The sequence below is a fragment of the Mauremys reevesii genome, linkage group 2 (genome assembly GCF_016161935.1).
Source record: "Mauremys reevesii isolate NIE-2019 linkage group 2, ASM1616193v1, whole genome shotgun sequence".
In the NCBI taxonomy this organism is placed as follows: domain Eukaryota; kingdom Metazoa; phylum Chordata; order Testudines; family Geoemydidae; genus Mauremys; species Mauremys reevesii.
In genome coordinates, this window is record NC_052624.1 from 167,551,789 (window position 1) to 167,794,012 (window position 242,224).

The following is a 242,224-nucleotide window of genomic DNA, read 5'->3' on the forward strand; positions in this document are numbered from 1 at the left end:
CCGCTGGTTCTGGGAGCCACATGGAGCAAACCCCAACCCCACTCCCCAGCAGGAGCTCCAGGGCCAGATTAAAATGTCTGAAGGGCCGGATGCGGCTGCCGGGCCATAGTTTGCCCACCCCCGCTCTAGCAGATTCATCTCACAGTTTCATAGGCCTACTGTTCTCTTCCCACCAGTTTTTCTGTGGAAAGGTATTCTATATCCCCTCTGTTTAATGTAGTTTTTAGTAAGAATTATTTCATAATGATAAACTTAAATTATTTAGGTTTTTTTTTTTAAAGTGTTTCAAGTTCAGAAAATTCTTCATCAAAATTGCCAGATTCTGATGGGAAGTCTCTAGATTGTGAATCATCCTCTTTCCCACCATTCCTTTTTATTTTTTAATAATAATTATTAATAAATATAGAAAAGCAAAGAAAATATGAATACTTCATCCACCTGCCCTGAGCTACAAAGATTAATCTTGAGAGTATTGCAGTATAGCAGCAGTTAATCCCTATCAACATTTCCAATTCCAATAAAAAAAAATGGTAAGAGAAGAATTAAGGTTGTAAATATCTGTCAATTACTGGGAAATACCGTATATACTTGTTCACATGCCGAATATTTTTGGTAAAAAAGTGACGCATCAAAGAGCGGGGGTTGGCTTACAAACGGGTCTACACCAAAATTTGATTTTAAACTCTATGGAATCATTTAATTGAATATCTAATACATTGTCATTTTGTTTACCTGGAGCGTCTGGAGGCATACAGCCCCTCAGCTCCCATTGGCTGGGAATGGCAAACCACGGCCACTGGGAGCTGAGGGGCTCCGTGCCAGTGAACGCTCCAGGTAAACAAAATGTCCAGGCCCGTTAGCGGCTTACCCTAACGTGCCAGGAGCCAAAGTTTGCCAACCCCTGAAATATAGGGTCGGCTTATGAAAGGGTCATACAGTTTTTGCTGTTTTTACCTAACCAGCTTGGGGGATCGGCTTATAAACAAATGGGCTAATGAACGAGTATATACGGTAAATCCTAAAGGGAACAGTGTGGTTTTCACTGAAGATACAAACACGAGTCTGAATGTTCAAAGTTAAATTACATTTTAAAAAATTAGAAAATATGGCAAAAAAAGCAATTCCCCACATCAACCCTAAGTAATCAGGCTTCATACAAGTGAAGTGTGGGGAGGCAGGGTCAGAACAGAGACTTCCTTGTCAAAATTAAAAAAATGTGAATGCCCACATCCATGACTACTTCTTTACCATTGTGCCCCAACTCAGGGATCACATAATGCTAGGGGACTTGTTTTAGTCTTTTGCACCTGAGTGAATTTTACAATGCAGTGGTAACCCAAACAACCTTAACTTGCTTATTAAATCACTACTCAGTTAACAGAGTTGTTTTATGGATTTGAGTAGTTCTGTGGGCAGAGTTATGAGCTGGATTCACAGTTAGTGTCAATTAGAATAGCTCCACAGATGCTAATGGTGCTATGCCATTTCACACCAGCTGAGAATCTGAACTGAGGTTGTTTGGATGACTGTAGCCATGCATATGCATACTCTCTAATATTGGATTTTCTGTATGTTATGGATTTTAGTGTAATCTTAACTCTGAACTTCCAGGTTTTCTAATATTTGTTCTATTTGAGAAAACTGTTGTTTCCCCCTTTAGATAAATATTTACCAGCTTAACTCCACATCAGCAAAGTATTTTCTGGAAAATTCCTTTCCTTTAAAAACAGACTTAATATAATACTAAGCGACAACAGTCTCTTTGGAACTTGCTGTTCTCCCTCTTGCTTGCCCCAAGCCAGGATCATTTGCCAAGCTTCCCATGTCCTTCTCTCTCTTCCTCCAGTCTCCCCAGACAAGTATCCCATATACCCCATTCCACCCCTGCTGCACTTCAAATTGAGCCATCTGTACTGGGGCTGTGGTGTCTTTGCAAGGACCACATGGGGGCTCAAACTGTTTAAGAAAAACACCTTTGATAACTAAATAATTATGGTAACAACCTTTTTGTTCTTCTCCCCTCCCAAAAAAGTCAGAACCCATCACCACCTGCAAAGTATAATTGGACCTAAAATCTTGGAGAAAACAGATGGTTAAGGAAATGTATTCTGATTTGGAGTCATAAACTTTATTTTATTTATTTATACTATTTTAGGTCTTGTGTATAGTAAGACTAAAGCCTGAATCTCCTCTCACTTAAATTGGTTTAAATCAGATCAGGAGTAACTCCAGTTAAGTCAGTGGCATTACAGTACATTGTGTAAAATCAACAGAAGTGACAATAGAGAATGTGGAAGGAAGTGAAGGATGAGAGTCTAAATATCTGGACTGTGATATACTCAAAGCTGCATTTATGCTGCATATTGCCCCTTTCAACTTTTTTTGGACATAAATCTGAGCCTTTAATAGCTGAGTGCAGCATTCAACTGCTCTCAATTTATGTTCTGGATGTGATTCTGGTTATCTTAGAAAGAATTCCAAAGATGCTTTTGCTTGCAATTAGACCTAAGGATATACACAAGATTACTGGAGATTCAGAACACAGCAATTAATTTACAAATCACTCTGTTCTAAAGGACAACAGTCTACCAGTGAAAATAAACTTGTGAGCCTCCATTAGAGACACATTTTACAAAGATTAAGATATATTTACATCATAAGTTCTTTAGAGAAGACCTTGAGTGTTTTCTGTGAAGTGAGCAGCACACTTTTTCAGGATAAAGATGATAATGTACAAATGGACATAGCCTGCTTTGTTGTTTCTCTTTACATTATAAATATGTTTAAAAAAAATCACAAGTTTTGCAGTAGGTTTCATAGTTAGTGTTGTTTCATTGACACTAGAGATATTATCTTAACTAGTGGAGAAGATTTGTTTCTGTCTCCCATAATGTTGTTGATACTTGGTTAATTGCCAAAAGCAATTAGTTTAGTGCAGTCTGTAACTTTTTTAACAAATATTTGGCAAAACATTTCACTGCAACTTTACAAAATGTACTAAATGGGGTACAACTCTCAAGCAGTTCAAACCTGATCCTGGGGACATTACTTGGCTAAAACTCCCCCTTGACTTCAGCAGCAGTTTTGCCTAAATAAATATTGTAGGATTGTGCCCCTACAATATTAAAACTCATGCTTTCACATAGTTAAGTGTATTTACCAGATATTTACAATTTTAATACATTATTTTATTTTGAGGCATATCTTTTTGGACAGTTTTGCAGCATCATTGTTGCTACTAAGCAATTGTTTAAATCAAAATATTTTAATTCAGTTTTCAGTGCTTGAAATGGTTGCTAAACCAACAACCACTTCTCTGTGGACCAAACACATGCAACAGCTGTACAAGTTTTTTCACAATTGTATGCCTGTTTCTCCATCCTGGTTCTAATCTGAAGAGATCATCCTCTATAGATGAGACAGTTGCTCACTCTTCTTATTAATTTGTTGGCCTCTTTACTGAAACAGCAAATAGGGTTGCCATTTCAGATTTTAAAAATTATGTGGCGATGGTAAATAGACTGGTAAGATTGTTTTACATAGGCCCTCAAGAAGCTATCAGCTGGTAATTACTTTCAAACAGGGTTGCCTTAACCCAGTTTTAAACTAGTGAAAGGAGCTGCATATAGATTTCATTATCATGGCCTTGGGCCATACAGGTTCCTTGGAACAGCTGGATTTATTTTTGAGAAAGCTTGATATAAAATGTAATAATTGGGTATAGATGCTAATATAGATTTCAAAACTAATTAAGCAATGTGAAGAGTGGTAGTGAATGGCATTGCCTCAAAGTTAATGGTGATGTCCCCTGGGAGTTCTAGCTAGTCTTTTCTTTATTCAGTTTCTTAAATCTGGTGGTATCTGAGAAGAAATGAATCTGTGTTCAATACATTTATTGTATTGAACTGGAAGAAGTGTTAAGAGAAGTTTCCCAGCGATAGTAAATCGGTTTTAATTATTAAAAAGGAAGGAAGACCATGCCCATGATCCTAACCAGGGCCCCTGGATACTGCTGTGGAAGACTTCAGACTGGACTTAAGTACACTGGAGAGTTGAGCAACGCGGGGGGGGGGAGGAATGTGCCTGGGGCCGGGTGGCTGCCAGCTGCGGGGGGAACCCGCCCGGACGGCGGGAAAGCAGGGTCTAACACGAGGCTGCAGGCAAAGCCACCACGGTTTGTGCAGCCGCAGGTGAGGCATTTCTGACAGAGCCCCCGCCCTGGGGCAGTCACAGGAGCAGGTGCAGGCAGGCGGGCGCGCGGTGGGGACAAGAGGGCAGGAGAGAAAAGGGGGGAAGCGGGGGCTGCTGGGACTTGTAGTTCGTGTGTGGGTGCGTGCCCTGGGGGAGCCGGCCGCGGACTCCATTTCCCAGCATGCCTCGCTCGCCCCCTGGCGTCACCTTGAATTTATCATCGGAGCCCCGCCCCACCGCGCCAGGGATGGCGTCAACCTGGGACGAGTATTCATGAGCCCGCCCCCTTCGCTCCTCCCTGACGGCTATTGTAAATAGAAGGTTGGGGTTGCTTAATATTCATGAGGCTCCGGGGAGGGGAGGCGGGAAGGCGGCTCCTCTCTCTCTCCCTAATGGCGCTCGCGACAGCTGTGGAGCGCGGCTGAGCCGAACGCGCGGAGACAGCGACCGACGGAATGTTCCCAATTGCTACATAATCCGCCTCTGGAGCGCGGCGCCTCTCTCCGTTCTGTTTCCCCGCCCCCCTCCTCCTCCGGGCTCCGAGCGGCGCTGCCCCGGGGGGGAGGCGGCATCCCCAGCCCCCGGGCAATGGAGCCCGCGCAGCAGCAGCGAGCGAGAGAAGCCCCGGCGGCGGCGCGGAGCAGCAGCAGCAGCGTGGGGCAGCAGGGCAGCTCCCCGGGCGAGAGGACCCCGGGTACGCCGAGCACCGAGAGGAGCGTGGAGCAGCCGGGCGGCGCCGAGGCCGGGCAGCGAGAAGGCAAAGCAGCCGGGGGGCCGCGGAGGAGGCGAGGGGCCGCTGGAGGCTTCACTCCCCACGCTGCGCTGGTGGCCAACGGGACTCACGCTGCTCCCGGCCGGGGCAGCAGCGCCAACTCCCTGCTGCTGAGGAGGGGGAGGCTGAAGAGGAATCTTTCTGCTGCCGCCGCCGCCTCCTCCTCTTCCCCGGCTGCCCCTGCCTCGCTTGGCACCCGCAGCCTGGACAGGAAAGCGCTGCTGCTGAAGCCGCCCCGGCAGCTGCAGCCGCTGCAGCCTCCGGAGCGGGACTGGGTGCGGCGGGACCTGCAGCGGGGCTGCGTCCATGTCTACGAGCGCCACATGTCCTACCTTCGCCCGGTGCTCTGCACGCTGGAGACCACGGCGGCCGAGGTGGCGGCCCGGCTGCTGCAGCTGGGCCACAGGGGGGGCGCCGGTGTGGTCCGGGTGCTGGGTAGGGCGAGCTCGCAGCCCCAGCAGGAGGCGGCAGCATTCCCGGGGGAGACACTCTCCGGTGCCGCGGCTGTAGCAGACCTGGGCAGCCTGACACCGCCTGACCCCCCGCCTGCAAGGCAGCAGCGGCCGGAGCACGATGAGAGGCCGAGAAGCCGCCGGGGGACCCGGCATGAGTTGGCCCGGCAAGCGCCGGCGGACAACGGGGAGGCGGCCCGACCCGGCCGCCTGGCACTGAGTGGCAGCGCCGGGGAGAGTAGCTGGGCAGGTCCCCGGCCGAGTCCCTCGTCCTCCGACTTCAGTCCCCGGGCGCCGCCGCCCGCCGAGCTCTACCTGGCTGGGCCGCCGCTATCCTGCCCCTCCCTCCTGGGCGAGCTGGGGCTGGCGGGCTCCGACACCGAGAGCTTCAGCCTCAGCCCCAGCGCGGAGAGCGTCTCCGATCGCCTGGACCCCTACAGCAGCGGCGGCGGCGGCTCGTCGTCCTCCGAGGAGCTGGAGGTGGATTCTGCTGCGCCAGCGGGGGAGGGGGCAGGTGTGGGGCCGGGCAGGAGCCATCACCGGCCGGGCGATTTCCTCTCGATGCACCCCCTTCCGCGAACAGGGCGTGCGGGAGAAGAGCCCCCCGGGGCAGGGGTGGCTGCGGCAGCCCCTGCCGGCTCCAAAGTGTCTCACTTGGGAGGAGAGGCGGGCGCCTCGTCTCCCCTGCCCCCGGCCTTGTACGTGCAGTTCCACGGGGAGATCAGCCGCCGGCTGGAGGCACACGAGAAACCCCTGCAGATCCAGAACGACTACCTCTCCCAGCTGGGCTTCCGGGACCTGTGGAGGGTGCAGGAGGAGGGCATGGACTCCGAGACCGGCTGCCTCATCCGCTTCTATGCAGGTGAGCAAAGGGGTGTCCCTGTAACAGGGTTGGCTGGGTGCGGGGACAGCTCTGCCTACCAGAAAGACCAACACTAACCTGTGGGGTAACTAGACATCCCCAGTTGAGTACCAGGGGACTTACTTTAAAAACTGCACCTGTGGACTGTTTGTTTTAGTGGCACCAGAGACATGCTGGGTTAGCCTGTATTTATTATAGTGTGTTTGTAATTATATAGCCCCCAAAGTGCCAGGTGCTTTACAAAAATATGGTGTCACTCTGCCGTGAAAAGCTTACAATGATTATCTTCCGTCCCATTTATTTGCCGTACCAAATTCCACACCCCAGGAACCCCACCGAAAAACCTGATTGATGTTCCATTATAATTTATGTGGCTAGACTGTCATGAAAACCTATCAGTCAACTTTAGCAAAAGCCTCTGTTATCCAAAACTCACATTATCTGAGCTTATTTAATGTTTCTGATGCTGTTTGGGTCATGAAGGTTGTACTGTAATGTTGAAGAGTTTTTTCCTCCTACTACATGAAATTTAGCATTTAAGGTTAAATCAGAAGTTCTAATATATTGTTACTTCTGTCTTCCACAACTCTTTGGGCTGAAAAGGCAAAAAAAAAAAAAAAGTATATCTTAAATATTAACTTGCATCATACAAATAGCTTAGCAGTATATTATACATGGCTTTCAACTGTTTCTTCTTAAAACATGAAGCTGAGGGCAGGGCTGCATAGAGATGTGTAGTAAAGATGGATCTTCAAAATTTAACCACTTTAGGCTTGTAATTGTACAGGTAGCACCAGTAGTTCCTGTGAGTTCATAGAAGTGCATATTGCTGAAAACTAAATTCTGTATTTACATTAAACAAAATTTGTTAAAAGCAACTGCAGATGTTTGAGCAGTTTATACAGAACAGTCCTGTCTGTATTGAAAGAATAAGACAATAACCACAGAAGTGTATATAGGCAAAGTAACCTTTAAGAATATATGTATCAAAATCTTGGTCACAGAGACTCAATTTTTAATGAAACTTTGCTGTGTGGCTTACCAAGCAGAACTTGGGAAGTCAGTTGCTTTTAATTTTTGCACTGTAAATATGCACAATTTTGTATTTGTGATATCTGCTTTAAAACATGCGGTGCCAATTGTGTTACTGACTTAATGTAAAATGTCAACCAAATAGTTTGCATTTAATTTCCTTGCCCATCACTTTAAAAATGAGGCGAGAAAAGAACAATTGAATATTCAAATACAGTACCTGCCATGTATTTGAATATGTGGTCACCTGCAATAAGTGAGTTTATTTCAATATGCATATCTTGTATCTTACAAGTTGGTACACTTAGCCATTTGATAGAAAATGACAACACAACATGTTGCCACTATTGGACCTGACCATGAAACTTGTTTTCTATTGTGTACTACTTAAAGCAACAGTACTGAGGCAACAGTTCTTGTGTACTCCACTAAATGCAAAATGAACAGTTAGTACACTTTTTTCCAAACAGTAATACACTAGATCAACTCCCCTCCCTCTTCAGGTGGTCTGATGCTTAAGAACATAAGAATGGCCCTACTGGGTCAGACCAAAGGTCTATGTAGCCCAGTATCCTGTCTTCCGACAGTGGCCAGTGCCAGGTGCCCCAGAGGGAATTAACAGAACAGGTAATCATTAAGTGATCCATCCCCTGATGCTCATTTCCCAGCTTCTGGCAAACAGAGATTAGGGACACCATATCTGCCCATCCTGGCTAATAGCCATCTCCCTTTCATTGATGTACCTATCTTCCATGAATTTATTTAGTTCTTTTTTGAACCCTGTTATGGGTTATATAACAAAATCCTCTGGCAAGGAGTTCCACAGGTTGACTGTGCGTTGTGTGAAGAAATACTTCCTTTTATTTCTTTTAAACCTGCTGCCTATTAATTTCATTTGGTTACCTCCTAGTTCTTATGTTAAGGAAGTGTTGTTTACTACTTTTTCTCTACATCAGTCATGATTTTATAGACGTCAATCATCTTTCCCCTTAGCTGTCTCTTTTCCAAGCTGAAAAGTCCCAGTTAATATCTCCTCATATAGAAGCTGTTCCATACCCCTAAAAACTTCTGTTGCCCTTTTCTGAACCTTTTCCAATTTCAATATATCTTTTTTTGAGATGGGGTGACCACATTTGCACACAGTATTCAAGATCTGAGTGTATCATGGATTTATATAGCAGCAACATGATATTTTCTCTCCTGTTAGCTATCCCTTTCTTAATTATTCCCAGCATTCTGTTTGCTTTTTTGACTGCCACTGCACATAGAGTGGATGTTTTCAGAGAACTATCCACAATGACTCCAAGATCTTTCTTGAATGGTAACAGCTAATTTAGACCCAATCATTTTATATGTATAGCTGGGATTATGCTTTCCAATGTGCATTACTTTGCATTTATCGGCATTAAATTTCATCTTCCATTTTGTTGTCCAGTCACCCAGTTTTGAGAGATCCTTTTGTAGCTTTTCACAGTCATCTGCCTGGGTCTTAACTAGCTGTAGTAATTTTGTATCATCTGCAAATTTTGCCACCTCACTGTTTACCCCTTTTTCCAGATCATTTATGAATATGTTGAATAGGACTGGTCCCAGAACAGACCCCCGGGGAACACCACCATTTCCCTCTCTCCATTCTGATGCTTCCTTTAGGTTTCTAGCATGCACCGTAACAGTATTTTCACTGCAACTAGAGTATTGCTCAGTGCAGGAGTTGGTTGGGAGGGGATAGATACCTTGGGATCAGAAATTTAAAACTGTTTCAGGTGGTTGTAGACTTAATGTCTTAACTATGCAATAAGGTGTAATTAAGTAGGTCTCTTAAGGAACATCTTTTTTTTCTAAACTCATTACTTCCACTCCCACAGTTAAGTGGTAATACACAAATTTGGTCCCAAATGTGGTAGCAACTGTGTTTGCGCTTCTGTATGCTTCACAAACTGCACATTATTTATATAAAATAAAAGTTAAAAACCATGAGCCTTTTACAGTCTTGCTCACACCTACTTACATATATTAACATTAATGCGTGACTATTTTAATTTGAAAAGATCCATAGAATGCCAAAATTATTTAGGCATGGGATAATCTTTGTGCTTTTATCCACTTGATAGAAAACTTAACAGCTTGTAAAAACTGAAATTCCTGGCTTTAAAACACAATATTTGAGATTGTGTAACTCAGATTAAAGCAAACTTAAATTTGAGTTACACAATCTCAAATATTGATTAGCATGCCATTTTTTAGCACTTTCAAACAAAAAAACTTTCACTCAGTTTAGATTCGTATTTCTCAGGATGACCTGTTTTAATAACCAAATTAGGAAACCCCTATAATGAGGTGTCTATTATAGAATGACTACATTAATTGGTAGCCTATGCCATCCAAAACTAGTGATTGAAAATAATGGACAACATGTAATCGTACTGATTTCATGTAGCAGTCTTAGAAGTCAATTAAGTAGCCATCTCCCTTTCATACCCTATTTCTCAGGCAAACGGGTGTAACAGTAACCAGTAGTGGTGAACAGACAAATGCAAAGAGAAACAAGATGGATGAGGTAATATCTTTTGTTGGACCACCTTCTGTTGGTGAGAGAGACAAGCTTTCAAGCTTACACAGGGACAGAGCTCTTCAGATCTACTAGGAGAGATTACCTCACTCACCTTGCGTCTCTAATATCCCGAGACCAACACAGCTACAACAATACATACAGTAAATACACAGGACAGAATTAACAAAAAATGGCATAGGGAAGTGTTGAATTATTCCCTATGACCGTCTGGTCCCTTATATTCTAGTGGAGGGCTTCACCTAAGAGGGGTGGAAGGAGCAGATGCCCCTCACATGGGATATTTCTGGTTGTGATAAACAGTGTGGTTACAAATAGTGACTCATAAAGACCCTGGAGGGCTGCTCTAAAACTGTGCACCCCTTACCCCCTCTGGCCATCATTCTCTTGGGTGGTGCACCAATGGATGGAGGTGTTGGTTGTTATCTATCTTTACAATTTCCTGCAGATGCAGTAGGAATTGGTCTACTCTTTCCCTGGTCACTTTTATCTTTGTTTCCCTGGTATACTAAATTTGTGTGTTACCAGAAACATGCCTATGCAAGGTGAACATGAGTAATAAACTGAATGGTTACTAAATTGAAATTTACAAGGGTAATGTCCAGTAAGGTATTGATATTAGTGTCCAGATCTTAGTGATCCCTCTAACTTTAGAACATGACACAACCTATTATCTTAACAGCCCCCCTCCCCCCCCCCCCCCGCAAAACAAAACTTTGGAAAAAATTGAAGAAAAATATAAGTTTTCTCCCTTTCATAAAAATGTTTAACACTTTAAGTGGAGGAAGATGTTGCAACACTTAAATGTACTTAAAATATAGGATGCTAGTAGAGTGCTACATTTCTCTGTGTGGAATTGCAGCTTTTATTAAAAAAAAACAAACAAACAAAATGCCGAAACATGACGCTTGACTTTTTTATGGCAAAGTTCTGTAAGAAATTCTACATGTAATTAGTAGGAAGCATGTTTACCTTAGCTCACTTCAAGATGTGGCCTGCATATTTCCAGTATTTCTCCATCGGCCGTGCTCATCTTATTTCTAAGATCATGGAGGTGTTTAACTCTTGTCTTAAGCTCTGTAACATTTAAAGTTACAGTATAACTCTGTTGTTGAAGTGAAACACATCTTTTGGGCCTTAAGGGCCTGATCCTACTCCCATTGATTTCACAGTGAGCAGAATCAGGCCTTAAGTGACTAGTCATGCACAGTAACATTGTGCTTGGTGGGAATCTATTTTTAAGACTTTCCTCAAAGTCCAAATATTAAATCTTAATTTAAAAGGATGTGGTTAAATAGCTTTCTGCTGAGGTATTATTTTACTGGATTATGGAACTCAGTAATAATCCATAGTGCAATTATACTTGTGATATTGTAGCTGTGAGACCGATTAGATCAGAGTTACTAAATTATTCCTTAAACTGTAAGTTTGGCTTTGATCCAACATGCTTTTTGAACACCAAGTATAGTGTCTCTTAATGCTCTGTTTACCAAAAAAAAATCTTGTGAAACATTCTCCCAGTGGACTGGACTTCTTAAATTTTCAATGCAGGCAAAATTGTGCTGCTAGTACAAATAATTTTAAAATGAACAGATCATTTTGGACTAATGAATTTGAGTTTTCAGATCAAAAGAAAGCTTAAAAGGGTTTCCTTAATTTATTCATGCTGCATTCTGAATCTGTGCACTGTAAACAATGTGTTCTCTGAAATGATTTCTGAAAACTTGTCTTTTGCGACTGGCATTTTGGGGTGGCTTTTTGGCACTTGCTGAAATGTGGCATTACTTTTGCCCTGAAATTCAGTGTGAGTCATGAGGCTTCCATACTGCTGGTGTCATCAAATACCACTTTTCAGGAAAATTGCCTATAGGCAGAATATTGAGAAATGCCAGTTGTAATAAAGAACTTTCATTTCAGACATGGTTGTTAGATCTTATTTGAGAAATGCTTCTTGCCCATATGACCTTTCAGAAAGCAGTGTTGAGAGAAATACGTTCAGCTTTATATCAAACTTTATTTTGATGTAAAATATGCCAGTCTTCCATTCTTGTCTCAATTTTGGGACAATTAAGTCATCAGTCAACTGGAATGATCTAACTGGATTAAAAATAGTCAGTTATTGAAGCTGGAAATGTTAATGTTACTATGTGGGCAGGAACAGGTTTTAGATACTTAATGTTATGTGACACATGGGCTTTCTAGATTGTGGCACATGTGGAATTGGCTAGACTTTTATGTATATTTTAGGAATAGTGTGGAAGTCATGATTCTGAAGTTGTGCCACTTTGTGATAAAGAGAGAATGAATAATTTAATACAACTGTAGCAAAATACCCCTCTACCTCAATATAACACTGTCTTCAGGAGCCAAAAAATCTTACCGCGTTATAGATGAGACCACGTTATATCAAACTTGCTTTGATGCACCAGAGTGCGCAGATGCCACCCCCACCCCCTGGGAGCACTGCTTTACCGCGTTATATCCGAATTCCCGTTATATCGGGTCGTATTATATTGAGGTAGAGGTGTATTTACACCTTTTTTCTTCAGGGACTACTAGTGGTCTTAAATTGAGTTAACCAAACACAGTGCATAAGCATAAAACTAGAAATGTACTATTAAGGTCTTGCTTTGTTGTTGGTTTTGCATCACTGTTTTTGTTTTTAACTCCATTACTTTATTTAATGTAATACACCCCACTTTCCCCAAAGATGTCATTGAGAAGGTGAGCTCTTTGGTGTGTTAACTGAAACATAACTGTACAACCAAGCACTTTAAAGAAAACAGTTTTTAGCTTGAAGCTTCCTACTTATTTTCTTTTATTTTTCCTTCCTGTTTGATGTAAATTGTATGTACACTGATCACTTGCATAAGAATGGTCACAGTGCATCAGACCAATGATCCAGATGCATCTGACAGTTCGATATATCTTTTTATTGAGGTGCAGTGACCAGAACTGCATGCAGTATTCAGGGTGTGGGCGTACCATGGATTTATATAGAGGTATTATGATATTTTCTTTTTCTTTATCTATTCCTTTCTTAATGGTTCCTAACACTTAAGTGTTTTTTTTGGGAATGGGAGGGAGATGGGGGATGGATGGGACTGCCACAGCATATTGGGTGATGTTTTCAGAGAACTTGCCGCAATGACTCAAAGATCTTCCTTGGGAGGTGAAAGCTAATTTAGATCCTGTCATTATTGTATGTATAATTGGGATTATGTTTTTGGATGTGCATTACTTTGCACTTAGCAGCATTGAATTTCATCTGCCATTTTCTTGCTCAAGTCACCCAGTTTTGTGAGATCCCTTTCGCAGCCAGCTTTGGACTTAACTATCTTGAATAATTTTGTATCACTTGCAAATTTTGCCACCTCACTGTTTATCCCTTTTCCAGGTCATTTATGAATATGTTGAACAGAACAGGTTCCAGTAGAGATCTGTAGAGGGGTCTGGGATCCTGCTATTTACCTCTGCCCACTATGCACACTGGACACTTATTCCTACTTTTTTCCAACTGTCTTTTTAACTAGTTACTGATCCATGATAAGACCTTTCTGCTTATCCCATGACTACTTACTTAGCTCAAGAGCCTTCTATGTTGGACCTTGTCAAGGGTTTTTTTGAAAGTCCAGATACACTGACTGGATCACCCTTGTCCACATGGTGGTTGATTCCCTCAGAGAATTTTAATAGATTGGCAAGGCATGATTTCCATTTACAAAACTCCAACATATTGTGTTGATCTGTGTCTGATAATTTTGTTCTTTACCTAGTTTCAACTAGTTTGCCTGATATTGACATTAGGCTTACTGGCCTGTAATTGCCAGGATGGTCTCTGGAGCTCTTTTTAAAAAAATAAAATAAAGCAAGTGTTGCATTAGCCACCCGCCAATCACTGTGTACAAAAGCTGATTTAAGCGATAAGTTCCATACTGCAGTTAGTAGTTTGCAATTTCATATTTGAATTCCTTCAGAATTCTTGGGTCAATACCATGTGGTCCTGGTGACTTCTTATTGTTTAATTTGAGTTTTTCTTCCAAAACCACCTCTGACACCTCAATCTGGGACAGTTGTTCAGATCTGTCACCTAAAAAGAATGACTCTGGCGTGGGGATTTCCTCTACATCCTCTGCAGTGAGGACTGAGTCAAAGACTTCGTTTAGCTTCTCTGCAACAGCCATATCTTCCTTGAGTGCTGCGTTAGCACCTTGATCATCAATTACCCCACTGATTGTTTGTTTGACAGGCTTCCTGCTTCTGATGTACTTATTTTTATTTTTTTTTCTCCCTTAGTTTTTATGTCCTTAGCTAGTTGCTCTCCAAATTTGTTCTTGGTTTCCCTTCTTAAATTGTGGTAAGCTGAATAAAAATATATGCCCCTTTCTGTTTCCCTCACTAGGATTTGACTTCCCATTTTTAAATGCCTTTTTGCATCTGTTTTTTTTATTCTTTAACTGTAGTGGCTTTTTTTTGGTGTTATTACTTCATTTATGTATTTAGGATATACATTTAGTTTGAGCCTCCATTATGGTGTTTTAAAATAATCTCTGTGCAGTTTGCAGGCATTTCACCCTTGTGAGTAAGGGACACATTTCTGTATCATGCAGTAGGAGAAAAAATTGGTAAATACTCACACCTCAGACCAGACCTTATTAATCTTGTTTGAATCTGAAACATTTAACCTTGGTATGTTAAGGTGACTAAATGTCCACCTCTGAAGTTGCATTTGTTTCCTTGTCAGCAAGTTAAAACGATTGAATCACTGTTAGTTTGCAGTAGTTGAGTTGATGTGAAGACTCAGGGCTTGGCTACACTGGAGAGTTGCAGCGCTGGTGGTGGCTTTACAGCACTGCAACTCACCATCCACTCTTGCAAAGCACATATAGCGCTGTATCTCCCTGGCTACAGCGCTGGCTGTACTCCACCTCGGCCTGGGGAATAACGACTGCAGCGCTGGTGATGCAGCGCTGCTCCGCCAGTCTGGCCACCAAAAGCGCTGTTATTGGCCTCCAGAGATATTCGGAGGTATCCCAGAATGCCTGTTCAGCCACTCTGCTCATCAGTTCAAACTCTACTGCCCTGGCCTCAGGTGACCCGCCCTTTAAATGCCCCGGGAATTTTAAAAATCCCCTTCCTGTTTGCTCAGCTAGGTGTGGAGTGCAATCAGTGAATCTTTCCAGGTGACTATGCCTCCATGCGCCAAACGAGCCCCAGCATGGAGCAGTGGCGAGTTGCTGGACCTCATCAGTGTTTGGGGAGAGGAAGCTGTGCAGTCCCAGCTGCGCTCCAGCCATAGGAATTACGATACCTATGGGCAGATATCAAGGGCCATGCTGGAAAGGGGCCATGATCGGGACGTGATGCAGTGCAGGGTGAAAGTGAAGGAGCTGCGGAGTGCCTATTGCAAAGCCCGCGAGGGAAACAGCCGCTCCGGCGCTGCCCCCACGACCTGCCGTTTTTACAAAGAGCTGAACGTGATACTTGGGGGTGACCCCACCGCCAATCCAAGGACCACGATGGACACTTCAGAGCGGGGGGGAGGAGGAAACCGAGAGTGAGAGTAATGGGGTGGGGGGAGACACCCCGGAGTCCCTGGAGGCATGGAGCCAGGAGCTCTTCTCAAGCCAGGAGGAAGGTAGCCAGTTGCAGCAGTCGGTACTTGGTGGAGGACAAACAGAGGAGCGGGTTCCCGGTAAGCAGCTTTTATTTTCAGGATGGAAATTTTTCGGGAGAGGAGGGAGGGTTCTGGATGCATGCATGCATGCCTAGATGTGGAATAGCGCATTGATGTGGTCTATCACGTCGCGGTAATCGGCCTCGGTAATCTCTTCAAAAGTTTCAGCCAGAGCGTGGGCAATGCGCTTGCGCAAGCTTATTGAGAGAGCCACTGTGGTCCTTGTCCCAGTCAGTCTAACGCGTCTGCGCAACTGTGCCGCGAGGGGTGGGGGGACCATTGCTGCACACAGGCAAGCTGCATAGGGGCCAGGGTGGAATCCGCATTGCTGTAGAAGACCCTCCCGCTCTTCCCAGGTGACTTGCAGCAGCGAGATATCTTCCAGGATGAACTCCTGTGGAAAATGTTGGGAGAGTGTTCAGTGTAGGTGCCCCCTGCAGCTGTTTGCTTCTGGGCTGTACTGTCCTCGGGGTTTCTGTGCGTTGGGGAAAGCAATCAGTCCCCCTTACTCACCATTTCGGGGCTCCTGTGGTTTATGTGCACTCTCTTTGGTATGGGAAAATTATGCTATTGTGAAGACTGTAAACTCCTTCACTGTGTGGGATTAACTGTCTAATATAAACAATGCTGCCTCTGTTAAGTGTTTCCTTTTTTGCCTTTTCACAAGCAACCTTGAGATCTTGGCTGCCCATGTTATCAACAGCTCAAAGACTCCAAAACCTCCGGAAGAAGCCGCAAAGAAGACCTGCTGCAAGCAGTTATGGATCACTCTGTCACAGAGAATCAAAAACTGCAGGACTGGAGGGAAAGGGAAAGCAGGATCTGCCAGAAAAACGCAGCAGCCAGGAAGAAAAGCGCAAAGCAGCTGATAAGCATCCTGGCATGCCAAGCGGACTCTATCCAGGCGCTCGTGGCCATGCAGGCAGAGCACTACCCCTCCCCCCCCAAAGCTCTTTCCCTTGTGCCCCAATGTCAGCTCAAAACCCCTTTCCCCAGCATCCAGGTTCTTACCACCATCAGCTGCCTCCAACACCTGTACGTTCACCAACCAGCCCTGACAACTACGACCCTTACCCTCTGCACTCAACCCCCATCACCATGCAGTATAGGCATCCTGAAGTGCAGCAGTCATTGCGCAGCACTCCAGACAAGACATATTCAAACCTGAGACTGTACAGTTCCCCAACCCACACCCCTGCCCTTTTAGGTTCCCAAAATGTTGTGTGTCTGTCAATAAAGTTATTTTCTTTCAATAAATGCATTCTTGGCTTTGAAAACAGTCTTTATTATTGCAGAAAGTCAAAGTTACCTTAGCCCAGGAAAGAAACAGGCACTGCAAATCAGCTTAGGAAACAGATTCCTACTAACATTGTAACCACTGCACTTCACTCCCGTGCAAGGCATCAAACATTACTGTTGGTTTTCAGCCTCAAATTCCTCCCTCAAGGCATCCCTAATCCTTGCAGCCCTGTGCTGGGCCTCTCTATTAGCCCTGCTCTCTGGCTGTGCATATTCAGAAGCGTTGAACCTCAGAGGTCCATGCCTGACTGAATCTTTCACCCTTCCCTTCACAAATATTATGGAGGGTACAGCACGTGGATATAACCGCGGGGATGCTGCTTTCCCCCAAGTCTAGCTTCCCATACAGAGATCGCCAGTGCCCCTTTAAATGGCCAAAAGCACACTCCAGTCTTTTGGCATCGGCTCAGCCTGTAGTTGAACCGGTCCTTGCTACTGTCAAGCTTCCCTGTATATGGTTTCATGAGCCAAGGCAGTAACGGGTAAGCGGGATATCCAAGGATCACAATGGGCATTTCGACGTCCCCCTACTGTGATCTTCCGGTCTGGGAAAAAGGTCCCTGCCTGCAGCTTCCTGAACAGGCCAGTGTTCTGAAAGATGCGTGCATCATGCACCTTTCCAGGCCAGCCTGTGTTAATATCAATGAAACGCCCACGGTGATCCACAAGCGCCTGGAGAACCATAGAGAAATACCCCTTCCAATTAACGTACTCGGATGCTAGGTGGGGTGGTGCCAGAATAGGAATATGCGTCCCATCTATTGTCCCTCCACAGTTAGGGAAACCCATTTGTGCAAAGCCATCCACAATATCCTGCACGTTCCCCAGAGTCACGGTTCTTCTTAGCAGGATGCGATTAATGGCCCTGCAAACTTGCGTCAACACGATTCCAGCGGTCGACTTTCCTACTCCAAACTGGTTCCTGACCGATCGGTAGCTGTCTGGAGTTGCCAGCTTCCAGATTGAAATAGCCACCCACTTCTCCACCAGCAGGACAGCTCTCAATCTCGTGTCCTTGCGCCACAGGGTGGGGGCGAGCTCCTCACACAGTCCCATGAAAGTGGCTTTTCTCATCCGAAAGTTCTGCAGCCACTGCTCATCATCCCAGTCTTCCATGACGATATGATCCCACCACTCAGTGCTTGTTTCCCGAGCCCAAAAGCGGCGTTCCACGGTGCTGAGTATTTCCGTGAATGCCAGAAGCAATTTAGTGTCATACGCATCAGGCGACTCGCTATCATCGTCGGACTCCTCATCACTTTGGATCTTAAGGAATAACTCAATTGCCAAATATGATGTGCTGGCGAGACTTGTCAGCATACTCCTCAGCAGCTTGGGCTCCATTTCCCACAGAAATCGTGCTGCACAGGAACCGTTGAGAGAGTCAAGATGGCGCCAAACGTGGATGGAAAAACAGGGATTGCTGGGATGTGAAGCGATGCATCACGGGGCGTTGGGACAGGAAGCAGAATGACCCGCACCCTCCGCCCCCTTCCCACAACCCACGGCTCCAAAATGGGACGAGGTGCTCTGTGGGATAGCTGCCCATAATGCACCACTCCCAACACTGCTGCAAATGTGGCCACACTCCAGCGCTTTCCCTACACAGCTCTACGAAGACAGCTGTAACTCCCAGCGCTGCACACCTGCAAGTGTAGCCAAACCCTCAGTTGGTGTTATGAAGCCGGGGGCTACAGTATGTGCAGGCCTTTCAAATAGTGGAGGAGGAGCCACACTGATAACATTGGAATGCTGTTGTAGCTTGAGTTGATATGCAACAGCTGCAAGTCCCATGGTGTTTACAGCTCTCTCACAAATCCTGGTGCACACTTGGCTAGCTTCCATTATTTATAAGTACATATGAAGAAGTTAAAATTTAAATATCTCAATATTAAGTAAATTTTAAATACTGCTATATTCTGTAAATATTTAGTATTTAGAATGTGTTAAGTGCTGAATTTCACTACTGATGCAGTATAGAACATGGTATTCTTTTTCTTCATATTTCTTCAATTTTCTTACATTGTAAATATCTGATATTCTGACTCGCCCTTTTTCAAATCCCCAAAAGTTCTCACTTTTGGAGTTCTGTGGATTAAACCCCCTCTTGATGATGGTATCATTGATAAAAACCCTCTGTGCAAATAAACATCCATCTGTTCCATTAAAACATTAGAAGTCCCATGCATCTGTCATAGGAGAACATGGCCTCATAAAGGCAATATCAGTGGGGCAAAAGGAAACTAAAGCCCTTATACAAAACAATATTAGCAACTGGCTTTTACTGACTGAGAAGTATTTACTGCTTTATTGGTCTAATGAGACAATGTAAAGGAAGTTTCTTTTTTTAAAGACATAATTATATAATACAGCTGTAGTGAATGCTTCTGTGGAGTTGTCTTAAAATTTATTTCTGGAAAATGTACACAAAGTGCACTTTTTCACTGTTCTCTACTTTATCATAACAAATTCTTTTGGGTTTCGAACACCTACATGAAAGCTTCCCATTTGTATTAAATTGTTTAATTTTGAAGTATAGTTTCACTTCTGATTACTTTCAAATCAAGTCCTCATTTTTGCACTTCCCTTTGATTTTTAAAAGACAGACAATTTGAAGAAATTGATTGACAAGATACTTTTATTGCTTAAGTGAGAATTTAAAAAATCCGGTTACTAGTGCCCTTGCTGACTGTTTCTCTTTCCTTTTTCTTTGGACTGTGAAAATCAATGGAAAAAAGTTTTTTGTTTGTTTTATAGTTCATTATACTTTTGTAGATTGAGGTTTTTATTGGTTGGTTGTCTGGCTCATTTGTTCTTGTGCGTTTTTAATTTAAAAAAAATGTAACTTCTGGGCCAAAAATGCACATTGTGCACCTATGTCTAAACAACTCTTGCAAAACTTCTTTGGTGTTGAATTGGGAGCTGGATGCTCTGTGCCATTGGAGTCCATGGCAAAAGCTTCTTTGGTTAAAATGGGAACAGATTTTGGCACTTGGGGCCTGTTCCAATTCCTGTCAGAATTGAATCAACCCTTTAACGAGCAGGTTGATTTTTTGGATGGCTTACCTGGCAGCCATTTAAGAAAAAACCCAGGAAGCTGAAACTGTGCTGCTAATTGTATGAGAGAAATGGGACCCACTTCCACCACCCAACTGACTATTAATATTTCATTAAAAAAAGATCACTCTCCAAAATGAATGTATTTGAACTCTTTACATAGTTTTTGGCCTTCAGAAACTTTGGGGCAATCAGTTTATTCCAATGGTTGTTGCAGTATTAACATCTCATGGAAGGTAGTCTGTTGCTTGTTCAGTTTGAAATTCTTTTTTAGAGCTTTATGCTCTTGGGCTTCAAATACATTGTGTAATATGGGACTTGCCCTCCAAAAATAAATCCAAGTAAAAACCCAATGTGTTCCCCCTCCCCCACCCCCCAACCAGTGTGGCTAGGATTAAACCCACATGGACTACTGTACTTAGCCATTCAAGTTTAAGGTGTTATGGTATCTAAACCACAGTTTCAGTTTTTATTTGGTGGCATAATGTTAGTTAAATATATTTTTACCACAAAGCATGTTATAAATATAAATTATATTACACATGTATACAAGGAGCAGCATCAATTGCTTCTGGAATGTGACAGCGGCCTTAACGGCACAAAGCAACATTTGTGGGCTGGAAATGAATAACAATATTGTGTCCAGTTGATATTCTAGGGGGAATTTAGGTAGGTAGAATAACTACCCAAACGTCACTTGCTGTAGTGCCCATGCTAACACACCTATTTTGAAAAATAACAATAACTGTGATCCCATATTGAGTTTTAGATGTAAGATAGTACCTGTAAAGGTGCCCTGTGCCCCTTCCTCAACAATGCCATGCATGGTCATTGACTCAAAACCACTGAATTGTCAGTGCCACTTTTGCCACAATCTGGATTTTATTTGAAGATCTCCTGTTCAAGTGCTAACTAACCTTACCCTGTTCAGCTTAGATGTTGTGTCTTCACAACTGTAAGCGGCATGGCTGCAGATGATATCAATTCTGGAAGGATGTGAATGAAGTAAACTGTCTTACTCTCCCTCCATTTTTCAAAATATTGCTATTTAATATAATATTCAATAATTTGCATTTAAAAAGAAACAAATCTGTCTCTAAAATCAACATCTATTTTAGCCTTTAAATAAAAATTGCCTGGGGTGGGGAATTGTTGAATTTTACCCCACAGCATGCCTGTAGGTTTTCTATTGGTAGGAAACTAGACTTTCTCCCAACTGGCTTTTGTGGCCATGGGTTGATTGCTGAAACTATTCATTCCCAAATGAGCCAAGCATTTCTTAGTGTGACAGTTGATGGTTTTTTTTAATGCAGTCAATAAAACTTTCAAATGAATATTAAGAAGTAGAATTCTTTTTAATTATATCTAGGCTTGGTTTTTAGGGTAAAAACTGAAGTGTGAAAATAGTATGGTATATACGTGTAAGCTTGTCTTTTTAGACGGACAAAATGTGTGAATTTATGTATGAAATACACCTCTGGCTTAAGTGTGTAACTCAATTGAGGAGTTGTCAAAGGTAAATTTGGTCCTGTAACTTGTATTCTCTTGATGAGACACTGAATGACTAATAGCCCGAAATCAGTGGGTGTATGTCAGTTGATTCCCATGGCCTTTGGATCAGATCTATGGTCAGGGTTGACAATTTTCTGGGGAAAAACTAGTTTAGGACATGGTGATGGGAAATACCAGCTTAAACCCAGTTTACACTGGGAAACTGGGAAAAAATAATTGCATTGGTGTCCAGCAAATTCAGCAAGCACATAATGAATCTTTTCAGACTTTGGGTACGTCCATTTAGAACTGAGAAACAGGCTCTGTCTATCCCAGTGGTCCCCAAACTTTTTAACTTTATACCTTGCACCCTCCCGCCCCTGAACTGGGACTGGCAGCGGGGCTGCAGCTCTTGGAGGGGGGACATGGACAGAGGTAAGGGGGCCGAGGCTGGGGGTGAGGCCGGGAGTGGAGCTAGGTGGTGCTCCCTCCTCACCCTCTCCTTATGGGGGTGTGCCCTACAGTTCGGGGAGTTCTGGTCTATCCACTACATCAGAGTTGGTCTTCTGCTACAGAATATTGCATGACCAAGTGGACCTGGACTCTGTGTGCTTCTGACTGCTCAGTGCTTCAAGCCTACAACTCCTGAATTATTGTAGTTTTCATATAATTGGATGTTTTGGCTTTTGTAATAGTGAAAACTGAAATGAGTCATGACATGTATAACTTCCTTGAGGAAAATATCAAACCAAAATGTATCCAGACATTCCAAGGCTCAGCATTATTACAGATTAGAATTATGCCCACTGCAGTTCTACTTTTTATTTGTGTAACCCTAAATCTATGAATCTACTGCCTTATGTAACTGCAGTTTGGGTATGTAACTAAAACTAAGTGTAATAGGGTGTGCGCGTTAGCAACACAATTTTTTAAACTAGAAAATGCCTTAAACTGGGGCTAATTTAGTCTTTCCTGGGGCAGTAAAAACCATGATTTTACTTAGTATTTACCTGAGGTGTTTTTTACTATGCCATCCCTGCCCATAGTTCTCAAAACCAAAAAAAATAAAATAAAATAATCCCACCCCCACAGCCACCTTCCCACTACAGTTTCACAAAATGCTCATTTACTTAGCTGCCCTTCCTAGAGTTGTAGGGTCAAAATATGTCTTTAAAAGATATTCCCAAAATAAATACATTTTAAGACACCAGACGCTAATAACAGATTTATTTCCTGTAACACAAGTATTGTTTTAAAAACTTCCTTGAACATAAAAAACCTTTTTCCACTGAGTAAGAGTGGAATGGAATAGAATTGTTGCAGGATAATAATTTATATTTCATCAAAGATCTGAGAGATCTGTGCTGTAACAGCACAAAGTTTTTTTGAGTCAGATTATTCTTTGCCTATAAACAAACAGAGGCATCCTGCTTTCCGCAGTCCGTCCATGCACAACTCACGTTATTGAGGAGTTAGATATTTTCTCCTCCCTCTGCATGTGCCCCATGTGTCTGGTGGACCAGTAGAGTAGGGTCAGTCCCCAAACAAAGATATTAAGAGGTAAAGATGACCTCTTCCTGTAGTCAGCTGTAGCTGTATTAGGCTCTCTGTGAATGGGGGCAGGGAATGAGGGTCATGTCCTCGCCCCCAATCCGCATTCTGTTTCCAGGCTTACATTTAATTGAATAAATTTACCTCCTTTAACCCACTCCTCTCTCTGCAAGCATTCAAATGGTTGTGACAACTTTATTTTAAAATAATTGGATGGATCCCATGAGGTGCTGAGTAGATGTCTGCAGCTCTTTTCAGGATCAGACCCTAAAGTGTTTGATATTTTATGCAAATTAGCATCTAACATAATTGATGCTTTTAAAAGCATTGATGCTTTTATATTATGTAATCTGAACGCAGGCTGGTTTTATCTGTTTATATCCCACGTAGGAATGTGCTTCTGACCCAAAGGGAATGAGAGAGTAAGCAAGACCTATAACTAAAATAAATGGGGGCCCATTCTCTTTCTAATGGGTGTTATAGCTAAAGGAGAATTGTTGAAAATGCATTGGAAAAAGGCAGCACTAGAACAAAATTTGTAATTCTAATCTCTACAACTTCAGTTAATCAAAACAATACCAATCCTGCTTCCTTATTTTAGTGAGGGAAAAGCTACACGTTTGTACTTAAGTTGTTTAAACAGCTTCTTGATATTCAGTTGAGCACATCTTTTTTCCTTTAAGATAAATAAAGTAGAAAAATTGAAACCTCTTATGAATTATGACTTGATTTTTATGTGGACCACAGAGTCTAACTTGAAATTTAATGAGAACCTCATATAGTTTTAATATTTGAAGGTTAATTAGGTCAGTGAGGCAGTCTCCTAACTAGAAATTTATATAGTGATATTGCTTCTTTGACAAGTAAACACTTCTTTTAGTCTCTTTCCTACCCTGACCCCTACATAAACTCTCATAAAGCAAATTCTAATCAGATAGAAAAGAGGGAGCAATATGTTTACAGTATTACAGTTGTGATTCAGAACCCTGAAAATGTGAATTAAAAGTGAATTTTTAACTTTTGCGCAGTTTACCTGTTAGCAGCGTGATTGGTCATTGTAGAGCTGGCTACTTATTGTTGTAGGATGCATAGTGACTATGTTGGCTCAAGTAGCCTTGTCCATGATACTCTCTGCTGTATATTACTCAGTGCAATAAGAGGTCCAGCAATGTGCAGTACAATCAAAATCCCTATTCATCGGTCATAGCCTTCTGTGATAAGTAAAGACTTGAATCTTGTTTAATTTGTGAAACTGGATTATATCGAGTGTGGCTTCCATGTTTTTGTGTTCTGTACTGGCTGAGGGCTGATATGATACTGAAGCTGACTTTCTGGATCAGGCCCCTCCTCTTTACTTGCTGCTGAAGCCTGGGGTGGCTCACATCTGTAATACATCAAGGAGATGTAGCCCCAGTATGTAATGCTCTATTATAATCTGAGCCGTTTCAGATTAAAGGTGAAGGTGCCTGCAATCTGGGCTCTTGGCAAGATGCCACTGTTGCTTTTAGCTGGTGGAACAACTTGGCTACCCCTGCCTTATAAGCATATATATTTCAAGTGTTTTTTTTTGTTGTTTTTAAATTTTCCATAGTAGTAATGATGGATCAGTTGCAGGCTTCCTCATCTCACAACTTTGCTAAACTTGCTAGTAAGATGTTTGTCCTCCATATAGCCTTTGGGAGTTAAATATCAGAGCTTGGAACATGTACCTCGGGTTTTTCCTCTTTTAAGCATGCTTACTGATATGCTTAGGCCTTTTGTTCTGCAAGGTGATATGCATAACAGTAGCCCTAAATTGTAATCTGACAGGGAGGATTTGTTCTAAAAGAATTAACATCAGATACAGGGAGTCTTCAGTTGAAGGCCAGAATCCTGAACAGTTGGCAGTGAAGACTGCAACTGTGAGGTTTGTCTACATAGACGCGCTAGCTTGGCATATCTATGTCTGTAAAATGCGGAGGCTCAAACCATGATTTAAAGCACACAGACGAAAAAGAGCAAAGTTTAGAATATTGACAAAGCATCACACTTGGTGTCTGAGAGAAGTGTACGAAAGCAGTTGCAAATTCAAACTTTTTGTGGTACACATTTGTGTTTACTTTACTAGTAGTTGCTCATTCAAATTTAAAGCCCTAAAACTCTCCAAAAATACTTGATCTTAAAAACATCTTGTAAAGTAGATATGAAAGAAATAGATATGAGGCTGGTGTTGCCACAGCAGGGGAGTTAATGATGTCTGGATTGGCAGCAGAAATATTTCCATGTTCTTAATGTGTTTTAAGATTGAATTTAAATTTGAGTGTCCTGGTTCTTAATAATCTGATATAATACTACAATCTCAACCTTCACTGCCGTTTTTAACGAGGGTTTTTTTTCTTGCTAACGTGTGTGAATAACTTCTGTTAATGTGGAGGATTTTCTTTGCTGTGAATTGATATCTAACATTGCAGGTTTGGACTATTATCTGGTGGCTAGACAGCTGCCTTTTGGTTTGGTGTCGGTAGTGAGGTGTAGAGGACAAGACTGTAAAGCTTAGGCCTGGTCTACGCTACACAGGCCAACATAAGGCAGTTTACATCGACCAAATTATGCAGTGTACGCACTACAGCCTCGTCCCGCCGATGTAAGAGCTCCACAGGGTGGATAAAAATCAATGTTTTTTTAATCTGATTTTTTTGATAAAATGCTTTTTGAGGGAAAAAAACCTATCTAAAAATCATTTTAATTAAGATACATTATAGCTCAGATATCTCATCATGGAATAGGGATTATAAATTCTAATTCTATAGTATGAGACAATATATTCATGTAATGTTTATGAAAAGCTTTGTAAATGAGTTCTAATTGTTTATGGATTAGGGACCCAATTTTAGGGGGTTCCACAGGCTTCTGTATACACTATTTCAGTTAATCTTTCTATCTACCCAATGGGACTCAGTGCTCAGTCTAGAAGATAGCATCAGAGATGCTTAGATTTGCAGTTCTCAAACTGTGGATTTGTGTCTCCAGAGGTAACATGCTTGTTAACAGCAAAAATGTTTTAAAATAAATATATAGAGGTGAGAAATAACAGACCTCAATTCTATTGTCCTTCTGCAAATTTGTGTACACAGAGTCAATCCCTTCTCTCTCTCTAAAAGTGCAAAGTTTCAAAGAGTTCAATGAATAGAAGATTGTTGGGGGGCGGATCTGGACAAGGAGAAGAAGTCTGGAGATAAATGTGAGAAGCTAGGGACATATGCTTGTTTTATCAAAATATTACGTTTGCTGTTGAAGAAGAAAATCCAGAATATTTAACAAGTTTTAGTTAAATAAAACAATTTAAATGTCTGTCTGGTGGTGATCTCCTAGAAAATCAAGAAAATCCTTCAAATATTAATGATTAACCTGTTGAATTGGAGGTAGTTTACCTCCTAATGACTTCATAAATATCTGCATCATAAATGAAATAACCAAACAAGCATTCATTTTCTGATATAGCTGTAAAACTAATCTGAAAAGTTTTCAAAATAAATCAGTTTAAAAATGTATAGTGTGTACCTTCTAAAAATGAAACTATTTCTGAGTTGTGAAGAATATGTGTTAAGGTTATAACAACCAACAAGAATGCACTTTTATGTAGAAAACCATGATTAAATAGTCTTCCTGACTAGTGATGTGATTTAAATCAAGTCCACCTTGGTACTCCACTACACTGACATAACTCCACTTCCACGAGAAGCTTAGGGCTTATGTCAGTGTAGTTAGGGCGACACAGGCCTTGTCTACACTGCAGAGGAAATTCCATCTAACCTGCACAATTTGAGTTACACAAATAGCAAAACTCAAAATGATATAGCTTAGATCTACTTAGTGTGGGGTCCACACTACATGATGTTGACGGTCAGTGCTCTCCCATTGACTCCCCCTACTCTCCTCGATCTGGTGGAGTACAGGAGTTGATGGGAGAGCAAACTGCGGTCGATTTAGCAGGTCTTTGCTAGATTGATTAGCACTCGTAGATTCCCCGGTAAGTGTAGACGAGCCCAGGGGTCTGTAGAAAATGATTTACTTACATCAGCTGTTGGCTGTCTTGTCAATTTCACAGGAGGAGCTGTGGGCAGCTAGAGCTCAGCTGTCCCCACTTCACTTGGAGAGCTGAACGGCTCCTGGTGGGAAGTTGGGGTGAGAAGCCTGGATGACTTCTGGCTCCCCTCAGGGTATGTTGTCTGTCTTGTCAATTTCATGGCTCCCTGCTGGAGCTGTAAAATTAACAAGGCTACCTGGCTCCTGGTGGGGGAAGAGGGGTGCCGAGAAGCTGGGGCGGCTGGACTCTGCTCCCCAGAGGTGACAAGCCCTGGGTGGCTTCCTCCTGGTGGGGAATAGGGAGGCAAGAAACCCCGGGCAGCTTCCCCACCGCTCCTGGCAAGGAACAGGGAGGTGAGAAGCCCTGAGACTGGACTCTCAGCTCCCCACGCTGCTCCTCTTAGGTTGGTGGAAGCACTTCTGGTGAAGACGTGCACCACTGACCCAAGGAGGGTAGTGTGGATATGCACCACCTCAGTAATTGCCGAGGTGGCTGTAAGTCGACCTAATATAGGTTGACTTTAAGTTTCTAGTGTAGACATACCCATAGTTTCTAACCTGGAGCTGTTTCTCTGATTCATGAGGAGTGGTGCTATGGAGTTAAGTCATGTCAACATGACTTCAGTCTAGTCAGTCACTGCAACTGAAAGCTTGTTGTGTGTGGGGGTTTTTTTTTTTCCTTCCACTGATAACTGAATATTCAGAATTGTATGCTGTTCATGGAAAAAATTTAGTTCACTATGAGAGAAGTGTGAATACGTTACCACCAAAAATCAGTAGAAATTTCTATAGCTTGGAGAGAAATTGTTTCCTTCAGGTACATGCAATTTCCATTCTATGGAGGTCTGACACACACCTCCTTTATGTAATCTGAAGTGTTAGTCTTGCAGATTCTGGAAATATTTCTTTCAAACCCTGTACATGGACTTCAAAGTTTGCAACAGAGCACACTCTCCTGTTGGGTAAGGCTCGCAGTTGAACAGGGCTCTAGCTAAGGCATCCTATTGTCCCCTGCTCAGCAGCAGGGGTTTGGCAACTCCAGCTAGCAGTTTACATCTGAACCTCACTTTGAACCTTTCTGACATGGTGGTGACATGACCTTTATTTAGATAAACAAATTGGGTGTTAGTGAATAACATACAAACGTTGGTGCAAGAAATGCAACTGTTACAGAGGCAGTTAAAAATTGATAGCTAACTTCCACATCTCTTGTGGGTGGAGGTCATGATTTTTAAAAAAAATCATCCTCCTTAAAACTGATGTCCACTCATTTTTTGTAGTTGAAAATTGAAAGCTGTGATTTAAATGTAGGATTGAAAGTAATGAATCCAGCAGTTCCAGATGAGCTGAACCTTCTGCTATAAGCAAAGCACTAAATGAGGTTTTGTCAGCTGAAAGTTTTTGCTGGTATAACGTACAGACTACTGACTATTGAATGGGCAGCTTTGGATTGAATAGGAAGGACAAAATAATTTGATTTTTAATTTGACATATTATGTATAAATAACTGGATGTTCGGGAAAACCTTGAAATATCTTGGCTTGCCACTTTCTCCTCAGGTTTTTGCTCTCCAGGGGTACTGGAGATATTGGGGGCACTCAGTGACAACTTGTGCTCAAGCTGGTGGACCAGAGTGTCGTAGAGGTAGTCATTGCTTCCTTAAAGGAAAGCACATTGCCGTGCTCCTTTAAGTAAACCAGTGTATGGCCACAGCACAGGAAACCGTTGCTTGATGCTCGTGATCTGGCCATTTACCGTTGTCTCTGTTTTTTGGTTAAGATGATGGGAAAAGGTTGTGGTGAGGCAGTTTTCACAGTATCCTGGTTGTTTCAGATTTCATTGATCTTTGTCAATATGGCTACAAATCAGGTATGGAACAGAAGTCACTTTTGTTTGCATTGATGGATTACCTTTTCCTGGTAATAGACAAAGATCAATATCCTTGCTGATATTGGGTCTAAAGATACCATTTATCATGAGATGACTGACTTGTGATCCAGATTTGCAGACTTAGCAGAGGTTAGAAAAGCCCATAGTGTTTGAAAAGGGTAGAAAATTGTGAGATCATTGAACTGTTGCTAAGGAAGGCAGTTTTAATTTTTGTAACTTGCATGGCTTGCTGGTTAGGGGCTAGTAGGAAGGAGCAGTTGAAGTTATAATAGATTCTGATTATGCACACTTTGATCTATTTTAAGGGTGCCTACAATTTCGGTGCCTGCAATATCCCCTTTCTACTGTGCACATATCCAAAGACAAATTAATAATGTATTTCAGGGGAGGGGATTGAAGATACATTTTGACTTTGCTATTGTACCTTGTCTGGGAATGTGGTGTGAGTTTCCCCGTGTACAGAGGAGTGGAGTTAAAAAATGAGACAATAAAGAAGCACATACAACTTGAAAGCTCACTTGTAAAGGCTTTCTCCTTGCAGGTAAAGAGTGACTAAGAGTGCAGTTAACTCTTCCCTAAAGTATTTACAGGAGTTTGATAATGACATCACCTCAAGAAAAAGGGAGAATGTCAGGAGAAGTCACTGGGTCTGCTTGTTCAGCACAGCCACTTGGAAAAGTCTTTCTTTCGTATGCTGCCTAATTATATTATAAAATAAAAGGCTGAATCCATTAAATAGCCAAGCCTTTGTGAAGCTCCTGAATTCCTTTAATTTAGCGGTACACAGAAGCTGAATTCAGAGCATTCATAGGCCTGTACTATCTCCCTGACTAGTTGCCAGGTCTATTCATGTTGTTCTGAGTGCAGGAAGTTCTCACATTCATTCAGGAATGGGGGGAAAATGGAGGGCTTTTTTTTTTTAAAGCAAGGGAAATAGTTATAAGGAAAATTCTTTAGTGATTCCATGGGACCAATTTACCAACTGTTAATCTGTGAGTAAATAATGGGAACAGTTTATACATTTGGCAGCTTTTGAGAATGACCTAGGAATCATGAAAGTTCAGTCCACAGCCCCAAGACAGCTAAACACTTTGATTCCTTAGGATTTGTCTTGACTAAAGTAGGAAGGTGGGGTGTTTATAAAAAAAAAAAAAAATGCATTAGCTAATATATTCTAAAATCTAGTGTAGACAAGGAAAGATGTAAATCCACGTGCTAGCTGGCTAAAGTTCAGCTCAGTCAGCTAATATGTGCCAAAGTACAACTTGCTGCGTCTACACAGGACTTTTAGAAGGAGCCATCTAGAATCTGAACATTTTCTTATACTAGCCAGCACAAATCCCGTGGTAATTCTTTTCATTTCCCCAAGAAGGGGTTAGCAGAAAATTAGTGCGGCATCTCCAGGGAGGGATATATGCTACAGTAGCCAGTTCGGGCTTTTTGAGGGCAGCTAGGGAATATCTGTGGGGAAGAGGAGCAGAAAAGAGAAACAAAACAGAGAAGGAAATGAATAAAAGAACTAGATATTTAAACACATAAACCTAAAAGCTTGTTTCACTTCTCGAATCATCCCACACTTCTAATCTAAGGCGTATATAATTTTTACAACTAGAAACCATGATGGTAGGCACAATTTACACCTAGAATACGTAATGGATGGGAAGATGGCTGTAGAATGTCTTTGATAATGGGAGCATGGTAAATATGCAGATCATGGAGTATTTAACTGGTTAAGTATGGCAGATGGTTCCTGAAAGGGGCAGTAGCAAGTAACAATACCCCCTTTACCTTCCCAAGCAGAGGAAGCAGGATGGTGTCTTCAATCCTGCAAATTTGGTGGTCTGTGGGTAAACCTTTCATGATGATAGATTCTCTCCACTATCAGTCTCCATTGCATAATCGAGTTCGGGGTGGGGGCGGGAGAAGGAGCTGCTGTGGGCTTAAGAAGGTGCTATATTGTGTTGTAGGTTTCTGCTCTTTTCATTGGTACTGGTAATGGACAATATTGAATGTGTTCATTGTTATAATGCGTTTAAAGTGATGAAAATTGTAGAGTGGATGGGAAAAGTTGTGTGTGTTTTAACATGTTCTGGCCGGTCAAAGTGAACTATGGGTGAAGCCTAAGACTTCACCTTCCCATTTTGTGTTAAAATACAGCTTGCCCTGTCTCATGGGGGTATTAAAATGTGGTGGTTCTCTCTCTCTCTCTCTCTCTCTCTCTCTCTCTCTGTATAATTTAAAAATCTTAATTGACACCCCTTACACAGGTGTGATTACTGCCCTTAGGGTATTTCATTTTGATTTTTTTTGGCATAAACAGGCAGGATATAGTGACTTAAATGAAGCTTAATATAATATAAACCTACAAGCTTATCTTCTCTCTCCTCTCCTCTGAGTATTCTGTTACCTTCTACATACAGGCTTTCTAAGGCTATGTCTACACCAGTGTTTCTCAAACTTGGGATGCCACTTGTGTAGGGAAAGCCCCTGGCGGGCCAGGCCATTTTGTTTATCTGCCTCGTCTGCAGGTCCGGCCGATCACGGCTCCCACTGGCTGTGGTTCGCCACTGCAGGTCAATGGGGGCTGCTGGAAGCAGTGGCCAGTAAGTCCCTTGGCTCGCGCCACTTCCAGCAGTGATCCGCGGCCAGTGGGAGCCGTGATCTGACCTGCGGACAGGGCAGGTAAACAAAATGGCCTGGCCCGCCAGGGGCTTTCCCTACACAAGCGACGACCCCTGTTTGAGAAACACTGGTCTACACTGCACAGCATGGCTGGGCCACTGTAGCTCTGCTGTTGTAAGGTTAGCAGTGTAGCTGCTGTTAGTCAGCAGGAGACCCTCTCCTGGTGACAAATTGCTGTTCACACCAGCGCTTTTTGTCAAAACTTTTGTTGTTCAGGGGTGTGTTTTAACAACAAAAGTGCAGAGTAGACAAAGCCAAAGGAAAGAGGTTCCACTCAGTTTGATACAGTTCTGTTTGTCCACTTTAACTGCTTCCTCTCTTTAAACATTAGCTCATTTCTGATACTGAGATTTTTAACTTCACTCCTCCACTGTCCATCAAATACAGAAGTGGTAGTCCTGCTATTACAGTAGTTGGTGAGTAGTAGAGGCGTTAAGTTAAAATTCCAGTCTTGGAAATAAGTTAGTTTAAAGCTCCATTGAGTCTGGAAAACCCTTTGTATCTTCTAGAGAGGATTTTGTATAGATTGTCATGGATGGAATGCTCTTTAATGTGCCAGAGGAGTTCCCAGAATTGTGGTCTGCTAAGAACATTACTTATGTACTGATTATGGGACACATTAACATGCATATAACTATGTGAAAGTAATGCCAAATGTCTGGCTTGCACCCACAAAAAATAAGGAAATGAGTATAAAATTACTGTCATTGGATTGCCTCTTCACACTTGCAAAACTGTTTTTGATTTGGAGCTGTGAGCAGTGCTTTCTGTTTTATATTAAAGAAGATCAGAAGTTCTGAGCTAGGGCAGCTTTTTCTTTAAAATAAGACTAATTTACTGTTTTGTAGTCTCTAGTAGTACTAACTTATTTGCTTTATACATAGGAAAGCAAAAGTTGTGTATTGTTTTTTAAAAGCAGTTTGCAGTGTTTAAAAAAGCTAATAGCCCTACTTTGAGAAATCATTTGCATAGTAAGGCTAAAAAAGTAGCTAGAGTGACTCTTTGTAAAGGATAAGTTGAAGATCTCTTTTGGGAAAGTTTTCAATAAAAACAAAAGCCAACAGCATCAGCTGTTCCACACAACCCTATTGGAGTATTTAGGGAGGAGGGGGAATTTGTAGATTTAGGGAGAGATGACAAGCTAAATAAAATGCTGTTGCCAGGCAGCCCAAGAAATGAGACTTGGCATCACTTGAGAAAGAATAGATTGGGGGCTGGTTAGAGCAGGGTGAAGGGAATACAGAAAAGGGAGAACTTGAACAGTATTCTTAATGCATTTGCTCCTGCCTCCAAAATACAAAACAGGAAAATGATTGTAGATTAATATTGATGGCAAAATAGCCAGTCATCCAGGAGGCCTGACCAATGAGTGATGAAAATGTAGCAGTGGATCACACTTGAAAATATAGTTCTATTCCTTTAGTTTTTAAAATTATCTTAATGCTGTAACTCAAAGAGCAGTCAGGAGGATAGTGTGTGCCCACTTTTGGGTGGTGGTGGATTGTCAAATCACGTGAAATCTTCTTTCCATCAGACATCATCTTGGATATAAAGGTGCTTTAGAGACTCTTCCCTCACGATTGCAATGTGAAGCTTTCTTTAAAATTTATTTTAGTATCCTGTCCTGCAATACAAATGAGTCTAGCCTTTAACACGGGGCCCTGCAATATGCCTATTTCTTAGGTGTGATACTTGTAAGAGGTGATGGAATATTGTCTCAGTATGATCCTTTTGTTTCCTTCGTCTTTGTAATATAGGATGGAAGTTTTAGTATACCTTCCTAATTAGATACCTGCTGAATGCCTGAAGGAGTTGCTCTGTGTATCAGATTATATATTTCCTCAGTTATAAATGAAAGCCACCCCCTGCTATTAGTGCAGAGCTTGCTACAATGTAATGTGCGTAACTCCATTAGATTAAATTTGATAGTATGCATTTTTATTTGTAAACTGCTTATAACTAATAGCGTGCTTTACCATAGTTGCTCTAAAACATATTGTAATAACATATGGATGCAAGATTGTTTTGTAAACACTTCTGGTAATGTACACACTTCAGAAGATGGAATTAGACTGGAATTCCCCTCAGGTTCTGGATAACTCTCTCTCATTCCCATAATAAGAAAAGGCTAATGACTGCTCCTGCAACTTTCCATTACCTTGCTGATATTGTTAAAAGATAGCCTGGTTAGACTTGATCAGTGAGTCAGAAGATGGCATTTCTATTTCTAACTGCCACTGACTTTGTGGCTGTAAGCAAATTTCTTAATTTCTTTGCCTCAGTTTCCCCATCTGTTACGATTATTTCAACTTTGAACTTTTTTCTTGACAAGTGCTTTGATATCCTCAGTTTAAACTTGAAGATCTTGAAAATACAGTCTTGTCGGTATTATAGTAAAAAAATGCATGCAGTATTTTTGTTGTATAAAGGGCTTGTCAAAACAATTTTTGCATTGATTTAACTAGATCAGTACAAAATTTTGTACTGAAGTTGGTGTTTTTACCAGTATAACTATATCTACAAAAGGGGGTTTTCACTGACTTGACTAAACTTCCACTGATCTCATTAAATCAGTGCAAAAACCCACATGTAGTCAAGCCCCAGTGCTTGAGCTATGTTTGTTTTGTGGGTGCTCTCCAGTGTACAAAATCTTTAATCTTTGCTTATTTAACTATTCTTGTGAAGATTGAAACTACTGTGAAGGGCATTATGGCAGATGGTTTTCATGGCAAAATTTTAGATATGGCTCCCTTCCCTCATCCCACCCCCCCACTACTGAGGATTGTGAGCAATGCTGTTCTTGTGACCTTCTAGTTTTCTTCCAGGAATAAGCATTTTATAACATCAGAATCAGGATTCTAATGAACAGGAAAAGTGCTTTTCTCCCTAGCTCCCCTCCTCTCGCTACATTTTAATTATTAATGTAGGAGACCCAAACAGTGCTAAACTCTTAGTAGTGTTTTTCCCAAGGTGCTCATTGTCTATTTGTAACAGTCCAGAAGACTAATGAAAATGGAGGTGATAGAAATGTTTCCTTTGTATGCCCATGTCCGTGAAAAAAGGAAATGTAACACTACCAGTGTGAGAGAACAGCTGCAAATAGGGCGGGTGTAGGGAGGGACTAGCAGGTTGTTTGATAACAGCATAGCAGACTGTAGGCTTGGTTTGCATGGTCTCTGAAGACCGCTTACAAGCTCTGGATTTTGGTGGTTGCAGTAAGATTTCTCTGTGTGCCCAAATGCAAGTTTCTCGCTTAGTTGGCACATGTTTGCCTATACCCAGTTTGGGAGTCTAGGGGTGATAGTAAGGGTGCCATATGGAAATCAGGCCATTCAGAGTTAAATTTCTGAAGGCTCCTCAAAGGGCAGCAAACACTTAAGCTTCATAGATGGTCACCGACTGCTCAGAGAGTTTACGACTTGTGTTACTCTGTTGCCCAGTCTCCTTTTTACACTTGGTTTATATCTACACTGCCCATGTTAGTATGGCCATAGCAGCGCTGTGACGTGGGCAGTGTAGTGACACTTTATCACCGGGGGAAAGCTCTGCCCGCGATGTTAAAAATAACAAAAAAAACCCCACCCCAAATGAAGGGTGGTAGCGTTAACGTTGGGGGCATGGCTCCCGGCAGTAAAGCGCTATCTATATTGGCACTTTTCAGCACTAAAACTTCAGTTGTTTAGAAGTGGCAGTGTAGACACAGCCTTGATCTCCCCCAGCTGTCTTCGGTGTTTCTTTCATGCATAGTGCTTGTAGACATTGTGCATCACTGGTTTTGTGGCCCTACAGGGTCTTGAAAGATTTTCCCAGGATCTGCTGCGCTGCACATACTATATTTAGCAGATTCTGGTGCTTGATGTTTCCTCCCGTGTGTGTGTTCAACCTACATGTCATCCTAATGAGATGTGTGACACTGAAATCTGCTGGGACTCCCTCTCCAACAGCAGCTTCCAATTTCCATAGTACTTGTAGCATCACTCACCTGTGCTCTGGGAATTCCTCTGCCACCTGGAGAGGAGTGTAAGCAGCCAAATGATCTTACCTACGTTTTACTGAGTATGTAGAGCATGATTTTATGACGTAAATATTGTCACAAATCATGACCATCCCAGACTTCTGTGTCTGAATTTCATAGAGCACCAAGAGCTGGAGAAGCTAACTTTGAAGATTAAATTTAATCTGAAACTTCAGTGGTGACAGTTCCTCTCAAATTAATTTTAATAAAGCCAACAGGGGATGAAGGTTTTGTGCACGGAATCAGCTAGTGGTAGGATACAAGAGGTACTAATGACCACTGCTTCTGAGTTTCACTTTAGTTGGGAATTACACTATTCCAGTGAGAGGATTATTTTTATCTTCGGTAGAGACCGTATCTAGGCATGTAAACATTTTTTAAATGTCAGTTTTCTTAGTAGAAAAAATTCCCCAATCGGAATTTGTGTTCTAATTTTTAGTAGAAGTTCAATATCTACTTTAGCATCCTAGACTATAAAATGGAAAGAAAATGAACTACCAACTTGTAAATAAAAATTCTGACTGTACATTTTAAAGTAAAAAACTGACCTAAAAAAATTTAATCCCCCCCCCCGAACTTACAGCTATTTTAAGACAAATAACAATACTCATGTATATACTTACAACAGTATATATGCATTTATATTTAAAGGGAGGTGTTTTTCCATCTTTCCATAAATTCAAACTCTCTGTGGCAACCTACTAGTGAGACTGCTGAAACAGTGCCTTTTACTGTACTGTAATAACCTGCATTAAAGTTTGACACTTGCTGGGATTTCCTTGACACCCCCACCTCCATCCCCCAACCAAACAGGCTGTATAGAGAAGATGATTGATCCTAACTGAGCAGACAGCTTCACTAATGTCAACTGGGGACAGACAAGGGGAGAATATAATATCCTTCTAAACCAAGTATAGCATCTCTTCCTCCCTCCCCCCCCCCACTTCTTATATCAATATTGTCATTTCAGCAACATAGTTACTATGTTACCAGCAGGAAGCACAGAAAGGCCCATTTTAATTAAAAACAAAACCAGAAGATTCTTATTTTCAAATACAACTTGTATTTTATATGGTAAGAAATACATCGCAACCATTTGAACTTACTCCTTTTTTTTTTTCTCAGCACAATATTCAGAATCTCTTAACCTCTGCTGCTGGTGGGTCTGGAGAGTCTGTTTGCTTAATGTCCAGGAAACCCATCTCCTGATACCAAGGGCTTCATAATGTTGGCCCAAGCTGTATAGGAATGAATGTGGGATTTCTCTTTGAAAAGATATGGCCTTAAATTCTCATAGACCATATGTCATTGTTTTCTATGTTTAATGTATGTTCCTGCTGGGAACACCTAAGGCGGGTAAAGGATTTTGTTCTTTCTGGTTTAGTTAATTCATTTAGGTGTAGGTGTCTGCTAAAAACAAAGCAAGGGTACCAGTCTGGGGCTGCTTACTTCACTGTGCAATGATCTCTCTCCACCCAAACATGTGGTCTGACTGAAGAAAATTAGTCTTCTGGTATCTTCCATCTATTCAGGTAATAGAAATAATAGTTAATAGAGGGTGAGGTAAAGTCTTATGTAACCTACCTGGCTATATTTCCATGTATGGGAATGTGTTAAAATGTGTCATATTGGTGATTCTTGGGGTGTTGTAACAGGGTTTTGTGATCGGTTGGTGCTGTTAGCTCTTCTGTAGATAGAAACTATATTTTTCCACCCCCTGGTTCTTCTTTGTGGGCCGGTGGTATGTATCCTTGCAACAGGGCTGGCTCCAGGGTTTTTGCCGCCTCAAGCGGTGGAGAAAAAAAATTATAAAAAAAAGCCGCAATCGGTGGCACTTCGGCAGCAGGTCCTTCCCTCTGAGCGGGACCGAGAGACCTGCCGCCAAAGAGGCAGACGTGCTGCCCCTTCCCCTTGGCTGCCCCAAGCACCTGCTTGCTGCGCTGGTGCCTGGAGCTGGCCCTGCCTTGCAAGAGGCTGGCAGCAGCACCAGTTGCATTTGGAACCAGAACTTTGGGCCGAGGAATCTCATTTCTTCTCTCCCGGCCTTCAGTTGCAGTGGTAGTCTTGCTTCACAGTCTTCAAAGAGAAGCTAGTTATGGAGTTGGGGAAATGCCAAAAGGGGCAAAAATTGTTCCTCATGTCAAGATTGCTACAGCCACTCCTGGGTATTTATATTTGCTCATAACTAGCCACCGGGGCATGCATATTTCTTCCTTGCAGAGGTTAGCACTTAAGTCCTGAAGACTGAAGGCCAATAATGCACAGTATTAAACAACTGTAAAGTAAATGTAAAGTACTAAACATGTATAAAGTGTATAAGGATGGAAATGTTAAGTCAGTAGGTATTCCTGTTGATGTAGATTGTAAGACATCTGGGGCAGGAACCACATCTTCATTCTTTCTATATAGTACCTAGCGCACAGGACTCCGAAGGAATAAATAAAACTAGATTAAGAGCATCAGGACTAGTATTTCCTTACTGAGTGCTTAACCATGCAAAAGTTCATGTTGCCTACACCACTTCTGACGGTGTCATCTTGTGCATATGCGTTTCTCCTTATAATTATAAGGTCACACATAATACCTGCAGAGCTCCTGCTACCTTTAGCATAGTGCATAGTGATTGAAGTGGTGTGACATTTATTTTGAAATACCTTCTGAAAACAAGTGAAGGAAGCTGCACACATTAAAAATATCTGTGCTAAAAGGAACTCTGGCAATTAGAATAATTTCTACTTTAAATCTCTTTTAAATAAAAAAAAGTACAATTTAAATAACGCATCTTTCATACAGTGCAACCCTTCTTTCACTGTGCAAATTTTGCTCTACTGCATAAGTGTGGTTTCTGTTTTCAAGGTTTATTTTTTAGCCATTTGAGTTGTCCAAAATGTGTCCTTGGGGGCTTTCTCTTTGTATATACTGTAACGAATAATCTTCGTAATATTCCCTAGTGTGCTTTAACATAGTACTGTTTCAAACAGCACTACGTTCAAGTGCACTATGGAACCTTTAGTGCGCATCAGCAGAATCTGCATGGACCAATTAATGCACGACATGTTGGTGCGCTTTAGAAATCTCACCTCTGTAGTCTGCATTTCTGTTCCGTGTAGACAAGCCCTTAGATACAAGGAACATTTCCAATGTTTTACTGGCATTTATTGGATAAACTCAAACTTTTTTTTATTGGGGTCGTTTTATTGGTATTTGTCAATTAAAACCTGTAGTCAGAAGCCCTATATATGTGTACATTTACACTGGGGAACTGCTCTGCATTTAGACTAAGTGCAAACAGAACTTTGCCATGTTAGGCAAGGATCCTCAACCCTGCTTAATTTACTGTTCACCCTTCTTTTTTGTGTTGGCTGCATGCTGAATAAGATGGGCTCATGTGATCATGCAATTAAAAACTATTGTATGGATCACAAGGAGGCATTGTTAAGATTGCATAAGCAATCCTAACAACTTCTTCATGAGGTTTTTTTTCTAATAGAGAAATGGAAATTGTAAAATACACCCCCCTTTACATGTGTCTATTATGCATTAGATATATATAAAAATCTCTATCTGAAACTAGTAAAAGGAAATTTGGGTAAAGGAAGGCTTTGTTTCCCATTCTCCCTCCGTGAGGCTGTTTTTTAGTTTTTTTTTTTTTTTTTTTTTAAACCATCTCTCTATGGGATTTGGAGGTTGTGAGTAAGAATTTGGTACAAGAAGACAGTTGTGTGTGATTCACATGATATTACTTAGTAATATCCAGCAGGGTTTTGTTAATGTACCAGGCCATGTGAGATAAATTAAATTTAAAGAATAAAAGAAAATGACACACAAAAATCTTGTTACAACAGGTAATGTACAGTGGTGAGATCTTTCCATTTAAGCAGTACTGTGGTAGTCAGGCTTCTCTTCTCTACTTCTGAAGAAGACAGAGGGTAACACTTGTCTCCTACATTAATGTATTTGTAATTTCTGCACTCTAGAAGAATACAGCTCAGACAGACCATCTTATCTCTTACGTGACATGATCAACAAGTGGTGGCAGTTCCTTAGTTGTATCAAAACATGCATATTTCCATTTTGAAGATAATACAGATGACTACAGTTCTTTCATTAGGTATTTTGGGCAGCAGTATAGAGTGGGCTAAGGTGACAAGAATATTTCCTGTAGGGTCTCACTTCAGTGTTCCTTCCTAAACCACATACTTTCTTGGCTTGAGCCCCTGCCCATAGAAGCTTACATGCTATACTCTGGAAAATAAGAGCCTGGCATACATAGTTGGTGCTTCTTAGGCTGTGGCTACACTTAGCACTTCAAAGCGCTGCCGCGGTAGCGCTGCCGTGGCAGCGCTTTGAAGCGCTAAGTGTAGTCAAAGCACCAGCGCTGGGAGAGAGCTCTCCCAGCGCTGTCCGTACTCCATCTCCCTGTGGGGAATAACATACAGCGCTGGGAGCCGCGCTCCCAGCGCTGGGGCTTTGACCACACTGGCGCTTTGCAGCGCCACAATTTGCAGCGCTTGAGAGGGTGTGTTTTCACACCCTGCTGCAGCGCTGCAAATTTGTAAGTGTAGCCAAGCCCTTAGCTCTATAAGTAACAGATGTGGTTTAGTGTAGTGAGAAGGGGAAAAAAAAAACTTAGAGGACTACACCTGTGAACAAATCTAAAATGAAAAAAGGTGGGGATGACTAAAAATAGAAACTGGGCACCTTATCCCTCAAACAATAAAGTTGGATCCATTAAATCACTTATTTAATGATGTCCACAGCTTAAATATTACAAAGGTTGCTTCCAGGCAGCGGCGACTCCAGGCACTAGCGCTCCAAGCGCATGCCTGAGGTGGCAAGTCGCGGGGGGCGCCCTGCCGGTCCCTGTGAGGGCTGTAGTCAGGCAGCCTTTGGCGGCTTGCTTGCGGGAGGTCCCTGGTCCCACGGATTCGATGGCAATTCGGCGGTGGGTACGCTGAATCCGCGGGACCAGCGGATCTCCTGCAGGCAAGCCGCCAAATCCGCGGGACTGGGGATCTCCCACAGGTGAGCTGCTGAAGGCTGCCTGACTGCCATGCTTGGGGCAGCAAAAAAGCTAGAGCTGCCCCATCTTCCAGGAGGAAAGGAAAGACTTAGTTCATCACCTGTACCAACACCACTATCTTATGGGGATCTATTGGATGGAAGTTGTGGTAATCATGTAAGACAGATAATCAGGGCTCGCTAGGGCACAGACAGTATCCAGGGTTCAGCAGCAGTAACTCAAATGGTGGAAAATGTAGGATGTGACAGAGGGTGGGAGGGAAGCTGACAAGTAGGAGCTCTTTGCTTGCATGTGGTATCAGGGTGGATTTGATTTAAATCACTAGTCAGGAACACTTGATTTAATCAGGGCTTTCTACATAAAAGTGCATTCTTGTTGGTTGTAATAACCTTAATACATACATATTCTTCACAACTCAGATGTAGGCTTCATTTTTAGATGGTACGCACTATACATTTTAAAACAGTGATTTATTTAGAAAACTTTTCAGATTAGTTTTACAGCTCTATGAGAAAATGAATGATTGGTTATTTCATTTACCAAAGATAATTGAAGCAGATATTTATGAAGTCATTGGGAGGTAAACTATCTCCAACTCAACAGGTTAATCATTAATATTTGGAGGATTTTCTTGCCATGCTGTATTAAGAGAACATCAGCAGACAGATATTTTAAATTGTTTTATTTAACTAAAACAACAATGTTATGTCTAGATTTTTTTCTTCAACAGCAAACACATAATATTTTAACAAAACAAGCATATGTTCCTCGCTTCCCACATTTATCTCCAGACTTCTTCTCCTTATCCAGATCTAGTCCGCCCCCAATATTCTTCTCTTCACTGAACTTTTTGAAACTTTGCACTTTTTTTAGAGAGAGGTAAGGGATTGACTCGGTGTACTCAAATTTGCAGAGGGACAATAGAGTTGAGGTCTGGTTTCTCTCTCTCTCTCTCTCTCTCTCTTAATATTTTTGCTGTTAACAACCGTGTTACCTCTGGGGAGACACCTCCACAGTTTGAGAACTGCAAAACTAAGCATCTCTGATGGTGTCTTCTAGACTGAGCACTGAGTCCCATTGGGTTGATAAAAAGATTAACCTAAATAGTCTACAGAAGCCTGTGGAACCCCCTAAAATTGGGTCCCTAATCCATGAACAATTGGAACTCATTTACAAAGCTTTTCTTAAACATTACATGAATATATTGTCTCATACTATAGAATTATAATTTATAATCCCTATTCCATGATGAGATCTTTGAGCTATAATGTATCTTAATTAAAACCATCTTTAGATAGGTTTATCTTTAGATAAGTTTTTTTCCTCAAACATTTTATAAAAAAAAATCTGATTTGGATTAAAAAAACATCATTAATTTTTATCCACCCTGCGTGGTATGGCAGATGGCTTCTCCACTATGCAAGTGGCTGTAACCTTCAGAGTTTCTGAAGAGTGCATTATTATTTTCAATCTATATGACAGCTGCTTTGGGAGGGATGATGTACCAGTCTCTTCTGCTTTTTATCACGGAAATTTCTCCCCCTGGGAATGGCACATGGTGGCTGCTCTCAAAAGATCTGGCCAATCTACCATTTAGTACATAATTGGCCAGGTATAGTTCAGCTCTCTGGTCTTCTGATAGAGGTGAAGGCCACTTTGCTGCTGAATACCTTAAAGGCCCTAGAAAGCTCCATGTTTGAGTAGGGCTATAGTATTGGTGAAACATGCATATTCCAGTATCTAGCAACTCGAATACTTTCTGTTTGTTCACTAAGATAAGCTGATAGTTATGTCAACTTCACACGGGTCTTTGATCTAGGATTGGGTAATAGTATCCTTCTCCAGTTTATCTATTGACACTGTCTGGGTTTCAGCCCTCTAACTCCTTTGGAACTTAAATCTGTAAGCAAAGTAAACGATAACATACAGATACTCTTGTACTTTTTGTGTGTTGGCTAATTACAAATAGAAGCTTGTTGCTAAACGAGACAGTATATTTATGTAATTTCTTAAGCAGTTGTTTTGTTTATGTGCAAATGAGAAGCACCCACTGAGAATTCACTTGTGGAATGGAAAGCGTGGCTCTTAAATTGTGAACACTTAATCAGATTAAAAATAGACTTACACCAGTCTGAATTTGACAGGTATATCCTGTTTTCAGAATGCATTCTGGGTGTGTTTTGAATGAGAGGAGTGAAGTTGATTGTAAGACCTCTAGAGGGAAGAATCTTAGCTTCTGATCTGTTTTGTAAACAGGAGGAGTTGTGTGTGTGACCCATACCTAAGATGGAAATTTACAGTATAATTCTATCAGGATGCTTCTCTGTGTAGAGCACGCAGAGCAGTGTGCAAGTTAAATGCATTCTCTTATTGCTGATCATTAAGCGTCATAATACTGGACAAATTGGTCTGGGTGTAAATATTCACGAAGATTCTGGGCACAATAGAGGACTATGGTACTGTAGCCTCTGGATATAATCCCTGTATCCATGCAATGGGTTTATTTTAATTTGGGTTTTGGAAGTGGATTTTAATTAAGAGCTCTAGCTAGATAGCAATTGCTAAATATGAGATAGTTTCTGCTTTGATATGCTGAGTTCTAAAATCCAGCTTAAACTATAATAGGAATGTATGTTCAAATTCCAGTGTGAATCTGAATCTTGGAAGTCAAACCTTGCATCTAAGAAATTAACTTTTGAATGATTTCTGATGCACTTTAGAAACAAACTTTTTTTTTTTAGTGGAAAGCAAGTAAGCATCAGATGTGGTTGTGAAATGTTTCTGCTCAACTTCCAGCTACTGTAGCAGATTAATACATCCTTAATACTGATATAGTCAGTTTCCCCTCTGTTAAGCTTTTTGTTGGCTTTGATTACTTCCTGCAATTCGAGTGACTAATTCCACATTTTATTTAACCCATGGTGTAGTGTGTGGGTTTTATGCAGTATTCTTAAGATAATAGTTCCTGAGAAAAAGCTGGAGGAAGGATAGAGCAATTTTCAAAATGGTGTCTTAACCAATAAACATTACCGAAGCAAAGCTCTTGCCCCCAGCCTCTTCTACATCAGTCACGTGTTTAACCTTTTTTTACGTACAGTTGATAGAGCGCTTGGCATGTAGCGAAGGTGTGGCATGACAACAGTAGGAAATGGAGGGTATAGGTCACTCCCTGACATTGGTGAAAAAATGCTGCTTATTTTGAAAAAGTAACACTTTTTCGCAATTGTAATTGAGAAATTTGATTAATCTTTTCAAGTCTAAGTGCTGTCTTCTCAGCCAGGTGAAATCTTCTCACCATACTGCTTATGCACTGAAACAATCAGTTAGTTGTATAGAGGAAGAAAGGAGAACTTTATGTTCTGCTGCAAGGTGAATTGATTTAAATCTAAGCAATTTAAATCAGCAATCAGGAAACCTTGTTTTAAATCCTAAATTTTAATTGCACTTTGCGTTTGTACTTTTTAGTTCTTTTCCTAAAGAAAGACTGAGTTGAATTTATTGGCAACCATTAAAATGTTTGTTTGCAACTAAATATAGCATTAACACTAAATTTGGTGCTCTTTGATAACCAGGAGGATACACTCAACCTATACACATTTATTAAAACAATTATATAGCTTAATAATGTATCTTCAGAAAATGGTGAATGATGCATTTCTTATTTACTAGATTTATTTTTTTACTTTTGGCTTGCATCAAGCTCTATTTAAATGGAAATTCAAATTCAATTAACGCACAATAACAGCATTTTAAACCTTTTTAAAATAAAACTTAAATATGCTGGATACATAAGAAAAAAGATTCAGTAAGTTTATCAAAGCTTGTTTTGCATTTAAAATCAGTTTATTAAAGGAAGTATTATCTGTAGTTAGTAAATTGAACTGATTTGTTTCTGGTCACCAGATCCTTCAAGATTTTAGAACTAGTAGATCTCATCCTATCTGAGCTGTTTTTCATGAACTTAACTTTGAATGAACTAGTCATTGCAGTGAACTAGTTGAAGAAATTGATATGAAGAAAATATTCTCTCTGCACCTGCAAAAGAGGCTACTGCTATCAAAAGCCGGTTTGGCACATCAGCAAACTCTGGTTTCAGTTGCTTAGCCAGTGACTTCCACCAGTTTGGTGGTTTGACATTCTTTAAAACTTGGCAACAAATATATACTGCTTAATATTTTCTTTTAATTTAAATGATTTTAATAGATTACAGTAAATTTACGACTAAACATACAGGTCCTAATTTCAAATTTTGAATAGGGTAGTTTTTTAAAAAAAAGCCTGCATTTAATTTAAATTTAAAATCCAAGTTTTGATTTTTTTAAGAAGAAAAATGGACTTTATCCACCCTGTTCTGCTAGCTGTTGAATTTTGGTTTTGTAACTTATTTCCAGTATTCCTGGAGCCTTGAATAGATGTCCCTTCAGTTTCATATAAACAAATTTTTCTGTAACTGTTACCATGCCTTTGTGTCCTATTTCTACACTCAAACCTGTTTTTTTCTTTTTTCTTTTTTTCTTCTTCTATGCTTGGCTTATCCTTGCTGTATGTCTAGGTTTCTTATAGACTTCAAAGAAGTAAATGGATTTGGTGGCATGGACAGATACCATTGACTTGTTTTCCTTCATTAAAGCACAGCAGAGCTATTTGACTTGACTAGGTTTAACTGATGCTGCTCTGTTCTAATTTAGCATAGTAATTGAGAAGGGGTGAAAAGATACTAGGCAATACACGCTGAAAGATGTATGGCATTAAATTACTTTAAGCTCACTTCCAACTTCAAGAATACAAGATTTATACTTTTAAAGATTCTGCTTAACTTCCCCTTGTTGTTTTAATTTATATTTAGTTGTGTTGCAAAAAACATTGAGATTAATTGTCCTTGCTCAAAATATCCTTAATTCACCTTCTTTCATACAAGCAGAAGAGTGCTTCCTTCCTCTCATGTTTGAGTGGGTTTTTTTCCTTTTTTTTTAAAAAGCTGGATGTTCCAGACTCTTTATAGAACATGTCCTTGCAAAGTGCCATTCAAAATGTAGAAAATAGCGTGCAGCAGGAAAGCAGGAGGGGAAAACAGAAAACTGTTTATATGGTGACACAATTTGTTCATTCTTAACATGAATGTGGTAATTTTAGTCTACGTAGCAAAACTGATATTCCAAATGGCAGTTTATTTTCGGTGAGACTCATTGGGCATTTAGATGGAGGCTTCTGATGATAGTCAAATATACTATACAGTCGAACCCATTTATCTCGACCTCGGTTAACTTGCCAATCGTATTAAGTCGACGTTTTAGAAGTGGAACCGCCAAACTCCCTCTTTGTCTTATCGGTTTCTCATCGGTTATGTCGATTCTTTAATCTCGCCGAACCCTAATATCTCGAGCACAGAAGAGCGCCGAATTTGCCACTTACCGGTAAACTACTGACTCCGGCGGCGGCCCTGCCCGGCTCCTGCCCTGGCCCCGCGTCCCCGGCCGCCCGGCTCCTGCCCTGGCCCCGCGTCCCCGGCCGCCCAGCTCCTGCCCTGGCCCCGCGTCCCCGGCCGCCCGGCTCCCCGCGTCCCCGACCCACCGCGTCCCCAGCCGCCCGCTCCCCGCATCCCCAGCCGCCTGGCTCCCCGCGTCCCCGCTTCGCCTGCCGCCCGCGCGCCTGGCCCCGCTTACCCGGTCCCCGCTTCGCCTTATCTCGATCATTGGTTATCTCGACACTTTTTGGCAAACCCCTAGGCCGGCGACATAACAGGGTTCAACTGTATATACATAACTTTTCATAGTATCTTGTTTTCCAGTTCTGTACCTGAAGTCCTCTAAGATTAGTGAAATAATGTGATTTTTCCTTTTCCTGCAGCATTATGAAAAGAATAGTGATTGAGCAGCTTTAGTTAAGGAAACTGGGGAGGCTCTCAAATTTCATCTTAGTCCTCTTGATACATAAAGTAAAAGTTTTTCCCAACTAGGGGCCCATGGTCTCACTCCTTCCTAGGACTGTGAGATGATTGGGCTTCGGTCTGCCTGTTGGCATTGGATGACCTTTGAGTCATCTAATTTTTCAAATTCATTGCAAGCTAACAGCTCCATAATGAGCTGTATAGATCTACTCAGCAACAGGTTGTATTCTTTTTTGAGTGCTTGCTCACATCCATTCCATGCTAGGTTTGTGTGCACCGTGTACATAGGTTTTTTTTTTGGTTTTTTTTGGTAGTATATTGTGTAGTTATTGTAGTTAGTATATATAGTTCTTCGTGTATATAGTCGTGTGTGAATAGTTGCCCCTTTCATCAAGGGACTTTCACCCTGGTCACGGGCTTCAAGCAAAAACTCTGCAAGAGCTATAAAATAGAGAACAGGCTATGTTAAAGTGATATCAACTGGGGGAAAGGCCCTATATCCCCAAACTGAGATGCACCATTGGACTTTGAGCACCTAGACAATAAACCAGGCAAAAAGGAGCTGTGTTAAAGCCCTGTTACCCAGAATTCAGCTGGCAGCCGGTCGAGAGCATGATGTGCAGGACTCTCTCATCTGTGCTTTGCCAAGGAGCTTGTCCCTGGCATGCAATGCCAGCTCTGGCACCCTCCAAGGTCTTTACAAGGGGGGCTATGGGTCAGTGTGGCCAGGCCATCTGTTCAGAAGGGCAGCTGTGGTGGGAGAGGGATAGCTTAGTGGTTTGAGCATTGGCCTGCTAAACCCAGGGTTGTGAGTTCAATCCTTGAGGAGGCCATTTAGGGATCTCGGGCAAAAATCTGCCTGGGGATTGGTCCTGCTTTGAGCAGGGGGTTGGACTAGATGACCTCTTGAGGTCCCTTCCAACCCTGGTATTCCATGATTCTAAGGAATGTGCCTCCTGTGGCAAGCTGATGCCACTGAGTGATCTGCACTCTAGCTGTCTAAAGGGTCTCGGGAAAACTCATGTTAAAGAAAAATGCCAGATCTGCAGGGCCTTCAGACCGTGCACTCAAAATTAAAAATTCCTTGCACCAGAGCTAACTAGTTTTTCCTGGGGTGGTAAAAACCAGGATTTTACCTGATGGAAATGATCTCTTGATATATACTACGCCCTTCCTGCTCATGCATTGTCAGTTTAGAGATGGCAATTTAAATTGTATGAGCAGATGAAGTTGGCCAAAGATGGTGTGGCGAGAGTAGAGAGCACTAGACGGAGTCCCACAGAAAATGGGGGAGGGGACAAAAGAACCACCAAAAGACGAGATGTAAGGGAAGAACCATTAGTGTATGGGATAACTTAAGCCAAAGGAAGACAATAGGTCAAGCAGCACAGTTCTGTATATGTGAGATGACATTTTTTAATTAGTACTGATTAAGGCTGCTGCTTTGTGTTGATACTCAAAAGAAAGCTGTTAGTTTTGCCACTTTTTAAAGCTAGCTTAAAAAATAAATCTCATCTTTACAGCTTATTGTAAAGGGTTGCTACATTCCTGTTTTTCTTGCTTGGAAATGAGTACTGTTGTGAGAGTAATTTCTCCACATAATCTCTTAAAGCCAAAGCTTTAAAGATGCTACAGTATTTCTCCATAAAATATTTCCCCCATTTTGACCATGTGCAGTTGAAAGTCTGGCTAGACACACTTCTTTAAAGCTGCTTACAGCTATACTATATAATGCTTAATGAATGTTTTCCTCAATTCATTTCTTTCTAAATATAAACAGATACACCTCTACCTCGATATAATGTGACCTGATATAACACACATTCAGATATAACATGGTAAAGTAGTGCTCCAAGGGGGTGGGGCTGCATAATCCGGTGGATCAAAGCAAGTTCAATATAATGCGGTTTCACCTATAATGTGGTAAGATTTTTTGGCTCCTGAGGACAGCGTTATATTGAGGTAGAGGTATATTAGGAAATAGGTCCAGGAAGACAGTCACTATTCCAAGGGATGGCATTCATCTCAGTACAAGGGGAGCCAATCTTCTTGGGGATGAGCTGGCTTGAGTAGTTAGGAAGGGCGTTTAATAACAAATGAGGAAGTTGAAAAAGGGAACAGATGAGCAGTCAGCACAAATCATGATGTTGAGAACAAAAAAAAAAGTGAAGAAAAGAAATTCTTTAGTTGCCTATATGGTAATGCCAAGAGCCTGGGTAACAAACAGGAGGAATTACTCATTTATTAACATAAATTCAATATAGGTGGTACTGAAACTGGTGGGATGACCTGCATGATTGGAACATTCAAATGGATGGTTATAATCTACTTAAGAATGAAGTGGGCAAAAGGGGAGGAGGTGTGGCTCTTTCAGAAATCACTATCTGTTTAAGTCACTGACAGCAACAATGAATTTGAATCTTAAAATGGGAGAAGAATTTGCTGTACATCAGTGGTCCTTAATCCTATAAATACCCTTATCAAAAACTGAAGAAAAATTAGTACGTCTGTTTTCTTACAAAAGAAAACACTCTCAAACACTGTTTTAAACAATGTTATGTAGTGCAACTTAATATGGCTTCGATTATAGCATATTGAATCATTTTTTATAAGAAACTCCATGCCTCAGAAGGAAATAAAAACCCTAATGATGAGATGCCAAGGGCATGTTAAGTCAGTGAGGTAGCACTATTCCTAAAAAGAGAGTAACTTTTAGAGCACTGAAGAGAAAATTGTCAGCATACAACACTTTAACTCTATCAGGCTTTATTATTTTTATGTTGTAGTTGTACAGTAATTAAAGAAATGTTCACAGAAACAGAAATCGAACTAAAACTGAGTATTAAACAAATATCTAAAACTTGCTATTGTTTGTAATATGCATAGTAGAACATTCTAAACCAGTCATAATCAGACCTCAGTGGTTCAGGAGCCAAATGAATGATCAGCTTTACCCAAGAGAGCCACTGTAGTATGAATTCATTTTCATTTACTATTTATATATATCTAATATATATTCTCACAGCAAAATGACAACGTATTACTATTTATCAACTACAATTGGTTAATAACATAGTACAAGCATCCTGATTGGTTGTTAACTTAGATTGGTTAATTAAATCAGTGTTAATATCACATGTTGCAAAGAGCCGCAGGAGACACATTAAAGAGTCACTTGCGGCTCACGAGTCTGAGTTTCACTGTTCTAAACCTATGGGATCAAGTAGGAAAATGCTCTTGTATCACTGACTTCTGTTCTTTTGATTTTAAAAAACATTATCTCTTGATCTGAGACCAAGAACTGAACACTATTTTTCTAAAACGGTATTTAAAAAGCTTCTCGTGCGTGTGTGTGTTTAAAAAAAAAAATTGACAGTGATTTTTAGTTTGTGTGGAGACTTTATCAGGTGTAGTCAGTCTAGAGTTCTAGTGCAGTGATTTAGTTTGGTTTGTAGCAGGATTCCTAAGTAATAAGACAGCATTTCTGCAAATGCAAGCTTAAGATACAAAATACTCTGACCTCTGTAGGTTTTATGGAAGTGATGCTTGTCTTGAAACAAACACCTCTTCACCCCGAACTAGGATTCCAGTAATCTTAATAAATGCTCAGATAAAGTACCGGTAATTCATATACAAGATGGCTGGGTGTCTGGCAGTATTATTTATTTTTATATTCTAATCTTTTAGCCTTTACCAAAAGTCTTTTTAGCTGACTCTGTGTAAGTTGCTTAAATTACTCTATCAGAAGCGTTTTAGAAATTGATAGTGGGTATCTCCAACTTCCTGACCCTAAGGAGTTAGCATTGAGTGAGTGTGATTCATTAGCACATCAGTTCAGGAAATCCCAGGGTCAGATCAGATTGAAGTGAAGGCCTTTTTCTTTCTTAAAAAAAAACCCCAAACGTTTTAAAGTAATGCACAACTGAGCCTTGTGAGAATGCTTATACTTATCTGTTTAGTGGTGAATTAATTGATTCACCTTTTCACTGTACCGCACAAAACTTAATTATGGTAGGAACAAACTGTCTCTGGAGACAGAAGCTTGAGTGGTTATATGAGATCCTGGCCTTTGTCCAGCAAATGATGCCACTACCTCTCTTGCTTCTGATGCTTAAAATGTGGTATTAAAGTACTTTTATGTGCGTAAAAAAAAATTAACTACTGCATTTTTTAGTTGTTTGTAGCAACACAATGCTATCATTTAACATACAAGATAGTATGCCTTTTGTTATAACTACAACGATACTTTTTCAAACTGCTTCATTACCTTGTCTGAGGGCGGAGGGGCATGTAAACTGTTTACGATATTTCTCACACATAGTCCATCTGCTGGAGTCCTTGCTGTTGCCAGTTTCTTGAGGTTTTTAACAAAGCTATGTCTATATTCATTTCTTTTATGGCATTTGTACTCCTTCACCAGGAAGACACTGTACCATTAGCCCCAATTCTCATGCTTGTTCTCTCGCTCTCCCTCCATTGAATGCTGCAGCTGTCCTTGTCACTCAGCCTCTCATCTTCTCCCCCCTCCCCTTCTCCACTGGGAACCAGATTGAGATTCCTGACTTCAGGAATTCTAAAATCTAAACATATTTCAGAGCAGCATATAGACCCTTCAAGCAAAGCAGCACCTGGTATTGTGCCTGGAGTGGTTCTGAGCTGCCTGCTTGAAAATATTAACTTCCTTTGCCTGTGGCTGTTGGTCTGCCATCCCAAACACTAGAGGGCAGTCTGTTCTGACCCACACCAGTGTCTCCAACTACTTTTAAGACAGCAGAGGCGTAAGAATATCCAACAGAGATTTCATTAAGAAAAAGAGGCAAAACACTATGCCTGCTAGTGATATTCTGTTCAGTTGATTTACACCAGTGGTCCCCAAACTGTGGAGTGCACCCCAGCTCCACACACTGCCCCCAGACCAGCGAAGTAATTCATGTCATTGGATGGTACTATTATAAGAAATTTAAATTACAGGTAAAGAAATAGTTTTCTCTATCTAAACTGAAACTTTGAGATGCTGAAGCAGTATTTGACAATGTGTTCTCTTTTGGTTAGGCAGGCTTTCTTAGTTTGCTTGACTACGTGTATACCTGGTGTGTGAAAAATTGGTACTTGCTATATGTGTCACTGATTTTGAGGGGCAAGTTTTCAGAAATGCTCAAAATTACTCCTTCATTTGCAAACTGCTGTGGTTGTGCATGCATTTGTAACCGCATGCTCAATAATGATTGTACATGCTCAGTTGAGTGCGTGCTCTTCTGAAAAAGTAGGCTTGCATCTCCATAGAAGCAAGTCAAAACGCGTGTATTGTGATTATATAGCAGTTGGGATTCCTATGGCCATGGTGTCTTTTGTTTATATTTATTTGTTGTTCCGTAGTCTAGGACATCGAGCAAACTTTTCCAGTCGTGTCCCCCTCCCCCATTAATAGAATCTGTCTGTGCGCTTCCCCCCCCCCCCATTTCTGCACAGCCAGGGCTTCCTCAGGGGTTGATCTTGGGCTGAAGGTGGAGCTGGGGGAGGAACTGCAGCTAGCGACGGACCTGGTCTGGGGGCAGAGTGTGGAGCTGGGGGCAGATGCCCAAGCCCTGCTGCATGCCCCTCTGGATGTTCTTCCACACCACTGTTGGCAGGGGTGCACCCCACAGTTTTGGGACCACTGGTGTAAATCAACTGAACAGAATATCTCTAGAAAATTGCTTCTGGATATTATGCATATTTTTTGTAAAAGAGGAAAAGATGAGCAACTGAAATCACTTACTGATAACTGAGTGTTTCGATGTTTGCATTTTTAAAAAATCTTTTGAGAGGTGACTAAAAACAAGGAGGGGGATATTATATTGATGCTTAGTTTTCTGAAACCCACTGTAAAATCTCATTAGGGCTAATGACACTTGCAAGGATCAATCTGCCGCAAAACACTATGCCTGCTATGGACAATGCTGAGCAATAGGTGGCTACGTGTCCACTTGGCAACGAAGTCAGTTCACCCCGGTTCCTCAACAGTGGAGTGCCACAAGGCTCAGTACTTGTGCCAAAACTTTTCAGTGTTTACATGAATGACATGCCTCCAACAAAGTCATGCAAATTTGCCTATTAGGATAACCTTGTCCGGGCAATGCAAGCAGCCACCTTCAGGGACATCAAGGCCATTTTGAACAGGGACCTAAATACCATGAAGGAATATTTCCAGAAATGGAGACTCAAGCCAGATCCTCACAAAAAACAGTCACTGCATTCCATCCTGATAACAGGAACGCTACGTGCACCCTAAAAATGACCACCTGCGGCAGCACTGTGCGATGTGACCCCACTCCGACCTGAAGCTAGATCACATGCTAACCTTCCACGGCCATCTGAAGAAGTAGGTGCCAAGACGAAGACCAGGGTCAACCTGGTCCGGAAACTGGCAAGCACAAGCTGGGGAGTGTCAACATCAGTTTTACGGGCATCATTGATGGCCCTAGTGTACTCCATAGCCGAGTACTGTACACTGGTATGGACCAGGTAGAACTAATAGAACTCCAGTGAACTTACTCCCAGAGGATTAAATTGGGAGCTATGGGTATGACCCCATAATCATACTACTTCAAACTTCTTAAGGACTGTATCTCATGGCATCCTTGGTTCGTCCATTCTGTTTGCAGTATTCTTAGATAAATACTAGATTGTAACATTGATTGTAACAAACTGCTTCCATACTGTGCTTTTTTGGAATGAATATCTTCTTTCTTCTCTCAGTAGTAGGGGTAAAAAGTGGACATTTGAGCCCTTAGGATAAGCCATTTTCTGCGTCTCTTCCTTTCCTCCTATTGCTTTCCTTTAATCTCCTCTTCAGAACAACTATCTTCCAGATTGCAAGAACAGTGGGAATTACTTATGAGTCTTGGTGCATGTCACTCATCCTTTTGTATAAGAGGAAATGTGGAAACTGGAATAAAAACTTTTTTAGTTTACATTCTAGATCTTGATATAGTGGCTTCCTGGGATGTTCCATCTGCATGCTGGGAACTTCCAATACCTATACAAGAATTGGTCACTCGGCACTTGTCACAAAGCAACTCTAAATATGATGCTTCTGTAAAGGGTATAGCAGAATGTATAGTGTAGTTTCACTTACCTAACCACCTCTTGTAACATAAGAGAAATGAAAAAGCAAGCAGCTGTCAATGTGGTCATTTTTTTCCACATGTAGTTTATGAGCAAGTGTGTTCTGCCCATTGCTTTGCAGGTTGCTGTTTTTACTGTTGAGTATTTTGTAGTAATTCTAGAGTATTCTGTAGTGAGAACTAGAGATGGAAAATCTGATAGGATTTAAGAAAAAAAAAAAAAGGCAAACCTTCTTTCCAGATTTATTTAACCTTTCCTCTTATAACTTGCACGCATACTGGTTTCAGCCTGAAATTCTGAAGGGATGGCTGCAGTCATGATTGTCTGTCTACCAAAATTAATGAGCTATGGTTAATATCAGGAGAGCCTGATCTTGTAAGACTTCCACATCAGGTTAAACCAGGGGTAGGCAACCTATGGCACATGTGCCGAAGGCGGCACGTGAGCTGATTTTCAGAGGCACTCACACTGCCCGGGTGCTGGCCACTGGTCCGGGGGGCTCTGCATTTTAATTTAATTTTAAATGAAGCTTCTTAAACATTTAAAAAACCTTATTTACTTTACAATAGTTTAGTTATATATTATAGACTTATAGAGACGTCTAAAAATGTTAAAATGTATTACCGGCAAGCGAAACCTTAAATTAGAGTGAATAAATGAAGACTTGGCACAGCACTTCTGAAAGGTTGCCGACCCCTGGGTTAAACTAAGTCTCAGACTGTGGGTCGGGACCCAGAGTGGGTTGCAACCTTGTTTTAATGAGGTTGCCAGGGCTGGCGTTAGACTTGCTGGGCCCCAGGGCCGGGGCCAAAAGCCCCAAGCGCCACTGCCTGGGTGATGGGGCTAATTTATGATAAAGTTATTGCACTGTCTTCAAGACAATAAAGCATTTATTGTAATAGGATTCTGAAGTCAGTAAGGTTAGGCAGTGAGGTATGAAACCAATATTTTTAGCACTTCCTGGTTAGCATTCTTCTTCTAGCTGGGAGATTTGGCCGTCTCTTTCTAGGATCTAAGTTTCATTTTTATTTTTATTCCTACTGTGTAATTTAAGGCATTCAAAAGTGCATTTTTGTGCACGTTAGACTAGATTGGGAATCTTCCTTCCCCCCCTTAAAACTATAATAAAAAGAATACACTGTGTTTTTCAGCTTTCCATGGCAACCAACCCAACTTCCTGAGAGGACTGCATAGTGAACAGCAGACAGTGTTGGGAGATTCCAAGTCTTGCTATTAGTCTGAACTGTTTCTTGCATTTTGATCTAAAAGTTGCCAGGCTTGAGATTAGTTGTGATGGCCCATGGCTGCAGATATCTTACCCTGGCTCCTGTGATCTTTGAGCTTAGGCAGATAACCAAAGCATGCAGTTACCCTCAATCCAAGACTCTCCTACAGTATCTTTGAGGTAAATTGCGATTAGACCAGTTAAAGTTTTTGCCTGAATCCTCCCCTCCCTCACCCACCTTTTTGTAGAGTACTTATAACAGATGTAACATTCTGTCATGATCTAAGACATCTTGCATTAGTTGAATCTTCCAAGTGCTGCAGTAGCTTATTCTCAAGGTAACCAAGGTACTGACGAATGTAGTTGTGCTCTCATCTGAGAAGAATGGTCACAATCTCTTGGCCAATCAAAGATTAAAAGAATTTCTGGTCACCACTGATGTGTATAGGAGGGTCAGGACTCTGAACTGCTTTGATAGGTGGGCACATGCTCTCCAGTTCTTCAGAATGCTTTCCCCTGCTTTCCCAGTATAATGCCATCTAATGTTCTTGTGCCCAAGTCCCTGTCTCCTTCAGACATTGAGAAAGCAGGGAAATGGTTTTTGTCCAGATCTACTGAAGATGTTTAGGGCTTAGTATTACTGCCGTATTGATAATGCTGACTGTAATACACTATGGGCTATGTTCTCCTAGTGCCTTCATGTATGTTTAGGGATGAAAAGGTTGGACTTCATGGAATGCCGCAGCTGATTGCCCTGAGGTGAGAGAAGAGCACTTGTTCAGCATCCTCTTCTGTGATCTCGCAGAAGGGAATGCATGGAGCACCTTTTAAGGAATTCTATTCATCTCTGCCTTCCAGGTCCTACAGTCAAGTTAGTTTTTCATGATCAGTGTTAAAGGCAGCTGATAAATCTAGTAGTATCAGCATGGAGATCTGACCTCTACTCATTGCCTTGAGAGGAGAAACTGTAGAATGACTGACTCCTTCTCCTTCAGTCATAAGTCACTTTTTTCTGCCTTAGTTTCCTTCCATCCTATAAAATAAAAAAGATGCTCTTTTCACTTCTGAGGAAAACATATTTGTGCAGTCAGGCTTTTGTATCCTCTGCAGCAAGTAGCCCTGAGGGAGCAAAGAACAAACCTCAGTCTTGAAGCCTGACCTGACTATCCAGTGAGCCATAAAATAGTGGGGAGCTGCTATAAGAAGAACTGGTAGCACTGTCTGTAGGTGAAGTTGCCTGATGCTTCCATTATGAGATCGTATTTTTGGTTGCTTATAACTTTTCCAAACGTTAACCATTTGGTATGACGTTTCCAAAGCTGGGTGTCTGCCTCAGGCTGAATTGTTCTGGAAAGCTTCATCAACAAAGTCAAGCCTTTTCCAAGAAGGTAGGGGTGTGTGTGTGTGTGTGGGGGGGGAATACGTTTTGCCCATATTTTAAACTCTTGCAGCAGTTGTGTTGAAAAGCTGTAGTGCCTGCATGCTTTTGGAGCAGGGACTTGAAATTTGGCAGCAGGGGTGGCCTTTGTGTCAAAGATAGAGCTTTTGCTGTTTCTGTGAAGAGCCACACAAATCTGGTAGAGTTGTAAGCCCCTGAAAAATCAGTTAGCATATGCTCAGAGACCTGGTATTTGGATAGTTAAATTCATGGAGGATTCCAATGGTACTGAGCATGCTCCATCCCAGAGCTGTAAGGGTTGAGCAGGACCTTTCCCTGCAATGGCTCCTCTTGTGTATTAGGGGCTGCTGTGGTGCTGGGCATGGAAAGTGGGAGTGGCAAGAGTTGTTTCTGTGCTGTCAGTTCCCCCCATACTGGCTCCCAGGCTGCCTGCAGAAGGAGTTTGTGTGACCTCAGTGCAAAGGGGCAAACTGCTCTGAGATGATCTTTGAACTTAAAGACTATTCTTTTTTTATCCAGGATTATACTGAGTGTATAGTGCTTTAGGTTTAAAAGGAAAAAGGTATGCACAGGACACCAGATCCAAAATAAGCCTTGTGTCCTATGATTTGTGTAAGCACTGGATAGGTAATCATGAATTTAAAATATGAAGAAACAAATAGAGGCAACCAATAACTGCACCAAAGTTAAGGTTATAATATGGCTTCTGTTTAAAGGTGAATATCCAATCCACATAAACAGTTAGATCAGCTTAGAAGTACGTGCCCCAATTCAAGTACCAGAGTAAAATGAACTTGCACATCTGAGCTTGTTCAGGCTAGGAATTCTTGAGATTGTTTAACAAGAACCTTGCTCAAATTCACTAGCAAAGCATTAACTTCCTTGGAAAGCTAAAACTTCCATCTTACTCATTCTCCCCTGCCCCATGCCTAGCATAGAGACCCACAGAACTTTGTTTCCCAAACATGTACTTCCTTATTTTCCTCACCATTCATATATTTGTGCTTCAGTCAGTTTCTGCAGTGTTAAAGCATAACCAACTTTATTTTTGTTAGGTATTGTCCTTGCTTTGAGGAAGAAAGATTTTTTTGTTTGTTTGTTTTTTTGTTTTGCATGTTGCAGAACCTCAGTTGATTAACTTATACTGTGCCTTTTTAGGGTGGGAGGTGACATCTGCTCCATCAAATATATTTTATATGTAGATTATCCTTCCAGCAGCGTCTCAGATAAATTATTGGTCTTACCTGAGCCATTTGATTCCATAAAATTGTCTCACTGTCTGAATAGCTGATGAGTTTGACATTAGAGATCATTGGGCAAGGTGGTAGGATGACCCTGATAATTACTGATCACAGTTCTGGAGTTAAGTCTGGTTTACTTACAACAACCAGCCGTACACACTCTTATAACTTCAGATAAATGCATTTTTAAACAAGATTTCTCTTAAACTAGGCTGTTTGGGTAACATCTGGCTTTCTTTTGTTTTTGTTTGGAAATGGATTTTGGTTACTCCCAGAGTTCAAAATAGAGGCCATTCATTTTTATCTCTAAAAGAACCCTTGAAGTCTCTAAAGATCAAACAGAGAGAATGTCTTGAATTTTCTAGCAAGCTTCATTTACCTCGACATCCCAAATCTTTCAAATCATGTTAAGCACCTAAGTGCAAAAGTGATGACCCAAATGCAGAAGCAAGGTCTTCTACGTGAAGAGATGGCATAACTTCATGAAGAAATAATAAAAGTTCTGTGTTGCTCACAATGTAGCATGTAGCTTAGTGGCGCGCCCAGCAGTGATCTGCCATCACTGATGTTCTTGTAGTTTCTTTTGTAAGCTTTAAGCACAGAATTAGTGGATTACATTTGAGAGTATAGCTATTTTCTGTCATTTTAAAAATGAGCAGGAAGATTATAGGGTTCTGTTTTTGTTAGATAATTGTATGGTTTCTCTTACGTATCTGTTATAATATTGAAATAGGAATATGGATGCCATGAGAGAAATTGAGTCAGGGAAAATACATAGTTAAGTATGTTGTGAAAATCACTCCCTTTACTCTCTCCATGACTCTTTTTAATGTGGAAAGATCAGGTTTGACTTTCCACGGATTTTTTAAATGTTTACAATGCTTCAAAAGTTAGCAGTTATTAAAGTTTCACTATACTTGTCAGATTTTAAGTTTCATAACTGATATTCTCTATTACTAAATAGTGTTTGGATGATAATGAAGGACTCTGATAATATCCCAATGGCATGCAATGTATTCTCTCAAACAATTGCAGGGTGAAATTCTGCCAACAATGATGAAATGACTGTTTGTTTTACAAAAAGCCTTTAAAATTATATTTTATAGCCAGCATGAGAAACTTGGAAGAGACCTTCAGCAAATTTTTTGAGGGAATTGATACAGACATTCCTCCTCCTCCTCCTCCTCCAGGTTGCTGATTTGCATGTTAGTAATAGGTTTAGTTACCACAATATGCAGTCAAAGACCAAGACACTGATTACGTGATTGGACAGTTGCTTTGCATACTGGAGACCTAGGACCATTGACTTATGCCATCCCCCAAGTGAGATGACCGGATTTCATAGAACTCAGGAAAATGAGTAAATACTCATCAATTTTAAGCTTACATTTTGCTTATAGTGAGGTACTTGTTGGGAGAGTCCACCAATGTGGTGCTGGTGGGAGAACTATATTGTGTACAATTCTTGTTTATATATTTGTGTGTGTGTGTGTGTATGTATGTAGGTATGACAGGAAATATACTGCATTTTGAAAAGGGAAAACTTGTAACTTGTGCATATGCTAATTTAACTTTAAAATGGGTGAGAATTTAATATGCCCCAGCTAGCTGCAGATTGATTAGCTATTAAAACAGCAACACTTGGTGTCATGTTCAATGTCAGAAAAGTGTTGCCTTAATCAAAAGCAAAATATATAATTCTTTGGCTCTGTCAGTGAATCTCAGTAGATCAGGGTAATGCTGTGAGGCTGTGTTCTCTGCTATTCACCACTGCGCTTTAAATTGGTACATGGAAGCTTCTAAGTTCCACAGCAGCTGACAGTAGGGGAGACTCTTCTTCTTGAGAGTTTACAGGCCTTGTTTAAACAAGTCTTTCTCTCCTTTTCGCCTCAAAGTGCCCTTTCGTGACAGTGAAACCTTGGAAATATCACTGACAGCTGGGATGTTTCCTGTCATGTCTCCTTCACTAAACTGAAAAGTGCACAAGCAGACCTGAGACAATTTGTTGTCATATGTTGAAATGTCTGGCGGATAAAAACTTTGCCACTTGGCCACCAGCTCATCAGGCATACTCAGTGTTGCCAGATACTAACACTCCTTGGCTAGAGAACTGACTGAAATATCTGGGGAATCCCAGTTTGAGTGAAAGATCATATGTCATTTGAATAAACAACATTAAGATGGTTTAAAACAAGAATAAGTTTATTAATAAAGAACAGAGATTTAAGTGATACTAAGCAAGGATTGGGGGTGGGGAAGACCCGATATTGTTACAAACAAAATAAAATAAAACATGCTTTCTAGTGACTAAAACATTATCTTAGCAAGTTACAATCTTTGTCTAAGCATTTTTCTTATTCACATCAAGTTAGTTATCAGCATCTCCAGCCCTCCAGACCAGGGGACTCAACGTTCACAGAATCAAAGGGTGCTGTTCCCTAAGTGATGGGTAACTGAAATGCCTTTTTGCTCCTCTTATATCACCCAAAGTTCATTGTCTCTGCCTCAAGAGCTAGGAAGGATTCCTGGGGTGCAGACTCAGTTCCTCAGTCTGCTCACTAAGATGCTGCTTGATAACTTTGTTTACCATATATGTAAATATATTTTCATTGTCCTCTGCCGGTAATCAAGTTGGTCAGACACGTTCCTTTGGCAGGTTTATTCATTACCTCCCAAACACATTTTAAGAAGACATTTCTGGCACACGCACAATTTTGTACACAGTGCCCTACGTACATCACACAATGATTTTCGGGACCAGCCTGTCAGCAGTTTACATATGATCCCTTTCATGACACTTTTTAGATACATAATATTCCAGCAGTTTTGGGGATACGGTGTGTCAGGTTTGATCTGAGTTAGTGTGCCAGTTGGCATTGAGGAGCTCCTCAGGTCGACCCTCTGTAATCTTTGTAGACAGTCACTTTTTATGGAATACAAGAGGGATATTTTTTGAGAGAGAATATTAGATAAATGCCCGATAAAACTGTTCCATTTGATCTCTTTATAGATTGTAACATTTTACTTGATGATGAATATCGGTAAGGTCTCTGTGCATTAACTAAAGTAGAATAGGAAAGCAAATACTTAGCTGCACCCAGATGTCTTCAAGAGACTTGAGTAATCCAATTATGAGATGCATTTAGGTGTGCCTTTTTAATTTAATCACTGTATGTGGGGTGGTCTTCAAATCTTTCCTTTTGACGACAATGACTTGTGTGGTCAGTCTTGTGCTTACAGGGCAGTGTTACCTTGGGGTCAGCAGTCAGCGCCCCTCCCCCCCGCCCTTCAATCACCTATAGCTGAAGTGACTTGCAACATTTCTGTCAGCAGTGGCATTATTGATGTGGTATGTAAGAGAAACCCGTAAAATTAAATTGACAAAAGCCCTATGAAGACCTCACTTCAAGGAAATAAATCAGTCAGTAAAAATTCCTAGTGCTACATAGACACTGTATACATTGTCATGCCATTTGTACACAAAGGAAGTAAAGGAGATTCAGAGTTGCCACTTTTATAATATGCAAAAATATGTTTTGAAAGGCAGGAAACAAGTGTGTGTTCTCTCTCACATGCGCTATATGATGACCTGTATCGTCTCCTAAACTTATACAGTATTTCATTATTGAAATAATGCTATGCTTTAAAAAAAAAATTCTTAATGCAAAGTGGGGTCATTATTATCCAGAGATGAACTTGGCTTCTCTGAATTTTTTTCACATCCTGATATTTTAGTTTCACTTGGATGAAAAGAGCCGATTCATTTGTACACAAAAAGCACAAATCCAGTGTCTTTAAAAACATTATGAAGTAACTACTGAAACGTCAGGTTCCTTTTCAAGACTTATCGTATACAAAAGCTACATTTAAAGAACATTATTAAGGTTGTAAGGTCAAACATTCCAAAGTTAGGAAATCCCAGAATTAAAGTTGTATGTGTAACCTTAGCTTAGCCCCTGGTGTATGTGCATTATGATAGTATGTGATGTAGTTGAAAGCTATTTTTTTCCACAGGGAACCCTGCCTCAGTCAGGGCACAGGATGAACAATAAATGCTCTGTGAATGAATCAGGGTTGTCTAGTGAAGGAGATTGCAGGGTCTCTGCCTCACTTGCTTTAGTAATTGAAAGATTTGAGGAGAACAGCATCAGAACTGCAGGAAGAAAAAGGACTGTATTGTAGATAAAGCAGATGGATACCACTGGAAAGCCATTCTGCCTGCCCATGCCACAGTCTTCCCATATGATGCTGACCAAGTCAAACACAAAACTTGGCAATGGCCACTGGTGCTTTGTTTTCTCAGTGTCCAGTGTGAGAGATCTAGAGCCTGATATGTGTAAGTGCTGGTGAGGGGGGGACAGGGTGTGCTTGGAGGAGGCAGGCTGGGGGCAGGGTGGGAAGAAGTGGGCTGGGCTGGGCCTTTGAGAAAATGGGTGGAGTGGGGTTGGGGTGGAGCAGAGTGGGAAGAGGTGGGGCAGGGGTGGGGTCTTGGGGGAAGCACCCCCCCGCCGCCCCTCCCGGTAGAGAAGAAGGCTGGTGCTATGGTTACGAATCAGGAAATCATACTCCAAGGCCAGAAGGGATTATTGTGATCATCTAGTCTGACTACCTGTATAACATAAGCCATAAAATTTGCCAAAAATAATCCCTAGAGTATATATTTTAGAAAAACATCCAATCTTTATTTTAAAATTCAGCGATGGAGAATCCACTGCAACCCTTGGAAGATTGTTCCAATGGTTTAATTACATTCACCATAAAAAATTTACACCCTATTTCCAGTCTGAATTTTTGTCCAGCTTGAACATACAGCCAGTAGATCATGTTAGACTTTTCTCTGCTAGCTTGCAGAGCCCATGATTAAGTGTTTGTTCCCCATGTAGTTAAGGCCCTACTTGAATTGTAGGCTAACTAAAAAAAGTGTGGATGAGTCATGGATGAGCCATGGAAAAATGCAGAAAAGTAGTAATGGAGCTTATTTGTGGTAATATCCCTTTTTTTTTTCCCTGTTGTCGGCTGCCTGGGGCTGAGAGCGGGGGCTCCTGCTGGCAAAATTGCAGTGGAAGCCTAATATTGTGGAATCCACAATAAAGTTAAATAGGGCCTTACTTATAGACTGTAATCAAGTTAACTCTTAACCTTCTCTTTATTAGACTCAAGAAGCTCAATCTGTTTTTAGCTTATCACTAATGTTTTCTAATCCTCTGTTTTCGTGGCTCTTCCTTGAACCATCTCCAATTTTTCAACATCCTTCTTGAATTGTGGGCACCAGAATTGGACTTAGTATTCTAGCCACAGTCAGAATACAGAGGTAAAATAACCTCTCTGCTTCTACTTGGGATTGCCCTGTCTCTGCTCCCAGGATTGCATTAGCTTTTTTGGCTACAGTGTCATACTGGAAGCTTATGTTCAGATGATTATCCACTGTGACCCCAATTCTTTTCTGGAATGACTGCTTCCCAGGATAGAAGCATGCCCCCGTCATGTAAGTATGGCCTACATTCTTTGTTCCTAGATGTATACATTTACATTTAGCCATATTAAAACACACCATTGATTTTGCACCCAGTTTGCCAACCAATCTAGTTTGCTTTGTATCAGTGACCTGTCCTTGTCGTTATTTACCACTCTTCCAGTTTTTGTGTCATCAGAAAACTTTATCAGTGATTTAGTTTTCTTCCAGGTCATTGATAGAGATGTGAAATAGTGTACGGCTAGGAAGAAATCCTTGCAGGAGCCCCTTGGAAACAGACCTGCTTGATGACTTCATTTACAGTAACACTTTCTGACCTATCAGTTAGCCAGTTTTTAATCCACCTCATGCATGTCATGTAATTTTATGTTTTAGTTTTTAATCAAAATGTGCGGTACCAAGTCAAATGCTTTACAGAAGTCTAGGTGTATTACGTCATCTCTGTTACCTTTATCAACCAAACTGATAATCTGAAGGGCTCTTCTTTCCGCAACAGTTGGTTGGAGCTTTCTTGAAGCTTTGCAGCCCCAGGCTTCGGATCAAGGATGGCTGTTGGGAGCAGAGGGTATGTCTATGTTGCAATAAAACACCTGCAGCTAGTCCATGTCCGCTGTCTTTGGCTTGTGGGGCATGGGCAGGAGCCTGGAATCTGAGTCCCTGCCACCTCCTAGTTCTACAGACGGAGTCTGCTGACACAGACTAGCCACGGGTGTTTTATTGCAGTGTAGATGTGCAGACTCTCCCAAAAATCATTACTATCTCTTTAGAGCACTGTTGATTTATTCATAGCAACCTGTGCTCTTTGTCCCTGCTTCCCACCTTCCTGATTTGGAGAGGAAAGAGCTTGATTCTCCTGGAGTGGGTCCTTGGGGCCACGGGCTAGTTCCAGGGATTGTCTGAGGATGCCCAGCCGGGTTCTCTGGCACCCAGAACATGCTGCTAAGACTTGAACAACGAAACAAAGGAAATGGCAACTTACAGCAGTTTTACAGCTTGACTAAATGTGAACAAAACTTCATGGGACACAAGGCATTTTTCAGGCCTCTAAGCTTTACTCCTGTTGATTTGCAAAGGCCTGCTGCACACAATGGAGGTATGAGAGAACTTCTCAAAAGATGGAAAGTAGCTTTTATAATGGAAAGTATTAGTCAACCTCCACATAGGGTTGCTACCAGCTTCCATGTTCTGTTTCTTCAGTAGCAATCACAAAATGCCAAGCAGCTTCCATGCATTAGGAAAAGCCCCTATTGTAAAAAGCTTACAATCTAGGGAAATGGGCAATGCTCAAAGGGTGGAGGAGGGGCGGGGGAAGGATAAAATCAAAATATGTACATAATGTCTAATTACATGTGACTGTCCAATGTATCTTCTATTTTTATACTGCACATGTCAAAAAAAGGGGACGCTAAAGAGAAATTTGAAGACAAAAGGTGTTAGCGTTCTGAAGAGGGAGCAAAATAAATAAGATGGACACCAGACACTTGAGAGAAGCAGTTGACCTAGGCTAGCATCATTACTGGAATGGGAGGGAGGGATGGGGAGATGGGGGCAACATAAGAGCCAAGCGGATAAGCAAGGAAAGACAGAGCTGGGAAGGATCTTGGAATACATATTGCCATTTCTTCACTCTCTCTCGGTCCCAAGAGGTTCTGAGCTAATGCATGAATAACTACTTGGAGACCCCTTAATTCTGAGGGATTCCAAAAGTAGAAAATACATCTCCTAGTCCTGTTGCCTTTACGTTCACAATCACAGCAATGTTTAGGAGCACTCTTGCACATTAAATTAGTGAGTTAGGCTATGTCTACACTAAAGACCTTACAGCAGCCAGTAGTACTGCTGCAGCTGTGCCGCTATAAGGTCATCCATGTAGCCGTCCTATGCCGACTGGAGAGAGCTCTCCTGTCAGCATAATTAAACCACCCCCAATGAGAGTTAGTAGCTGTATCGGCAGGAGAGTGTCTCCCACTGACAGCACTGTCCACATTGGCGCTTTTGTTGGTGAAAGATATAACGCGGTCTCACCTATAATGCGGTGAGATTTTTTTTGCCTCCCGAGGACCGCGTTATATCAAACTTGCTTTGGCCCCCCCCATTCCTTGTTCACTGACCGCCCCCTCCAGAGATCCCTGTCCCTAATCACCCCAGGAACCCCCCCGGACGGGCACTCACCAGCAGTGGCAGGAAGCGGAGCAGCCTGGCCCCAGCTCGCTGCACTCTCCCACCTCCCAGTCACGGCGCTCCGCTGCCGGTGAGTGCGGGGAGGTTGGGGAAAGGATGCCACCCCCGCCCCGGACTCACCTGCAGCTGGTAGCGGGGCGACGTAGCCCCAGCCTGCTCCGCTTTCCTTGCCCCAGCCGTGTTGCTGGGGGGTGGCTGGGGAAAGGTCCTGCACTCACCTGCGGCGGGAAGCGGAGTGCCACGGCTGGGAGCTGGCAGAGTGAAGCTGTCTGGGGTTGGGTTGCTCCGCTTCCTGCTGCAGGTGCGTGCAGGGAGGTTGGGGAAAGGACGCCCCCCCAAACTCACCTGCGGCGGGAAGCAGAGCACTGCGGCTGGGAGCTGGTGGAGTGGAGCGGGCTGGGGCCGGGCTGTTCCACTTCCACCACTGTTGGTGAGCGCGAGGGAGATCTTCTCCCTAGCCTCCTCCCCGGAGTGGGAAGCAGAGTGGGCTGCTCCTGGCCCCCCGCTAATCCTCTGGGCCACTCTGGCCCTCCAAAGTGCCCACCCGTAGCTCCTGCCCCCCAAACCCTTGGGGGGGGAGCCCCTGACTGCCCCCCGAGACCCTCTGTCCCTTAATGAACCCCTCGGCCCCAGCCTGGTCTGGCACCCTTAACATGCTGCTCAGAGCAGCATGTCAGAGCTTTACCAACTTGTATACGAATTCATCTTATATCGGGTCGCTTTATATCGGGGTAGAGGTGTAGGTTGGTCAGGGTGGTGTTTTTCACACCCTTGATCAACCCTTAACCCTTGTAGACATAGCCTTAATGTTTCAAGCCACTGCAATACTGTGGAACCTACATTTTTACCTGTGATTTTATGCCTTCCCTGAGCAAATTGTGGAGATTTGAGCCCAATTTTGAGCAGCAGTTATTCATTTGGATCCATGGAATTATTGTGTATGCTCGAAGGATAAAGCATGTGTGAGATATAACAGAGCCAGGGAAGAAAGGCTGAGTGTTCATTTTCTTTCTCTCTATTACAGCCGTGTAGGGAAGTGCATCAATTTCTAGTTCTAAGTGGGAACGCTGCACAATGCTGAGAATTGTCTTGGTTACTTGAAGGCAACACTTCTGCTTTAGTTCCACTGCCTCTGGATTGTGTTTTCCTTCTCTCATCTGTTCTCCCCATCTGAAAAATACAAAGATCTTGCCTTGATGAAAAGACTTAAATGTTAACTTGACTTTAAGTGCTGCAACAGGGAGGGATAGCTCAGTGGTTTGAGCATTGGCCTGCTAAACCCAGGGTTGTGAGTTCAATCCTTGAGGGGGCCACTTAGGGATCTGGGGCAAAAAATCAGTACTTGATCCTGCTAGTGAAGGTGGGGGGAGGCTGGACTCGATGACCTTTTCTAGGTCCCTTCCAGTTCTAGGAGATAGGTATATCTCATTATTATTTTATTTTATTTATTATTAACAAGGAATCCAGTCCGTTTCAGTCTGTTGAAGCTATGGTTCCTTGTGCAGAGTGGAAAATGACATCTGCAACTTCCATGGGCAGGAGAGAGAAGCGTCACCAGATAGAGGCCTGGTAAGAGGGTCAGTAAAGAGATTTTGTTTGTTTTGAAGTCAAATTACAGTAACAGAGTATCAGTGTATACACCGCAATAATCTTTATGGACAAAACTCATTTGTCCAAAGAGATTCTGAGGGGGAAAAAACTAGAACTTGAGAACGTACTGAAAAAAGGGGGAAAAGAGCTTGTTTGCTTTTTTAATTAAGTGCAGTATTAGGTTCAAATCTCATTGTGATGGAAGGGTTCTGTAGTGCAGAGTAAGAAGCAGGTATGCTAGTGGCCAACTGAAAGCGATGTTTCTGGGACATTTTATATTATTGACAGCTTGTTACTGTTTCAGCTTTTAATGCTTTCGACCATTTTTTATCTAATATGTTTTAGACAGTGCAGAACATCTGAATTCTCTCTTTCAAATTGTTGGAGCTTAGAGGCTGTTTTGATTAAAGTGTTGCAGGGAGTGTTCTCTCAGGCACATAACTTCTTTGCCTACTTAATTGGTGCTTGAGTCTAATTTAAGTGTCATTGTTGAAGTTGGTTCTCCTCAGAACTGGGTCTTGTCATGTGATGTCATTCAAAGACCCCTTCAGTTGCACGGCGGTTATCCTAATGCTTTGTTAAGCAAAGATATTTTGTGGGAGGACAGCCCATAGCTTTTAACACACAACTACCTGCTTGTCAAGGTTATGGGAGTAGAGTGCAAAATACAGGCAGAGTGATCAGGTGATAGAGGCAAACATGTTGGTTACACATTTTCTTTATTTGTGGTTTTTTTGGACATGGGGTTGGCATGGATTTAGTTTCAGTGGATTAAATGGAAAGACAGGGAGGGTGAGAGGGCTGGCTTTAGGAAGTGCGGGGCCCAATTCGAACAGTTTCGACGGGGCCCCAGCAAGGATGATTTAAAAAAAAAAAAACAACAACGTAAAAAAACACGTGGGGCTTGTACTCACCAGGCGGTGCTCCGAGTCTTCGGCGCCACTTCGGCGGTGGGTCCTTCACTCGCTCCGGGTCTTTGGCGGCACTGAAGGACCTGCTGCCGAAGCGCTGCCAGGTGAGTAAAAATTAAAAAGGCGCCTCTAGCCAGGGAAGGGATTCTCACTGGGTGCGGGGCCCTCTTAGGCGCGGGGCCCGATTCAGGGGAATTGGTGGAATAGGCCTAAAGCCGGCCCTGTGGGACAGCAGATAAGAAGAGGGAGGGGAGGAGGAAAGTATGAGGGTTGGCTACAGTGAAGATTGATGGGGGGAAGTTTGGAAGCAAACAGCCAGTCAGCATAGGGCAGAAGGCCATAGATCAGTTCAGAAATAAACCATTTAAAGTCTGATACAATATATTATGGAGGTCAAAATAATTTATAAGGCCAGAAAACCTATTAGGCTGCCTAAAATGACTGTGCAGTACAAGATTTCCTTTTTCCCTCTCCCCATTTTCTGACCTGTTCTACTTAATCCTTAATGTGAGTTGTAGTAAAAATATGTGCCCTAATTAAAAAAACTAATCCCCTTTCTGAGCAGCACAAACACTGATTCAGCTGTTAGTAGCAAGTCATTATTACACACTCCCAGGAATGATAAACAGAGATGATGATTTGCTTATGTGGGTCTTTTTCTAATTCTCTCCCTTCCCCCAATTAGTCTGATGCCTTAAAATAATAATTAAAAAAAAACAAAAAACCCGCAGAATTTATAAGTGGCACTTGAGGCAGAGATTTTTTTTTTAAAAAGCACTAATAGCTTGTCTTAATTAACAAAGGAAATTTGATCAATATAGTGTTAGGCCAGTATGTCTAAGAACTGGTTACAGAAGTGTTATCACATGGGGAAACTGAATTTTTTCCCCTGTCCCATTTGTTACCAAAGTGCAACTGTTCAGTAGAACATAAAGATTTCCCTGGGGTGTTTTCTGCTTTAAACAGGCCTACATTTGAATCATAATTGTCACTTTTGCTTTTGTGGTGGTTGTGACATTATTGCTTTACTAATGACTAAATTCCAATTTATTCCCAGTCTCCTGTGGTTTACTATAATAAGATGAGTCACTTAAAAATGTTATCTAATCATGTTGAAATGTTTTAAAGTAATTTTCCTATTTAAGTTATTTATCCTGACAGTGATGCTAATTATTTAATCTTCTGTAATTTACAAAATATCCACTCGATAGCGCTTTTGTTATGAACACAGATGTCTTGAACTTCTTAAATCAAAGAGAAAAACAAAAGATGAACCCACCCACTATGTTATACTTAACCTGGGCATTCATTTATCAAGCAGCTGATCAGATGCAGTGTGTTCCCTGAGTAGTTCAGAGTGGCTGAACTGCTTTGGAAATGATAAACTGATCCTTGACCTTACTATAGGTTTGTAGCTGAACATGACACCTTTTGTGTTTTGAGAGTAAGGAAGATATGAGGCACATAACCCAAGCGTGCAAAGCAATCTTGCTGGCAATTGTGTGCTGTGAGGGCTTGAATTGTGACAGTCTCTTTGGGGGTGGGGGGGTGCTGGTGGAAGTGAGGTGATTGAGCTGGGAGTGAAAGTCTCTAAAAGTCCAAGTAAGGATTCTAGCCCTTATTTCACCATCAATATAGTGTTTATCCTAGTAGCAGACATGCCATCCAGATGCATCTGCAAGATGGCAAGGTTTTACCTACAGATCCCTGTGGATCTTCTGTCTTGATTTGTGGGAAAAGTGTGGGTTTTTTTGATAGGATTGGATGCCTTAGGGTCTGAGCCAGGAAACTAGTTTATGGAGGTTGTCTTGAATCCACCTCTAGTTCTAATGCAAATTTGGTATTCATGAAAATGAGACTAGAAATAGGCCTTATTGTGGGCTTAAGCTTTCTCACATAGTTGACCAATTTTTCTTCTGACTCCAGCAGCCTTGCTGTTCCCCTCTGGGCCCCTCCCTGAGTAGAAACTAGTTGTTGTAGTGGGTTTATTGTGAGGACATCCCAACAAAATGGTCTACGTGTTGCAGATAGCGTGGTTTTTTTTTTTAGATTGGGCGGATATATAACAAACTAGCCACAGACTGCTGTGAAAGATCCAGGGCACAAGATTCAAAGGCAATACCCAGATGAGGAGCCAAGTTGTCTTCTCTCCCACTCCTGCTTCTGGGTTCTAGGAAAAGTAGGGAGTGCTGCTGTCCCTGTTCAAGTGCCCTGTGCTTCCTAGTAACGTACTAGTGTATTGTAGTTCATATGGTTTCGTTGTAATATGACAGGGATTTGCTGATGTGGTTCTTTGCTGCTCTGTTAATCAGTATTTGTGCTGTTGCTTGAACCTTCTTTCTCTGCACTGGGCAGCTCTTGTCTGTTTGTGTCTGAAGATTGACATGATTCTCCTTGTCGGTGCCCAACCCACATGGGCAGGAGAAGAAGATCTGGAAGGAATCCTATTTCCAGGAAAAGTCTCTCTGAGTTCACCTCTTAACTTGGGCTGTATGGACAATCCAATAGGAGGTCAATTTTTGGTATATGATAGTGTGGGACTTAGCGTGTCTCCTGAGTGTGAAGTCTCCAACAGAAGAAGCAATATCTCACCTGACTTTCCGCAACACTGTCATTTTGTGGCCTAGGCTTGGCAGAGAGCATGTTACTTTTTGATTGGGCTGATACATAACAAACACATGCCCTGAATGCAGCCTTGGAAAGGAGATAACTGTTCTAAAACTACATAATTTAAAAACTGTGTGAATGCAGGTCTTGAAAAAACTTTCTAAAGCCTGGTAGCCTCTTCCCATATATTTTTCTCTCCTTCCTTCTCTTCCCTCTTGTCCCTCCCCCCAAAATAAAATTTCTTTCAATACCTTACTACTACTTTGATTATCCTATTTTAACTATGCACCCGTATATCAGGCTTAAAAATTGTGCTGGACAATTAACACACTAGCCGCAGGTTGATGTGAAAGGTGGGAGGCCCAGTATTCAAGGGCAATAATACCCAGATGAGGAGCCAAGTCGTCTTCTCTCCCACTCCCACCTCTAGCTGCTAGGAAAAGTAGGGGCTGCTGTCCCTGAGCTCTGTGGGGATGCTTAATTGGATTCTTACATGTTACATATGTTGAAGTTACTTGTCTGGAATTCTACTTGTCGTGGCAGTGAATTTTTAAACACTTTCTGAATAAATGTGATGTGGAGGTGCTTTTTAAAGACACCAAGAACATGAATTGATGATGGAAGGCTTTTAAAGCTGTGGTTAAAAAAAAAAGAGAAGTGTTAAATATCTGAATTAATTCTCCAGATGAAAACCAAAACCAATAAATAAGAAAATTTGGAAGAATGGTTGTCTTCTAGTTAATTTATAGATTGGTGCACAGAGTATGTGCAGTTTTATACTTCCAAGTCCCTTACTGGGGTTCTGCCTAGCTGAATATACTCATTCCAATAGAATGGCGAGCAGAAGATAAAAGGACTGTACTGGTTTTTGATCAAGCTTGGATGACTTTAATCTTAATTTCTAATTCTCCACCACCTAAACACTGTCAAGTGCAGAGTGAGCATCTTAACAAAAATAAATACATAGCCTTAGTATTTTAGCAAAGTTGGTTTTTTGTTTTTTGTTTTTTTTAACTTTAAGTACTCTTTCATAATTACACTTTTCCTCTGTATTCTGTCTGTATCCTCTTAAAAAATTTTTATTGGGAATCTTATTACATCTGTGATTTCACATAAACAGTAAACATTGAACTCCTTTTGAGGTGGAGGCAAAAATAGCATGTATAGCAAAGCTGCCACTCTCCCCACTGCAGCCCGTTGGGGGAAAAGATAACATTAACTTATCAAAGAACAAAATTCATCTTGGAAGCTCTGCTTCCAGAAGCTTTTATTCAAAAATCTACAATACAGTGTTTTCATAGATTCATAGTTAAAGGCCAGAAGGAACATCAGATCATCTAGTCTGATCTCCTGTATATCACAGACCAGGCCATTAAATTTCACCCACTTACCCCTGTATTGAGGCCAATAATTTTTTTACATAAAATATTTTAAGTGAAAGTCAAATTTACAGCAAATACACCTTAAAGAATCATAGAAATGTAGAGTTGGAAGGGACCAGGAGAGTTCATCTAATTCATTTTCTACCACACACACTGAGACAGGATCTTCCCAGACTAATTTTGGCAGGTGTTTGTTGAACCTGTCCTGAAAAATCTCCAACAGGGATTCTACAAACTCCCTTGGAAACCTATTCCAGTACTAACTATCCTTACAGTTAGAAAGTTTTTCCTAATATCGAACGTAAATCTCCGTTGCTGCAGATTAAGCCCATTACTACCTTCAATGGACAAATGATGACCATCCTCTTTTAAAACAGTCCTTGACATATTTGAAGATTATCCATTCCCTTTTTGTCGTCTTTTCTCAAGACTAAACATGCCTAGGTCAGGTGTTCTAAACCTCTCATCAGTTTTGTTGCTCTCCTCTGGACTCTTCACCTAATTTGTCCACATATTTTAAAAAATGTGATGCCCAAAACTGGACACAGGCCTCACCAGAGTAGAGTGGTGCGGTTACCTCTTGTCTCGTATACAACACCTGTTTGTACATACCAGAATATCAGCCTTTTTCGCAGCTGCATCACTATGATTCATGTTCATTTTGTGATCCACTATAACCCCCATATCCTTTTTAGCAGTACTACTGCCTAGCCAGTTATTTCCCATTTTGTATTTGTGCATTTGATTTTTCCTTCCTAAGTGCAGTACTTGTCGTTATTGGATTTCATTTTGTTGATTACAGACCATTTCTCCAGCTTATCAAGGTCATTTTGAATTCTAATTCTGTTCTCCAAAGTGATTGCAACCCCTCCCAGCTTGATGCCATCTGCATATTTTATAAGCATATTCTCAACTCTATCCAATTCATTAGTGAAAATATTGAATAGTAGTAGACGCAAGACTGACCCATGTGGGATTCCACTAGAGAGGCCCTCCCAGTTTGACAGCAAACCATCAATAACTACTTTTGGCTGTGGGTTTTCAACCAACTCTGTACATCCATCTTATAGTATTCATCTTACATGCTTTTCTTGTGTTTCTGTTCTACAGACTGGAGATACAAATTCTAACCTCACAAATATGGAATGATCAAATCTTTCTTTACAAAAGCATAAAAATAATCAAGTCTGGATATTTTCGCATAGGTAGAGGTATATTTTATGACTTTTCTGCCTCTTACCAAGAATCATCAAGTTAAAGAGAGAAAAATACCTGTCAAGTGAGATTCCTCTGAGTGCTAAATAATCAAAGGATATAAACTAGAATTAAGAATTACAATTGTATTTAACATGTATGTATAAACCAGAACATTTTATTGGAGATAATTACTTGTTAGCTTTAACTTTCACGACCCTGCTTTTCAGCAGATAAACTTTTTTTTGTTTTCCTCACCCTAATGCTTGTAAATATTAACAAATTGATAATAATGCAACTTCATCGTGCTGTATTTGTCAAAGAAAATTAAACTCAGTCATTAGAGCCATTAGGCAGAACCTCATAAAGTAGCTCAGGATATAGTTCACAGCAGCCGTGTTTTTTGTCATATCTATACTCTTATTTCCTCAGGGTAATCTTTAAGACTAGCACACTCCTTAGTTGGATGAGTGGTGTGTTGGCAATAATCTTTAAATTCATGGCCAGGATATTAAGGTGAAATGTTTCGAAAGGGAGAAAAGGCAAACTTTAAAAAGTTTTATGTTTTGATTACTGCCAACAAATTCTGTAAAGAGATCTAGTTTTATAATACTGGCATTGGGTATGCATTAACTGCACTCTGTTCCCATTCATTGAAGTGATTGAGATGCTGCCCCTAAAGCAAACCAAGATCTCATGAATAAATAATATATAGTAATGTGGTTAGCTTCTTTCTTTGAAATATTACATTATGCTGACTTTCCAGAGAAACAGATTTTATGTACCATTCATGCAATTTAAAATATGTTTAATGTGAGTCATGAAAAGCAGTGGAGAACCTTCCACAGTTATGGTTTGCAGACCACATGGTGGTGGAGAATGCTAGAAACCTACAGCACACCCAAATCTTTGATTCTCTCTCCTCCCCCCCCAGTAGTTTATAGATGCTCTCATGAGTATGAAATAGTTGTAAATGGTCTGCATATTGACATTTAAATGAACATATCAAGTGTCTCACTTTGCTTCAGAATTTCCTGTCCAGTATCTTCCTAGAAGTAGGCTTTTAAATTGGAGCTTGCACAACTTTGGAGAAGGAGAAAATTTATTATGATCTGTTAGTGTTTCCATTTTAAATTACCTCTTTTTTTAGAAAATGGCTTAAATTTGGCATATAATTTCTCAGCGCAAATGTGTGGGGGGAGGGGGAGAGGAAGTTAACTGAGTAATGCAGTTAGATTGGTATTTGTCCAAAAGTCTTTTATGCTAATACATTCTTACAATGTAATCAAATTGTTATATACTAAGAAATTATCTGAAAATAGGTTTTGTTTTTTCAGTTTATGGGGGGAATGACTAAGACTGAACACTGGGTATTTCACAAATTTAATATGGATAGCCATGGCATCGACAAAATGGACCTTCAGGCTCTTTTTGGAATCACGTTGTCAGTACACCTACTAATTCTTTTGTTTGTCATTGTCTGCAATATCATTTAAAATAGGTATAGAGTAGTCTCTACAAATTCATTGGCTGTTATCGTGTTATGTACGTTTATGAACCCTGTTCCTAGGGTGAAAACTTTTTGGTGGGGAAAGGGAAGGGTGGGTAGGGCAAGATGGCTGATGAGGAAGAGCATTTTGTAGAATTTTGTATCACAATATTAGGAATAATGGGAAGCTGAAAAACCATCAGTATTACTTTAGTATACACTAGGTCCAAAATTACACCAATTGAATCTATTTCCCTATGTTAAGTTCTCCTCACACCTTCTATGGGCCATCTTAATTATCACTTCAAAAAGTTTTTTTCCTCCTGCTAACGATAGCTCATCTCAATTGATTAGACTTTGCCTGTTGGTATGCATACTTCCACCTTTTCATGTTCTCTGTATGTATAAATATCTCCTGTCTGTGTGTTCCATTCTATGCATCCGAAGAAGTGAGCTGCAGCTCACGAAAGCTCATGCTAAAATAAATTTGTTAGTCTTTAAGGTGCCACAAGTACTCCTGTTTTTTTTGCGGATACAGACTAACACGGCTGCTACTCTGAAATAGGTCCAAAATGTCACCTTTAACCTCTGGGTATCTCATTTTCAGAGTGGTGATGAAAGGTGCCATATGTGCTACAATTTGAAGCCACATTAAGGAGGTCTGAGGATGGATTGGCTGAGCCTGCTGGGTTTAATTCAGATTTGTAACCATGCTATATGGTTAAAATTACCCAAAACAAACATGCTAGTAGTCACTAGTAGTGCAAGCCTGGGAATAGAAACCAGTTTCGGAGGGTCATTTTAAACATGTTAAGGATAAATGGTAACCTGGCATACATGCATGATGAAAATGCTATTAACAGCTTAATACAAGGCTACATTACAGTTGACAAAACATCCCTACGGTTGTGGTAGAGACTTACCAGCTTTGAACAAAACACATGCAACAGAACTTTTTCTATATATTGAGCATCTGTTAATGTTATGGACTTTGTTTTCCCCCTAATACTTGTATGGAGTATTCTATAAATAGCTTATTTTTTCTGCACTGTCCATTAAAAGTTCACATTTTCAAATTTAATGACTTGAGCATACCAAACTAATACTGTTTAGCCCTACTAGCATATGATGATTTGGCTGTTCTTGTATATTGTATTAGCATGTAACTGCAAAAAATTTCACTTGACAGCACTAGACTCTATTCCTGTAAGTCTTTTAAATCTTGCAGGGTTTGACTTGGTATCAAAGTACACATTTTAAATAAGTAGACTGGCTAGTTTTCCTCTACTGCTAGGCACTTGTTGCTCTGTTGAATCCTGGACTCAGTATGAGACTCATTGAGTGGTTTTCAATTGGACACTTTCTCCTTCTGTGGTGCTATTCATCTTGAAAGGAGATAGCGTTGTGGTTCAGGCCAGAGGTCACTGTGTGGGTGTGGAGGAAAGATGCGATTCTTAGCATGCAGGATTTATAGCTGTCCCAGTTAGAACTGGAGAAACTCTTGAAGCATTCTTTACAAGACTTTACAAATTGAGTGGGCAAATTCATGCCCTATGCAGATTGTCAATATGCAATAAACTCTATTTTTTCTTAAAAGGGCAACTTTGAAATGTTTAGTAACATTATAAATGTCAAAGCAATAGAGCTGTTTCACATTGGGGGTTTACCCTGATCTATTTTGATGGAAGTGGAAATGGGAATCTAATATATTCCTCTTTAGTATGAAATGTTTTTTCAGATGTCTGTGAAGTATCTTCTATATAATGATGGTGTCATACCAATTACAAAATTAGATAAAATACTGAATAAGCTCTTCTTTTTTTAAACATAATCAAAATGTTTTTTAGTACAAGAAACCTACTATGTTACCTCAATCCTTTATGGTCCAAGAAGTGAGATTTGAAATAAAAACCCATGGCAATATCCTAAATCACAGTGCAGAAAACTACTAAGACTCCTGGAATTTTTGTAACTTTGGGGCCTCTAGGTACTAACAGATTACAATCAGAGATCATTGCCACATCATGCTTGGAACTGAACACACGTGCAATTAAATGACTGTCCAAGTTTTCGGCTTTGAAAAATCTACAAATCCTACAGTATTACTAATCCAACATAGTAAGGTCTACAGAACTTAGTGACTAAGAGATGCTCAGATATCTCTGGTGACAGGCTAATCGTTTGTTTAGGCGTGCTCATGTGTAGCTCTATAGCGTGCCAGCACTGCATATTTCACTCTTGACACTGTGGGTCCTCAGCACAAATCTGGCCTCAATTCCTGTGATAAATTCCGTTTCTCACAAATCACTACTAATAGTTTTGCCATCTCTCTCCTCAAATCCTTTGCACTAGAAGACAATACAAAACAAACCTCATATGCATGCATCAGGGGTGTTCCAAATAGACTGAATTAAAGCATTCAGCAGCTTCCTGTATTCTAGGCCATCTGGTGAGCTGAGGCCAAAAGGCCTCAGAGTATTAGGGGTGTGTGTGTGTTTGCGCACGCGTGTGCCTGAGATCTATAAGGCAAAAAAATTATCATCTTTGGTCTTAGTATGCTTCTTAAGAGCAGTATGATTCTTGTGTGCAGTGAGATTATATACCCTATATGTAGAAATCTGTAGAATCTATGTGCTCATCTGCCCACACCTTTGCAAAATACTAGGTGGTTCTTGTATGCCCCCCATCACCTTAGTATGCTCTTTGGCAGATGCTGGTTTTAGGACAGTATTGCACAGTGTAGTGCCTTAGTAATTTGGGAACTCCGCATGGAATGTAATAAAATGTGTGCATTTTTATAATCGTAGAATATCCGAGTTGGAAGGGACCTCAGGAGGTCTTGTCCACTCCCCTGCTCAAAGCAGGACCAATCTCCAGACAGATTTTTGCCCCCGATCCCCAAATGGCCCCCTCAAGGATTGAACTCACAACCCTGGGTTTAGTAGGCCAATGCTCAAACCACTGAGCTATCCCTCCCCTGGATGGTCCCTCCTTAGCTGTACTCTGTTGATAAAATGTCACTGTAGAATGTATGGCTGCTACTATGCTGAGGATGAAGAAAATGTATCTCTGCTTATCTTCACATTTACTTCAAATAGTAAGGTCTACAGACCATGCCAACACTATGCAGGGTCTAGACACCTTTTTTTGGGGCGAGGGTTCCAGGGAGGGGGCTAGAGTTAAATAGCTGGTGACTATCCTTTTTACTATTTAATTGTAACCGGGATAGTCCCCTCATAAGTCAGTTTGTTCTTTTCAGACCAGGAGGAATATAGTCCTCTGATCTTGACCGCTTGAAGTCCCTCTTTCCCCCACAGTATCAAATGGTTCTTGATAAATAGGACCATGATAAAGGGCTCTCCTGCAATAGTCTGGCTCCTTTCTTCCATAACTGGGAATGCTCTGCAGCCAGGATCTCCTTTTCTATATATATGCCTGGGTGAGGCTTGCTTACCTGCTTCTCCCATTCGTTGAGCAGCCAGGCTGGCTGTGTTCCCACTCTCATAAAAGCAATTGATCCTCTCTCTCTGTGCACGAGGACTTCTGATCCCCTCTCTAGGAAGACTGGGTTAGGTTTCGCCAGTTGCTACTCCTCTGGGTTTGACTCCCAGAGACTCCTGATTGGCTCTTTTCCTCTTTCCTCTCCCTTTCCACCTGCATGAGTTCCATGAGCTGTTTTCAAAAAAGGATGGGGGAGGCCAAACCTTATGGAGTCCATGATTCTTTGTGCTCTCCCTTTGCAGCGTCTGACCCCAGACTCATCATGGCAGGCAATCAGAGGCCCTCCATCACCATCTTGTTTGTAGTCCTTTTCTTGTCAGTCTCTGGATGAGAGAGTAACCTAAGGGGTTACCATATGCAAAATATATATAAAAAATAATTTTCTGGTATAACCAACAGATCATGTTTCATTTCTTCATTCTAGACTCCTCTACAGAGAACGTAGTGACTGTATGAAACCAACAGACCAGCTAAAAGTTTGTGATACCAGATTGTAGCGTGTTTTTTTTAATTTTGCAATTATATGCTAATCTTAATGGTAGAGTACAAAAACAATCTACCAGTATTTTCAAGTTGCTAAAATGAAATCCCTTAAAACATGGCTGATTTTTTTTTTAAATAAAGAAAAGGTTTAGCGATCAGATTGCAACAATTGTTTCAATTTCTGCTGGTTATAATGCTAAACTGGCTCCACCATCACCTGCAGCAGGAACCAAATGCCAGTTGCTTGAGACTGTTAGCATTCATGACTAAGTCTTTCCCTCTACATACTTTGGAAAACAAGAGTTTAACCCGATTTGATTTCACCCCCCACCCCCGCCAGTGGCTTCATTATTCTGACTTTAGTAGAAATTAAGTGCACTGTCACTGTTGTACCGCTTTTAAGTGCAAACTACTTTTGACTGAATACACAGATGAAGCTTTCACAGAGTCTGGATTCTCTAATTGGAAAAAGGCTTGAGAAATTTGAGAGGCATCAAGCTTCTTGTCATCACAAAGTTGTTATTCTTCAATAGACCACAAAGAATGTTGGTGACATGCTAAGTTATTTTTGGTGCTCTCAGAAGAAAGAAGGATGTTACTGAAAATATGAAGTAACATATGTTATCTTGTCGGACAAGGACTTGCATTGCAAGGCCATTATACTGAACAAGCTGAAAATAAGCCCTTCCATGAAGAGGTTAACTGCAACTTTTATTTGCAGGTCGGATGTGACCCTGATACTTCCAAGTGGCTGAGAGTCTAGAGAAATTCACAATTCTTATTCTGAGAATTTCTATAAAATTATGGTGGATGAAACAGACTTCTCCAATGAAGAATTTTGGTTTATGCCTGTTATGTGGATGATTTGAATATTCATGAAGTTAATTGCATTTGTACAGGCTAGCCTGTACATCGGTGAAGGTAATATAAGTAAAGATCTATATTATTGCATCTGAATGTGAGGATCACTAATTGTCATGGACAGTTCTAATATGTCACTAATATGGCAGGCTTAGTCTCCTGTGTAGCACCCACATTGCAGCAGGAGGAACCATGAGCTATATATACTCATTGTTATGGGCATGCTTTGAATTTGACATGCTAGATACCTATTTAAAAAATAATATCCTAAGAAATAGGCTTGAAACTATTTATTCTATTATAATAGATTAATTTAAAAAATCATCCAGAGAAGATGCTCTATTTCAAGACATGAAATGTATTGAGTACCATCACCAGGCATCTGTCCAACAAAATGGACTCCATGGAGAAGCTTTGGCTTCAATTTGAGAATTACCTTGTCCTGTGCACAACATGGGAGGTTGCAAAGGATGGAATGGAAGATCCTGAAATGAGCTCAAATTGGTCGCATAGCAGCTCAGATGGAATAGTTTAAGTTCCTCTTTGGTACTGAGCTAGGTCAAAAAAGTCAGAAACATAGCAGATAGTCCAAAATTTTGTGAGGGTCAGATGTTTCGGCAACAAGAGACTACTCTCTTATGAAAGAGACACTTATTAACTTTGGTCCATCTGCTTATTAGATGGAAAAGTACAACTTTTTTCTACAACCAAATGCACTGAAAAGCTTAATGTTGGAGGTAGTCAGAATGCCTAAGCTTCCAGGGAAGAGACACGTTCCCAGGAAAGTATAAATAAGGACTGGTGAACCCAGCAAACATATTTTAAAGTATATTTATTTTAAATTTTAAATCTTAAAAATCAGTGTGCAGTATTAAATCAAGTTATGAACCGATTTTACAAAATTTTTCAGTCTTGAAGCTCTCAACTCCAAATGCAAATTAAAGATGTCCTTCAGATGTATGATCCTGGTTTCAGTCATGATTAACTGATTACTCAGCCTCTTCTGTCACAAGCCAACTGTCAGTTCACAGAAAGATTGTTGAAGTCAATTCAAAAATATCTGTTCACTCAGCCAAAATCTAATGTTAGCTGTTTTGTGAAGTGGTGAGGCTGATGATTTTTGTGGTACCAGCAACCAAATGCTGTCAGTGAATGTTGTTCCAGTGCTCTACATCGTATTAAAGCATGGCTTTGATCTACAATGGGACAGTCATGGCTCACGTGGTGTATGACTTCACATGTACAGAGCAAAACTAACTTAGAGCTTACAGATGTTTCAGCAGAATTAATTTCAAGAAGCCTACGTTGAAGATAATTGTTCAGAACTTTTTTCAGATTAAGTTTTTCAGATTAAGTAATGCTTTAATGAATTGTCTTGTACCATGACTAAAGTGCTCATTAAAAGTGAAACAAGTCTGCTTCTGTTCCAAATCCCAGTTTCCTTTATTAATGAAATTCCTAATTTGGGGGTGGGGGCAAAGAGGGGTGCCAACACTCTCTCCAGTTGGCTTTACTTTTGCTATTGTCTGATAAGAAATCACTAATTTGGAAGCCAGCCTGAAACTGTTCTTGTCTTCCGCTATAAGCATACTCCATGCTAAAGTTCAAGATGGTTTACTTTAAAAAAAAACAAAAAAAAAACCCACCCTCTCTCCCCCAAATATGAGTGTGGTCTTTGCTGTGGAAGTTTGTCAACTGCAAGGTTATTCAGAAGGAGTGTATATCTGCCATAGTGAGAGATCTGGTTTCTGTCCCCAAAGCTTCAGGTGGGCTGAAAAGATGTAGTAGAATCAGTGGTCCCTACTGCTTCAGTAAGAAAACTTTTCCAGTAAGATTGGATAAGGTATTTCACTAATGTTGCTTTAGTTTTTCATTTGCACGTCTCACTTCTTGCTTTAGAAACTGAGCGAGAAGTAAACAAAAAATGGTATTAAGCGGAATATAAATCCATGTTTTACCCCAGTCCGGTTACGTTGCAATTCCTTATCAATACTGCAAGAACTTGTATATGATCTCATTGATGGTATGCTCTTTAAAGTTCACTTTTCAACAGTTGTACTGCTGTTTTGCTGCATTGGCTTTGAGAGGTCCAGTAACTAAAGGAGATCATTTTATTTTGAAATAGGATACTCTAAAGTGTTCCCATTTTATCACAGTCCCTAAACTTTCTAAAACAGTGTTGCATATGTAAGCAGAGATTAAATTACATAGATAGTATGCAGTGTATATAGTTTTTATCCTTTAGTGGTTTCATCTAGACATTTTTTGGTATCAAATCACTTAGAAAGATGCACCTATTTTATTTGAGTTCTGCCTTTTCACCATGGATATGGCATGGCATCCACCTACCTTTGTGCACTGTTCCCTCCATCTGCCACTTCCTGCCACTTACTTAGGGCGAGGCCGGCTTCTGATCCATGGTCTTTAGTTGATCAGTTATGTATTGTATATAAACTTTTTTTGGTGACAGGGAATTGTGTGTTTTCCCCCATACTGGCTTAGCTGAGCAATAAATACATTTCTAACCTTGACATGGAATCTTGAATCCCAGGAGCTCATTCTTGTGAGAGTGGCAATGCCGATCCAGTACTATACTTGTGGTACCTAGTGGTTTAACTATTAGTATATTAGGCGTGTTAGAAATGTGAAGGTTTTCTTAAAGAATAATAGTGAGAGGGGATAGATTTATATCAAAGCAATTTAAATCACCTATCTTAATCATGATTTAAATTAGCAAGTAGGACACCTTGATTTAAATCTATTTTAATCTTGTTTTGCATTTTTACTTTAGTTATCTTCCTAAAGAGAAAGTGTTTATCATTAGCTGACAATCATTGACATGTGAAATATAGCCTTTGCACTAAATTTGGTATTTAATTAACATAAATGATTTTAGATTATAGTAAGCTTAGGCCTTAATATAGGTTATTTCAAATTTAACTTTACATACATTTATTTTGAGCGAAAATATTTAATGTAAGTAAATTCTATGTAAATTGTTTAAAAAAACCCATCTGATTATAAAAAAAAATCTATTTTTTTTCCTCCGTGATAGCTGCCAGTATTCACAATCTACTACCTAAAACAGTTTTGCTGCAGTTACTTAATGGGTGACATCTGTAGCTGTACACTCTTAAACCACTTATCAGAGTGGTTTGTCATACTTCAGTTCAGAACAATTGGAAAAAAATTTTTGTGCCTTCCAGTATTCTGGTACTGAAGCAGGTTAGAAGTGCCTTCGTTCTCTTGAATGTGTAGCTCCCATACTCCCTGAGCCACTGTCCAGCAAAGTCTTCAGCTACCAGTTCCCTCCAGAATTGCCGATTACTTTTTGTGTTTAAAAAAAAATCCAAAAGCCCAAAATAAAACTCCTCTAAGTGCATAGCACCAGGGAGAGAAAAGTGTCATAAACTTTACCGACAATGTACGTACACACATTCTATCTTTATTAAGCCTAGAATTGCTAAATCAAGGCACATAATTGAAGGGACAACATTGAATACATCCCCAGTGCTTTTGAAGGCTAGTAATTTGTCAACTGTCTCTTCAGCTTTGGGCAACTCTGGTCCTAAGATAAACAGAAGAGGATGGTGGTGGAGCAGCACTTAATGTTCGAAGATCAAACCTACTGGAAAAGTGCTGTTTTATTCCAAAACACAACTTCAGGCGTTTCAACTATTTATTAATCTGGTCTACTGAACGTCTCAGATGCTCATTTAGCAAAGGTTCAGTGGAAGTGGAGAGGTGTAAGTTCCTGAGAACTGGACCAAGTTATGAGATGGTCAGAATAACTCTATTAAAAACAATGGTGGCTTTTTTAAGGAATGCCTCTGCAAAGACACCCCATGTAGACTGTAGGGCAAGAACTCTCTTCACTTTGTGTTTGTAGAGCACCTAGCACACCAGGACCCTAATTCTGATTGGACCTTTTATTAACTTTATACAAGTAATTGCTATTTAATTCACACACTTTAGCCTTCAAGAGCCTTTTGGGAAGCAGTGCTTATGGGAGCTGTACAAGCATCTTCGTGCTCAAGTTTGGAACAAAGCTTGTAAAATAAATACTAAGTGGTTCTCCTAATACTAAAAAAAGTAAAATGACAAGGAAGAGGGGGAAATGGGCAGGTACAGATACATTTGGAAGTGAATAAACTCAGATCACAGCTACTGAAGAATTACTTTTTCTTCTTCGAGTGATTGCTCATATGCATTCCAGTTAAGTGTGCGCGCGCCGCGTGCATGCTCGTCAGAAGATTTTTACCCTATCAACACTCGGTGGGTCGGCTGGGCGCCCCCTGGAGTGGCGCCGCTATAGCGCCAGATATATACCCCTGCCGACCCATCCGCTCCTCAGTTCCTTCTTACCGCCTGTGACGGTCGTTGGAACAGTGGAGTGCGGCATCGCTGTCCTCCACAACCCTAGCTTCTCGCTCTTGTTTCTACCTTGTTGTGTATATAGTTCAACTTTAGTTTAGTTAGTTAGTTTACTAGTTTAGTTGTAGTTAGTGTATAGTTCACAGGGGAATTGGGGGACTAGCCCCCTTTTTCCCCCGACCCGGTGCAGGCTCATGCCCAAGGCACTGGGGTTCAAGCCGTGCTCGGCCTGCCAGAAGCCGATGCCGGTTGGAGACCCTCACGAATCTTGCCTGAAGTGCTTAGGAGAGTCTCACCTTCCTGATAAGTGCTGCATTTGCAAGTCATTCAAGCCCAGAACAAAAAAGGAGCGGGACTTTCGCTTAAAGCAGCTCATAATGGAGTCGGCACTTAGCCTTGTGGCACCGGCACTGACCGCCCTGCAGTCTGCATCGGTGAGGAGCGCGCCTTTGGCACCAGCTCACTCCGGCACCAACGCCCGGCACCGACAACAGCTGGCACCGGGTCCCCAGCACCGTTCCCTCTCCCCCTCGGGGAAACGCAAGGCGACGTCGACTTCGTCCAAAAAGGACCAGACATCCAAGCCCGTAGGCCGAACTCCGGCACCTACGCCGGCACCACCAACTCTGGCACCGCATGTCCAAGCTCCTAGCGCGGCACCGTCGACTCCGGCACCGCAAGGGCCGTCGAGTCCGGTACCACTCTGCTCCCCGGTGCACACTGCGGTCAAGCTGGCTCTCCCGTCAACTCCTGAGACCTTTTTGACAGCAAGAGAGCTGATTGCACTGACGGAGCCAACACAGCCTCAACCCCCGGCACCGCCGGTGTGGGTTGTCAAATCAGTGGGCAAGCCGGCCATAATGAGGCCTCCTTCCCCTGACCACCAGGAGAAATGTCACTCCAGATCTCGATCTCGGAGATGTTCCCGCTCACGCCGCTCTCGATCCCAGCGCCGCTCGCAGTCCCGGTACCGCTTTCCATCGTGGTACCGGTCGTACTCGCGGAGACGCTCACGATCCCGGTCGCTGGACAGATGATATCGGCACCGGTCCGGCTCTCAGTACTGCTCTCGGTACCGCTCGTCCCGCAGCCGTTCTCACCATAGAGACTCGAGATCCCGGTCGACCTCCCGGCACCAGCATGGTAGATGGTCCCGATCTCACTCCCGGCACCGACAAGACCGGTACTGTTCCCCGGTACCGTCCCGGGACCGAACGGCTGGATCAGCGGCACTGTCACACGGCTTCTCGGCACTGCCATGGCCTTCGAGACAACCATCCGTCTCCTCCCACGCCGGCAGTGCTGCTTACCAGCAGACCGAACCTCAAGGCCAGGACCAAGGTCCACCTCAATGGGCTTTCTGGACCCCGTGGGCGTACCACGAGGCGCCAGGTACCCCATTCGCGGCTCAGCGCTCGGGGGCCCTCCGACCATCGAGCTCCAGAAGCCACTGTTAGCAGGCCTCCTCCCACAGACATGGAAGAGGCACCGCTGGTATTTGAGGAACCTGAAGCTCCTCTCGCTGCAGAGGCTCCCCCGCCGCTCGCTGATCCACCACAGGACCCTCTGGTATCGGGCCTCTCCTCCTCACCTGATGAGGCAGTTGCAGGAACATCCTCTTCGGGCCCTCCTCCTATTGACCTTCGGGCACATCAGGACTTATTGAGGAGGGTAGCCCAAAATATGAACCTGCCGGTTGAGGAGGTAGCAGAAGTTGAGGACCCGGTGGTGGACATATTGACTGCGGATGCCCCCCTTCGTGTGGCCCTGCCGTTTATCCGCACTATTCAGAGCAATGCAGATACCGTATGGCAGTCACCGGCCTCCATCCCACCGACTGCTCGGGGAGTGGAAAGAAAGTACATGGTCCCATCAAAGTACTATGAGTATCTGTACACTCCCCCTGCTCCCTGCTCGCTGGTAGTCCAGTCAGTCAACGAACGTGAACGGCATGGCCAGCAGGCGCCGGCGCCTAAGTCAAAGGAGGCGAGGCGTATGGACCTTTTTAGGCCGTAAGATCTACTTCAACTGAGGGTGGCCAACCAGCAGGCCCTTTTAAGCCGCTACAGCTTTAATACATGGGTGTCTGTAGGCAAGTTCACCGAACTTCTGCCTGAAGACTCTCGTCCAGAATTCACGGCCCTGTTGGAAGAGGGTAAAAAAGTGGCCAGAACGGCCCTTCAGGCCTCCTTGGACTCAGCGGACTCGGCAACCAGAACCCTGGCCTCTGGTATAACAATGAGGCGCATATCATGGCTCCAAGCCGCGACTCTCCCACCTGATTTACAACAAACAATTCAGGATCTGCCCTTCGATGGTCTGGGTCTCTTTTCGGAGAAAACTGACTCCAGGCTGCAGAGCCTCAAGGACAACCGCATTACAATGCGCTTGTTGGGCATGCACACCCCAGTGACCCAACGTAGGTCCTTCCGACCCCAGCCGTACCACCCCTATAATCAACCCAGGCCACGACAAGACACCAGGCGTCGTGGCAGGGTGAACCGGCGGAGACAGTCGGGCAGCCAGGGGAACCAAATCCAGCCGCCCCCGAAACCTGCTTCGGGTCGAAGCAGAACTTTTGATGGGACGCCCGAGGACGGCCCATCAGTTTCCCTACCGGATCCTTCCCCATTTTTTTCCAACCATCTCTCCCATTTCCTCCCTGCTTGGTCCCAGATAACATCCGACAGCTGGGTCCTCCGCACGGTGGATGCGGGATACCACCTCCAGTTTGTTTCTCCCCCTACCCGTCCCTCTTCAGGGACCCCTCTCATGAGCAATTCCTCTTGCAAGAGGTAGAGACTCTGAGTTTGGGTGCCATAGAGGAGGTGCCAGAAGGCATGAGGGGCCCGGGGGTTTATTCCCGCTATTTCCTAATCCCCAAGGCAAAGGGACTAATCCTAGATCTGCGAGAGCTCAACAGACTTATGGTAAAGCTCAAGTTCCGCATGGTAACCCTGGGGACCATTATCCCTTCCCTGGATCCGGGAGACTGGTATGCCGCCCTCGATATGAAGGACGCCTACTTCCATATTGCCATTCACCCGCCTCATCGACGTTACCTTCGTTTTGTCGTCAATCACCAGCACTACCAGTTCACGGTGCTCCCCTTCGGCCTCTCTACGGCGCCAAAGGTCTTCACCAAGTGCATGGCTGTGGTCGCTGCAGCCCTCCGCCGTCGTCGAATACACGTCTACCCGTACCTTGACGACTGGCTGGTTCGCGGGCCTTCCCAACAGCAGGTGTCTCAGCACATGAGCGTGGTCACAGACCTCTTCCACAGGCTAGGCCTTATGGTCAACGCCGAAAAGTCTACATTGACTCCAACGCAGAGAATAGAATTCCTCGGCGCAGTTTTGGACTCCAATCTGGCCAGAGCCTGCCTCCCTCTGCCCCGGTTCCACGCCATGGCTTCGCTTATTCAAAGCTTCCAGTCCTTCCCGACAACATCGGTGCGCACCTGCCTCAGCCTACTAGGTCACATGGCCTCATGCACTTTCGTGACCCTGTACGCGAAGCTCAGGCTTCGAAGTTTCCAAACATGGCTCGCGTCCATATACCGCCCGCACAGGGACAATATGGACACGGTGGTCACGATTCCCAGGTCAGTCCTCGACTCCCTCAACTGGTGGTTAGACCTAGCGGTAGTGTGAGCGGGAGTACCGTTCCACCCTCCCCAACCCTCCATAGTGCTAACCACAGACGCCTCGTCCTTGGGGTGGGGTGCCCACCTCGGCAACTTACACACTCAGGGCCTATGGTCACCCCACGAGCTGGCCTTACATATCAACGTCAGGGAGCTGAGGGCAGTCCACCTGGCGTGTGAGACGTTCCGAGTCCATCTACAAGGACGCTGTGTATCCGTCTTCACGGACAACACGACAACAATGTTCTACATAAACAAGCAGGGCAGGGCACGTTCCTCCCTGCTTTGCCAAGAAGCCATTCAACTGTGGGACTTCTGCATAGCCCACTCTATACATTTAGTAGCGTCCTTTCTCCCGGGAGTACAGAACACGCTGGCAGACCGTCTCAGCAGGTCATTCCTGTCTCACGAATGGTCGATCCATCCCGATGTCATTCACACAGTTTTCCAGAGGTGGGGCTTTCCCCAAGTAGACCTCTTTGCCTCCAAAGAGAACAGGAAATGCCACAGATTCTGCTCCTACCAGGGACGCTCCCCGGGCTCCCTTTCAGACGCGTTTCTCCTTCCGTGGATGAGACACCTGTTTTATGCCTTCCCACTGTTTCCCCTCATTCACAGAGTGCTGCTCAAGCTCCGGAGGGACAGAGCCAACCATATTCTCATTGCTCCGGCATGGCCGAGACAGCATTGGTACACCCTGCTGTTCGACCTATCAGTGGCGGATCCAACTCCCCTGCCGCTATGGCTGGATGTCATAGCGCAGGACTTCGGCAGGCTTCACCACCCGGACCTGCAGTCCCTTCACCTCACGGCTTGGCTCCTGCGTGGTTGACCCAGGCGGAGCGAAATTGTTCTGCTGCGGTACAGCAGGTGCTTCTGGGGAGCAGGAAACCTTCCACTAGGTCGACTTACCTTGCCGAGTGGAAGCGTTTCGCCCACTGGTGCGATCAGAGCGGCCTCGATCCTCACCTGGTGTCTATTCCAAGGATATTGGACTACCTTTGGTCCCTCAAGGAGCAGGGCCTCGCGGTCTCCTCCTTAAAGGTGCACCTGGCAGCCATTTCGGCCTTCCGACCCAGCGAGGGTGGGCATTCTATTTTTTCTAACCAGATGGTTTCCCGGTTCCTTAAGGGGCTAGAACGGTTGTACCCACAGATCCGGTGCCCGGCCCCTACCTGGGACTTAAACCTGGTCTTAGCCAAACTTATGGGGCCCCCTTTTGAACCTCTGGCCACGTGTTCCCTTTTATATCTTTCCTGGAAGACGGCCTTCCTCGTCGCTATCACTTTGGCGAGGCGGGTCTCAGAACTTGGCGCCCTGGCGGCTGACCCACCTTATACGGTCTTCCACAAAGACAAAGTGCACCTTCGGCCACACCCCTCCTTCCTCCCCAAGGTGGTGTCTGCCTTTCATGTAAACCAGGACATCTTCCTCCCTGTTTTTTTCCCGAAACCGCACTCATCGCGCCGGGAACAGCAGCTTCATACTTTGGACGTCCGTAGGGCTCTAGCTTTTTATATAGAGCAGACGAAACCCTTTCGACGTTCGCCCCAGCTCTTTGTGGCAGTAGCGGACCACATGAAGGGCATGCCAGTCTCTTCCCAGCGGATCTCGTCTTGGGTGACATCCTGTATCAAGACATGCTACGAGCTCGCTCACGTTCAGGCTAGACACCTTACTGCTCACTCCACAAGAGCACAGGCCTCTTCTGCCGCCTTCCTGGCCCATGTCCCCATCCAGGAAATCTGTCGGGCGGCTACCTGGTCTTCCGTTCACACCTTTGCTTCCCACTACGCATTGGTACAACAATCCAGAGACTATGCAGCCTTCAGCTCAGCAGTCTTGCATTCTGCCATGTCTCACTCCGACCCTACCACCTAGGTAAGGTTTGGGAATCACCTAACTGGAATGCATAGGAGCAATCACTTGAAGAAGAAAAGACGGTTACTCACCGTTGTAACTGTTGTTCTTCGAGATGTGTTGCTCCTATCCATTCCAGACCCGCCCTCCTTCCCCACTGTCAGAGTAGCCAGCAAGAAGGAACTGAGGAGCGGATGGGTCGGCAGGGGTATATATCTGGCGCTATAGCGGTGCCACTCCAGGGGGCGCCCAGCCGACCCACCGAGTGTTGCTAGGGTAAAAATCTTCTGACGAGCGTGCATGCGGCGCGCACACACCTAACTGGAATGGATATGAGCAACACATCTCGAAGAACAACAGTTACAGCGGTGAGTAACCGTCTCTTTTTTTCCCCCTCCCCTTCAAGGATAGTCTCTACACAATCTTAGTTACAAGAATTTTAACAAGAAATTCTAAACCAAGGTAGGTAGACTGAGTTGTAACTAAACATCACAGCATGACTTTCCATTGGAGTTAGTATTTTCACCAGTGAGGCCAATATATGAATGGACCTGGAGGATGAAATATCCTCTCATCTCTAGAATTGGCCCCACCCACTGTAATTGATTCATACTGTGGGGCAGTGTGGAGAAGCTAGCAGTTCTTACTCTGAATCTGTTCTGTGGGTTGAGGATACCTGGCTGTTAGTGTTGCATTCTTCACAATCACTAAATTGACTGTATTTAAATCGGAATGTTGCATAACCTGAAAATGTGCTTCCCCTATAACTGAGCAAAGTATGAGTGACCTAAAACCTTAAATGCCTTTGCATAGCTTTCCTATTGCCAGTCATTGTTCTGGTTGATTACAGAGGGAATCCTACTAAAGAATATCGCCCAGAAGACCAGGGAATAATGTGGGTTGGTCAGTTACTATCTGTATCTACAATTATTTAGCACAATGGGTCCCTGATTTGGTTGAAGCCCCTTAGTGCTACTGCAGTTTAAATATTTAATAATCCGATAATAAACTTCTTGCTTGAGAGATTACTGGACTAAATATTGTAACTTGCTAACTATGCATCTGTAACTAAAATATCTTTTGTGACAAATCTAAGGCAATATGTGACTTGTTTTTTGGTGGAAAATTTTCCTTTTATAATAAGTATTAAAATTTTAATTATGGAAACATGATTCTCAGCAGAAGAACTCTGATAATGCTGAGGTGATAGGTGCAGTTTCTTTTATGTAAAGCCTTTTTATCCAAATGAGGTGGAGGCAGCCTGTATTTTGAAAAGGCTTTTTTTGTGATTGATAACACTTGCCATAGCTTCTTTAAACCCATTCAGTATTATATGTTTGAGATAAGGTATGTTGGTATTCTCCCTCTTTTTTCTCCTCTCTCCTGTCCATCCTACCACACTCTTAGGCCTGGTCTACACTTAAAGTGTACGTTGACATAAGTATGGGCTCAGGTGTGATTTAAACCCATACCCATGAGTGCCATAGCTCTGCTGAACTAACCCTGGTGTAGATGCAGGTATGTCAGGGTGGGCAAACTTTTTGGCCTGAGGCCCACCTCTGGGTGGGGAAACTGCATGCAGGGTCATGAATGTAGGGCTGGGGCAGGGGGTTGGGGTGTGGGAGGGTGTGCGGAGTGCAGGAGGGGGCTCAGGGCAGGCAGTTGGGGGCTCATGGCAGCAGCTTGGGGTGCAGTATGCAGGAGGAGTTTGGGGTGCGGGCTTTGGCCCGGCGCTGCTTACCTGGAGCAGCTCCAGGATGGCAGCTGCACACACCACCTGCCCTGGCCCCGTACCACTCTGGCTCCGCTCTCTCCCTGTGGCCCCTGGGGAAGGTGGGGCAGAGGGCTCTGTGTGCTCCCGTCGCCTGTGGGTACCTCCCTTAAAGCTGCCATTGGTCATGATTCCCCATTCCTGGCCAATGGGAGCTGCGAGGTAGGGGGGTGCCTGCAGGCAAGGGCAGCACGCGGAGCTCTCATTTGCCGCCCCCCCTCCCTCGGGGCTGCAGGGATGTGGTGCCAGCCACTTCTGGGAGTGGCGCAGGGTCCATGGGGGTGGCAGTCCTGTGGGCCAGATCCAAAGCCCTGATGGGCTGGATCTGTCCCGTGGGCCGTAGTTTGCCCACCCCTGAGCTAGGTTGACAGAAGAATGCTACTAGCCACTTGAGGACATGATATTCCTACAAGTGACTGAAAAATCTTTTCCTTTGCTGTAGGTTGCATTTACACCACAGGGTTATGCTGGCGTAGTTATGGTGCTGTAGTTTTGCTTCCGTAGTCCTTGTAATGTAGACATGTCTGTAGTAAAACAGTTTGAATCTGTCAGCATAGATATCTATCTAAGCTTTGTTCCCTGAAGAGCCTCTTGCTGCAATTGCTGTATGTAAATGACCCACAGCAATATCCAGAAAACTGAGCTAGTTGTGGTTACCTTCATCTATGATACAGAGGTGCAGAGACTGCTTAGGATCAAGATGGACTGACACAAGGTGAGACTTAGTCTCCACAGGTTGCACCTGCTGTATTAAAAAAAATAAGTGGCTACGCCCCGCTGCGTAGACTTTGCCTGTGGGCTGCACTTTGACCACCCATGTGTATTGTGGATGATGATGATAAAATAAATGGTTTTAACTGCTGATTGCTGCTGACATGCTGAAGTAGCATGTTGTATTTTGTAAATATGATTGGGAACTAATGAAGCACGTCAAGGAGAAGCAGCCTTTTACATAATGCCATAGCTTCAGCACTAACGTGACTAATCCATTCGGACAAGTAACGATGAACTTAATGGCTCATTACAAGATGCTTGAGTAACTTGGTTGGTTAGAAACAACAACCTTTGTGTTGGCTTGGCATGTTAATCTCCTTTTTATATGAACAAGTAGCTAGGTTCTCTTCAAAAGCATACTATTTTTGTTTCCGAACAGTGGGATGAGAAGCCCTGGGGCAGTGCATTTAAAAAAAATACTCATTATAGCTGCAGGCTAGAAAATGTTGTTTGGAGCATCGTCCATAGGCATAGAACACAGAGGAGGATGGTAATGGAGGAGGGTGTAGGGGTGGGGGGAAAGGATGAAACAGCAGTATATGAAGTTGCAGGTTTTTAACCTAGAGTGAGTTAAGAATGTAGCAATTTAATATTAAATTAGGGGTTTTTAATAGTCCAGCCAATTTTTCTTCTCTCACTGCGTGGTGTTTTATGTGTATATCCGTGTTTTGCTCTGCTTCTGTCATCTCTTAATCACCTTGATTTTATTAGTATGAAGTGGAGACTTGAATGCAGCAGCAGAACGTGAGGTTTTTGTTACTACCCAAGTAAATTCTCATGAAGAACCATGAACTTAGATTGGTCCCAGGTTTAAGAAACAGTGTTTGGCATTTCTTCCTTGTTTTTAAGTTTACAAACTCTTGTAGGCAGCTACAGCTCTTTGAAAGTCTTGCATAGAGTTAAAAGGTTAGATCTCTCTATGATTAGATAGCAAGCACAATTCAATTTTCCACAAATACAGACCACTGTTGAATTGACAACTATAAAAACATTTTAGTCAGTTCTGGCTTATTATACACTGTTCGCTAATTCTTAATAGTTTAGCTGAGCCTATCAATATTGCTTAACTATCCCCTTTCCCCACTTGAAACTGTTTTTGAAAGGTAGCTTCTGTTTGGCCAATTTAATAGGAACAAAATGTCATTAGCTGTGGGTTGACTATAAAGCAAATAGCAGATATGTGGATTTATTTTAGGGAGAGGAGGAGGAGGATAGAAATCGTACAGTAATAATCGGCTATGTCTCCTACTTGTGTATATTTTGAAGACAAAATATACTTGCAGATATGCAGTAGCTTTTGATACTGATTTTTGAAGAATGTTAATTAGAACTGCCTCCTGTCAATAGAATTATACCTTTCATAAATGCAGACATGGTCTATGCTCCAACTTCTTCTTTAATATACAAAGGGTTTAACATCTTTTAAGACTTAAGAACGCCGTTGAATTACAAGACTTACTTTAAATCCTGTGGCATTTTTCTTAAGACACTATTTATAGGGAAAATATTAAATATTCCCACCATTATGTTTTAAGGAGCTGCCCCAGCTTCAAGCGAGTAACACCAAAAAAGAAAATACACCAAGTATGTTGGTACAGATGCTGCCAAATTAGTAACCAAATTTCTTGATATGGCTGTACTTGTCATGAAGGCAGGGCCTAAGGTGACTTGATGGCAAACAAGCCTTACGCCTTGCAAGAATTAATTGGGTAATATGCATTTTTTTTCCTTGCAATATCAGCCTCTCAGCCAGTCTCCTTTCTAAATTTGCTCTTTTGTTGTACTCATTCTTCTCTACATCAGAAGTGTCGGGTCAGAGACCTTGTTTAATCTTCCCAGTGATGTATCGTATTTAGTCATGAGAAAATCTTTTGGAGTTATTTCCAGGAAAGACAGAGGGTATCAGTGAATAGTCCATCGTGGCTGCACCTGGATAGGAATGGTGTTCTCCAAACAGGGAGCACATTGGTTCTGAAGAGGTTCTGGCCTTGCTGTTCCACTTGAATTGAACTTGCATCACTCTAACTTTGCTCCTAATAAGAGAACTGGATGAGCACAGCTGCTATGCTCTCTGTCTGCATAGATTGTTTTGAAAGCAATTATATTAGTGTATGTATTTTGTTTCTAAAATTGATAAATATGGCATGAAATTTAAGGGGCACCCAAAGCTGGACGTAGTGGTTTGCATTTCAATCCAATATCTTGAAGCCAAGTACAGTGTGGGCAGCCTACTTCCACTCTGTCTACAAAGTTTGCTGAAGGAATTGGAGAATTTAACTTCCGTGCATTGTATCCTGTGTTTCGGAGAATTAAATACAACATTTCCATTCAGAATGTCTCTTCATTAACTTCTTGGAAAATTGTACCTTTGTGTTTATAAACATACCACTTATGCTTAAAGATCCCTGTACCAAATTTTGAAAAATCTTAACTAATATCATAAAGTTTATCTTCAGTCATTTAAAATGTCTGAGACTACATTAGCTGGAATTAGCGATCTGTGGTAAATAGAATGAATAGTGGTTACACTCCTGTCTTCATGGAGCCAAGAGACCTATCCTGAAGAGACTGAAACAGGTTTGTCTGGCTCTCAGTCAGGAGGGAGAGAACAAGTACATTTCATCCAAGTGATGCAGGCTCTTTTGCCCCTACAATTAGGATCTGGCTAATGTTTTGGTTTGTTCTTTCAAAGATGGTTAAATCACTTAAAATAATCTGAAGTCTCTTGTGTCTTCTCCAGAAGACTTTTAAAAAAAAGAGCCTTTGAGGCGACTTAAAGTTGGCTCTAGAGTCTAGAAAATGGGCACCTTATTCAGAGTAGCACCTCTGTGCTGCAGTTTTGATACTGAACAATGTGCAGATCTTGATTTTTTTTTTAGCTCTTTAATAGATCTCGTTAAACTGTGCATTGCAAACCAGATACTTTGAATGCAGCCCTCTTTTTCCTGTGTGTGTGAATTGACTGATCATATCAACTTTTAATGAATTTGCTATTCAAAATTGTTCAACTAACAGTTTTTACTAACTTGTTTGAATTCTGGATTGTTCAGTCTTTGTTATGAGCATTCAGTTAATTATTCAACATTTTGAATTCTTCAAGCCGTGTGACTGGCTACCCAAGTTACATGTCCCTATTTCTATTTCCCAATTAAATGACTTAACCGCTTATAAACTAGCTCTTCCTGAAACTAAGTTAGTAGAGATTGGTTTATCGAGAATTGTGGGTTCAATTTCTTTTTTGTGAGCAGTCTTACAGAATGATAGCTCATTTTTTGTGACCATTCTTACAAGCAGTAGCCTGAGTAGAAGTCCATTGTGCAAAGATATTTGTGAATACTTTCCTGTTAGTTACAGAGGTCTGCTTTTTAGGCTGAGGGGGATTGGAAAAGAGTTCTTGGAAAGCTTTTTTTGAAATTATGTAAACCTCACTTCCTGTTTTCTTATAGGGCTTTGTGCACATTCATTTAGATTGAGGGGGAAAAAAGCTACAAAAATTATAGAAGTTTTTTATTTTGGGTCAAATACATAGTCACAAAAATGTATGTAGAACAGTTCTTCTCCAAAGCCATTTCTTTTACTTCCTTACGACTAAATATAATTGTATCCTCTCATGGCATGAGAGAAATAACAAAACCAAAACAAATAATGTGAGCCAACATTTTTAAACTGAGTTCTCATGGATTCTCACCTTTTTATTAACAATTCTTGTCTAAGAGCAAACAGTTTGGTGTTCGGCAAGACAGTGTGTCCAAGCAGCCTTTTATACAGTGATTTAGTATGCAACATGCAAATCAGATGCAGTAAACCACAGAGTCTTTTTCTCATAATTACATTCCAGGTCATTGGTTCAAATAAGCTCACATACCAGCAGGAAGCCAATGCAGAAACCCAGACTTATGAAGTAAGACTGAGTAAGATGAGCTGGGACAATTGGGGATGGGTGAGCGGGCAGGATTCTACTTTCTGTGGTAGAAAGGCAGTCCCCCCCCCCCCCCTTCTTCTCCTTAACTCTTTGGAAGCATTCCATTGCTATAGGATACAAAACATTTTCCCCGTTGTAGTCTAGAGTTGATGGTAAAGCCCCGATCATGCAGTCTGAGTCTCCATAAGAGCTGAAAATGAAACATAACCGTATGCCTCTCATCCATGCATAGGAGATCCTCTAGACTTGTGATCTTCTAGACTAAACTACAAAGTGTTCCACAGACACGGTAAGTAGCTGTAACCCTATCTATTTAAATCCCCTCAACTGCCAAGTAATTTCTTGGCATTCCTACAGTTTCACAAGGCAGTCTTGAAGTAATTACACCTGAAATTTTGTTCTCCATCTTGATGGGAGTGACCATAAGTGGTTGCTGATATAATAAATTTGAGAATACTAATTTTTCCTGCAATCTTTTCCCATAGAAATTGAAACTTATATGCCATGGTAAGTGGGTCTGTCTGCCTACATGCATGCTTGCATATATTTTCTCCTCTTGTCTCATCCTCGTTTGACGCAGAGTTTAAACAAGACTGTTCACAAGCACATCCCCCCCCTCATCTTTTTGGGATGTTCACATCCCTAGCCCCTCTAATCCCTTTCATGTTAGGTTTGGCAAAAGCCTCTGTCTTTGCAGTGTTTCAACCTTAAATTTTACTTTCTTAATTTGCAGTCAGATTTAATCTGCTTGGTTATAGCGGAACTATTCCAATTTAAAATTTCTGTACACCCGCAGTTCTTTATTATATCGGTTCATTTGACTGTGCAGTAAGGTGACATCTTCAAAAATAAACTTTATAACTTGCATACTGTTAATATGAAGTAAATGTGATTACATTGACTCAGCTGTTCACGTTTTGCATTTTGTCTCCATCTCTCTATTCTGTTTTTTTCTGGAGAGAACTTTTAATGCAATTTTAACATTTATTTTGCCCCCTAATAATTATATGAAAAAAGTACCTTGGGTGGCTTTTTGTTTTGGTCTTTTTGTTTATAGTACTGTAGAAACATAAGTAAATGCTGACAATCCACAGAGGATTCAAAAACAGCTTGCAAGTATAATGTATCCTTGACCTCTCCCTTCCCTTTCTTGCCTGGGTGGAGATGCAGAAATTTGGAACATATATAGATTGTGTCAAAGTAAGATCCTTGAAAGTCTCAATCCTCCTAACCCAGAGGAGGGGAAGAACCAGTAAGATTGTTTGTTTTTTATCCAAATGGAAAGGATTACTTTACAATTCTATTTAAACAAAAACATTTTTTAATGGTGGTGAATGTTGCTGAATTCGACAGTGTTGGAATCTCCGTATAGAGCAAGTCCAGCACGGGCGGCAGTAGTAGCACAAGCTTCCCCTATATTGTCCTGCCAGTGTGCTTCATCCAGTGCTTAATTTGTGCCAGCGCTGAGCCCTGTCACCTCTAGGCTTGGTAGTTCATAGCCCTGGAACCTCTGGGCTTGCTGCATCAGTTCTGAAAGTTTAAAAAAAGCTTGAGCCCCAGCACCTCCTTTCATTACAAATTAAGTGCAGGCTTCATCCCTGTTCTGGAGGAACCATTTCTAAGCATGAGTAGTTTAAACTGAATTATTCTTCTTGAGTAAAATGATTAATCTGAAATAGGACTCTGAAGTATGTGTTTTCTTTTTAATCTGCTGTTCTGGACCTTGCTTATTTACTCTGGTAATCTGGCATTTGGGACACTAGCAGGAGAGAATTCTTACTGCTAGGACATCTACTTTTAACACTCAACCCATTTTCTTTCCACCTCTTCAATGTGACCTGTGAAGGACTTTTGAAAAAATTGTTTGTCTTCTCTATTTGCTGCTTTATGGTGTGGGAAGGGTCTGGGAGTTGTGCTTTTTTTACCTTAGAAATATCAGAAAATTTATCTTGAGCAAACGTTAGTCATCCTCTGGCTGGGATTTTTCAGATTCCTGGGATGGTTTTGAATATGTTCAGCTTTCGTGGGAAAGGGGATCTACAAATATCTTTTTGATTTAGCTTAGACAACCTCCTGACTTAAACAGGCTTCAAGAGCACTAAATCGGCTCTGTACTTGTAAAACTGGACCATAGCACCAAGATTTTTTTTCATGAACCTATTCATTTTTTATGGTAGATCTATGAAGCAAGATATGTTTGAAGCATCAGGCAACCTTTATAGCCAGCACTCTAATATTCTTTGAGGCATGTTTAGAATGTTTTGTACAGAAACTGACAGCAGGTGCTGGGAGGACTCTGAGATCAAATGAGTGTGATGGCTGATTTTTAATTAATTTAGAGTGGCTGTGCAAAATGTGTATTTTTATATTATGCAGATACCATGGTATGTATCTCTTCCATGTGATTCCTATATGTCAAGTTTTCTGGGAGAAGTAACTTCAGATGAATATTGACAGAGGTGAGGAAAAGTAGCACTGAACTTAACATCTGTGGGTGAGGGATAGATCTCCCCTAGCTGATATTTTAAGGAATAGGGAAAGCATCACCTGTTCCTCTTCCAGTTTCTTCATGGTGAATCTCCCTCTTCTCTGTCCTCCCTCAAGAACTTCCCTTCTCTCTTCCATTGTGAAGAGAGGCCTCCCTTTATCTGTCTTGCCCCACCCCATCTTTTCTCTTTCTCCCCAATACACACACTCACATAGGGATGTTGATGCTGTTGCTGGCGGTAGGTTCAGGGCTGCCCAGAGGATTCAGGGGACCTGGGGTCTTCGGCGGTGGGGGGGGTCCTTCCGCTCCGGGACCCACCGCCGAAGTGCCCCGAGGACCTGTGCTGGGGGCCCCCTGCCACTGAATTGCTGCCAAAGACCCAGCACTTCAGTGGCGTGTCCCACTTCAGCAGTAATTTGGTGGCGGGGGGTCCTTCCGCCCTGGAGCGGAAGGACCCCCCCCCCCCAAACGCCGAATTGCCACCAAAGACCTGGAGCGGAAGAAGCTCCGGGGCTCCCGGAGCGAGTGAAGGACACTGCTCCAGAGGCCCTGAAAAACTCTCTCATGGGGGCCCCTGCGGGTCCCGGGGCAAATTGCCCCCCTCCCCCGGGTGGCCCTGGGTAGGTTAAAGCTGACAGACCAGTGAGTGGGGCAGCTAATGATACCAGCCTATCTCCTGATGTCTCTCTTCCTGGCTGTCTGCTGAAGAAGCAGGCTCTCACCTTGGAGCCTGGAGAAACAGCAAGAGAGAAGGAAGAGAAACCCGTGCAGCCTGGAGTGATTGGTAGGGAGGAACTGCAGTGGAAATGCTGCTTAATCCCAATTGCTTGAAGCAAAGACGCAGCTATTGGGGCAGAAAATTGGGACATCCCAATGGAAACAGGACTGTTGGGAATTGTGTTGTGTTACATATGGAGCAATTATGGCATACAGGTTAAACAACTCTCCCAGGTCACAATGAGTTACTGGCAGACCTGTTGATGTGACCTGAGCAAGCTTGTTTATAGGGACACTGTGTAGGGGATTATTTTACTTTATCACTGTATCTTAGATTACTAAAACAGGCAAAAGTTAAGTCAAATGCCCCAAAAATAAGTGTGTCTCAGTGGCCTGCCATATGCAATGCACTCTTTCGCTGTATGTGCTGTTTGGGTTTTTTGTCTTTTCCTGCTGCTTTGTAAAATTAAATTAAAAAGCTTTCACTTTTGTTTAATAGTCAGTTTCACTTTTAGGTTCTTGCATAATAACAGTGTTGCAATATGTTATAAACATTGGTCGGTTCAAATCCAATAGAATCGGGATTGTGAAAAACCAACAAATATGGGAACACTTTAGGTTTTGTAAAAGCTTGTTATTTCAAAACCTTAATTTTAGAGCATGTTTGACCAGACATCCTCCCTAAAACTTATTAAATTTGAACTTCTAAACATCACAATATATTGCTGCATATTCCCCAGTGTTTTCATAGCAATTAAATGTTTGAGGCAAATGAGAACTAAATTAGATATGCTAGTCACTGTCTTGCAAAACTGCACAATATTGCTCTGACCCAAACAGCTCATCAAACGAATCCTAATAAATAAAACTGTCTTGATTCTGTTATGTGTTGTAATGCTGGTACAGTACTCTACTGCAGGGTGTATTACTTAAAACACTTTAGAAATAGTTTAGTCATTTAAATCCTTTTAAACCTATTTTAGAATTCTGAATCTGGTTAGTTTTGTTGAAAACACAGAAAATATGAAACCATAGCTGTATTTACTGTATATTCACTGTAAATCACACTGTACTCTATGTACTGTAAACTATTTTGTGAATTTTAGTGCATCTCTTGGCTTTTAAAATTTTAGTCTAGAGAACCTTGAATGGTCACATGGTGGCAAATGTATATAAAACAAATTGATGTTTGTATACTACAAGACAATCAGGTTTATTCAGCATCATGTTTTATTAACTTGATACACTATTGCTAGAATGGAGTATAACATTTAACACAGTAGTGTCAGCAGAGAGGATGGTTTTTAGTAGAGAAGATAGTATTTTCATAAGGTCTGTTAAATTCTGAGGGAGGAGAGGAGAGAGGATATTCTTGCCCTGAAGTTTTTTTGCTAAAGGAATGTGCTTTTAAATTTGTGACCATGAGAATTTTACTGTTTTGTCTGAGACTAGCCAAATTGTGATGTTTTTTTTGCTGGTAGAATTCCTGGGTTTTACAAAAAACAATTTTTCAGTTTTTTCTGATTTTTTTTTCCACCCTACATTTGCATAATTAAAACACATAAAAATAACTTGTTTTATTAGGAAAATACAATATATATATATAAAAAATACATTTGTCTGTGTGTGTGTGTATGCAAAGCTGCCTGAAGTAAGGCTATGTATTCATTTAGAAGATATACACAGTAAACAAACAGGCATGCCCACAAGCTCTGAAGCGCATGTACATCTGAACGTACTGATGAATCTCATGCCTACCACGTACACATTTCAAGCTGTTAGCAGATAACAGGTTTAAAGATTTGACACTAAAATGGGAAGAAAACAAAAATCTGTATCAGAATACATTTCAGAATACAAGGAAGTATGCAAAAGTTTAAAAAAAACAAAAACAGGGTAAAAGGATGAAGTTGAGTGCATGTGCTGCTAATGGTGTGATGTAATTATTAAATGTAAATATTTATAGGCTAATAGTTCTAAGTATACAACAGAAGTGTTTATTCAAAGAAATTTTTATTTGGGGATTAGAGATTTGTTGTTTTCTTAAACTCAGAGGTAGCGTGTTTTGAGTTCAGTTTTAGTTCTGCAGCAACACATTAATGAACTGAATTCAAAGCATTAATCTACTGAATATTTTTTCCCTGTCTTTCTGTCCACCAAAATAAACCCAGGTATTTACCCAGAAAAAAAATCTTTGCCCTTCGTTTTTTCAAAATTCAAAACAAAGGGCCCTAAATATAGATAATTTTTTCCTTCGTGGCAGTGAGATATAAATATATATTAGTGTCAAACCATTGCCAAGGGCTGTAATCCACCACTGTTCCTTCTCTGTGGAGGATAGTTTTATTTATTAAAACAGTTGATTAAGTTTCAAACAGTATAGTTTTTATGCATCTGTAATATTTTTCAGGTATCTTCCAAAACTGCTAACTGTGGGTCATCAATATATTTATAAAGGAATAATTTTTTCAGATTCCAGCAAGAATACAGTTTTTTGTTTAGAACAGTGGGTTATCTTTAGAGGTTTTGCCCCTATAGAAATTGCTTTGCAGAGAGAGAGAACATCATCTGGGATGTCAGGGATTTTAGTCTCTGGCTTTATTAAATGTTGGCAGTCTAGCAAGCAGAGTTTATTTTTACATAACTTCACAGAAATAAATCTGCATTGTTAGCATTCTGTGTATCTGTTTTTAAGGGGAGAAGACCAGGCTGAGCTGTCACCGGGGCCTATCCTACTGAAAATTTTGTATGATCTTTTGAAATCCAAGACATTCTTTCCATACCATTAAGGATTAGATTTTTGGCTAGTGTTTGATAAATTCCTGTTTTTAACATACATCTGTGCATATGTACAATTTTATCTAGAATACGGTTTACTGAGATCATCTTAAAACATGGATGAGATTCAGTTTTTGCCAATATATTCTCAGAATGAACCATCCTGCTGCATAAGGTTTCACTTTGGGGATGTGACAAGGTGGAAAATGTTTGTTCTTGAGGATTAGGTTTTAAATTGGAATAATCCTATTATGGGGAGAAATATTATTCTTCAGAGAGTGGTTGGATTGAAGAATGGTGGTATTGTTCAATAGCACTACTAAATAAATCCAGTCTCTAATTTCTATGAATTCAAGATGGAAGTTCTATTAAGTGATCAGTCCAGGTCATTCCTGCAGAATGACCTTTAAAAATGTGAGTTAATATTGAAGGGTTTTTTTTTTTAGGGCTGTTGATTAATCTCAGTTAACGTATGCGATTAATTAAAAAAATTAATTGAAGTTTTAATCACACTGTTAAACAATAAAATACCAATTGAAATTTATTAAATATTTTGGATGTTTTTCTACATTTTGAAATATTGATTTCTATTACAACATAGAATACAAAATGTATACTACTCACTTTATATTTTTTATTACGTAGATTTGCAGTGTAAAAACGATAAACAAAAATATTTTTCAATTCACCTCATACAGGTACTGTAGTGCGTGCAATCTTTATCATGAAAATGCAACTTACAAATGTGTGTTTTTGTTATATAACTGCACTCTAAAACAAAACAATGTAAAACTTTAGAGCCTACAAGTCCACTCAGTCCTATTTCTTGTTCAGCCAATTGCTCAGACAAACAAGTTTGTTTACATTTCCAGGAGATAATGCTGGCCACTTCTCACTTTCTGCTGACCTTGTAAATAAGAAGAGGCATTCGCATGGGACTTTAGCATATTTGGAACGTAAATACCTTACAATGCCAGCTACAAAACATTTGTATGTCCCTTCATACTTCGGCCACCATTCCAGAGGAAATGCCTCCATGCTCATAACTTTTTTTTTTTTTAAGCGTTAATTACCTTTGTGACACAGGGCTTGGCTACACTTACAAATTTGCAGCGCTGCAGCAGGGTGTGAAAACACACCCTCTCCAGCGCTGCAAATTGCGGCGCTGCAAAGCGCCAGTGTGGTCAAAGCCCCAGCGCTGGGAGCGCGGCTCCCAGCGCTGTCCGTTATTCCCCACAGGGAGATGGAGTATGGACAGTGCTGGGAGAGCTCTCTCCCAGCGCTGGTGCTTTGACTACACTTAGCGCTTCAAAGCGCTGCCGCGGCAGCGCTTTGAAGTGCTAAGTGTAGCCACAGCCACAATTCTCCGCCTAGGAGTTCAATGTCTCCTGCTTTGTTTTACCTGCATTCTGCCATATGTTTCATGTTCTAGAAGTCTCAGATGATGATTCAGTATATGTTGTTCATTTTAAGAACACTTTCGCTGCAGATTTGACAGAACACAAAGAAGGTACCAATGTGAGATTTCTAAAGATAGCTACAGCACTCAAGCCAAGGTTTAAGAATCAGAAGTGCCTTCCAAAATCTGAGAGGGACCAGGTGTGGAGCATGCTTTCAGACGTTTTAAAAGAGCAACACTCTGATGCGGACACTACAGAACCTTAGCTCCTCCAGAATTTGGGTCCGGGTGTTTAAAGCTTCCAGAGTTTAAAACTGCCTGCATTCAAACTCAGGGGGCTAGTTCTCATGTAACTCCCTGCCCTCCCATCCCTTCTCCTGTTCTGTTGGGCTCCAGACTCGGCTTTCTACAGAGCCTCACCTGGTCTTTCAGGATTCAATCAGGGTAATTACCTCCTGTCTTGGTAGTCCATCGATCTGATGATGATAAATCTATGCAGATCTATCTATTGTTGGTCTCATGGTGTGCCCTCTGACTATACAAGCCAATTCTAGAGGGGCACATTTTGCTGCAGGTGGTGCATGGGAAATTCGCAGTCAGTGGGTTGTGTGCTGCTGGTGCTCTGTGACGTCGTTCACGTGCCTCTTGTAGACCCAGGCAGCAGTCTTCCTCAAAGGCGATGCAGGTATTTCTGATTGTTGCACGCCACTGTGTTCTGTCGCTGGCGGCCTCCTCAAGGTCCTTAAGTTTGATACTGCTGTACTGCAGATTGGCTTTGATGGTGTCCTTGTAACGTTTCCATGGACGACCTATATGCCGGATGCCCTGGGAGAGCTCACCATACAGAAGCTGGCGGAGAATTCTGTTGGCATCCATGCGGCTGACATGACCAGTCCAACGTAGCCGTGACTTCATGATCATCATTTCGATGCTTGTCGTCTGGGCTCTCTCGAGGACCTCAAGATTGGGCACTTTGTCTTGCCAGCGGATCTTCATGATGTTGCAGAGCCAGCGCATGTGGAATCCTTCGCGCTGCTTGATGTGACGCCTATATAGTGTCCATGTTTCGCACCCGTACAAAAGAAATGAAAGAACAGCTCTGTACACAAGCAGTTTTGTTGACATCCGGATGTTGTGGTGGTTTAAAACTTTGACATGCAGACAGCCAAGTGCCTGGCTTGCTTTGGATATTCGTGCGTTGATCTCATTAATAATTAGGCAGAATCTACAGGATGGATAAAGTGACCTGATTCCTGGGTGTCACCATTCTCTGATGTTCCTTTTCCACTTCTTTCAAATGAGCTAGAACAGGAAAAAATGCTGTAGCATAAACGACGGGATGTTCTTCATAATCTTTGTATCACATGCACTCAGTCATACCGTATGAAACCTCCCCTAAGATATCCAACCTCACCGAGCACCATGCCACCAGCCTGTAACGGTTTCTGTAGAACAATGGAGGGTTCTGCCTCTTCAGGTACTGTTTACAGGCTAAAGAATTTGGAGCTTAAGTGCAGCATTGGTCTTAGTTCTTCATTCTCTCCGGTCCTGCTTCCCTATGCAAGCATAATGAACTATGGCTAGACATGTCAAGATAGCCTTGGGTTTCATTTTGTGCACCTGCTTATATGCACTTTGTGTTTTAAAACTTGTTAATGTACTGGAAATGAGGTGGGGTGGAGGGCACAGGGAAGGCAGAAAGGAGGGGGATTGTGGAGGGCTGGTAGTTATCTTCTGCCCCAGAATGTTAAGGCCAGCAAAAAGGTTATTGAAATGTTTTTTTATTTGGTCAAATATTAGATTTTTGGGGGGGATGGGGTGGAGAGTGAAGCTTTTTGGTATGTTTCTCCTGCAATGCACATTTGCAGATGTTTGCTAATGCATGGTCCATTTCACAATGTACAGAGGCAGCTAAAACTGTCATTCATATGAAGGCAAGTGGGCCTGAAGGAAGCTGCCTCCTTGTACTCTGTTCTGCCTCTAAATGGTAACAGGCAGCAGCTAGAGTTCCCAAGCTGCTCCTCCATCATCATCTGCAAGAGACTTGCAGTTGACTTGCCTTTTTGGATTGCAAGAAGCATCCTACGTTGACCATTCTGTCTCTCTCTTTGGTCTGTCTTTCTTTAGGCCTGATGAAGATACAAAATTGCACCAAGTTAATGTGTTAAACTGATGTAGCTAAATCAGCACAAATCCCTGTGTGGATGCTCTGGCTCATATCTATTTTTGCCTGTTGGTAATTGTACAGGAAAAAGCTAAATCAAAATAACCAGTTTTAAGTTGATGCATGCAAAATCCTGTGTGGATACACTTGTTTAACTGCCTTTAAAAAAAAAAAAAAAAAAAAAAAGTTAATCAGTGTGACTTCTGTGTGGGGACAAAGCCTTAACTTTGACATTAACTCTGAACGGGGGATGGGGGCAGGAGACAGGCCTGCGAAAACTAGAAGTGAGGAGTACTCAGGCTATGAAATCATGGATTTTTGTTCTTTCAGGTGTGTCTCCTTGTAAAATAAAGATGAGGGATCTCCACTGAGTTATGGACTCTGTGCTGGGAATCACACTAGCAGCATTTTAGAAGCTTGCTCAGTGGGTTTAATATAGTCAGGATTGTTGGTATAATACCACAGTCATTACTTTCCAATGTGATCTCTTGTACAGCAGTTGCGCATCTCTCCCAGGGGTGCTATCATAGTGAAGGTAGAATATATCTTACAAAGGCCAAAGAACATTTATTTTCTAGTCTGCCTTTGCTTCATTAGATGCATGGTTTTCTAGCTTGTAGTTCCTTGGGAAGAAGATAAGCACCAGATGCTTTGCAGTCTTAATAGAATTTATTATGCAAAATGTAGTTGTATAACTACAACAACAACTCTGTGGACTAGATATGTAGGTGACTTGCTTTCATTTTCAGGTAGTCTACATACCATCGAGTACTAGATCTTGAACTACTAATTCATAGGCAAAGATCAACCTGGATTTTTCCAGGTATAATGCTGCATGTATGTAGCAATACAAGAAGACTCACTCATCTATCTTAAGAATGTGATCGAGTCCTTAGTTTGTAGTAGGAGATGGGGAGAGGCAGAGAAAAGGAATCAATCTTTCAACAACCACATGTAAATCTCATTACAATTTTTAAAGAAGACTTGGAACAGATTAAGAACCCTGGTGTTTTCTTCAGGAAGGAAAATCCACTTGCTACATATGACTTGAATTACTAGTAAGTTCCTGCACATAGCTACTTGATTATGTTTCTCTGACTAGTGAAATACATAATAATCAAAGCTATTTATTCTTCCCATTTCTGTCCATACAAGATGTATTGCAGTATTCCTCTTTCAGCCTCCCTTGTGTGTCTAATATTCTGCTGCTTCTCTTGTCCCTCCCTAGTCCTTTATCCACTTGCCATCCTATTTGCATCTATCTGTCATTACTCTACGACTTTGCCTGCAGTTGTCTGCATTATTGTCATCTTTTGACACACGTGAAGGATTAAGGAGTTTTAAATACTCAAAAAGCTTAAGAAAACCATATCACTAGCTTTCTTTGAAGCCTTGTGTAGCCAAGGGGAAAAGAGCAGCAATATTTAAAACAAAACCAAAAATACCACACTTCTGATCATTCAGCGGTTGGGATAGCATTGGTACAGCGGTTGCTGAGCACTGAGGGTATGTCTACGTGGCCAAAAACAAAACAAAAAACAAAAAAACCCTCGCCGCTAAGCCCGAGTCTAGGCCAGTTAACTGGGCATCTGGCTTTGGCGCTAAAAATAGCAGTGTAGACATTTCCACTCAGGTTGGAATCCAGGTTCTGAAACAATGAGGCTCCAGCCTGAGGGGAATGTCTATATTGCTATTTCTAGCCCTGCAGCCTGAGCCCAGTGAGCCTGTCAATTGACTTGGGCTCTGAAACTCAGCACTGTGGGATTTTCTTATCTGTGTAGACATAATTAAGTATAAACAAGGACATGCAGGAGTTGGGACTATTTCAGTTAATCAAGGTTTACCCATATTTATAACTGGGCAAAAGCTTGATTAGCCAAATTAGTGCAAAACCTTAGCTTGCTTCTACGTTTAGGGCTCAGTATAGCTTGCGACCACCAGTGGCTGAGTTAAAATGATTATTCCACATGATCCATTCTGGAGAACTCTGATCTTCCGTTCCGACTCATTCACCTGGTAAGGAAGCACAAAAAGTAAATCAAGGTGGTGAGGTCTGTCTGTCTGTCTGTCAATGGGGCGAATAAGAAATATGGGAGAGGAAGAGGAAATTCCAAGCCTTTTATAATGGATGGTAGCCTAATTTTTCAGAAGTGACTAGTGATTTCGGATACCCTGATTTTTTGGGAGCCAACTTTGAGATACCTTAAAGGGATCTGATTTTCTGAAAATGAGTGCTAAGTAATATAGTGCTCTCTGAGCACCCTTTTTCTGAATGTTCGATCCTTTTGAGGTACCTGAAATTGAGTGACAATTTTTGGATGCCCAATCAGCAGTCATTCTTGAACCTTCAGCCTATTCAAGCAGACTGACAACTAAAGCAAGATATGCGTTGTAAGTATGAAAAGCTTATATTCTTATTGGATAGCAAAAATCTGAGACTTTTTGAGAAGACCGAGAATCTACTAGGAGAGCCTGTGCTAACATGTCAGGCTGGACAAGTCCCAATCAATGCTGTATAAATGTTTTGCAGTTGGGGAGATTCTTTAGCACCTACCTTTGACAAAATAAAACTTATTACAAAGTCAGATGAGTTAGCAAGTCCAATACATCAGTGCTGACTACATTTTTCCCCTCTCTTTTGTTTGGTAACTTTAAAGCTCTGTGCACAAGTTAACTTAATTACAGCTTTAATTTCATACAAATTCAGACACTCTAAATTTAATTCTTTCTAGTTTCCCTGTATTTTCTGGAAATGCTTTATCCCATGATAAACAGCTATTTTATAACTTTTCTCAGCAATGCGTTGCAAATCATAAATATCTCAAGTTTTGTGACTAGAACAAATAGCTATTTTCCAGATTCCAAAGTCAGCTGTTGTGGGTTCTCAGAACGGTCTGAAATCTTTTGCAATCCCCTAGTAGATGTAGAGTATCTTCACAGTACTCAACTTCTTCCAGCTCAGTCAGGGACAATCTCTAGGGGTCTCCACTTTGTTTAGTGCAGAATTCTATAATCAGCGGGGATAGAGTATTTTTTTTAATTAACGTCAAAATGTGGACACCGAAAATCGAGCAGTTTTATAAATTGCCTAAGGGTGTAACTTGTATAGTTCAGTATCATCATACATTATTTCATCCCAATAATCTGTTTGCAGGGAACAGCTGCTGGCATGCAAGAGTTCATTAGTGTTGGTTGCAGTGTGAATAAAAACAAACACTGACTTTCTGTAGAGTAAATATTACAGCTCCCCCAGGATATTCAAACTTTTCTTGTGTGGTTTTTAATTTCCATTGTTAATAAATCAGAATCAGTTTTTTAAAAAATATTTGGAAATCTGTTGCAATTCCATTAAGATTATCTCACAAGTTTCTGAAGAAAGTAATGTAGCTAGGAAACCTCCAGAAGATAACTGTTACCCAACTGTGCTTCATGTGTGAGAGCAGTGCTTCTCCTGGACTCTTCCATCTGAAGGCACATCTACATTGCCACAACAGACTTGCAGTACAGCTTCAGCTGGCCCCTGGTCACCTGACTTGGGCTCGTGGGACTCAGGCTGAGGGGCTTTAAAAGTGTAGTGCAGACAGTCAGGGCTGGAGCCTTGGCTTTGAGTCCCCCAGGAGGGTGGGATCTCAGAGCCCAATGGGATTGGGTCTAAGACTGGAGCCCAGGCGCTAAGCCTGAAGTCTACACCACTATTTTTCGCCCTGCAGCCCAAGGTCCGCGATCCTGAGTTAGCTGATCTGGGCCAGCCAGGGCCGTGCTGCTGGTTTTTTGTATGGCAAGTCTAAAGTTAAAATCAAAACCCTAGGTTTTTATACCCTTATTCTAAATGCCACCAATTCCCCTCTAGGTCCTGGGACAAATTTAAAACTAAAGGTAACTTAATCCTGAATGGCAGGTTTACTGAGTGGTCTGTTTCTCGATCTCTGACATCTCTTTAAAGCATTGCATAGAATGTTATATTATAAATGTCTTGTCTTGTTCTGGGTGTGTACAGGGTTGTACTTTTGGAGTCTTGATAGGAATGAAAAATATTTTTCTTGCCAATTTACCCAAACTGTTTTGATTTTTTTTTTTTCAAATGCTCAACCCATTTTTTTCCTATTATGTGTTTGGGATTTGCTTCGGACATTCTGGTCTTCACTCTTTTACATCAAGGTGATAATTCCTGCAAAAATATTTAAGATATTGTTGAATTTTTTTATTGGTGCCATCATGAAGCATCCTTAGGTACTTTTCATATATTGGAGAAAATGTGACATACACTGTTCTCTGAAATTCACCAAATTGGAGTGCTGTCAGGCTGCTTGAGGAAGCAGATTCTAAATGTTAGTCTCCAGTGAGAATGTATTCCTTCCAGCTGTGGATAATTTAACCCATTAACCAACAGCCTCCCAGCAGAGATTGTTAATACTTGTGGTTATAGTCTGGTATACTATAAGTTGTTTGCCTTCAGACTCTTGATCTGTAACCCAAAGGAAGGTGTCTAGAGTTTGTTCAGAGTTCACGTTCATGAAAGGGATGGGACAATTAACCATAAAAAGAGTTTGCACCCCCTTATAATAGATCAGAGACTAACTTCTGCTTCCCGTGCTTGGCTTGTTTGGTTTTTTTGGGCCATATAAAGTTTGGATGAATTCCTTGGTCTTGGCTCGCTCTCCTCCTCTCCCTCTACTTCATGTAGCTATTCTGTATTCTTACTTACAGTAATGGATCTGTTGTTGATGCCATATTCTGCCACCTGCTGCCTTGATGATGGTGCAGTGAGAAGCAGCAAATACAAGTTCCTTCACTCTGTCAAAAAATCTTTGTTCTTTTGTTGTCTAACTCTATAGCTCATCATTGCTGAGGCTTTCCTGCCTGTTGCACTCTTTGGCAACTAATAGTCTTGATCTTTTTAAACTTACAAGCTGTTCAAGCTAATCTGTCAGCAGACAAGATTGCTTCCTGTTAAATAGTTTCTCCTTTGAGCCATGTGCTCTCTGGATGGGAATTCAGCTATCAGGTAACTCTGAACTAGTGACACATTAACTCAGTGGTGCTCAGATGGATTCAAGTAAGTTCAGAATAATTTAGCACCTCTCAGAATCATGTAGAACTGCCTCATGTTTTTCTTTTGCACTGGCTTTTGAACTGTGATCAAATTTCCAGATGACATTAAATATTGAGGAATTGCAATCCTGTAGGAGGAGTGACCAGAATATTAGAGCACTTTGGGCTGCAGGAAATAAAGGGAAATTTAGTATTAGTATCAAGTCTTGCATTCAAGAAAAAGATACACATAGTGAAGATACCAAATGAGGAAGGGAAAGGACATAAGCAAGCAGTTACGCCTATTTCAGTAAAGCTAAATTTATTTTTTCTCCTTACTGTTGTAATTTTTTGTATAACAAAGTACTGTAGTTACTAGAAAGTTTGTTAGCTTTTTAAGAACAGAAGGGACCATATGACAATCTAGTCTGTATTCTTCTATAACACAAACCACAGAACTTTGCCCAGTAATTCTTGAATCAAATCTGTTTTTTTTGGTTGAGAGCAGGTTTTTAAAAGATAGCCAGTCTTGATTTAAAGACCTTCAAGTGATGGAGAATCTACCACATCGTTTGGTTCCAAAGTTTAATTAGCCTAACTGTTAAAAATTTTCCCTGTATCTCTAGTCTGAATGTATCTAGCTTTGTCTGCAAAATCAGAGGTGTCTGACAATTCTACTCACGTAGTTACTTTAAATGGCCAAATTACCTCTTAATTCTTTCTTGGATGAACTAAGTATACTGACAAGTTTCAGTGGTAGCCGTGTTAGTCTGTATCAGAAAAAAAATGCCTCCTTGTGGCACCTTAGAGACTAACAGATTTATTTGGGCATAAGCTTTCGTATACTGAGCATCTTTAGTCTCATGCTATAAGGCAGTTTTTTCCAGACATCCCATCATTCTTGTATCTCTTTTCAGAAACCTTTCCAGTTTTTCAACATTTTTTTCCAAGTGAGGACCCTAGAATGGGAAACCATTTTTACACAAGGCAATATCACTTCCCTATTGCTATTCAGTATTTCACACCAGCCCTCTTAGACAGAGCATCGCACTAGTAGCTCATGTTCAGCTGGTTATCCACACTAATCTCTAAATCCTTTTCAGAGTCACTGCTTTCCAAGATACAATTCCCTATCCACTAAGTATGACCTACATTCTTTGTCTCTAGATGTATGACATTGCATTTGGTTATATTAAAACACGTGATGTTCAAATGAACTCAGCTTACCAAGCAATCCCAATTGTTCTGTACAATTCACCTGGCCTTCACATTATTTACCATTCTACCAAGTTTTGTCATTGGCAGCTCTGTTAGTAGTGGTTTTGTATGTTCTTCCAAATAACTGATAAAGGCCTGGGCTACAGAATTAGGTTGACGTAAGGCAGCTTACGTCGATCTAACTCTGTAAGCAGCTACACTAAAATGGAGCCCCCACTCAGAGGTGAAAGTAAGCCAGTACGGGCTGGTACGGAGGACCGGTAAGAAAAGGAGACTGGCTGAGGGAGGGAGAAGCCTGCCCCCTGCATAAGAATAGTTTAAACTCAGCTGTTCCCTGCACAGTTCAGCCCCCAGGGTTAGAAGCCGTTTCTGGCATCCTTGTTAATTTCACTCCCAGTTGTTGGGGGGGGGAGGGGGAAGGGTTTGTGAGACCATGGCAGGGGCAGTTCTTTTCTGCCCCTGGGATGAGGGGATCTCCTATGCACAAAAAAACGCAATCAAAATCAGGAGCCATTTCCAAGTTCAAACCTATCCCATTCCCTCCCTAGCAGAGGATCATGGTTGTGATGTCCAAACTGCTTGCAGATCCTCTTTGAAATGTTACTGAACTGTGCAGGGAACAGCTGAGTTTAAACTGTTCTTATGCAAGAGGCAGGCTTCTCCCTCCCTCAGCCAGCCTCCCTGCTGCAAGCTAGAGGGAAGGCCCTGCAGCTGCTGCTCAGTGCTAGGCAGGGAGAAAGCATGGAGCCTAGTGTCCGCAGCCTGGCTGGAGGAGGAGGAAAGACGCAGAGAAAAATGTGACAGTGAGTTTTCACTTTTTCAGGCTTATTCCAATAGTGAAGTTTTATTACAGACAGTACTGGTAGTAGTAATAGTAGTTTTTATTTTCTCTATCTATGTCATGCAATGGGAGGGATCCATGAAGTATGTAGGAGAGGTGGATTGCTTGCGATTGGAACATATGGGTAAGAAATGTAAATTACTTTCACCCCTGCCCAAACCCTAGGGCTCTCTGCAGCTGGTAGCTACGGGGGTGATTTAAAGGGCCTGGCTCCTAGCTTCAGCTGAATCCCTGAGCCCTTTTAAATCCTGATTTAAAAGCCCTGCGTTTTAAAGGCCACTCCTCTTCCGATAGAGGCCACTCCTCTTCCGGTTGAGGCCCTTCCCCCTCCGCAGGACTCTGGAGTACTGGCAAGTCCTTTAAGTTACTTTCACCCCTGCCCCCACTGATGTAAGTCGCCCACTACATCGACTTAACTCCACCTCCACGAGAGGCATAGCGCTTTGGTTGATAGGGCATCGCTTGTTGGCTGTCAGCCCCATGTGGGGCGCTCAGCTGGAGTCATCCCCCCACCCCAGGGCTGACAGACGGAATGGCCCCCTGGGGCAGACAGCTTGGGTTATCAGCCCCAGAGTTGGGGGAAGAGGGGGACTCCTGCTGTCAGTGCCCCACACAGTTAAGTTGGTAGAAGCGCTCCTGGTGAGGGCGTATACCGCCGACAGGAGGAGGAGCTTAGTGTGGATGTGAACCCCTGCTTTAATTACTGGAATGGCTGTAGGTTGACTTAAATTGACTTAATTTTGTAGTGTAGGCATGCCCAAAGACATTGAATGGTATTGAGCCAAGATACCTAAGGAACCCCTTTAGAAACATCCCTTCAAGGATGATGATTCACCTAGATGATAGTTGCCTTTTGAGTTTGATCAGTTCACCAGTTTTAAATCCATATAATGTGCTATATTGATCTTTTCTAACTTTGTTAATCTGAATATTATATGGTATTAAACCAAACACTTCTCAGATGTCAAATTACCCGTACTTGTAATATCGAAAATATCAAGTTTGTTGTTTCATACTAATTCTATTGCCCTCCTTTAATTTTTCTTACTGACTTCACTCTCTACTAGCATCTCCATGACTTTGCCTTGGATCAGGTTTTGGCTAGTTGGCCTGTAGTTACCATGATCATTCCACTTATCCTTTCTAATTATTGACATATTCATCTTTTAACAGCCCTCTGGAACTTCCCAGTATTCCAACATTTGTTAAAAAATGTTTCAGAATTCCTCATCCAGTTCTTCTAAAACTCCTAGGTGCAAGTTATCAGTTCCTGCAGATTTTAAACTTGTAAACTTTGTTTAATGTTTTAAGTTGTGGAATCAGTTGCAAGATTGGGAATTATTCTTGATCTATTGAAAGGTATGATCCATAGTATAAAATAGAGAGAACCATTATTTAAACTCTCTCTCCGAAAGGTAGTTGTGTGAGACATGGTATTGGTGGATGTTAACTGTGTTCATTCTCTTGTTGATTCTTTCTAAACTCTTTTTGCATGTAGTTAGCTTTGGAGGATGAGCCTGTTTACCTCGTTAAACAACAAAACTGCCTTTAGTTAGATAATTGTTTATTAAAGTATGACCGAAGGTACGCTCTGGTCTGATATAGCCCCCAGTCTGCCTGAAGACCATTGCTCTTCATATCTTGGCTCTGGACACGTCTGACTCTTCTGCCATGTAGCAGCAACATGGCCTCTCTAGACATCTTATAGAGCTTATCCACAGGAATATTATCTCCAAACAGCATCAGCCCTGGTGGTCTACTTTATGACTTTTCTAAAGGAGTTCTGAGTTTGGTCACAAATTTGTAAACCTTTTCACAGCAAGCAGCATTCCTACTTCTGTATAACACCTAGCATGGCACAACACTGATTCACATTCCTAGCACTACTGTAGCCATACATATGAACAATAACAAGGTGTTTTTCCAACTTCTTTTGCCATGTAAGCTCTCAAAATAACTTTTTGATTTGCCTCATGGAGATTTCTTCTCTTGAAGGTTTGATTCTCAGTACTGTACTAGGTTCATTGCATTTGATAGCAGGTTCATACAATAATAAAGTTCCAGCCATAGCCTGATCATCTGATTAGATTGCAACTGATTACACTGTGTGCCCCCATCTTCGAAGTGATGTTGGACATAATAGGAGTGCCTTCATCTTCTGATGGATTTGAGTTTGATACTTGGTAGTGCCATGTCAGAGTATCAATTATTAATAAATGCCAGAAACCTGTAGGCAATGAAGCATCCTTTTTTAAGTTTCAGCAGCATTCTTGGAGTTCTAAACAGGCAGACAGTAGCCTAAATGCCAGAGTTAATTAGAGCATAGCAAAACTGGGACTAACTGTGCCAGGTTTGGGCTTAATAAACAGATTTTAAAAGGGAAGTGATAGTTGCAGTTGGCATTGGGGAAAATTACTTTGGGATAGGTGACGTAAATTGTTTTGTCCTCTAAGGCTAATTTAAAAGAGCTGATTCGGTGAGAGACATCAACCCCTTAGAAAAGGATGGTTCTGCACCATGACTTATCTTTTTCAAATAGTGGGCCCTGACTGGAATGATCCTAATCTGCAGCAGCTGTGGGATTTCAGATTTTCTTTTCTTTAAAGAAATTGTATCTTAAGATTTCTCTTGATCTCATGCTTTGTTTTTTTAGAAAATGGATGAATCTTCATTTTACCAGTCTTTTGTCTAGGCATCAGGAAATTTATTGGAGTTACGGCTTCTGCTGTTTCACCAACAGCAAAACCTTTCTTTAAACATGCTGTCAGAAAAGTTGCACTAAAACCGAGCACAGTATTAACAAGCTTAGCCAATGTATCACACATCTGTCATTGCACCTCTGTCCTGACTCGCAGCAGCCTTGCTACTTTAGTCCTCGGCTTGTCTTTAGCGGAGTAATGCCAGATTTGGAGGTGGTGGTAATTTAATATGGCTAAATGCTTCAGATTATAGTGAGACAATGAAAATCCTTTCCCCCTGAGGCCTAAGAATTTAAGCATAGAGCTCCATAATCTACTGCACCATGTGGCCACTGAATGTCATTGTCAATGGTGGCCTCTTTGAGAAGAGAGCTTTGTATTACAGAGAGTTCTCCTTTAAATGATCAACCTGGTCACTGATTTGGTCACTGCTCATTTGTTACCCCTGTCTGCAGTTTCTCGGTAGTACTGTATGTAAAAGTGCTGTGGGCAGTTTTGAGGGTCTAGTGAGACTGAAACAGTAACATCTAGAGATGTTTGAAATGAATTCCAAGCTCTAATGAATAGAGGACATTCCAAGTCTGTGAACACTTCCGTACTATTAAACAAGTATTCAAAATGCAAATTACACGGTCTTTGAAATATAATTACTAGGGATGGGTTAGTGTGGTTTTGGCACTGGTTCAGAAGAGAGGCAAGAAAAGGTATTGTACATAGTAGTAAAACAGAAGATGCAAAAAATTATTTTCGAAATTTTCTAGGCAAATACACCTCTACCCCAATATAATGCAACTTGATAGAACGCGGGTTCACGTACAACACAGTAAAGCTCTGACACGCTGCTCTGAGCAGCGTGTTAAGGGTGTCGGGCCAGGCTGGGGCCGAGGGGTTTCATAAGGGGCAGAGGATCTCGGGAGTGGTCAGGGGGATTAGCGGGGGACCAGGAGCAGCCCGCTCTGCTTCCCTCGCCCCGGTCCCAGCTCCAGCTGTGTCACTCAGGGGAGAGGGCTTGGGGGAAGGGACTCTCTTCACTCTCCCCCCCCCCCCCCACACACACACACACTCACCAGCAGTGGCGGAAGCAGAGCAGCCCCATCCCACTCCACTCCGCCAGCTCACAGCTGCAGCATTCCGTTTCCCGCCACAGGTGAGTACGGGGGGCATCCTTTCCCCAACCTCCCTGCACTCACCCGCGTGGCGCTCCAGTTCCCGCCGCAGGTGAGTGCAGGACCTTTCCTCAGCCACCTCCCCGGTGACACGGCTGGGGCCAGGGCAAGGAAAGTGTAGCAGGCTGGGGCCACGTTGCGCCTCTTCCCGCCGCAGGTGAGTGTGAGGGGGCATCCTTTCCGCAACCTCTCCGCGCTCACCAACAGCGGGAAGCAGAGCGCCGCGGCTGGGAGCTGGCAGGGTGGAGTGGACTGGGGCAGGGCTGCTCCGCTTCCTGCCGCTGCCAGTGAGTGCCTGTCGCGGGGAGGGGTGGATGGGGTCGGAGCAGTCAGAGGCTGGGTAGGGGGTGGTATCCTGGGGGTGATTAGGGATGGGGGTCTCTGGAGGGAGCGGTCAGGGAACAAGGAATGGGAGGGCAAAGCGAGTTTGATATAACGCAGTCTCGCCTATAATATGGTGAGATTTCTTTTTTGTCTCCCAAGGTCTGCGTTATATCAGGGTAGAGGTGTATTTAAATGTACCAAAACTGCAAGACTAATACTGACCAGTACAATTTCTTTTCTTCAGTATCCATGTATTGGTACTGCAGTGCTCAAATCCCTTTATTTATTTGTTTGGCTCCAGAGTTGGTTGTCATTTGCCGGATTGTGCTCAACATTATTAAGAGTGATTGGAAAAGGAAAACATCCTTAGTGATAAAGTGCCTGCTTTTGTTTCAATTTCAGGAAAGCCCCACAGCACTGGCAACTCTGAACGAATTCAGCTCTCAGGAATGTACAATGTACGAAAAGGGAAAATGCATTTGCCAGTCAACAGATGGACAAGACGCCAAGTTATCCTTTGTGGGACGTGCCTAATCGTATCATCAGTGAAAGAAAGCCAAATTGGAAAGATGCATGTTCTCCCTCTAATTGGTGGAAAAGTAAGTGGTTTTTGGTAATCCTTGAGGCTGCTCACTTAATCCTGTTTTTCACTGCTGTAGGTATACATGGTGATTTTCAGACATAAGTTCCTGCCCCAAGTTGCTTGCGCTCTGTGGAATCTGATGATGAAAACAATTATTACTGGACATAACACTTAACTACCTGTATCTGCTTCATTTTTATCTTCTTGCAAAGTTCTTGCATTGAGAGCTTAAAAATGGCAAAAATCAGGGAATAGCAATTAAATTTTGTGTGTGAGATCATTATCTCCTCATTTCATGTAGTATTGTTCTGTGTGTGTATGTGTGTATGGCAAGGGTGGCCAAACTTATTGACCCTTCAAGGCGCATACAACAAGCTTGAGAAATTTGAGAGCCAGGGTGCGCCTGCCGAGGCTCAGGGCTTCAGCTCCACTTCTGCTGAAGTCCCGAGCACCAGCAGGCACACCCCGCGGGGCTGAAGCCCTGAGACCTCCCTCTTTGCTTGGCAGAAGCCAGAAACAACACATGAGGGGGGCACATGGGGTCACATGTCTCCACAGATTTTTGCCAGAGTTGGCTGACCCTGGTCAGTCGCATGGTTCCACCAGGCCCCCTCCCTGCACAGCAGCTGCTGGTGCCGGGGACCTGTGGCCGTGGGGAGAGGCAGCAGCAATCAGCTGGGAGATGCAGGGAGATCTGCCACTTTTGCTGCTGCCTCTGCCTGTGGAGCTAAAGCAGTGGCCCGTTCCTGGAGCTCCCAGCTGTTTGCTGCTGCTTCAGGGAGCTACAGGGAGAAGCTGCTCAGGGTAAGAAGGGGCGGAGTGCCTAGGGGGGCATGACTCAAATGGTTGTGAGGGCCAAACCTCTAAATTGTGCCCCTTCCCCCCCACTCTCAGCAGGAACTAGTCATCTCTGGCACAATCCCTGAGCTCTTCTCTCCCCTCCCCCCCCCCCCCCCAAGCCCCCCACACTGCATTTTAACTGTAAAAGAGCCGTATGCGGCTCAAGAGCAGTTTAGCCACCCCTTGTATATGGCAAGACACGTTTTTATTGCATCTGCTGAGTAGTACATTACTTTGCCCATTGGCTGAGTTTAGTTTTCATTAGGTTGCATGTGTAAATATAGGCACTTAAATTTTAGAGCAATTCCACAGCATAACTGTAAAATGGCACCATCTTAATCAACAAATCTGTTTTGTATATTCAGAGTTGTATCTTGCAAGTGTAGCCAAGCCCTAAGTCACTGGAAAGTTAGAGCGCATTAAATCAGCTCTGGGCACCCTAACTCCTGAGGTGTCCACACTGGCAAGGCACTTAGAGCGCCTGGACTCTGTGGCTGGAGCGCCTCTGGTAATCCACTTCCATGAGAAGCATAGAGCTTGCTGCGCCCTGGCTGAAATGCCTGAGTGTCATTGTGGATGATGTGTTGCATTACTGCGCTGTGATTGGCCTCTGGAAACCTCCCATAATCGCACGAAGTCAAATGGCCACTCTCGTCATTGTTTTGAACTCGGCTGGCAGCCACATGGCTATCCCCTTTCAAAGCTCAGTTTCTGACAGCGCCATTCTTATCTGCTCTGGGACACAAAGTAAACCATTATTGTGGAATGCTGCTGTGTGTGAGAGAGAGAGAGAGGCGGGATGGGTGGGGGCTGATGTCAGGGTTTTCCCCTGCTGCTGTCTGAACTTACTCTCTGCCCCCCAAAACAGTCTCTTTCCCCATGCACACAACACACTCCCTGTCACACTCCACCCCCACCTCCATTTGAATAGCACGCTGCAGCCACTTGCACACTGGGATAGCTACCACAATGCACTGCTCTCTGTGGCATTACAAGAGCTGCTTATGTGGCCACGCCAGTGCGCTCGAATCTGACAGTGTGGACACACTGCAGCACTTTCCCTGCTGTGCTCTCCAAGGGCTAGTTTAACTCTCAACGCTCTACGTCTGCAAGTGTAGCCATAGCCTTAGGGCAGGTCTTTACTACCTGCCAGATTGGCAGGTAGAGATCGATCTATCAAGGATCAATTTATCAAGTCTTGTCTAGACACAGATAAATTGATCCCTGAATGCGCTCCCCGTTGACTCGGAACTCCAACTCGTCAGAGGTGGAGGCAGATTCGGCGGAGGAGCAGCAGCGGTTGGACTCGCTGCCGTCCTCATAGCCAGGTAAGTCGACCTAAGATGCGCCAACTTCAGCTATGCCATTCGCGTAGCTGAAGTTGTGTATCTTAGGTCGACCCTCCCCCAGTGTAGACCGGGGCTTAGTGTTTGTTGCTGTTTGCTCATGCTACCTGTTTTTTAAGAAATTGAGCTGGATTCTGTTCCATTTTGTGCATCAACAGAATGTATTCCAATCAGATATGCCTATGAAACAGCACTGATGACAATGGGGCTACATAGGAGCAACTGGAAACCCAATATGGCCTGCAGAATCTTCATAACTAGTTGTGATGCACAAGATGAAAAGAATCCTTCTTGATTCTTGGACCTCAGGCTGATTTTTGCAGGGCTGGCAGCTGAATCTTTTTTGAACCTTGTGTACTAGCACATGATATTGAAATCGACTGAGACACACTAAACATGGAAGTCCATGATATCATATTTACAAAGTCAGTTTTCAGAGTTCCACTTTAATATTCTGTATTAGGGCATTTTATATGCCGAATCTATTTGTGTGGAGCTTCCCCTGTTCTAGCAACAATTTTCTCTCCCTTCTCCATCTTCTCCATACAAGAATGTTCCTGCCTTCTTCATGGAGTGTGTCCTTTCCCTCTGCCAGAAGAAATACAAAGAGATATTCCACAACCCTCTCCCCAGCAGCAAATGGCATTACTCATTGCTGCACACTGGGAAGTGCAAGATTCAAGCGTTCCTAGCCTGCTGTCACCTCAAGGAAAGCCACAAGGGAGGAGTAGGGTAAAATCCTAGCATTAAAAATAGAGAGCTAACCAAATGGATCCTGAGCCTTTAAAGGGTTTTGTTCATGGAATTGGCAAAAAAGTGTGTCTTTGCTTATGTCTCCTGCATGTTGTAGGAATTGCTTATGTGCAAGGGGTCAAGTTGAATTTAGAATGCAAACATAAAATGAAAACTGAGTCAAGCCCATAAATATTTGCTGAAAGCTAACACTATTGAGGCTTGGGTGGGGGACAGTTGAAACAGAATAAGTATTTTTTTTAATTACTTTTTTTTTTAAAATAAAAAATTCTCCCTCATCCACTTCCTGGTTTACAAAAGGTATTCCAGAATGTAGTGTTGTGAAACATCACAGAAACATCTTGGAGACCATACATTGTACCAGTTTCCTTTTTAAAGGTAAATTTTTACTAGGGAAGAACAAAACTAAATTATATATTCTTTGCAGCTCCTTATTGAATGTATAAAAGCAGTATAAAAGTCTTTCATAAGGAATGTCTTTTTTCTGTAGAGTTCATTTCAGGTCATCCATATACCTTGCTGAAGACCTCTAGCAAAAACAGAGATGAGGGCTTCTTGCTTTTACGCGTTTGGAATATCCAGACAAAACTAAACATTTGATGCTGGTTTTTATATAAAAGGAGCAGCAAAGGGCACAATATTTTTTGTTTCACATTCCACTGTTAAAGGCTTATCAGCAAATACTTGTTTAAACTAGAAAAGAGTTTTATTGCCAAACTCCTCTCCCTTCCCTGCCCTACCCACAGCCCATCAGATTTACATATCTCCCACTCCATTTCAGAGTCACAAGAAGCATGTGATTAATACAAATTTTTTTAAATGCCAGAAAATAATTGACTTTATGGCAGTTTAATTTTGGAAAAGTCTTATGATATTCAAGTCTTAAGAATTATCCAGATCTTTATCTTCAACTCTGACTGTACATTTATATAACTTAATTCAAGAGTCCTGTTAAACAATTCAGGTTTCTTAACCTGTTGCTTGCATGGGTTTTGTGGCTCCTTGACACTGGATTAATTAGGTTGCAGGCTTAACCATACTTAATTAGGTTTTTGTGCTGCTCCTCCATTTCACAGCTTCACTTTGCCTTGCTGGTTGCACACTGACTCTTTCCAAATTTTAAGCAGGAATTATTTTATCTTTTTAAATACAGGTGGAAGAAGTGAAAAAGCACCAGCACTGTTTAGCATTTAGTTCCTCTGGACCTCAGAGCCAGACCTATTACATTTGTTTTGATACCTTCACGGAGTATTTACGGTGGCTTCGACAAGCATCCAAGGTAAGAACACCTCTAGCAACTAGAGTTCTCCTTTGTTTTCTACTTAAGAAAAATGTTGTTCACTTTCACCATAATGGCATAAACTGTTGTGGGTCTGTGGCTGGAGTGAGGGGTGTGTGCTGTTAAAATCTATTTGCCTGCAATGTGTAAATAAAGAATACTAGCCAGATTTACCTCTTTCCCTCACCTTGGTGCGGCTCACTAATGTAGGGAATAAGGCCATTAGACTAGAGAAGGTCAGTAACATTTCTTTCCAAGCTTTCAATATGAAAAGTTGTGTTCCAGAAGTAATAAAAGCTGTGGTAATGTATGACATGTAGAGAACCCAAAGACAGTGCTAGAAACTTTAAGAACCAGTTGGAGGAGTTCTTCTGTTGGGAATGTTGTGCTTCACTTCGGTCTTAAAATAGGTAAAGTTTAGTGACTGGCAAGATATCAACATATTTCCTATTGCTGATCAATTAGTGTTCTCCAATATACTGTATTTTGGTAGCTATTCAGCATCATTGCAGTTATACATCTACCAGTGCTAGTCTCTCCACAAATGGAGCAATCCACCTTCTAGCTGAGCTGATGAATTTCTATTTCAGAGCTCCTTTGCATTTGCCTTCTGCTGGAAAGACTGAGCATGGTGAGGAGCTTGTTCAGCATGATCTGTTCTCCCCACTTCCCTCAGTGGAATAGCTCTGAACAGCAGTTGTGGCAGAGTTCAGAGCAGCCCTGCTCTTTCTCCTGTCATTCTGATAGCAAAGCAGCATAAGGTGGTGCAGTAGGAAAAGCCAGGCAAGGGGACTAGAGGTGCTGAGGATACAAGGGAACCTCAGAATAAAAGAGAAGTAAATCAATAATTGAACAGAAATCCCACAATGCAATGGGCAGGGTGAGGCAATAAGGGAGAGCTAACTAAGCTGACACTAAAACACTTTCAACATCAGTCCAAAAATTTTTAGATTCCTGTCTATGCCTTACCGTGTGTGTGATGGGGAGGCCCACTCATCTTTAAAAACTCTGAGCATGTTAAAGTAGAGTTCTGGACTTAAAAATACATCATGTGTGTTACAGCAGGCTTTGCCAACAGAATTTAGGTGTTGTGTTTTTTTACACCATTTGCATTATTAACCTCTTACTATTTGGTGCCATATTATCTTGTCTTGAGAGGTTGTTTCTGCAATTGTCTTTTTCTCTATTATACTCATTATTTCCCATCTACTCCTTTAGTCAGGTTCTTTGTGGTGTCTGATAATAGCTCATATTCCTGTATCTTGCGCACTGAAGGGTAAAGAATGTTTCAGTTCTTTTGTCACACTGGTTAAATATTTTTCTCTTTGGTTTTCCACTGTATTTTTAATGTTCATTAATTCCATATTTAGTAAGAGACTGCTGGTTTTTATGTTCTTGATTGTATTAAGGTAGTTTGTGTGATGTTTTTTGAAGAGATTTATAGATTTTATGGCACTCTAGATCATTTTCAGTCTCTGGCTTTTCCAAAAGGCAGTATACTCTGAAACCATACTTTATCTAGTGAATGTTTGGAGTATTGGTTTTTAAAGAGGATTGTTAATTTTATGCTCCTATAGTAAATTGGGTTGAATTATGTTGTAGCTTTCTTTGGGCAATAAATGTTTGGGATTTTTTTCTAGAACAGAATGCCCTTTGTGCATGTTCTAGTACAGGGGTAGGGAACCTGTGGCACGGGTGCCGAAGGTGGCACATGAGCTAGCTTTCAGTGACACTTGCATTGCCCAGGTCCTGGCCACCGGTCGGGGGGGGGGGGGGGGCTCTACATTTTAATTTAATTTTAAATTAAGCTTCTTAAACATTTTAAAAACATTATTTACTTTACATACAACAGTAGTTTAGTTATATATTATAGACTTATAGAAAGAGACCTTCTAAAAATGTTAAAATGTATTACTGGCACGCGAAACCTTAAATTAAAGTGAATAAATGAAGACTTGGCACAGCGCTTCTGAAAGGCTACCGACCCCTGTTCTAGTAGTTCATCTATTTTAGGATTTTGTATTGGAACACTAACCTAAAACTCCCTGACTTCTTATTGTGAAGCCAAGGTATACATGGTTTGGGGTCTGATCTGATTTCCAGTTTTGAGCTTGTTCTTGTTGTTCAGTTGATCTTTATACAAGACAAGTGTTCTTTCATCTCCAGTGGCTCTGACATTGGGTGAATGAAGGGCAGATCTCATGAGTGAGGATAAACAGTGCAAAACAATGAACTTCAGAAGTAGAAATAAATGGCCAGAAAGTCCCACTGAATTACTGACAGCATAGGCTTGTTCTGTACCATGCTGTGCTTTCTCTCTTGCTCTGTCTCACCCATATGACTAACAGTATTGGGAAGGTAGCCAACCTGAGGACATCTCCCCATATAATCATGACATCTTCCCTTTTTTAAATGTAGGGGGAGGAACTCCAAGCCCAGAGCTCATAGAAGACTTTAAGTGCCAGAACTGAGGAAAGCCACTAATATTGGCAGTTCAACACTTAAGTATGTTGACAGCAGCACATAGCAAGAGAAAAAATGAGAAAATCTTTGTTTCATAGTTAACACATTCATCTAACTAGATGGCTCTGTTCCAGTAGTATAGCTGCTTTGTAGATTCACATCTTTCAGACAGGACTTAATATGTGTTAGAATGAAGTTTCTCTAAACTGTTATGTAAGATAAATATGGAAAACAAGTGATACCAGCTCAACTAAATGTGTTAGTGTGAGAAGTATCATTCAATAACAGAATAGTATGTTACTGAAATAGTAAAACTAGCAATAACCATAAATTTAAATATTTTGGGTACTGATACCAGTACCTGTAGAATTCAATCTAGAAGATGAAACAAATAGTTCCTGAGTTGCATGTACAAAGGGAAAGGATGGAAGGAATCTACCGATGTGGCTTAGCCAAATGAAGTCCTTTTGTAGCAAAATAAACCCTAGCCCTGTATTTCCATTTCTGTATTTATCTTAAAGGATGCTACCTATTTGAAAGCTAGTTCAGTTAAAACTGGTTTCAGGCACTCAAAACACCCTTGGAAATGGGGGAGGGGGAGAGAGAAATACAAATGTGCTGTTTAAATGTACAAAGTAAACCATCTGGGGGGAGGGGTGGGGGAATTTTCTCTAATCTTTCATTGTTTGCTTTTAGGTGTAACTTTGTAACAGGTTAAATGTTTTTTATATAGAAGTGATCTATTTAAAATGCTATCCACTTTTAAATGTTTTTGGAGCAGGGGATGTATGAAATTTGTAGTTGTGTGAATACTCATACTCATTGAATTGTTTTTTAAAATACATTCATTACTTAGTGGCATCTATTTGGATTTTTATTAACACTCAACATTATTAAATTCACTAGTATTCAAAAGCACTTCAGCATCTGTAAAGGATAATCTGAAAGTAAAATTGTGTTGTCCCTAAATAGTATTTGTCTGATGTGTTCTGACAAATTAGAGTAAAAACTTCCACTTACTAGTATATTCAAAAAATAAAGTGCTTCATAAATTTAATAAACACAGGAAGTCACAGTACTAGATATTTATTTACGAAAAATTTCATTTTAATTTTCAATTACAAAAACCTTCAATTGAAAAAACATTAGGTAGTATTTATACATGCTTCAGGAAAAATTCTCAGATGGTCTTGTGCACTTTTATATAACTCACATAGTTTAATCTTGAAAATTGACTTTGCAAAGGATTGCTTGCTTTGACAGCATTTTTGTATGGTGGGTGACGACTGACTATTTTAATAGCATGTCAAAGAAAAAAATCCCTAACAAATCATATATGCAACAGGAAAACATTGATAAGGAAACAGATTTCATTCAAGCTTCAAAACAATTAATGGGTGAATTGTTTGCATCCAATAATTGAGTTAATTTCCATTTCTTCTTTAATTGTGGAGACCAAAATGAATTCCACATCTTTCTAATTCTGCCTATTGCTAGTTATCAGTGAAAGGCTAAAAGTTAAGATTGTTGAAAACATAATGGGAAACATGTGCATACTGTTGCTTCTTTAATTTAAAAAGTTTAATGTTAACTAATGCTCAGAATAAAAACAAGGTGATTCAAAGTGTGTGTTAGCCAAGACTGCCCTTTGCTTCCCCCCCCCCCCCCATATTTTCTGTTTATTGTTAATGGCTTTTGGATAGGTTTTCATATGTCCTTTGCACGCACACATTTAAACAGTGGGGCGGGCTGATTGTGTGTAGACTTGTACACAGATAAGACTCTATTATGGCGGGGAGGTAGAAGTGGAGGCGATTACAGTGAATTCTGCTCAAGACTGAGATTCAATGGGGTCACTGCAGAAAGGCTGACCTAGATATGGAACTTGGTGACACACTTACTCCAAATAGGTCAGTTTTAAATATGGTGATTTAGCCTCAAATAGAATGCTTTTAAAAGCTGGAAATGTGCATGCTCTTCATTATCGATAGCCTTTTTCTACACTGTATCATAACTTTAGTTTTAATTTCTAAATATTGTAATTATAGTTTGTAGGTTGTTCAAAAGGTTTATAAAGAGGATTCAGTTTTATTAATCTATATTTACCCTATTGTCAGGCTGAAAACAAATAGGGGTGTGTGTGTGTGTGTGTGTGAGAGAGAGAACAAACTTGTTTCCCTACTCTGATATTAACGGTATTTTGTTGTCTACATTAACTTGAAATCAAGATGCTGATACTTGTACAGTTCCTTAGTGCAAGTGATTCAGGTTAAGCAGTTGATTCTGGACTATCACTGTACACATTTTCTACGGGAATAAGAGGAGAAAGAATGTAGTGGTACTAAACAGCAAAAAGAAGCAAACATTAAATTAGAATGCCAGAATTTTGACAGTTTTGAACACCTTATACCTTACAGCATTAATTTGTAGGCAGAAAAGACTGAACTGGGTGGGGAGGTATTTAATGGCTTTTCACAAGACATTGGAACTTAAACATTCCTTTTCACATTTTGTGTGGGACTTTCCTTAGCTGTTTGAAGTTACCAAGGGAAAATATTAATACCCCTGCCACATAGACCAGTTTATTACCCACTGTGCATGTGGGTGCCATTCCACCTCCATGAAGAGAACACTGACCTGGATCAAAAAAGTTTGTGTGTGACGTTTGTGAGGCTATTCTTAGGAAAAGCTAACTTGTCCCACGCTCTTGTTACACCTGTTCAAGTCACAGCCCTAACCAAGAGACTATTACTGCAACAAGATGTCAATACGGTTCTCTCTTCCAAACAAGGACACCAGCAGTCAGGGGCGGCTCTAGGAATTGCGCCGCCCCAAGCAGGGCGGCATGCCGCGGGGGGCGTTCTGGCAGTCGCTGGTCCCGCGGCTCCGGTGGACCTCCCGCAGACGTGCCTGCAGAGAGTCCGCTGGTCCCACGGCTCCGGTGGACCTCCTGCAGGCACGTCTGCGGGAGGTCCACCGGAGCCGCGGGACCAGCGGACCCTCCGCAGGCACGTCTGCGGGAGGTCCACTGGAGCCGCCTGCGGCACGCCGCCCTAAGCACGCGCTTGGCGCGCTGGGGTCTGGAGTCGGCCCTGCCAGCAGTACATCTCTATCAGATACCCTGTCTCAAAGTATCTAGCGACAGATGCTTTTCCAAGGAAGAAAAAACCATGTAGTATGCCCTTATTTAAATTGTACAATACTATGCCTTAGAGAGAAATGGATGTTCTTCTCCAGTAGTAATATGCCCTGGAGCATGAGGATTCATAACTCCTTTTTATGCTAGCTACATTGTAGATATCATTAGTCACGTAGTACTTAGTACTTGTACAGCACTTTCATGTCTTCAAGCTGTTTTACAAACATGACTATTACAAATGCCCAAGCTGCTTTTTTCTTTTTTAAAGAAAATGAATTGCCCTGTGGCAATGACTTCCATGGATTTATTATACATTACATACAAAAGTATTTCCATTAAGATATCTTCAATGTGTTGGCTGTTTAGTTTAATTGAGCCATCCTCCTCCTTTCCAGTAACACCAGAATAAAGGCAGAGGACGTCTCTGGGCAATTCTAGCCACTTTGCATTGTTCGAATGGCACGAAGCAGCCAGGATATACAATGAATATGGCCATAGAAGTTAAATAAAAGGTTTAATATTCCATAACTTCCAGTAATTGGAAATATTACGTGGTAACCTTCTCCTTGGGTTTGTTTACCTTTCATGTATGAAATTTTTAATTTGAAAAAGTGAACTTCCCAGACTCAAGCTACATTAAGATAGACTTAAGGTTAAGAGTACCCTATAACATAGGGTAAAACACATTACAAGATATTGTAATTTTACTGTAAATTCTCAATCTTAACTACATCTTAATACAGCTTTTGTTTCTGAATTAAATGGAATCTTTAAATTCTGGAGCACCATGTGGCGTCCAGAATCAGGGATCCTATGTATGGGCCTACTGGACCTGATGCTTAATCTGGCCTTGATTTGCTATAATGCCATATGCTTACGACTGGAGAAGTTCAGTTCTACCTAATACAGTAGAACCTCAGAAATATGAACACCAGAGTTACAAACTGTCCGGTCACCCACATGCCTCATTTTGAACTAGAAGAATGCAGTCAGGCAGCAGAGACCCCCAAAAAAGCAAATTCTGTACAACACAGTACTGTTAAATGTAAACTACTAAAAAAAGGGGAAGTTTAAAAAAAGATTTGACAAGGAAACTGTTTCTGTGCTTGTTTCATGTAAGTTAAGATGGTTAAAAGCCATAGTAAAGTTTCAAAGCTGTATTCAGTCAAGATTCAGTTGTAAACTTTTGAAAGAACAACCATAATGCTTTGTTCAGAGTTACGAACAACCTCCATTCCCGAGGTGTTTGTAGCTCTGAGTTTCTACAGTACTCTCAGTTCCCAGGAAAAGCTCTGAGCAAGAGAGAGAGGTAGGCTTGGGGGCAAACCCTTCCTAAATAAATAGGGTACACAAGTCTACACAGACTATTACAATTTTCCTAGACCTGATAAACTGAGTTGGTCCGTGTGTGAGGGTGGAGGGGGCAAATTGTGGTTGGAGGAACTTCACGATGGTTTAGTGGTTCCTTTTTAAAGAGGCAATAAACATTAGAAAAGTGCTTTGCGCAGCTCTAGTTCAGTCCAGTAACTAAAAGGTTAGTTCTCACTGTGTGCACATGCGCTAAGGAGCGGTTGTCAGTCTTGTTCCTATTTGCTAATAGGGACTCAGAACCATAAAAGGTATGTTTGACGCAAATGTTTTAGTCTGATTTTTTTTTCTTAGTCTAGAGGTAAAGGTATTTGTATTAGCTGGGCATTTTCTAAAAGTGGTTGAGATTGGCTGTTTTGATCTCTCATCCTTTGGCATTTTCTTGACTACACACTAGTGTTGAACTTATTCATAATTTGTGAAAGCGAAGTAAACCTGTAGTTTTGATTTATTTTTTTAATATTTTTTGTCCTCCAATTAAGTAGCACACCCATCCACTGGATAAGGGAAGATGGGCACATTGCAGTAGCATTTAATGTCCTACCTCCTAAGATCCCCTGGTGGCAGCTTTAGGAAACTCATATAAAATAGTTTTAAAACATATTTAAGACTTTTTCTAGGATGTGCTAGCTGGGCAGTTGGCCTTCCTGCTTTTTCCTTTTTAATAAGGCAGTTGATTTTAAGGTAATTTTGTAGATATCAGTGTGTCCTGTCTAACCATGCTTCGCAGTGTCAGTTTAAATAGCATGGAGGGGAAGTGGCTGCATCGTTACTTGTAGCATACATGTAGTGGCTTTTGTTCTAGAACATGCACAGAAGGAAATGTGTGGGATACTAGCTGTATGCTGCTTTGAGGACTGTGGGGAGATTTCAAGCATTTATATGGAAATAAACTATTAAATTATTCATATCCTAAAAAAAATCTTTCATCTTGGTTTCAATCGTGTAAGTATATTCCAAAATAAGTGACAGAAATGTAATCAGTGTGTATCCCCGTGATGTGCCAATTACAGGGATAGTGCTGAACTCAAAGAAATCGAATGCGTTGCTGATTAGTAAAGTAGCTTTGATTGTCAGTTGTGCTTTGTTTATTTTTGAGGTAGCTAAAGATAATCTAGTAGGTGAACATTTTTCCTTTGGGCTATTTGCTCATTAAAATAAAAGTTGCATGTAATCAAACTCAAATTGTGTCCAGAGGCTCCATTTTATAGACTGAGCAGATATCACTAACATATGATTTTAAAACTTACGATACAAGGCATGGCCAAATATAAGGAAGTTTAAAATTTGATTCCAGTTTAAACTGATATCAGAAGCTTGGGTTTCACAGAGCTTTCTAAATACAAATTAGCAGTCCCAATCCAGAATGTAGAGGAGGCTAGGACCAATTAAGCTTGTGGCTGAATAAACTGAAACCACTCCAAAGTTTTCAGGTTGGCATCTCTTTCCAGTTCTATTTAGCTAGTTCTGCCCATTCTTGGAGGCATCTCTACTCTCCTATTTGTATCTGCAGAAGCTACAGTGAGCGTTACAGTTCCTACATAATTCAAGACTTCAGAAACTTTTATGATCAGTTTGGGTTTTTTTGAGGTGTCTGTGTGTATTGCCTACAAGCTGCTCTCTAGTAGCTACTATTCAGAGCCAACCCTGAAAATTATTGCTTTAAACCCTTGGCCTCATCTCAGATAAGTCAGAGAAAACAGCAGCACAGCACATCCAAAACATGCAAAAAGAGAAATCCTGTATAACTTAGAAAATTGTTTGTTACAGTACTTTAACATTGATATTATAGCTTTTTATTTATCTTTCAGGGCTTTTATTTTTCACTGGACTACATTTCCTTGCATTTAATATGGTTATTATGAGATGATCACTTCTGAGTAATTGGACCCAATTTTCACTCTTCCTCATGCTTTGCCCCTCCCTGGTTGAGACAGTGTTTGCTCACTGATTACAGAATAGCATCATTGTTTTCATTAAGTAAGAAATACAAGCCTGTTTTACCCCCATGGGATTTTCTCTCCATTACAAATTTCATAGAAACAAATCAATACCATATTGAACAGCATCAGGGATAAGATACTTTTTACAACAGCAAAACACAGGCTGTTTCTTCACATTCAGATTGATAGTTTCTTTGATTTTAAAGCATCTCGTCTAATTTTGACAATTGCTTTTTTTTTTTTTTTTTTTTAGATTTGCTTTAAGTAAACCAGTCTTCTCCACACATAGACATAGTGTTCAGATAATGCTTCTCTGGAAGTAGAGGTCTAAAAATAAACCCACAGTTTCCTTTTAGTGGTGATTTCAAGTACTGAAACATAAACAAAACCTCTGGTTTCCACACCGGATCTTAACTTCCTTTTTTGTGTATGTATGAAACCTTGAATATTAAGACCTTTGGTCCCTAATAATATCTAAGAGTTCCTGTCTTTGATGGTTTATAGTATGTTTATTCATTGATGACACTTCCTGAAAAAATGTGCAGTTCAACTCTTTGAGTGCAATGCAGGCAGTGGGCCTAGTTTTTGTGTTCTGGCATTGTCCCCTAAAATAATGCAGGTGAAAAACCCGCAATTGCCCTTCAAGGTACTACTCCATTTTCCCAACAAGATTCATAGATACTGGAACGAAGAGGGTGGGGGTGTGCTGCTGCGCCCCCGGCTTAGTGGTTTCTGTTGTATTACAAGGTTTACAGTTTGGTTCAATGGCTCTCAGGCCCCCTCCCTTCTCCTGTCCCGCCCCCCCACTATACCAGGGGTAGGCAACCTATGGCACACGTGCCGAAGGTGGCATGCGAGCTGATTTTCAGTGGCACTTACACTGCCCGGGTCCTGGCCACTGGTCTGGGGGGCTCTGCATTTTAATTTTAAAGGAAGCTTCTTAAACATTTTAAAAACCTTGTTTACTTTACATACAACAATAGTTTAGTTATATATTATAGACTCATAGAAAGAGACCTTCTAAGAACATTAAAATGTATTACTGGCACACAAAACCTTAAATTAGAGTGAATAAATGAAGACTCGGCACACCACTTCTGAAAGGTTGCTGACCCCTGCACTATACAAATTGTTCCAGCCTCTCTGACAGGATTTATACTTTTTGTCAGTTGAAGCAAGAAAAATAACTTTGTGGAGCCAATACCATATTTGTGTCCCTGGAAGAACAAAAGAATGATCAAAATAGGTTTGAAAATTGCTGTGTGAAATAAGAATAGACTAGGGTTTTATTGTAATCGTAAAGCACTTAGAAGTGATTCTCTTCCTCTAATATCTATTGCTGTGTTCTGTGCCCTCAGAGTTGTTAAAGGTTAGTTGCCATTTCAGTTATGAACCTCAGTTTTCCAGGGTTTATAACATGCCTGATACCAGAATGGGACTGAAGCTTTGTATTCAGACTGACTTAGACTACAAGTTTTCCCCACCTATTACAATCCTGGAGGATTCTCTGCAGCTTGAGGTCTTCAAACCGCAATTTGGGGACTTCGATAACTCAGACATAGGCTAGGGGTTTGTTATAGAAGTGGATGGGTGGGATTCTGTGGCCTGCATTGTGCAGGAGGTCAGACTAGATGATCATAATGGTCCCTTCTGACCTTAGTCTATGAGTCTAATTGAGATCTTTACGAATAAGACTCCAAAGTACGTGACATGTTTAGTGATTTGAAGCTTTTAATTTTCTTGTTTCAATTAAGCTGTGGCTTTTCCAGTGGAGGGAAAAACAAAACAAAAAACTTAGCAACCCTCTGATCCCCTTTCTAGACCGCTGCCTTTAGTTAATAATACACCTCTACCCCGATATAACGCTGTCTTCGGGAGCTAAAAAATCTTACCACGTTATAGGTGAAACTGCGTTATATTGAACTTGCTTTGATCCGCCAGAGCACGCAACCCCCCCCCCCCAAGCGCTGCTTTACTACGTTATATCCGAGTTCGTGTTATATCGGGTCACGTTATATTGGGGTAGAGGTGTACGTGCAAAATGTTGCAGCCAAGAGTGAGAACTTGAAAAGTGGTCATTGTACACATGAAATAATTTTCAAGCGCCAATCATACATTGCCATTAAATCAGTCCTAATTAGGGTTGCCAACTTTGTAATATTTAAAAACCAGATACTCCAACAGGAGTGCCAGAACTTCCCCCACCCCGCCTCTTCCCTTGAGGCCCTGCCTCTGTTTGGGGGAGGAGGGGAAAGAGCGGTCACTCGCTGCTTCCCCCCCCCCCGCCAGGTCAGGAGGGACTCACTTGCAGAGCCAGGGCTGGAGGTGCAGCTGCCCGATGCAGGTAAGAGGTGGCCCTGGCCGAGTAGGGGCTCATGCGGGTGACCCGGTGCCTCCCTCTCCCACAGTAACTGGACTTGGGGTATCTGGTAAGATGATCTGACCGGACACAGTCCAGTCTCCTTTTTGACTGGACTTCTGCTCAAAAACTGGACATGTGGCATCTCTACTCCTAATAATAAATGTGATTCTACAGCATACTTTTGTATATTTAGATATACAAGACTTGCAGATTTTTCTGCTGAGTTAGAAATTGCATGAGGTGCTGTGTATGCTGATTTAATGTGTAGCACCTTTTAATACAGAAAGATCCCAAAGTGTATTGCAAAATACACACCTATTTCTGAAGTTCAATCATTTTAGAGAGTTCCAGATAAACCTGTGTGTGTATGGCTTTGGTGTGTGTGTGTGTGTGTGTGTGTGTGTGTGTGGCAGTAAGAAAGGGAATGGATGCAGATCCAAATTTTGGAACTGCGCAGGGTATTTGCACAACATGAGGAATTGTTGAGTAGTTTTTCATTTGGGGTATTTGGGTGGTGAAGGTATGGGAAGGTAAATGTCTCACTCTCTCCACTACTTTACTTTTCATCTAAGGGTTGTTTTCTGGGAATGTCAAAAACCATGGAAGCCTGAGGGAATCTTTTGTAAGAGCAGACCTTTAAAAATCAGGTTAATGACTTACACAGGGAAGGTAAAATAGAACCTTGGGCATCCTCACTTACTGAGACTGCAATGTTCAGTCTTAAATTTTATTTTATTAATGGTGGGTTAGGATGCCTAGAGCTTCAGATGAAACCTTTTTATTCTTTTAAATCTAAATAAAATAGGTAGAAATGTGAATTAACTTACCCTAAATCTTGCAAGTAACTTTGAAACAACTTGCTAAACAGTAACCTTTTCTACAAATAGAAACATCTGGTAATCAACTGTGATCGGAACAGGTAGCAGTTTAATGTACTATCTTTGAACAAAACTGAGGGTCTTGGTTCAAGAAGCCTAAACAGAGCCAAAATCAGAAGGCCTCTTAAAAACCCAAACCCGCAGAAGGAGGGGGAAAAGACTGTCACTTGTATCACAAAATGTTCTATGAATTTACCTCTGCAGACATTGCATCAAAATAAGTTTAGGTTAGTACAGGACTCTGATCAAGACTGAGTGCACAGCTGTGTGGAAATGTTCCACCACTGATAAGTAGCTTATCTGGGTAATGGATTTGACGTTTCTCTCAATATGTAATAGAGAGCATGGCTAGAAAAAAAATTTCTGAAGTAAAAATTCAAACTGAAGTCTTAAATTGTATTTGAGAGAGAGAGAGAGAGACCATTGTTTGACTTCTCCTGAATAGAATAAGTCAGAAAATAGTGACCTAGCCTTTTCAGCTAGCACCTTTTCTAAAGATATCCCTTGTTGGGAGGGTAGGACCCAAGCAAATAAAAATTGTTGGACTCGCTAGTAATCTCCTCAACAAGAAGTTGAAAGACTTCCCAGTAATTACTGCAGCGAAAATGACTCCAACTGAAACAAATTTTTGGTGTTGGAGGATTCTGCCAACACAAAATAAATCGTAAAAACATGTTCTTGCTAAAATGAATTAGACTATTAAGAATATAGCTACTCCTGATGTCAGAATATTACGTCTGTCGGAAGGCGTAGATCAGGGGTGGGTAAACTTTTTCGCCTGGGGGCCACATCTAGGTATGGAAATTGTATGGCAGCTATGAATGCTCACAAAATTGGGGGATGGGGTGTAGGAGGGGGTAAGGGCTCTGGCTGGGGGTGCAGGCTCTTGGATGGGGCTCGGGATGAGGGCTAGGGGGTGCAGGAGGGTGCTTCGGGCTGGGATTGAGGGATTCAGAGGACAGGAGGGGGATCGGGGCAGGGGGTTGGGGCGCAGGAGGGGGTCAGGGATGCAGGCTCTGGGTGGCACTTACCTCAAGTGGCACCTAGAAGATGCAGCATTTCCCCTCCCCTGCCTCCTACACAGAGGCGTGGCCATGCAGCTCTGCATGCTGCCATGTCCGCAGGTGCTGCCCCTGCAGCTCCCATTGGCCACGGTTCCCAGCCAATAGGAGCTGTGGGGGCGGTGCTTGTGGTGGGGGCAGCATGCAGAGCGCCCTGTCTGCCCCTATGCATAGGTGCCAGAGGCAGGATATGCTGCTGCTTCCAGGAGCAGTGCACAGTCATGGCATGCATGAATCAGAGCAAGCCCTGGACCCCAGCGGGAGCTTGAGGGCCAGATTAAAATGTCTGAAGGGCCAGATGCAGCCCCCGGGCCATAGTTTGCCCACCCCTGGCGTAGATAGTAGCTGTTCTGAGTCTTGCAAATAGTTGACCAAGCTGCTATGGAGCATAAGGGATTAGCATTTTGAGGCAGAACAGGTGCACAAAGTGCTGGCCCCCAGACTGGACCCAAACAGTGAACTTTTAAATAAAGTGTAACTGCTAATATTTCCCAAGCTAAGTGTTTTTCATAAGGTTAAAAACTTTTGAGACTACCAATAGCATTTTTTCTTTTGTCTGTTTCCTATCTGTCCATACTCCTTGGACTGAGTTGCAGAGAAATGGTCTTCATTTCAATCAGAAAATTACTTTTTCATTTGGCAGCTTAAAAAACAACATTAAAGGTCAACATCTGAGTTTGTCATCTGTGGCTTCCGGTGGCATGGAATGAATCATGGCTGTGCCTCTGAAGACAGATCTTAGAGGGCAGTGGTTCACGATGTTCCATGGCTCAACTGTCTTCATATTTGAATATTGGCTGTCCTTCATTTTCCATTTGTGAAGTAGGTAATAGCAATGCCTTTTGTGGATCTGATGCAGTTTGCTGTGATCCAGCATGGCATGGTGAAGCCAGGTAGTTGGTCTGTAGGACCCATGATTAGGTCTTGATTCTTGATCCCACTGTTCTCCCCTAGTCTCCACCATTAGTGTTTTGGTGATAGTCCTGAGGTTTTGAAACCCTTGGTCACTAACCAGAATGGGTTCCTGTACTAAAAGCAGCATCTCAAGTGTTTTGAGACTTGTAGGTGGGCAAGTCTGGGTGAGTAATTGCCTGGTTGTGTTCTTGTATTATTGCTGCTGCTTTGGAGGGAGAGTGGTAAGATGGATGGAGAAATGCTGTCTTCATGTTCCACCTCTACAACCACCATGGAAAGAAGCACCTGAATGTCACCTTCTACGACATCAAGCTCAGGAAGAGGATTTCCCAAAACAACTGATAGAGACCTCTGTCCAGATAAAGGCTGGGAACGATATTATCCACAAACCAGCTGGGGCCAGTAGGGGGTACAGATGTTCACCCCTTGTGGACAGCCATAACCTTAATCTTCTCTGTAACTGATTATTGTGTACTGGTGTGGGCAGGTAGCGTACATACACAACTTGTCTATGTGCAGTTGAGCCCTGCCGTTAGAATTGTCACACGAGTACTGAAGTCAACGCCAACTGAAAATTACTTAAAGTGAAGGTATTAAGTATATTCTGCTGTACCCAGTACATCTGAAGATTGCCTAACAAGGTTGTATGCTTGGGGATTGTCTCTGCTGGGAAACTTACTGCCATATAGCAGTATAAATACAGTGGTGTAGTTAGACTGGTAAATATTCCCTCCCACAGACAGGTCTTGCCTGCAAAATCTGGAAGAATCCCAGGATTTGATCTTAAGTGTTCAAGAAGAAAGTTCCAAGAAGATGACTTGAACAGGTGGGGGTGTTTGTATGTAGGTAACTATTTTTTTCATTGGTCTGTTTCTACAGTAACAAACTTTTTGATACACCCTTGTCTGAAGTTCAAATATTAAAAAGCCAACCTTTTTTAGGTAAGGTGAGAATGGAGCAAGACATTTTTTGTACCAAACACTAAAGTTGGTGTTTTCTCTTGCATTAGGTTCCATGCTTAGGTTCTCTTGCAGTTCCATGCTTACATATAAAAGATGCTTTGGCTGTGGGGTAGGGTTGGCTTTGATTACTACTTTGCTTTGACTAGCTGGCCTGGAAGGTTTCCAGTGCAGTAGTGTTCACTGTTATCTTAGTTTCCTATAGGTTTGTATCACTGTTACTGGAGCAAGAGTCAGAATTGATGATGCACTGAAGTATGTTATGACTAACAGAATGTTAAAAAAAGAAAACATCTAAAGGGGGAGAGGATTAAAATGCTTACATAAAAAGGCCAATATAACCAGTTCAACTTAACAAAAATCACCTTAGAACAAACCAACTTTGTTAAAACCTTATTTCTTCTTTGAGTAGCGTCCCTGTGGGTGCTCCACTGATGCTGTTGATAGGATGGACTGCTACCAAAGTTCTCCTGCTCATGCATGCATTGCTGCCCATCTGACATGAGGCTAGCCAGTGTGCGAGGGCACTCCTCAGTTCCTTCTCAACCACCCCTGACTAGAGACGGAGCTAGAGCTGTCAATTCTCGGATTGCTAACTCTTAGAATTGCTAATTTTAGCTTCTTTTGAAGCCCTTTTCCTTTCTTTGCTTTGTTTACATTTTATTTTGGCCTTTGCCTTTATTTAAAAAAAAAAAAGGCAGGGGAGAGAGAATGCTTTCTTCCATCAATGCCCTGTGTGGGGAGCCCCCAGGACAAGGATATGCCCAGTTCTCTGGGCTTCAAGAAGTGCCTCAATTGCAAGGAATCTATCCTAGTGACTGACAGAACCTCACAGTGCATTCGCTGCCTGGGAGGGGGAAACATTCCACAGAAGTGTGGCTTGTGTTGGCAATTGAAGCACAGATCCAGAAAGGACAGAACTCTTATTCATGGAGTCAGCCCTTCAATCTCCGGAGTCCAGGCGGGAGCCCTCACTGGAACCCGCTGCTTCGAAGAGAGGTGAATTCAGAGGCACACCTGCAAGCTACTCATGTAAGGCCTCTAAGAAAAGGTCTGTGATTCCTCATAATGAACCCTGATTGAGCCGAAAACAGTCCCTTACCTGTCACAGCTGGCACTATGTCCACCGATGACTCTCTTCCAAACACCCTTTACCTTCTGTCGCAGAATGAGAGACGCACTCTCCATCCCAATCTGTGGATTCTGCAGCTCAAAGCCTGGCTCCTTCATAGTTCCAGCACATAGAGACATCTTGTTCTGAGGAAGTACAGGAGATATTATTGCACAACAGGTGAGGCAAGTAGCTCCTTTCCTATCTACAGAAATGGAAGAGATTCCAGATTTGGTGCCAGCCCAGAGGTGTCATTCCCTAATACATTCACCCAACCAGTGAGACTACCTGTTTACTTTGAAGAAATTGGGACTCTTGATCAGTTCACTGCAGGTTCATCTAGCAGAAATTGCAACCTTCTATCAGCTTATAGACAAATAATCAATCTTCCATCTGACTACATTTCTCAAAGGCTTGGGGTAATGCAAAAAGGATTGGGGTAATAGTAGCTTTCATGGCACAGCCCCCTTTCACTGTGTTCTTCCTTCACAAGGTCATGCTTAGACCACATCCGAAGTTCACTCCCAAGGTGACTTCTGCATTTCACATAAATCAGCTTATTCAGCTACTAGCCTTTTATCCCAAACCTCATCAGGATAATAGGGAAGCCCTCCTCCATATGCTCGATGTGAGGAGAGCCATGGCCTTTTATTTGGATCAGACAAGTGCCTTGAGAAAATCTCTGAGACTCTTCCTCTCTGTTGCAGAGAGGGCGAAAGGTACAGCGATTTCAGCTCAGAGACCCAAGTGGGTCTCTGGCTTGTGCAGTAATGATGGTTGTTCGAGATGTGTCCCCTTGTGGGTGCTCCATGGACTGCCCTCCTCCCCTCTGCTTTGGAGTTCTTGTTTTTCACTCTGCAGTAGAGAAGGAACTGAGGAGGGTTGGTCGTGCATGCTGGCTAGTCTCGTGGCAGGCAGGGAGCAGCCTATGCCCAGGAGGAAGACAGCTACCAAAGTTCTCCAATCAGCAGCACGGCGACACGGACACACCTACAATGTAGCACCCATAAGGGAGCACATCTTGAAGAACCATCATTAAGACTGGGTTTGTCATGGAAGTCATGGATTCCATGACTCTCTGTAACTTCTGCAGAGGCTGGACCGCCCCTGGGCCAGCAACACCAGCCACTTCTGGGGCAGTCTCAGGCCACCGTTCTCCTCTCCTCTTCCTCCTCCCCCCCCCCCCAGCAGCAGAAGTAGCAGTTCAGGTGTGGGAGGGGGCTCAGGGCAGGGGGTTGGGATGTGGGGCGGCGCTTTACCTTGGGGGGGGCTCCCTGGAGGCAGACAGCATGTCCCTGCAGCTCCTAGGCATAGAGGCCAGGGGGCTGTGCGCTGCCACTGCCTGCAGGCACCGCCCTGCAGCTCCCATTGATTGCGGTTCCCGGCCAATGGGAGCTGCAGACCTGGCGCTCGTGGTAAGGGTGGCTCACGGTGCCCCCCCCCCCAGCATTCTCTCCCCTCTCCTCCCCTTAGGAGCTGCCAGGACATGTCAGCTGCTTCCAGCAAACTGGGTAGGGAGTCCGCCAGCCCTGCTGCCTGCCCCCTCCAGCACAAGTGGGGCTCCCAGGCCATGTGGTACCTCCCCACACCCAGCACCCCTGGCAGCTGCCCCCCCAGAGCACCCATGGCCTCCTGGCTCAAGTTTTAGTTAAGGGTGTATAGTACAAGTCATGAACAGGTCACAGGCTGTGAATTTTTGTTTACTGCCCATGACCTGTCCATGACTTTTACTTAAAATACCTGTGACTAAAATGTAGCCTTAACCACCATTACTGCACAAGGTGAATAACTTGTTTTTGAGTCAGAATCCTGGATCACTTTACAGTGCAGTCTGTTAATTGAGTTTTCTTCTGTTGAAGGCTCTTTTTAAAAAGGTGCATCTTTTAACTCTCTGAATACAGCTTTCAGGAGAGGGGGTGGACAGGAGGAAATTATTTCAATTCACACCTTAAGGTTTAAAAAACAAAAATAAATTCCTGCATAGACAAGACCTATAACTTTGTCCATAGAGCTGGTTCAGTTGACACCCATTGTCAGCAACAGGTATTTTTGTAGTGTAGCCAACGCTTTAGAATAAACCGCGCCAGTGATCAGTCCTGGCAAGCTTTGTGACAGAGGTGGTATTTTACTGTTGGACAAAGGAAAGCTTTCTTTAAATACCATTCTTTATAGGCAAGGATATCTGTTGATTCACAGAGGGGTTTGTTACGATGGTTTCTGCTGCAAACAGCAATTTGTAATTAAACTAAACCATCTTTTGACTTTCTCAAAATACTCAGTTTCCTTTCAAGGATACCACTGTTTTTTATGAACTCTTGTTTACATTTGTAAGCCTTACGACTGCACGGATAAACAGATGATAGTTTAAAAATGCTTGCATTCCCTGAGGGTCTTCATATTCTGATAGTCATAGTTCTTTTCTAAGTAAACTGATTCTCGGTGGAGAATGAGAGAACATTTACTGGCTTTCATTGCCTGATGAGAGAGAGTACTCCGCCAATACCATTATGAATAATGATGCTGGAGTAGAAGCTGCATTTTAATTGCTGTAGAACTGGGAGTAAAAAGCAAGTTGAGAACTCATTGCTATGGAGGGACACATGCTAGTTTTATTGGCACATTAAAAAAGTGGAATAGGACCTAGAATAAAGACTTTCACATTGCCTTGCTTGACTCAAAGTAGGCGAAGGAAGCATTTAAAATATTGTAGGTCTGAGTTGCATAACCAGGGTTGGACTATGGACTTAAAGGATCTTTAGTCAAATTTATGTTGCTTTTTAATGTATAAATTGTATCTGGACTGCCATGTTACTGTTCCTTTAAGTCTCCTCTTTAAATATTAACAGGGGCAAATTAAATGTCCATAAAATCATTCAGACATTTATCTTTGAATAGAGTATAGCTAAGTGTTTTGTTTGCACCCATGTATTTTTGTTATAAATAAAAAACAGCTGAAAATCAGGACTTATGGAGTACAGATTTGGCTATATCCTTGAGTCTGTAACTTCATTAAAAGAAATGTAAGCTACTAACATTCCTATTTGGGGGAAACTGGCTTTCACTCTGCATGCAAATGCATTGTTCTTTTATTCTGTGGCTAGAGTGACTGAAGTGGCACCAGAATTGTTAACCGCTATCCTTAGTGATCCTCTACCCACCACTGCAAGCCTACCATTTTTCTTACATGGTTATTGCTACAGTCTATTTATGTGAACAGTAGGCCTCGCACCTAGGTCTAGCTTAGGGTAAGATAACTGAAGAAAATTCAGGAAGAGATTCAGCTGGGCCATGGGTTCTTTCACGTTGGAGATTACGATCATCCTTCTTTTTGTATTGTTAAAAGGGGGTGTTTGCCAATATAGATGAGGTTGAGAAGCATTGGGCTCCCTAGACAGAACAAGTCCGATGCCCTCTCTGTCAACTTGAGCAAAAACAAACAAGCAAGCAGAAAAAAACCCGAACAAGTTTTTATCGTTGTAGTAATTTTAGTTAAATCTAGATTTATTTATTTTTAAGATAATGCTGCTGGAGTGTATCCTCATTCTGCACAAAATATCTTTTTGGGGGAGGAGCTTACTTTTACTGTAATTTATCTTTTCTCTAGAGGGGCTAGGTTGGGGAGGAAATCTAAGTAAATCTTGCTTGTTCTTTCTGCAGATTTGATTGCCCCTAGTTACAAGGCTTCTTTTTCTTACCTTTTTGTGTGAAGATTGCTCTTGTTGCTTGATTTCTTTTTAAGCAACCCACTGCAGTAGGTTTTAGAAGAATACTCTGATTTTAATAATCCAATAGAAAGTAAAAAAGTCATGCACAAAGTCTCTTTAAATCTGGGTTGATGGAAACACGAGATTTAAATCTCCTTTACTGTTTAATTTGGAAGGCAAGACATCACTTCAGTGTTTAACCAGCTTTGAAGATGAAAGTGACATATATTTTAAAAAAGCTTACACTTGAAAGCTGAGAGAGTATGTTGCTTGGGTTTTTTTCCATATCTTTCTCAGTGTAAATGTGATCCAGGAAATCTGCCCTTGTGTTGCCTATCACTTTGTGGTAGCATAAAGTGAAATAACTGGAAGTCAAAAACACCTTATCTGTTTATGGTTCAGAGAATGCTATGGAAATGAGCTGTTAGCTGAATATTAATATTCTCCATTGGGATACTAAAATTCATTATCCTCAGAATATTGCTTTGTTTATAAGCCATATACAGATTGTGATAAAATTCAATAAAATTGACAGCTGTCTGGACTAAAACTTTTTTAATATGTATTTTTGCATACACTTTAGTTTTGTATTAGAGGCATCTTCAAAGAAATCTACTTTGGGAAGTAGATTACGCTAATTGGAAATAGAGCACTCTTATTCCAGAACAAGAGCATCCACACAGAGTTAATCAGGAACAGCTAGTCTGCTTTAAATTCACACCCTACCTTAATCCAAATTATCTTCTCAGTCCAGACAAGCTGTGTGGGGGAACCCTTGTGGTGGCAATTGCCAATGGTTCATACTTTACCAGCCATATTCTGACCCTAAAATGGAATTATCACTGTGTTCTTATGCTTGGTTAGAATGGCATACAAATAGCATTTTGGTTAGTATAGAAGAAAGCATTCTCTATCCTTTATGGACCTAAATATGAAATGGATGGGTAATTGATGAGTAGACAAAATGAGCATTTTGAATGAAAAAACATGGGAGAAACTACAAAATTGATATTTTCGCCTTGAAGCTTACAATGGAGTTGCTCTATCCTACAGTTTGCCCTGCTTTGCATTTAAAATAAAATTAATGAACACTTCTTGTTCCTGACACCAGCCTTCAGCCTCAGAATGCAATTGGGCTGTGCTGGCTAAGCCTGACTTGTGTCTGCATTCAGGTCACCTGGTGAAAAGGGCCATGATTTTGCACAAAAATTACATATTTTAACTTCTGAGCTTACTGAGCTCTTATCAAATCTCCCTATGTGGTGTTTATGAACTTCTAAAATATTTTTTCCATTAGATGTTGTGTTTGTATTTTTATTGGGCCTTAAGAGTATAAGGGCAATAAAAATGCCACTGACCAAATAAAATAATGTTGCTGTTGGAATGAATAGCTGACACAATATATAACCATTTGAGCATCATTTGTGCTACTGGGGAGTCTTAATATGGTGAGATGTACCTCTTCTTTTGATTATTTCTTTAACGAGGTCCCCACACAAAGCCCCTTCTCCCTATACAACTAGTGGACCTGCCCAGTGGTAGACTTTCCCTTATTTCTTTATTCATTGTCTCTGGCTCATCTTCACTAGAAAATTAACCTTATGGTTCCAATAGAGTTTACTCATAACTGTGTGTCAAACACAGCATCCACTGACTTCAATGTCCTATCAACATTCTGCCTGTTCATATAGCTCCTTACAGTCGTTTTCTAATGTTGAGCTGATTTTCTAGGGGAGACCAGCCTGTTTCCCTGTCCCCATCCCCCTTTCTGCATGACCAAGTGAAAAGGATTTTTAAATAGTTTTTGCAGAAGCTGCGTTGGGGGGAGGGAGGGATCGGATACCTTCTTTTTTAAACCTTTTTGCCACAGCAGCCTTATTGGTGTATAATGAAGCATGGATAAGGCAGAGACTTGTTGCTACTCAGCATATCATGTCTGAAACCATGGTAGCAACACCTGGTGGTGTTTCTTTGATCACTAGGGACAGGTATCTTTTTCTTATGAGAAAAGTGTTTAAAACCCCCAAATCTCAGCATCTCCTTGCTCATACTACTGTTGGTTACTCTTGGCCATTTTTATCCCCTGAATTGTTGTGGCCTGGGTGGATTTGCAATATGAGCAGCAACAGGAGTTTCTATAAATGAGTAACCTGTTTTTATGTTGGTTTTTTAATATGACATGGTGATTTTTCTCTCAATATCCCATCATTAGTACTGCATTTAAGTGCTTGAGATAGGGCAGATGGATATGGCACCCTTTTTGTGCAATTGTGCTTTTTTTTCATCATTCTGGTATATTCTCTACCTATGCAGCAATAAAGACATCTGCTCTGTCTCATTTGCTACTGTTATCCACCTGCAGATAAATTGCTGTCAAACCAATCTCTGATCTTTCCCTCAGGTCTTAAAGTATTGTTTTCATTTTTTTAGGTGTCTATTTGTGAGGATTACAAATGTTTCAAGTCTTGTATTAGAATGTCTTATTGTACATGTCCATATGGACTGGTCACCAGTGGAGCTGAAGTGGCATTACAACAAAGCAAGGGAGTGTCTCACCAGTTATTCCGACCCTATTTTTTGAAAGTTATGCATACGTGGGCATGTGTACTGACAATATTGACCAATGATTTCTGCTGTGTAAAAAAATCTTACCTTGCACTTGTCGGTGTAAAGGGTGACATTCCTATATTTTAGGAGTGTTAATGTGTTCGGTTATCTTGTTTTCTAGGTTGCATCCCAGCGCATAAGCTCAGTGGATCTCTCATGCTGCAGTCTGGAGCATCTGCCTGCCAACCTCTTCTACAGCCAGGACCTCACTCATCTCAATTTAAAACAGAACTTCCTGAGGCTAAACCCCAGCCTGTCAACAACTAGAGGGCTTAGTGAACTACAGAGGTAAATTAAAAAAAAACCCATGTGCTTTTTAGCCACATCCTCCATTCTGTTTTTACTCACTGTGTGTAAGTTTAGTGATGCTTCATTTGCAGGAACTTCCCTAAACGTATATCTGGAAAAAGACAAAAATGTGTGTATTTGTGTGTGGAAACATGCTATGGAGAGAGAGATTCTGGTCTTTTTTATAGATAATGAATTTGGAAAATGTGTGTGCAGGGAGCTGATCAAATTCCATTAAGAATTTGAATGTTGTTCTCTGAATTAAGCAAGCTTTTAAAATCCAAAATAGTTTCCCACATTCACTGTTTTTCCTTGCACACCTGAGCCCAATTTAAATCCATTGATCTTTCACATGTTTGATCATCGGTGTGCTTTTATGAATTGCCCATCAGATGGGTTCTGTTCTTGAGCTCTGAAGTAGAAACTGTGTAGGATTTTATATAGGTGTCAGGAAAGCAAACTAGTAAATTAAATGTGACATCTGCCCCTTTTCCCTACTACCTACTCCTCTAGCAGCTGTGACCTTAATGATTCTGTCTGGATTTGACCACTAATATATGTGACTGTTTTCTGATGGGCATAGAGCAAGAAGGAACAAATTGATAGTAAACAGTGTCACTGCGTAGATGGGGCATGAACGCTGTGTCTGCGTACATCCCTTAGAATTACAGGACAGACTAGCTGTTCATATTGAGAAAGATGGATGTTTCTATATCGCAAGTAAAGATGTTTTGCAATTTCAGTGGTGCCTGAATTGCAAAGTGCGCTGGGATTATTTGTGAATGATCCTATATAACTGTATTGTAATACACCTCTACCTCTATATAACGCTGTCCTCGGGAGCCAAAAACTCTTACCGCGTTATAGGTGAAACCACGTTATATCGAACTTGATTTGATCTGCCGGAGCGCACAGCCCCGCCCCCCGGAGCACTGCTTTACTGTGTTATATCGAGTGGCGTTATATCGGAGTAGAGGTGTATATTATAACCAGCACTTCTAATCCTTTTCTTTTTGAAAAAATACAAAATGGATTATGCAGGCTGCTGCATTTTTACATAATCTCCAATTGACTTTTTTAGAAAAACAAAAAATTTGGCACTGTAGGGGATGAACAAACCCAATAAGTCTGATTCACAAACAAAACAGACAGCATTTCCAGGAACAGATGAACACAGCCAGAAGTAAACTGTAGTGGAATAGTTGGTTTGATACCCTCTAAAACCATATCAGCAATGTTGTACTGCCTTATGTTCCCAGTTGGAGATGAACAAATTGGTGAACATAAGAACCAACTTGCATCTTCAACATGAAACAGTTTTGCTCTCTTATTTTTAATGTTAGAAAAGGTACAGAAGTCCTTTTTTGTGAACAGAGTGGCTTGGTTCCAACTGCTGTTGAAAAGGGAAGTGTTCAAATAACATGGCAGGCTACTCTCATTGTCTGCTATGTTTGTGCTCTGCAGTAGTAGGAACTGCTATAGTGCCTCAGTGAAAGACAGCAACAAGAGCCAAAAAATGCCCTCAGACAAACCTGGGGTGTAACCATACAGCTGAGAGACAGCTCATTTGATCAAATAAAACTTCTCCTTCCCTTGCACTCCTCCTCTGGTCTCAGTTTCTGCTTTATGGCAGGGAGGTCTAGGAAAGCCACCTGTACCTTAGGACACAGAACAGAAAATTTGCCTTGCTCCTCAGGAAGGAAGCCACTCCTACTCTGCCAACGAATGACAGTGCATCCGAGGCTCAGAGTTGACTGAAGATGAAGATGAAGATGAACTGCTAAAGGTGTCTGGACCTTTTCAAAGCAGAATGAATTACTAGGCAAAACAGTGGTGCTCTGTGGATGGGAACTCTGCCCTATCAACCTCCTGCCCCTTGGCTCCACAGTTCCCTTTTGTCTGTCTCGCACGTCTTACCGAGATTGTAACCTCCTGAGGGCAAGATCTTTGAGGCACCGGGCAGACAGCTGGAGCTAAGTCAGGACCCTTAATGCCTGTCAAGGTCCCTGGCAGAGGAATTCTATGCCTCTTCAGTGCTGATAGGAGCAGTAATGGGGACCCTTTAGGAAGCATTCACCCTAAATCTGTAGTGACTCTAGTTCTGCAATACACTTAACCTGTTTTCTACAAAAATGAAGACACCAAATACATGAATAAATTAATTCTCATAGCACTCATTGGTCACTGGTGTATTGTGGCCTTTCTGATGGTTATCTAGTAGGTTTGGTATCAGCTGGGCGCAGATATCTTTCTGATAGTATTTGTCAAGGGGGCTTGCACTTCTTTGGTAACTCCTTGAGGTGGCACTAAAATTCCTCGTTGGCTGGCCCCTTAGTGCCAAATGTGGGGAGTAGCTTCTCTCTGAGGCTGCACAACAGAAATGTTGGGAAGGCTGCAACACTACACCACTGAGCCTCAGCAGTAGCTTCTCTTAAGTGAGCACCAGCTTGGCAAATGTCGTTGGCATCTCATGGCTTACTGACATCACACTGGAGCCAATCCCCTGCAGCCATCGCGGCACTGACACTTAATCCATCTTCTTTTCCCACACCCATTTGTTGTCACCATTTCATTGTTCACCTTAAAGTTCCTAGGCATCCCAGGGAGTGGGCAGTCTGGCCAGACTGCTTTCAGTTTTCTGAGAGGGGTAAGCCTCCCAAAGAGGAAGCGAGATTGTGAGAGAAGGCAGAAAGGGAAATAGGAATGTTCATCTATACTCAACTGAATGTTTCTTTTGCCCGTCTTAGGGAGTTCGACAGTTCCTTAACAGTGGATCTTCACCTTAGGAGTCAGACTGTACGTTTGAGTTACTGGCAGAGTTACTGACACTCTGACAACTTTAATAGTTGCCACTATAGATCTAGTATCAGAGGGGTAGCTGTGTTAGTCTGGATCTGTAAAAGCAGCAGAGAGTCCTGTGGCACCTTATAGACTAACAGAAGTTTTGGAGCATGAGCTTTCGTGGGTGAATACCCACTTCGTCGGATGCATCCGCTGAAGTGGGTATTTACCCTCGAAAGCTCATGCTCCAAAACTTCTGTTAGTCTATAAGGTGCCACAGGACTCTTCGCTACTATAGATCTAGTTCAATTACATCAAAATTGCATAATTGTTCAGCAAGCAGGGAACATGCATTCCTGTGAAAGGCAGAGTATAGGTAACTTAATCCCTCTCTCATTTTCCCCCTTGTAAAATGGGGATACTACTTCACTACTTTACAAGTGTATTAAATCTTAATTTATTATATGTAAAGTGGTTTGAAGTCCTTCACTGAAATGTAGCATAGAAGCACAAAGGAAACAATCCTTCTGTGCTTTACAAGGAACTAATTCTTGAAAGCATAGGTCATTAAACTGTAGTAAATGTCGTCACTGAAGTCAAGAAAAATAGTATTTAAATAAAATTGTAAACTAATTTTTATTACTTAAAATGAACAAGAATTTGACTAGAAAAAGGCCCAGGGGGGTGATTCACCATTGTGTAATCATTTATACCAGCGCAAAGCGAGCGCAAAACCATTGCCATACTGATTGGGTGCCGTGTTATAGGCCCATTTTGCTCTGGTGTATGACTACACAAGGGGCAGGGCCTTAGTGAATCTGCCTCAGAAACCCTTTAGTCAGCAAGGACAATGATTTGAATGGGCATATTGATGGAAATGCTCTCACCTCTAGATCAAGCCTCCTTGGTTCAATCTTGAATCAAATACAGTTGGTAGGGTAGTCTGGGAAAGCTCGCACTGCTGCTACAGCTTGTGGTGGTACTGGTCCTGTGGATAAATAATAAAGCACTTCACCTGTCCCAGGCACTAACTCCAGCACCTCTCACGAACGCTTACTTCACGTACGTTAAACTTCTTACAAGAAGAGGCACCTCACAGGAAGGAGAAAATACCAGCTTTTCCATTACCAATTAACTACAGGTAACTTGGTCATGGTAATGAAATGCTGGCTGGGTGGCATCCCTATCAATCGATAGCCACCTGGTGTACATTTTGGATAATATTGTTTTAGCCAGGAGTGTATGTATGTTCAACAGCTTCTGAAAGAAATCTGTTTGGAACCGGTTGCTTGAAGATTAAAGTACTGTAAAGTTATTGAAGTTTGTTTTTGTTTCTATTTTCAAGATCATGTACCTTGTGAGACTGAACAATACATAGTCAAAACTCTGGTTCAGTATGTCATGTAGATAAACAAAGCCTGATATGGTGATGAATTGTTAGCATCGTGAAGGCTTGCAAAGCACTAAAACCACTTTTCTTGTTGGTCTGCCTTCCTCAGCATCTTATTCACATTAAAATAAGATGCCAGGTCTGATCCTTCCAGTGAAGAGACAGGACAGAGTAGATAGATGATAATCCTGAGATTCAGTTTTGCCCTCAAATATAGATGTTCCTTGCTGCGTGCTGTAGAAAGAAGTTTTATAGTAACTGTGTATTTGATATTTTCCAAGTATTGTAAAAGGAAGCATCAAGATGAGTTAATTGCACATTGGCAGTTTCATGCATCTCTTTTGGAAGGGGGAGGAGTGGGAAAGGACATATTTGCTTGGGGCATGAGATAAGTAAACATTACTTTTGTGAGACCGTTCATGTACACTTGTTTTATTGCTCGCTTAAACTTGTTAAATCCACTTTGTAGTGTGTTTCTGATGGTCCAAAATTGTAAACAGAACTTTCACTACTGGGTAGTTTTGTACCAACACCTATATTTTTCCTTTTTTGGGCATGCTAGAAAATAGGGAACAAATATTTGAATCTAACCTTCAAAGGTAGGTGGTGTGAAAATTCAAGTACAGTAAAAGATAAATGTCCTATTGAGTGAGTTGAGTTTACTTGGCTCCAGTTCACAGTGGCTGGCTTCTTTAAAGCTTATAACATGGTGGTGCCTTTCAGGAAAAGTATTCCCCAGTTGTTGCAATAATGGAAGCTAATGAGATACTCACAAGGCTGGTATCAGAGCAGTGGGTGGGATGGAGTCCCTTCAGTCACTTTTAAGCACTATATTGCAAATGTACCTGAGCTGTTGTCAGACACACATTCAAAAGTATTAAAGTGCCACAGCTTTTCTCTTCATTTTTAGCATTAAAGCTTAATTTTTCAGTTTAACAAAAGTGTTAGGGTTTACACTTGCACTGGTATTCGTCCTCTGAAAATGTTCTAAAGCAGCTTGCATTTGAATCAGCAATTTGAGGAGCTACATCAAAAACATTACACTTGGAGCTGCAACTGCTGTTTTCTCTTTATTTACAATTAAACTCCTCAGCTCCTTTACTGAAATGCAAAAGATAATTCAGGTAGATTAGTTAGTCCAGTGACTTCAGTTCTGAGGTTTGAGGCAAACTCATGATTAAAATTTGTTGTTTGCTGCTGATCTGTTTCACTGTGGCAATATGTTTAGATTGAATACATCTCATTTAGATTAAATACTGATACGAGACACACTAAGAACATTGTTTGCTTGTTAAATGATGGAAAATGATTCAGTCAAACGTTTGTCATTAAACAATGTTTTAGTGAAAGCATGCAACTGAACTTAGAGTAAATAGTATTGGCAAACACCATTTTCGTCAGCATTTTCTAGCAATTCTTCTTATGACGCCAAGGAGCTAGCTTTTTTCCCCACCCCTTGCATTGTAATTAAGGTTTAATAATTAATAGTGACACTATAGATTTTCTTTTACAAATATATACATGCAGTCATTACCGGTTTCCTAGGGGCCTCTCTCAGAAATCTAATCTCTCAAGCATCCGTTACTTGAAATTGCTTTAGACAGGTGACACAGCTTTAAATCTTCCAGCTTTCACAGGCTATGACAAAGCAAAGGGTTTATAGATTATGGATGCTAGCAGTGAAAGTGTTTGTTTGAAAGAAGCGCAGGAATTCAAAAATAATCAAATACCCCAAAGGACAGGAAAATAGTGTCATGCTTTCCAGAGAAATTATAACCTGCTAATGGTATATTCTGGGGTTACAAATGTACACAAGAGGGAGAAGGGGATAAGGCATTTAATAGCTCAGTCATAGGAAAATAATCTCTCTATAAGGGCCCAATCCAAAATCCACTGAAGTCTATGGAAAAAGATTGTTTGACTTCAGTGGGCTTTGGATCAAGGCTTAAATGCTGAGGTATTTTATTTTCATAGCTGCAGATGCTGGGAAGGAACTTATTTTTACAAACAACTCACTGCATTACTGGTGGGTGAGGAAAAATAAACCATTGTAAATAAAATCTTATTTTACAAATAGCAGATCATTAAAACTGAAAGTTTTTTAAAATTGAACTTTTTAAATTACACGAAAACAGCAGTCACTTTCTAGTCCGTTTTGCCTTTGTTTTGTTTTGCAAAGTACTGCAATGTTTGAGTTGCAAACATTGTAAAGGGTTGGTTTAAAAGTTAGTTACCATTTGGAATATAAAAAATAATATAAAAGCACTTAACTTTTCGGTTTTTAAAACAGAATTTTGTGGCCACATTTGAAATGACTGTAATGCAGGAAAGCAGAGTAGAAGATGGTATGTGAAAGGGATATTCTATTTCTTGTATGTAATCTTTATTTCCCTTTACTTGCGTTTTTCACTCTAATCTCCCTTTCTATTTTCTCCAGTATTTTGTTCCCTTCTGAGTCTTTAGCTGCATCTTCATCTTTTCTCTAGTTTACCAGCCTTTAGTAGTGGTCTTTACAATAATACTCCTTGGCTTTCTCCCTCAATGTTCTTTGGGACTTACCACCACATAACTTCAAAGACCCTGTGCTGCCATGATGATTCTTGTGAAAGAACTAGGGCTGTCAATGAATTGCAGTTAACTCACGTGATTAACTCAAAAAAAATTTAATCATGATTAATCGCACTGTTAAACAATAGTATACCAATTGAAATTTTGGATATTTTTCTACATTTTCAAATATATTGATTTCAATTACAACACAGAATACAAAGTGTACAGTGCTCACTTTATATTTTTTATTACAATATTTGCATTGTAAAAATAATAAACAAAAGAAACAGTATTTTTAAGTACACCTCAGTGTAATACTTTAAATAAATTGAAATTTAAATAAATGGTATTCTATTTGTTTAACGAATTGCAATTAATCATTTTAATCGCTTGACAGCCCTAGAAAAAACCTTAGATGTGCTGCTTCGTATAGAACAGGGATGATCATCTATAGCTGCCAAATTTGTAAAAGCTGTCCCTGTAAACACTTTTCAAATAAGATGGCAAGAGCACTAAGTCTCGAGACTCTCTGCATTCTGGTTTAAAAAAAAAACACATTATTTATATACAAATGCCTTAGTTAATAAGGCTTGAAAACAAGTTTCCAGACCTTTCTTAAAGGCCTGTTTATTTCCCAAACTGACAATCTACTAAATCCTATATTCTCTGCCCCACAAGGTTACAGTGGTGAGCATGGTAAGAAATGCCAAAATAATAAAATGCTGTATTGTAACATTGCATCATTGTGACAGATCGCATAATCATACTGTGCTACAAGAAGATGCGCTATAAAATGCATTATTACAAAAATACATAAAACCAGTGATATGTGAACCCCTCAAAGGTCAGTGTCTTCCTAAGCAGAATAAAATGTGGCTGATACCCTATTTGCCAGCACTCCTTAATTGTGAGGTCATTTAGAGCTCTGATCATGTGAGCAGCTGCAGGTGGCTCAGGAATCTGAACTCAGTTACCTGTGGCCATGAGAGACCTCTTCCATCTGCTGAGGGGGCGGCTGCCTGTAGTTCTTGTGTACCCCTCAGTGTCCTGCACAGAAGCATCAGGGAGCCATCCCCACCCCTCAAAATGAGGGAATAGAGGCCATAGATGGGCCTTCTTCCACTTGCAGTGCAGGGACTGTGGACAACGGTCATATTGTTTGGGTAATAGTGCAGGAAATAAGGGGGAGGAGGCAACAGCGTAACCTATTGGCAGAGAAGTTGGCCATATTTGTTGGAAACTGGGGTGAGGCTGACTCCACGGGGTTGAAGGACTTGAGAGAGGGGAATTAACCTGCTGGATTATGGGGCAACAGACTGGGTTCTGGTGCAGACTGCTGAAGTTGAATTAGTATGAGAGGGCAGAGGCAGCTTTGTGCCATGTGAGGTGAGGAAGAGAATTGGAACAAGTGATGTCTGCTGGGGTTAGGAGTGGCTGGAGAGGGTGGGTGAAAGTCTGTGGAAAGATGCTGTAGAGACTGCTTGTAGGAGAGGAGAGTGGGGTTGCCAAGGAGTGGTGACTGAGGAGAAGTATGTCATGCCAAGAGCTCTCGGGAGGAGAGGGGACAAGGATGGGAATGGTATGTCCTAATTTTTTATGTTCGTGCTTTGTGTTCATTTTTATTTGAATTTTCATCCTGAAAATATGCACACATGGGTGTCAGGAGGGTTTTCCACAGACAGTTACAAAATCAGGAGTCAGACCCAAACCATGCAATTCACTCAGTTAGGATCTCATGATTTTTAACAGTCCCATGTGTTTCTGGATCTTTCATGACTTTGACGACATACTCGTTTCCTCTTCGAGTGCTTGCACATGTCCCTTGCACTGTAGGTATTCTGAGCACAGTCACTGGAAAATTTCCCCTCAGCGGCACCCTTTGAGGCAGCTTGGATGTCCTGTAGTGCCGTGTGCACATAATGCCGATATAAAGGGCCCAGCTGACCCCACGCCCCCTCAGTTCCTTTTTACTGCCTGTGATTGTTGCTGGCCCTGCTCTCCTTGCTACGGCAAGCTTTTCTCAGTGGTCTGGGTTTTTTTTTTTTTTTAAACCATAGTTGTATATAGTTGTTTTTTTTTAACCTTAGTATGTTAGCATAGTTGGTTTTCTCCATTAGATAGCGGAGTTTTGTCCAGTCCTGGCTCTGAGGCATGTCTCAATAACCAGGCTTCTAGCCCTGTGTCTTCTGCAACAAGGTTGTGCCTCTGAGCAACCCGCACTCTAGTTGCCTAAAGTGCTTGGGTGAGGCTCATGTCGGGGATCGTTATCAGATCTGCCTTGAATTCAACCTCATATGAAGGAGGACTGGAAGTCCAGGTTAAACCACCTACTAAGGGAGGCAGAGCTGAGATCTTCCTCTGAGCCAAGCTGGTCTGACTTGGCCCCGAGCACCTCAGCATCGGAGAGGAGTTCTCATCCCACCATACGGGAATCCTGGCACCGTTCACCCTCCCGAGTGCCGAAGAAGCAGCACAGAAAGAAGGTGGCTGAAAGGGGACGTTCCCCCACACCAAAGACAGCCAGGCATGGGGAGCAGAGTGGAGTGTGACCTAGATCAAGCTGCTTCTCTGCCTCGGAATCGCAGTCAGCACCATTGACTCCGGCTTTGACTCAGGCACTGAGTCTGGTACCAGACAAACTGGCTGCACCGGAGGGAAGCATGGCACCAGCACTATTGCCCCTCAATGAGGCCATTATGGACCTGGTGAAAGCCCTGTGGCCTTCCTTCCCCCCACCTTAAAAAGAATTGAGAGGAAATACTTTGTCCCTGGCCCCCACCCCCAATCCCTGGTGGTGTCCGTGGCCGCCAAGAGGAAAAGGCGGGGACTGCAGGGGGTAACTCCTAAGGCGAAAATCTCCAGGAAATTGTACCTTTTTGGTAGCAAGGGGAACTCTACCGGGGGGCTGCAGCTTGGGATCACTAACCAGCAGTCACTGCTGGACAGAAGTGACTTCAGCATGTGGGACTCCAGGTTGAAGTTCAAGGACTTGCTTCCCCAAGAATTCAGGCAGAATTTCTTGCTGGTGAACCAGGGGAAGTTGATAGCCAGGGCTTCCTTGCAAGCTGCCCTGGATGTGGTGGATTCAGCAGCTAGATTCACAGCCTCCACAGAGGCCATGCTAAGGATTTCATGGCTACAGTCCTCAAGTCTCCCGCATGAGGTCCAGCAAACCCTTCAGGACCTTCCCTTCAAGGGAGCTTCACTTTTTTCTGAGCAGACTGATGTGAAGCTCTATGATTGTATAACCTAGGGACTGTGGAACCATAGCAGGGGTTTTAGATGCAGATTGCCACTCCCTACTGCAGGGGTAGGCAACCTATGGCACGGGTGCCGAAGGCGGCACGCAAGCTGATTTTCAGTGGCACTCACACTGCCTGGGTCCTGGCCACCGGTCCAGGGGGCTCTGCATTTTAATTTAATTTTAAATGAATCTTCTTAAACCTTTTAAAAACCTTATTTACTTTACATACAATAGTTTAGTTATATATTATAGACTTATAGAAAGAGACTTTCTAAAAACATTAAAATGTATTACCGGCACGCGAAACCATAAATTACAGTGAATAAATGAAGACTCGGCACATCACTTCTGAAAGGTTGCCGACCTGTGCTTTACTGCCATGGTGTCAATGTGTGCCCCTTCCAGACACCCAGGGGGCGCTAAGCAGAACTTTTGATGAGATGCTCAAGGACGTCGTACCAGCTTCCATATGCCCGGTTCCTGTTTCCCCTTTATTAGCAGACCACCTGTACCACTTCACCAGTGTGTGATCTTGTATCACCATGAACAGTTGGGTGCTGAGCAAGGTGGAAGTGGGATAATTCTCTCTTCCCCCATGCTCCCAACCTCCCTCCCTGTCCCTCTTCAGGGACCCCTCTCACAAGCAACTTCTAGTCCAGGAGGTGCATTCTCCTCTGGGTGGGCGGTGTGGAAGAGGTTCCATAGGATTTAAGAGGGAAGGTGTTTTACTCCTGCTATTTGATCATCCTGAAAGCCAAAGGAGGTCTCAGACCTATTTTAGATCTATGCCAGTTGAATGGTTACCTCAAGAAACTAATGTTCCTTATGGTTTCTCTGTCTTCCCTTAATTCCTCCCTGGATCCCAGGGACTGGTATGCTGCCTTTGATTTAAGAGATGCCTGCTTTCACATATAGATCTTCCAAGGCCACAGAAGGTTCCTCAGGTTTGTTGTGAACCAAATGCATTATCAATCTGCAGTACTCCTGTTCGGTCTGTTGGCAGCCGCAGAAGTGTTTACAGAATGCATGGTGATAGTGGTGACCTTTCTGAGGCAACGGGGTGCAAGTCTACCTGTATCTGGACGACTGGATAGTCAGAGCTTAGCTAGTCGAGCCTGCACCTCATCCAGTTGATGTTGCAGGCCAGAGGCTTGCTAATAAATGTAAAGACGTTTACCCTTCCTCTGCTGCAGCAGATAGTTTATTGGAGCAGTGCTCAACTCCACCTAGGCCAGAGTCTATCACATCCCCGATAATAAATCTTAAGGGCCACCCCATTACAAGAGCCTGGTTTTGTCTGAGGCTTTTGGGTCACATCAGGGGGCGTCTGTTTTTTGCTGCCCCAAGCACAGCAGTCAGTGCGCCTTTGGCGGCATTTCTGCGGGAGGTCCACCGGTCTCATGGATTTGGCGGCGTTTCTGAGGGAGGTCCGCTGGTCACACGCCTTTGGCGTACCCGCCGCCGAAGCCGCAGGGCCGGCGGACCTCCTGCAGAAATGCCGCTGAAGGTGCCTTGACTACTGCCCTCACAACAACCGGCAGGCCGCCCCGCCCCCAGCTTGCCACCCCAGGCACGAGCTTGCTGCGCAGGTGCCTGGAGCCGCCCCTGAGTCACATGGCCTCATGTATGTATGTGGTGCAGCACACAAGACTGCACCTCAGATGCCTTCAGACATGGCAGGCGTTGGTGTACTCTCCAAATCGCCACTATCTGGACTCTGTCCTCACAGTACCTTCCCCGGGGTCCTTGCCTTCCTCAACTGGTGGCTGGACCCGTAGGCAATTCGCACAGGCATTCCCTTCTCACAGTCCCAACTGTGGAATATCCCTGGTCATCAGCGCTAGACGGGGGAGCTCATCTGAGGCCCCTGAGGACTCAAGGCCTCCAGTCTCTGGAAGAGCTCTTGCTAGACATCAGTGTCAGAGAGCTCAGGGCAGTTCACCTGGCCTGTCAGGCATTTCTGCCTCACATTACAGGCAAGAGCATGTTGGTTCTTATGTTAAATCTCAGCAGTCAGGGAGGGACTAGCTTTCCTCTGTGTCACGAAGCAATTCAGCTGTGGGAGTTCTTCATAGCCTACATAATCCACTTTGAGGCTTCTCACCTTCCAGGAGTGCAGAATGAGCTGGCAGATTGCATCAGCAGGTCTTTCTTCAGTTACCATGACTGGTCCCTTCACCCGGGCATTGTGAGGGACGTTTTCCAGTGGTAGGGGACTTCCCAGGTAGATCTGTTTGCAACTGAGCACAGTAGAAAATGTAACAAGTTTTGCTCCCTGTGAGACCACAGCCTGGGTTCACTCAGACACCTTCTTACTTCCATGGACAGGTCACCTGTACTACACTTTCCCCATCCATCCTGTTCATGCACAAGGTTCTGCTAAAATCAAGCGGGACAGGGCCTGGGTCATTCTCATAGCCCCATTTTGTCCCCCTCAGAGCTAGTTCACCATACTGCTAGGCTTTACAGTGGTGTCTCTCTAATTCTACTCCTTCAACATCTGGAGCTGATCTCCCAGGACCACGGTCGACTGCTCCACCCAAACCTGAGTTGACATAAGTTGACAGCCTAAAAGCTCCATGGCTAAATCTTGGTGAGCTGACTTGCTTGGAGCAGGTCTGCCAAGTCCTATTAAATAGCAGGAAGCCTTCCACCAGGGCTATTTATCTCTCAAAATAGAAACAGGTCTCCATATGGGCTTCCCACCCTGCAGTCATCTCTGCAGAAGATTCTTGAGTATTTATTACACCTGAAACAGCAAAGCTATCTCCTGAATTAAGGTTCACCTTTTAGCAATTTTGGCATTCCACCCTGAGTGGATAACCAGTCTTTTTTTCACCAGAGATGTCTATCCATTTTCTCAAGGGCATGGAAAGACTCTACCCCTGAATACAAGAACCTGTCCCTTCATGGGACCTAAACCTGGTCCTGTCAAAACTTGTGTCCCCTGTTTGAGCCATTGGCAACATCCCCCTTATCATACCTCTCAGGGAAGATGGCTTTCTTTGTGGGCATTACTTCAGTCTGAAGGGTCTTGGAGGTCTCACATCAGAACCTCAATATATGATCTCCTTTAAGGATAAGATGCAGCTACATCCTCACCTTAGCTTCCTCATAAAGGTGGTTTCCCTGTTCCATAGCAATCAGGCAATCTTCTTACCAACCTCCTACCCGAAGCCATTCGCAACGAGGGAGGAGCAACGTCTTCACACTCTGGATGTCAGACATGCCGTAGCGTTCTACATAGAAAGGGCCAAACCATTCCGTAAATCCACCCAACTCATCACAGCGGTAGCTGACAGGATGAAAGGTCTCCCCATCTCTGCTCAGAATCTCGTCTTGGATCATATCATGCATCCACATGTGTTGCGTCCAGGCAATTGTTCCACCACCAGCTACCCTGACCACGCACTCCCCAAAGGCACAGGCATCCTCAGAAACATTCCTATCACAAGTCCCTATTCAGGACATTTGCAGAGCAGTGACTTAGTTGTCAGCGCATACGTTTTCTGTTGATTACACCATTACTTAACAGGCTAGGGACGATGCCAGTTTCGACTGAGCAGTTTTGCAGTCAGCATACCCATGACTCCGATCCCACCTCCTAGGCAACTGTTTGAGAGTCACCTACAGTGAATGGACACTCAAAGAAGAAAAAACAGTTACTAACCTTTCCTAACTACTGTTGTCGCACATGTCCATTCGACAACCTGCCATCCTACTGCTCTACATCGGAGATTAGCAGGGAAAGAAGGAACTGAGGGGGGCATGGGGTGAGCTGGACCCTTTATACTGGCCCTATGTGCACGTGGCAACAGAAGGTGCCTGAGTCACCCTGATGGGTATCAGAGGGAAAAATTTCTGGCAGCTGTGCTCGGGGCGCGCACACACCCACAGTGCAATGGACATATGCAACACATCTCCAAGAACAACAGATACGGAAAGGTTAATAACTGTTTTTTCTGAAACTATGGAGGCGCCTACTAGGCGTTTGCACCTCTGGCTTGTTACCATTCTTGCTAGAGAAGGAAGTTGGGGAGAAGGAAGTAGCATAATGGCGTGTTACTCCTCTACAAGTGTTTGGGGGGCAGCCAGCAGACTTACGATCTTCTGTCATCTTCGTGGATCATACCTCCCTCTTCTGTCTTCCAGTTCATCCCACTATTTCCTTTCCCTCTAGCTTCTTGCTGTGCCTTCCTTCCCCATTGTAGGGGAGGCAATGTCTCCTCTTCAGACTTGTCCCTTATGGCTCTCTCCTCCACCAGAGCTGGAACAAGCTGAAGTGGCTTCCTCAGGTTGCCTCCTTTCTCCAGGAGAGAAAGGGATTTGTGGCGGGAAGCCCTGTAGCCTGCTAATACCTGTTACAGCACCCTTTGCTGGCCAGATGCAAATGGCTACCAAGAACCAATTTCAGAGCTGTTAGCTTTTCCCCTCGCCAAACACTCAAAGACTTGGGGCTTGGCTACACTTACGGTTTGCGGCGCTGGTAGTTTGCAGCGCTGGTCATCCAGCTGTGTAGGAGCAGCGCTGGTGTGTGGCCACACTCACAGCTACCAGCGCTGGTGTGTGGCCACATTTGCAACATTTGTAGCGCTGTTGGGAGTGCTGCATTATGGGCAGCTATCCCAGCATTCAAGTGGCAACAACGTGCTTTTCAAAAGAGGGGGGTGGAGGGTGGTGTACTGTGACAGGGAGCGGGGAACAGAGAGTGGATTTTTGGAGCCAACAGTTTAGCTTCCTGGATTGAAAAATCACAAAATGTTCACGAACCCTTGGTCTTAATTGCAAACAGCCTGCCTCCAACGCTGTTTCTCTGTCAAGCAAACATTCACTCCCTGCCTCTCATTTGATCGTTCACAGCCAGGTACAGATAGCTCCTGTTTGCTGTGATCAGTGTTTGTTTTTTAGATAAGCAGTTCAACGGAGCTCCATCGGAGTTCACAACAAAACAAAGAGAGGCTGCATAACAAAACAAAGAGAGTAATTTAGTTAAAAGCTTTCTGGGATATCTCCTTATTCCCTGGAGGCCAATAAAAGCGCTGGTGTGTGTCCACACTTGATGAGCAGCGCTGGATCACCAGCGCTGCAATCGCTACACCCCAACCTGGCCAGGTGTACAGCCAGCGCTGCAGCCAGGGAGTTGCAGCGCTGGATGTGCCTTGCAGGTGTGGACGGTTACTAATTGCAGCGCTGGAAAGCCTCTACCAGCGCTGCAACTTGCAAGTGTAGCCAAGCCCTCGATGAGTGCAGTAGAGAAGGACAAGTGAAGCAGCAGCTCTTGGGCCCTATGCTTTAAAGCAGCTGTGCACTCTGTATTTTTTTTCAGGGAGCTTTTATAAACACAAATCAATCTTCATTTGCTCTTTAAGTTAAAGGTGGGGTGTGTTGTCAGGAGGAAAGGAATGCTGCACAAGGCGGGAAGGTTGTGGAGGTCCCCTGCACTTTGGAGGCAGGAGTACCCTATTTCTGTATCTACCTGTGAGCTTTGTATTTGAAATCTGACCACCTAAGCAAGTTTAGGACGGAAGTGTCGTCATGACCATGGCATCCCAAAAGTGCACGTTCACTATAAGCCTTTGAGGATTCTCTTTGATTGCCGGAGTTGGTCACAAAAGCTAGCTTCCGGCCATTGGCTGCTCATGTTTATGTGGGCTGGCAACACTGAATTGGAATTTAAAACACCAAACAAAGCACTTAGCTGAAACATGTTCTGTGCAGAATTTGGCTTCTTTAGTTTTATTTGGCCTATAAATACTACTTAGAATTGTTACTGTCTATTTTTGGTACTGTTTCAGGGCTTTCATATCCATCATTTTGTCTACTAGTAGTTACTGTTTAGTTTTTCGTTGAAAAACCTATACCTAATGTAAAAAAACCAAAAAACCAAATCACAATAAATTATAAAATTCTGGACAAAAATACTGTCAAAACACCAAACAACTATAATTAACTAAATCTGATAGAATGCAAAAACTTTTATGTCTGAAAAAGTGCTATTTTGTAAGCAGAACCACCTGAAAGCAGAAACTGTATAGCATTTCATTTCTGTATAGTTAAAAAATGAAGACTAAATACAGGATGCTATGAAGTATGCTACAAAGTAAAAAGTGTTAGGCTAGTGTAGTTTATGTGCAGCACTTATGGTGCATCTGGTGACTTGGATTCTTGTGGAATTTAATGAATCTGCATTACTAAACAGGACTTTGCTGCTGGAAATGCCTGCTTTGGCATGGGTGGACTTTTAAAGCGTATTGAAATAAATAATAGAGATTATGTATTGGTCTACTTCTGACTATTCCTTTTTGATGCAGCTTTAAAGCTGCTGATGTGAATTCTTTTGGTAAGCTTTTGTCTTTCATCCATTTTCTCCCATCCTAACCTCCAAAATGATAAGCTGAGATTTTGTACATTGTGCTAGCTTCTAACTTCAAGGACATTTTTATTACCATTTTAGTACCGCTTTTGGAGAAGAATAGCTTGTAATGGAAATGGTGACTGACCTTAAACTAAGTGGTGTTTGCATGTGTCACTACAATAAAACTACTTTATTTATAATTCTGTTGTCAATGACATTTTATAGAGATTGAGATGAAGTGGAAATAGAGGTGGCAAATGTGTTAATTCAGTCTCAGGATGTGAATTTATAATTACAGTGAACTACATTTCTCTTTTGAGTTAAGTTTAACATACTCATTTTTTTTTAACTGCTCGAAGATGGGAGACAATGATCAAATCAGTACATAAGTATAGCATGAGGCTTACTTTAAAAGGTGGTTAACAACTAATTGAGAGCATGCTAGGCATTCCAGGGTTTCTGGAGTATGTCTGGAACCCTCCTTAGACCTTCCTTTCTAGTTCTTTGAAGTCTAATAATGCAAGTTAGTTTACCATTTCATATTATCTGTCACTCTCCCTTTCTGAATGGTTAACTGAAGAGGAATCTGTCCCTTTTTTAATACCATTTGTAGTCTTTGTTAATCTGCTAGTGATCTCACATCACATCCGCTGCTTGCCCTTGTCTGTGTCCTCATGATATGACTATTCAGGATTAGGAGTTGTAGAAAAGTGATGCTTTGACTACTTGTGATCAATAAAAGATCCCCCGGTACTTTTCACAAGAGCAGAGATGTTCTAGACTTCACGGCTCGTTTCCAGAGTGAGATTTATATTCTGCCCATCTGAAAATTCCCCCTGTACTTTCAGTTGAATAAGATTTTTTCAGTTATTCAAGAGCTAGTTCTAAATTTATATGGACTTATTTTTATTTTTGCTTGTCTCTTTGATAAAGTATTTTTCTCTTTCAGCATCAGATACCTAGTAAAATTAATATGTATGCTCATCTCTATTTTTTTCTTCTGCTGCTAAGCTTGTTATAAATGTAATATCTGGACCAGTAAGTTTAAATAGCAGAGGCATATTGCCTTCAGTAATTGTCATAGCAGTATATTGAAAAATTACAGCTGAATTTCCTGATAATAAAATATTATGCTACTTGCTGTTAGATAGGGGAAAAAAAGTAGGAGATTAAAATCTTCACTAGTTTATTTGCACTTAATATTCCCTTTTCTCTTGTAATCACATATGGTTAGTTTGAAAACACATTGGTGTGCTCAACCACTAACTTAATTGGACAGCCTTTCTAATTTACATATACTTGGCAGGCTGGGATTCTGGTCAAATCTAGTTTAAATCATACGGTAAACTTTTTTCTTGATCATATTTTTTTTAAAATCATACTGCATTCTGGAATAGGTAGTGGAGTTTTTGCTCTCCATCTTATTGAAATTCTGCATATGGTAGTTATATACGCTTAATTGAATACAGTTTTATTTTGGTTACAGTAATAGCTGGATTATTTGCTTGTTAGCAGCAGAAACTGGATGTCAAGAAAATTTGCCATCGCAAGGAAGAGTTGGAGATTGTTGAAAGAGCGTCTTGCGCAAGGAGCTTTTTGTGTAATCATAGTAATTTGAAAAGCTTTCCTAGTATTTTTGGCACTCTTGTTATTTAAGAAGAGATTCCTGAAAGAGAAGGGTCCCTCTCCCAGCAGTCTGCTTGCAGTTTAAAACACACTCGTTTCATAATTGTCAGGTTGGCAGTACCCGTCTGCAACGGGGCACTCACCTCTTGAGTGCCTCCAGTCAGCTGGGTAAGGAACTGCAGTCCTTTTTGCCCCGGTGCCTTCTGCAGGCTACCGACCGACCTTGGTGGGTCTTCAATTGCTTGGCCCTCTGGCTGAGTCACAAAGTCCAAATGAACCCCTTCCAGCATATTAAGGAGTCCAACAAATAAGCAGTCTGTTTCTCTGGGCTAGGGTTTTCAGCCCCGCCTCTAGGCTTTTTAAATTCAGCCCTTTTTTTTCATGCTCCCTGATGAGGCATGTCCCCTTGTTGGGGTTTACACCACTTCACCTGTGGCCGGTAGGGGAACCCGGGACTGCCCACTACTCCAGATTCCAACCTGGGGACCCCTGTACACTGCAGCTACATACTGCTTGCGTGAATCCATTGCTGCTATTTCCGTGGGCCTCATCCTACTGAACCTTTTTTATTTCTAGCCCATTTCAGGGCCAGGTTTTTTTTCTATCTCCAGGCTAGACAGGAGCCCCTTTCATCATTCCTCTGGTCCCAGCCAGTAACTGACCTGCTAAGGCCAGGCAGCTCCTTTTATCTGGGCCAGCAGGGCTGTGATTAGCTGTTGCTAGCCCCTTTAGCTCCTGTGTTCTGAAAATAGACTTCCAGGGTGGAGATGAGTATAGATTTTCACTTTCATCCTTTAGGATTTCCTTTTCTTTGCAGGTGAGAATAGTCTTTCCCCAAGGAAGTAGTTTGCAATAGGCTATTGCAGAAATTGAGAATTGTAAAATCCTGCTTCCTTGTAAAGCACCATATAACTTCAGGTTGTTTCCATTAACAACATATTTATCTTTTTATGGTCTTACTGATTTTTGTAATAGAATAAAAGCTGCTTATGACTTGGATGTAATCCTAGTTTGATTTAGCATCTGTGGCTATTTGTATGTTTTGAAAAGTGAGCCACGAAGGTTTGAAGTTGCTCTTTGTGCAATGTGCTACATTTTCTTTATATATTCTTCAGTGAAAAATATGATTATTAACTTTTGTCTGGAGAGACTTTGAAGTTTGTCTTCACGAACCCAGGCACCCTTTACTGTGTTGGATCGAGGGGAAAAAATGGCAGGATCCCTGTAATGTTAGTACAAATGCTGTAAAACTACCAAGGACCGGGGCTTAACTTTTGTTTGTTTCCATGGGGATTTGAAAACATTTTTAGGAGGTAGGGTTATATTTGAGTTTTAGTTATTCAATTAACTATGATTGTTAATTGGTTTAGTAGCCAAAACAAACTCAAATACAATCCTTACCCTAAAATTAACCAATTATCTGTGTCTGTTACTTGCTTTGGGATTATTTTCCCTGTCTGCTTTTGTATGTTGTCATCTCAGATGCATTGGAGCTAGTATAATAACTTTGCCTTCAAAATGGAGGGGAAGAGATCTGAAGCACTCCCCTTCTCCTCAGGCATCTGGAGTGAAATCCTGGCTGTATTAACCCAGTGGGAATGTTTTCATTGACTTCAGCGGGGCCAGGATATCCCTCTGCATCTGGATTATTGCTGAAAGATTGAACAGATCCACCCCCACCAAGCACAATCTTTGAGCCAGCTAGCTGCAGGGAAGGGTTTTCCCACTTGGAGAGCGCTAGAGTAGCGGGAGCCTTCATAAAGCTTTGATCCCGACAATTGCGTGGCTACTTTAAAGTCTTAATGGCTATACCTTAAAGGGAAAAGAAATGCTGTGTGTCTTATATTTCTGGCTCCAGGGTAACTAATCCCTTGGGGAGGCATTAACACTATAGTCCAGGAGGATCTCAAATGACAGCTAAAAGACAGTAACTTGGATTATTAGTAGTAAGAACGAAATTTAACCATGTAAGCTATTTGGCAAATTCGTGTAATGAGATTGCCACCAATTCCAATACTTAATTGCCACATCCTGCTTGTCTGCTAGCTAGTGCTCTCAACGTTCTGCTGGAGTTGAGGGAGAATGCTTTTTTTGGGTCTGAAATGATGTTCCATTGTAACCATAAAAATAGATCCATGAAAGACCAAAGAGATCAGTGGGAATATTGTTTTCTTTCAGGTTTGTTACCTTATTACACTAGATATCCTGGTCAGATATAGTAAAAATCACCTTTTGTATAAACATTTTTGATAAGAATCAGACAAACTGGTTATGTCAGGCCAACTTCTGTAGCTTTGCTTGACTGACAGCACATAGCTTTACTGTAACGCTTATTTCAAACATATTGGAACACAAGTACTATGTAGTATAATCAATATTCCCTTTTTGTGCATTTCAAGTGGATCAGAATCCTAAAGTTAGAAACCATGATAAACGTGCACATATTACTGTGATAGAGAACTTGGCTTATTGATCCCCCGCCCACCTTCATATATGTCAAACTAGTCTGTCCTAAATTGGCAGCTTCAAGAACAAATAATGTGGACGCTATTTCGCTCAATTATAACAGTTGGTGTTCAATCATATTGCATGTTCAAAGACCAGGGTTGATATGTCAGCATTTTGCTCTAGCTTAAATTATAGAAGGCTCAGAATCAAGTTTTCTGATCTTGGTGTGTTCAGGAGAGGTAGGAAGTACAATTCTACAAGTGGCTTTTTTTGAAGAATGGCAAAGGTCTACAGATAGAAGGGAGGAAATGACATATCTTGAATTATGGAGTCAGTGTATCATCAAGTAGTTAACAAATGATGTATATTGTGGAGTTTTCCTCCTACCAAGGCATGCTGCAAAGGCATCAGTGTTGCTTGTCACCACTTTTCTAGTTAATGCTGTCAGCACAATGTAACGATTTAGGAGAAAGGGAAACAGTGGATATTTAATTCTTTAAAGCCTGATTCCTTGTACAAACTCATCAGCAGAGAATTGTAGTCAGCTACGTACCTTCATGGTATCCTACTTGCATCAGTGACAATGTAGGTTAATGGCATAACTCTCTAAATATAAAAAATATTGGATGCAAAGTCAGTATTTCAGATCAGTTCATTTTTGGCAATGCTCCATAATAACAAACACCCTGGACCATTAGAGATTCATGCTGTTAATAATTAATGTGAAGCAGGTGATTAAGATGTGAGCTTGACTTACTATCTTAATTCTCTGAGCAACTGCCCACCAGCCTTCATTACTAATATATCTGCTGGATAATTTACACTGCTGTATGAAGAACGTAGCTTTAGCATCTTGGAACTGAGAGAACACACAGAGAAGGAAATAAACAACACCCTCTGCTCATCTTAAATTACCCTCTAATGTGGGGATAATTCCAAGTATACAGTCCTTCCTTCCAACTTTTCTTTAAATGTAATTTAGCAATCATCTTCTTTGTAATGTTTGAAACATACTCCGAAACCCTCTGAGGCCATAGCCTATGTGCTGATTATTAAACTGGCTAATTTTCTTACCGCTGATTAAAAAAATGTAATGTTTATTTTCGAGTTTATCCATGGATGTAGTTGTATTGACTGTCACTTTCTCTTCTGCCCTCCATCTCCCCCCTTTTTTACTTACTTGCATAAGTATTGCAAATGGAAGTTACGTTGAAATATTATTTCTATATAAATCTGGGTCCGTTATGCATCCCACCCATGTTAGTGTTTGCTGCAATCCAGTCTGAGGGGGAAGTAATGATGAAGTTTTATCACTGGATCACTGAGATGTAATCTGTTAACTGATTTTCTTCCTTACATCATAACACTTTCCTGTTGATCAGCGAGAGGTGTGAAATGAAGCTGACAAGTGGAAAGCTTACCCTGGTGAACGAAGGACCTCAACCATCTATTTCTCAGAAAACTGGGCCACTAGGCAAATGAAATTCAGTGTTGATAAGTGCAAAGTAATGCAAGTTAAAAAACATAATCCCAATGATACATACAAAACGATGAAGTCTAAATTAGTTGTTACCACTCAAAAGAGATCTTGAAGGAGTCGTGGATAGTTCTCTGGAAACCTCACTCAGTGTGCAGTGGCAGTCCAAGCTAACACTGTTAGGAACCATTAGGAAAGGGGTAGATAATGAGAGAGAGAAAATACCATGACACTATAAATCCATGGTATGCCCACACCTTAATGATATAAAGTGCCACAGGACTCTTTGCTGCTTTTACAGATCCAGACTAACATGGCTACTCCTGATAGAGGTCTATATAATCATGAATAGGGTAGAGAAAGTAAATAAGGAGGTGTTATTTACTCCTTCCCATAACATGAGTACCAGGGGTCACCTGTTAAAATTAATAGGAAGCAGTTTTAAAATAAACATGAGAGAGTACTTCACACAAACCACAGTCAATCTGTGAATCTCATTGTCAGTGGATGTTGTGAAGACCAGAAGCATACCTGGATTCAACAAAGAATTTGCAAAGTTCCTGGAGGATAGGTCTATCAATGGCTATTAGCCAGATGATCAGGAACACAATCTCATGCTCTGGGTATCCCTAAGTCTCTCCCTGCCTGAAGCTGGGACTGGATGATGGGGATGGCTCACTTGATAATTGCCCTGTTGTATTCATTCCCTCTGAAGCATCTGGAATTGTCCACTTTCGAAAGACAGGATATAGTGCCAGAGGTACCATTGGTCTGACCCAGTATTGCCATTGTCATTGAAGTCTCTGTAAATGTTACACATCTTCACTGTCTCAGCTTCCAGTGACATAGACCCCCCGCCCTTTGATATATCTACAGTGTAACTACAGTCTGAAGGCATTATTTATATCTTGATGGGGGAGAAGTTTTCATCATTGGCTGCATATTCTGTGTTAGTCAACAATAACATCATTGCAAGCTGGCTAATTGGATTGCTCCCTATCTTTTTTTTAATCTTTTTGTAGTTTTTATTTTCTAACACTTTTTTGATTGCTTTGTTTGTATTAACTTTATAATTGGAGAACAAATAATTTTAAGATATTAATCTGGGGAGGCCCCGGGCTGCAGACTCTTAAAGGCATGCTTTTAGAGCTCTTTTTTGTCTATACTGTTAGTGTCAGTAGGTGTGGTACCATTTTCACTGACTTTATATAAGAACACAAAGGAACTGAGATTTAGTGACGGGAAAATGAAGTCTGAATAAAATGCATTAGTTAGCCATGCCAGAAAAGAGCTTCCTCTCATCCATTGGCTCTGACACAGATCTTTTCATTCATCCAGTTAGTTGCCTTTAGGCACTCCTCCCAGTGGTTGTTAGGCAACCATAACAATGTTGCTGCACATGCAGGCTGTGTAATTGGATTGTCCTCTACCTTTTTTTAACTAGTCTTTTTTTTGCATTTTTAACTTTTTAAACAAGATGAGTATAGGCTGCATATGCAAGTGTTCCTTTCAGGAGATATGAGAAACCTGAGATTTTAGGAATCCCATGACACGTGTCAGGAGGATAAAATTATGAAATCAGTATAATTGCAGACACCCTTGTAGATATGCAGAATTGAGATTTTAAGGAAGTGCTTCTTCCATTACCAAAAGTGTTGCTAAATTTCAGTTTACTGTAATGGATGTTCCTTTTCAGTTCAAATTAACATAAAAATCTTTTAAGAATTTTCCAGTTGAGAGATGAAGTCTGCACAGATGAACAAAACTGAGCCATGCAGCACAGGTTTTTCAGTTCAAAGGGCTTCATGCACCTGATAACTGATGCTGCTAACTATATGGGCGGTTCTCTAGCATGAAGCATGTTAGAATACAGTAGTGCTTCAGTTCAAGATCAAATGCCACAGAAGACCTTGTTAAAAGTAAAATCTACCATACGATTCTGACAGGGTTGGGGTGCATCTACTGCATTCTGATACACTTGTAGAAAATGTATTTAGTGTTTCACTCTGGATTCCCTCTTATGCCTATACCAAATGGTGCGTTGACATCAAACAAACTTTCAATGGCCCACTTAAGTGTCTTTAACTGATCTTACGAATCTGTGTATGACACCCAGAAAGTACAGACTTGAAATGCATACCAGCAGCATTCAAATAATCCAACTGTGAGGTTGCACTCTGTATGATTTTATGAAAATATGCTAGTGTGTGAATATAATGTAACTGGAATATGCTTCATGCAGAAGGTCTCTTGTAAGGTATCCATTACAAATCTTATTATCTACTGAGTTGTGGTCATTCTATTTGTATAAATATATAACTCTTGTATCTGAAACTAGAAATAGGAAATATAACTCTGAGGTCCTATTGTATTTATGCAAAGTGTGGGCCATTAATGGTGGTTTGGAATCTTGATGGCTCCCATCAGCCAGGACAATTGACTGTGGATGGCTCTGTTTGCTTGTAGGCCTTCCTGTGACTCAGGCTGGGAAGAATGAGGGCTTGGAGTTTTACAGTGACGGGATCATGTCACCTGGTACTGGAATCCATCTTTAACCTGGTGCTTTTCCATTTAGAAGGAGGGGTGGGAACCCAGAGAGGGACAAAGGATTCCTGCCTTGTGCAAAAAAATATATAAAGGGGGCTGCAATCATGAGAAATCCCCTAACTACTATCTGAGCTGGAAGAAGGGCTGTACCAGGGGAAAGGATTGTGCCCAGACTAGGAAGGCATCCCGTCTGTGATAGAAGCTTATTGAAACATCTGAGGGTGAGATTTTTATCTGTATCCAGTTTTTCTTACTGTACCAGGTTTAGACTTGCGTGTTTCGTTTTATTTTGCTTGGTAATTCACTTTGTTCTGTCTGTTATTACTTGGAACCACTTAAGATGGGCACTACATTAGCCTTTTTCCAGTCATCTGGGACCTCCTCCAATCGCCATGAGTTTTCAAAAATAATGGCCAATGGCTCTGCAATCACATCCGCCAACTCCTTTAGCACCCTCGGATGCAGCGCATCTGGCCCCACAGATTTGTGCTCATCCAGCTTTTCTAAATAGTTCCGAACCACTTCTTTCTCCACAGAGGGCTGGTCATCTCTTCCCCATGCTGTGCTGCCCAGTGCTGCAGTCTGGGAACTGACCTTGTTTGTGAAGACAGGCAAAAAAAAGCATTGAGTACATTAGCTTTTTCCACATCCTCTGTCACTAGGTTGCCTCCCTTATTCAGTAAGGGGCCCACATGTTCCTTGACTTTCTTCTTGTTGGTAACATACCTGAAGAATCCCTTCTTGTTACTCTTAACATCTCTTGCTAGCTGCAACTCCAAGTGTGATTTGGCCTTCCTGATTTCACTCCTGCATGCCTGAGCAATATTTTTATACTTCTCCCTGGTCATTTGTCTAATCTTCCACTTCTTGTAAGCTTCTTTTTTGTGTTTAAGATCAGCAAGGATTTCACTGTTAAGCCAAGCTGGTCACCTGCCATATTTACTATTCTTTCTACACATTGGGATGGTTTGTTCCTGCAACTTCAATAAGGATTCTTTAACATACATCCAGCTCTCCTGGACTCCTTTCCCCCCTCATGTTATTCTCCCAGGGGATCCTGCCCATCTGCTCTCTGAGGGAGTCAACATCTGCTTTTCTGAAGTCCAGGGTCTGTATTCTGCTGCTCTCCTTTCTTCCTTTTGTCAGGATCCTGAATTCAACCATCTCATGGTCACTGCCTCCTACGTTCCCATCCACATTTGCTTCACCTACTAATTCTTCCCAGTTTGTGAGCAGCAGGTCAAGAAGAGCTCTGCCCCTAGTTGATTCCTCCAGCACTCGCACCAGGAAATTGTCCCCTACACTTTCCAGAAACTTCCTGGATTGTCTGTGCACCACTGTATTGCTCTCCCAGCAGATATCAGGGTGATTAAAGTCCCCCATGAGAACCAGGGTCTGCAATCTAGTAACTTCTGTTAGTTGCCAGAAGAGAGCCTCGTCCACCTCATTCCCCTGGTCTGGTGGTCTATAGCAGACTCCCACCACGACATCACCCTTGTTGCTCACACTTCTAAACTTAATCCAGAGATTCTCAAGTTTTTCTGCAGTATCATACAGGAGCTCTGAGCAGTCATACTGCTCTCTTACATACAATGCAACTCCCTCACCTTTTCTTCCCTGCCTGTCCTTCCTGAGCAGTTTATATCCATCCACGGCAGTACTCCAGTCATGTGAGTTATCCCACCAAGTCTCTTATTCCAATCACATCATAGTTCCTTGACTGTGCCAGGACTTCCAGTTCTCCCTGTTTGTTCCCCAGGCTTCTTGCATTTGTGTATAGGCACTTAAGATAACTCGCTGATCGTCCCGCTTTCTCAGAATGAGACAGGAGTCCTGCCCTCTTGCACTGTCCCGCTTGTGCTTCCTCCCGGTATCCCATTTCCCCACTTACCTCAGGGCTTTGGTCTCCTTCCCCCGGTGAACCTAGTTTAAAGCCCTCCTCACTTAGGTTAGCCAGCCTGCTTGCGAAGATGCTCTTCTCTTCTCTTCATTAGGTGGAGCCCGTCTCTGCCTAGCAGTCCTCCTTCTTGGAACACCATCCCATGGTCAAAGAATCCAAAGCCTTCTCTCCCACACCACCTGCGTAGCCATTTGTTGACTTCCAGGATTCGACGGTCTCTACCCGGGCCTTTTCTTTGCACAGGGAGGATAGACAAGAATACCACTTGTGCTTCAAACTCCTTTATCCTTCTTCCCAGGGCCACATAGTCTGTAGTGATCCGCTCAAGGTCATTCTTGGCAGTATCATTGGTGCCCACGTGGAGAAGCAAGAAAGGGTAACAATCCAAGGGCTTGATGAGTCTTGGCAGTCTCTCTGTCACATCGTGAATCCTAGCTCCTGGCAAGCAGCAGACCTCTCAGTTTTCCCGGTCGGGGCGGCAGATAGATGACTGAGTCCCCCTGAGGAGGGAGTCCCCGACCACCACCACCCGCCTTCTTCTCTTGGGAGCAGTGGTTGTGGAACCCCCATCCCTAGGACAGTGCATCTCGTGCCTTCCAATCGGTGGAGTCTCTTCCTGCTACCTTCCCTCAGATGTATCATCTAGCCCACTCTCCGTATTAGTACCTGTGGAGAGAACATGAAAACGGTTGCTCACCTGTATCTCCATTGCTGGTACATGGACGCTCCTCTTTCTTCTTCTGGAGGTCACATGCTGCCAATTTTCTTCCCCGTCCTTCTGTCCCTGCTGTGCAGCCTGCTCTGATTCCTCAGAACGTTGTGCCTGTAGAAGCATATTCTGACGTCTGTCCAAGAAATCTTCATTTTCTTTTATGCAACACAGGGTCAATAATTTTTCTCCAGACCTCAAACCTTCTCTTCCAATATGGAGACCAGCTTGCACTTTATACAGACAGTCGCTTCTGTCCTGTGGAAGAAAGACAAACATGGAACAACCTGTGCAGGTTACAACAGCTGAACGCTCACCTTCCATATTTCCTTCCTTCTAAGAGCTTCCTCAGGGTAGGTCTATACTCACCGTCCGGGTCGACGCGGTGAGTTCGACTTCTCGGAGTTCGAACTGTCGCGTCTAATCAAGACGCGATAGTTCGAACTCCCCACGCGCTCTGGTCGACTCCGGAACTCTACCACTGCGAACGGCGGTGGTGGAGTCGACCTTGGAGCCGCGGAGTTCGACCCCACCGCGTCTGGACGGGTAAGTCAGTCGAACTAGGGTACTTCGAGTTCAGCTACGCTATTCGCGTAGCTGAACTTGCGTACCCTAGTTCGACCCCCGATAGTGTAGACCAGGCCTCAGCTGTTGCAGAAACTGCTCAGAGAAGCCCGTAAGATGAAAGCCTCAGTGCACTCTCCCCAGGCAAACTCTCTCTGTTAGCCTCTGCTGTTCGTGGCTCAGCTGGTTCGCTGCTGACTGCCTTTTTATAACAGTCAGGCCCACTCAAGGCCCACCTGGAACAAAGCACTCCCAATTCACACTTTTCAAACAGTCAAGTACACGGTCAAACTGACAAACTGTCCCCACAACAGACACTCAGATACTCACCAGCACAGACCCCCTAATGCAGTACTTAGCGTACCTCCTCTCGGACAGATCCCAGGCAAACTCCCTCTGTTAGCTGTCCGCTGTTCACTTTAAAAAGGGAAGGAGGAGGCTCCGGGGAACTACAGGCCAGTCGGCCTCAACTCAGTACCTGGAAAAATCATGGAGCAGATCCTCAAGAAATCAATTCTGAAGCACTTAGAGGAGAGGAAAGTGATCAGGAACAGTCAGCATGGATTCACCAAGGGCAAGTCATGCCTGACTAACCTAATTGCCTTCTATGAGGAGATAACTGGGTCTGGGGATGAGGGGAAAGCAGTGGATGTGTTATTCCTTGACTTTAGCAAAGCTTTTGATACAGTCTCCCACAGTATTCTTGCCGGCAAGTTAAAGAAGTATGGGCTGGATGAATGGACTACAAGGTGGATAGAAAGCTGGCTAGATCGTCGGGCTTAACAGGTAGTGATCAATGGCTCCATGTCTAGTTGGCGGCTGGTATCAAGCGGAGTGCCCCAAGGGTAGTCCTGGGGCCAATTTTGTTTAGTATCTTCATTTAATGATCTGGAGGATGGTGTGGACTGCACCCTCAGCAAGTTCGCAGATGACACTAAACTGGGAGGAGTGGTAGATACTCTGGAGGGTAGGGATAGGATACAGAAGGACCAAGACAATTTAGCGGGTTGAGCCAAAAGAAACCTGATAAGGTTCAACAAGGACAAGTGCAGAGTCCTGCACTTAGGACGGAAGAATCCCATGCACTGCTACAGACTAGAGACCGAATGGCTAGGCAGCAGTGCTGCAGAAAAGGACATAAGGATTACAGTGGACAAGAAGCTGGATATTAGTCAACAGTGTGCCCTTGTTGCCAAGAAGGCTAACGGCATTTTGGGCTGTATAAGTAGGAGCTTTGCCAGCAGATTGAGGGACATGATCATTCCCCTCTGTGACATTGGTGAGGCCTCATCTGGAGTAGTGTCCAGTTTGGGGCCCCACGCTCCAATTTTTCCACATCCTTCTTGTAAAGATTCCAGAGGAGGTCAACAAAAATGATTAGGAGGCTGGAGCACATGACTTATGCGGAGAGGCTGAAGGAACTGGGATTGTTTAGTCTGCAGAAGAGATGAATGAGGGGAGATTTGATAGCTGTTGAAAGGGGGTACGAAAGAGGATGGATCTAGACTGTTCTCAGTGGTAGCAGATGACACAACAAGGAGCAATGGTCTCAAGTTGCAGTGGGGGAGGTTTAGATTCGATATTAGGAAAAACTTTTTCACTAGGATAGTGGTTGAAGCACTGGAATGGGTTACCTAGGGAGGTGGTGGAATCTTCTTCCTTAGAGGTTTTTAAGGTCAGATTTGACAGAGCCCTGGCTGGGATGATTTAGTTGGGGATTGGTCCTGCTTTGAGCAGGGGGTTGGACTAGCTGACCTCCTGAGGTCCCTTCCAACCCTGATATTCTATGATTCTATGAAATCCTACTTTTCGTATTTAATAAAATCACTTTTTACTTAACCCAGAGTATGTATTAATGCCTGGAGGGGCAAACAGCTGTACATATCTCTCTATCAGTGTTATAGAGGGCAAACAATTTGAGTTTATCCTGTATAAGCTTTATACAGGGTAAAATGGATTTATTTGGGTTTTGGACCCCATTGGGAGCTGAGGATCTGAGTGTTGGAGACAGGAACGCTTCTTAAGCTGTTTTCAGTTAAGCCTGCAGCTGTTGAGGGAAGTGGTTCAGACCTGGGTCTGTGTTTGTAGCAGACTAACATGTCTGGCTCAAACCAGGCAGGGTTCTGAAGTCCCAAGCTTCCAGCGAAAACTGGCTTAGAGGTAGTCCCAGCACATCAGTTGGCAGGCCCAAGGGGGTTTCTGTGATCCAGCCCGTCACCCAAATGTACATTATATTTCAGTTACTACAAGGCAACTGTAGTAACTTGGTGCATTTCATATTCACTTTCCTTAAAGTGCGTTTTCCTGTGTTTCTTATTATAGGTTCACAAAGTTGAAGAGCCTTAACCTTTCCAATAATCATTTAGGAGACTTCCCGTTGGCAGTTTGCAGTATTCCAACCCTGACTGAACTCAATGTGTCCTGTAATGCCCTCAGAAGTGTTCCAGCAGCTGTAGGCGATATGCACAAGTACGTATTTTTAAACTTAGTGTATTTGCTCAGTGGGATCCTATTGGTACACACAATAGAAGATTGTGACCCCCTATGCATGTCTTACTATATGTATGTATACACTCACTTACTGGACTGTTTGTCACAGAGGGCTCACTTTTATGCTCATGTTGAGCAATCAGAAACAGCGGGGGCGGGGGAAGGTCTCCCGTGTTTGTAGCTTTTCTATTCTCAATATAATTTTAAAAGTAGCCTTATTAATATTGGGAAGACAAATTTAAAATCCATTTCTTGTAGAAACAAAGTTAATTGTGTAAGATATAAAGAAGGCTGTAGTACGTGCAAAAGAAGTGGGAATTCTGAAAACCAAGATGTGACACATCTATGGTCCACAGTGCAGAATTAGCAGGGCTTGTAAGATTTTTGTTGTATTTTTTGCAGACCTGTGTTATGCTTATCTTTAAACTTTTTCCTCATTAGTCCATTTTCTGCAACTTTAGTTTCCACGATTTGTGCTGAATACGTGTTCAGAACCAGGGAATGTAGTTTAAACAGTCATTTCATTTTTCCCCTAGTTTGCAGACGTTTTTGCTGGATGGTAACTTTCTCCAGTCCCTTCCTGCTGAATTGGAGAGTATACATCAGCTCAACTATCTGAGTCTTTCCTTCAATGAATTCACTGACATTCCAGGGGTACTAGAGAAGCTGACTGCCATGGATAAACTTTGTATGTCTGGAAACTGTATGGAGACCCTCAACCTACAGACTTTAAGAAGAATGCCTCATATCAAACATGTGGATCTAAGGTAAACACTTGAGGGGAAAATAAACAAACCTGAATTGTTGGTGTAGAAGTTACTTTCTTACATGGTGATAATTGGCCCTGGGTGTAATGCTGTTTATATTAGTTCATCTTACCACCTTTCAGATCAACTTAGATAATTTTTTTACCTCAAGGTTCCCAAGACACAGACAAGGTTTTCATCTCGAGGCCAAAAGACCAAAAACATCAAGACACTTGATCACGGCCTTGGATAGACCAAGAGACTACTCACCCCAAACTCACGCTGCTTGTGATGACTAGAATTCTTTTGGGGAAAGGTGGGGGTTAGGGAAATGAAGGATTTAATGTTTTAAAAAAACCTGTAAATTTAAAAAAAAAAAAAAAAAAAAAGAAAGAAACCTTGCAATATCACAACAAGCTCAACCAGGTCAGGGTTTCATTGTGCAGGTAGTGTATAAACATACAATAAATGATAGTCCTCTGTCTGAAAGAGCTTACAACTTAAGGCATGAAATAACTGATGGACTAGACAAACAAGTGGGCAGTAAAGGGGAGAGACCAAGGAACAAAAATATGATTCTGCACAGATTAGTTATCTGGACAGTACCTAGCCAAATTCACCATGTGTAATATTTTATTGATGATCTCATCTGTGTGTTGATCAACTCATCTATATAAACAACTGTGGTGGGGTTCCCCTCCCTGCTAGGTTGTTTCAAATTCTTATAGCCGTTGGGAAGCATGAATTCACCCAGGAATCACTCCAGTGCACAACTCTCTCCCAATGTCCTTATTAGCATGAACAGAATCCCAGTGTAATTAAATAGACAGTATTAGGAGTATGACATAAATCCAAAATGCCTAAAAGGAAGTCTCCCTTCATCACAAACAGTCTAAGGGCCCCTCGGAGTCTCAGCCTCGGTCATGGATTGAGTCATCTCCTTCCCTTTGTATAGTAGCCAATTTTTACCGCATGCTTAGATTGCTCATTAGGCCAATCCCTGAGCCCCAAGTTCAGGTTTTTGGCCTGCTGTGTTCTTTTAGTGGTAGCATGTTCCCTCTCCACCACTTGGAAGAGAGCTAGCACCTAAGTAAGGATGGAATGTCCTGCCAGTTTTCTAGTCAACCAGGGCTCTGTGTTGGTGGAGAGGCCAGTTTCTTCAGTCTCTGTCCAATCCTAACCAATCAGGCTGTGGGGGAGGGACCGCCTTCACAGCACTGCTGCAATGCTGATGAGTGAAGGAGTGCGAGGTTCCAAACAAAACTGGATTTCAGAGTGCTTTTGGTAACTAGGTTAATATAACTGAAATGTACTGTACACCACATTGTCACATAGCCCTGTTTCTTTGTAATGAAGAAGAACCAGTGCAATGATGGATCCATGAGAGAAGTATTCAGATACTGCAAAGGGATCCTTAATCTGTTTTTTTGTTTAATTACTTCTCTTTATGAAATTGATTTTTCACATCCATTATTAGAACTTGAGTTTTAATCAGAACCCTTTACTAAGTGCAGCTCATTTAGGAGAAGTCAGACTGGTCATTGTGAAAAAGGTGCAAGTCCTAGAAACACTCTACTCAGCACTAAGGAAGCCTCAACTGGAGTGCTGTGTCCAGTTCTAGGCACCATGCTTCAGGAAAGACAAAATTGTAGAAAAAGCAAGAGAGCAACAAAAATGACTAAAGGTCTAGAAAACATGACCTACAAGGAAAGATTGAAAATACTGGGTGTGTTTAATCTAGAGAAGAGGGGTGACATAAGTCTTCAAGTATGTAAAAGGCTGTTATAAAGAGGGTGATAGATTGTTCTCCTTATGCACTGAGGGCAGGACAAGAAGTAATGGACTTAAACTGCAGCAAGGGAGATTTCAGTTAGACATTAGGAAAAAACTTCCTAACTGTAAGGGTAGTTAAGCCCTGAAGCAAATTACTTAGGGAGGTTGTGGAATTTCTGTCATTGGAGGTTTTTAAGAACAGGTTAGACAAACACCTGTCAGGGAAGTCTAGAGATACTTAATCCTTCCTTAGTGCATGGGACTGGACTAGATAGCCAATCAGTCCCTTCCAGTCCTGCATTTTTATGATTCTGTGGAACATATGGTATCATTTTCAGAGGTGCTAAACACCTCCGATAATAGGGCTAATTTTTTTTGTAAGGAGGAAAAAATGTGAAGGTTGGTTTGTACTCAAATGACCACCTAGTTTTTTCATTCGATTTAAATAGCAGTAACTGTATATCCTATGGTAACAGTGAATAATGTTGGATACACAAACTGCCAACCAGGAACCAACTCTTGTTATGACTGATTTTTTTTTTTTAAACTCTTTGGTCATTTGGCAATGGGAAGAGGGAGGAGGAAGCTCTTGATCTTTAGGAGAAATGTAAGTGTTCACTGTGCATCCAGTGATCCAGTCCTGTCCATGTAACGTCATTGAGCTTTTGCTGCCTATTAGCCAACCAGGTTTATACTGCTCGAAGTAAGAAAGGAAAATCGTGAAATCTATGATAGCTGTAACAAGCTCCGCTTTTGAACATGAATGTTATTACTTGGTGGCCTTATAGTACAGATAGGCCTGAACCAAAATAGTGTGTCAAAATATCCTGAACTTTGGAAAAGTCTGCTGCTTGGGGCCCATCTGTCAGCTGCTTCCTTGTACCCCGAGAGATGAATATTACTTTTTTAATAATTAATGTAGTACTCCTACACCTTGTGTTTTGTGCTGAATTTGTTCATGAACTGTATCTGCTACATGATATGTATAATGCTGCAATGAAACCAGGGGCAAGCATTTCCTGTCTAGTTAAAAACACCAATTTAAAAAAAAAAGGTGAATATAGCTTTTTTCAAGTTAGGTTTCACTGCTAAGGCAAAAATTGTTGAAGTGCACTGAAATCTTCTTGTTGCTCCTTTTAATAGAACTGGCCGGCTTCAATCTACTAACTGCTACATTGAAAACAGTAAGAAAGCAGCAAGAGCTGCTGTTGTCTACACAGTGGGTTAGTGTGTGACAGGCTGGTGCACTCTAGATTCATACCCAGACTTGCTGCACACTAATTCACTGGATTAGATAAGCCCTTACTTCCAGATCCTCTCCCCTCACTACCTTTTGAGTTCAGTACGCTTTCTTCTGACTCAGTATTTGGTTGCCTTGTAAGGTGGTGAAGTGAGATGTGAGTGACTGTGTGTAGAATTTAGAATTTTGAATCTTGCCTTTCAGTAAGTCAGACTCCCAGTATTTTCAGTTTCTCACTTTGTCCCCTGAAGTATGTACGGGTATCTGCTCAGGCAGTCCAGCCAACGATAACTATGGTTCTTTGAAGGCTAGCAGAACTGTAAAGGTTTTACTTTTCTGTGCTACTTCAGAGTAAATCACAGCAAGATCACCTTTATTGTTTTAGACACCATAATAATAGCACTAGCTCTTACATAATGCTCGGTAGGTCTCAAAAGATTCTTCCAAAGGGGTCAGTGTTGTTATCCCAGTATAACAGTAGATAAGATAAAAGACCTGAACCATCCTGTTTAAAAGTATCCCAAAGAAGAGAGAAGAATAAAACAGTTAAAACTGAAGTAGGTCAGGATCCTGAATCTTTTCATTTTGACCCAACCATTGGGGAATAGCTTAATTGGAGAGCAAAGTTTCTTTTCCTCTACCCTGCCAGAAGGGAGTGTGTAGTAACTGTGTACTAGCAACTTTTATTTTTTCCCTCCCTTTGCAAGATTGAATGTAATTAGGAGGCTGGTGCCAGATGAAGTAGACTTCCTGCATCATGTGACACAATTAGACCTACGAGACAATAAACTCTGCGAACTAGATGCAACAGTTTTCAACAACATTGAAGTGCTGCACTGTGAACGAAACCAGCTGGTGACCCTCAAAATCAGTGGATATTTTCTCAAAGCTCTTTATGCCTTTTCAAATGGTAAGGCTGTTTTCAAGGCTATCATGTTGAGGTCTGTCTTTTCATTACCTGGTTTTCAAACAGCCGAATGAATGCTTATTAAATGGAATACACATAATTGGGCTTAATCAAGGGATCTGTTGACGTGACCTTTGGGTAAATGAGAACTTTTACCTATATCATGTTAATGGTAATTTTAAGTTTCAAAAATTATGTTCAAATGACACTCAGTGGCTGACTTGAAGGACACAGCATCATAGAAATTTAGAATGAAGGTTGAAATTCCATTCTTAACCCTCCACAGTATACAATGTCAAAGGGGTCTTGAAAGTGTGAATTACCCTATATGCTATGTGTGTTGTATTGCCAAGGCAAGCTAAGGACGTTGTTTCTCCTTTCTGGAGGTAAGCAGTGTTTTAACAATTGGCCTTTTGGGTGACCTAGTAAAGTGGTATGTATTTTCCTGATCTCCTCAGCAGATCTCCCTGCCTGTGTTGTGGTTAAAAAGTTACAAATCCTATGGTCCGTCAACATTTTGGTTTTTTTTTCCTAATATAGGGTATGCAATATCTTTCACCTAAATAGCTCCTCTGATTAAATTAAACAGGGAATAAAATTAATTGAATGGTCTTTAAAATTATTTATATTAAAAACTACACAATTTCCACTAGTCACTTTGATTAGTAGTTGGTACTGGATACTTCACGCTTTCTGTAGAAAGAAGGCTGTATTTTAATGAAGTCACAGTTTTGAGAGATGTGGAAAGAGTCCAAGGAAGGGTCAGGTGATGTGTCTTCACGGCTACTAAAAGTTAACATGAATACAGCCATGTGCAACGACAGCTGTTGAGAACCCTAGTGGTTGTGACAACTGCTTATTTCAGTCAAAAGTGATAGAAAAGGACTGTTCTGAAATAAAAGGAAGGGACTCCTCACAAGTGGTTCTGGGTGAACCAGCCAACATAACTTATTACTGTGCAATCTCTCTCCTCCTTCCCTGTGCATTTTTCCTACCTCATTTTACTGTTTGTAAGTTATAACTGAAGGTAATGTATTGTGTACGTACATCTTCATTTTAGAACACTCTGTAGGTTTAATTGTAATATGCGTTACTCAGTGAGTTTCAGCCTTCATTCTGAATTGAGAATTTTAATATTTATTGCATAGGTCTTTAGTTTTAAAAACTTTTTATTAAACAAAAAAAAGTGCTTATATTGTTAGTGGTACATAATTGGGCTGCTTAAAAAAGAAAATCCCACAGGAATGCAGATACTCTGACATTGTCACTGAATGCCAAATTGAAGAATGTGCTTCATATCTGTGTGATCTGGTCGAGCACAGCACATCTAAGAGATGACCCATTCTGTTTGGGAGGAGACCATCTGCTCCTAGGTACCCAGTAACAATGATTCTATTCATTAGTGAAAAAGTAGCACAGATTTATGCCTGTCTATGCTATCTTATTAAATAGAAATAGAATAAAGGAAAGAAAGCTAAAGGTTGGAGCTCTGGGTAGGAGGAAGTTGGGAAAATAAAATTTCAGTTAGTCACTTGTTTCCTTTTTTAAAATTAACGAAATACTATCTTAAATGGTTCATTTTTATTATTGTATTAAGTCTGCTACATAGCAAATACACTTCATATGCAATACACTCTGGCACAATCAATAAAGCTACATGATACACTAAATGACTAGTTTGCTTTTCATGAAATTAGTTTTTTTCTTCTCCCAGAACTTGTTCATCTTGATGTGTATCCAGTCCCAAATCATCTGACATCTATGGATATTTCTAGGTAAGAAGGATGAATAGCTTTCTCTTGCTATTTGTAGCATCTACATCAATCAGTTAAGTTCATGTGAAGTAAAGCGAGGCTCACCTGTGTTTTACTGAGCATAAATACAGAATTACGGAAGGGCTGTGATGTTGTCTAAGAGGTTTCAGGAATTTTGAGTTTTATTCCTAGTTCTTCAACTGCACCCTATCTCTGGTCCTATGTACTGGGCATTCTGCCTGTTTCTCTTTAATTTTGTGATAAACCATATTACTGGAGTCACTTACAATTACTTTTGTATAAACTTCATTGGCTAAAAGATTCCCTGTCCAATGTAGATAGGCTGGATTTGTAACAGGGAGGTTTCTTGAGCGCTTCCTCTGTATCAATTTAGTTCTCTATTCAGCTCAATATTTAAAGCATGTGTTCTAGTGGTTTCCTAAACAGGGATGACTTACGGTTGTGCTGCTTTTTCAAGTGCTGGTCCTTATGTGTATTCCACACATGAGTACACGTGCACCTGAGTCCAGCGATTTTAACAAGTGTCCGTTATCATCCGCACATAAGGGCTTGTAGATTTTAAGTAAATGGCCAGTTCCATCCACCAGTGCAGCTCTCGACTCAGTGGTACCGACGCATCCTCCTAAAGAACACAGCATGACCAGAGATGTACTGTTACCATCGGTGCTGACCATCAGAACTCCCGTCTTCTCTGGCCTAGCCCTCCTGAGGGACATAGCTACACTGGAAGATGATAGTACTTTGTTCCTGGGACACCAATCTTACTTACAACCATCAGGCGGGATTGCCCCAGTACTGACAGCTTCACCATTACAAGAGCAATTTTCAAATTCAGACAAATATGATGAGCCAATCCCTCATTCATCCCCACAGAGAGAGAGCTAAGCCTGGACAGGTGAGCCAGGATTTATGGTTGCTACTGTTATGAACGTGACCTCCCTAGGAACCAATAGTTCCCTGTGCCATGGGGTCCCTCTCAAACAGTTGGCCCCTCTTTTTTGCCCTATTGGGGATCGTGGGATCCCTATACCAGACATCTAGGACACACCCAGAAGTCTTTCCAGTCCCCTCCCACTTGCTCCAGCAACTGGTTCCATTGGTGGAGGAGGAGGTGGTTGAACTGGGACGGCAGGTACCAACATTTCTGATGGGAGTTTCCTCTTCCCTGGATGAGATGGTCTCTCCTTCTTGCCCCTCCCCTCCAGATGATCATAGGCAGAACTTACTATGAAGAGCAGCTGGTAATCTCCAGATATCTCTTAAGGAAGTCCAAGACCCACACCATTGACTGTTGGACATTCTGCAGCCTCTGGGGTCAAGTAAGGTGGTTCACCCTGTTAACGAAACGCTATTGGAACCGGTGGCGAGATTGGTCTGGCACACCCCAGCATCCTGCCCCCCACACCTAAGAAGGCTGAGAATTGCTCTTTTATTCCGGTAAAGGGAGCTAAATTCCTGTTCTCCACCCTGTTCTCAGCTCCCTGATGGTACAGGCTGCTATGAAACCTAATAGATCTCAATACTTAGACCACCCCATCAGACAAGGGCTCCAAGAGACTGGATCTCCTGGGGAAAACGTCTTCTCTGTGGGCTTGCAATTCTATCAGTTCCAATTACCAGGCTCTCCTAGCCAGGTATGACTTTAATAACTACTCTAGGTTGCCAGCCTTTCAGGACAAACTTTCCTCTGAGGACAGAGCCCAGTTCCTCTCCTTTCTAGAGGGCGGCAAGCTGCTAGTGAAAATGGCTCTTTGGGATGCAGCTGATGCAGCAGATGCAGTATCCAGCAGCTTGGCCACTGGCATTGTTACAAGGAGGGATTTGTGGCTGCAATCTTTGGGCTTCCCCAAAGAGATGCAGAATATATCAAATATCTTCCCTCTGCGCCCAACCTCTTTAACGCAAAGATTGAATCTCTCCACTCATTAAAGGATGTAAGGCCTATTTTCTGATTCCTGATGATCAACACACCAGCCCCAAGGAGAAAGCACTAAAGACAGACCTATAAACCAAGTCCACCACCTTCTCCTCCTGTGCTTTACTACCAGCATCCTACCAAGCCTCTCACAAGCAACAGAAGACTGAGGTCCTGCTTTCTGGCCCCCTCTACCACCACACCTGTGACCCATTCCTAGCCCACTGCTAGGAGCCTCTTTTGACATTTTAGTTGGGCCAACAGACGCTGCTTGTTAGTCTACAGACTCGGGTGCATGGCGTGCATGTGTACCCATGTGTGGAATACAGATAGGGACCACACATATCGAAGAACCTCCAGTTACAGTAAGTAACCTCCACTTAAGTGCCATTAACTTCATAAAAACTGTTTAAGGCACTTGTAAGCTGTTGAACATTTTAAATGGGAGCATAGCAGTAAATGAGCTAGCCTGGGGCTGTGGCCATCCGTTTTTAGATGTGCAAGAACATAAATCAGCGTAATTGGGTATCTAACCTTAGTGTATGTGCATGAGTAAGTATGATTTACTGAAAAGTGCTGTTTGTAAGAAGTGGAAAACAAAGCATTAGTCATATTGAGGAATATTTGATTTTGCAGTGACTTTGAAACTTTTTTATGACTTCATTTTTGTGTGTTATAATAAATTGGCATACAGTTAAGCAATGGGGCTTCTTTGTTTTTTTTTCTAGAGGAATATGTTTGTTTGATTTGGTATTCATGATTATATTTTTAAGGTAATTGATATTTACCAGAAATATGGGCTTGGTCACTATTTGCTTTTTTGGGTTAAAGATCATTCTTTGAATAAATCCAAAGGGGACTCAAGCACACTGATGAGAAAGGAGTGTTGATTTCTATGCAGTCAAAAATATTGTTCCCTAAACTTAAATTCTGCATGCAGCTACCTTAAATTAGATGCCTAGTTGTGTAGCTGAGTATTCAGTTAAGTGCTCAACAGGGTGTATATCTGTTCCTCCTGTACTAGGTGCTTTTACAGTTGCGAAGAGGGAAAGTATTCACAGTATTTGTGCATGAGTTTGAAAACTTAGTCCTTTCCCCATAATGTTTAGTTTTATAAAATAATTGGCTGCTTTCTCTTCTCTTACAACCAAAATCTTACTGTACTCTGTTTTCTCAATGGTGAGAGGATCTACAGTTCCCACTGGGACCTGTATGTGCAGTAGGCTTCGTGTGTGTTTGTGCATGTGTGTACAGATAAGTTTTTGATTGCGTTAGTAGCAGTCTTTAAGGACTACACCTTAATTTGATTCCTGTGTTCATCTCCATAGAAACCACCTGGAAAGCCTGCCTGAGTGGGTATGTGACAGCAGAAAACTAGAAGTGTTGGATGTTGGCCACAATCAACTATGTGAACTGCCTGCCCGGTGAGTCCTTCAGACCAGGTTACGCAACTTGGGACAGGATAACCTTATTCAAAAATAATTGCTGATTCAGTGTTTAGTGTGTTCCATTGACTGACAAGCTTGTTTTATCTTTTGATTGATTTTATGTTTACCTCCTGAGATGTCATCATGCCATAAGCTTCAGCACGGCCTTTCTTCTTTACTTTCACGCAGAGAACAATGTCTTTGAATTCCAGATAGAAGTTCTAAAGCCGTCTCTGCAGCTATTCAGAGAGGAAAGCTTATTAAATATTTACAACCATAACTTTGCATGATGCTTTATAGATTCAGAAATTAGAACTTAATGCTGTTCCCCTAGAAGCCCCAAACAAGGCTCCATGGTGCAAAGTGTGGTAGAAACAGAGCAAACCCCGCCCCTAAGGACATGACTCACCTAAGGGCTCGGACTGTTATAGGTTTGTACGACAGTCAGCAATATTCTCAGGTAAAAACATGGGCCCTGCCCCTCAAGAGTTAACTTCACAGACAAACACAAATCATAGGGAAGAGAAGAAAGATCTTAATATTTTCATATCTTTTTTGTAAATAGCACCTTGAGACAACGGGAATTAGCTGGCACATGAGTGGAGGTCAGTTTGGAAATCAAAGTGAAAAGTGGGTTTTGCGGAGGAATTAGAGAGAGTGAACACATGTGGCTTACAGGAGGAGGGTTGTCGTTACTGGCATAGGAAGCAGCCTGGAAAAAGACATGGTGAGCGTGGGAGAAGAGAGACAAGCAGCAGCCATGTGGTGAGAAGAGTGGGTGAAGTGATGGCAGTAAGGGGCAGATCCATAAAAGTGAGGATAAGTTCAAACTTCATATGGAAAAAGAGCCATTGTAGCAAAGAAGAGTGTTAGGGAAGCCAGAGAGGAGGTTATTTTAGTCCAGATGAGAACTGTGGTGTGAACCGAGGACTTTGCATTAGAAATAGAAAGTAAAGGCAGAATTTAGAAATATAGGCTGAAAGGAATGAGAGAAGATTGACTTGAGCAACCTATCAGGCTAACGTATATACTGTGAATTCTCTAGAAATGCCTTGTTCACATCAGCTCCAGTTGCCTTTCAGTTGTTGTGTTGTATTTTATAACAGCAAAAACTATCAAGGCATACACAGGGCATCTTTGGAGATGAATGATTGGCTGAAACTAATGACTCCAAGGCACAATCTACATGCATCTTCTTTGCCCATCTTCCCATTAAATACCAGGAAATGTTTTAAACCTCAATAGCTCTTCCTGATAGCATATGCTTAGGTGACTTAGTGATATTATACTTATTGATGGGCCCACCCCAAAACATTGGCTTTGAACATCCCTGAACTTCTGGCAAGTTTGGGCCTGGATTTAAGCTTTGATGCCCATTCCCAAATGTTTATCAACAGTATCAACAAAATCCTCTGGCACTTCGGTATAAATATGTATTTGGAGCATTCCCTACTGCCCCTTTACTCCTTCCTGCTCTCAAAGGAAACCTGGTTGATTTGTTTCCATATTGGACAACAGTGCCAGGACATGCTAAGTGGATGAAGAGCTCACTGTTTGGAGAAAGTTTTAATACTGTAAAAATAAGTGTCCATAATTTGAATAAAGAGAGAGACTAGTGATTTTGCTGGGAGCCTGGGGGTTGCACCTAATTTGAATAAACTGCAGCAGATTGTCATTGCACTTACCTTTTTATAACTGAGATATAGTCCTTCAAGCTGTGGAGATTACACAGTCAAAATGGAGCAGAGTATACAAAGAAATGTAGTGTCAATGTTCCCCCACCTCCGTAACATGCTGGGCTGCCCAGCTCTTTGGGTAATCAGGTAGCTCAAGGAGCAAGCCAAAAAATTCTGCTTCGGTTCTCCCAAAATTGATTATATTTCTTTTTAATTTAGCTTCCACAGAAAATTTTAAATTTTCGACATTCCATCCTGATTTGGGACAGAAACTATTTCCAGTTTTCTTCCACATCCGCTACATTGTTTTGTTGGCCAGCTTTAGTTACTAGCTAAAACATTTTATGTTGACAACATTGACCAGGCCTATGAGAAACAAAAAATAGAAGGAAAATTCCATAATTCTTTTTCTCTTAGAGGCATTTTTGAACAAAATTGAGAGTTAAAGCAAAGCAGAACAAAACTACTAAAATAAATAGGTTCAACAATTTCAGAGATACTTACCCTATTGCTGAGTCGTCTTGGCTAGAGAAAGTGGTGACATTGATTTGTATCCATAATTACATAATGCAAGCCCTCATCTTCCTGAACTGTTGATACTGGCACTCACTTGTAGTGTCTGACTACATCTGTCAAGGGAAAAGCCAGCATACTTAACTGATTACTTTGGCACACTTGCCCAATGACCTACAATGGCACTGCATAATAATAGTTGATGCATTGGGGGTGGAGGGAATGCAGGATTCTTTGCGGATGTATGGGTCTCGTGTGAAGAGGGGGAGGAAGGTTTCCACTAATGCTGAGTAATATGTGAATCTTTGCTTGAAAGCAAGGTCAAAAAGAGGCATAGGCATCTTTTAATTAAAACTGTATAGTCACTGGATGATGAAGCAGATGAAGAATAATCTTTTTTCTTTTGATTTATTCCTGTTTAAAATCAAAACTTGGTCTTTTTTGTGTTATCGGGCTTTTTACGCCCAATATCTAAATTCCTTTAACAATTTTTGTAGGAACAATTAGTGGTTTTGACTTGTAGTTTACCAAAACAAACCTTTTATCCTCGCTCCCCCCCCCCCCCCAAAAAAAAAGGCAGTGAGGGGAACTTTGGGCCATCCGCAGCTTGTAAAGCTCAAGATAGAAAAGCGGATTAGATAAATTTCATTCCCTATAGAACTGGAAAGGAGGCTTTATGTTAGTCTGGTATTAACAAAAAGAAAAATGGAGGTAGGAGGGGAAGTACAGTGGATTATGAGTCAGCACATGATGAGTATAGTGCTGCTACTACTACTTTTCCAGGGTGGTTGGTGTTCTCTCACTTTTTTTAATCCTTCATTATCTGGAGAGATCCCACAGGTTCAGCTTTCTGAAGTCACTGCTGTAATTACCCACTTCACCAGTGACACACTGTCTAGGAATAGCCTGTGGAGTGATTTGATTCCTTGTCCCTTCTCCTCCCCCAAATCTCTCAACATTCATCCATTTTCTGAGAGGTTGGTGAGGTGTGGGAAGACTCTTGTGGATTATTAAATCCACTCTTCTGCTAATCAGTTGTTTATGAGCCAGTTTTTGAAACAAGAATTGGGTCCCCTATAAAGTAGTAGTTCTCAGTGTGTCCTTATCTAATTTAGATTTATTAATTTTTGACATTTTATTTTTTTAAGGTTGTTTTGCAGTAGCAGTTTGCGTAAGCTGCTGGCAGGACATAACCAATTAGGAAGACTACCAGAGAGGTTTGAACGAACGCAACTAGAAGTCCTGGATGTGCAACACAACCAGCTCCTTGAGCTCCCATCGAATCTTCTTCTGAAAGCAGACAGGTAAATAAAAAAAAATATTTTTTACATGACAAACCTGTTTCATTTTATTTCTTAGTTGAAAGGGTAATCTGAGGGTCTCTTAAATTGAAAGCTGTGGGCCTTCTGTGCTAAGAACAGATGTCCTGTCTAACCTGCTAAAACATAAGTAATTTTTTAATTCTGGTTTTCTGCTCTCATATGCTTTTTTTGTCACTAAGCTCCCACAGTACCTCTACCTACAAAGTAACGTGTGCCATTTTTTGCTATACATTCCCAGATATGTTAGCAGCAATTTCTAAATAAATTTTAACCCAGAGTGTGGAAGCTTCTATGTGAATCAAAAGCAAAATGTATTAATTCCTTTCAAACAAAATAAAACCTGTCACATAAGATTGTAAAAATAACTGACAGTGGTTTCTTCTGTTCCTGCTTCTGAAATTTTCATACCTTTGAGTGTTTGTCACTAATTTATTTGGTGACATCACTTGATTTGATTTCCTCTCCCCCCGCCTTTATTTCTGTGCTGCAGCTTTACATGCCTTGGAGTCTTTGTAATTGTGTTTATGAATCTGAAGACACAGACTTCAAAATCTACTTTAATTTGTGTATGGTATAGAGGCACGAAGAAGTATTTTTAAAACATATTTGTAGCATCTGAGTGAGGCAGATTTAGAGGCCTTCGATGGGACAACCTGCTTAGCTTTTTATATTTCTCGTACCTTCATGATTCAACAATGGTCATAGGCTTACTGGTGATATCAATGCTGCATGTAATTTGACATGCAAGACTCTTTAGTTCATTTTCTAAACTATGACAATAGAATGCACAGCTACTGGCTCTCCTTGGGTGGGAAACCGCACTGTTAATCTCACTGTCATTATTTAGACAAGACTCATCACCAAAAGATTGGTAATGAGTCAGTCAGAGGGATGCCCTTATTTTATGCTGTAAATCTTTTATGAAGGCAGTGTTATGTCTTCATTTTCAAGGGCTCGTTGTGTGAGGGTTATAATGCTACAGGTTTGGTTGGAGATGCAGTTTGCATATAAATTCTAAACTTCAGTAATTTGCTGTGGGAAAACTGTCCTTTAGACTAAAACTTGTAATGCCAAAAGGTTAATTTTCATTAGGAAAGGTTTCTTCTGTTCAAGTTGCCCAAGCATAGAACTTCCTTCTTCGTGGTTTTAAGGAATCTTTCAAATATGCTTGTGCTGGGAGCTGAAATGGAGTTTTGATTTTAAAAGTTTGCTGTCCATATTCAGCACTATGTACGTGTCAGGTTTGCTCAGTTTATTCCAATGTAGTTGTTTGATATTATGGCTGAAATTTTGCAGCCCTCAAACACACATTAACAAGTTGAGAAACATAACAATATGGCTACCAGGGCAACTGTAACTTATTGCAGTAAATTTAACAGCCTGTATAGTAAAGCAAACTATTACCTATATTTTGTGTGCAAAAGGACAAATTTATAGCTGCTGATGCAGGATGACAACTTTGAACTTCCTGTCTTTTGTACATCTAAAATCTCCACCATAACATTGCATGAACATAAAGCCTGACCCTGCAAACATATTCATAAGCGCTCACAAGAATAGATCCATTTTGTAAAATAAATAAATACCGCCCCCCTCCCCAAACAGGAATATACATTTCTACTCAAGGATTTTTTTGTTTTGTTTTTTTTTAAAGAAAATATACTTAGTCGAGCCTGGAGAGCAAAAAAAGAAGAAATAGAAGTTTCAGAAAGCTACTCACATCTCTGAAGGGGGGGTCAGGGAGTAGGGAAGTAATCCTTTTCTGAATTAGAATTACCATCTGTTAGTCTAGAATGCAGATTAATGCCATTTTGCGGCAAGATAGAGAAGCTGCAGGTGGAGATTGTACCATAATATGCCACACCTTAAACTCAACTGCAAAAACATTAAGTACCATAACATTTGACTGAAATAAACAATCAGAAGAAAATTCAGACTTTAAAGTAAAATGTATATGACAGATTCCAAATGCTCTCTTCCCTTGTGAGCTTACAAGAACTTTAGGTCCCCTCAAGGTTCTGTATCTTCCCTCTACTACCTAGACATCCCAATGCATTGTAAAGGAGCTCTCCTTTAGCGATGTACTAGTGATGTAAAGTATTGTTGCAGGAGATATACACAGGCCTTGTCTACTCTAGAATTTTTCTTAACACCTTTGCAGCTCCACTGTTGGTTGGATCATTTATGTAGACCTATCCTGTTACCATGTCATCTAACCCTACTCAGAAAAGATACAGAAGAGACAATGGTAAAAATGACACTTTGGCTGGTCTATTAGTGCACACACCACTGCTGCAGCAGAGACAGTTGTTGAGAAAAAGGCCAGTGTAGATTAGGCCTCAAATTTGGAGAGTGTGAGCTTGGGTCTTGTCTGGAAAATGCCTTTTTACTTCATGGGTTTTTAAAAACATGAACTGAAAGAATTGTATGGCTGAAATTCACTCAAACTGGTTTGTAGGGCAGCATACCCCTATGACCATGTAATTAAAGCACAGGAGTGGGTGCTAAGACAGCTGGTTTCAAGTTCCAGCTCTGCCACAGTCTTTCTACAGCATATGATGTTGGGCAGATCATTATTCCCCAGAGGCCCTTAATTTCCCCATCTATAAAATGAGACCTACATCCAGGAGTCCGTGGAGATGGATTTTGTTTGTATAGCACTTCGATATCCTCCAAGGGAAGATGATAGAAGATGTGCTTCAGCTCATAGACCTCTCCATCTTCCTTGAACTCCAGCTATCCTTGGGTTTTAGTGGGTCTGAGGTGCCTACTTAATTTTAACACAGCGTTTGTTTTTAGCATCCACAACACCTGGTTGAAAAAAACACAGAAATCAGTGCTTCAATGCATGTTGAAAAACAATAAGATATTTACCAACTTCTGTCTGTGTTTTGCATCAAACCTTTAATGGCATCCTCCTCAAACTCGTACAAAAATTAAAACAAAATTTGTATTCTCAATTGGCAAATAGAGCTTAGGAATGTGATGCACTAGTTTTCATTAAAATTAGTTTTCTATTTTTAAACTATTACAGTATCAGATTTGTGGAGAAACTTCCATTATGTCTATTAGACCATAAGCTCCTGAGGATTTGTCTATGAAACTAAGTTCCCCTGACCAGGACAGAAATTCCTTTTTTTGCCCCAGATCACTAAGTGGCCCCCTCAAGGATTGAACTCACAACCCTGGGTTCATTTGTTCCTGAGAAATGCATCCAACAAGGATGAGAGAGAGGTGGTCCCCAAGGTAGATCAGTACCTTTTTAAACTAAGGTCACATTTTAAATACAACTATGTCACAGAGCTTGGTTACAATTCAGTTCCATATACCTGCTTACAAACTTGGCTCCAAGACTTTCACTTGGTCATGTATTAAGTCTACTCTGTTCTGTGCTACAGATTAGAACTGTGATTAACTATTTGGAGACAACTGGGTTGTAACCAGGTTCACTGATGTTGTTTGACTTATTCCACCATTCAGAATGGTGGGTGTCGTACTCACAGTAACTGTTATTTCACATGTGGGCTCTTAGTACTCTAGTACTAGGTAGAGGTTTTTTTTCCAATGTTTCTACTTCTGAGTAGAAGCCTGTGTGAATTCACATATACATGAATCACTCTGACCAAGTCTCCATCTGTTAGGATGTGGGACAAAGGTTCTTGGCCAGACTTGGGTGTAAAAGATGTGTTTGGCAGCTGTTCTGTTGGAGTATGTAGCGTCAGTGGTGAGTCTAGGGTCGTACATCCGTATACTGTGACAGATGTTGAGGGTAGGGTGTCTATTGAGGGTGATTGATATATGTGGGCTAGTTCTTCAGAATGTGTTCATCTTTCATGTCTGGTTTTAGCTTCATCCGGGTGCTGATCCCACACCAGGGCTGGGTAGCTGGGAAAATATTTGATGAAAAAAAGATACTGCTAACACCTAATATATGCCACTTTCATGCACCGCTGAGTCACACCTTAACACTCCCCATTACTTCCTGGTGCTGTGTATGATCCTAATTCTTGTATCAGGAGGGGGAGCGGGGAATAACAGGTGGAATGATTGATACCCAAACCTTCTGCGCACACATAATTTAACATAGTTTTATCATCTTCCCCTCTCTTCCTATTTCATTACCTGAAGGTGATCAACTGAAACAGATACTCTGGAGACAGGAAGGTAGTTTCACTGGAGGATTAGGGAATAAGAGAATGAGGGACAGGAGAAGGGGAGGTAGGTAAGATGGCAAGAGCTAAGGAAGAAATTAGATGATCTGGATAGTGTACTTTTGGCGGTCCATTGATAGGATGATTCAGAGGGGGATTGGGGATGTACTTTTCCCACCCCTTTCTCAATTAGAACAGTCATGCCAGAATTGTCTGGTTTTGCAAGATTAGTATCAATTTAGTATTTATTTTCCCTGATTTTTCCCTTTTATGGAACTTGTTTCCATTTCACTTCTGTGCTGTTGATGGTATTAGATGTTCATACACTGAGCATTTTTTACAGATACTTAAAATGGTTTCCTTTTCTAACTTGTATCATCTGAGATCTTAATACTTGGGGTACATATTGGCCTAGATTCTTCTGATTTCCGTTTAATTTTGTGCATTTTTTTTTTTGCAGCTATATGACCTGACTGAATGTCACTGTCTGCAAGCTAAACAGGATTGCTTTAATTTAAATTTCCTGTCTTTCTTACTGGATACAATCTTTTTTACCTTGCTATTTTAAACAATTCCATAATATAGCTGTGCATTTCTAAACAGCTACCATGTTACGCTCCATTGGTAGCTGCATTGTGACGTTTATAAAATGTTTCAGAATACTTCGGGGAGAAAGAAGTACTATACAAATCTGAGGGTTCTTTTACCCCAGTTTATTTCTTGAATACAATACAGCTAAATACCAATATAAATATTTTGGAATCTCTTAATTATTTTTCCTAACTGAAGATTTTTTCCATTTCCTGTAGAAGTAGATTTTTAAAATGAAATCACTCTTTTACTTCAAGTAGTTTAACACTTTATGTAAACTGCACACATGTTGAGAGATCTATTTCAGCGGAATCATTGAAGCCCTACCATGATTATGTGTGTTCTCTGGGAAAATTTTATATTTTGCCTAGGTGTGTGGTTGAAAAAAATAAGTGACTTTTTTTATTAAGGTATCAGCCTAATACTCTATAAAACTGAAGGTGACTTGCTCCAGCCAGAGCTGAATGTTTATTACCCCAGAGGAAACCTTGCACTTTGTCAAAGCTACAGAATTCCTGTGTCGCTGCCAGTGACTAAGTTCTTTTTTATCTCTGTAACTGTTGTTAATTCATATTTCCTCGCTATTGTATTCTGGTATATATGATGGTAGTGGAATCAAGTTCTTATGTTGATGTCCTTTTTCATGTGCTTGTGGGGGATGTGTGTGGGGGGCAGAGTCTGAAGGAAAAACAATTAAGTTTGGACTAGGCTTTCATGCTTGACATTCTGGTTCCATCTGATAGTGATATGAGTGGGATATCTGCAGGCACATGGAATGGTTTTTGAATACAGGCACTGGAAAGATGTCAGTGCTTGTATCTAAGTAAATTCCCAGCACTGTGGCTCCAGAGGGCATTGATGGAACATGAAACAAATCTAACGTGGTAGCTGGCAGTGCCAAACCCAGCTGGAGGTTTGAGGATGAATTCTAACAATTCAGGCTATATCTGCACTGCCACTTATGTTAGTAATAGCTTATGTCGCTCGGGGGCATAAATAAGCCCCCCTACCGAGCAACATAAGTTACACCGACCTAAGCGCCAGTGTGGACAGCATGATGTTGGTGGGGAGAGCATCTCCTGCAGACATAGCTACTACCTCTCATTGGGGGTGGATTGATTAAGTTGACGGGAAAGCTCTTTCCCATTGGCTGAGGATGGCTACTCTAGAAAGCTTACAGTGGTGCAGCTGCAAGCTCTCTAGTGTAGCCATAGCCTCAGGATAGCCTTTACTAGGCCCAGTTAGTTAAATCAGCGTGATGGAAATTTATCTGCGGACTCTTATCAGCTTATTTTATGTACAACTAGTTTAGAGTTAGTGTTGTTTTACATTATTTCAAACCATTCATTCATTAACCCTCCCCTCTGAGAATATTGTCCTTATATATATGGGTATGTGTTTGAAAATTGCTGGCAGAGCATTTTTATGAATCCTTCAGTGTCCCAAAAACTAGTATAAGGGCTTGTCTACACTTACATTTTATAGCGCACTAACTTGCCTGCTCGGGGTGTGAAAAATCACCCCCCTGAGCATAGCAAGTCTGAGCACTTTAAAGCGCTAGTGTAGACAGGCTCTGAGCACTCGCACGGCAGAGCTAATCCCCTCGTGGATACCAGGAGCGCTGGGAGAGCTGTCTGCCAGTGCTCGCGTGCGACCACACTCACACTTCAAAGCGCTGCCACGGGAGCGTTCCTGCAGCAGCACTTTGAAGTTTCCAGTGTAGACGTACCCTCAGTTTGGAATGACAGCTTCTAAAGAGGAATGTTAATGAGCAGTGGTGATCTAAGTTATAGATGGGGGAAGGGGGAATGAAAAATGTAGGATCTGATATCCTAACCACAAACGTGGAAACTGTAACTATGTGCACTTGAGTTTAAAAAAAAAAAACCAAACAAACAAAAAAACCACCCAAACCTGTTATATAAAGGAAAGGCAGATAGAACAAATGAGCGTAGATTTGAGGATCCCAATCTTGAGCTTTAGGGAGGGACTGTGCCAGCATTCTTCTTGGCATAGAGGAGCCCAGTCTGTGGAATCCCTAAACAGTGGGAAATGCAGTGTAAATTTTAAAAATGTCAGAATTTTCCAAAGAACAGAAATTCCAGTTTCGACCAGCTCTACTGCCTTAGAATTGCTGCGTGCAAATAGCTTAACCTCTCTACTTTAGGGTTTCTGCATAGTTACTGTGTTTGGATTCATGCAGTAATATAGACCTTTGCTACAGGGGCACTTAGAGCCTTGCATATTACAAGAAATGAAGTAAAATAGCCAGTTATCCCTCTTATGCCCGCAGAACTTGGTCCCCAAGAAAGCACTACTCCTCTCCACAGCACAAGTCAAATCCCCATGAAACCCCACTCTCTGCTGCAGGCCCTGCAAATGTGTGTGCCTGGCATTGTGCTCTGAAAGTCACCAGAACAGTTTTGGACCAGGTGGAGGGCTGAGACAAAGCTGTACTGCCAGACCTCTCTTCCAAGGGGATCAAGCTTGAGTAGTTCTACTGATTGCAACTGTAGTAGTGCAGCACAGGAAGTAGGTGGTTGCTCAGTGGTAAGACCTTAAACCATTTTCAAAACCGACCGTTCAGTAATGGTGGTTGCAGGAATGTTTAGGCTTTGTAAATGTTGTTAAATCACTTATAGCACCTTTAATTTGAGAATTTTTGATCATACCAGAAAATATAGTGGAGAAAAGAGGAGACTAAGAGAATGCTGTTGCCAACATAAGTTGTTACAGTAACGTCTCATATTTTAGCATTAGGTGCGCATTCTTGTGATTTAGTAAAGTAATTTGTTTAGTTCAGTATGCTTATGCTTTGTGATCCATTTTTGAACAGACAGTGTATTTTTGTTTGCTAAAGGATGAAGTCGAGGGTGGGGGGATTTGTTTTAAAAAAAAAACAAAAAAAAAACCTTGCAATCGCAATCTTTTTCCATCAATTATACAGCTCCTCTGAATAACAAATGAGACTGTTGATTTAAGCTGCGTTTTTCTGCGTTAGTGGACTCCTCTGGAATCTGTGTAAACTAGTTAACCTAGTTTCAGTTCTTCAGAGCTCCTGGAGTTTTTTGTTTTAATGGAAAATTTTTAATCCCTCAGCATTGTGTGTGACTTTTCTATAGTGTGTAAACTCTCTTGTTTTCTGTGGACAAGGTTCAACAGGTTGCAGCTGTGAATTCTCTTGGAAATCCGTTTCATTCATTAATAAACCTTAACATTTGGTGTGAATCCCCGTGTAGTTGGACGACTAGAGAAAAATTTATCAATATTTCGTACCTTCCTCATGAAATAAATCAGGCAGTATTGCTTCTTCAGTCAGACACAAATACTTTATTTTTTTAATTTGTGTTCTGTTCCCTTATTTTATGGGTACTGACCTGCTTTCTTGTCTACCAAATTAACATAGTTGATCTTCTGTTTCTTGAAAATAACTTCGACTGTTGCAGCTGTCGTTTTTCATTAGTTGATGAGAACAGTGCGGTTTGATCTCAAGAGCCTGGATGCTGTATATTTGCACACACAAACACCCTCATTCTTTAGCAAAGTATGCTCCCGAAGGCAGTCTCTATGTAAAGTAAATAGTGGGATAAAAGTTCTTCCATTTCTCGTGTAAAATATATGTGGCATTAAGATATTTTTCAAATAAAAATTGTATCTATTTGCCAGATATCCCTTGAGACTACTGTATGTATCAATCTAGCACTAAAATTATTTAAACAAATGAGTTCCTTGTCTACAGATCTATATAGGTGTAAAACAGGCAGTGCAACCTTCTCCACACCAGTGTCGATTGTATCTCATCCCAGGGCTGCAAAAGCTTTTTTGAGGGAGGGAAAAGGACTCATTTTTCCTGCTTATTCAGTCCTTGGCCTCTCATCTAAGACTGCAGAAATAATTAAGAATGCCAACTACTTGGCTATGAGCACTGAGGGGAGAGGCAGCCTGGTCTGGGGATAAGATGTACCTATCCATCAAGAACTAGACACATAGGCCACCAAACAAATGTATAATAGTAACCACTTCTTGTTGCTATTAGTATCTGTCAGATTTTAAACAATGATGTAGAAGTGAAAAGTTTCAACTCCTAAGACACCCAGCCCTTATTGCCAGGTGTACATCTTTGCTATTTACCTTGCATATTTGTGTAACCAACTTTTCCAAGCTGTAAATACAGGTTCCATAATGTGTTTCATACTGTACATTAGAAATGCCATCTGTGGTCCAGTGAGTACTACTAGAAAATGCTTTTTTATCTATGCCACCTCCAAGAGCACAAAGTCTCTCACTACTTAATTTAACGATTTAAATGGAAATTTACTTTACATGTATAAAACTAAACTGTCTTCTGCCCACTTCCAGCAATTTTCTGCTTCTGAATGTAACATTCTGTAAATCTCTGGTGGTGGTGGTGTTTATAAATGAAGACAGATGAACAATACAGTAACTCTTAACTACATGTACAATCTTGTTTTGCAGCTTGAGAAACTTGAACGCCTCTGCCAACAAACTAGAAACACTTCCTCCGGCCACCCTTTCTGAAGAGACCAACAGCATCTTACAGGAACTTTATTTGACCAATAACAACCTCACAGATAAATGTGTGCCCTTGTTAACGGGCCATCCACATCTGAAGATCCTGCATATGGCCTACAATCGGTTACAGAGCTTTCCTGCGAGGTAAGTAACTTCTTAGTGCTGCTTGTCTCTTTATTAGAAAGCAGTCTTAAGTGGAAAATGCGGAGCATATTTTCATAGCAAGGTTTTGTTCACAAATTGGAGTGTTGCATTTGTTTTTTAAGCGCATGTGCGTGTTGCCTGTGCAGTGGTGGGTTTGTCCATTGCCACTTGAATGTATGTAACTACATGCTCTCGTGTTGTACACAGGAATGGAATGCACTTTGTATGTTAATGTGTGCATTTATCTCTAGAGATTGTGTGCTAGTCTCAACTAAGGAAAGTCAATGCACTCTCCTGTCGCAGCCACGTTATGGAAATCTGGAAGCTGTTTCCCACATAGTTAGCATAACTTGATCACTTTACACACACATACTGAGGCCTTATCTACATGGCAAAATTGACCACAATAGTTATTCCAGAATAGCACATCACGTGGATGCTTATTTTGGAATAAGAGTGCCTTTTTCCAGATTAGAGTAATGCATTTTTGAATTGGATTAAACTAAAACAGAAAAAGACACTCTGATTGTGGAATTAGTGTCTGCACGGAGAGCTAGTCTGGATTATCTATTGTGCTTAAATTCACACCCTACTTTGATCCAGAATCTCTCTTAAGTGTGGACAAGCCAAGTGTAAGGCTGGGGATGCCACCAGATTCAAGAAGGTATATTACATCTGTCATGATATGACATTTTGCACAGCCAGGCTACTGACACTGATGCCCCATCTCTCCCCTTCCTTCAAATTCTTTCCTTCCTCCTATTGGTACGAAGGCAATACATGCCGCCACTCCCTTGCACACTACTTTCAGGGAGTAACAAGTAGGAGGGGAAGTGAGAATACATGTTGCTCTACAGAGAGCAACAGAATGAGGGGAACTTACCAAGCATTCTGCGAGAGGGAATGCAAGCAGGATGCCAGGGGAAAGGTAAGGAAAGAGCATAGAGTAGGAAAAGAAAAAACTAATACTAAAAGAGGAAAATATGAACAAAAAATAGAAATAAACACCAGGAATTTTTAAATTAAGAAATTAACAATACAAAATAGAACAAATGAGATCTTATGATGTGACCTTGCTGACGTGACATGATAGGAGAGATGGCAAACACTGATCTCTTACAACAGTATGGGCCTACAATTTAAAAAAAAAAAAACTGCTAAGCTTAAAATTTAAAAATAACAGTACATATAAAAAAAAATTCCTTAATCTCCCTTCTTTCTTTTCATAGTAAAATGGCCAAGCTTGAGGAATTGGAAGAAATTGATATTAGTGGGAACAAATTGAAAGCCATTCCAACAACCATTATGAACTGTAGACGTATGCATACTGTGATTGCTCACTCCAACTGCATTGAAGTCTTCCCAGAAGTCATGCAACTTGTTGAAATAAAGGTATGGAATGGATGCGTTTTAAAAAAAACACCACACACACACACACACACACACACACACACACACACACACACGTTTTGAAAGGATTCTGGGTGCTAGAAATAGTGTGAATAAAATGCCTCAAGAATGAGACCCTCATCGTAGTACAGTGTGTTTGTAACCAGGCTATGTTGTGTCCTTAAGTTTGTCACAGCACACATGTACTAGTCGTATATGTGAATCCCAAATCCATCATGCTGCCTAACTCCTACAGAGTTTTACCTTCTGTTGAAATCTGGGCAACTTTACTGTCATGGGGGACACCATGCCAGAGGACATGAGGAATTCACTTTGGAATGGTCTGCTCCACAGGGCAAGGAAGGAAGGACCTGCTAACTAGGCACTTTTAGCAGGTCCTGTCTTCTCTACAAAATAAGTATTAATTGTCTTCCTGTAACCAGGTTGTATATGTCATGAGTCAGTACTTGTAACCATGACAGCTAACCATGTATGGAAATGAATAATATTTAGAGCCAGCCGTATAACTAACTGGTTTAAAAATACCTTTAAAAGCAATAGAGCAGGCAAGACTTAAAGGGTAGTGATAGTATTCCAGAAGAGGAAAGATCTGGCAAATTATTTTGCAATCATCAGTCTCGGTAATATTTTGAAAATTACAGCTCAAGAACACACAGCTTTTTAAAATTTTTGTGTTTTGCTTAAAAATAAGTAATACAAACCTGAGTTTTCCTTAAGAGATTCTATCTTTGGAGGAATGCAACAATTGAACGTGTTCAGGAAACTATTGCTTGCCTCTTGTAAACTAAAATTTTGTCTCTTTTCCAGGCCATAACACAGAACTCTAACAGGTCATGTGCTAATTATCCAAGTAGAAAATATTTAAGGTATAATATTAGGGCTCTCAATCGCAGTTAACTCAAGCGATTAACTCAAAACAAATTAATTCGATTTAAAAAAATCACGATTAATCCCAGTTTTAATTGCACTGTTAGTTAATAATAGAATGCCAGTTGAAATTTATTATAAATATTTTTCTACATTTTCAAATATATTGATTTCAATTACAACACAATACAAAATGTACAGTGCTCACTTTATATTGTTTTGATTGCAAATATTTGTACTGTAAAAATAGAGTATTTTTCAGTTCACCTCATACAAGTACTGTAGAGACAGCTCTTTATCGTGAAAGTGCAACATACAAATGTAGAATTTTTTTTGTTACATAATTCACTCAAATAAAACAATGTAAAACTTTAGAGCCTACAAGTCCACTCGGTCCTACTTCTTGTTCAGCCAATCACTAAGACATACAAGTTTGTTTACATTTACGGGAGAAAATGCTGCCTGCTTCTTTTTTGTAATGTCACCTGAAAGTGAGAACAGGCATTCACATGGCACTCTTATAGCCAGCATTGCAAGGTAAATAAGTTTTAAATTGTTTTATATTTGAGTGCAGTGTTGTGTATTAAAAAACAAAAATCTACATATAAGTTGCATTTTCACAATAGAGATTGCACTACAGAACTTAGGTGAATTGAAAAATACAATTTCTTTTGTTTGTTACAGTGCAAATATTTGTAATAAAAATAATATAAAATGAGCACCGCACACTTTGTATTCTGTGTTGTAATTGAAATCAATATATTTGGGAATGTAGAAAATATCAAAAAATGTTTAAATAAATGGTATTCTATTAACAGTGCGATTAAAACAGCAATCGTGATTCATTTTTTTAATCGTTTGACAGCCCTATATAATACACAAATGCCATCATAACACAGAGCAGGTTAACTGTATTTATCTTGAGACGTAAACAAGATTGAGAGCAGGTTACTGTTGTTGGACCAAAATGCTTACTATACTACAACAGTGTTTTTGGTTTTTTTGTTTGTTTTTTTGGCTTGTTCTCATAGTTCTGAGAACAATCTGTATTTTTCAGTAAATCTGGTCACTCGAAACGTAGTTACTAAGCTGCTGCTTGAGAATGAGCACATCTAAGGATGAGCTGCTTAGGCTGGTTTTAGCCAGGATATGTAAAACAAAGTTGTGGATTCGGGATACTCCTCCCTCTTTGGAACAATAGCCAGAGGAAATTGAACACTGTTTAAAATTGATCTTTTAATTAAAGGAAGGGTTGGGATGGAGCGGGGCAGACTTTCCATGGGAAACATTTTTGACAAAAACTATACACTTTTGTGCTTTTAAAAAAAAGAATAATGTAAACATGCTGATGGGAAGCAAACAGCTTTTCTTGCGTTTCCGCTCAGCAAAAGCAGAAAGCCCTATGGAATAGTCAGTCTTCAAAATGCAGCTATTCTTTTGTAGCATCCTATGAGAAAACAGGTTAGCAAGAAAAGAGGGAAAGGATTTGTTTTTCATTTTTTCAGGAGTTGCTTAGGCCTCATATTAAAATAGACAAGACATCCATTCTTATATGAAAATTGTCCTCTCGGTTTCAGAAATGCTTTATTAGAATATACAACAAAAGATAAGTCATGCCTGACTAACCTAATTGCCTTCTATGAGAAGATAACTGGGTCTGGGGATGAGGGGAAAGCAGTGGATGTGTTGTTCCTTGACTTTAGCAAAGCTTTTGATACGGTCTCCCACAGTATTCTTGCCAGCAAGTTAAAGAAGTATGGGCTGGATGAATGGACTATAAGGTGGATAGAAAGCTGGCTAGATCATCGGGCTCAACGGGTAGTGATCAACAGCTCCATGTCTAGCTGGCAGCCAGTTTCAAGTGGAGTGCTCCAATGGTCGGTCCTGGGGCCGGTTTTGTTCAATATCTTCATTAATGATCTGGAGGATGGTGTGGACTGCACTCCTAGCAAGTTTGCAGATGACACTCAACTGGGAGGAGTGGTAGATATGCTGGAGGGTAGGGATAGGATACAGAGGGACCTAGACACATTAGAGGGTTGGGCCAAAAGAAACCTGATGAGGTTCAACAAGGACAAGGGCAGAGTCCTGCACTTAGGATGGAAGAATCCCATGCACTGTTACAGACTAGGGACTGAATGGCTAGGAAGCAGTTCTGCAGAAAAAGACTTACGGGTTACAGTGGACAAGAAGCTGGATATGAGTCAACAGTGTGCCCTTGTTGCCAAGAAGGCTAATGGCATTTTGGGCTGTATAAGTAGGGGCATTGCCAACAGATCGAGGGACGTGATCATTCCCCTCTATTTGACATTGGTGAGGCCTCATCTGGAGTAGTGTCCCCAGTTTTGGGCCCCACACTACAAGAAGGATGTGGAAAAATTGGAAAGAGGGCAACAAAAATGATTAGGGGGCTGGAGCACATGACTTATGAGGAGAGGCTGAGGGAACTGGGATTGTTTAGTCTGCAGAAGAGGAGAATGAGGGGGGATTTGAGAGCTGCTTTTAACTACCTGAAGAGGTTCCAAAGAGGGTGGATCTAGACTGTTCTCAGTGGTAGCAGATGACAGAACAAGGAGTAATGGTCTCAAGTTGCAGTGGGGGAGGTTTAGGTTGGATATTAGGAAAAACATTTTCACTCAGAGAGTGGTGAAGCACTGGAATGGGTTACCTAGGGAGCTGATGGAATCTCCTTCCTTAGAGGTTTTTAAGGTCAGGCTTGACAAAGCCCTGGCTGGGATGATTTAGTTGGGGATTGGTCCTGCTTTGAGCAGGGAGTTGGACTAGATGACCTCCTGAGGTCCCTTCAAACCCAGATATCCTATGATTCTATAGGAGGAAATACTGCTCTGGGGCTTTTTCCTTAATGTACAGAAAATACCCAGTTGGTACTTAGCCTGTTTTACCCAGGTATAAAGAACTTGGTCTCAGTCCAGTTCCCAATAAATGGGTGTTCACATAACTACCAACCTAGCTAGCACTCTGAACAGAGATGCTCTAGACTTGGCAAGTTTGGAGGCCAAAGTGCCCATAACAAATTTTGTGGACCTTAAAAGAGGAACCTCAATTCTCATGGGGAGGAACTATCTGTTTGGAGCTTGAACTGCTGCTGATTGCTTTATCTGTTCCATGGCTATATAGGAAATTCAGTCTTCAGGGCTCTCAATAATTCAGTGCCTTTGAAAAGTACCTAACTAAGGGTATGTCTTCACTGCCAGCGTTAAAGCACTTTAACGTGGATATGTAGTCGCGGCACCCCACGAGGGGAGCTCTCCCAGCACTGGTGCACTGTCTACATTGCCACTTTACAGCCCAGAAACTTGCATTGCTCAGGGGGGCGTGTTTTTTCACCCTCCTGAGCAAGGAAGTTTCAGCACTGTAAAGTAGCAGTGTAGACAAGGCCTAAAGTTTCTAACTTGTCTGAGGGCTTGTTTTGTTTCATCTAGTTCCTAAATCTTTATATAAAGTCTCATTGTATGAGAGGCACAGTGTGAGCATCCATATAGTATGATGAATAGTGTGCATGTGTATACCATGTTATAGCAGTAATTGTTTAAGCTATAAGAATGAAATAATGGTGGTGGCATTAAAATAACTTTCAAATATATCACATAACTATGAATGGCCCGAGGTAAAAGTAATTGTCAGTTTTCATGTTTAATCCTTCATCATCTTGGGATGGTTAGATCTTGAATTTCAAATATCATGAAACACGTGGGTTTTTGTGCTTTGTGATGTACAAGGCCTGGTCTACACTGGGGGGGGGGGGTTTCGAACTTATAGCGTAGCTGAACTCGAAGTACCTTAGTTCGAAGTACTTACCCGTCCTCACGGCGTGGGATCGAAGTCCGCGGCTCCCCCGTCGACTCTGCCACCGCCGTTCACGGTGGTGGAGTTCCAGAGTCGACGGGAGCGCGTTCGGAGTTCGATATATCGCGTCTAGATGAGACACAATATATCGAACTCCGAGAAGTCGATCGCTACCCGCCGACCTGGGCGGGTAGTATGGACGTACCCCAAATTGCAGAGGAAAGGTAATGTAGATAATGGAAACAATTTTCACTTATGCTTCAACTTCTGGACTTATGAATTAAAAATATTCAACGGGGGCATTGAGAGCCCAGCAGAGACAGGCTCCCTGTTCCAGGGCCTGGCCCCGAGTAGCCATTATAGGAAAAGTCTGGCTTTGGCCTTGTAGCCTTGGGCTGGAGGGAGCATTCTCAGTTGCTTTGTAGGGATGGTGCATGTTCTTTTGGGTCAGCAACAGGAGCTTTGAGCATGGGATGGGGCACGCTTAGTTAGGATGGAATCTCTGGAGATTTTAGAAGCTAAAATCAGAATTCTCTGAGTATGTGTGAACTATTTTTCCAGAGGCTTATAAATTGGCCACAATTGAATGAATTTTCACAAGGATGGCAAAAAACAGGTCCCTGACGCACAATTTGATTTAAAGGGCTGTGTGGACAATTGTAAATTGATTTAAACTTAGTTTATCAATTTTTTTTTAAGCAAATCATTTTAGGGAAGTTGTCACACAATTTTGCATTGATTGAATTAAATCAATTTGAATCACACCTTTAGTTGAATTGGTTGCTGGGTTTAGTGCACAGGAGCTGGGCCGTGTTGATGGCCTGTGATATACACATGGTAAGACTAAATGATCTAGCCTTAAACTCTTACTCTGACAGTGCACGTTTTGTGTGCAGATCAGCCCTCAGCAGGGTGTCACTTAGCTGATGGAGAGCATTATCTAGCAGGACACAGGAAAGTATGTACCTTGATTTAGCAGAGACTGAGTACAGTGCACTTCATAAAACCACCCAAACAAAATGAGTTTTCAACTTTTGCTAATTTTTTCTCCTTTAAATTATGGGAATAGTAGTCCTACAGGTAGATGGAGCAAATTTTTTGGCAGGAGGGCCTCATCAGGTTTCCAAAATTGTATGGAAGGCCAGTTAGCAGAGGCTGTGCCTCCCCAAACAGCCAGGCATGGCCCGGCCCCGCCCCCATCTGACTCCTTTTGCTTCTCACTCCCTGATGGGCCCCCCCCCGGGACCCCTGCCCCATCCACCCCCTCCTCCCTGTCCCCTGACCGTCCCTGGAACCCCAGCCTCTGACTGCCCCCTCCAACCCTTCCTGTCATTCCTGACTCCCCTCCTCCTCCCCCTCGGAACCCCTACACCATCCAACCTCCCTTCTCCCTCTCCCCTGACCACTCCCGGGTCCCCTGCCCCTGATTGTCCACTGCCATCTAACCCCCCTCTCATTCTTGACTGCCCCTGGGACCCCAGCCCCCATTCAACCCCCCTGTTCCCCGCCTTCTGACCACCCTGGTCCCTATCCACACCCCCGCCCCCTGACCACTACCCCGAACTCCCCTGCCCTCTATCCACCCCCACCCCCTTACTTACCGCACTGCCTGGAGCAGCCGCGCCACCGCGCAGCACAGATCTCTGGGTCAGGATGGGCTCTGCAGCTGCGGTGCCCCAGGAATTCGCAGTCCTGCCGCCCAGAGCATTGCGCTGCCGGCGGAGCGAACTGAGGCTGCAGGGGAGGGGGAACAGCAGGCGAGGGGCCGGGGGCGAACTGCCTGGGGCAGAAGCTCAGGGGCCGGGCAGGAGGGTCCCACGGGCCAGATGTGGCAGTAGTTTGCCCATCTCTGAGATAGAGAATGGGTGCTGAATGATGTCTCCAGCAACACGAGACATGATGATCCCCAACTTTAGGGTCTGTGTTGCCTGTATGTAACTGATGGGAATTTCCATGTGTTATTTTATGCTTTAGAAAATTTATATCTGAGCAGAATTTATTTTTTTCCTACCTGCCTTGAATTTTGTAAGCTTGGAAAACAATTTTTACAAACAAAGGAGTAATTTCCTAGCAACATAGTTCTGCTGTCTGGGACAAACCAACTGGGATATATGTTCTCGCATATTTAAGCAAAGTTCAGCTGTACTGACTCACCCTTTTGACTGGGTCCAGGTTTACCCTGCTGGGTTCACAGTATATATTCTAGGTTGAGAGTATCTAACTCTTCTGCTGTAATTACAGGGTGTCTTTCCAGAAATAACTGTTTTGGTTGAATCATTTATTATATGGTTGCTGTTGGAACACTTGACAATTGTGAAGTTTCCTCCTTGTCTCACTCTCTTGGTCTTTATAGAGATATTCCAGAGTATCAGTGAAGATCTGTTACAAGTAGTACCTTTTTGAAGAAGAGAATCTTAACTTTTGATAGCTGTTCTCTGAGTTATAATAGCTCTCCCACACTAAAAAGTCATCTTTAGCCACAATTAGGGATACTGTAATGTGCACGTGAGCTGCAGACAAGACGAGACTCCTAGTAATAGCGCTGTCAGTAACTGCTGAGTAACTGCAGGAGCAGTCTCAGAACTACCAGGTTCGTGGATGACTTGTGCTCTGAACACTCATCTCTCATACTTTGGAACAAATATATTTAAGATTCATCCTTCTTTGCCCCCCACTTTGCCTAAACTAATTTTGGAGGGGAGGGAGATTTCTGCCTGATCGAGTGGAAATCTATATATATTTGAGTAATCTTGGTGCTGTACAAGCTGGGTTGATATTTCTTGCATTAAAATGATACATCAGGGAATCCAAATCTGTGATATGATTGGAATTATAAACTTGTTCTTTCCTGTGTGTATATGGAGTAGAGTGAGAGCTAGATTTAACTGAACTCCTTGTTATCCTTTGGGATAAGGCTGCAGAGAATTTTTAAAATCATCCTAGCATGGCAAGAAAAGTTATGCCTGTTGGTGCCAAAGGATTAGAGTTGTTGCAACAAGGCATTGCTGTGTTTATAGGTGCTAGGAGTGTCAGAGCACTACAACCAGCTTAAATCAAAGTTATGTCATAACCTTCAGACAGTCCTGTGACTTCATAGTTTTGTTTTTGTTTTCCATTAAATCTTGAAAGGAGCATGGAATAAAAGGGAAGTGTGTTGACATGGTCTTGAAAAGCCAGAGTGGTAATAAGTAGGGTTTAGGTCTGTCAGGTGATTAAAAAAATTAATCCCGCTTTTAAACAATAATAGAATACCATTTATTTAAATATTTGTGGGTGTTTTCTACATTTTCAAATATATTCATTTCAATTACAACAGAAAAAATAAATGTACAGTGCTCACTTTATATTTATTTTATATTACAAATATTTGCACTGTAAAAAAACAAAAGAAATAGTATTTTTCAATTCCCCCATTACAGGTACCTTAGTGCAGTCTCTTTATCATGAAAGTTGAACTTACAAATGTGGAATTATGTACAAAAAACACTACATTCAGAAATAAAACAATGTAAAATTTTAGAGCCTGCAAGTCCACTCAGTCCTACTTCTTGTTCAGCCAGTCGCTCAGACAAACAAGTTTGTTTACATTTCCAGGAGATAATGCTGCTGCTTCTTGTTTACAAAGTCACCTGAAAGTGAGAACAGGCATTTGCATGGCACTGTCATAGCCGACATCAGAAGATATTTATGTGCCAGAGGTGCTAAAGATTCATATGTCCCTTCATGCTTCAACTACCATTCCAGAGGACATGCATCCATGCTGATGATGGGTTCTGCTTGATAACGATTCAAAACAGTGCAAACCAATGCATGTTCATTTTCATCATCTGAGTCAGATGGCACCAACAGAAGATTGATTTTCTTTTTTAGTGGTTCGGGTTCTGTAGTTTCCACATTAGAGTTTTGCTCTTTTAAGACATCTGAAAGCATGTTCCACACCTTGTCCCTCTCAGATTTTTCTGATTCATTAACTTTGGGTCAAGTGCTGTATCTATCCTTAAAAATCTCATTGTTACCTTCTTTGCGTTTTGTCAGATCTGCAGTGAAAGTGATCTTAAAACAAACAACATGTTCTGGGTCATCAACCAAGACTGCCATAATATGAAATATCTGGCAGAATGTGGGTAAAACAGAAGACATACAATTCTCTCCCAAGGAGATCAGTCACAAATTTAATTAATGCATTATTTTTTTAATGAGCGTCATCAGCATGGAAGCATGTCCTCTGGTGTGGTCACTGATACAAGAAGGAACACATGAATCTTTAGTGCATCTGGCACATAAATATCTTGCGACACCAGCTACGACAGTGCCATGCGAACGCCTGTTCTTGCTTTCAGGTGACATTGTAATTAAGAAGTGGTGAGCATTATCTCCCATAAATGTAAACAAACTTATTTGTCTTTATGATTGGCTGCGCAAGAAGTAGGACTGAGTGGACTTGTAGGCTCTCAAGTTTTACACTGTTTTGGTTTTGAGTACTGTTATGTAACAAAAAATCTACTTTTGTAAGTTGCACGTTCACAATAGAGATTGCACTACAGAACTTGTACGAGGTGAATTGAAAAATACTATATCTTTTGTTTATCATTTTTGCAGTGCTAATATTTGTAATAAAAATAATATAAAGTGAGCACTGTACACTTTGTATTCTGTGTTGTAATTGAAGTCAATATATTTGAAAATGTAGAAAAACATCCAAAAATATTTAATAAATTTCAATTGGGATTCTGTTTAACAGTGCAATTAAAACTGCAATTAATCGTGATTAATTTTTTTAAGTTAATCGTGTGAGTTAACTGCAATTAATTGACCGCCCTGCTAGGGATCAATTCCTGAAAAGTAAACTACAATGAATCAGAAGGACCCCAACTATAGTAGGGAGGGGAAAAACAAAAATCTCAATACATTAGCTGTTGTGTTGAGATTTCCACCATTTTTGTTCATCTGAAGGATCCAAATTCTGGTTCGATCCGCCTATGCTTAAATAATGTCAGCAGAGTTGGAATTTGGGCATTGGATTTTAAGATCTCCATATCAGGCAGTCTCTGGTTTCAGGTTTTAGAAGTATTACTTTTAATAGGAATTCAATTTAAGTGAAATCCTAGAATTAAAGAAAGGAGAGGGGAGGGGGAACTTTTTAGGCCATCTGATCCCTTTTCAGTACAAGATTGGCATTACAGTATAGTCTCAAACGTCTTGTCTACTGTGCGTGTTTTAGATCAGACATGAACTATCACTGCTATCCTTGGAGATTATTTGACAGATGAGGTGTACTTTCAGTAAAGTTAGCCTGGTACTCAACCTAAATTTTCCTTTTCATAATTTTTATCCATCTTGCTCCTCTTGCTTTTACTCAGTGAAAATGGAAGTTATATGTTGCCTCTTAGTCATCTTTTAGCTAAAAGATGTGCATTTAGTTTTTTATCATTTCTTAAGTCAGCCCCTTCAGACCACTAACCATTCTTGTTGCTCCGTTTTGCCACACACCTCAATGCAGGTTCCTAGAATAGGGTACAAATATTACAGTGCTTTCTCACAAAGACCATGCTGTTCCTCCTGGATCCATGTTGATAAGCTTCTGGGTATTCTGCTCAAACTGCATTCAGGGGTTTGCCCAAATATTGTACTGGCCTGTATAATTTGCTGTCTACTTCCTGGATTCCAAACATTTCCCTCCCATTGTGCGTTATTTTTCAGAAATGTATTGACTTTTATTTTTCCTGAGCAAATTTGCTTGATTTTTGTTCTCTTGGGTTTTTTCCCTCCCTGTGTTTATTGGTGCCCCCGCTTCCCAATATAGAACTAGCTACAAATTTAATATTTGTCTTCAAGATATTTAACAATGTTAATTAAAACTAGGTTTAATATTGATTCCCCTCCTCCCAACACAATACTTTGCCATTTATAACACTTCATTTTAATATCTTCCAGCCAATTTTCAATCCTTGTCAGTGCTCATATCCAAGCCAGTTTGAATTGACTCCTCTAAGTAAGATTTTTTTTGTGCCCCACTGAAGTTCAGATCTGTTGCATCTATTATTTCCTTTATCTAGGGTTTCCAGGTGTCCGGTTTTCGACCGGAACGCCTGGTGGAAAAGGGACCCTGGTGGCTCCAGTCAGCACTGCTGACTGGGCAGTTAGGTCTGGTTGGCTGCCCACAGCAGGGTGCCTGCCCAGCTCTGTGTGGCTCCCAGGAAACTGCCAGCATCTCCCTCTGGCTCCTCGGCGGAGGCATGGCCAGGCAGCTCCGCAAGCTGCTCCTGCCTGCAGGTACTGCCTTCGCAGCTCCCATTGGCTGCGGTTCCTGGCCAGTGGGAGCTTTGGAGCTGGCGCTTAGGGTGAGGACAGTGCATGGAGCTGCCTGGCCGTGCCTCTGCCTAGGAGCCAGAGGGAGATGTTCCTGCTTCCGGGAGCAGCCTGAGGTAAGTGCCACCCAGAGCCTGCACCCTTGCCCTGAGCTCCCTCCCAGAGCCAGCACCCCCTACTGAACCCCCACCCCGTGCCCCAACCCTGAGCCCCCTCCTGCACCCCAAATCCCACATGTCTAGCCTCACCTCAGAGCCCGCACCCCCAGCCAGAGTTCTCACCCCAGCCTGGTGAAAGTGAGTGCGTGAGGGTGGGGGAGAGCAAGAGATGTGGGGGAGGGGTGGCACTCAGGAAAGAGGCAGGGCAAGGGTATTCGGTTTTCTGCAAATAGAAAATCGTAACCCTACTTTTATCTGCTAATTGACAAACAGTTGTTTTGAAGTCATCCTCTTTTCATGAGTCATTAGTTTTTCTCTGCATTTAATTTTAAACAAATGCTATCTTTTTAAAAATAGCATAATATATGATGTATACCGGGGTCGGCAACCTTTCAGAAGTGGTGTGCCGAGTCTTCATTTATTCACTCTAATTTAAGGTTTCACATGCCGGTAATACATTTTAACGTTTTTAGAAGGTCTCTTTCTATAAGTCTCTACTATATAACTAAACTATTGTTGTATGTAAAGTAAATAAGGTTTTAAAATGTTTAAGAAGCTTCATGTAAAATTAAATTAAAACACAGAGCCCCCCCCCCCCCCCCCAACTGGTGGCCAGAACCTGGGTAGTGTGAGTGCCACCGAAAATCAGCTCGCGTGCTACCTTCGGCACTCGTGCCATAGGTTGCCTACCCCTGATGTATACAGTAAGCATGGCTAGGATACTAGCATTTATGTATGAACAGCAGATCAGACCCTTAACACAGGGTGGATTTTAAAAAAAAATTAGAAACAAAACCACATTGGATTTTTGTATTTAAATTAAATCCATCTTTCTGTTTTAAAATAAACCTATTTTGAATTTTGACAACCTACATGAAACCAAAAACTATAATCTTGATTGCTTATATTAAATTTAAAAAAATTATTACAAAGAGTATGTTTGCTGCTGAAGTTTAAAGAAAGTCAAACCACTGAACTAGTAGAAGTCACTGGCTCAGCCCCTAGAACCAGAGTTTGTTTAAGGGCTAAACCAGCTTTTGACAGCAGTTGTCTCTTCTGCAGGTACGGAGAGAGTATCTCTTTCATTTCAGTTTTCAACTAGTTCAGTTCAGTATCTAGTTCATTTAAAGTTGAGAAACCAACTGGGAGGCAGGAAAACTTGTTTTCCTCTTCCAATCTAAAAGAAAAGTAGGTGTGAGAGAAAAAGATCTGCTAGCTCTAAAATCTTGAAGGGTATGGTGATCAGAAACTATCACGTCAGTTAATTAATACAGATAATACTTCCTTTGTTGTATGTTGCTTAGTTTCAAATGCAAAACAAATTTTAATTTTTTTCATATGTATTCAGCATGCTTAAAGTAGTTTTATTTGACTAATACAAATTTTTAAATGCAGTTTTTGTGCATTTTAATTTAATTCCAGTTTCCATTCAAGTAGAGCTCAACACAAGTCTCGAGTAAATAAAACAGTAATTTAGTAAAGAGGAAATGCATCATTCATCATTTTCTAACAAACACACAAAAATTAAGAAACTTGTTAGGCTATGTAATTGCTTAAATGTGTATGGATATAGTGTATCCTATTCAGCAAAAAGTACCATTTTTAGTGGAAAGGGTATACTTTAATTTAAAATCAACAAATTTTAATGGTTACAAACCAGTGAGAATCAACTTCTCTTTATGAAAATAAATAAAGTACAAATGCAAAACAAACTTAAAAGGTATTTAAATTATGGTTTCCTGATTGCTAATTTAAATCAATCCACCTGTGTTGATACAGACATTAAGACTAGTAAGAAATGGGAGAGGCGCAAACATATTTTCAGGTGTCCTGTGATATCTTCGAAGATTACAGAAGAATTTTCCTACTGCGTTTAGTAAGAAAGAGCTTTATGTAAATAGATGATGCAGAGTTTGGATTTAATCATTGTCATGTATAAGGCATGTTTACTTTTAATTTAGCCAGAAAGTTACAAGTCCCTCTCCAAGTTCTCTCCCTCTCTTTTCCCACTTCTTTCTGCAGTGTGTGGACCTGAGCTGCAATGAACTGAGTGAAATCACATTACCTGAAAACCTGCCTCCAAAACTACAGGAACTGGACCTGACCGGAAACCCCAGACTAGTCCTGGATCACAAAACCCTAGAGTTGCTGAAGTAAGTAAAATGTCTTTTTAATAATGCAGGAGGCAGAATGACTCCAAAGGCACGTGGGACAAGAACCCAGTATACAAGTGTGAGACATGCATGTCTTTTCAAGGAGTACAGCTTTTTATTGCCAGAGGGGAGGAAAGACAACATGTGTAGTTAATTCAGAAAATTAAGGCTTCTCTAAACAGAATTATTTTCCCCGCACACAAATACAGTTGCTATCAATACCATTCCTAATCAAAACCAGCTCTAACTACTATTGGGCTGATTTGACCTAATTTTTCACTCTGTACATTGGGTCCCAACAAAATACATTAGTTTATTCCACTACTAAGATGCATATACCTTGAAACTATTGGTTTTCTCCCTTGTCCTCCCACTGTCTCTTGTCACAATCCTGTGCTTCTTTCCACTTGACTCCGCTTTGTATGACTTTCCTGTGGTACTTACCCTCTCCAGACTTGTGGCTTTTAAAGACCCACTTCTGCCATACTGCCTGCAGTGAAGCTTAGTTATCTTGTTTGGGTTCTTTCTGTCCTTTTATCGTGAGCTCTTTGGAACAGGGATCATCCCTTACTGAATGTCTGGAAAGCACCTAGCACATTATAGGTGCCACCATAAATAATTGGGTTGGCGCATGCATAAGCAATTTATTTTGAGCCTATATTGATTCCTTCCATAGTGTTCTGGGTTTCCCCCTCAGGGTGGAGGTGTAGCTGTTATAGTGGTTCTGCCTTTAAGCCTCTTGTATTCTTTAACATCCAGTAGGCCAGAGCTAGCTACATCAACTCTGAGGCTCTTTGCCTGCCTGATCCTTCCAGCCAGTTAGCTACTTATAGACCAAATAGGTTCTGGGAACAGTTTAGTTTTTTTTAAAGGTTAAGCAAATGTTTATGTAACTCTACTTTAAACAGTTTTCAGACAAACAGTACACTATTAAATTTCACCTGTCACAAGTGATGCTTGTTCACATTAAATTTGTTAACTTTTAAGAATTAAATCTTGGTACCTTATTGCATTAAACTAAACAGAGAAAAATTATTTAAGAACAGTAACCTAGGTTAAATGGGAATTTAAGGCAAGTGTTTGATAGTTGAAAATAAATGTCAATATTATACAGCAAACAAGGCAAGTGAACAGGAAGACTTATCCTTCTCTATTTTAGGAGTTACCTTAACACAACAGCAGTACAGAAATATGTGTCTGTTCTGCAGATGACTTCTTAGGATGGTAATTTAATTATGCGTAATTCTATTACAATGGCAAATCTCTCTAATCCACGTGTGGATGACGAGTGCAGTATGTGCAATAGAGAACTACCATGTAGATTGCATGTTGATTTTTAGTCCTAAAAGTGCTACACCTAATCATGTAGAAATGTAATTTTAGCACTTTTACTGAAAGCACTCTGCCAACAATGTGAGGTAGCTGTTACCCTCATTTTACAGATGAATAATCTGAGACATAGAGTTTATGGTTTACCCAAGGTCAGCAGTCTAGCAAAACCAAGAATCGATCCCAAGTATCCTCATTCAGTCCTCTGCTGTAATCACCAGATAGTCTCACTCTTAAATGCAAGGTACATTGTTCACCGGGGAAGATTTATCAGCCAATAAATTTTCACTAGTGACCCTTCATTTTAAATTTATTTAACTTCACTAAAACTTCAGTATATTAAAATTGAAGGAATTCTTAATCTAAATTGCTTTTCACTGTTTAAGTAGTTTGTTCAGTTTCTGCTTCTCAGTTTGGACAATGAAAACAGACTAGACAATTTTACTACAATCCTTATCAATTTCTTGTCACTTTCAGGTTACCACAGTGCTGCAGTTTTTAAGTTGGGAAAAATGCAAAAGAAATGTCTTAATTTACAAATTCTTTGCACTGATGTATTAGTTTTTTAAACTTCATGGAAACTTGTCTTCTGGTTTTAAGATTATTAAAGGAGCCAAATGTGGGTTGCATTTGGCCTGATGCTGTACTTCTGACAATGCATCACAAGACCCAGATCTCTCCATGAGAGTTTTTAATATATCCTGTGTTGATCTCACACACACACACACACACACACGAATCTCATAGCAAATAAGTAAATAACTTAGTGCAAGTTGATAAATTAATTGGTTAATAACATAGTAAAAGCATCCTGATTGGTTAATATCTTAGATTACTTAATTAAATCACACAGTGTTTTAATAGCATGTGTTGCAAAGAGCCACAAGAAGCACATTAAAGAGACACTTGTGACTTGTGAGCGTCAGTCTGAGTAGCACTGGTCTAATAGATGGTTTGCTGGCAGGAAGGACCATTCTTTGCCTTCTGTCCAATTACTGAAGATGCAAAGGAGTCACTGCTGGCTGTCAGAGATGCAGTGGAGATGTGTGAAATTCCTTATTTTATGGATTTGGTTCGTGACAAAAGATCACATTGCTTAAAGAAAGTCTCTTGTAGATCTAGGTGCTGATGGCACTGACTGGAGTAGAATTCTGTTCTGAGCAGATCACAACCAATAAAAGTGTCACTAAACACACTAGGGAGTAACTCTCTGGAGGGGGAATGGTAAAAGGGTGGGGAGGAGGATCCAAAAAAGGCCAGTTTAGGATCCAAGGTGGGAAGTAATGCCATCTTGGAGTGTACAAGAGCCTCCAAAGGGACAGAATTAGAAAAACAAAACTGCTACAGGCCTAGTTCTGGTATAATCTTTTCCAAGTGTGAGACGTGGTCAAAGGTAAAAGAGATAATAAATAGGGCATGAAAATGCAGACTTTCCCCTGTCTTATGTAACCCTCCAAATTAAGTTTTGCATAAAACTAATAGTTTCTGAATTCAAGTCTAGTCGTAACTGTCCTACTTAGCTTTATTTTCTGGGTGTATTTATGCACTAGAAGATAATCCTAATTGCTTTTCAATAGAGGCTTACTATATTGCAAAAAGTGTTTTTTATAATGTACAGGAAATATGCAAATAGTTCTAAAGAAGTGATCCTCTTCTTCTATGAAACTTTGAGACTGGGAGTTGGAATTTCTCCAGTACTGAATGCTACTGCTAAATGCCATGAGAGTCCTTGTTCTGTCAGTGCCAAAGGGGTGAGAGGGTGGGAAATTCAGTTCTCAGAAATCCATTTGGATTCAAGTTCCTGCTTCCTAAAAAAAACAAGTGCAGTGTACACGAGCAACTTCAGTATCTGCTGTAAATTGCATTTGCATATAGTTTATACAGAACTGCAAGTAGCATTACTTTAAAACAGGTCTGTTTTTTTGTTTCTTGATTAGTGACCATTCTTATCAGGTATATTAGAAGTATGTTAAGTTTTCCTTCTGTTTGACACTTAGAACAGTATAGAACCCAGAGACTAATATGTAAACATCAGTAGTTTGAGCATCACTTGGGGAGTTTTCGTTTGTTTTTAATGTGCTCTGGGAAGTGCATTCCTCCTTATTTATTTGTGTAGGAAAAGACTCTGATCCAGATACAGCAGCCCTAATTTAAGTTGTTTTGAGGAAGAGTTCCAAGGCCATGCAGATTGTGCACACACAATTTCTTAGTGTTTCACAGTTTTAACAGGCAGTGAGGGTTTGAGTAGGGAGAAATTCACGTTTAAATAGAATGAATAGTCAGACCTTTTGTCCTTTTTATAATGCATTTGTATCACTGAAAGGCTCTGGTGCCTTTGAAGATGTAGCATTATGTGGAGAACTTGCTTAACTGCCAATGGAGCAGAACAACAGGGGGTCTGATTTTTTCCTCCACATACAGTAGTAGTATTAAAAGATGGGTATGAACAGATGGGGTTGGCCCCTTTTAAAAGCTGAATTGTGCTGCATACCATTTCAGATGTTTGAAATTAGGACCAGAGTTTACACCGATAGTTAATCGGAGGGAGGAGGGATCTAATACTCTAAGTAAAAGCTACCACTCCAGAGTGAGGGGGAAGAGAATGGCAATTCTTATAGCTAGAGCACAGACCTGAAGGCACCCAGGGGGAGAGCATCCTCATATTAGCTTTTAGGCATTTTCATAAGAGGTTTTAGAACATTGCTCTATTATCAGCTTTTGGCTCAGGTGGGGGCGGGAAGAAGCTGGACATGGTGGTAATATGGGAGCATTCATTTTAATACAGTAAAAATCGAATGCAGAAAGATCTCATTCTGGAAATGGATAAAAAATGCATAAGTTAGATAGGATTTTCCCCCATGGCTCCTCTCCATATCTTCTCAGGCCAGTGGCACATTCTGCTTGTGTTTTCTGCAGAGCGAAGGTTAAGTTTCAAACAGCTGAGAAAAGAAAAGACAAAGTTAACGCAAACAGGAATGAAATAGATCTGCATTGGAGTGCTTATTGCTTGTTCTTTTCCTGTGTGTATTCTGACAGATAACATTCTGCGCACTCTAGTAAGCGTTTCCCCTTACAGGGATGCCTCGTTTTCTTAAACGTAGTCTTCTTAGAGTATGTGCAACGTGCCGCAAGTGGCAGGTGACTATGATAATTGGGACAATAAAAGCTTCCTTACAATTTTAAGATAGCAATGACTTTAAGCTTTAATTTATTGGACTTTTTTCTTTTCCCTTCTCATTGCAGCAACATTCGTTGTTTCAAGATTGACCAACCGTCAGCTGGTGATGCTTCAGGAGCCCCAGCAGTGTGGAGTCATGGTTATACTGAAGCTTCGGGAGTTAAGAACAAGTCAGTACTGGTTTGGTATCGGCACAGAGGTGTTCTGCTGCTAGAACACATCTGTGTTTTGTTTTTGTTTTTTGGGGGTTTTTATTTATTTTTTTTTAAGGCCCTACAAAGAAACACTTTTCATAGGAGAAAGTTAGTTGGGGACATTTGTCTCACAAAAGCAGAGGCCATGGCATGACTTATATCTGTAAACTAGGCCCCTGCCTGGCTCTCATATTTCTTCTTTGTTAAAGGAGTTGCTAAGATACAAGTGTTACTGGCGCATTTTGTCTATATAAGACTCCAGTATTTGCAAAAGACCCAGGTGCTTAAATGCATCACCGCTCTTTGAAAAGCCACTTTATCTTTCGCTGGAGCATGTTTCCAAGCATATCAGGGATGCTGCTGGAAGAGGAGTGGCTTAAACTGTGCATATTCCTACACCACTGGCTGGTCCTTTTTTAATGACTAAAGCAGCCCTTGACAAATAACATCTTGGGAACCTGACATGTTAACTGCTTGTATGCTGCCGGTTATATGATACATCTCACTTTAATGGTCCATGAATAACTTCTACAAATCTTTTTGCACTTCCAGTTGAGGTTTTCAAACACTTGAGTCAAGTGCCAGCAAGCTTGTACCTGGCATTCTATTAAATGTATAAACAAACTAAAATGATTATCACATAGAGTAACGACGACAACTTTAAGGGGCTACAGTGATGAAGGCAATTTAAATTATGGTATCCTATTTCCATCCCTCTCCACCCATTTACACAATGCAGCATATGAAATAAGTATTGAAAAGAATAAAGACCGGTTAGGTGTACCAAGTTAGTTTGAGTTGACCAGCTTACCAAGGCTTTGCTGTGGCGGTGGTGCTGTGAGCAGGAGTTGCTCAAACAGTGAATTGCTGACCTCTGTGTGTGTGCTTGTTTTTAACACTACACCATTTAGAAGCTAGAGTCAGAGAGCACAAAACAATCCATGGGATTGTTTATACCAGGTCCTGAGGGGTCGAAAGGCTTCCTCCTTAGCCCTGATAGCTTAGTGGAAATGGAGGTGTAAACCTGCTTTTCTTTGTGAATTTGTAGATTGAATATTACTGTCTGACAGCTACTGAGTTGGTCTTACTTACTCCAGCTGTCAGTCGGCATGCATCCACGTCATAAAACCCATGTCACAGCTTATCCCATGTTGGCACCCTTGACAGAAGGCCAAGATCTTATATGGTCTGAACTACCCTCTCACTCCTAAAGGCACTTATTTCCATACCTTGATGAAGCATGTTCAAGGGGGCAGTATGGAGAATCTTGCTTTTCAGCTTCCTATGCTCACTTTTCATGGGTAAACTTAAGAGTAAACAGTGCAGTGGCTTTCTCAGTTTTTACTACTAATTTTTTTTTAAATCACAAAAATAAAGGCTGCACTTCACATGCCAGAAAAGTTGAAAAATCATTAGGGGTCTCTGTTTCAACCTCTTTGTTGCTCTCTTTACATGGCATTTAACAGTACCATAAATGCTGCTTATGCTGTTCACTACCAGGATCTGAAGTGAAACTTCATAACTCATGGAAGTTTGTGACGCTTATTATAATCTGATCTTCCTTCAAGCTGCACATCCTAGTCAGAACAGTGAGGAAAAAAATTGAGGAGTGTTAAAATGATGTTCTGGTACAAATGCTTACTTATTAAAAACCCATTTCTGGTGTTCTCTTTTTCCTTAGACTGTGTGTGGCGGCTCTTTCAGCCAATAATTTCTGTGACAACAGGGAGGCTCTGTATGGAGTCTTTGATGGTGATCGCAACGTGGAAGTGCCCTACCTTCTGCAGTGTACAATGAGTGATATCTTGGCAGAAGAGCTACAAAAAACAAAGAGTGAAGAGGAATACATGATCAACACTTTCATCGTTATGCAGAGGTTAACCCCAGATCTAAATTTTTGTCATATTCCTCCATACACTGATCAGTCAGCGTACTTGCTTCTATCCCAGAGCTGTTTTTTCCACTGTTCTGTAAATGATTTTGTTTGCTAGCTTGTTGCTTCACATTCTTGATTGTTTGTTTGTTTTTTTAATTGTGACCTGTTCTTGCGCACGCGTCCTAAAATGTTCATGACCAAGGAATGAATAGTTTCTCTTTTCCGAGATGTGCTTAATTTCTTTAAAAGTCTCATTGTTCAGAATTGCTAATATTTAAAATAGTGATGTGACTTTTCTTTCCGGAGACTGATCATCTTTAAACATCCCCGCTCCTACAACTTGCAAAGTCCGGCATGTTTCAGCCTGTCCCTCCACACCAGTTCAGATGATCATAAACATCAAAACTGTTGTTGAGGATATCCATTCTAACGGTTTAACTGCATATTTTCAACCGTAAAATTGAATTCTTTGAGCCAGGCATAAAGAGATGGTGCTAGAAGTATGACGTAGTAGGTATTTTTGGTTATTTGAAAACCAGTGTATGCTGCTGTTGACAGTATAAGAGACTGTGCCTTGGGGAATAGAGTTGAATGAAGAGGATCAGACAAAAGGGAAGGAAGAGGTCGGGAAAGCAAAGGAGAAGACATGCAAATAGGCTTGACTACACTGCCTCACAGTGTGGACTACGGAGGTGTGAATGGCTGTGTATGGTAAAGGACTGTGTAAACATGAACTAGGCCCCTTCTAGTTTGTGCTAGCCAGGTCTACATGGGGCAGTTACAGTGCAACTCTTCCGTGCATGCTGTGACCCCCATAGTCCACACTGCAGGGCTATGGATTCCATTGTGTGAGGGCTTCTTAATATTTGTCAGTCTCTTCCTGACATAAGAATTGGATCTTTTCAGGAAGCAAGAGCAATAAGATCAAACTGAATCAACTGTACACAAGGGAAAAAGGGGAGCTTGGCCCTTTGCTTCTGTAATACTGCGCCTCCCCGTTTTTATCATTGCTGGGGATATTGCCTCACTCTGACTGGTGTTGGAAGTGAATCCTGCAGTATGATTAGAATCCTAGGTATGAGGCAGGGAAAGTACCTAATAGATGTCCTTGCCCATCCCTGTAGTATAATTTCAAGGAAACTTAATTTTTCTGCAAAAAGAGAGTTCTTTACACGTGTCTCAAAGAATAGGCTAATCAACATTTCGTAGAACCCAGAAATAGTAATGGTTCTAGTTGCATGTATCCATTTATTGAGCATTAGTACAATATTTCTGTTTCTCAAACATTCCTGAGGTGGTAAAATGCTAACCTACATCAGATCTTGGAAACCTGAATTTGAGTATTATCACCTCAGGGTTCTATATCAAAGTTCCGATCTTCGTTAACACAAAAGAGCCAAGAAAGCTTGGAACGTTCTGTAATGTAGTTGTTCAGTTATTGGAAAGAAATTTAAATAGGTTTAGAAGCCCATGCAGAGGGAGAGATGGAAAAATTGTTAAACACAACCAGAAATTAAATTGCGAAATGTTGTAAAAAGTAGTTTAGTTTTAATATGAGCAAGACAATACTTTGTATGCTCGTTTGCAACAGGTTTTGTGAGTGAACTTTAGCCAAGGCCTTCTAAAACATGACAAGTTAAAAATATTCTTCAAATGTGCCTGATAAGTTATTACTTCTGATGTGCTTATAGGTTTGTGAATTAGTGATCTTGAGTCCAAGTACAACTGGAAAATGTTTTGGGTTTTTTAACGGTGATAACTGCTTCTATCACTTTAATGGTGATAGATGCTTTACAGTGGAGCTTTAGGAGACTGAAAGTGCAGAAAAACAACGGTTAAATACTTAAAACTGAGTGGCAATAAGCAGTAAAACATTGATTCCAGCTCTTTAAAAAATACATTGCAGTTTTGGAAACCAAAGCTTCATTTTCATAAATTATTATATTCTACCTCTAGTTTTTCAATAGCTTCTTAATACTTAAATTTGTTAAAGGTTTGCTGGGGGGATGAATGAGGTAAAATACTCTGTCTTGGTAATGCGATGACGAGAGCAGTGGCACTGGGATTGTGAGCATTTTTTAAATTGAGAAAGGGATCCAACTGAGGATGTAGATCTCCTTTCTTATAACACGTTGCCCATGAGTTGTACATAACTTCCTCACTACTTCGGTATAAAGCGTCACAATCTGAACTGGAGCTCTTGTTCTTGCCCAGTGAACCTTGAGTCTGTGTGCTGTGACTGGGATTGCTTAACTGTGGTCCCCTGCTCCCCTCTCTACTGACCTCATAATGCAACTTTTCCAGTTAATCAGCAAGTATTGCTTTGTTTACATTCCAGGAAACTTGGAACTGCTGGACAAAAACTTGGAGGCTCTGCTGTCCTTTGCCATATAAAACACGATCCCACGGACCCAGGTGGATGCTTCACATTAACCTCAGCAAATGTGGGGAAGTGCCAAGCTGTTCTCTGTAGGAATGGAAAACCTTTGCCTTTGTCCAGGTCTTATGTGATGAGTTGTGAAGAAGAGCTAAAGAGGATTAAACAGCACAAGGCCATTATCACAGAGGTAAGAGAACTGTAGTGCTGGTGGAGGGAATGTTACAATCTGCAACTTCCTCTAGAGACAGTTCTGAGCAACACACCAAACGCATTTCCTTATCATATAAATAATAACCTGTATCTTAAAGACGGGTGCGGCTGTGCTGGAATTTCATCTTCCCCTTCCAGTATGTTTTGTCACATGGTCCAGTTGCTGCTGTTCTGCAGAGATACTCAGCCACCAGGGTCTGAGCATGGTGGCCTTAAACAGGGGAAGATGAGGAAAACAACCTTCTACCTGGAAGAGGAATTGCTGGAGTAGGAATGAAGACCCTCATCCCCTTTGTGTAGGGTGGGAAAGCGCTGAGAGAGAACTTGGATTGTGATGTCTTTTCTTCCATAAGAGACTTTCTCTGCTCCTTCCTGCTGTCTGACCAGCCAGGATGCTGACAGACAGCTGGCTCATTTTTCTGTCTCACGACAGAATGTATTGTGCCAGCTATGGGCTTGTGCTCTGGCAGGCAGCTCTGTAGGAGAGAGACTGCAGCTTCTGCACAGGGAATCCAGTCTGTGCTCACCCACAGATTGGAGGTTGAGTGAGCGGCTGAAAGAGTAGAGAACCAGTCTCTTCCCTTGGAAGATACAGACCCAGAGGGCAGATAGCTGACACAGAACATACATGTGGGGAACTGATCGAAAGCAGAAAGAGAGAGAGAAGCCCGTCCTTTTCTTTTTAGTCTGCTACATCCCTACTTAAGAATGTGATGCTCAGCCTACTGCTGTATGTGCATAGATCTGTTAAACCTGCCAAGCAAAGGTGATGGGGGATTAGAATCTAAAATGTGACATGCCTGAAGCGAGCCGCTCCATCACATACTGTAGATAACCAGGGAGCTGTCAGTCCCTTTGTGAAGGAGAAGTGAATTCCTGCTTTAAATCTTAAAATGATTCTCCAATTTCACACACTTGGATGGCTTATCAATTCTGTCAGGTTTATTTAGAATATGGAACCTTACAGGCCAAAGAGGTTTTTATGTTCTGAGGCACTTTAAAGGCCTACCTTTTCCTCATCTTCATTAACTTTCCTTTGGTTATTTGTTCTGTAGTGGCCATTGCTGGCATCAGTTGGACCAAATGATTATAAATCATTGCCTTCGTGGTTCTCTAAATTAGCAGGGTTGCAGTTATCCCTGGCAAGACTGGCAGGAAACCAAACACAACAACACTTGAGATGCCTTACCGTGCCAGCTCAGATTCTAACCAAGCCAGAATCTTGGGATTTGAATGTACATGGGATTTATTTCTTAAATACACATTTTAATGGTGTTTTCCCACTCCGATATTACTCCTCCTCCCCTTGGGAAATGTTGTATCTAAGAGGAAGTGTAGTAAGTAATTGGAGCATGTAAAACATTTCACTACAGCTCAGCTGATTGAAAAACACAGACTTGTACTCTGCTATATTTGACTTGAATTTATAATTTAAAGAATATTTTTAAATTGTACCTTTCAAAGGGCTGAGCTGAGATAAATAATGTATAGCTGCAGGAGAGAAGCCATAACTGTGATCCTATAGCCATTGTTCAATATGGACTTGTGGGGGCAGAGAGGGTCATACACCAGATAAAATACCTTAAGTGGAGGGACAGATCTGACTGGCTAATAAGACAGTAGCTGCATGAGCCATTAGCCAGAGCAGTGACCCCCACACCTTTATGCACAGTGTGTACCATTTGCAGGGGTTTTGGGGATGGTGGGGTGGTAAAAAGGGCTGGTTTTTCCCTGGGCCCCCAGGTTGAGAGGACCCCCAAAGAAGAAGGTTCTGCAACCCCATTTGTGCCACTCAGGGTTGGTCCCACAGCCGCACTCACCATGGAGGGACCATGGGGCCAAACCTGAGTGGTGTTGCTACCCCACAAGCTGGGTTGCAATGCGTGGAGTGGGGAGCCAGGCCCAGCCTTGTAGGGGCAGCAGCCAGGCTTCTACTGCGGATTGTGATTGTGCATACCAGGGAAATGTTTCTGCAGGGGGCCTCAGAGCATTACGTTTTTTATGCGCCCAATCACATGCTCCATTATGTTGTCAAGTAGCCTCTTGGGTATTAGAGACAGACCTGTGTATATGTGACACCATAACTGTAACTTGTATTAAGTCCACTGAGACAGGATGGTGTAGTGAGCGAAGCATGAGACTGGGAGCCATGAAGTCGTGAGTCCTAATCCAGTGCTTGCACTGACTCAGAGTAGCCGTTTGCAAGACACTTCATAGAGTCTAAGGCCAGAAGGGATCACTGTGATCTAATCTCTTCTCCTGTATAATTCAGGCCATAGAACTTCCCCAAAATAATTCCTAGAGCATATTTAGAAAAACATCCAATCTTGATTAAAACTTGTCAGTGATGGAGAATCCACCACGACCGTTGTTCCAGTGGTTAATTACTTTCACTGTCAAAATTTTGCACCTTATTTCCGGTCTGAAATTCTCTAGCTCAACTTCCAGCCATTGGATTGTGTTTTGCCTTTCTCTGCTAGGTTGAAGAGTCCATTGTTAAATATTTGTTCCCCTTGTTGATACTTACAAATGATAATGAAGTCACCCCTCAACTTTCTCTTTGTTAAGCTAAATAGATAGACTCAAAGACCTCGATTACTATAAGGCATGTATTCTAGTCCTTCAATCAGTCTCATGGCTCTTCTTTGAATCCTCTCCAGTTTATCAGTATCCTTGAATTGTGGGCACCCAAACTGGACACTATATTCCAGCAATGGTCACACAAGTGCCAAATATTAGAGGAAAAATTACCCCTCTGCTTCCACTCGAGATTCCCTTGGCTCTTGATCCCGGGATTGCATTAGCTCTTTTGGCCACAGCTTCACGTAGGGAGCTCATGGTCAACTGATTATCTACCACATATTTTTCAGAGTCACTGCTTTCCAGGATAGAGTCCCCCATCATAAAAGTATGGCCTACACTCTTTGTTCCTAGGTGTATACATTTACATTTAGCTGTATTAAAATGTATATTGTTTGCTTATGCCCAGTTCATCAGCTGATCCAGATTTCTCTGAATCAGTGACTTGTCTTCATTACTTACCTGTCTCTTCCTCTCTCTCCCCACCCCCATTTTTGTGTCATCTGCAAACTATCCATTTTCTTTTATGTAATTGATAAAAATGTTAAATAGTGTAGTGCCAAGAACCAATCCCTACGCGATCCCACTGGAAACACATTCACGTGATGATGATTCCCCATTTTCAGTTACGTTTTTAGACTAATCATCGAGCCAGTTTTTAATCCATTTAATGTGGTGCAATGCCATGTCAAAGACTTTACAGAGTCTGGGATATTATGAGAACACTATTACTATATCTCCCAAACTTATCATTTCATCAAAAAAAGATAGCAGGTTAATTTGATAGGATCTATTTTCCATTATCCCATCTTGATTTGCATTATTTACATTACCCTCCTTTAATTCTTTATTAATAAAGTCCCATATCAGCCACTCCATTATCTTGCCCAGGATTCATGTCAGGCTGACAGGTCTGTAATTATCAGGGTCATCCTGTTTACCCTTTTAAAAATTGGCACATTATTAGCTTTCTTCCAGTCATCGGGAACTTTCCCAGTGCTCCAAGGTTTATGGAAAATCAACATTAACAGTCCCATGAGCGTCTGAGCGAGCTCTCAAAATTCTTGGATGCAAGTTATCTGGACTTGCTGATTTTAAAATGTCTAGCTTCATTAGCTTCTGTTCAACATCCTCCAGAGATATAGTAAAACGAAGAGTGTTATCATATGATGAGACTACATCTGTTTTTCCCCAAAAAACTTCATCACTCTGGCTCCTTATCTATAAAATGGATGGGATGTGTAGCTGCCACACAGGATGTTGTGAAGATAGACATTTCTAAAATGCTTGTAAGATGTAAGTGCGAGGCATTTTTGTCTTTGTATAGTCTCAACTTCGTGTCCTCTTTTTTTTTTTTAAATTGCAGGATGGTAAAGTAAATGGCGTGACAGATTCCACAAGAATCTTGGGATACACCTTCCTTCACCCAAACGTAGTGCCCCGCCCTCATGTCCAGTCCATTACCTTGACTCCGCAGGATGAGTTCTTCATTCTGGGTAGCAAGGGATTGTGGGACAGCCTCTCCATCGAGGAGGTGGTGGAAGCGGTCAGAAATGTCCCTGAACCACTGGCGGCTGCAAAGAAGCTTTGCACTTTGGCCCAGAGCTACGGCTACAACGACAGCATCAGTGCGGTGGTGGTTCAGCTCAATGTGACGGAGGACAGCTTTTGCTGCTGTGAACTTAATGGAGTCCCACCTCCCAGCCCAGGCATCTTTCCCCAGTCAGTCAACGTAGTCATTAAAGACAGACCTACGGATGCTTTGGGAATGCCATCTTCCAGCAGCGGCATGGCCTCTGAGATTAGCAGCGAGATCTCCACCTCTGAAATGAGCAGCGAGGTGGGGTCCACAGCCTCTGATGAGCCCCCTCAGGTAGCCATGAATGAGAACAGCCCAGCATACCCCAATGAACAGCGCTGCATGCTTCACCCAGTCTGCCTGTCCAATTCTTTCCAAAGGCAGTTGTCCAGCGCCACCTTCTCGAGCGCCTTCTCTGACAATGGCCTTGACAGTGATGACGAGGAGCCAATTGAGGGTGTCTTTACCAATGGCAGCCAGGTGGAAGTGGAGGTGGACATCCACTGCAGCCGAGCAAAGGAGAAGCAGTTGCTCCAAGTGCCTGTGGAAGCCAGCGACGAAGGCATTGTCATTAGCGCGAATGAGGATGAAACGGGCCTTTCCAGGAAAGCAGATTACTCCAGCACTGGTACAATTGGGCGCCGACGGGGCAATGGTTCTGTGGCTCCTCAGGAAAGGAGCCATAACTTGATTGAAGTAGCAACTGATGCACCTCTCAGAAAAACTGGGGGCTACTTTGCAGCCCCAGCTCAGCCAGATCCAGATGACCAATTCATCATCCCACCAGAGCTTGAAGAAGAGGTCAAGGAGATTATGAAACAACACCAGGAACAACAACAGCAGCAGCAGCAGCGGCAGTATCAGATGGATCAGCTGCCAGACTATTACGATACACCACTATGACCCTGTCTGCATACTGTTCAGAAATAAACTAACGAACAAGAAGACATGAGTGCAGGACCCAAATAGGGCTCACATTACTGCAGGGGTTTTACTACATTTTGTTTTCCTTACCCTGCCACTACAGATAACTGCAGCTTCTCTTTCTGTTTGTTAGTTTTAATATCAACTGACATTGTTCTAGAGATGATTTACCAATAAGATTTAAACTAGTTAACTTTCCCCTTAACATATCAAGTGTAAAAAATAAAAGGTTTAATATATTTCAGAGAGACATGATGATGTAATTTTTTTTTAAATGGCTCATTTTTTTGTTTGTTTGGAAAGCAGGGCAGTATGCCAGTGCTAAATGATTAAGTAATATTGTAATACTGTATTTCTTTGAGAAAGAAAAAGGCTTTTTTGGTCTTGAAAATGACAGACATTTGTAGAATATGGAGACTAACTCCTAGGAGTTGCTTTACTCTTTCAGATGACTTAAGTCACTGAGATTCACTAATTTTCTCTGAGAGAACAGTTGATTGGGAAATTACTGTAAATAGATCTGTGTTGTATAGTGATGCTTAAAATGTTTTGTAGTTTTGGCATAAGGACACAACCTGAACTGACTTTTGTTTTCTTGACTCTTTGGGCCATGGTTTCATACTGAGTGGCTGTATAAATTCTTAAACCATAGAAAACAGCCTTTTTTTTTTCTGGTCTCTGTTTTTCTTCCTTTTACTTTTACAGGCACATTTTATTTGTGTTCCTTATTGCTGCCACAACCAGCATGATTGTATAGAGCTCCTTTACTGTAGATCATTTACATACCAAGAGTTATATTAAAGCAGAATGCACAAATGAACATGTCATAACTTTTGTTATAATAAATACAAAATTTTCAAATAATGAGTCTGCTTTTATGTCTGAGCAGCTGGATATATGTATTTCCTGAACAAAAGTTCTTGGAGTTCTTTGGGTTCATCTGGATAGTGCACACTGTTTTTTAAATAGCTCTGTTTAAATTGTTCTGTGAAACTGGAGAATTTTACAAAGCTAAACCTTGCAAATATAGAAATCTGCTATAAAAATAAATTATCAGGTACTTCTGCAATGAAATCACATTTCTTATAAAGGGGCTCAAATTTCTCTAGCAGAGAAATATTGCATTTAATTTCTATTGGCTTTTTTTCTTTCAGTAGCAATCATCAGCTCTTTCTCCAAAACACTATTGATGATATTGGAAGACTCAGGACCACCTATGGTCTAACCTCAGACCCCACCACCCTCCTTCAGAAGGATGGAGGAGTTGAGAAAAATGGCAGGTTAGAAATGGTAAAGAGTGGTCATTTGGGGCAGAGAAGAGAAAGGGGTGAGAAGTCTAAACAATTTGAGTTTAATGGGAGTTCTGCCTTTCATAACAAGAAAAAATTTTTTTCCTGCTTTAGTTGAGAAGTGGTGACACTCTCTTCTCAATCTCACTTTCATTTGAATGCTGCACATCGGCCTTATTTTGGCTTTGATGGATGGATCAGTATTTTAATAGCAGATGACGTACCTCCCTGAGGCTGTGTTGAGTCAACATCTTGTAACAGGAGCATAATACGGGATAGGCTTCCCAGTCTGCTCCAGGACCTGATGGCAAAAAGGAGAGATTTCCTTTAATACAGCTTTTGACTAGCTTTCCCTCTAAGAATGCTACAGGCAATTAAGAGGTGGGGAATTTGGGGGGAAAATACAAAAGTACTGATTTTCAGTTTGACAGATACTAATTCACACCTCTTGCCTAGTGTGGTTCTAATGCAGAAGGTGTTTGTAGTCCCATTGGTATCATTAATGAGATCAGTAGGGACATGTACAGCTGTGGGAGTATGTTAATTTACTGCAGAATCAGCTCCACAATGGGAGCACATTTGACTTGTTCTGGAAGAGCCATAAGATACAGTATTAAAATAGAGACTAGATTAACAACTTATAGGCAGGTAAAACTCTGGATAGTCTTTGATAAAAGGTTCTGAAATCCGAAAATGGACTGGAAGTGATTCATTTTGTTCCGAATCATCAGTCTTAATGTCCTTGGCACAAACTGAGATTTTTCAATTGTTGCCTGAGTCTAAAGATGCTAATGAACAAAGGTTATACAAGGGCCTGGGCAAGTGGGTACAAGTTAGGGCTTCCTGAGTAATTGTAAAACTTCTCTGCACCCTAGGAATGAGAATTTTCTCCAGTGCAGAGTCTATTGTTAACAGCACAATAATGCACTTGCTGTTCTGTCAGTGAGCAGGGCTAGCTTGAATTGTTCTTCTATTTCTGTTCAGTCTAAAATGCTTCTGTGAAATAACATTACATAGATAACATAATGGTGAGTGAGATTTCCTCTTTTATTAATGTCAGTTGATACTTACGCGCTGGGTGCAGATACGAGGGACAAAATGGGGGATTCTTTCTTATGAGTCTGTCTGACCCTAACCTCAATAATCCACATACTCCTCTGTGTCCCATCTTCTTTGGGTTTCACACAGAATGTTCTCCTTCCTCACCTTCAGAGAGGATGAAAATAAAGGAGAAGTTCAGTCTAAATGTTAGCTATTTCTTGCAGGGAATGCCTTTTAGCATTTTCTTTTTATGCCTATATATGGTAGCATAAAGACAGGCAAAACTGACAGACCACCAAATCTTGCTCTCCTCTACCTACCACCTACTTTAAGGTGAGTGATGATCAGTTCACTGGAAGGGCTTCTGTAGTCTTATAATGCCAGGATTTGGCTGAGAAACTGTATATTTTGGATTTCTTGTTCTTGTGAGACAGTGATTTGTTTGTGCACTTCCAGCTGCTGTCCTGGCAAGCCTGAGATGCCAAGGATTGAATGGAACCATAGAGACTGAAGTTTTCTCTCATCCTTCCAGTGGGCCCTCCAGAGCATGCTGAAAAACATCAGCAAGGTGGTGGGATGATGTTAAACCCATCATCTTTCAAAAACACTTTTAAATAAACAAGAGGATGGGCATTCTTCTGGTGGAGGCTCTGGACTAGGACTTGGGAGACCTGGTTTCAGCTCCTAGCTCTGCCACAGACTTCCTGGGTGTCTTTGGGGAAGTCACTTAACTTCTGGGCCTAAATTCTCCAAGCAGGCTAGGCATCGTGATGCCATAGTGATGACCCTCCCTCCCCTCCCCCCCCCCCCCCAGAAAAGCTATAAATATAGGTAGTGTGCTTTGAACAATAGCCAATTAATAAAAAGAAAGAAGGGAAATTTTCAGTGAATAATGAGCCCAGCTCTAATGGGATCAGAAGTTGAGAAATTGAGAAAAAGAGGTGCTTGAGACGCAGACCGTGTTAAACTTAATGTGGCCTTTGAAACATACAGAACGAGAAACCTGAGACAGGCAGAGATGCATGACTGGAAAGGGGAAAGGCTGATGGTGGAAAGGTGGATGGGGTCCCCGTTGTTTTACAGAAAATACCTTTAATATAAAACAAACTAGTGTGTGTATGAAAAAATAACTTCATTTGTTTACAGTATATATGCAAACCTTTTTTTGGCATTAAAAAGAAATATTTCATCTTGCCTGCTGTCAAATAGCTCTTAAATAATGCATTTTATTGTGGATGATGGATCATAGGAATTCTGCTAGTGTGTTTCAAGGGTGACTCTTTAAATCACATCATCTTTTTCATTTGTAAGTAATGAAATGATTTTTCTTATCTCTTTAGATGATATATTGCTTTCAGCATGAGCCCAACTGTATCTGTATCAATGCAGTCTCTTGCTCCTCGAACTAATTACCTTGTTGAAGTGGCACAGAAATAGCAATGCTGAAAGGGCAACAGTTTTAGTGATCTTAATCTGATCTCTGACTCGTTTGTTTACAGATTATACACATCTGGTTGCAAGCACAATAACTGCATCTCCACACAAACTGAATAGATGTCTAACTACTCAACTTGTATATGAGGGTATAGTAATTGTTTATGCAGTTCTGTGCACATACAATTGAAGGTCACTTTGTGAAAATTTTCCCAGTAGTGACTACTTGTCCTTAGAATATCGTCTAAATGAATAACATATCCAGTAGAGAGACAGAGATGGCCAAGCAAGGCACGTCTACAGAAACACTACGTGCAAGTTAGCTGTAAATTCTACACCACTCCAGAGTGCTGCACACTAGCTGTCCATGTGGACCTTGCTGCTGTGCACTGAATGTTCCCTAGTGTGCAGTGACCTACTTTTTTTCCAAAGCATAGTAGGTCACTGTGTATTAAGGAACTTCTAGTGCGCAGCATGCTAGTGACTTAGACCCCAGATTTTTACACACTAATTTTTCATCTAGATAAGCCCTTTGATTCAGCCACATCCAGAAAGATTTGAAGTCTATTTTAGCTTGGGATTCATTTAATCTCCGATAATTTTTCTTACTAAAAGTAATTTAGTGTTTATTTTTTACCAGTCATGGAAAATAAGATTCTTGTGTGTGGCTGACTTCTCAGATCTTTTAATGCATTCAAAGAGTGCTGTTTTTGCCATACACACGTACATCCTAAATAGAAGTTTTTAAAGGCACGGTGAGGAACATCACCAGATCACTCCATCCCCCTTCCACTGTAGGGTGTAATGTCTTAAATAAAAGACCAAGTTGGATCTGTTTTTGTAGCATTTGGTAATAAGACAGTTGATGAGTGGGGTTTTTTTAACTTAGGCCAGAGTTTCCTCTCCCAGAAGATGACTTACTAGCTCTCCCTCTCCCATATATAATTTCCATGATGGTACTGCAAATAGGTACAGGTTTACAAAAGAAATCTGTAAGTAAGAGGGCTGTTGTATTGGTGTACTTCAGCAGTACTTTTGGATGGGCTGATGCAAGTGAGAGCTTAGTGGTATAAAACTGGACATCTCAACTAATGGGTTGCAACCAGAAAGTAGATAGAAGGGGGTTTCCCCTCGCCACCTGAGGGTCAGGAGAAAGTACCAAAACCCTGGAATAATGAGGATTTAGGGGATACCAGGGTAAGGAAGGGAAAGCCTCCCCCTCCATCATATGCTGCCCCTGCTCTGCCATGTCTCCAGTCCTGAGACAGCTCTTCTGCTCTTCCTTTCCTGCCCGTGCCCGAGAGGAGATATATTGGCCCCACTACCTCTGGAAGGGACTCCTGCCTCCCAAATCTACAGATCCTTGTGGCCACTGAATTATGGGATATATTGGGTTGTGGAAGGAATTTGACCAACTTTTTGAATTTCACACCGAAAAAAATAAATTCAAATGCAGTTAGATTTTTAACAAGTCTTCACAGACCCCTCTGCCAACATTCCTCTTCCCTCAGTCACTGTGTTGTTTCAGTTGTGGACCTTTGCTTTAGTGGGTTGATACTGCAGGGCTGGCTGTAGAGAAATGTACATGATCTGCTTGTGGATCTAGATCATAGAGACGCTTGAATTTTAATTCCAGCCCTGCAGTGGATTTCCTGTATGGCCGTGCTCAATTCACCTACGCTTTTATTTTAAAGAATTTTATTTAAGTAAATGTTTAGGAAGTCTACCTCTTCTGTGATGTTGACCCTTTGTGTGTCATCTTATATTCTGATATAGAGACAAAGATGCTTTCTTTTGTACTTAGCGGAGAGGTGTAGTGAGCACTAGCTAGTGAAGTGTTTGAAAATGTATGCAGTACTTCACAAATGCTTTGTATCATTATTGTCCCTGATGTGCACAGATACACAGTAATGGGCCAGGTTAAGGTAACCAAAATTCAGTCCAAAGAAATTCTTTTGTATCCCCCAAAGTCAGAATGGAATCCCGTTTTCCAAAGTGAAAGGCCGTTGGATGGACCTACTCTGCCACTCGTTCTTTCCTTCTCCTATCCTCTGTGCTGTTCCCCTTGAGAACTGAAATGGCTTGTTTTGGAGCAGGATTACTGCACTATACTTTGACTAATTATTTCTGTCTATTGATTGCTCAACTTGTAGTGAGGCTCTTGGGATGTGCTATGTGGGTGGGTGTGTGCATGCGTGCTTGATTACTTGAGTTTTGGAGAAGGTCATGTTGTGACACAAATCCATTTACAATGCTAATAGTATAATGCTATATTTAATAAATGTTAGAAAAAAGTGTACTGGTATTACGTAGAAAAAATTCTTCACACACCTCAATTTAGGTTTTCCTCTACATTTTGATTTTCTTATATCAGAGGGGTAGCCATGTTAGTCTGTATCCACAAAAACAACAAGGAGTCCGGTGGCACCTTAAAGACAAACAGATTTATTTGGTCATAAGTTTTCATGCATCTGAAGAAGTGGGTTTTTTTGAAAGCTTATGCCCAAATAAATGTTAGTCTTTAAGGTGCCACCAGACTCCTTGTTTTTCTAAATTTTCTTAACTTACGGCACGAGTGCTTAGGAGTCTCAGTGAAGAATTGGGGGCCCATTTAGGTGCTGTACAAACAATTCAGAAGTTCCTTGCTGCAAGTCTTCTGCTCAGATGACTAATCCATGCCTTCTTTCTCCTAGCTTATTTATACTTTCATTTGTTTGAGTTCAGCCATCCGACCTCCTTCTGTGAGGTGAAAAGTTAAAATTCCCATGCGATTAGTTCACATACCTCTTCTACCAACTCTGCTTTTAGTCTGTGAAGCAAGTTCAGCAAGTGACAGCCTTTTATCTTGGTCATGACTGAGTGAAGAGCTAAATGGAAGAGACACTATAGTTCATCTTTCTCCAGTGGGTATGTATTACCTTCATGTGTAAAAGAAACAGACACTCTTATTCAACAAGAAGTAGTTGGAAACTTAACAGTAGAGTATGCCGTTTTGAAAGACTTGCATATATGGTAATAGCTGAAATGCAGCTGAAGCCTGTTATCTGACAAGGAAGCATTGGTGCATTTCTCAGCAAGTAAATCTCTTCTGAGTGAATGCACTTGTGATGTTTTCTGCTGTAGGAGAAATTTAAAGCATCAGCCACCATTAACTAGATTAACTGATGATTGAGTGGTTGTACTAAGAGCTATGTCTAGCGTGTGCTATAACATTGAGCTGTTACTGGCTGTTCCCCCCACCCCACCCCACCCTCATTAGTGTGTTGCTTTTAGACTACTTGTGTCTGCAGATCCTACTATTCTTGACTTAGGCTGCAAGTTCTCTTCTGGATTTCTCTCTCTGTGTTGCTTATTGAAAATCTAGTAAAAACTGAACATTTAAAAAACCATTCTACTCAGAAAAGAGGCTCTGGTTTAAAAAAAAAAAAGTGTTGTTAAAATGAACAACATGCTGGGTCATCATCTGAGACTACTATAACATGAAATATATGGCAGAATGCAGATAAAACACAGGGCAGCTGACATACAATTCTCCCCCAAGTTCAGTCACAAATTTAATTAACGCATTCTTTTTTTAACGAGTGTCATCAGCATGAAAGCATGTCCTCTGGAATGGTGGCTGAAGCATGAAGGGGCATAAGAATGTTTAGCATATCTGGGACGTAAATATCGTGCGACACCAGCTACAACAATGCCATGAGAACATTTGTTCTCACTTTCAGGTGACATAAACAAGAAGCAGGCAGCATTATCTCCTGTAAATGTAAACAAAATTGTTTCTCTTAGTGACTGGCTGACCAAAAAGTAGGACTGAATGGACTTGTAGGCTCTGAAGTTTTACATTGTTTTGTTTTTGAGTGCAGTTATCTAACACCAAAAAACTCTACATTTTAAAGTTACACTTTCACAACAGAGATTGCACTACAGTACTTGTGTAAAGTGAGTTGAAAAATATTTCTTTTGTTTATGATTTTGCAGTGCAAATATTTGTAATCAAAATAATATACACTTTGATTTCAATTACAACACATTATACAATATATATGAAAAGGTAGAAAACATCAAAATATTTAATAAATTTCAATTGGTGTTATATTCTTTAACAGTGCGATTAAAACTGCGATTAATTGGGATTAATTTTTGTAATTGCAATTTTTTTTTGAGTTAATCATGTGAGTTAACTGTGATTAATCGACAGCCCTAACTGCCAGTAATTATGGTTCTGCAAGCCTTGTTTTCAGAAGGGTTGCACCAGTGTAACTGGAACTTAAGAAACAATTGTGGTGGTAAGATGAAATAGCCAATCTCTCCCTCCCCTACTTGCGTTGGCTCCTACAAGGCTAACAGGACTGTAAGGAGATAAATATTGTTATGAGCTGGGTGAAATCTTGTTACAGGTTGAGTTGAAACCCAACAGAGGTTGACAGGTGTGAATTCATCCTAAGTTAACATAACTATAACCATAAGCCCCTACCACGACAACAAGTGTATGTCGGGGTAGTCAATAGGCAGATCCCAGGCCACATCTGGACCACCAGATGCTTTTGAACTGGCCCCCAAAATCTTGTTACTTCCCATTATTATTGTTTTATTACAATGTTCTCTGGAGTCTGGATCTTGACTATATCTTGAGCAAGAAATTTGGATCTTGACAAAAAATAATTGGTGCTTTTTCATTAGAACCACAACTAAGGAAGAGGACACCAGCTCTGGCAAACAAACTTACATTAAGTGCACTTGCTGTAAGCATTTATACATAGTCCATATATTCCATATATTGTACAGTGTTCATTTTTATTAAAAATTGGTAGTGACGAAGCAGACCTGGAAACTGGGATACATTGTACAATATATGGACTGTGTTCATTTTTATTAAAAATTGGGTGGTGACGGAGCAGACCTGGAAACTGGGATGTCTTTTCCTCTAGGAAAATAAATACACCTCTACCCCAATATAATGTGACCCGATATAACACAAATTCAGATATAACGCGGTAAAGCAGTGCTCCGGGGGGCAGGGCTGCACACTCCAGCGGATCAAAGCAAGTTTGATATAACGGTAAGTTTTTTGGCTCCCGAGGAGAGCGTTATATCGGGGTAGAGATGTATATTAAAAAAACAACCCTGACACCTGCATTCCAAATGAAAGTAAAAGCTCTTTATATGACTCTTTTTATGAACCTTAGGGACAAATTAGCTGTAGCAAGGATGATTCTGCAGGCTCCATAAAGGGGAGAGACTTCATCGTAGGCAGGGAGATTGTCCCTGCATGAAGTTTGACAGAATTTTAAGAAGGAGCTTCTGTGTCCCCTACACCCCAGCACATCATTGTACCTCGGGCAATGAAGTCTTTCTACAGCAATCTCATAAATCATTTCCAGGCCCACCTCAGTCTCTTGAACTATTGGGAACCTTCTTCAGGATGAGGGAGACTTGATTGTAAAACAAATGTATTCCGGGCTCATTGTCCTGTTCAGAAGCTGAGCCCCCTAGGAAGCTCCTTGTGCAAAACTAGTTTACATGGCTATGGCGCACATGCACTGAAAACGGAGAGAAATGCCTCTGTGGAAATAGTTGCCATATCTTGGCTTTTCAGTGATTTATGTGAAATTAGTTTGTTTTACAGACTAACTGTTCTATTGCACCTGGGAAATTCCCTAAGCACATGTGAATGTTTTGAGTTACTGGTCTCCGTCCAGTTCCTGGTGGACTCTGTTCTGAAACTCCCTCCTCCATCTGGTGATACTGTCAGAAGTCACCAAGTGGAGCACCCATAGGGGGACACATCTCGAAGAACCACAGTTACTGCACAAAGTGAGTAACCTTTTCTGTATGATCACTAAGTTAGCGTATTTTTAAAAAATTAAAGGAAATGGTCATAGCTGTCTCAAGACATTCTAACTTGAACCTAATCCCCATTAGCTTGTTCAAGGACATGACATAACTACCGGCCATCTCAGAGTCAAGGTGTGTTTCCACATTCTCTGAAGGAAGGAAAGCAATTCTCTGCATCAATTGAATGTGTGTTTTTTTCCCTCCATGGTGGCCAAGAAGCATCGCTAACATCCAGTTTTATTTTCAAAAGATATTTTTCTGTGCATTAATGTGAGGTTTCATGGGCCAGATCCTTAGCTAGTGTCAAGTGGCTTCTGTGGTGCTGCTGATATGGTACTATATTTGTTAAAACTTATCATTTGAATCTAAACATAGTGTGTGTGTGTGTGTGTGTATATGTATATATATATATATATAAAATACATATGAGAATATAAATGTCTATATCAGCAGTTCTTGACCCACGGCTCATGGGCCACATATGGCCCAATTAGCACACAGCTGTGGGCCAGCTCAGCTGTGTGCTAAAGGTGGGCGGGCTCCCGGGCTGCTGCTGCGCAGCAGGAGGGGCAGGCTCTGGGCTCCCGACTGTCATGCTGTGGGGCGGGCAGGGTCCGGGGGTGGGGTCCTGGCTGCCCCCCGGCTCCCCACACGGTTCCAGGCCGCCAGTTGCCGCCTAACCCTGCATGGCAGGGTCAGGTCTCAGCAGGGTCTGGGTCCTGGCAGCCTCCCTGGCCCCGCACAGTGGGGGTTGGGAGCCCCCGTGCAGCAGGATCCGGGATCAGGGTCTCTTCCTCCTGCCCAGCTCTCCGTGCCTGGGCCCCACTCTGTGGAGGGGGTTCTGGGTGAGCATAGCGGTTTGTGGGGGGCACTGTGGTTCTCAACCATATGCAGCCCAGAATGATAAATAGGTTGAGAACCACTGGTTATATATAATACATGTGGGAATTCATGTTTAATTAAGGATACTTCATATATCGAATTCGCTTAAGAGTTGAGGTTCCAACTTGCGTTAAGAGCAGATGGGCAAGTTTGAACTCTTATTGTTTTTGCTTATATTCATCCAACCTCAACTTGAAAGCCTGTATGGAATACAGGAAGCACAAGTTTTCGGGTATCTACTGTTGTCTAAACAATTTTACTCATCACTAAAAGGAAGGTATTGTATATGAATAACATAATGTATCTGAATCTTAATTGAGTTACACAAAGCACATTTAAAACATCTGTGTCCCTTACCTATGTATCTCTCATGAGCCTCTCAGAATCTTTTTGAAAAACTAATCTACAGACGTTGTGTACACATTTTCCTCATTTAAGCTGCTCAAGATGCCATGAGAGCTTCTGAAAGTCCAGTAGCAGCTGCATTTCTCAGTATAAATGGGATCAGTATAAATCAATCTAGACCATTTGTATTATTGAAGGGCATCCTCTGACTTGCTTGTCTTGCATTGTCACATGCCAAAACCAATCACATCAAATGTGTTGACAACCTACAGACCTTGCAAGGATCCTGTTTTATTTATGATGGGTGATGGGGAGCATCTGCGACAGTTTTCATGCTGTGCTGGCATAAAGCTTCTTAATACATTGAATGCCACCCTTTCTTAGAGTGATGCTGTGGAAGAGATGAGTAACAATGAATGTTTGTCATGTCTGTCATGAGTAACATGGTTTTTATTTCTGTTTTAATAACTTATCTGAGATTTTAAAGAAAAAGTTCATGAAAGTTCAGTAAATACAATCAAGCAATACCAAAAAGATCAAATCATCAATATGTGTTTATGTATATATGTAAAACTAAATTATACAAAGAATAGAGAAGAAAAGCAAGACAAACAGAGAGACTAACTTAAATACAAGGGAAAGATTACAAGTGTGAGCATTCTTTATTCATTAACATTTGTCCACATGTACAATCGAACTGTTCTTTGATGCATTAATCTATACAAACATTTTCACTGAAAGATGCATCAAGGATTCAGATTGTAATCCAGAGTCTTATGCTAGACTTTGAGTGTGATTTCCAGTGTTGTAGAATTATTTGCTTGCATTCAGTACTACTTCTACATTAAACGCAGACTATTCCAAAACACATTGAAATGAATGTATAGTACTCCAATCCTGACAACTATTAAAATGCATACCTTGGTGAAAGAGAATAGGATAACTTTATTTATGGATCTTATTACTCAGAGAGGCAATTTTCAGGTAGATTGTTACAAGGGTACGTCCGCCTACTTGCAGCTTGGGCGAAGAGAGAGCCCTGCAAGTCCCTGGTAGGAGGGAAGTACCCTGCTTCCTGAAGTTCTCTTGAACTAACCTCCACAGTCAGGATAATTCATATCTATTTTTCTAGAGTGAGGAAAAAGCACAATTTCTCTTACTGTAGACCATGGGAACAAACCAAATCCAATTGCCATCTCTATTCTGGATGTTCCATATGTCTCCAGGCTATGGGCCTTATTACACAAAAGAAGGTATATTTTCAGGTAAGCAGATGAATGTTCTTATTCATTGTTCTAAGGCGCACAGATTCATTGCCATGAGATTTTCACAAATGGGAAGCTTGGTCGTTCTTTATATATCCTCCCTTGGGCACTAATATCTCAGCTGGTACATATTTAAAGTATGGAAAAGAGTTCTGCCAGGATGCACTGGCTATAGATTGGCTAACCAATGTTTAGAATTTTGGTGAATTTATGTATTGATGGCCCTGTGGCCACCTAGCAGGTCTCAATACAGAAGACATGACTCCTGTGCCTGAGATTTAGTGCGCCTAAGGACTGGACTTTGATGCTTAACAGAAGGAAGACTATTTATTGAATTTACTTAGGAAATTTAATGTTATGATTGTTGTGAGGACTAATGTCTAAATTACAAGTACAACACTGGGTGTCATCTGAGAGCTCCCAATTTAAACATTCATCTGATTGAAGACAGTAGCTATTGGGAGGTCTGCTTTAATGGATAGGAAGTAGATACATCTTGTGCAGGAGTTTGATCTAGGTAGATGCTGAAGGAGCAGAATGAGATTCTAAGGTTATGTTTTCTGAGCTTTATTGGGCTAGAATAAGCATTGATGTCCTAAGGAAGCGTTTAATCCTGGGATTTGTACCAAACTTACTTTCCTTGAACACTAAAACATTATAGAGATTTACCTTTCTGCTTGGACACTTTTATACACTCACATTAGCCCTCCTGGAGGAATTTAAGACTATGTTTTACTTCTTTTACATGGTAGCTAAACTACAGGCTTTGCACCAGCCAGCAGAATTTGTTTTTGTTGAGTTACTTTGAGTCCATAAGAGCGATGAGTCCTTCCATTTGTAACCTGTCTGAACCCAGATGAAGAACTGCTTTTTTCAGTGGCAGCCTCTGTGACATAGAGGCATCAGAAGATCTAATGCTAGTTAATTGCCTGAAATCCATAGCCTCTTCACCCACAAAGGCAAAAACAGTATCGCTGCCATGCTCTCCTTCCTATCTTTTGTATGGTCCTGGGCAACAATGGAAAGACACATATAGCATACACATTGCCCAGTTTTGTGAGAGGTCATTCACCACCTCACAATCTAGGTCCTGATATACGGAGAGGCCAAATATGGCTTTCTGTTGTTTCTAGATGCAGATGTCAATCACTAGCTCACCAAGTTGACTGAGGCTAGTCTACATTTGGTTGAGAGAGTGGAGAATATATGATGGGGCCTTGATCCCATCACATCCATTGGCAGAGATGAGATGCAAGGGAATAGTAAAAATTACTGAACAGGTCTCATAGGAGCTCTGTTTCTTTGAAGCTCATCTGTCATGAGATCAGCATTCTCAATAGATTCCAATAAGAACTGGATTTTTTCTGAGACACCACTCATTTTCCTTTGTGGCCATAATCTTGTGTTAATATTCTTCTGAGATGAGAGCTGGTACCTGATAGTATTCATCCTCAGCCCTCTTTTCTTTGGCTTACTCTGTGAAGCATACATGGGTACCAGCCATTGCACAAATACTTCAGAAGGGGGAGCGGAGCTGAGGAGACAATCCCCCCCCCCCCACCCCCAAAATCAAATGCAGCCTTGGGACACAGCAGGGGATTAGACAGAACCATTGAGCCAAACTGTTAGTCTAAACTTCTGAAAAAGTTTGGAGTTTCTCTCTGGGAAAAGCTCTGCAGCAGGGAGGCCTGCCTGAGCAGCCGGGCACTGGGGAGTGACTGACAGGTCTTGTTCTGGCCCCAAGCTGCCAGCAGGCTGCTGCACCCATTGTAATGTATCTGTGGACCTTAGCACAATGAATGTATTGAATGAAAAAAAATCTTTTGCTAAACAGGACAAGTAGGACAGTGAAATCAATATGAAAAAAGAAAAATATATTTGTCAAACATAGCTGAAGTTGGAACTAGCTGGGCAAGGAGACTGGGGCTGAGAACTAGTTTGGCTGAGGGCAGGAGGTGAGAGGAGCTAGATCTGGTAAGGAGTTGACATGCATGGGAGACTGGGACTGGCTGTGCAAAGGGAGGGACAAGTAGCCAGGCAAGGAGAGATACCGAGATTGCATGATTCAGAGTGATAGCCGTGTTAGTCTGTTTCAGCAAAAACTAGGAGTCTTGTGGCACCTTAAAGACTAACAAATTTATTAGAGCATAAGCTTTTGTGGGCTACAGCCCACTTCTTCAGATGTCTGGAGTGAAAATAACAGTAGGCAGTGATAAATATAGAGGGAGGGAGATTGGGACTGAGCCAGTGGGGATAGGAAACATGGAAGTGGGTGAGATGACTGGAAGATAGGGCTCAGGAGAGATGGATCCAGTGAGGAGCCCAAAGAAAGGAGATTAGAAATGGCTGGGCAGGGAGACTGGAATGAGGGACTGGCATTGGCTAGGTGAGGAGAATGAGTCTGGGACAGTGAGCCTGGGGTGGGGAAGAGAAAGCACTTGAATACACAAGAGGGGACAAGGAAGAAAGTTCATGCTGCGGGGAGGGAAGGGAATAGACCCACTAAGAGCGCACACTCCTCCAGAGCCTGGAATGAAACCCTTATTCCTGAGTCTCACCATTCCTCTGCTCTCAGCAAATAGCTGTGAAAACCACAAGCAAAGTGTCCCATTCCCTGTTAGTGTAGGCTGTCATCCTCTGCATGGACCAACAACTGCCATAATTTACTCCATTAATGCAAGTGACAGAGGTCTGTGTGGCAGACCTAGGGGTTCCAACACTGCTGGTGACCCATGTAAGTGTCAATATGATGCCACATGATGGAATTTGCTGTTCTGTGTTTTTAAAAAAACCTAGGAGATTACATACAAAGATCTGTTAAAATAACAATGTTGCAAATTCAAGCTGTCAGAAGTTAGGAATTACCAGATGTAAGGTTGCCTGTGCAATCTTAACTCGACCCTCTTGTGATTATGCATTATGATAGTCCTAATTCATTATTATATTTTCCCCCACAGGATCCGTTCATTCAGTGCACAGGTGGACCTGCTCTGGGGATGAATCAGGGTTGTGTAATGGAGACTGTGTGAAGGAATCGTTTCCTTTATTTCAGAAATTGGAAGATGTGTAGCATAAAGGGTTGTGGGAAGAGAAGGGATGGTCTCATGGTTAAGCCAGTTGAATGCTCCCCTGGAAAATTGGGTTCTATGCCTCTGCCACAGAGTTCCTATGTGATGCTGGGTAAGTTGCTTAAACTAAACTTTTCACAAGTGGTCTCTATTTGTGTGTTCCTCATTTTCTGGGTGCCAGGCTTGAGACCCTGGGATCTGATTTGCAGAAGTGCTAAATGCTCACAGCTTCAACTGAAGTCAATGTGAACTGTGCTTGGAACATATAAAGTCCTATATAAAGTACTCTGGAAAAAACAGGTCCTAGGCATCTCTAAATTAGTGGATACTTTTTTACCTTAAGCTCTTTGTACCTCAGTTTGCTATCTGTAAAATGGGGATAATACCACATGTCAGGGTCATTGTGAAAATAAATTAATATTTGTGAAGCACTTGAATACTGCAGTGATAAGCACCATACAAAAGCTGATGAAGAAATTATTTAATGCCTGCTCTGAGACAGAATTATGAGTGTGCAGTAAATAAACCATGAAGCCATAGATTTGCATGAAGAGAAAACAAGCTATTGAATAGGTGCTTCTTCAGTGACCGCTGTCCAGTCTACGTACTGAATAAGGCAGAGATTCTGTGGACAAAAAGTATGTGATTAAAGACTGTCATAGTATATATGCAGAGCAAGATCAAATTAAGGTTGTATAGGTGACCTCAAATGTGGCATTTCCTAACTTGCCAGTGTTTGATAAGTGCAACCTTTGTTTTCTTAACATATTTTTTGTGTGTAATTTTAAAAGGTATAGAATATGATCATGTAACTACAGTCTGTACCACAGTTTATATGCACAATGGGGCAGCAGACTTCAGAGAGCTTGTGCAGCCTTAAATTGGGAATATCCTGATTCAAGTGCAAAATTGAGTTGCTATGGGTATTATTCCTAGTAATAGATTCGCCAGTGGTAGACTGTTATGCCCACACAGAACACCAGTGGAAGGCATTCTGGTCTGGAGCAATAAGCACAGGGTTGGAAGTTAAGAGGTTCTGAGTTCTAATCCTCCTTCTGCCACTGGCAGATTTATTGAGGGGCTCGGTTAAGTCACTTCATCTATGTTTCCCAGTCTGTAAAATGGGGATTACATTTATCCACCTCTTAGGGGTGTTCTGAGGTTTAACTTAACATCTGTTCAGTACTTTGAACACACACAGTTTTATATAAACACTAAATATTATTGCATAGTCCATTCAAACACATCTGCACAGTCCAAACTTAATATTAACATCTTGTTTGTATGGACTATACATCAAATATCACTATATTTATTGTAATTTATGGGGGTGCATATCAAAAAACTATTCCAGTATGAAAAGAGGGCTTCATCTGAATAATGACTC

The 242,224-nt window shown here is 41.6% G+C and overlaps 1 protein-coding gene and 1 long non-coding RNA gene across 2 annotated transcripts; one reads left to right on the top strand and one right to left on the bottom strand.

The window, feature by feature from the left end:
• Positions 1 to 4,527: 4,527 nt before the first annotated feature.
• On the top strand, positions 4,528 to 226,542 carry PHLPP1 (PH domain and leucine rich repeat protein phosphatase 1). The gene is made up of 17 exons (XM_039526307.1): positions 4,528 to 6,277; positions 116,734 to 116,930; positions 121,007 to 121,132; positions 143,764 to 143,930; positions 173,844 to 173,990; positions 174,548 to 174,778; positions 178,478 to 178,680; positions 180,392 to 180,452; positions 183,696 to 183,791; positions 187,132 to 187,287; positions 196,524 to 196,724; positions 197,954 to 198,116; positions 211,298 to 211,428; positions 216,001 to 216,105; positions 217,811 to 218,005; positions 220,344 to 220,572; positions 224,542 to 226,542. Exons 1-17 carry the CDS (start codon positions 4,780 to 4,782, stop codon positions 225,655 to 225,657), a joined length of 5,022 nt encoding a protein of 1,673 aa, XP_039382241.1. The 5' UTR covers positions 4,528 to 4,779; the 3' UTR covers positions 225,658 to 226,542.
• A 574-nt stretch (positions 226,543 to 227,116) lies between these two features.
• Positions 227,117 to 228,720, bottom strand: LOC120396984. Its single transcript, XR_005593599.1, has 3 exons — positions 228,336 to 228,720; positions 228,039 to 228,173; positions 227,117 to 227,268 (listed from the first exon to the last, which is right to left on the bottom strand). It is a non-coding gene; the product is annotated as an uncharacterized LOC120396984 (long non-coding RNA).
• Between the last annotated feature and the right edge of the window lie 13,504 nt (positions 228,721 to 242,224).

Coding starts and splice junctions, on each gene's coding strand:
- PHLPP1 (XM_039526307.1), top strand. CDS start 4,780: ATGGAGCCCGCGCAGCAGCAGCGAGCGAGAGAAGCCCCGGCGGCGGCG. Junction 121,133..143,763: donor GGCTTCGACAAGCATCCAAG/GTAAGAACACCT, acceptor CTTGTTTTCTAG/GTTGCATCCCAGCGCATAAG. Junction 174,779..178,477: donor ATCAAACATGTGGATCTAAG/GTAAACACTTGA, acceptor TCCCTTTGCAAG/ATTGAATGTAATTAGGAGGC.